The sequence below is a fragment of the Phacochoerus africanus genome, chromosome 7, assembly GCF_016906955.1.
Source record: "Phacochoerus africanus isolate WHEZ1 chromosome 7, ROS_Pafr_v1, whole genome shotgun sequence".
Classification (NCBI taxonomy): domain Eukaryota; kingdom Metazoa; phylum Chordata; class Mammalia; order Artiodactyla; family Suidae; genus Phacochoerus; species Phacochoerus africanus.
This window is the reverse complement of record NC_062550.1, coordinates 87,505,137-87,793,494: the sequence shown is the minus strand read 5'-3', so window position 1 is coordinate 87,793,494 and position 288,358 is coordinate 87,505,137. Positions and strand designations below refer to the sequence as shown.

At 39.6% G+C, this 288,358-nt stretch overlaps 5 protein-coding genes and 1 non-coding gene across 13 annotated transcripts in view; 3 read left to right on the top strand and 3 right to left on the bottom strand.

Annotated features, from left to right (window-relative positions):
- Positions 1–88,610, bottom strand: part of BLTP3B (bridge-like lipid transfer protein family member 3B) — a 105,611-nt gene extending 17,001 nt beyond the window's left edge. Inside the window, exons 1-20 of one of the 5 annotated variants that reach the window (XM_047788206.1) lie at positions 88,320–88,600; positions 77,137–77,283; positions 55,712–55,874; positions 53,724–53,762; positions 51,204–51,295; positions 43,344–43,533; positions 42,172–42,312; positions 39,804–39,974; positions 34,010–34,190; positions 31,368–31,451; positions 28,687–28,869; positions 27,996–28,114; positions 22,068–22,209; positions 17,638–17,831; positions 14,497–15,980; positions 14,026–14,201; positions 9,526–9,668; positions 8,744–8,894; positions 4,083–4,336; positions 3,377–3,485 (exon numbers count right to left, since the gene is read on the bottom strand). In XM_047788206.1, the coding sequence (XP_047644162.1) occupies positions 3,377–3,485; positions 4,083–4,336; positions 8,744–8,894; positions 9,526–9,668; positions 14,026–14,201; positions 14,497–15,980; positions 17,638–17,831; positions 22,068–22,209; positions 27,996–28,114; positions 28,687–28,869; positions 31,368–31,451; positions 34,010–34,190; positions 39,804–39,974; positions 42,172–42,312; positions 43,344–43,533; positions 51,204–51,295; positions 53,724–53,762; positions 55,712–55,774 (3,916 nt within the window). In that variant the 5' untranslated portion in view covers positions 55,775–55,874; positions 77,137–77,283; positions 88,320–88,600. Of the gene's footprint in view, positions 1–3,376; positions 3,486–4,082; positions 4,337–8,743; positions 8,895–9,525; positions 9,669–14,025; positions 14,202–14,496; positions 15,981–17,637; positions 17,832–21,660; positions 21,818–22,067; positions 22,210–27,995; positions 28,115–28,686; positions 28,870–31,367; positions 31,452–34,009; positions 34,191–39,803; positions 39,975–42,171; positions 42,313–43,343; positions 43,534–51,203; positions 51,296–53,723; positions 53,763–55,711; positions 55,875–77,136; positions 77,284–88,319 lie in introns of those variants that run through there. The other 4 variants (XR_007135932.1, XM_047788205.1, XM_047788207.1 and 1 more) reach the window with 4 other exon arrangements.
- A 6,555-nt stretch (positions 88,611–95,165) lies between these two features.
- Positions 95,166–115,159, top strand: ACTR6 (actin related protein 6). Of its 3 annotated transcripts, none has more exons than XM_047788203.1 (11): positions 95,166–95,311; positions 98,045–98,162; positions 98,726–98,794; positions 100,797–100,920; positions 102,143–102,278; positions 102,370–102,426; positions 106,013–106,111; positions 106,208–106,286; positions 109,086–109,257; positions 111,568–111,646; positions 114,472–115,159. In XM_047788203.1, exons 1-11 carry the CDS (start codon positions 95,244–95,246, stop codon positions 114,599–114,601), a joined length of 1,131 nt encoding a protein of 376 aa, XP_047644159.1. In that variant the 5' UTR covers positions 95,166–95,243; the 3' UTR covers positions 114,602–115,159. The 3 variants fall into 3 exon arrangements, with proteins under 3 accessions (XP_047644159.1, XP_047644158.1, XP_047644160.1); XM_047788202.1 differs by having other exon boundaries at positions 95,167–95,311; positions 111,508–111,646; XM_047788204.1 differs by lacking the exon at positions 100,797–100,920 and having other exon boundaries at positions 95,167–95,311; positions 98,726–98,807; positions 111,508–111,646.
- A 14,494-nt stretch (positions 115,160–129,653) lies between these two features.
- DEPDC4 (DEP domain containing 4) lies at positions 129,654–148,788 on the bottom strand. The gene is given in 10 exon segments (XM_047788596.1): positions 129,654–129,690; positions 129,692–129,861; positions 129,952–130,094; positions 131,621–131,847; positions 134,356–134,432; positions 134,751–134,851; positions 143,044–143,079; positions 143,886–144,040; positions 144,609–144,816; positions 148,665–148,788. Coding segments are annotated over 10 exon segments (1,278 nt in total).
- Positions 148,789–148,928: 140 nt separating this feature from the next.
- On the top strand, positions 148,929–215,608 carry SCYL2 (SCY1 like pseudokinase 2). Of its 2 annotated transcripts, none has more exons than XM_047788200.1 (18): positions 148,929–149,153; positions 167,001–167,205; positions 178,934–179,091; positions 184,391–184,535; positions 189,982–190,131; positions 191,474–191,695; positions 192,569–192,685; positions 193,794–193,919; positions 194,877–195,053; positions 196,871–196,993; positions 199,698–199,811; positions 201,551–201,683; positions 203,808–203,926; positions 208,054–208,154; positions 209,609–209,675; positions 209,815–209,910; positions 211,254–211,373; positions 212,384–215,608. In XM_047788200.1, the coding sequence occupies exons 2-18, from the start codon at positions 167,029–167,031 to the stop codon at positions 213,029–213,031; spliced, it is 2,793 nt and encodes a 930-aa protein (XP_047644156.1). In that variant the 5' UTR covers positions 148,929–149,153; positions 167,001–167,028; the 3' UTR covers positions 213,032–215,608. The 2 variants fall into 2 exon arrangements, with proteins under 2 accessions (XP_047644156.1, XP_047644157.1); XM_047788201.1 differs by having other exon boundaries at positions 148,949–149,153; positions 209,818–209,910.
- LOC125131927 (U6 spliceosomal RNA) lies at positions 162,377–162,480 on the bottom strand. The gene has a single exon (XR_007136100.1). It is a non-coding gene; the product is annotated as a U6 spliceosomal RNA (small nuclear RNA).
- A 12,512-nt stretch (positions 215,609–228,120) lies between the features above and the next one.
- On the top strand, positions 228,121–286,061 carry SLC17A8 (solute carrier family 17 member 8). Its single transcript, XM_047788198.1, has 12 exons — positions 228,121–228,393; positions 248,558–248,810; positions 256,981–257,099; positions 259,170–259,284; positions 260,713–260,800; positions 266,532–266,618; positions 267,527–267,666; positions 267,799–267,948; positions 268,939–269,071; positions 276,231–276,341; positions 282,639–282,766; positions 284,649–286,061. Exons 1-12 carry the CDS (start codon positions 228,293–228,295, stop codon positions 284,991–284,993), a joined length of 1,770 nt encoding a protein of 589 aa, XP_047644154.1. The 5' UTR covers positions 228,121–228,292; the 3' UTR covers positions 284,994–286,061.
- Positions 286,062–288,358: the final 2,297 nt, after the last annotated feature.

Here is a 288,358-nt window from a genome sequence, read left to right as displayed (position 1 = left end):
CAGCTCATGGGAACATCAGATTCTTAACCCACTGAGTGAGGCCAGGAGTCAAACTCATGCATACATCCTCATGGAAACTAGCTGGGTTCATAACTTGCTGAGGCACAGTGGGAACTCCTATATTGATTTTGAAGTAGGCATTTTACTATTTATTTTGGTCATCCACCATCAGAATTCCTTTTTATATTTGGGGGATTTCATACTTTGGCGGGAAGTAAAATTTGCTTCTTTCAATAAATGTTGGAAAATACTACTCAATTTTCGGTATTCTTCTCCATATATGTGACCTAGATATTGCCCAACTGCAATCGTCCTAAATTTCCCTCAGACACTAATGACAAAAGAAGGGAAGAAAGAGAAGTGAACGTCTTCTCTTTCTGGGGACAGCAGCAGTGACAGTAACTGCAAGGTCAAGGTCCTAATACAAAAGTTGAAATAGCATTGGCTGCAGCAGTTGCAGTTTTAAAGTTCAACTTACAGATCAATAATGTCAGTAAAATTGTAAAATCAACTGTCCAGTGGCAGGCAGCCTTTCCCATCACATCATATTACACTGCATGTTGGTTTGGAGGCATGGAACATGGAAGGTAAGCTTTGAGCCTGGCTCCGCAGATCCCCCATGGTTCTAAAATGATACTTTTATTTATTTATTTACTTATTTATAATTAAAGTATAATTGACTTAAAATTATTTTAGTTTCAAGTATACAACACAGTGATTCAATATTTTTATATATTATAAAATGATCGTAAGTGTAGTTACCATATGTCACCACACAAAGTTATAGTATTATTGACTTTATTCTCTATGCTATACATTACATACCCATGACATTTATTTGATATCTTCAAATTTGTACCTCTTAATCTCCTTCACCTATTTCACTCATGCCCCAAACCCCTTCCCCTCTGGCAACCACCTGTTTGTTCTCCTGTATATATGAGTCTGTTTCTGTTCTATATTTGTTCATTTGTTTTTTAAAACTATGATTTTATTTTTTAACAGCTTTGTTAGAAAATAATTGCAAGCCTCACTCATCCATTTAAAACGTACAATTCCAGGAGTTCCCGTCGTGGCTCAGTGGTTAATGAATCTGACTAGGAACCATGAGGTTGCGGGTTTGATCCCTGGCCTTGCCCAGTGGGTTAAGGATCTGGCGTTGCCATGAGCTGTGGTGTAGGTTGCAGATGTGGTTCAGATCTGGCGTTGCTCTGGCTCTGGCGTAGGCCAGTGGCTACACCTCCGATTCGACCCCTAGCCTGGGAACCTCCATATGCTGCAGAAGCAGTCCAAGAAATGGTAAAAAGACATAAATAAATAAATAAATAAAAGCTCCTTTTTCTATTCAATTAGCTAGGGTGTTTCTCACTTAGAATCATGAATGTGCCTGGTACTGTTTTCTTCAAATGGCTGAGAATTCTTGGATGTATGTTTATCCCAATTTCTTATCTATGGATGTTACTTCTACTTGCCATATTTGATATCGAGTGATAGGGGGAAGAAGAGGTTGTGCTGCTGGGTGAGCACAGTTTGTCAACTGGATATGGAATCATTCCTTTCCTGTGACCTAACTGGTACAGAATTTACCCTCAATATTTTAGTCTGTATGTGAACCACACACTAATGCCTGCCACTTAGTAAGAGCACTGGGAAGGGTTTAAAAAAAAAGTGCCTAGATTATTCACCCTATTGCCTCAGAGATCCATTCTAATCTCAGCATCCTGTTGGGAAGATTTCTCCTGTTTTGGAGAAGTAGTTGTCCTGGACCCTTTTAGCATCCCCCCTCTCACCTTTTCACAGGGGTGAAAGCTATGACTTAGCTGATTAATGAGTTTAGAAAAAGGAACTGTGTGTGTGTGTGTGTGTGTGTGTGAGAGAGAGAGAGAGATTCAGTCTGTACTCACTTTCGTATAGACCTGGTTGGTATAAAGGGTGTATTCCATTCTGTTCTGCTTTCTGTACATGACAGACCTGCAGTTTGGGATCCTTTTTTTTTTTTTTTTTTGGTCTTTTTGCTTCTTTTAGAGCCACACCTGTGGCACATGGCGATTCCAGGCTAGGGGGTCTATCTAATCAGAGCTACAGCTGCTGGCCTACACCACGGCCACAGCAAGGCCAGATCTGAGCTGCGTCTGCGACCTATACCACAGCTCACTGCAACACCAGATCCTTCACCCATTGAGCAAGGCCAGGGGTCGAACACACAACCTCGTGGTTCCTAGTCGGTTTCGTTTCCACTGAGCCAGGATGAGAACTCCAATTTGGGGATCTTAAGCATTTGGAAGCAAGAGACATACAGCAAACCTGTCTTCTCACGCCTAAGCAAGCTTCACCTGAGTTTTTATCAGTAACGAAGCTGACATTTTGATCTCTGTAGTCCTGATTCTATGTTTGCTCTAGTTGGTCCCCAACTCCAGAAAGGCTCTTCAATCAAGAGATTTCCCACAAACTGCTCCTATGTCAGCAATAGCCCTCTTTTTCATTGACTTATGATGACAGATTTTTCTGGTTTGCCTCTTTGATTTGCTCTCTGATTGCATTCTTTTAAGAATTTCTGACCCACTAACAGTACTGTTATAACTTTATTCTTCTTTTTAAAATATTTTATGTCACTTCATGAGGTTTTGATAGGAGATAAAACAGACACCTGTATCAGTCCATCACATTTCACCATCAAGTAGCTGCTAACAAAATGAGGACTAGAACACCTAAATCTACCAACTCAAGCTCCTTTCACTACTCCACCCTAATTTATTAGACATAGTATTTATATTAGGGACCTTAAAAATCATGTTAATGTGGAGATACAAACACTAAGGCAGAATTAAATACATAGCAATATACTACAAGTAACTATTGCGTGGTTAAGTACTCAAAATTTTAAGACGTCATATCATGTTATAGAGAAGGGTTCACTGAAAACAAGAAGCTTGAGATAACCCTGGAAGGAAATGAACAATTTCAATGAGAAATAACAAAGGAAATAAGAACATGAAAATAAAAACATACAAGACAAAATGCCATTACGGGGAATAAGCAAGGTTGGTTGAGTGTACATTAAAACATAGTGGAAATAAAGCTAAGAGACTAAGAGACCCAAGTAAGAGCAAGAGACGTTTAAGACGATTAAAGCCCCTCTCACTTTCATTCAAGACATTTGTAGGACACTAAATCAACCAGAGATGAGTATGTCAGAGGTAGACGTTCACACATGGATGATATTTTATCATAGTGTACTGAAACTGTCCCTCAATCATCTACTACATAGGTACATACATGTAAAATAGTACATAAAAAGTATGAGTACAAAGAAACAACCAGAATGTAAAGATTTCACATTTCAGTAGGTGCTAATTAAAACTGTTTTCATATATACCTCTGATATGAAAAGAGCCATCGTCATTTCTCTCTACCACAAGATGATCAATATGAACAGTTACAGGAGCTGGTTCAAGGGATATTGTACTACTGCGAGGACTGTCATCCTGCAGCAAAGAGAAATAGTATTGGCATATTGTTATTAAAATACAAAACATTAATCACTTTCAATTAATCATTTTCTTAAACATTACTTTAGCCAGTAGTATTTTTAATGAGTTAGAAATACATGGAGTTCCCGTCGTGGCGCAGTGGTTAACGAATCCGACTAGGAACCATGAGGTTACGGGTTCGGTCCCTGCCCTTGCTCAGTGGGTTAACGATCCGGCGTTGCCGTGAGCTGTGGTGTAGGTTGCAGACGCGGCTCGGATCCCGCGTTGCTGTGGCTCTGGCGTAGGCCGGTGGCTACAGCTCCGATTTGACTCCTAGCCTGGGAACCTCCATATGCCGCAGGAGCGGCCCAAGAAATAGCAAAAAAAGCCAAAAAAAAAAGCCAAAAAAAAAAGCAATACATCTTTACATGCTTTAGTTGATACAACGAGAAACTTCCCATTATATTTTGATATTTTCTAATTTCTAAGAAGAATCTCTACATCACTCAACACAAAGACCAATTAAGTTCATATTCTTAGACAGGAATCAAAGTCCAGATAGGAAAAGTGAACACTTACAAAATGAAAATATAAAAGTATTTGTTAACATACCTTTAAATTTATTTTTGTGTTAGAAACTTGTATCTTCATTGGCATCACTGTTGCAACAGTTTCATCCTCCAAAAAATGCTGAATATTCATAAGAGAAGATGTAAGAAACTCAGTACTAAAATTTTCTATATGGCACTGCAGAAATCCATTTTTTTCTGCAAGCAAAGAGTGTATTACAGCACCAGGTCCACTTTCAAATCTCAGAGTAATCTCAGGAGAGGATTTAGAATGAATTGCAGCTTTATGATCTGAACCTATGAAAAAAGAACAAATAAAAGTCATAACTTTGTAGCACTAATCAAAAACATCACTCTCAATTTATTTGCCATGAAGAGGTTACGGTCACTTTGTACAATGTTAAAGCAATAACAGATTTAAGTTTTAATATTTGCTCTTAAATTAAATGATATTGGAGTTCCTGTCGTGGCGCAGTGGTTAACGAATCCGACTAGGAACCATGAGCTTGTGGGTTCGATTCCTGGCCTTGCTCAGTGGGTTAAGGATCCGGCGTTGCCGTGAGCTATGGTGTGGGTTGCAGACACATCTCGGATCCCGTGTTGCTGTGGCTCTGGCATAGGCCGGTGGCTATGGCTCCGATTTGACTCCTAGCCTGGGAACCTCCATATGCCACGGGAGGGGTCCAAGAAATAGCAAAAAGACAAAAAAAAAAAGACAAAAAAAAGGATATTTACAGTACATATACAATACATACCCAACCCTAATTCACTTTTTTTTTCCTGGCTGCACCCATGGCATACAGAAGTTCCCTGGCCAGGGACTGAACCTGAGACACAGGAGTAACCCAAGCCATAGCAGTGACAATGACGAGTCCTTAATTGCCAGGCCACCAGAGAATGTCTAATTTCTTTCCTTTTTTTTTAATGGCTGCAACTGAGGCATATGGAAAGTTTCCAGCCCAGGGACTGAATCCAAGCCACAGCGGCAACCTACACCACAGCTGTGGCAACGTTAGATCCTTTCACTTACTGAGCTGCGCTGGGGATTAAACCCATGTTGCTGCAACAACCCAAGCCACTGCAGTCGGATTCTTAACCCACTGTGCCAAAACAGGAATCCTCTAATTTTTATTTTTAAAGAGAACTTTCTACCGCAACAATGCTATCTTGTCTATATTTTTATATATTTTAAAGTTTTTTTGGTAATACCAAAAAACATAACTTGATATCTGAGACATGATGCATAACTCAGATGTTTTGAATGTGTCTGAGTATTTACCTATCTATATGCTTATAATGGACAACTGTGATTAAGAAACAGTCATGGCACTTAAAGTGACTCAAGCCATTTCTCAAAGTGATAAAAGCCTGAAGTTTTACACATTCTTCATTAAAATCGGGCCCTTAAATAAATGGAAAGGTAAACAGAAAAGATCTCATTAAAAATCTTTCTATTAAAAGACAATTTAAAACTACAATTATAGGAAAAGAAATATATTTATATTATTTTTTAGGCTGTGGCCTTGTTTCAAAAAAGAATTTGAAGTGGCTTACAAGTATTTATTACTTGAGTTCAAATTATTTTTTTAAATTTCAATAAAGCACTCATAGAATATCTTTAAAAATAAAAGTTCCTAGGGCAACTACTTAAGTGAAATTGCCCTACCACTATTTTGTTTATTTTATGTTACCTAACTCCAAAAAGACTAGGAAGCAACATGCACATGGCATAATCAAATTTAAAAAAAAAGTAGAGAATGGAAAAGTAAAGATAGGTAGTAAGACTAACTCAAAATACATGATTTAAATTTCTGTACCAAAGATAGACCAAAAATAGCTTCCTAGTGGCAAAGAGAAAAATATCAGCTTCACAAGCCTTAAAACCTATGAGTTAAAAACAAACTAACTGTTCTGGAAAGGCAAAGCTGTTTCAGTCAATGAGGTTCAAAGTAATCTGTACCACGGGCTCTCATAAGAACCTACTAATTAAATTCATGATGAAAAGACGTTTATTTTCCCTCATTCTGGGTGTGAACACTTTAGTCTTAACAGAAGTCAAATGCATACATATTTATAAAAGGAGAATGGTGAAAGAAACTAAATATAAATATATTTAGCACCAAGGACTGATCTCCGTACACAACTTAGAGGTTATTTTTAAAACTTTTATTTCAGATACAAAATGATATTTAATTAATGTTAGCAGTACTTATAATATTTAAAATACACAGTATAGATACTAGAAGAGTTCTAATAGACTCCCAAATAATTCTTTAAACTATTAAGAACTCAGATATATTTACTTTTTTAAATAGATGGCAAAAGAAATGGCCACAAGTTGATAACGGCTAGTGTTTTTTCCTGTAGCAAGAAAAACAAGAGTTAACTAACTTGTTTAGGCGTTCCTATTGTGGCTAAATGGTAACCACTTGCAAAAGAGAACTACTTTTAAAATTGACTGGTTGCAGTGTTCCCCTCAAGGCTCAGTGGTAATGAACCCAACTAGTATCCATAAGGATGTGTGTTCCAATCCCTGGCCCCACTCAGTGGGTTAAGGATCTGGCATTGCAGAGAGCTGTGGTCTAGGTTGCAGACGTGGCTCGGATGCTGTGTTGCTGTGACTGTGGCATAGGCCAGCAGCTGTAGCTCCAATTCGACCCCTAGCCTGGGAATTTCCATATGCCACGGTGAGGCCCTAAAAAGAACAACAACAAAAAAGCCAAAACAAAACAAAACAAAAAGCTTGTTTAACAGGAAGAGCAATTCAAAACAAACGATTTGGTAAATGTGATTTTATTTTGCCTTTTATCTCTATTACATCTATATATGTCTATCTATACACACACATACACACACATAAACACTCATAATCCAGGAAGCTGAGAGCCATAAATAATTTCAAACAAAATATTTAGAGTGGAGAAAAAACAAAATTTTCATTAGTCAAAAACCACTCCTCTCTGCTACCTATTATGCCATGAAACTTTTATTAAGGTCTTCCTAAGAAATGAATCCAAAATTCATACATTATAGAAAAACAAAAGCAAAAACAACTTGGCAATTTTAATTATTCATGTCGAAGTGATAGTGTATCTACAATTTATACCATAGACCAAATACAACCCTTCTTCATAAGGCTTATTCATATTTTAAATGTTCAAGCTAAACTGTTTTTTTCCCCTTTTTCCCTTTCCGTTTCCTTTTCTTCTTCTTTTTTTTTTTTTTTTTTGTCTTTTTAGGGACATACCCATGGCAAATGGAAGTTCCAAGACTAAGGTTTGAATTGGAGCTGCAGGTGCCAGCCTATGCCACAGCCATAGCAACACAGGATCTGAACCACGTCTGCGACCTACACCACAGCTCACCACAACACTGGATCCCTAACCCACTGAGCGACGCCAGGGACCAAACCCGCAACTCTGTGTATACTAGTTGGGTTCATTACTGCTATTCAGGAACTCCTATTTTGTTTATTTTTAACAACTGAGACAGTTGCAAAAAAAACCCAAGGTATTAGAACTGACTTTATAATCCACTTACATAAAGCATTTCAAAATGACTTCTTCAATGCAGAACATGAAACTAATAGGATGTGGTAATAAGTGGGCTATAAAGAGAAGTAAAAAAACTGCAAGAAAATTGTTTGGATTGGTTATAGACTAGGGTCTAGCTTTTGAAGTTTTACATTCAGTCTTTTTTTGTTGTTTGTCTACTACAAAACTTTTCTTATTGTATACTTAGCTTCCTCCATTTTGTATGCTACTGGGATTTACACTTGCTAATATGAAATTCTTGAGTTTTCTTTAGCAGATACGCTGTAAACTGCAAGGCCTACACACAGAAAAAAAGCCAGGAGCCAATTGTTTTCTATGATGCTGGCTTATAGACAAATGGCACATTTACCTGCAATTCCCAGGATGTGAGGTGATAGCATACTTATTTGATATCATGCAGGACTGTATGTATTTCAACATATTATATGTCAGATATAACATTCTGTGTATATAGCAAAGAAAAATATTACAGCTCAGTGACTTTTTAAAAGATTTAAAAAACTGAACATTGCCATTTAAATTTCTTGGTATAACTACTTTAATAATAAATTCATTTATTTAAATGACTGAAAAGCATGAGTGTTAATTCCATATAAACTCTGAGAAAGGGGTGGTTTAATGCTGTATTCCTCGTTATACACTGCATGTTCTGTTGCGCATATCCTTCTATGTCTAAGTGAATGTGTTGATCTTAGAATGAAAAAGCACAAGAACAGCATACACAATTCTTCCCAATACCAAGTATCGCACCAGACTCAGGAAATACTTGCTTGTAAGCAAGATAATGGGATCGAGAAATTGACACTTATTCTAGTGTGGAACTAAGTTTGATCTTTTAGGAATACTTTATCATTCTTTTCAAACAAAAAAGATCTTAGTTTTCTAAGACCTATCATCTTAAAGAATGGGAAGACTGAAAATGTAAAAGATGGAACTTAACAGAGACAAAAAGAAATCAGAGAATATCTCTTCAACAGACTGTCTTTGTAATAAGTTAAAGCACTTTGTGGAAACATGGTAATCTAAAAGAAGAACTGTCTTAGATTATCATCAATAAATGTCATTTTGCTTGAATTCATTTATATCAAAGGTAGAACTGGTGAAGAGTCATATGCACAAAAAACAAGTTTAAATAACTATAAAGGCTTACCTACTGGACGATTACAAAGGTAATGCCGTAGACTGATATTGCCTAACTGGTCTGGTGTCACTTGGTCCACTTGAAGACAGATTTCCGTATCTTCCCCTCGGATGTCAATTTCCCCATTAACACCAGTAATTTTAAACACCACAACTGACATCTAATAATGATTGTATAAATGACATTAGTATAACAAATAATTCAAAACAAAACTTAGGAAATAACACAGGAAACTACAATTACCTCTAAAAATATAACTGACTTAAGAAACCAAAAATATATTTGTGACCACAGAACGTGATTATTACATTATAGCGATAAATTTCCACCTCCTTTCTTCCTTTTCAGAAAGTCAAGAGAATTTTTTTTAGGTAACAAAGATTAATTATATGATATTTCTGTGTGAAATTATTTTCACTAAAAGTTGAACATATTTTCTAGGTCTTTTGTAGACAGCCCATCATAAGGACTAACTACTATCCTTACTATCAAACTTTTCCAAAGAATATTTAAACTGAATTAAAGGTAAAATATAAAAGAACGGAAAAAAGAAAGATATAACCTTGCCTCCTCAATACAATTAAAAACAAATTTAGAAAAGTGAAATTCAGAGGAAAACAATTGAGCAAGAAGAGGGAAGACAAGTTTTTCACGAGTTCCTCAGAAAGAGCAAAGTAAATCACCATCTAGGTCAACCCATTTTATACAGTAATGTCTTAAAATGTGTACTCATTGAATACGAGATAAAGTTGAGGGCACTTCTCTGCACAGACTATCTCTGAAATGATTACCAGGTCATCATGACTCTCTTGAGCACCCTCTGAGTTTGTACTGATGGCATCTGGAGAGGTTTCACCGTAATTCTGCAGGTTTACACTGGCATTTGCTCTCTCTGCTGGGCTCTGGTAATTTATAGTTGAGTTCTTTTTAATACCTGAAATAATATAAAAATAAACTAATAAATTAAAATCAGTTTATACATGAGCCAACAATGTTACTATTATCTGACCAAAATGGACTATTTCTTCAACTCTTTCTCAAAAACAGCCTTGTGACAATAAGCAAAGAAAAATTAAATCGTAGGTAGCAAATGTGAAGAAATAACCTCCCACAATAAAATGTTAGTGATACTAAACCCTAAAACAGTACCAACAGAAATCTACCACAGCTGACCACAGCCTGTGTTTTCCCCACTGCAGATGTGGTACTGGCATTACTAGCTGGTTCCTGGTCATCTTTGTCTCCTACTCTATCCTATATTCAAAGGTCCCAGTCTGACCACTTCATTTCCCTTTTCAGTATCCCACAGTTTTTCTACATAAAGTTTAATGTGACTATTGTCAGTGTGATTGGTCTCCATCCTTATCAAACTGCCTGAATTTCAGTGTGCCATACTTGAATATTTCTCTAAGTCTGTAGTAAAAGAATTTTTAAAAGATTCTGTGTCCATAACAAATCAACATTAAAAAAAAAAAAAAACATAAAAAAGAACTACTGAAATGAGGGAATTCCCTTCATGTCTCAGTGGTAACAAACCTGACTAGCATCCATGAGGACACAGGTTCAATCCCTGACCTTGCTCAGTGGGTTAAGTATCCAGCATTGCCATGAGCTATGGTGTAGGTTGCAGATGTGGCTCAGATCCTGTGTTGCTGTGGCTGTGGCTGTGGCCAGAAGCTGTGGCTCTGATTTGCCCTCTAGCCTGGGAACTCCCCTATGCTGCACCCCTTTTAAAAAAAAAAAAAAAAAAAAAAGGATCACTGAAATGAAAATTAATCTAGAAAAATTAAAAGAGTCAAAGACACAATACAAAGCCTCAATTTTTTTCATTCCAATCTTGTGTGGATTCTGACACATAAAAAAAAAAAAAAAAGCTAATAATCCTGGAAATGATTTCAAGGATTAATTAACCAAATGACAGAAACAATAAAGTTAGTCTTTCACTACATCCTTTTGCTTAAGCGATAGTGTTTTACAAAACTTTTCTTTTAGTGGTGGTTGTGAGAAACATCTTTAGAAGTTCCCGTTGTAGCTCACTGGGTAAAGAAGCCAACAGTGTCCATGAGGATGTGGGTTCAATCCCCGGCCTCTTTCAGTGTGTTAAGTATTTTGCACTGCCGCAAACTGAGGTGTACGCCTGCAGCTGCAGTTCTGATTCGACCCCTAGTCCAGGAACTTCCGTATGCCTCAGGTGTGGCCCAAAAAGAAAAAAGAAAAAAAAAATCTTTATTATGTCTCCGTAACACTTCATTACAGAATGGGTATCACTTCCATTCACTGAAAGAACACTCTACTGAACGCAATTTGCAAGTAGCTTGTTAGAAATGTCTTTTTTACCCTCAGATAATACGTTGTAATTTGACATCTGTATCCACTACAAAGTGATTACCACCCAAAGTCTAGTTTATCATCCATGACCATACATGATCCCCTTTATCCATTTTGACCATTCCCCTACCCCGCTACCCTCTGGTAACCACCAATCTATTTTCTGTGTCTATAAGCTTGTTGTGTTTTGTTTTCATTTGAGTTTTTTAAAAAGATATATTCCAAATACGAGTGAAGTCATACAGTATTTGTCTTTCTCTGTAATAATTTATTATTACTTTTTGCTTTTTAGGGCAGCACCTGGAGCATATGAAAGTTCCTAGGCTAGAGGTCGAATCAGAGCTACAGCTGCTGGCCTACACAACAGCCACAGCAACACCAGATCCTTAACCCACTCAGCAAGGCCAGGGATCGAACCCATATCCTGGTGGATACTAGTCAGGTTTGTAACCCACTGAGCCACAACGGGAACTCCCTGTAATAATTTATTATTTTATTTATTACTATATAATCAGCTTCTAACCCAGTGCCTGACAATGTAATAGGTGTTAATAAATTATCTACTGAATAGATGAATAAAACAATTTTTAGGGCCTAGGAAAATGCATATAAATACAATTATAGGAGGAGGAGATGACAGACTCTCATTTCACAGGGAGTTCCTAACATTGCAAAGGGTTAAAGAGATTTCCCTTAAAAAATAATATTTAAGCTAAAGTAAACAAAGAAAAAAGAACATTCTTGGTACAGGAACAAAGACTGAGAGTGTCATAGTAGAGATTGAAAGAAAGACTAAAGTGTATTAAGTATGTGGGAAAACAGCAGAAAAGGTAAGCTGGACTCATATCACACAGAGTACTATCAGTAAGGTTAAGTTTTTGTTTTGTTTTGTTTTTGCTTTTTAGGGCTGTAGGTGTGCTACAGCACATGGAAGTCCCCAGACTAGGGGCCAAATTGGAGCTGCAGTTGCTGGCCTACACCACAGCCAAAGCAACGTCCGCAAACTACACCACAGCTCACAGCAACACTGAATCCTTAACCCACTGAGAGAGGCCAGGGATGGAACCTGCATTCTCATGGATACTAGTCAGATTCCTGCCCTCTGAGCCACAACGGGAACTCCCAGTCATGTTGCTTTTTAAACTTAATAGCCTTATAACAGAATTATCAGGACTAAAATGGAAACTGACATGAGAGTATACACATACACACTTATGAACAAACCACCACACCACCACAGGCTTCTAGTCTCCCCAGTACTATTCTTCTAGTCTCCCCAATACTATTCTTTGTCAATTTCCTGTTCATTCCTCATTCCATAGGCAGGATATTCTTTTAAAAATGTATATATTATCACATCAATTTACACTTTTATTAATTATTTTCAGAAATAGTAAGCAAATCACTGATGTGCTTAGAGATTCACTGTGAGAATAGAGATTTTCTACAGAAACATTTTCAAAGCATCATTTGATCACAGAACAGAAATCCTTTATTAAAGCAGGATTTTAAACCATAAAGCAAGGGAATTAGGCAATAGAGCTACCTGTGGCTCTAGGATAGATTTTTAAGACCCATATCATACCTCGTCTAGGTTTAACTGGTAGAGTATGCTGGAAAGGAGACTGCTATGAATTGCCTATAACAGGGTTGGATTAAGGCTTTTTGTAATCGTTTTCTATGTCTGATGTGCTAGCACAGCATACTGGTTGGTTAAAACCTTAGGCTCCTGAGTCAGACTAGCTGAGCTCCAAATCCGCCTCTATTACTTCCTGACTGCATACTCATTTCTCTAAGCTTCAGTTTCTAAAGATATGAGCCTTTCCTTATCCCTAAGTTGTTGGCAACTGCATCAATAGGTTTATTACCTTTTCATACACAAAGTAACTCATATTTAAATCTGGTCCCTTATGCTTCAGGGTCTGTGGCAACTACTCTCTGGCTATGGTCCATGGTTTTATTCCTGTTCACAAAATCCACAATGCCTTAGTGATTGGGATGCATTTTAATACTAACTCCTAGTGGTCTTTACTGGGGCATTAGTTACTTCTGAATAATATGGAGGAATTGAAGTTGCCATTATAGCTCAGCAGTTAATGAATCTGACTAGCATCCATGAGGCTGCAGGTTCTATCCCTGGCCTTAGTCAGTGGGTTAAGGATCTGGCGTTGCAATGAGCTGTGGTGTACGCCTCAGATGCAGCTCAGATCCCCACATTGCTGTGGCTGTAGCGTAGGCCGGCGACTTCAGCTCCAATTCGACCCCTAGCCTGGGAACCTCCATATACCACGGGTGTGGCCCTAAAAAGACAAAAAAAAAAAAGGAGAAATCATGTGGTTTCATCATTTCATCATGCATTACCATGTATGAGAGAGAATCCTGGTTATAGGAATCAACTGCTTCAGTCTGAAAAAATTCCAATCATAGGACCACATAGTTGAGAATTCATCATGCAAATTAAGCCTGCTTAATCAAAATTTCAAATATAGGAGTCCCTGCGATAGAGGCTAGTAGCATTAATGTTGTCTACTATGTAAACGACTATGTAAGTAACTGCTAAACGTTGTCCTTAACAAGGAAGGAGCACCTGGTTAAAAGAAGCAATGAGGAGTTCCTACTGTGGCACAGTGAGTTAAGGATCCAGTGTTGCTACAGCTGTGGTATAGGTTGCAGCTGTGGATTAAAGTCAACCCCTGGCCCAGGAACTTCCACATGCCACAGGTGCAGCCAAAACAGAAAGATATAGAAAAATAAAGAAGAAGCAAAGGAACAACCCTTAGAAAGTGAGGTACAATGCTCTTGGTACTGTGCATGTATGTGTGTATAAATAAAATAAGTCTTTTGGGGCTGTGACTGATTATGGAACTAAAATATCGACTCTAAAAATAACTAAAAATATTTAAACACCACTTCTAAGATTTGTGTGTATATATAATATGAATTCTTAAACTGTGTTGCTTTACCTTTTTCCAAAAATATATGACTATCACTTCCATCACTTTCTAACAACTGTTCTTCCAATATCATGCTGTCAAGTGAAATAGTATCCAGTGAGGTTTGTGAGGGGCTTCTTTTCATATTCTTATAAGAAACAGACAGTGGAGCGAGGTTGGGTAGGCAACGTTCCTTAGGCTTTCCACTGTTAACAAATAAAATTATTAGAAAATCATCACATACAAGGAAAAGAATTCTTTCTAAAGAATACTTTAAACAAAATTTAAAAATAGTATCCACAAGTTTTAAAATTATATTTTATGAGCTCATAGCATTTCCATATTTGGAAAGACCTACTCTTCCATATGCTAACCCCAACAATGTCTTATTTTGTCATGAAATTTTCTGTCCAAAACTAAAATACATTCAGTTAGTACCTGCACATGTGCACACATACAAACAAAACACCCCCCACTTCAATTCCAATACTTCATTGTTACCTTAAAGATGACTGTGATTTAAGTGTTCTGACTGTGGGTACTTCTTCTTTACTGATTTCCAGGTTCTCAGAGAGTGAAGCTGTTTCTGGAAGCAAATCTTCAGCTTTAAAGATGGACTCTATGGTTTCACTTCCTTTCGAAAGCATATTTTGATTACCACCATTATCGAAAGACAGCATACTTGAATCTTCTCTGTAGTTTAAGACACTATTTGAATCTGTATAAGATGAATCCTTTTTGCCACTTGTTTCTGATCCAGTTTCTCCTGAGCCACTTTTGCACACAAATCCACTACTTTCATCTTCGTTTATTTTCCCTAAATTTTTATCTGATAAATAATCCAGAAAAGAAATACCTTTTTGCAGATTTGTATCACTAGCTGATTTAAAAAGCAAAGAATCCTTCAAAGACACATGGCTAAGGTCAACACTCATAGATCTGTTGTCTGACATATGATTAACAGTTACACTCCTAATTTGATTTATACCACTACTAACTTGTTTTCTTTTTGAAGACAAAAACTCTCCATTTTCTGTAGGCAAATAATCAGGAACCATTGGGCTCACACTTTCAGAAACAGGAGATTTAAGAGTATTTGCCTGATCCACTGGATGTAGCAAAAGAGCCACTTCTGCACTTTTAAGTAAAATTCCAATGCAAATAGATGTCTGACTAGCAGGACTGCCAGTTACAGCTTCCACATCTTTCCTTAAATTCTCTGAAAGCAAAACAAGTGACTCGTGGAGGAAAAGCAGGAGCAGATACTGGTAGTGATTGATCTGCATGCTGACATGTTTGTGAACATGAACCAGAACATGAATATCTGCATCTGATGATGAAGAGGAAAATCTTGAAAATGTATCTGAAGGTTTCTGATTACCATTCGCCAAGGGATCAGATTCTGTACTATAATACTCTTTCAGCAGCTTTTTCCGTTTCCACCGGCCAGTCAGATCACTAGATTCACTTTGTGATGTATTTAAAGATACTTGATTACAGGCCTGCAGTTCTTTTTGTGACAATGCATATCTTACTGGTTGACAAATCCAGATGGAAAGAGGGAAAGAATCTACAAAATTTACTGGTCGTCCTTTTCCACTTTTCGTCCCTTCATAATCTATCCAAAATTGAGAAAAATAAACAGCCCAAACATCCGTGGCAGCAGAAGTTTTAAGAGTGTGTTTATTCAACTTGGGAGTAATATTTCCTTTATAAACTTCATGCATTTTAGTATCTTGTTCATGAGCATGTCTCTGGAAGATTGGATGGAGAAGATTAAAACTGTCACCAGATTTGGGGAAGCTGGTGTATGTTTTACTGAAAAAATCACAATCTTTGAAGTCTTGAAACAAAGCTTCTAAATCAGAATGTCGACAATTTGGACAGTGTCTTGTATTTGTAGCAATCATTTCAGAACTCTGAATAGAAATTGCATGTGGTTGATCTTGATGACACTGAGATTTCATTTCAGAAGGAATGACAAACTAGAAGAGAAAAAACATTGATCGAGTCTGACCTACAAACCCACACAACTTGAAGATAATTAAAAACATGACTTAGGAATTCTTTTTGACATTTCTCCCCAAAACACTACTTTCCTATCCAGACAGAAAATGCCAACTCTCTCCCCAAAAATCTTTTTACTAACCCCAATGAAAAAGACTCAAATGATTAACCATTAAGAAAACAACTTAAAAAATGTAAACAATAATTTACATAATTACATATTTGCATACAATATATAAAATTAAAAAAACAAAATTGAATCAAATCAATTATTAAATGTTTACTACGCCCTGAGCATATTTATACCCTAACTATATCAGAAAGTCCAAGTTTGAAAAGATAATTTTTTGTTACAATATTTTAAAAGTACAAACAATTTGGAGGATGACAAGATAAGTAAATGGAAGGACTGAATAATTGTCACTAGAATTACTTTTCTGTGTGAAAACTATTAAGAAAATAAATTTAAAAGAGTATAGGTCAAACTATTTACTAAAATTATTTTCTGGAGTTCCCGTCGTGGTGCAGTGGTTAACGAATCCGACTAGGAACCATGAGGTTGCGGGTTCGGTCCCTGCCCTTGCTCAGTGGGTTAACGATCCGGCGTTGCCGTGAGCTGTGGTGTAGGTTGCAGACGCGGCTCGGATCCCGCGTTGCTGTGGCTCTGGCGTAGGCCGGTGGCTACAGCTCTGATTCAACCCCTAGCCTGGTAATCTCCATATGCCGCGGGAGCGGCCCAAGAAATAGCAACAACAACAATAACAACAACAACAAAAAGACAAAAAAAAAAACTATTTTCTGCAGATAATTAAGCCCAGTCCTCAAAATATTTACAACAAAAACTTCCAAGTGACTGGTTTTAAAACTCAAACTGCTCACATTCAGAAAATGTAAAGATCATTATATAATTGTGTTTTAAATTACAAATGTTATGTGTTTCTTTATATTGGATATTTCAAAGATCTTTAAAACATTTTTGCGACACAACTGTTGAGTATTATTAACTTCATTTTACACAGAGAGGAAATTTAAGGTATATAAATTTAGTCTACCAGCAAACATATCTAGAAAGTGAAATATTCATTCATGCCCAAATCCAAATCTTATTCTATTTACCACACTACACTGGTTTTTGTCGTTGTTGTTTTGTTTTGTTTTCTTCCTTTAAAGTTTAAATATCCACGGAATTCTGATTATCAACTAGTTGGCTGTAATAAACAGCAACTTTCTATTACCTTGGATTAATACCAGAATAACCATAAACAAATAAAACCTAGATATAACTTAAAAGCTTCCATGTATTATTCATCCTTCTTTTAAAAAAAGTTTATCAGCTCTGGTAAGATGAAGAAAAAAAATGATATTTAAATTTATTTCTACTGCTTGTACCCCAAACGGATGGAGGGGGTGGGGAGAAGAAAAATGGAGAAAGAAGGGGAGGGGAGGGAAAACAGTCTCTTAAAGCTTCTACGACTGAAAACTGAAATCAAAACTGAAATTTCAAAATCAAAATTAAGATTACACTGAAACTGAGTTACACTTTAGCACCCATCTTAAACCCTGGAAATTATAATGTTGTTAATATTTCTTCTGTAAAAACGGTTTTATTCTCACAGCCACTTGTTTATATGGTACCTTTAGCATTAAGCCATCAACTCGAATATCAACATGCTCATCAGATTTTGAATTGTCATTCAACTTGTATACAGCCATAAATTGATTAAGACTCTGTTTTAAATCCAACAGAAACTGATTTAACCATAGAATACTTCTTTCATCCACAGTAAACTGTAGTGCATTCAGCTGGCTATAAAGGTTGGGAGATGGAACTGTGGAGAAAAAAAAATTTTTAAGATTTTTAATAAATTGATGGTTTTGAATCTTTCCTGAGAACATAAAAATACATTTTTAACAATTTTTATTCTTTTTAAATTAATATAAGATTTTACGATGTTATTTACAAAATTAATGTGATACTATGTAGGGATGACAGCAAACACATTTACAGAAACAAATAATATTTTCCTATGCTTCGCTAATTAAAAATATTTAGCTTCATCTAAAACAAACTGTATAAATGAGTTATTGTCATATTTTCCTAATGTTACAGTGATCAAGAGAAGCAAACTTCAAAAAACCTGTACTTTCTTGACGAAGTATCACATCAAAGTGGTGGTTCTAAATCACATATTTCTGTAAGGACTTACTACCTGAATCTTAATCTGAATTCTCTACAACGAGAGAACAATGTTTAATGACTAATTTCTCATGAAAGTGGTAAGCTAGGCAGTTCTCCTTAGAGGAGAGACCATTTATAGTTTTATTCTTCATTTACTCCTAAGCCTAGAATAGTGTCTGGTGCAAAGTAAAAACTAAAGTATCTCTTAGCTCCTCCAAACTATTAGAATGCTTAGGGATTGGATAAATGTTTTAGTGCTAATTTATATTAAACTAATATTCATAATTAGAGTATATATCACTCCCTGAAATACCCATCTATTGTTTCATAAAATCCATTTATGTATTCAGAGCATCTTGATGAATATCTTTTATTCTAAAAATTCAGATCTACTTACATTTACCAAAGCAAGCAGTATGAATATATATAACTTTTAGATCAATAAGGAAAATAAACCCAAGGTGTGGGATACCAGGGGAGAAACAGCATTGTAACAATGTCCTGAATAGGATTTATTCTGTTTGGTTTTCATTCATTCATTCATTCATTCATTCACTTTCTTTCAACAAAGATTAAAAGAAGCCAACTACATTTTGTGTATTGCATTAAGCACAAATAATTTAAAAAGGGCATAGTCCTTTTCTTTAAAAGTGTATAGATTATTACACAAGACATACATGAAAGTAGAAAAATTATAATTAAATTATAATGTATTGTTTACTGGGTTGTGAAGGTGCTTATCTTTGAGAAGAGTAAGGAAATGAGGTGCTGAGGAAATCACATCAAGGGAAGGAGATGGAATCTCAAATACAGACTGAGTGATGATGACAGCCACAGAGAGAACCAGAGAGCAGATGCAGTCCAGAAGGAGAAAGAGAACTCTGCCTGCAGGTCCAGGATAGAGGAAGAAACCTGGGACACTAAGCAGCAGAAAGATCTATATGCAGTTTCTAACAGGAGTCTACTTATGATTAGATTATTATGTAGCTATTAAAGATATCTGAGATGAACTTGTAAAAAACTAGGACCATTAAGGGAAAAGGACAGGATGAAATCAAATCAAGGACAGATTACAAACAGGACAAACTACACTATACTTACTGTTATGTCTGAATTAAATCCCCTCAAAATTGATACACCGAAGTTCAAACCCCCAATATCTAAGAATTAATTGTATTTGGAGATGGAGCTTTTCAAGAGGCAATTATGTTAAAAATGATTTATACAAGTGGACCCTAGTCCAGTATGACAGGTGTCATAAGAAGAAGAGATCAGGAAACACACACACAGGAAAGACCATGTGAGCAGACAGACATGTAAAGCCAAGGAGAGAGGGTTCTGAGGAAACAACTCTCAACATTTTGACGCAGAATTTCTAGCCTTCAGAACTGGAGGAAATAAATTTCTGTCGTTTAAACCACCAAATCTGTGATATTTTGTTATGGCAGCCCAAGCAAACCAATATATTTATGTTGGGAGAAATGTTTCCAAATTGTAGACACATGGGCAATTTAAAAATTTTTGGCATTCTCTTTTTAATATAATGAACTTATGCTAATTTTATAATTATAAAAAAAGGGTTATACATTTTTAAAGTTGGATCACTCAACAGAGATGAGGAGGTCCCACTGTGGTGCAGTGGGTTAAGAATCCTCCTGCAGCAGCTCAGGTTGCTGCAGAGGCACAGGTTTGATCCCTGGCCCAGTGCAGTGTTACCCCAGGTGCAGCATAGTTCACAGCTGCAGCTCAGATTCAATCCCTGGCCTGGGAACTTCCATATGTCACAGGTGCTGCCATGAAAAAACAGAGATGAAATGTGAGGACTGAAAATGGATCCCTGTACGTGGGGATTCATGTATGCTCTTTACTTTTGTATATGCTTGAAAATTTCCATAGTAAAAAATTAAAAACAGTTAAACATAACCAACGAATTTCACTCCTCGGTATCCAAGGGGCTAAGGTTTAAATTGCTGTTTAAATTTTTTTAGGAGAAAAGTGTATAAATTACACTTCCCTAAAACTGATAGAAATGAACCTAGATTTAGAAGTCAGAAATCCTAGAAACCATAGGCTGCACTTCAAAGAAAAATTACAAGCTCAATGAATAAGCTTGTAATTTAAAGAAAATTTGGTAGGAGAAGGTTGGAATCCCCTTGTTTCCAGTTTGGTTGGAAACAGAGGGATTATCGAATTACAGATAAATGGTTGTAAATACCCTGGGGAGGCAGTGAAATATGGAGGTGGGGGGAGGGATGAGAATTTCAACTTAGAAGATCCATGCTTCTAAGCCACTTTATGCTTTAAAGTGCCAAGCAAATGCCTTAACCTATCTTAATTTTCTCACTGTTTCAATCAGGAAAGTAAAAAACATACACAAAAAAATTACACAAAAGACTACTGAAAAGCATGACATTGAGATTTAAATCCTAAAAGTTTGGTACAAATGAGGGTTAAAATGATAAAATAGTTCGATATCTTTTTCTCTGAAGGAATTTCCAGGATATCTCTCTTTTTTATGTAAACAACAAAGGAATGAGCATCAGAAATTCTCTTTGAAACTAAAAACCTAAATAAAGCGAATATTACACAAATGTGCCAAGTAGGTCAAAGAATTTGGAGTTACACTTTTAAAGAGAGGACATATTTTTTTTCCCTCCAATAACATAACCCATTTCATTTGAATACTTTTTCTCAACTATGATTTTCAAGCAAAATAATGAAAAAGGTAACACATAAACACAGGCAAATTTTAGTTTGAAGAACTAGATGAAGTGAGACAACAGCAAAGAACACAAATGTATAATCATAGAGTAGCTCACAAATAAAAAGCCAGGTAATTTAATGTTTCTAACTAAAGACAAGTGCCAGGAGTTCCTGTCTGACTCAACAAATCTGACTAGTATCCATGAGGATGTAGGTTCAATCCCTGGCTTTGCTCAGTGGGTTAAGGATCCGGTGTTTCCATTAGCTGTGGTGTAGGTCACAGATGTGGCTTGGATCCCACATCTGTGGTGGTGTAGGCTGTGGTGTAGGCCAGCAGCTGTAGCTCTAATTCAAGCCCTAGCCTGGGCACTTCCATATGCCATGGGTATTGCCCTAAAAAGCCAAAAAAAAAAAAGTGCCACAAGTTGCCCAACGTATATATTTGTGTATCAACATCTAGACCCCCAAATTCTCTACAGTTAAAAGGATAACTTTATTATTACTTATTTTTCAATGAAATACAGTTTTATATAGCTGAAATATAAATGGAGTTTTACCAAAGGGGAGAAAAAATGAACTTATTCTACAAATAACCTTTCATTCATTCATTCTTTTTTTTGCTTTTTAGGGCTGCACGCATGGCTTATGGAAGCTCCCAGGCCAGGAGTCAAATCAGAGCTACATCTCCTGGCCTGCAACACAACCAGAGCAATGCCAAATCTGAGCTGCATCTGCGACTTATACCACAACTCACAGCAATGCCAAATCCTTAACCCACTGAGTGAGGCCAGGGATCCAATCCTCGTCCTCATGGATACTTGTCAGGTTTGTTACTGCTGATCCATAACGGCAATTCACATTCTTTCATTCAAACGCCAGGGATAAAATGAAGCATGAATACCACATGGTTCCTGATATCAAGGATGCAACAAGCTAGTAAGGGAAAAGAACATACGAACAAATAATAAAAAGTAAAATATAATTTTACATATTATACTAAACATGATTACATACTATACTAAACATGATACATATACATGTTTATATATATTAAACATGACTACAAGAGTAAATAACCTTTGTTTCTTTTTTCACATTTATAAAACTTGCAAACTTAGTAAGAGGAAAAAAAAAAACTTCCTAAGTAGTGGACAAGTAATAACAAAACAGGAAACTGTCTTACTTGGAAAATCCTTTCCATCTGGATAGTAATATTCTGTGAATTCTATATAAACAGCTGACATCTCTTGTGGCAGATAGAGGGATTTTTTATTGCAAGAAACCATACTTTTGGGGGAAGAACGACACTGCTCTGCTGTAGAGACCTGAAAAAATAAAGTTTACTGAAGTGACACTAAATAAAGAACTTTCCAAAAAATTTATACAACATGGGAGTTCCTGTCGTGGCGCAGTGGTTGACGAGTCCGACTAGGAACCATGAGGTTGCAGGTTCGGTCCCTGCCCTTGCTCAGTGGGTTAATGATCCGGCGTTGCCGTGAGCTGTGGTGTGGGTTGCAGACGCGGTTCAGATCCCGAGTTGCTGTGGCTCTGGTGTAGGCTGGTGGCTACAGCTCTGATTCGACCCCTGGCCTGGGAACCTCCATGTGCCACGGGAGCGGCCCAAGAAATAGCAAAAAAGGCAAAAAAAAAAAAATTTATACAACATGGACATCACTGCAAATTCTTAAAACTACTTTTAATAATTTATTAATAGGTAATTTCCAATGCAATCTTTATTATATATTTAATTTCATACTATTTTAAAGTAACACCAACCAATGTATTCAGAAAACTATAACCTCTTTGGATTCGTTATCAAAGTCAACTCTGTACAACATGCCTTGCAAACTTACTACCTTACAATAACAGGCAATATTTCTATAAAACAATACAAATAAATAAACAGCAGTGTCAGGACACAGATCCAAATCCTCAAGACTAGACTGCTTCCCAAAAATGTACTTTATAATAATTGTTTACCATAATTAATTATTATAAAAAACAATATAACTATATACAGAGCTTCAGCTTGGAATAATTTTAAAAACTGTTGAGATAGTGCTGAAGGCTACACAACAATATTACTCAATGCCAATGATTTACACACTTAAAAATGGTTAGACGTTCCCGTTATGGCTTAGCAGGTTTAGAAGCAACTAGTAACCATGAGGATGTAGTTCGATCCCTAGCCTCACACAGTGGGTTAAGGATTTGGCAAGCTGTGGCATAGGCTACAGATGTGGCTTGGATCCCATGTTGCTATGGCTGTGGTGTAGCTCTGCAGCTTCAGCTCTGATTTGACCCCTAGCCTGGGAACTTTCATATGCCACTGTTGTGGCGCTAAAAAGAAAAAAAAACAAAAACAAAAAAAGGTTAGTAGTTTTCTGGTGGTGGGATGGGTAAAGAATCCAAAGTTGTTGCTGCTGTGACTCAGGCTGCTGCTATGGCCAGGGAACTTCCACTTGCCATGGGCAGGCCCCCCCCAAAAAAAGGTTAAAACAATAAATGTTATGTCATACATATTTTGCCACAATAAAAATAATTTAGAAATAACAATACAGGAGTTCCCATCGTGGCTCAGTGGTTAACGAATCTGACTAGGCACCATGAGGTGGCGGGTTTGATCCCTGGCCTCACTCAGTAGATTGAGGATCTGGTGTTCCCATGAGCTGTGGTGTAGGCCACAGATGCAGCTTGGATCCCTTTGCTGTGGCTCTGGCATAGGCCTGTGGCTACAGCTCTGATTAGACCCCTAGCCTGGGAACCTCCATATGCTGTGGGTGCAGCCCTAGAAAAGGAAAAAAAAAAAAATTAAAAAATAACAGTACAACTATAAATGCTCCTGTCAAATAGTTTGATTTCTTAAATTATTTTTATTACACATTTCCACTCTCCCTCCAAAACAGCTAATTTATAATTTACATCAAAAATGTGTATACTGGAGCTCCCATTGTGACTCAGCAGGTTAAGAACATGACATAGTGTCTGGGGGATGCAGGTTTGATCCCTGGCCTCAGTGAGTTAAGGATCCAGTGTTGCTACATACAAGATGTGGATAGCTTGCAGATGCAGCTTGGATCCAGTGTTGCTGTGTCTGTGGTATAGACTGATAGCTGCAGCTCCAATTCAACCCCCTACCCTGGGAACTTCCATATGCCCTGGGAGGTATCTCAAGGTTTTGTTTTTGTTTTTTTGTCTTTTTAGGGCCGCACCTGCGGCATATTGAGGTTTCCAGACTAGGGATCAAATCAGAGCTGCAGCTGGGGGACATAAACAAACCACAGCCATAGCAAAGCAGGATCCAAGCCACATCTGCGACCTACGCCACAGCTCACAGCAATGCCAGATCCTTAATCCACTGAGCAGGGCCAGGGATGGAACCCACATCCTCATGGATACCAGTCAGGGTTGTTAATTACTGAGCCATGATGGGAACTCTGAGGTTACTTTTTTTTCATTCATTCAAGAAACATGTATAGTTCCCACATGAAGTGAAAAGACTTTTCTATGGTTTATTTTTCCTCTTATATAAACTGTTAATCAATCCTGTTGATCATTTGTATAGTCTTCATAAATTTATGCCACTTCCTTAATATCATCTAATTAAGAAGTTTTTCTGGGCCACAAATTCAACTCAAGAGTGTTATTTTAGTACACAACAGCTTTATTTATTTATTTATTTATTTTGCCTTTTCTTGAGCCGCTCCCATGGCATATGGAGGTTCCCAGGCTAGGGGTCCAATCAGAGCTACAGCCACCGGCCCACGCCAGAGCCACAGCAACGCTAGATCTGAGCCGCGTCTTCGACCCACATCATAGCCCACGGCAATGCTGGATCCTTAACCCACTGAGCAAGGCCGGGGATAGATCCCTCAACTTCACGGCTCCTAGTCAGATTCATTAACCACTGTGCCACAATGGGAACTCCACTTCCAGTTACTTTTGTTTTGGTGTTTGTGTATGTGGGATGTCTCTATTGCATTTCACCCTCAAACATATGGATTATAGGTGATTCTACTTTCCCCATATCCGTATGAATTTATTCAAATATGATGCATTATAGAGAGAACATAAAGAAAGAAACAACTTCACAATAAGAAAATAACTCTTAAATCAGGGTTTCTCAAAATTAGCACCATAGACTTCTCACTGTGGCACAGTGGGTTAAGAATCTGACTGCGGCAGTCAGGTTGCTATAGAAGCACTGGTTCAATCACCAGCCCTGTGCAGTGGGTTAAAGGATCTGGCACTGATGAAGCCGTGGCTGGGATTCAATCCCTGGTCTGGGAACTTCCATAAGCCGTGGGTGTGGCCATAAACAAACAAAAAAGTTCATTCAAAATCGGCACTATCGACACTTGGGACCAGGTAATTCTTAGTTGTGGGGGTTGTCCAGTATACTAGTATACTGCAGAATGTTTAGCCACATCACTGATCTCTACCCACTAGTTGTGAGCAGTATCCTCCTCCAACTGTGACAATCAAAATTGTCCTTAGATATTGCCAAATGTCCCCTGGGGGGCAAAACTCGTCCCAGTTGAAAACCACTGAGTAAAATGAAATCTTTTTAGATAAAACAGTCTCAAAGCCACAGGCTCATCAAAATATATCACAACAATTCATAAATAACAACACATACCTAAAATCCTTTATTCAAAAGAAAAAAAAATAGGTTGGAGTTCCTGTCGTGGCTAGGCGATAACAAACCAGATGTATCCGTGAGGATGCAGGTTTGATCCCGGCTTCACTCAGTGAGTTAAGGATCTGGTGTTGCCATGAGCTGCAGTGTAAGTTGAAGATGTGGGTCAGATCCCAGGTTGCTGTGACTGTGGTGTAGGCTGGCAACTACAAGTCCAATTTGACCCCTAGCCTGGGAACTTCCATATGCCTTGGGCATGGCCATTAAAAAAAAAAAAAAAAGTCATACTTCTATTGTGTTGATCTCAAGGACTGCGATGTTAGACCATGTTGTATGATCACAGCCTGGGAATAAGTCTGAATTCTTAGCTATGTAATTATGTTCACAGTATAGCTGAAACTTAGTAGTTCAATAAAGCAAAAGTGGTATTTTAGTTTTTTCCACTAAGACCATTGTGTAATAAAGAATCCAACCTCCAAAAAGAGGTCTGGCCTTTGTCCCTGCTCCTGGGAGGTAATTCTAAACTCTTGGAATTTCCCTCATGGTAGACCCCTGAGACCACGACTGATAGTTTATCCTCACAAGAGGACTCAGAATGGGATTAACCACACCTGACAGTCTTAGTAGTGTTTTGTTTTGTTTTGTTTTGTTTGTCTTTTTGCCATTTCTTGGGCCGCTCCTGCGGCATATGGAGGTTCCCAGGCTAGGGGTCCAATCGGAGCTGTAGCCACTGGCCTACGCCAGAGCCACAGCAACGCGGGATCCGAGCCGTGTCTGCAACCTACACCACAGCTCACGGCAACGCCGGATCGTTAACCCACTGAGCAAGGGCAGGGACCGAACCCGCAACCGCATGGTTCCTAGTCGGATTCGTTAACCACTGCGCCACGACGGGAACTCCAGTCTTAGTAGTGTTTAGAAGGTGAAGGCTTTGGGTCACCTGGCAGCAAGTCCACCTATAGAGACAGTGCAACTACGTGGGCGATGTTTCATGCATATTGTTTCATGCTCGTCCTGGGAAGCTAATGTGTCCTGGAGATGAGGAAGTTCCAAATTGGAGCCCTCTCAAATTCCATTCTATGCTCTCCTCCTACAGCTAGTTTCAATTTGTATTCTTTCCTTGTAATAAATGTAACTCTATAGAGTTCCCATTGTGGTTGGGTGGTTACGAACCTGACTAGTATCATAAGGATGTGAGTTCAAGCAGTGGTCGCGTGCAATGGGTTAAGGATATGGCATTACTGTGAGCTGCAGTGTAGGTCTCAGAAGCCATTCAGATCCTGAGCTGCCGTGGCTGTGGCAAAGGCTGGCAGCTACAACTACAATTCGATCCCTAGCCTGGATCGACTATTGTATCGACTTCCATATGCTGCAGGCTAGGCCCTAAGAAGCAAAAAAAAGAAAAGTTTCTAATTAAGAAAATAAATAAATTAGAAATAAAATTTCTAATTATGAAAATAAATAAGTATAACTGATTTCAGCAAGTTCCCTGAGTTTTCTGGTGAATTCTCAAACCTGTGGGTAGTTTAGGGAAACTCTCCAACCCACAGTTGGTGTCAGAAGTCCTACGCTGACTTAGCAGTCTGTGCTCTTTTGCTTTTTTTTTTTTGTCTTTTGTCTTTTTTCTTTTTTAGGGCCTCATCCACAGCATGTGGAGGTTCCCAGGCTAGGAGTCAAATTGGAGCTACAGCTGCTGGCCTATGCCAGAGCCACACCAACGCCAGATCTGAGCCACATCTTGGACCTACAACACAGCTCACGCCAATGTCAGATACTAACACACTGAGCGAGCCCAGGGATCAAACCCACAATCTCATGGTTCCTAATTGGATTTGTTTCTGCTGCACCACAATGGGAACTCTCCTTTCTTCGCTTTTTTTTTTGGTCATGCCTGTGGCCAAAGCAGTGACAATGCCATATCCTTAACCTGCTGAGCCACCAGGAACTCCTGGAAAACTATGCTCTTAACCTCACGGTTTGTCTCATTCTGGACAACCATATAAACAAAAATTAATGAACTGGTATTTTCTATTCTAATGCAGCCATTTCACAAAATTGATCAAGATGTTTTTAAATAAAATGGTGGCACTGGTTTATAAGAGTGGCTTTGAAAAAAATAAATAAGTAAAAGAGTGGCTTTGGAGTTCCCGTCGTGGCTCAGTGGTTAACGAATATGACTAGGAACCATGAGGTTACAGGTTCAATCCATGGCCTTGCTCAGAAGGTTAAGGATCTGGAGTTGCTGTGAGCTGTGGTGTAGGTTGCAGATGCGGCTTGGATCTGGCATTACTATGGCTCTGGCGTAGGCTGGCGGCTACAGCTCTGATTAGACCCCTAGCCTGGGAATCTCCATATGCCACGGGAGCGGCCCTAGAAAAGGCAAAAAGACAAAAACAACAACAACAACAAAAAGTGGCTTGTAGGAGATACTAAAGGTGTTCAGCAGAAGATTTAATTTAAAAAAAAACATACCTGGTATATATTGAAATCTGCAAGTCTAACCACAACAGAACTTGACATTAGTTTAGCTTTGGATTGCTGAGATAATACTGAAGGTGTTTTGGAAGTACCTTTCAGAGCTGAGTCTTTCTCTGTGGAAAACAAAAATTCCTTTCAATTTACTGCAAAATTATTTTTAATAGTCATTCGTTAGTACTAAGACAGCTACTAGAAATATAAATGAACTGTAATTTCTCAAGATAATGCATGTGGAAATACTTTATAAACTGATACAAGAATCTAAGTTACTATGATGATTACACTTTATTTTTGATGATTATTTTTTAAGTAGGAATCATACTTACATAACATTTAAGATACTATCATACAATAACTTTTGGGTGGAATTCTTAAAGAGAATGTACTGGTCATTAAGAGTCTCAAATATTCTACGTGGGAACCACTCTTATCGATCATATTAATTAAAAAAAAGCTTTAAAAAAAGAAAAAAGGAATAAAAAAACAAATCAAAAAAAGAAAAAGAAAAAAAGGAATAAAATATAAAAACAGCTTTGATTCATAAGCCTATGATCTGAATGAGGTACAGGGTTTTTAGACATTAAACACAATACTTATTTACAAAAAATATCACATAGTGAACATACACATTCATACACATACACAATATTAGGGAAATGACATAATGCTGTTATACGTAAAATACCTGTTTGTGTGTGCTGGGGAGAGGCATGTGTTGGGGATTTAGGAGGTGAACCTACGTTATGATCCTTTACAGCCTGTTTAAGCATTTCAACGTTGCACTCAAATTCATGTAGCAACTCATTGGCCCATCCATTTTTTGTTTTGGTTGCATCACTAAAATACATCCAATGACTACAACTATCTCCTAAAAAACGAACAACAAGCATTTCACTGAAAAATGCACAATTTTCGTTTATTCTCTCACAGCAATGCTTCTAAAGAGATGTATTCATTATCTCAGAGGATTCTCTAATCTTTCAATAAATTTGCAGCTTCCGCCTACTATAGACATTAATCTTCCTTAAAAAATATGAGTAAAACATTTAATAAAGAGGGAAAGAATGTCAAAAGCAAATAATCTGGTAGAGTTTCTATTTAGAACCCATCTCTGGTAAAACATCACTCAAAGTTTCAATAAGAAGCAGCACTGCTAGTTAACTTTCACTGAATGCTCAACCACCTGGCATACCTCCACTGGACAGGATTCCAGAAAATATATCAAAGGAAAAAGTCTCTTCATCAAAAACTTGCTGTAGGAGTTCCCGTCATTGCTCAGTGGTTAACAAACTGTGGCTGTGGCACAGGTCGGCAGCTGAACTCTAATTTGACCCCTCGCCTGGGACCTTCCATATGCTGCGGGTGCAGCCCTAAAAAGACAAAAAGAAGACCAAAAAAAAAAAGCTTGTAAAGTGAGTAACTGTTGCTATCTACATCATATATAAGATTTTTGGAGGAAAAATTTTAAATTAAGATTATTAGGTTTCTCTGCAGAAATTAAGAAAAATAATATCTACATTAAAAGGACTAGGAAAATGAAATCTACTTTTTATGACAAAAAGTTTTACCTCCCAAATAGGAATGATTTCTATGATACTGATTATTTTCAGAATATGTAAGTAACTTACAAATCAGGAGGACAGACTAAAAGACAAAGCCCTTCAAACAAAACTCTAAAATAGTACAACCTTTAAATTCCTTCGGGTACTGATACAGAAATGACAAACAGGAGTTCCCGATGTGGCTCAGCGGGACAAACTTGACTAGTATCCATGAGGAGTCAGGTTCAATCCCTGACCTTGCTCAGTGGGTTAAGGACTGGGTGCTTCCATGACATGTGGTGTAGGCCGCAGAGGCAGCTCAGATCCCGAGATGCTGTGCAGCTACAGCTCTAATTTGAACCCTAGCTTGGGAACTTGCATATGCCGCAGGTACAGCCCTAAAATGACTAAGGAAAAAAAAAGATAAACATAGGGAGATGAGAATTTGTGAACAGAAAAATTTTATCATTTTTTTAAAGTTCTAGAAAACTCATTATAGTTATTTTTTCTTTGCATGAATTAAAAAATAAAATGCTGAGATGCGTATAAGGTCAAATCATCTAATTTGGCCATAAACATAAATATTTTTGTTTTTATTATTTGGAGGAAAAGTGCCTATCAATGTTTGATTAATAAATAATATTTTTTTTTCTTTTACGGCTGCACCTATGGCATATGGAAGTTCCTAGGCCAAAGACTGAAACCGAGCCACAGCTGAGACCTGTGCCACAGCTGCGGCAACATCGGATTCTTAACCCACTGCAATAGGCTGGGACTGGGCTGGGGACCAAACCCTCACTACCACGGAGACAACATCAGATCTTTAACCTACTGCACCACAGCAGGAACTCCTAAAGAATCTACTAAATTGTATTTATTGATGAAATTTAGAACATACAAAAAAATTTTTTTAAAACTTTCCTGGAATCCTACAACTTAGCTAAAATTATTTATTATTTATGTATGTATGTATGTACTTATTTATTTATTGGCTGCACCCAGGGCATATGGAACTTCCAAGGCCAGGGATTGAATCTGAGCCATACCTCAGATTCCTCATGCCAGAACCTTGACCCACCGTGCAGGGCCAGAGATGGAACCCATACTTCTGCAGAGACAACACCAGATCCTTAACCTGATGCACCACAGCAGGAACTCCCACTATCTTTTTGCTTTACATTCTTTTTTTGATTTTTAATATATATAACTTAAAAATTCAAAACATACTGATTTATAACTTGCTTTTGTCATAATTAAAAAAAATAGCACAAATATGTTCCCTATACTCTAATTTTTTTAAGTTTTAAATCAGTTATTTAGAATATTTCCAATTTCTAACAATTATACTTTTTAATAATCTACATAAATCTAAATATAAGATGCATGAACATTTTCTAGGGTAATTATATTTTCTTTTGCTAAGACACTGCTGGGGGAAAATAGATATCTTGATCTCTTTTCTCCAAAAATTTAAATTAAAAAAAATAATGAAAATAAAATGAAATAAACAGACTACGTAATTTAAAAGCAAGATTTGGAGTTCCCGTCGTGACTCAGTGGTTAACAAATCCGACTAGGAACCTTGAGGTTGCGGGTTCAATCCCTGGCCTGCCATGAGCTGTGGTGTAGGCTGCAGACGCGGCTTGGATCCTGCATTGCTGTGGCTATGGTGTAGGCTGGCGACTACAGCTCCAATTCGGCTCCTAGCCTGGGAACCTCCATATGCCATGGGTGAGGCCCTAGAAAAGACAAAATAAATAAATAAATAAATAAATAAATAAATAAAAGCAAGATTTACGTCTTTTAAAGAAATTGTTATACAAACCTGCTTTGTGATAAGGATAATAATCTATAGTTAGCTGTGTAAAAGACAACTGCATAGCCCCTCCAGTAACACGTCTGTTTGACTCTGGGAAAAGAAAAAGATGAAATACAGATAGAAAGAAGTATTAAGCAAATATCAAATACCTGCAATCCAAACAATGACAACTATCTCCCTGTTATCTAGTTTAATACAATAAGGATTTTTAAGAAGTTCAATTCAATCTAGTATTTATTGAGTCCCTATCATATGCAAGGTACTAAGCTAAAAGATGAGGACACAAGAATATCAGAACTTTTATATTTAGAACCCTAATGGTATGTCAAGCATTGTTTTAAATTTTTTAGGTATGCTTATTCATTTGCTCTTCATGGCAACCCAATGAGATAGATACCATTAGTATTATTCCTATTTTCTAGATAAGAAAATTATATAAATAGGCTATGGTCATACAACCAATTAAGTGTAGAGCTGATTTTGAACCCAGGAAACCTTTTTTTTTTAATTTTTTGTCTTTAGGGCCACACCTGCAGCATATGGAGGTTCCCAGGCTAGGGGTCTAATTGGAGCTGTTGCTGCTGGCCTATGCCAGAGCCACAGCAACGCTAGATCCGAGCCACGTCTGTGACCTACACCACAGGGCATGGCAATGCCAGATCCTTAACCCACTGAGCAAGGCCAGGGATCGAACCCGCAACCTCATGGTTCCTAGTTAGATACGTTTCCACTGAGCCACAACGAGAACTCCGAACCCAGGAAATCTTAACTATTATACTCTATCATGCTGCCTCTTATCAAAGAAGAAACTGAATCTATTAGGTTAGGTGAATTGTCTAAAGGCACATAGTTATATTAAGATTAAAAGTATCCATAACTCTGCTTCTGTTTTGTTACATCTGTTCATTGGTTTTGTTTTTTAGATTCCACATATAAGTGAAATCATACAGTATTTTTCAACAGGTAGTTGCAAGAGGGGTAGAGAGTAAAGGAAGAAGAAAAACAGGTGAGGGAGATTAAGCAGTGAAGTACAAATTTCCAATTGCAAAATAAATGAGTCATGGATAGGAAATACACTGTATGGGGAATATAGTCAATGATTACATAGTATCTATGTATGGCGAAAGATCGTAACTAGGTTTATCCTGGTGATCATCTTGAAATGCACAGAAATAACGAATCACTACGATGTGTAACAGGAACGAACATAAGGCTGTAGGTCAATTAAACTTCAAAAACAAACTCAGAAAAAGAGACTGGATTTATGGTTAAAGGGCTAGGGGAAGGGAGAACGGGATGGAGGCAGCCAAAAACAGAAACTTGCAGTTAAAAAATAAATAAGTACTGGAGTTCCCGTCGTGGCGCAGTGGTTAACGAATCCGACTAGGAACCATGAGGTTGCGGGTTCGGTCCCTGCCCTTGCTCAGTGGGTTAACGATCCGGCATTGCCCTGAGCTGTGGTGTAGGTTGCAGACGCGGCTCGGATCCCGCGTTGCTGTGGCTCTGGCGTAGGCCGGTGGCTACAGCTCCGATTGGACCCCTAGCCTGGGAACCTCCATATGCCGCGGGAGCGGCTCAAGAAATAGCAACAACAACAACAACAAAAAAGACAAAAGCCAAAAAAAATAAAAATAAAAAAAATAAGTACTAGGAATATAATGTACAACATGATAAATATAATACTGCTGTATGTTATCTATGAAAAATGTTAGAAGAGTAAATCCTAAGGGTTCTCAAAGAAAAATATTTTTAAATTTTTCTTTAATTTTCTATTTATATGAGATGATGGATGCTCACTAAACACTGTGATAATCATTTCATGATGTAAGTCAAGTCATTATGCAGTATGCCTTAAATCTGTATACTGGAATTTAGCTTCCTGACCAAATTTAGGGAGGATCTGGAGTGAGGAGACACAAGAAATGCTAAACAGCTATATATAGTTGTGTTTACATGCACATGGATTAGAAAAATGTAGATAAATCACCAGGCTGAAAGCACATTTGAAAATAATTATGAATTGAGTATGGATTAAGATGTAATTTGTGGAAAATTTCAAAATTATAAAAAAGTTAATTTGAAGGCCAGTCTAATTTTTCATTATCCTCTAAGGATGTCTTAAAAACAAAAAAACCCTAATTTTACATTTAGCATTGATAACCAACAATTAATTACATTTCAGTACTATTAATAAAATAAACTTTATACCAATACATAAGGCTTAAAATTATACCTTTCAGAGTTCCTACTGTAGCTCAATGGTAATGAACCCAACTAGTATCCATGAGAATGCAGGTTCGATCCCTGGCCTCACTCAGTGGGTTAAGGATCTGGCATTGCAGCAAGCTGTGGTGTAGGCTGCAGATGCAGCTTGGATCCTGCATTGCTGTGGTGGTGGCATAGGCCTGCAGCTGCAGCTCCAATTCAACCCACAGCCTGGGAACTTCCATATGCTGCACATGTGGCCCTAAAAAGCAAAAAAAAAAAAAAAAAAAAATTACATCTTTCATTTATGTTTCTCAATGAATGATAAAATTATGACCAGTTATCTTAGAGTACAGACTACATATTACACATATGATAAACAATCTGGATGTGTAGTAAATTCTAGAAAAACCAAAAACAGTTTAAATAGCAGCTTTTATTACCTTTTTCTTTAGCATGAATATCATCACATATGTGCAGATCTAGATGAGAAATCACTAAATGATGGGAGGTTTCTTTCACATCAAAGTCACTGAATAGCTTCACAATTGCGTCATTTAGATCAGGAGCATTTGAGGTCTGTGGTGTCTTCACTTGTTGGGTAGCTGGGGCTATGGTAGAGCTCTAAAAGATTCAAAACTGCCTTATCACTCAAGTTGAATATTTGATATTCCACACTCAAGAAAACTTAAATATTTTCAATAATAAATTCATGAAAAATAAGCTAACATATTTTCTTTTGTATCAATAACTCAGTTACTCTAAAAGATCTTCTGAATTATAAAAGAATAAAACTAAAATCTAAAAGCCAGAGAACTATACACAATTTTAATATGAACTCAATATATTTTGCTAAGTATTTGAATAGCTATATTTATATATTATAGCCCTTGTTTAGAAAAATATATATTAAAGGCAGGCTATTTAAATATTATTAGTTCTATATATTAAAACATATATATATGAGCCCTGTAAACATCAGCTATATATACTACATGTCCTGTAGAAATAAATTGTTACTTTGCAAAAGAACTTGTGATATTAGCGCTATAAGTGTTCTCATGCCTCTTAAGAGGTATGATGTTCTCTGAACTTGAATATCTGAAGAAGCCAGAAAGTAGAAGAGATTTATAATAAATTGTGAGTTCAAATTCTTTTCTCTCCAAAGAGAAAAAACATAGAATACTATTGACATATAAAGACATTTGTGGGAGTTCCCGTCATGGCTCAGCAGTTACCAAACCCAACTAGGGTCCATGAGGATTTGGGTTAGATCCTTGGCTATGCTCAGCGGGTTAAGGATCCCACATTGCTGTGAAGCTGTGGTGTAGGCTGCAGATGCGGCTTGGATCCCAAGTTGCTCTGGCTGTGGAGATTGGACCCCTAGCCTGGGAACCTCCTTATGACACGGGTGTGGCTGTAAAAGACAAACAAACAAACAAACAAGACCAAAATAACAATTAAAATTTTTAAAAAGGCGGAGTTCCCATCGTGGCTCAGTGGTTAACGAATCCGACTAGGAACCATGAAGTTTGATCCCTGGCCTTTCTCAGTGGGTTAAGGATCCAGTGCTGCCTTGAGCTGTGGTGTAGGTTGCAGGCACGGCTCGTATCCCGAGTTGCTGTGACTGTGGCGTAGGCCGGCGGCTACAGCTCCAATTCAACCCCTAGCCTGGGAACCTCCATGTGCCACGGAGTGGCCTAGAAAAGGCAAAAAGATTAAATAAATAAATAAAAAAGGCCCATTTGTGAACCTCCAATAGCCTAAAATAATTCTGCATAGCCAGGTATGCTGTGAGATGATCAATATATATGTTAGCCATAGAACTATACATGAAACTTTAGTAACAAACAACAAAGTGAAGATCAGATTTGTTACTGAAAATGTTTTTAAAACTTTCTAAGAATAATTCATTAATAAAAGAATAGTTGTCTACAGAAAATTAATGTACTAAATAGATAACTTGTATGCAAGTTACACATGTCTATCAAGAAATATGATTGGATTTCCGCTGTGGTGCAATGGAATCAGCATCTTGGGAGCACTGGGATGCAGTGCTGTAAAGGAATTTCAAAGGGTACACAGTACATGAAAAGCACTTAATGAAAATGACTGGGGCCCACAGTATCTAAAGAAAAGCAAAGACAAAATATAGTTGTGAAGCCTTAAATTCTAGGTTTATTCTATCTTTATTCAAATAAAACTTTTTTACTAATTAATTGTTAATCTGACCTCCATCAGAAAAATCACTTTGTATTATGTTTCTCCTGGTACTATTTTGAACGAAAACACTCTCCTGCATTTCTTTAATCATGTTTCCTCCTTTTCGTCAAGATAAATGATGATACAAATAAAAACATAAGCTTTGGTTGTGATGATTGTTCCACAAATAAAAAACAAGCATCAATCTCCCTTTTACAAACCCTTTCCTTCATACTGAGGTAAATTTCAGGTATTCTGGATGCTGTCTGTGGGGGGGAAAAAGTGGGCCACTATAAATTCTTCTGACTCATGAGTAATCTTAACTCTTAATTTTCAAGTCTGTAAACCTATCAAATTATAAAGTTGAGCAAAGGAACACTGTTAACTACTTCACTCTCTAATGCACTCTTTTGGTAGCTTAAATAATCAGGACATTCTGTATGATACCTAAAGTAGAGATGTGACAACTACCACCCAAGTAAGAAACCCAATGGTAATGTGAATGGTTGAGTATATCTAGTATAAAATATCACGGGGTGAAAAAAAATACTAATTACAAATACGAACGACATGGAAGAAAACTTATTAGTACATTCTTTCTACAACAATGGAAAAAATGTAGATGCTTAGGCAAAAAATCTGTAAGGAAATACTTCAAAATGCTAACACTGATTTTCTTGCGATGATATCACAGAATTTTGTCCTTGTTTCTAGTTTCCTAATCTGTATCTTCATCTAGCTTCCTAATTTATATCCCATTTATATAAATACATCCACATACTGTTTATATAAGAGCCATGGTAACATCAACATTCTACTGGTCTTTAATTTCAATTACCATTTCTGTTAAGGATATCTTAAGCTACATAAATCCTCACTGCAAACCTTAACAGACCTAGTGATTATGACTTTGATGGTAATATTGTAAAATAGTACCTCCTGATGGAACTTCAAAATAGAACTCATTATTACCTATACTTAGCCTCATCTCTCTTAATCAAAACTGCTTCCTTTTGCATTCACTCTTTTGGCTAATGGAATTAGCAATTATTAAAAAGTTCTCCTCAGCAGGTTAAGAACCTGACTAGTACCCACGAGGATGTGGGTTTGACCCCTGGCCTCGCTCAGTGGGTTAAGGATCTGGCGTTGCCATAAGCTATGATATAAGTCGCAGACATGGCTAGGATCCTGAGTTGCTGAGGCTATGGTGTAGGCCAACAGCTGTAGATCTGATTTGACCCCAGCCCAGGAACTTCCATATACTGCAGGGGCAGCCCTAAAAAAAATAATAAAAATAAAAAAGTTCTCAATTTTCCTCTCCTCTTTATCCTCAACTGGCAAAAGACTCAGATATCTCTCTCAGATTTGGCTTGTTTTTCTTTTTTCAAACCATTACCAGAGGCCCCAGTCCATCCCTCTTCTAGACTGGCAATCTTCCTACTCTTTGGTCCATCCTCTGTAATACCACCATGTCACACCTGACCTTCCTTTCCTACTTAAAACCTTCCTTTCGCTTCCACGTGCCTATAAGGCATCCATCATGTCTAGTCACCACATACTTCTGCTTAAACTCAGGCTACCTGCAATTCTATTCTATGGTCTGGTATTCTGTTCATCAAACTTTAAAAATTATGTTCCTTCAGAGAATTATTAAGATATCTCATTGGATAAACATTAATTATTGGTAGAATGATACAGGGTTCACCATCAATTCTCTGTTTTTATGGCTAAAAGCTTTGGGAAATTTGGTTCACATAAATAGGAAGACTGGAATGAAATGAATTTTGTTTTAGCAATGTGACATGATTCTTCTTTGAACTTCAAGTTATATGCCAGGATTCACAAAGTGGTTTATTATAAAAAATTATTTTTAATAGTCTAGCAGCTGACATTTATCAAATCCTCCTTCAAATGTGTTTAAAGCAAAGTAGTAGAAATCACTTGATTTGTTAGTTTGTCATTAGTCATTCACTTCTAGCAATGGGTAGCAATATTTTAGTATGTCTGTCTTTTTTCTTTTTTTTTTTTCTTTTTTTCTTTTTTTTTCCTCTTTTTAGGCCCGTACCCAAGGCATATGGAAGTTCCCAGGCTAGGGGCTGAATCGGAGCTATAGCTACTGGCCTCATCGCCGCCTCAGCAAAGCAGGATCCAAGCCGTGTCTGCAACCTACGCTACGCCACAGCTCATGCCAACACCAGATTCATAACCCACTGAGTGAGGCCAGGGATCGAACCCACGTCTTCATAGATGCCAGTAGGGTTCCTTACTGCTAAGCCACAACAGAAACTCCCTCTCATTGTCTGTCTTATTTCCCAGAGGACCCAATGTTTTTGAGTCCCCTCCGCCCTGGACAAATCCATCACAGTAAGAATGAGCATGAGTAAGAACAACGTCTTTAATTTGTCAAGTGAGATAAGAGTAATTAAGGAAAGGGAGAAAAAGTCTGACATCTTCACAGAGGAATATTCTCAGGCAGATCAAGTTTAAGAAAGGAATACAATAAAATGGAAGATGTGAAACTCAATTTCCTTAAAACTTGGAAAGGTGTCACATACTCACGAGGCATGTGTACCTCACTCTCAAAAACAATGCTCCCTTAACACCAAACCCCTTATCCTTGGCAGGAAATACCATGCTCATTAACACCATCATACTTTTGCAGATTCTATGTCCTTACCTGGAATACCCTTTCCCTTGCCTGGGAATTTCTACTCATTTTTAAGACTTAACTTCATTATCCTCTTTGTGAAACCTTTCCAAACTCCACAAGCAGGTGATTAAAACTTCTCTGAGCTTCCATAATCCCCTTATCCACATCTTTAATTCTGCAAGCTGCTATTTATGTTGAACTGAAATGATTTTTTTTGTCTTTGATTCTTCATTAACTCTGAGATCCTTGTACCCAATATTTACTACTTAGGGTCAGACAATATTTACTTTTACATTCGCAGCATCTAGCTCTGCAGCTTATGACAAAGCAGGTAGGCAGTAAGTAACGTCAATCTGATAGTCACAGGAAAGTCTAAATTCCCATGTACCAGCCAGATCACCAACAAGCTATATATCTAAAATATAATCACTGTTACCAATGAAATAATTCATAGAAGTATAATTTCATAATATCCTTTAAGTTTTTCTTGGATACATATAAAAAGTCAGTTGTCCTTGTAAAATTATTGAAAGACACTACACTCTGGAATTGCCAACGTCCTTTCTCCGAAAATCTTCATGTTAAATTCTCAAAATTTAGTGCTAGAAAAGATAAGTTTTTCTTTTCAGAAAAAACTAGTAACGCTTCTGATTTTAAGGAGTTCCTGTCTTGGCTTAGCAGAAAGGAAGCTGACTAGTATCCAAGAGGAGGCAGGTGCGATCCCTGGCCTAGCTCATTGGGTTAAGGATCCGGTGTTGCCATGATCTGTGGTATAGGTTGCAGTAGAGGCTTGGATCCTGCGTTGCTATGGCTGTGGTGTAGGCTGGCGGCGACAGCTCTGATTCAACCCCTAGCCTGGGAACCTCTATATACTGCAGGTGCAGTCCTAAAGTAGCAAAAAAAAAAAAGAAAGCGATCATTAAACAGCTTTCCCAATTTCTGTGCTGCCATCAGACAATTCTAATAGTTTTGATTTAGACATCAGCAATTCCCACGGGATTTAGTTTTCTATTTCACTTTTCTATTTTAATATTAATCCTCATATCTGCCCCCTTTGACTATAATTACCCAGGTTTTCCTCTTTTGCACTAACCAAAGTAATTTTTTTAACTTCCTGAGAAGTATTTATAACATTAAAATACTTCTCTGTGATCACTGACTCTAGTGCCAAGTACAGACCTCCAAACAAGATAAGTATTATACAGACAGAAATACATTTAATATAGGTTTTCACATATGTAAAGTTATATAGTAAGATTATAAGAAGATCCTTGGACTTAAGTATTACAATCTATTTCACATAAAGAAAACACCTACACATTCTGATTTTTAAACTATTTACATGCAAAGTGAAGTGTTTCTCCTATTAACATTTAATAGCATACCTGTGTAGGTTCAGGAGCCATACTCTTTCTTTGTTCTGTTGACTTTTCTATTGCTTCACTAAGAGATTTTGCATATTGTACCATAGCCTTCAACTGGGAATCTGTTAAAACCCACAATAAGTCGTCCAATATTAGAACTAACTTTGTTGCGATGACATTGCAGTCCTTTAGCTGTCAGGAAAAAATGATTCATAAAATAAGCCAAAAAATAAAACTTACAATGAATTTATATTTTTTTAATAGTTTAAAGTTTTTCAGTGGCTTAAATATGGATGCTTCTTCATTCACCAAATATTTACTGAGTTCCTATAATATGGAAGGAATACCTCCAAGTACTGGAGATACAGCAGTAAAAAAGACTGACAGATTCCTCCACCTTAACAGGTTCATGTTATACAGAAGCAAATGCTTATATAACTTAATTTTGTATTTACAGCTAATAAATCATATAATAATCATATGCTAATTACAGGTGACCCTTGAAAAATATGGGGGTTAACACCTATAACTTATAGTTGGCTCTCCTTATCCAAGGTTCCCATGCATTTGTGGATATAACCAACCACAAACCATGTTGTACTATAATATTTACTATTGAAAAATATAAATATAAGTGGGCCTGTGCAGTTCAAATCTGTGTTGCTCAAGGATCAGCTATAATTCTAGTAGGAAAAGAGGTAATAAAATTTATTTTAAAAGAGTTCTTGTCGTGGCTCAGTAGGTTAAGAACCTGACATAGTGTCTGTGAGGATGCAGGTTCAGTCCCTGGCCTTACTCAGGTGGGTTAAGGACCCAGCGTTGCCACAAGCTGCAGCGTAGGTCATAGATGCAGCTCAGATCGGGTGTTGCTGTGGCACAGGCCAGCAGCTGTAGCTCTGATGTGGGAACTTTCATGTGCCAGAGGTGCGGCTGTGGAAAAAAAAAAAGAAAAATTAATTAAAAACTAAAATGTAGAGTTCCTGTCGTGGCTCAGTGGTTAACGAATCCGACTAGGAACCATGACGATGCAAGGTCAATCCCTGGCCTTGCTCGGTGGGCTAAGGATCCGGCGTTGCCGTGAGCTGTGGTGTAGGTCACAGACATGGTTCAGATCTGGCATTGCTGTGGCTGTGGTGTAGGCCAGTGGCTACAGCTCCGATTAGACCCTAGCCTGGGAACCTCCATATGCTGCAGGAGCGGCCCTAGAAAAGGCAAAAAGACAGAAAAAAAAAAAAAACCTAAAGTGCAATTTGAACCACATTCCACAGTTTAGAATATTTGTATTAAGTGTCATACTCTGAAAAAAAAATTCTCAACTTAATTTAGTATAATGATTTGTATCTAGTACTAGAAAACATATTGTTGAGATTTTATTGAGCCATCTTTTTAAAAAAGTCATAACTCCCCCTCACTAAATTTCAACATGATCTAAAATGGACTCTCAAATTCTGACAACTTTAAAGAATTCCCACAGTGGCACAGTGGGTCAATGATCCATCTGGCTTATTTCTGAGGCACTGCTGGTTTGATCCCCAGCTCAGAGGGTTAAGGATCCGGCATTGCCACAGCTGTGGCACAGGTTGCAGATGGTGGCTCAGATTCAATCCCTGGTCTGAGAACTTCCCTATGCCATGGGTGCGGTTGAAGAAAAAAAAAAAATCACCAGTCATATCTTAAAAATGTTCTAAAACTAGTAGTTTGGGTTACTAATAATGAAAGCTTTACTGTTTCACTACTGAGCAAGATTCAGTAGGAGACGGGGAAGGGAGGGATGTGCTGGGGTTGTGGGATGGAAATCCTATAAAATTGGATTGTGATGATCATTGTACAACAATAAATGTAATAAATTCATTGAGTAATAAAAAAAGATTCAGTAGGAGAAATAAAATTATAAAGCAGTTAACTTTCAAGAAATATTTGGCAATTGAAGATCTGTTCAATTTATCAAAAAAATCTAAATATTAAATCTAGAAACCCAAAAAATGTTATTATCACATTAGATTTCTTCAAATATTGCTTGAGGCACTGTATTTTTTTTTATTTTATACAGTCAATATGCTAATATCTCACTTAAAAAGATTTTAGGAGTTCCCATCATGGCTTAGCAGAAACAAATCCAAAAAGGAATCCTGAGGTTGCAGGTTCGATTCCTGGCCTCACTCAGTGGGTTAAGGATCCGGCATTGCCGTGAGCCGTGGTATAGGTCGAAGTTGTGGCTTGGATCTGGTGTGGATGTGGCATAGGCCAGCAGGTGTAGCTCCGATTAGACCCTTAGGCTACGAACCTCCATATGCCACAGGTTCGACCCTAAAAAGCAAAAAAAAAATTTTAATTTCCCATCTATTCTAACAGTTATCACATGAATCAAAAAGTAATTCTGTTGACTTACTCTTCTTTTAAGTGTGACTCTGATTTTTGATTGGTTGGTTATTAATCGAACAGGAGCACACATAATTTCAAGATGTGAGCTTTGGGTAGCATCTGCCTCTATTCGAATCATCTGCCAATTTATTTCTTTAAAGGTCAAAACCTAAAGAGAACAGAGAGGTTAGTTTTACTTGAGCAAAACAGAATGAGAAAAAAAGGATTTGTAAAAACAAAAAAGGTATTGCAGAAATGTATCTCTTCACTAATTTTCATATGACATTCTAGGTATATTCAGTATGCTTTAATTTTTTTATATTGTACACTTCCAAATTCAGTAATTTCATAATTACATTCATCATCTGTAAAGCTGTTAATACTTCCTTCTATTTGAAGTACTTTAATTTTAATATAAAGCACAAAGAACATTTGAATCATGTAACCAAGAATTTTAAAAACATACTTTAGTTCTGTAAATTTAAAATCCAATTCTGAATAGCTGAAAAGTTAAAACAGAACTCATTAACTTTATAAGTTGAAGGATTAAAATAAAAACATTAAAATATGCACATTTTATAATTAGATGATTAAAATTAATATGAGAAAAGTATAGTTAAAGGGCGGAAGTAAATCTAGTAGTACATGAATATAGGCAACCATAAAAAATAATTTTTTTTTATATTATACTTTGTTTTTTGGCCATGCCCTTGGCATGCAGAAGTTCGAACCTGTGCCACAGCAGTGACAACACTGGATACTTAATCCACTGAGCCACCTGGGAACTCCAAAAAGTAATTATTTTAATATCCTTTATATTAATCAGTGACTAAAACACTTTTTAAACAAAGAAAGAAAAGAAACACAAGAAATAGCAACAACAACAACAACAAAAAAAGACAAAAGACAAAAAAAAAAAAAGGAGTTCCCGTCGTGGCGCAGTGGTTAACGAATCCGACTAGGAACCATGAGGTTGCGGGTTCGGTCCCTGCCCTTGCTCAGTGGGTTAAGGATCCGGCGTTGCCGTGAGCTGTGGTGTAGGTTGCAGACGCGGCTCAGATCCCGCGTTGCTGTGGCTCTGGCATAGGCCGGTGGCTACAGCTCCGATTCGACCCCTAGCCTGGGAACCTCCACATGCCGCGGGAGCGGCCCAAGAAATAACAACAAAAAAAGACAAAAAAAAAAGAAACAAATCTTTACCTCTCCTCTCTGTGGATCCTGAATACGAGTAAATCTTAAATCTCCATGTTCCCAGTTTGCATTTACACTGTAGATCCGTAGCTGGGAAAGTTCAAAGGATGCATTGAAGGCTTTTGCTCCAATGCGGATGACAATGGAATTTACAGAAACAGTAAGTCCCTCAACTACTTTTTCAGCAAAGCCGTACTCACTGGGAAAACAAAGAAAAACAAAATAATAATGTCCTAAAGCCAAAAAAAATCATTAAAAGTGAAAATGTTTTCTGTTAATATTCTTGCACAAACTGCCCAGTATTATGCATTTTTATTAAAAAAAAAAAACACCAAATTTTTATTACAACAATAACCAAAGCTGGTTACATGTAAATTACAAAAAAAAAATGCCCTTTTCTTCTTTTCCTTTTTTTTTTTTCTTTTTGTTGTTATTGTTGTTTTAGGGCCGCACCCTTGGCATATGGAAGTTCCCAGGGTAGGGGTCTAATCAGCTGCAGGCCTATACCACAGCTGCAGTAATGCCAGATGCAAGCTGTATTTGCAACCTACACCACAGCTCACAGCAAAGTCGGATCTTTAACCCAATGAGCAAGGCCAGGGATTGAACCTGCAACCTCATGGACACTAGTTGGGTTCATTACCCCTGAGCCATGATAGGCACTCCCAAAATGCTCTTCTTAAAATGATAAAAGGTTTTTAAAACTGCAAGTTACTCTGGAGTTCCCATGGTGGCTCAGTGGTTAATGAATCCGACTAGGAAGCATGAGGTTGCAGGTTCAATCCCTGGCCTTGCTCAGTGGGTTAAGGATCTGGCGTTGTAGTGAGCTGGGGTGTAGGTTGCAGATGCAGCTCAGATTCTAGGTTGCTATGGCTGTGGTATAGGCCAGCAGCTACAGCTCTAATTCAACCCCTAGCCTGGGAACCTCCATATGCTGCAGGGGCAGCTCTAAAAAGACAAAAAAAAAAAAAAATTGCCAGTTACTCTCTAAATTATTATAATCACCATCCAAAGTTGTCTATTCTCAAAAACTATTACTACAGACAACTAGCATCAATAAAGTAAATAAGAGGGCTAAATTCCTGACATAAAGAAGGCTTAAAAATCCAACTGGAATATAATCTCATAATTTAGGAATAAGGTCAGAAAAAGCTGACAGCCTCTATTTAATTCAACAAATATTTATTGAGCATCTATTACGTGAACAATGCTAAGACATAAGGAAAACCAAAATAGAGTTGTGGCATTACAGGGCTTGCAAGTTACTAGGGGAGGGAAAAGAAAAAAAAAAAAACCAACGGAAACATGAGATAGTCTGTAATTGTTTTAAAAAAGTAATGAATTATCAGTACACTTGGTAGAGAGAGAAATTGCTAATACCTAAGGAAAAATATATCCAGGAAAGAAACATGAACTTTCCTTGAGGAGGGATAAGAAGGAAGGGAAATCTTAGAATAGGGAAAAGTATGAGCCAAGCAAGAAAGGTCACATTTCAAGTACACTATGACTTGAATATAAACTATCAGTATATTTTGGCAGGAGGATGGTGAAAGTCTGCCAAATTAGCACCTTACTTTAATTATCACCAATATGACCATTATTCCTAAATCCACATTTCTGTCCAGATCTCATTAGAACTACAGACTGTAAAATTCAAATGTCTACCAGATAGCTCCACCTGGTTGCTACTCAGACATTTCAAAGCTAACATGTAAAAAAAAAAATAAGCCCTTCTTCCTTACTAATCATGTGTATCTCTCCTCTATATCTGCTACTACTACGCTTCTTGACTTTTTTTTTTTCCTTCCATTTTTGGCCACCCCATGGCATATGGAGTTCCTGAGCCAGAGATCAGATCCAATCCACAGATGTAGCCTACACTGCAGCTGTAGCAATGCCAGATCCTTTAACCACGGTGTTCGGCCAGCGATGAAACCTGGGTCATGGTACTGCAGAGATGTCACTGACCCCATTGCGCCACAGCAGGAAATCTTTGATTTACTATATTTAAAATTACTTACCTTTTCTATTTATTTATTTATTTTTTTGGTCTTTTTGCTATTTATTGGGCCGCTCCCGCGGCATATGGAGGTTCCCAGGCTAGGGGTCGAATCGGAGCTGTAGCTGCCGGCCCACGCCAGAGCCACAGCAACGCGGGATCCGAGCCGTGTCTGCAACCTACACCACAGCTCACGGCAACGCTGGATCCTTAACCCACTGAGCAAGGGCAGGGACCGACCCTGCAACCTCATGGTTTCTAGTCAGATTCGTTAACCACTGCGCCACGACAGGAACTCCCTATTTACCTTTTCTAAAATTCAGATGGTTTATCTTTTAAATCAGGAAACACTCTATAGGTTATATATGGATTACATGTAATAATACATATGAACCAAATGGCCCATTTCTTGATTCATACTACTTAAAAAAAATAACAACTACTAATAATATTATAGATAGTACTATATTATTGTTAATACTATTGGAAGTTTCTGAGCCTCAGTCTCCTCATTTGTACAATGAAAATAATACCTATTTCTAAAGGTTGCCATGGTCCTTAAGTGAAATATTAAATGTGTAGTAATTTATATAGTCCCTGGCTTGACTGAGGTTTTTCTTTTTTTTTTGCTTTTTCAGGCCTTAATGTGGCATATGGAGGTTCTCAGGCTAGGTCTAATTAGAGTTACAGTTACCGGCCTATGCTACAGCCATAGCAGCGTGGGATCCAAGCTGTGTCTGCGACCTACACCACAGTTCATGGCAACGCCAGATCCTTTTTTTTTTTTTGGCTATTTCTTTGGGCCGCTTCCACGGCATATGGAGGTTCCCAGGCTAAGGGCCTAATCGGAGCTGTAGCCACCGGCCTACGCCAGAGCCACAGCAACGCGGGATCCGAGCCCTGTCTGCAACCTACACCACAGCTCACGGCAACGCCGGATGCTTAACCCACTGAGCAAGGCCAGGGACCGAATCCGCAACCTCATGGTTCCTAGTCGGATTCATTAACCACTGCGCCACGACAGGAACTCCCGGATCCTTAATTCACTGAGCAAGGCCAGGGATCGAACCCGCAACCTCATGGTTCCTAGTTGGATTCGTTTCTCCTGTGCCACGATGGGAATTCATTGACTGAGGTAACTTTGTTATTTAAAAAGGTGCTGTCTTCCTTAGGTTTAAAAAACTGGGAACTGGAGTTCCTGTTGGGGCACAACGGAAATGAATCCAACTAGTAACCATAAGGTTGTGGGTTCAATCCCTGGCCTTGCTCAGTGAATTAAGGATCTGGCGTTGCCTTAACCTGTGACGTACCATAGATTGCAGATGCGGCTTGCATCCTGGGTTGCATTCTGGTGTAGGCCAGCAGTTCTAACTCCTCTTCAACTCCTAGCCTGGGAACCTCCATATGCCAAGGGTGTGGCCCTAAAAAAAATAAAACAAAACAAAACAAAAAAAAACCCTGAGAACTGGAGAGGAAAAACACATCAGCATCCTAGGGAGGAGTTGCTATGATCCTAAGGACAAATACTGGTTACTTAGAAATATTCCTGGAGTTGGAAGAATATTTCTATAATAACTATGTGGGAATACCCTTTGGAGTAACCAACCCCATCAACCCAAATCTATGGACATTAAAAAGTGTTACAACTGGGTGTTCCCATTGTATCTCAGCAATAAAGAACCTAACTAGTACCCATGAGGATGCAGGTTCGATCCTTGGTTCCATGAGGTGCAGGTTTGCTCCCTGACCTTGCTCAGTGGGTTAAGGATCCGGCATTGCCGTGAGCTGTGGTGTAGGTTGCAGACGCGGCTTGGATCCCACGTTGCTGTGGCTCTGGCGTAGGCCAGTGGCTACAGCTCTGATTAAACCCCTAGATTGGGAAACTCCATATGCCGTGGGAGCGGCCCAAGAAATAGCAAAAAGACAAAATAAACAAATAAATAAATAAATAAATAAAACCAAAATCAAATAGATCAGTGTTCCCCTAAATTGTATGACGACAAAAAATTGTTTTTTTTTGTTTTGTTTTGTTTTTGTTTTTTGTCTTTTTGCCATTTCTTGGGCCGATCCCGTGGCATAGGGAGGTTCCCAGGCTAGGGGTCTAATCGGAGCTATAGCTACCAGCCTACGCCAGAGCCACAGCAACTCAGGATCCGAGCCTCGTCTGCAACCTACACCACAGCTCACGGCAACGCCGGATCGTTAACCCACTGAGCAAGGCCAGGGATCGAACCTGTAAACTCATGGTTCCTAGTCGGATTCGTCAACCACTGCGCCATGACGGGAACTCCCGCGACAAAGAATTGTAAAAATACACATTCATATACTTTTTTTTTTGGCCACCCCGAGGCATATGAAGTTCCTGGGCTAGGGATCAGATCTGAGCTGCAGTTTCAACCTAATTTTCAACTGAGGCAATGCCAACTCCAACTCACTGTGCCAGACTGGGTATCAAACCTATGCCCCAGCACTCCCAAGATACCACCAATCCTGTTGTGCCACAGCAGGCACTCCTACATGCCTATTCTTGATAACCATTCTAGACCTAATGAATCATAACTTCAAAAAAGGACCCAAAAAACTTTGTAGATTTCATAAGCACCCTAAATGACTGCTACAATCAGGCCAGTCTAGAAAACATGGAAATAAGATTAACCATACTGCAACATAAGGATTAACATCATATAATCACAAGGGCAAAATTACAAAGCTTTTGGAGTTCCCGTCGTGACACAGCAGAAATGAATCTGACTAGGAAACATGAGGTTGTGGGTTTGATCCCTGGCCTCGCTCAGTGGGTTAAGGATCTGGCGTTGCCGTGAGCTGTGGTACAGGTTGCAGACTCGGCTCGGATCTGGCGTAGGCTGGATAGGCTGTGGCATAGGCTGGCGGCTACAGCTTGGATTAGACCCCTAGCCTGGGAAGTTCCATATGCCACAGGGTGAGGCCCTAAAAAGACAAAAAGACAAAAAAAAAATTACAAAGCTTTTGATACTATAAAAACATCAATCAGGAAGAACACTATCAATTACACTAAGCACACCATGACAAAATATCAAACTTTTGCCACACTTAATTAAAATAGATTGTTGATAGAAACTTCCCTATCTTCCTTTGCCTTTTCAGTAGTCTCATAAACATCCCTTTTTCTCCAATTTTTCTGACTCTGGTCAATTTTAAGACCAACTGCTCCAACCTATTCTAATCTGAAATCATAATCTAAACTTTAAAATCTCAAATTGTTGGATGATACATAGCCTACAAAGAGGTTAATGAAAGCTTTTTCTCATCACTACTACCTATAGCCCAAATATAAACTGTATATCTGATAAATCTGGTCTTCGCTAAACTCTGAGCAATCCAAAAATTTTTATGGAAGTACAAAAGACCCAGAATTGCCAAAGCAATCCTGAGGAACAAAAACGAAGCAGGAGGCCTAACTCTCCCAGACTTCAGGCAATATTACAAAGCCACAGTAATCCAGACAGTGTGGTACTGGTACCAAAACAGACATATAGACCAATGGAACAGAACAGAGAACCCAGAAATAAACTCAGACACCTACAGTCAATTAATCTTCGACAAAGGAGGCAAGAATATAAAAGGAGAAAAAAGACAGTCTTTATTTACAGCAAGGGGTGCTTGAAAACTGGACAGCTGCATGTAAATCAACAAAACTGGAAGACACCCTCACAACACACACAAAAATAAACTCAAAATGGCTTAAGGACTTAAATGTAAGACAAGACACTGTCAAACTCCTAGAAGAGAACATAGGCGAAACACTCTCTGACATCAACCTTACAAATGTTTTCTCAGGTCAGTCGCAAAGCAACAGAACTAAAAGCAAAAATAAACCAATGGGACCTAATCAAACTGACAAGCTTTCGTGCAGCAAAGGAAACCATTAAAAAAAAAAAAAAAAAAGACAACTTACAGAATGGGAGAAAATAGTTTCAAATGATGCAACTGACAAGGGCTTAATTTCTAAAATATACAAACAACTTATACAACTCAACAGCAACCCAATTATAAAATGGGCATAAGACCTGAATAGACATTTCTCCAAAGAAGATATACAGATGACCAAGAAGCACATGAAAAAATGTTCAACATCCCTGATTATTAGAGAAATGCAAATCAAAATTACCATGAGGTACCACCTCACACCAGTCAGAATGGCCATCATTAATAAGTTCACAAATAAGAAATGCTGGAGGGGGTGCTATTAGTGGGAAATGTAAGCTGGTACAACCACTATGGGAAACAGTATGGAGGTACCTTAGCAAATTATACATAGAACTACCATATGACCCCGCAATCCCACTCTTGGGCATGTATCTGGACAAAGCTTTCCTTGAAAAAAACACATGCACCCACATTTTCATTGCAGCTCTATTCACAATAACCAAGACATGGAAACAAACTAAATGTCCATCAACAGCTGAATGGATTAAGAAGATGTGGTGTATATACACAACAGAGTACTACTCAGCCATAAAAAAGAACAAAATAATGCCATTTGCAGCAAGATGGATGGAACTAAAACTCTCATACTGAGTGAGGTAAGTCAGAAAGAGAAAGACAAATACCATATGATTTCATTTATACCTGGAATCTAATATATGGCACAAATGAAACTTTCCATAGACAAGAAACTCATGGACTTGGAGAATAGACTTGTGGTTGCCAAGGGGGATGGGGAGGGAGTGGAATGGACTGGGAACTTAGGGTTAATAGATGCAAACTATTGCCTTTGGAATGAATAAGCAATGGGATCCTGCTGTATAGCACTGGGAACTCTGTATGGTCACTTGTTTTGGAGCATGATAATGTAAGAAAAAAGAATGCATACATGTTTGTGTGACTGGGTCACTTTGCTGTGCAGTAGAAAACTGACAGAACACTGTAAATCAGCTATAATGGAAAAAATAAAAATCATTATAAAAAAATTAAGTGTGAGCATTCCACATTTATTTTATTTTGGTCTTTTTAGGGTCACACCCACAGCATATGGAAGTTAGCAGGCTAGGGGTCCAATTGGAACTATAGCTGCCAACCTACACCACAGCTCACGGCAACGCCATATCCTTAACTCACTGAGCAGAGCCAAGGATCAAACCTGCATCCTCATAGACACTTAGGTTCATTATCACTGAGTCACAATGGGAACTCCTAATTAATTTTAGAGTAATCCCAAATGTCCATAATTTTTAAAGGATGGATTTACCTCTTAAGGGTCATAATAGTTTCAAAGATGCAAAGAATAAATGCTATGTGGAGAAAGTACTCAGAAACTAAGTAAGAGACTATCTGATCTAGAGAATGCCTAAGCTCTTCTGCTTCCATTTTCTGCTACTGCCCAGCCTTTGATTGATCATTATTATTTAATATCGAGGAAAGCAAGATTGATAAATGAGGCTAAAAATCAATTCTGCTACTTTTGGAGTTCTCTTTGTGGCTCAGCAGTTAATGAACCCGACTAGGATCCATGAGGATGTGGGTTTGATCCCTGGCCTCACTCAGTGGGTTAAGGATCCAGCATTACCATGAGCTGTGGGGTAGGTTGCAGATGTGGCTTGGATCCCACATTACCATGGCTGTGGTGTAGGTTGGCAGCTATAGCTCCAATTTGACCCCTAGCCTGGGAACTTCCATATGCCATGGGTGTGGCCATAAAAAAAACAAACAAAAAATCTGCTACTTTTACAATGTGTTTACTAAAACTGTAAAATGTTTGATGGAAGAAGTGACTGAAATAGAGACTGAGGCCAGGGAATTTTATTTTATGTCCCATTACTGCAGAATACAGCTGACTATAGGAAAAAAATTCCCTTTGCCAGTCATACAGATTCATGGAAATAGCTTACCTTTGACCTGAAGCAGTTGCAATTGGTGATGGGCCATTAGGGTTTCGTGGTTCTTCACATGTACTCATTTCCATTATTACTTTATCCAAGGACTAATAAAATACATTAAGAATGTAAACATTAGAAAAAATAGTAAGAATAAAAATTTTTTAAAAAGACTGTAAGAATTACATATTTTATTTTATGTATAATATGAAGTTGTTTTTGTTTTTTTCTTTTTTTGGGGGGTCTTTTGTCTTTTTATTTTATTTATTTATTTGCTTTTTAGGGCCGCACCTATGGCATATGGAGGTTCCCTGGCTAGGGGTCTGATTAGAGCTACAGCTGCCGGTCTACACCACAGCCACAGCAACACCAGATCCTTAACTCACTGAGCGAGGCCATGGATCAAACCCACAACCTAGGTTCGTAGTTGGATTCCTTTCCACTGCACCACGACGAGAACTCCCATGAAGAGGATTACTTTTTTTTTTTGTCTTTTTGTCTTTTCTGAAAGGGCCACTTCCCTCGGCATATGGAGATTCCCAGGCTAGGGGTCGAATCAGAGCTGTAGATGCTGGCCTACGCCAGAGCCACAGCAACGTGGGATCCGAGCCACGTCTGCAACCTGCACCACAGCTCATGGCAACACCAGATCCTTAACCCACTGAGCAAGGCCAGGGATCAAAACCGCAACCTCATGGTTCCTAGTCGGATTCGTTAACCATGATGGGAACTTCTATGAAGATGATTTCTAACAGTATTTTCTCTTTCATTTCTTTAGAAGCAGAGAAAACAGTAAGTAGGCAGAGTCATTTTAAACGTCCCTCTAGGGAGTTCCCGTCACGGCTCAACAGTTAGTGAACCCGACTAGCATCCATGAGGACACAGGTTTGATCCCTGGCCTTGCTCATTGGGTTAAGAACTCAGATCCTTCGTTGCTGTGGCTCTGGCATAAGCTGGTGGCTACAGTTCTGAATGGACCCCTAGCCTGGGAACCTCCATATGCCAAGGGTGCAGAAAAAATAAAGAAATGTCCCTCTAGGAGTTCCCGTCGTGGCACAGTGGTTAACGAATCTGACTAGGAACCATGAGGTTGCAGGTTCGGTCCCTGGCCTTGCTCAGTGGGTTAAAGATCCGGAGTTGCCGTGAGCTGTGGTATAGGTTGCAGATGCGGCTCAGATCCCATGTTGCTGTGGCTCTGGCGTAGGCCAGTGTCTACAGCTCTGATTAAACCCCTAGATTGGGAAACTCCATATGCTGTGGGAGCGGCCCAAGAAATGGCAAAAAGACAAAAAATAAATAAATAAATAAATAAACAAATGTCCCTCTAAATGTCTAAAAAGAGAAATAGTAAAAAAAAAAAAAAAGAAAAAGAAAAAAGTCAAGGGACTCAATACCTGATGGAAAAGCTTATTAGAAGAGTAAGGACCCAAAAAACCCTATAAGGAGCCATATACTGCTGAGATCATCAGGTTTTACAAAAATATAATCTACAATCCCAGAATTATTACATTATTAATTGCTAATTTAGCTAATTTAACAACAAATAAGAATAAAAGACCTCTAAAAGCTTATCTCAATCTAAAACCTGATAAGATGTGATTATGAAAAACATGAAATACACAAGAAATGTGAAAAACACTCTAATAGTGAAAAACTTTCTCAGACTAAATTTTTTCTTGAAGAGCAAACTGTTCTTAAGTAGTCATCACTCACACAACTCCATTCTTCATTTTCTATTTAATATTGCACTTACAATCTGAAATTGTCTTATTTTATTTTTTTCCTTATTCATTGTCAGTTTCCTTATAAAAATATAAGTTCCCTCAGGGCAGAAGGGAAGTGCTCAATAAATATTTGTGGAATGAATGAATCAGTAAATGACTAAATGATCTATTTTCCTTCCATTTTCATTAAAAGTAAAGTAGATTAAAGAGCATACTATTCATTAGATCAGTAAAAGCAGAAACACAACAGTCTGGATCAAACTTTATTAAAAGAAGAATCCCAGAGTATGTCAATAAAGAGTTAAAAGATGCAATAAAATATACCAATTTGAAACATAATATTCTAGACCTGAAAAACTTTAAAGACCCTTCCATTTTCAAGTTAAAACTTCTCATTTAAACACTGAGAAAACTGGGAGTTCCCGTGGTGGCTCAGTGGTTAACGAATCCGACTAGGAACCATGAGGTTTTGGGTTAGATCCCTGGCCTCACTCAGTGGGTTAAGGATCCGTTGCCGTGAGCTGTGGTGTAGGTCGCAGACAGGCTAGGATCTGGCGTTGCTGTGGCTCTGGCGTAGGCCGGCAGCTATAGCTCCGATTGGATCCCTAGCCTGGGAATCTCCATATGCCTCGGGTGCGGCCCTAAAAAGACAAAAAAAAAAAAAGACTGAGAAAACCAAGTACCATCAAAATACAATGAACACTAACTGGTGGAAAAGCCAGAAGACTGTTTCTTTGAAATAAAAGATTAACAGAGTGGTTAGATTACATGCATATATAAATGTTTGTTTCTGAGGTAATTCAGAACTTACCAAACAGATAGGATGTGTTTTCAGTTTTGTCCATGGTATCTACCAAAGAAAAAATTTTTTTCTTTAAAATGAATCATGAAAAATTATTGTAAACCATGAGAGTTTCTGTGTGACACAGTGAGTTAATAACCTGGCTTGTCTCTGTGGAGGTGCTGGTTCAAATCTTCGACCCAGCACAGTGGGCTGAAGACCAGGTCGCAGCTTTGGCTTGGATTCAATCCCTGGCCCAGGAACTTACATATGGTTTTGAAACCCTGCCACCACAGAGACAACGACAGATCATTAACCCACTGCACCACAGTGGGAATTTCCACAGATGCTTTTTTAACACAGTGACAGACGTACCAAATTGGGTCAGATGACTTTTCTTAAATCACAAAATAATAAACTGAGCAATTCACTCATATTCTTGAAATCAGATGCACCTACTTCATATAAAAAGACTGCTAGCATTATTTTCTTGATCACCTTTTTAAATAAAATTTTCAGATCCTCTTAATATCTTTTTTCTTCAGTTCTGAGAACACACTTTAATTTTATAGTTTAAGAATTCCCAGCAAAGCAGGGAGTTCCCATCGTGACTTAGTGGAAACAAATCCAAAGATGCAGTATCCATGAGCTTGCAGGTTTGATCCCTGGCCTCACTCAGTGGGTTAAGGATCTGGCATTGGCATGAGCTGTGGTGTAGGTTGCAGACTCGACTTGGATCTGGCATTGCTGTGGCTGTGGTGTAGGCTGGCAGCTGCAGCTCCAATTCGACCCCTGGCCTGGTAAATTCCATATGGCACCAGTGCAGCCCTAAAAGGCAAAAAAAAAAAAAATTTCCAGCAAAGCATAATCCGTGTTTTGTCCATTTAACAATTTTTTAAACTCTAGAATTTCAACCAATCTCTGTAGATATTCAAGACAAATACAAAAGTGAGACCATTGTTAAAATATGTAATATCAAATAAATAATATTCAAACATATCCTGCACTAAAAATGTCATTTCTTTCTTTTTTTTTTGGAATTAGGGCTTAAGGAGAAAAGAACAAAAATCAAAGGTGACCATCAAAGGACACAGCAACCTTTCCATAATCTTTTCTTTGGAGCCCAATTTTACTTTTATGAAACAAATCAGCATGTGGTACTTCTACTGAGAAGACTGTCAAACTTAGGCCCAATCTTTAAGAGAAAGAAGTGATATGACATAAATTTAGAGTCAAAGATAATAAGAAAGCATAAATTGTTTGTTTATTTGTTTATTTATTTACTTTAGCTGCATCTGAGGCGTCTGGGCCAGGGATCAAACTTAAACCACAGCAGTGACCTGAGCCATAGTAGTGACAAAACCAGATACTTAACCCACTGAGTCACCAGGGAGCTCCTGAGAAAATGTAAGTTTTACTAGGCAGAAATAATAATTTAAAAAACTTTACCAAGGGGAGGGATGGGCTGGGGTTTGTGACGGAAATGTAAAACTAGGTTGTGATGATGGTTGTACAACTATAAATACAATAAAATTCATTGAGTTAAAAAACAAACAAAAAAATAAAATAAAAAACTTTAAAATCCTCAAATTAAGAAAAAAATGAGGAAAAGAGACAAATTTTCAAATAAAAGTATAATGTCCAGAATAAGATAACTTATCAGTCTTCATGTCTTCATCTGAAAGAGTGTTTACTTACTACAAAATTAAATCATCCCATAGGACAACAGAGTTTATGAAAAAATATCTTTAAACATGTACCAATTTAAACCAATTATTTTATTAATAAACTGAGTGATTTTATTTAAAATTAATTTTAAATATAAGGATTAATAATTTATATTAGTATATGAATTAAATTCATAAGGTACACATTCACACAACTACAAAGTTATTTGTCTTTTTAAATTATGCTAATAAAATGCTTCTTTTCATAATTATCTAAAAGAAGCTATTTTAAAAGATAAGGATGAAATAAATAAAATAGAACATGCCCCCCATAGATAATCAAAGTCTTACCCTAATAGATGCTTTATTACAAAAAACTTTGTTGATAGCAAGCCATGTTGGCAAATCCAACATATTCTGGAGCACCTCTTCATCCAACTCCAAATTCTTTAGTTCACCTTCTCCTTTAAGAGTACTTAGATTTATCTTGTCAGGAGATAAATTTTTGGTAAATCTGCAAGAGAATACATAATGACATTTATTTTAGTGTTAATTACTCTGCCCCTGAGTCATGCTTGCAAATATACAGAACATTAAAAATGTAATTCACTAAAAAAAAATTAAAACACTATGATAGGCTCTAATTTAACCCTATTTTCCTTTCCTTTTTTTTTGTCTTTTTAGGGCCACACCCATGGCATATGGAGGTTCCCAGGCTAGAGGTCAAATTGGAGCTATGGCTGCTGTCCTATGCTATAGCCATGCCAGATCCAAGCTGCATCTTCGACATACACCACAGCTCATAGCAACACCAGATCCTTAGCCCACTGAGCAAGGCCAGGGATCAAACCTGCATCCTCATGGATACTAGTCAGATTCGTTTCCACTGAGTTACCAAGGGACTGCCTTAACCCATGTTTTTCAATGTGGTTTTGTTACTGTTTTAATCTCCCGCGTCCAAAGCTCTCTTACACAAAGTCTACAGTATTTCTGGTATACATTTAACTATCATATTACTACATACAACCAAACTCTAGTTCTATCTTTTAAATTTATGAATACTCGGTGAGTTCCACTATATTTCAGGTAGCATGCAAGACTTTCAGCCATCCTCTACCACATTTTGTACACTTTGCTACAGACTATGTCACACAAGTGAATATTCCTATTTTACGAACCAACCTACAAGTAAAGTAAGGGAACTACCCTTTAGATGTAGTAGCAGCAGCTGCCAACACTGCCATTGATCATGCCAAGAATGATGCTTAAAGCACATCAGTACTCCTTTTGAATCATCCAATGATTCCCAGCTTTAGAAACTGACCCAAAGCATTCCAGGAATAAATTACAACACATACAGAGTTTGAAAAGGTCTCTAAGGAAGGAGATTATGCAACTCTATTTATCAGCCAATTTTCATGTTCTCTACATGAAAAACACTAATTATTCACAACCCTGAATTAGCTGCACTAATACCATTTATACTTTCTATAGGAAAATTGAAGTATAAAGTGCTTAATGAAAGTGCAAGAAGTCACATAGGAGACTGGGTCCTGAATTCTAATTAAACAACTCTAATTCTCTAAAATAACTTAAAAAGTTCTTAAAAGAGTGAAATATTAATAGTTAAAACAACAGTGAACACTTTCCAAGGGTTTACTGCATACCAGGCTCTTTTCTTTGAGTTGCATGCATTACAAACTCTCCTGATAACTCATTAGAGTCAATACTATCTTTATACCCCCTTTTAAAAAAGTATATATAATGAGAAACTAACTTATTTGCCCAAAGTCACAACTAATAATGATAATAGTAGTAATAACATTAAATCACACATGCACTTTAAAGTACTTTCATATACATTAATTTTTTAAAAAATTTTTATTACTCAATGAATTTACTACATTTGTAGTTGTACAATGATCATCACAACCCAATTTTATAGGATTTCCATCCCACAACCCCAGAGCATCCCTCCACCCCCCAAACTGTCTCCTTTGGAGACCATAAATTTTTCAAAGTCTGTGAGTCAGTATCTGTTCTGCAAAGAAGTTCATTCTGTCCTTTTTTCAGATTCCACATGTCAGTGAAAGCATTTGATGTTGGTGTCTGATTGTCTGACTGACTTCACTTAGCATGATAATTTCTAGGTCCATCCATGTTGCTAAAAATGCCAGTATTTCGTTCCTTTTAATGGCTGAGTAATATTCCATTGTGTATATGTACCACATCTTCTTGATCCACTCCTCTGTCGATGGACATTTAGGTTGTTTCCATGTCTTGGCTGTTGCAAAGAGTGCTGCAATGAACACTGGAGTACATGTGTCTTTGTAAGTCATGGTTTTCTCTGGATAGATGCCCAGGAGTGGGATTGCTAGATCAAATGGTAGTTCTATTTTTAGATTTCTGAGGCATCTCCATACTGTTTTCCACAGTGGTTGCACCAATTTACAATCCCACCAACAGTGTAATAGGGTTCCTTTTTCTTCACACCCTCTGCAGCACTTATTGTTTGTAGACTTTTTGATGACGGCCATTCTGGCTGGTGTAAGGTGGTACCTCAGAGTGGTTTGGATTTGCATTTCTCTAATAATGAGTGATGTTGAACAACTCTTCATGTGTTTTTTGGTCTTTTGTATGTCTTCTTTGGAGACTTGTCTGTTTAGATCTTCTGCCCATTTTTTGATGGGGTTGTTTGTTTTTTTGGTATGGAGCTGCAGAAAGTGTTTATAAATGTTGGAGATTAGTCCCTTTTCAATCAATTCATTTGCAAATATTTTCTCCCATTCTGTGGGTTATCTTTTCGTTTTGTTTAGGGTTTCCTTTGCTGTGGAGAAACTTTTAAGTTTAATTAGGTCCCATTTGTTTATTTTTGTTTTCGCTATCATTACTCTAAGAGGTGGATCTGAGAAGATGTTGCTGTCGTTTATGTCAGAGAGTGTCTGGCCTATGTTTTCCTCTAAGAGTTTTATAGTGTCTGGTCTTATATCTAGGTCTTTATTTTTGTGTATGGTGTTAGAGAGTGTTCTAATTTCATTCTTTTACATGTGGCTGTCCAGTTTTCCCAGCACCACTTATTGAACAGGCTATCTTTTTTTCTCCATTGTATATTCCTGTCTCCTTTTAAAACCCTAAAAAAAACCTGCTAACTTTACCTAGCCTTAATTTTCAAAAGTGAAACTACTGAGTAAGTAAACTGCTGGTTAACAAGAGTTATTAGCTAGTTTTCACCTTTTTTGATATTAAATATTAACGTAACAAAATGTACTGGGTTATTTATACACCCTACACATCAGTAAGAATCAGTATACACAAGCCTCACTCATATAGTGCAGTATGTCGATTATATCTCAATAAAACTGGAATACACACACACACACACACACACACACACACACAAGCCTCTCCACTGCCTCTAAACCAGCATTTCTTGAGCCAGTTTTTATCTGGTTTCATATCTCCTCACAAAATGTAAACACACTGACTTCCTCAATACAAAGTTCACATTTAACCCATATTCGACCAACAATGCTGGGTTGTTTGACACCACCAATCACGTGTGATTTAATTATATGAAGTTTCCCGGAGTTCCCGTCGTGGCTCAGTGGTTAATAAATCTGACTAGGAACCATGAGGTTGCAAGTTCGATCCCTGGCCTTGCTCAGTGGGTTAAGGATCTAGCGTCGCCATGAGCTGTGGTGCAGGTCGCAGATGCGGCTCCAACCCCGTGTCGCTGTGGCTGTGGCTGTGGCTGTGGCATGGCGTAGGCCAGTGGCTACAGATCCAATTCGACCCCTAGCCTGGGAACCTCCATATACTGCATGTGCAGCCTTAGAAAAGCCAAAAGCCAAAAAAAGAAAAAAAGGAAATAAAAATAACTATATTGAGTTTCCCTATAGGTCACCATTTCTAATCACATAGGAATGACCTGCTACTGCTTCAAGGCAGAATATGAGCTAGAAGGGAGTACTCAATAAGTACTTACTGAGGATTCACTATTCAGACACATGTACTAGCAAGCAATATATTCAAAGTTCCTGCCTTTGTGCAGCTGGTGAGTTGCTGAGACAAAAATCAAATAACATGACTAAGAACATGGAAGGCATTCTTAGTCCAGAGCTCTTTTGAAACAAAGTTCAAATCAAAGTTCAGAGTTCCCCCCATGGCTTAATAAGCTAAGGACCCAGGGTTTTCTCTGCTGTGGCTCTGGTTACAGCTGTGGTGTGGGTTCAATCCCTGGCCCAGGAAATTCACATGCCACAGGTACAGCAAAAAGAAAAAGAAAAAAAACAAACAGGGTATTTTGAGCTAATATCTAAAGGATGAGCAGTAGAAGTTAATTAAGCAAAGAAAAGAAGAGGGCAAAAAAGAAAGAATATTCCAAGTGGAGGGAATAAAACATATAAAGGTTCTGAGATAGGAGGGAGCTTGATATAAAATGAAACTAAAAAAGGATCAGTATCTGGAATACAGCAAGAGAGCCAAGGAAGTAGAAGATAACTCGGGAAGGACAAAAAAAAGGACTGATTAGACAAGATCTTGACCATTTCACTCATTCATTCATTTATTCAATACATTTTAACTGATATCTGTAATTTTTTTTTTTTTTTTTGGCTGTACTCACAGCATGCTTAAATTCCCAGGCCAGGGGTGGACCTGCACCACAGCAATATAACCAGAGCCACAGCAGTGAAACGCCAGATTCTTAACTCTCTGAGCCACCAAGGAACTCCACGATATCTAGGCACTGGGAATTTGACAATGAACAAAATAAAAAACCTCTTTCTTCATGGAGCTTAATGGGGGGGTGGATACACAGAATTTAAAAAATAACTTAAATATATATATAGAAAGTCCGATTCTGATAACTATGGAGGGAAAAAACAAAGCAAAAGTAAGAAAGGAGACGCAAGCAGAATATCATTTAATTTTTCTTTTTTCTGTCTTTTTGCTATTTCTTTGGGCCGCTCCCGTGGCATATGGAGGTTCCCAGGCTAGGGGTCCAATCGGAGCTGTAGCCACCGGCCTACGCCAGAGCCACAGCAACGTGGGATCCGAGCCGCGTCTGCAACCTACACCACAGCTCATGACAACACCGGATCATTAACCCACTGAGCAAGGGCAGGGACCGAACCCACAACCTCATGGTTCCTAGTCGGATTCGTTAACCACTGTGCCACGACGGGAACTCCTCATTTAATTTTTAAAAGAGTGAATAAGAAAAGCCTCATTAAAAAGAAGACATTTGGGGAGTTTCCATTGTGGCTCATCAGGTTAAGGACCCAATGTTGTCTCTGTGAAGATGTGGGTTCACTCCCTGGCCTTGCTCAGTGGGTTAAGGATCCAGCCCTGCAGTAAGCTGTGCCGCAGGTCACAGATTCGGCTTGAATCCAGTGCTGCTATAGCTGTGGTATAGGCCCCAGCTGCAGTTCCAGTTCAATCCCTGGCCCAGAAAGTTCCATATGTCATTTGGTGTGGCTGTCAAAAGAAAAAACAATGACATTTGGGCAAAGAGCTGAGGAAAGCCCAGAAGCTGGCTATGCAAATATCTTGAGGAAGAATGCTCTAGGTAAAAGAAAAGCTAAGGACAAAACCTTGAGACAGGAACACACTTAGCAGGTCTGAGGAATAGCAAAAGGACCAGTGTGGATGTAGGAAGTGGCAAGAATGAAAGGAGATGCTGTTAGAGAAATAACAGAGGGCAGATTATGTGAGACCTTTTAAGCCACTCTAAGGACTCTGGCTTTAACCCTGAGTAAAAAAGAGTGACTAGGGATGGTTTGGACCAAAACAGGGGACTAGAACAGGGATTTTTAAAGGATCACTCAGAGTTCCCATTGTGGGGCAGTCAAAATGAATCTATTAACCATGAGGTTGTGGCTTCAATCCCTGGCCTTGCTCCGTGGGTTAAAGATCTGTGGCATAGGTCACAGATTCAGCTTGTATCTGGCCTTGCTGTGGCTGTGGTGTAGGCTGGTGGCTACAGCTCCAATTCGACCCCTAGCCTGGGAACCTCCATATGCCCAGGGTGCAGCCCTAAAAATAAATAAATAAATACATACATTAAAAAAAATAAAAATAAAAATAGGAGTTCCTGACATGGTGCAGAATAAATGAATCTGACTAGGAACCATGAGGTTGCAGGTTCAATCCCTGGCCTCGCTCAGTAGGTTAAGGATCTAGCGTTGCTGTGAACTGTGGTGTAGGTCGCAGACACAGCTCAGATCTGGTGTTGCTGTGGCTCTGGCATAGGCCGGCGGCAACAGCTCTGATTAGACCCCTAGCCTGGGAAACTTCATATGCCAGGGGTGCAGCCCTCAAAAAACAAAAGACAAAATAAACAAATAAATAAATAATAAAAATAAAATAGAAATAAACATAAAGGATCACTTTATTGAGGATACATGAAAGAAGGAGATGGACAGAAGCAAGGCCCAGACAGGGGACTACTGTGATGATATAGGTAAGAGAAGATGTTGCCATGGATCAAGATGGAAGAGTAGGGGGTGGTGAAGAGGGAACAATTCTAGACATATTCCAAAGGCAAAGCCAATAAGATTTGATAATACAGACCAAAGTCAAGGATGGCTTCAAGGTTTGTGGTCTGAGTAAATGGAAGGATAGAGCCACCATTCACTGTGGTAAAGAGACAGAGGAAGAAATAAGTTTGGGATTAAGGATCAGAATTTAGGATTTGAATAGTTAAATTAAGAGATTCCTACTGGAGTACAGCAGAAATTATCACAACATTGTAAATCAACTATACTTGAATAAAATTAAAAAAAAAAAAAAGAGATGCCTATCAGGTAAAATACCAATTAGGTAGCTGAATACTCACATCACATTCAACAGTTGAGATACAAATTTGCTAATCACCAATGTTATATATGGTATTTATGGTTGCAAGATGGAGACAGAAAATGAAATGGCTCAACGACTGCGGTCAAGGACCCCTAAGAGGCCAAGGAGATAGCGAAGAAACCAATAAAGATGGGAAGGGCCAGTAAGGTAGGAGAGTAACCAGGCTTTTTTGTTTTTTGGGTTTTTTCAAATTGAGAGAAAAATCAGCACGCTTACATATTGGTGATAATGATATAGAAAAGTGAAAATTATTGATGGACAACTGATGAAGCAAAATCCTTGATTAAAAGATGGTAGATACGAGTATACAAGAAGAGGGACTGGCTGTGAATAATTCTAATTTTGGGAAGTATTTTAATACTCTACATATTTAAAAAATAACACAAGATTGAGAAGAGGGGAAACACCTAAAACTGCAAGCAAACCTGGAACAAATGAACCCAATTGTATTTTACAATTACAGGGAGTTTCGAGGTGGTCTAGTGGTTAGAAATCGGTGCTTTCACTACTGCAGCCAGGGTTCAAGCCTTGGTCTCAGAACTGAGACTCCCATATCAAGCCACTGCAGGCCACGGCCAAATAAAAGGACATTAGACAGTGATCAAGGAATCAATCCAAGAAGATATAACAATGGTAAGTATACATGCACCCAACATAGGAAAATCTAAATACATAAAGCAAACATTAGCAATAGACACAGAGAAAGAAACTAACAGTAAAACAAAAATAGTAGGGGACTTTTAACACCCCACTTATATCAATGAACAGACTATCCAGACAGAAAAAAACAATAAAAAAAACACTGGCCTTAAATGATACGTAAGACCAGATGAACTTACTACACACACACACACACAACACACACACATACATATACATATATGGAACATTTCATTCATCCCAAAGCAAAAGAATACACATTCTTTTCAAGTGCCCTTAGCATAATCTTCAAGACAGATCACATGCTAGGCTACAAAACAAGTTTGAGTAAATTTCAGAAAATTGAGGGAGTTCTCTTATGGCACAGCAGGTTAAAGATCCAGCATTGTCACTGCAGAAGCCTGAGCTGCTGCTGTGGAGCAGGTTTGATACTTGGCCCTGGAACTTCCACATGCTACAGACAGAGCCAAAAAAAAAAAAAAAAGATTAAAAATATATTAACCATTGTTTATAACCACAACACTATGAGACTAGAAATTAACTATAAGAAAAAAGCACAGGAGTTTCCACTGTGGCACAGCAGAAACAAATCTGACTAGGAACCCTGAGGTTGTGGGTTCAATCCCCGGCCTCGCTCAGTGGGTTAAGGATCCAGCATTGCCATGAGCTGTGGTATAGGCCACAGATGTGAACTGGATCCCAAGTTGCTGTGGCTGTGGGGTAGGCCAGCAGCTGTAGCTCCAATTCGACCCCTAACCTGGGAACTTCCATATGCTGTGGATGCAGCCCTAAAAAAAAAAAAAAAAAAAAAAAGGCACAAACATATGAAGGCTAAGCAACATGCTCTAAACAACCAGTGAGTCAATAAAGAAGTAAAAGAGGAAATTTAAAAAACCTGGAGACAAATGAAAATGAAAACACAATGATCCAAAATATATGAAACTCAGCATAATAAAAGGGAAGTATAAAGTGATACAACTATAGTTCAGGAAACAAGAAAACACCTGAATTGCATCTAAAGAAACTACAAAAAGAACAAACAAAACCCAGTGTTGGGGAGTTCCCATTGCGGTGCAGCGGAAATGAATTGGACCAGGAACCATGAACTTGCGGATTCAATCTCTGGCCTTGCTCAGTGGGTTAAGGATATGGCATTACTGTGAGCTGTGGTACAGGTCACAGACACAGCTCAGATCCTGCATTACTATGGCTGTGGTGTAGGCCAGCAGCTGTAGCTCTGATTGGACCCCTAGCCTGGGAACCTCCATATGCCACAGGTGCGGCCCTAAAAAAGAAAAAAAGCAAAACAAAGCAAAACAAAAAAAACCAATGTTGGTATAATGAAAGGAATCATAAGGATCACAGCAGAAATAAATGAAAGAGACTTAAAAGAAGTAAAAAGATAAATAAACAAAAATTTGAAAATTTAAACAAAGTTGATAAACCTTTAGCCACACTCTGAAGGAAAAAAAAAAAGTGCCCAAATAATAAAATCAGAAATGAAACAGAAGTTCAGCTGACACCACAGAAATACAAAGAATCCTAAGAGATTCCTACAAACAAACACCAATAAAATGGACCATCTAGAAGAAATGGACAAATTTGAGAATGTACAATCTCCCAAGACTGAATCAGGAAGAAACAGAAAATATGAACAAACCAATTACTGGTAGGGAAAATGAATCAGTAACTTAAAAACAACAACAACAACAACAACTCCAAACAAAAAGAAGTCCAGAACTAGAGGGCTTCAAAGGTAAATTCTGCCAAACAGAGAAGAGTTAACATCTGTCTTTCAAATTATTCCAAAAACTTGCAGAGTAAGAAATACTTTTAATTCTCTCCAGATTTATAGTTCCCAAGCAAATATCCAGCAGGCTTTTTGGTAGAACTGACAAGCTAATTCTAAAATAGACATGAAAATGCAAAAGACCTGGAATGTAAAAATAACTTTGAAAAAGATCATCAGAGTTGGAAAATTTGTACCACCAATTTCAGGACTTATGTATTTATTGCCTTTTTTTTTTTGTCTTTTTGCCTTTTCTAGGGCCAATTCCTGCGGCATATGGAGGTTCCCAGGCTAAGAGTCTAATCGGGAGCTGTAGCCACCGATCAATGCCACAGCCACGGCAAAGTCAGATCTAAGCTATGTCTTCGACCTACACCACAGCTCACAGTAACGCCGGATCCTTAACCCACTGAGCGAGGGATCGAACCTGCAACCTCATGGTTCCTATCGGATTCGTTAACCACTGAGCCACGACAAGAACTCCTATTTATTTGCTTTTTTTAGGGCTGCACCTGCGGCATATGGAGGTTCCTATGCTAGGGGTTGAATCGGAGCCACAGCTGCCAGCCTACACCACAGACACAGCAACACAGGATCCGAGCTGTGTCCATGACCTATACCACAGCTCACGGCAACACCAGATCCTTAACCCACTAATCGAGGCCAGGGATTGAACCCGCAACTGCTGGGAGCCGAGTTTCAAGAATGGAATCCACCAGATGACAAAGTCCAGGGGACTCTGAAGAAGGGAATCTGCCTGATGACAAAGTCCAGGAGGTTCTGAAGAAAGGGCTGCAAAGCAACAGGCTTGCCAGACCCCCCGAAACTAGAGGACTTTATGCCTGAGGAAACATACCTTTAAGTTTCTGCTCTTTTGTGAACAATCTGTGCTTTGTTTACTGTATCTAACTCCCTGTCCCTTACCTCAAGAAAGGAATTTATTAACTTTTATTATCTTTGCCTGCTAAACCTCCAACTTACCTCCGGGAGAATAGCTCCCCACTGTCTACATTCAAATGGGTCTCTGATTTGGCTTCTGTTTTTCACAAGATCTTAGATAATATTGGTATGCATTATTTAGCTAAAATTGTTTTAAGTTTTTAGTAAGTAAATAAGTAAGTTTTAGGAGTTATAGGTAATTATTGATAATTATTGATTTATTGAATTAAGTATTTTAAGTATAGAAATCTATTAATAATAAAGTTAAAAGTAAAATAGTTGTTAGGTCTATAATCGGATGATTGTTCTAAGAAAACAATATATTTGTAACTTTTACAAAGGTCATGTGTGGCTTACGTGATTCCTAGTTCCTGCTTGATTGCTCTTTTATGGTGTTCAATTCTATTTTACGCTTTTAGACTGTACTTTACCAAATCATGTGCTTTTTAATCTTAAAAGTTTATCTATGTTTTTTGGAAAATTTTGAGATATTGATCTTCCATTGTTTATGTCAGTTTTAGCCTTTTCCCCTATGTAATCCACTGTTGTCCACCAATATATCTGAGACTGCTTGAGCACTACTCGAGAGTGTCTGCGTCTCCATTCTTCTTCCTGCACCTGCCGCCCCTCCTCTTGGGGACCTCCCCTGACCGCCGGGGCAGGACCCCGGCACACAACCTCATGGTTCCTAGCCGGATTCATTTACCATTGCGCCATGACAGAACCTCCTCAGGACTCACTTAAAAGCTACACTTATCAACACAGTTTGATATTAGTGTAAAGAGAGACACATAGCAGAGTTCTTTTGAAAGAGACCCAAATTTAAAGTCAGCTGATTTTCAACCACAGTGCAAAATCAATTCAATGAGAAAAAGATGACAGTTTCAATAAACTGTGTTGGGACAATACTATAGCCATATGCAAAGAAAAAAAAAAAGAAAGAAACTGACACTTACCTCACACATAAATAACAAATTAACTAACTCTAAATAGATTATAGACCAATATCTAAGAACAGAAACTATAAAACTTCAGTAAGAAAATACAGGAGAAAATCTTGGTGACCCTGAATTTGGCAAAAATTTCTGTAACACAACAAAAAATTATCTAACAAATCAAAAAAGGAAAAAAATAAAGTATACTTTATCGGAATCAAAAGCTCTGTGCATCATCAAAAGATACTGTCTCTAGGAGTTCCCACTGTGATGCAATGGGTTAAGAATCTGGCTGCAAAAAATACATTTAAAATTTTTTTAAAATAAAAACAAAACAGAACAGAACAAAAAAGTATCTGATTGCAGTGGGTCAGTTTGCTGCAGAGGTTTGGGTTTGATTCCTGGCCCAAAGCGATAGCTTAAAGGATCTAGCTACACACAGCTACAGTGTAGCTCACAGCTGTGGCTTGGACTCAGTCTGTGGCCTGGAAACTTCCATATGAACCTAGTATAGCCACTTAAAAAAAAAAAAAGAAAAGAAAAGAAAAAAGATACTGTTTCTAAAGGACAGTAGAAACTATTTAATAAACTTGTTTGAAAAAGGACTTTTATCTAAAATATATAGAGAACTCTTACAACTCAAAAATAAGACATGACACTAATAAAACAGGCAAGAGATTTAACAGACCTTCAAGCCAAAGAAGGCATACAAATGGTGGATAAGTACATTTAAAGATGTATACCGCCAGTCAATAGGAAACAGCATATTAAAAACCACAATAAGATACCCCTACTTACCCACTAAAATGGATGGAACTGAAAAGACTGACTAGGAGCTCCCGTTGTGGTGCAGCAGAAACATATCCGACTAGGAACCATGAGATTGCAGGTTGGCTCTCTGGGTTAAGGACCTGGCATTGCCGTATGCTGTGGTGTAGGTTGCAGATGCGGCTCGGATCCTGCATTGCTGTGGCTGTAGTGTAGGCCAGCAGCTGTAGCTCCGATTAGACCCCTAGCCTGGGAACTTCCATATGCCATGAGTGCAGCCGTAAAAAGCAAAAAAAAAAAAAAAAGACTGACTATACTGAATGTTGGTGAAGATAAGAAGCAAGTGAACTCTCATATACTTGCTGGTGAGAATATAAAAACATACATTTTGGAACCACTCTGGAAAGCCGTTTAGCAGTTTCCTAAAAAGTTATATATGTACCCACATATAACTCAACCATTTTACTCCTACATATTTATGCAAGAGAAATGAAAAGCATTCAACAAAACACTAGCAAACCAAATCCAACAATATATTTAAAAGGATTGTACACTATGAGCAAGTGGGATTTATCCCAGGGATGCAAGGATTTTTCAATATCTGCAAATCAATCAATGTGATACAGCACGTTAACAAACCAAAGAACAAAAACCATGTGATCCCTCTCAACAGATGCAGAAAAAGATTTTGACAAAACCCAATACCCATTTCCGATAAAAACTCGCCAGGAAATGGGCTTAGAGGGAAACCTACCTCAACATACTAAAAGCCATATATGACAAACCCACAGCTAACATCATTCTCAATGGTGAAAAGCTGAAAGAATTCCTGCTAAGACCAGTAACAAGACAAGGATGTCTGCTCTTGCCACTACTATTCAACATAATTTTGGAAGTCCTAGCCACAGCAATCAGAGAAGAAAAAGAAATTAAAGGAATCTAAATTGGAAAGGAGGAAGTAGAATTATATCACTCTTTGCAGATGACATGACACTATACCTAGAAAAACCTAAAGATGCTACCAGAATACTGTTAGAGCTCAGCAATAAATTTGGCAAAGTCACAAGATACAAAATTAATGTACAGAAATCAAATGCATTTCTATATGCTAACAACAAAAGATCAGGAAGAGGAATTAGGGAAACATTCCCATTTACCATCACATCAAAAAAAATAAAATACTTAGGAATAAACCTACCCAAGATAAAAGACCTATACTCTGAAAACTGTAAGATGCTGATGAAAGAAATAGAAGATGACACAAACAGATGGAAAGACATACCATGCTCTTAAATTGGAAGAATCAGTATTGTCAAAATGACTATACTACCCAAGGCAATCTACAGATTCAATGCAATCCCTATCAAATTACCAAAGACATTTTTCACAGAACTAGAACAAAATAAAATTTGTTTGGAACCACAAAAGACCCAGAATAGCCAAAGACATCCTGAAAAAGAAAAATGGAGCTGAAGGAATCAGGCTCCCTGGCTTCAGACTATACTACAAAGCAACAGTCATCAAAACCATATGATACTGGCACAAAAACAGAAATATAGATCAGTGGAACAGGATAGACAGCCCAGAATTAAACCCACACACCTACAGTCAACTAATCTACGACAAAGGAGGCAAGAATACACAATGGAGAAGAGACAGTCTCTTCAATAAATGGTGCTGGGAAAACTGGACAGCCACATGTAAAAGAATGAAATTAGAATACTTCCTAACACAAAAATAAACTCAAAATGGATTAAAGACCTAGATATAAGACCAGATGCTATAAAACCCTTAGAGGAAAACATAGGTTGAACACCCTCTGACATAAACCATAGCAATATCTTCTCAGATCCACCTCCTAAAATAATGAGAATAAAAACTAAAAAATAAACAAATGGGACCTAATTAAACTTAAGTTTCCACACAGCAAAGAAAACCCTAAACAAAACGAAAAGCCAACCCAAAGAATGGGAGAAAATATTTGCAGATGAAGAAACTGACAGGGATTACTCTCTAAAATTTATAAACACCTCCTGCAGCTCAACACACACACACACACACACACACACACAAAACCAAAAAACGGCCCCCTCAAAAAATGGGCAGAAGATGTGAGCTGTGGTTTAGGTCACAGACGCGGCTCGGATCTGATGTTGCTGTGCCTGTGGTGTAGACTGGCAGCTGTAGCTCCAATTAGACCCCTAGCCTGGGAACCTCCATATGTGGTGAATGCGGCCCTAAAATGAAAAAGACCAAAAAAAGGGGGCAAAAGACCTAAACAGACAATTCTCCAGAGAAGACATACAGATGGCCAAAAAAACACATGAAAAGATGTTCAACACACTAATTATTAGAGAAATGCAAATCCAAATTACTATGAGGTACCACCGTACACCAGCCAGAATGGCCATCATCAAAAAGTCTACAAACAATAAACACTGGAGAGGGTGTGGAGAAAAGGGAACCCACCTAGACTGCTGGTAGGAATGTAAATTGGTGCAACCACTGTGGAAAACAGTATGGAGAGTCCTCAAAAAGCTAAAAATAGAATTACCATTTGATACAGCAATCCCAATCCTGGGCATCTCTCCAGAGAAAACCATGACTCAAAAAGATACATGTGGAGTTCCGGTTATGGCTCAGTGGTTAACGAACCTGACTAGGATCCATGAGGAAGCAGGTTTGATCCCTGGCCTCACTCAATGGGTTAAGGATCCTGCCGGCCCATGTAGGCCGGCAGATGTAGCTCCAATTTGACCCCTAGCCTGGGAACCTCCATATGCCTCGGGGTGAGGCCTAAAAAAGACAAAAAAAAAAAAAGAAAAGAAAAAAGAAAAGATACATATACTCTATGTTCATTGCAACATTACATACAACGCCCAAGACATGGAAGCAACCTAAATGTCCATGGACAGAGGAGTGGATAAAGAAGATGTGGTACATATACACAATGGACTATTACTTAGCCAGAAAAAGGAATGAAATCATGGCATTTGCAGCAACATGGATGAACCTAGAAATGATCATGCTAAGTGAAGTTAGTCTGACAGTGAGACACCACCATCATATGCTATCACTTCTATGTGGAATCTAAAAAAAAGGATACAGTGAACTTCTTTGCAGAACAGATACTGACTCACAGACTTTGAAAAATTTATGGTCTCCAAAGGAGACAGGCTGTGGGTGGGGGAGGAATGGCCTGGGGGTTTGGGGTGGAAATGTTATAAAATTGGGTTGTGATGATCACTGTACAATTATAAACATAATAAAATTCATTCAGTTAAAAAAAAAAAAGACAAAGATGAGGCCTCCCAATATCATTACTATTTACGTCACATTCTAAAAATAAAAGCAATAAAAAATGAAATAAATGAAAATATTAAGAAAGAAAAAAAAATGAAAAGTATATGTCCCAGAAAGACATACATGAATGTTCATAGCAGCTTTATTTATAATAGCCCAAAACTAGAAACGACCCAAATGATCATTAACAGTGAGTGGATAAATAAATTGTGGCATATCCACAATGGAATATACTCAGCAATAGACATAATGCATAAAACAAAATAAATTAATTGCAAAATAATTATGTTGAGGGGGAAAGGCCAGAAAAATATATACTGTATGATTATATGAAATTCTGGAAAATGCAAAATAATCTAAATGAAATAAAGTAGATCACATAATAACAGATAAGGCAGGAGGGGAGGAGGAGGATTACAAAGAAGCATGAGGAAACTTGAGAGACGTCAAAATTTCATCAAATTGTACATCTTAACATATGCAGTTTATCACATACAAATAAATTCTATTTCTTTTTTTTTAATGGTCACACCGGAAGCATATGGAAGTTCCAGAGGTCCAATCAGAGCTGCAGCTACTGGCCTATGCCACAGCCACAGCAACGCAGATCTGAGCCACATCTACAACCTACACCACGGTTCATGGCAACATGATCCTTAACTCACTGAGCATGGCCAGAGAGCGAACACAAGCCCTCACGGATACTAGTCAGATTCATTTCTGCTGAGCCACAACAGGAAATTCTCAATTCTATTTCAATAGAGGTGTTCAAGGTGTGTGTGTGTGTGTGTGTGTGTGTGTGAGTGAAACTGCTGATTACACAAGATTGGTTGATTTACTTTACTTGCACACTACGAAAACAATCAGGCCAAACAAACTCCGTAAAACAAAAATATGGGGCTATTTCTGTGTTACTTCTTAATAAAAAAAGAATGAGAAGTTCCCTCATGGTGCAATGGTTTAAGGATTTGGTGTTGCCTCAGCTGTTAGCACAAGTTCAATCCCTTCCTTATGCACCGCCCCCCACCCCCCAAAAAACAAATGGACTAGTTAACTTAATAAAATACAAGAAAATAAAATTTATTTTCTTTTTTGACCACCTAGTAGCACATGAAGTTCCCAGCCAGGGATCAGATTCCAGCCACAGCTGTGACTTATGCTGCAGCTGTGGCAACAGAGGATCCTTTAACCCACTGCACCAGGCCAGGGATGGAACCTGTGTCCTGGCGCTGAAGGCACACCACTGATCCTGTTGTGCCACAGCAGAAATTCCAGGGAATAAGAATTTTTAGGATATTTGAACCACGGGGGGTTTTTTATTTTATTTATTTATTTATTTTTGGTCACACTCATGACATATGAAAGTTCCTGTATCTTAAATCCTGCAACCTCGGGCACAAGTACAGCAACTCTGGATCCTTTAACCCACTTAGCCTCCACAGCAATGTGAGCTACTGCAGTTGGATTTTTTTTTTTTTTTTTTTTAAGCTTCAGCTAAAGCAATAGGCAAATAGGCAAGAGGTAGCAAGACCTTGGATGCAGCTGGATTCTTACCCAGTGTGCCACAGCAGGAATTCCTGAATCATGGTTTTTTGAAAACCACACAACTGCATTGTCATCTGAAGATATTAGAAGCAATTTTAAGCTAGTTAAAAAAAAAAAAAACTGAGACGAACCACAGGCAGCATTCATACAAGCAAAGAATATCAAATAATTTTAGAATTTTAGCGCTTGAAAAGTTTCTCTAGTCCAAAGTCCACATTTTATAGCAGAAAATATAAAGTCCAGAGAAGTCAACTATTCAATGTCACACCAAGGCAGAGACAAGACTATAATCAAATTTGTACAATTTTAAGTTAAAAGGTATTTTAAAATCAATTACCAATCCATTATCATACTGGTCAATTTCTGATCCAACAATATTTACTGAACATTAACTAGGTGTTATAGGAATATACAGCAATTTTCACTTCCCAAGGAGTTTTCAATGTCAATTTGTGAGGCTTATTAAATATTTAAGGTATAAATGTTATTTTATTTTATTTTTTTGTCTTTTCCTAGGGCCACGCCTGCGGCATATGGAGGTTCCCAGGCTAGGGGTCCAATCGGAGCTGTAGCCGCTGGCCTAAGACAGAGCCACAGCAATGTCAGATCCGAGCCACGTCTGTGACCTACACCACAGCTCTCAGCAACGCCAGATGCTTAACCCACTAAGCGAGGCCAGGAATCAAACCCGCAACCTCATGGTTCCTAGTCGGATTCGTTAACCATTGAACTTCGACGGGAACTCCAAATGTTACTTTTTTTAAATGAAACCTACAGTGTCAATGGAACAAGGATCAAGGTATGCTGCTCATAATAAATTCCTTTTTTTTTTTTTTTTTTTTTGAGCATTCTCAATTTAGACAGTTAATCTGGCTTGGGTATTTTTATAATACGCATGTAAAGAAAATTAACCAATCTTGTCTAACCAGTTTTTCCACATAAACATTTAAAGAATGGAAGGGCTGCAAACTGGCAGCCCATGAGCTATACTCCACAGTTTTGTCTGGTCTGCACAATGTTTTTAAAAAGCTGAATATGTAGCTAACATTTAAAATGGGTAGACCTGGAGTTCCCGTCGTGGCGCAGTGGTTAACGAATCCGACTAGGAACCATGAGGTTGTGGGTTTGATCCCTGGCATTGCTCAGTGGGTTAACAATCCGGCGTTGCTGTGAGCTGTGATGCAGGTTGCAGACACGGCTCGGATCCTGCGTTGCTGTGCCTCTTGGCATAGGCTGGTGGCTACAGCTCCGATTCGACCCCTAGCCTGGGAACCTCCATATGCCGCGGAAGCGGCCCAAGAAATGCCAAAAAAAAAAAAAGACCAAAAAATAAATAAATAAATAAAAAATAAATAAAATGGGTAGACCTTACATTAAAATCTGGGTTTTCAAATTTTGTTGAAGCATCAGGAAATCTGACACTATTAGACATACATCCTTCATGATTAATCTCCTGGGCAAATTAGACAAATAATTACTGTTTCCAAAGACCTCATGGTTTATTGTTAGAGGCAATCATATAAACAAATTATTGTAGTATGTTATATATAGTCTTGCTATGTGCCAGACTGTACAATAAAAATGAGACTAGGATAAGATGGAGGAGTTCCCATTGTGGCTCACCAGGTTAAGAACCCAACTAGTATCCATGAGGGTGTGGGTTCCATCCCTGGCCTTGCTCAGTGAGTTAAGGATCCAGATTTGCTGTGAGCTGTGGCATAGGTTGCAGAAGCAGCTCAGATACGGCATTGCCACAAGCACAGCCCTAAAAAGCAGAAAAAAAAAAAATGGAGGAGGGAAGAGGTGATCAATTTTGTTAAAAAACATATTACTTTAGGACTTTCCGTGTGACTCACAGCATAACTTCTAGGTGTTGCTTCTACAGTGGCTGGGCCTCAACCCCTGGCTCAGGAACTTCCATATTACAAAAACAAAAACAAAAACAAAACAAAACATATTGCTTTGGGAGTTCCCATTGTGGTTCAGCAGTAATGAACCTGACTAGTATCCGTGAGGACATGGGTTCAATCCCTGGCTTTGCTCAATGGGTTAAAAATCCAGAGTTGCCATGAGCTATGGTGTAGGTTGCAGGTGGATGTGGCATGGCTGTGACTGTGGTGTGGCTGGCAGCTACAGCTCTGATTCAGTCCCTAGCCTAGGAACTTCCGTATGGCGCAGATGTGGCCATAAAAACAAAACAAAACAAACAACATATGGCTTTGGAGTTCCCTGATAGCTCAGCAGATTAAGGATCTGTCATTTTCACTACTGTGGCATGGGTTCAATACCTGGCCTGGAAACCTCCACATGCCACAGGCACAGCCAAAAGAAAAGTATACTGCTCTGGAAAGGTTTCATGGAAGAGGCAGCACTTAAGCTATGTTTTTAAGAGTAAGTTTTTGCTACGTGAATAGGACACAGGAAGACATTTTCGACAAGCAGCAGCATGTTCAAGGTCGTCCAATCATATACAGCTAGCAAAGATGAAGTATAAGTTTTCAGAGTTTGAAAAAAAATGATTATGCCTTGAAATAGGGGCAGCTGGGAGATGATGAAGAACTCTTGGTATTTCATGCCAAGGAATGTGGGTTTCATCCTACACATCAGTACTGTTCCTATAGTGCCCCTAAGGAGACTGCTCATGACTCAGCCCCAGTGGGAGAAAAAATAAAAATGGAAAGGATATGACGGCTGACCGCCACCCTCGATCACTGATTTAACTAGAGGATCTCTACTTCTATTCTATGAAGTAAAGTTCTATTTTAATATTTCTTAAGACAAAAAATTCTGTTATAAAACAAAAAAAAAATTTTTAAGCTTGAACATGAGCCAATAAAAAATATTTACCAAGAAATTAAATAAGATTAGTATTTGGGAAAGTTCTCTCTGGTAACATTTTCAAGGATGGATTAAAGAAGTATGAGATGAGAATGTCCCTAGTGGCTCAGCAGGTTGGGGATCCGGTGTTGTCACTGCTGTGGCTCAGATTCAATCCTTGGCCTGGGAACCTTCCTATGCAGCGGGTATGCGCCCCCCACAAAAAAGAAGTATGAGACCAGAAAGAAATAACAATACTTAGTCACAACAACTTATGCCAAAAAAAAAAAAAGATTTAAATCTGGGTAGTGACAGCAGAAATATTCAAATCTTATTGATATCTACTTTGAGCCAAGCAGTCTGGAATGTGCTAGGTTCAGGTTAAAGAAAATAAACTCTAGAGTTATTTAAATAAAAAGGGATTATGACTGATTAAAATGACAAGGTTAACAAGAAAAAAGGGGAGTTCCCGTCGTGGCGCAGTGGTTAACGAATCCGACTAGGAACCATGAGGTTGCGGGTTCGATCCCTGCCCTTACTCAGTGGGTTAAGGATCTGGCGTGGCCGTGAGCTGTGGTGTAGGTTGCAGATGTGGCTCGGATCCTGTGTTGCTGTGACTCTGGCGTAGGCCAGCAGCTACAGCTCTAATTAGACCCCTAGCCTGGGAACCTCCATGTGTCGAGGGAGCGGCCCAAGAAATAGCAAAAAGACAAAAAAAAAAAAAAAAAGAAGAAGAAAAAGGAATTAAGTTTGGTAACCAACTTGAATACATGTACAGAGAGTTGTGATTTAAACTTAGAATAAAATAATGGAGTTACCATCATGGATCAGCGGAAACAACCCGACTAGTACCCATGAGAAGGATATGGGTTCAATCCCTGGCCTCGCTCAGTATGGTTAAGGATCCGGAGATGTGGTGCAGACCCAAGACATGGCTCGGATCTGGTGTTGCTGTGGCTGTGGTGTAGGCTGGCAACTACAGCTCTGATCCAACCCTAGGCCAGCAGCTCCGGCTTGGATCCAACCCCTAGTCTAGGAACCTCCATGTGCCACAGGTGCAGCCATAAAAAGACAAAAATAAATAAATAAACTTAGAATAAAATCATAAAATCCTCATCTTCAAACCAGGCCAAAAAACATATGTTAAGGAAGTGTAATCTAGACAAGGCAAAAAATTATAGCTATGACTGAACTTCAGGAGAAAAGCCCCCAGAATATTTATCAGAGGTTTATACAAAATTCAGAGCCATTCTTGAATGCCATCATAAACAACAAACCTATATACTTGCTAGCTAACACATGGCCAACAAGTTTACTAACATTCCATAGTCCCTAGATTAAGTATATAATGAGTTGCCCAATTTTGCTTATAGTTAGTCTTTACTATTTTATTAGTAGACTTTTAGAATAGGTTCAAAGTATTTAAGTGGATAAATTTCTCAAGCATTAGAAGTGTGCAAAGATGTGAATTTCTTGGTTTTTCATCGAGTCCTAAGCTAAAAGAAATGTAGTGCTACTTCCATGAATCTGGTTTTTAGCATAATTGCTTTCCTTGATAATGATTTTGGCGGGGGGAGAGCATGAGGGAGATGAAGAAAAGAATGAGGTGGGAACCCTTACATCCTTCAAAAGAGAATCCTATTTTCACTGCTATTCATGAGTTATTGCAATCTCTTTGATAAAGACTATAATTAATATTAAGTACACAAATAAACTCCTTCAGAAAACTCCACAAAAAAGTCCTTCAGTGAGAAAATTGACCAAAACATCCTCTTTATCAAAAGAGCCTTCATACCTCATTGATTTATGATGCCTAATCCATTGAAGCATAGATCAAATGCTAATTACTATTTCCAAATAGGTGACTACAAGTTATAAAACTCATGCCTCCAACATCAGAAAGAACTAGTTATAACTTCAAGTATATTGCCAAACCATACATATTAGAAAACATTCTAAGAGAAGAATTGCACCGATTCTGAGAGAAGACTTGCATGAGCCTGTAGCTACTTAGTTAAAAAAAAAAAAAAGGTATCTAACTAAAACAAGAATTAGAAAATATTCTCCAAGTATCTTTATGTGGGACAAAGTAAGTGCTTGCATTTACAGAAAGGAAAAAAACAAAAATAAAAACCAACAATGGGGAATAGAAGAATTACCTGAGGGCAGCAAATTCAGACAAAAGGTCCCTACTCCTGGTGAAAGCAAGTAGTCAGTTGCCAAGGTTTCTTAGACTCCTCTGGTACTCATTTGGGTGATTATGAAATTCACAGCACACCAATCTCCACCACAGCCAGCAGGGATCGCTGCAGGGAATGGGTACACAGGGGACACAGAAGGGAGCAAGTTTAAGGGAAGGAAGAGGAAAGGAACGATATGATAAAAATATTCAGCTGTGATGCACTTTAAAGAAAAATACACTTGTATTTCACACTGGATTATCTAAAGGCAAATGCTGTTTAAATTCTAAGATAAATGAATCATTCATGATTTTCTTCATTCTCTGCACCACTCAAATCAATATATTTAAAAATCTATATTAAAAATATTAACAAAAATGAGATAGCTATGCTGTATAAAAGTTATATAAAGGTTGAACTTTACAATTCAACATTAAATGAAAACAATTAGGACAAGCACTCTGAAAGACAAGCAACCCACAAATTGTCAAAATTTTAACTGTCAAAAAGCCAGGTTAAAACTATAATCCTCATTTCATTTCATTTCATAGACAATACTAAAGAGTAAAGTTATCTATGAAAAATAACCCACAAACCAAAGTGATTCAACAATAAACTATATTATCTATATATTCAAAAGCAAATTGGAGACTATAATATCAGAAAAAAATTTTAATTTTTTTGGATATGAATCAACTTTTTAATCCTGCCAGAAATGTATTCAAGTTTATGAATATATGCATTTACATCCCAAGTATTCTATGAAGGCCAAAGTAGTATAAATTTATTTCTCCAGTTAGCTAAAAATGTTTCTGAACAAGTGCTATGTAGCATAGTTCTGTGCCAGATGCTAAAGATACAATGGTGAATAAGACAAGTATAGTCACTGCCCTCAGATTTCAAAGCCTATCAGGGTTATTCTGCCCTTAAAGAGATGACAGTCTATGGAACTAATAAACATGAAGCTTTTGTTTTAGTAGATAAACCATCGTAGAGGAAAACAATATGAAGCTATGACAGCAGTAGCAAAAAGAACTCTGAGATTCCTCTCTTAATGATGCTTTTGGGTAGAAAAAGAGTACATTATATATATATATAGCTAAAATTAAGTATTAAAGGATAAACTAATATAGAGACTCAAATTTTATACACAGCATTCATTTTATCTGGGAGAAGTCTCAACGAATTATCAAACAGCCCAAAAGTAAGTCTAATGCCTAGAAAAAAATCAAGCAAACAGGAGTTCCCATCATGGCTCAGCAGTAACAAAACTGACTAGTATCCAGGAGGAGACAGGTTCAATCCCTGGCCTTGCTCAGTGGGTTAAGGGTCCGGCATTGCCGTGAGCTATGGTGTAGATCACAGATGTGGCTCAGATTCCTTAACTGTGTAGGCTGGCAGCTGCAGCTCTGACTGGACCCCTGGACTGGGAACTTTCATATGCTATGGGTATAGGCCTAAGAAGCAAAAAAAAAAAAAAAAAATCAAGCAAACAATAAATTACTATATCCTGAATCATATTTGCTCAGCTTTTAATTTTGTTTTAATAACTTGGTCTTGATATGTCAACTGCCCATGTTTCACTCATGCAAACAGTCATAAAGTTAGAGGTTTTTTGGTTTTGCTGTTTAGGGCTGCACCTGTGGCATATGGAGGTTCCCAGGCTAGAGGTCCAATCGGAGCTGTACCATCCTACACCACAGCCACGTCAGATCCGAGCTGCGTCTGCGACCTACACCACAGCTCACAGCAATGCCAGATCCTTAACCCAGTGAGCAAGGCCAGGGATTGAACCCACAACCTCATGATTCCTAGTCAGTTTCATTTCTGCTGTGCCACAAGGGGAACTCCTTTGTTTTTAACAGCTGTACCTGAGCCATACGGAAGTTCCCAGGCCAGGAGGTGAAAAAAAGCTGCGGCCTATGCCACAGCTACAGCAACACCAGATCTGAGCCACATCGGCAACCTATGCTGCAGCCTATGGCAACACTGAATCCTTAAGCCACTGAGCAAGGCCAAGGATCAAACCTGCATCCTCACAAGGACAACACTGGCTCCTTAACCTGTTGACCCACAACAAAAACTCCCAAGAGCCATCAAGTCTTTCACTTGTAACTTACATTCAATCTGAGGTAATATCAACCTGTAAACATCAATATTTAATAGAAATATTAAATTATTCATCCTAAGTAACATAATATACAGAATTTAAAACATATAACTGATAAGTGATCAACTTAACTATGAAATGCTTATTAGACTGGAAACTGCAGTATTAAGGCAAAGTGTAATATTGCAAAAAGCGATATTGTGAAACAATTACATAAGAAAAAGAACTGAATGGAGAAACTGTCCTTCTCCAGCTTTAAAAAACTGCTGAGTCAAAAGACTATTTTCCCAAGATTCAAAGGACTGAAAAGTCAAAGGATTCCCAAGTAATAAAAGAATCTCCTAAGGGGTACTGCAGCAGGATGATAAAACACCATAAAAGAGTATAACAAATGCTGAAAACTAAGTGAAGGAAAGGCAAACTATTAGGTGGGAACAACAGCCTGAAGAAGTATTTTAGAATAATCAAATTAAATAGGTACTGGATCAGTGACTTAACCACTCCATACTATTTGTTAAACTTTGGGAAAGTAGGAAAAACCTCAACCTTTTAAATACTTCCTTCTAGGAGACAGGAATAAATACCTTCTGATTCTAGGATGAGAGTACTAAAATATCCAATGGACCAAGCATCCAATCTCCCTTTCACTTGAAGTATTCAAATCAGTCTCCTGAAGGTAACTTTTGCAAGAATCAATATCTGGTTGTAGTTAGAAATTAATGCGAAATAAATGGATACCTGATCAATTTCAGACGCTTCTATATAGTGTATTTAACAGATAAAAAGAAAACTCCACTCCCTAAAATTCAATCAAGTCACTTTTCTGTAAATATCTATTGCATAAACCAAAGTATAACTACACACACAAAGTCTGCTGTTGCCAGACTATAAGAGGTGAAATCTAAATTAGTTTACAAATAAAAGGGAACTCCACTTAGGTACTTAATAGGCATCCAAATCAATGCATCCAGAGACAAACTCCTGATATTCTTTCATAAGCCTGCTCCTCCTGAAGTCTTCTCCAATTTGGTTGGTTAACAGCAACTCCATCTTGTCAGGTGCTTATTGCAAAAAGTCATCCATGGGCATTCCCATCGTGGCTCAGTAGTTAATGAACCCAACTAGCATCCAAGAGGATGTGGGTTGATCCCTGGCCTTGCCCAGTGGGTTAAGAATCTGGAGTTGCCATGAGCTGTGGTGTAGGTCACAGACGCGGCTGGGACTTGGTGTTGCTGTGGCTGTGGTGTAAGCCTGCAGCTACAGCTTCGATTGGACTCCTAGCCTGGGAACCTCCATATGCCACAGGTGTGGCCCTAAAAAAAAAGACAAAAAAAGGTCATCCATGACTGTTCTCTTTCTCAATCAATAGTTATTTGTCAGCACATCCTGTAGCTCTGCCTTCAAAATACATCTAGAACCTGACTACGTATCTCAAAAACTCCACTTCATCCACTTAGCTCCAAGCCAATATTTTTTGCACCTGGGTAGTTAACACTCTTCCTTGGGCTCCTGCTGCTGCCCTTGTCCTCCTATTACTTGGCTGCAGAGTGATCAATGGCTCAAAGCCTTGCAGTGGATTCCACTCTCACTCAGAGTAAAAGCCAAAGTCACTAGAAGGTCCCACAACATCTGGCCCTTGTTTTCTCCTTGACCTCCTCTTCTACTCCCCTCACTCCTCACCCCCACTTCACCCGTGTTGGTAGCCTTGATATACTTCCCCCCAAAATGACATGTATGCTTCCGCTTCTGGATCTTTGCATGTGCTCCCACTTTCAGGTCTCACGTATCACCTTCTCAATTAAGCCTCCTCCATCACTAGATTTAAAATTGCAAATTTCAGAGTTCCCTTGGTGGCTCAGCAGTAACAAACCCCATAAGTATCCATGAGAATGCAGGCGGGATCCCTGGCCTTGCTCAGTGGGTTGAAGGTTCTTGCACTGCCATGAGCTGTGGTGTAGGTTGCAAACATGGCTCAGATCTGGCGCTGTTGTAGCTGTGGCATAGGCCAGTAGTTATAGCTCAGATTTGACCCCTAGCCTGGGAACTTCCATATGCCACATGTGCAGCCCTAAAAAGACCAAAAATTAAAATAACATAAAAAATAAAATAAAACTGCAAATTTCATCCCCACCTCCTTGCACTTCCTATTCCCTTTCCGTGAAATTATCATTTGAGGAAATAATTTCTGACAGTCTAAATCTATGTTGCATTTCCTTTTTCTATTTTTATAGAGGTATAGTTGATTTACAATATCGTATTTGCTTCAGGTGTACAGCACAGTGATTCCATTTCTCATATATATATATATATATATTCTTCTTTATTTTTTTCTCTTACAGATTATTACAAAATATTGAATATAGTTTCCTATGCTATTATACAGTAGGTCCTTGTTAGTTAACTGTATTTCTTTCTTTCTTTCTTTTTTTTGCTTTTTAGGGCCTCACCGAAAATATTTAACGATCTCCCCAGGCCACCCTCCCTTTCTACTTGTTCCTTCCCATTTGTTTAGGGAGCATGTCTTGTTGAGACTGACAAGTGTTTTTTCTTACCTAGATCCTTGGAGCTAGCCTGGATCCAGTCCCTTCCCAAGTTAGTTTCTCTAACCTTCCCATAAATTCTGCGGGATACTGATATTCTACATTATTTTTCTACTTGAGTTAATCAGAGACCCTCTGTATACTCTGTTTCCACCCCAGAAAATTGCTCCTGAACGCTGGACTCCAAACCAACTGATAGCTATTCATCTTGTAGTGATCATGTCCCTCTTTTGTCAGGAATTCTATATTAGCAGTCACCTCCTGGGATGAAGTTCAATTGCTATTTCCTTACCATAGCAAATGGGGCCCTCTGAAATCTAATTTAGTTCAGTACCTATTAAAGATACCAAATAGAGCAGCAATCAAAATAGTTCTCCTCACGACCATATCTATGCTGTACCACCCTTTGCCTTTGCTAATTGATCCACAGATAAACAGAACTGGGCCAGACAGATTCTCTCGCCGAGGAATTTGAAACTTGACAGGAAAAATCAGACTGGGAGGAGTTCACGCTGTGGCTGGCAGTTAAGGAATCTGATTAGCATCCATAAGGAAGCAGGTTTGATCCCTGGCCTTGCTCAGTGGGTTAAGGATCCGGTGTTGCCGTGAGCTGTGGTGTAGGCTGCAGATGTGGCCCGGATCCCGAGTTGCTGTGGCTGTGGTGTAGGCCAACAGCTACAGCTTAGATTCGACCCCTAGCCTGGGAACCTCCACATACCTTGGGTGCAGCCCCAAAAAGCAACCCTCCCCCCACCGCAAAAAAAAAAAAAAAAATCAGACTGGGAGTTGTAAAAGACAGGAGCACCCTAAAGCAGTGGTTCTCAACCAGGAGTGATTTTGCTTCCAGGGGACATGTGGCAATGTCTGGAGACATTTTTTTCATTGTCAAGACTGTGGGGGTGCTATTGGTATCTAGTGGGTGGAGACCAGAGATGCTGCTAAACACCCTACAATGCACAGAGCAGCCCTTCAGAACCGAGAATTACCCTGTCCAAACATCAATAGTGCTAATCGGAGCTATAGCAGCAGGCCTATGCCGCAGCCACGCCAGATCCGAGCCACATCTGCAACCTACACCACAGCTCATGGCAACACTAGATCCTTAACCCACTGAGTGAGGCCAGGGATTGAATCCACAACCTCATGGTAACTAGTCGGATTCATTTCCACTGCACCACAACGGGAACTCCCAAGAATGCTTCCAGTGAGGTCCTAGGAGTTGGCTAGTTCCTGTTCCTGTTTCTGTGACCCACTTAAATAGCTTTCTTTTTTTTTTGTCTTTTTGCTATTTCTTGGGCCACTCCCGTGGCATATGGAGGTTCCCAGGCTAGGGGTCGAATCAGAGCTGCAGCCACTGGCCTACGCCAAAGCCACAGCAACGTGGGATCCGAGCCGGTCTGCAACCCACACCACAGCTCACGGCAACGCCGGATCGTTAACCCACTGAGCAAGGGCAGGGACCGAACCCGAAACCTCATGGTTCCTAGTCGGATTCATCAACCACTGCGCCACGATGGGAACTCCCTAGCTTTCTATTACATATCCTTTTTTACCTAAGTTAAACAACCAGATTTTTGTTGTTTGCAGACAATATAATCTTAACTAGCACAGTACCCTATCATCTGACACACATATGTTTACTTTAAACCAGTTTCTCAACCTCAAAACTATTGACACGGAGGCCAATAGTGCTGTGCATTGTAGGATGTTTAGCAACATCCCTGGCCTCTACCCCCTCACCCCACCAGTTTATGAAAATCAGAAGAAAAGTTTCCAGACATTGCCAAATGTCCCCTGAGGGGTAATATCAGCCATGTTTGAGAACAAGTGCTTAAAAACTATACAAAAACTATACCCAGGTGTGGTGTATGTCTGCCAACTCCCTCTCCACAGTAAATCTTGTGTCCAAAGCTTAGTAGGCCTTGGGCCAAAGGAGGAGTGGGGTAGCATGTGTATCTGAATTTTCCTCACCCCCTTTCAGGTCCTGGCATAAATGTACCCCATCGTGGAGTTTCTATTTCACCCACTTCGCAATTGCTTGAGCACACGTGTACACATACCACAGTGACAGATAATGAGACCTTGACCTGAAGGTAGCTCCTGCTCTTTCTTATTTCCTTTCTTACAGTTTCTAACTTTTCTTTAGAGCTTTCTGTTTCCTTGTGAAAGAATACTCTCCTAGGGAAGCCTCCAAAACAAATTCTGTGCCAATCATAGTATAAAAGATTAGGGTAAATTCTCCTTCAAAGGGTTTTTGTTTCACTTCTCTTAAAATATAATTACTCCAACCCCCTTTTCCACCACAGGGGTGCACACACACCCGCACACCTGCGTGTGCATGCACACGTATACACACACACACACACTCATTCGCTCTCCCTCTTCAGTTTCAGATATGTCCCTAGTACACAAATTGCTTTTATGAACAATGCAAGAGATGGTTGGGATACAAACTAAACAACAATTAGGCAGAGAACAAGTATACAGACTTACAATTCCCAAATAGTTGAATATTTCCTTAAAGCATTTGTTCATCTCTTAAAATAATTCCTCTTTCATACTTTTCCAATATACCAGTTTCTCAAGCCTCTGCATCTGAGTAGCAATGGTTTTAATCTCACAATTTCACTAAACTTCAATCTCAAGGCTCAGAGTAAGCACTCTCTTTCTCCTGCTGGTTCCTAGATAGTATTCCTCAGTGGAAGACCCCTTATATAAAGGTCATTTTCCTAGTATTTCCTTTCCAAAAAGGACACAAAAGGCACCATACTTATCCAGTGATGCAATTCAATTGCCCATTATGTCCTAAAACCATAGGAAGACTAGTCATGTCCAGTATGTTATGATACTGGTGGCTTATAGTCTTGCCTCAGTTTAAAAAAGTAGGAATGTAGGAAGAATCCATTCCCTATTGTCATTTATGCATTCATTCAAATAGTTGCTGAGTGCCTAGACTCAGTATAGACTCAAAAAAAAAAAAAAAAAATCCCTACCTTCATGGAGTTTACAAGTCAGTGGAGAAGACAAATAAAGTGCAAATAAATAAGCATATACTATGATAGATGAGGATGGGTGCTACAGAGAGAAAAGTATGTTCAAGTAAACCCTCTCTTACAACAGTGCCATGAATTCCATTCGCTGGCCATGTGAAATGTTTATTATTAGAAGGTAACATGTCCATAGTATTTCCAATTAAACTGTATTCCAGATGACTAGATCAGTACAGTGACATCTTCATTACCAGATAATCTGTAAAATTAAGCTTGACACTGGTAATTTCAAAAGTTCATTCCTGGGAGTTTCCTGGTGGCATGGCACATTAAGGATTCGGCTCTGTCACTGCAGAGGCCTGGGTTGCTGCTGTGGTACAGGATAGATCCCTGGCCCAGGACCTTCCACATGCCACAGGTGCAGGCAAAAAAAAAAGTTCATTCCTATTCGAGTAACTATAAATTATCACAACACTCACCTTATTTCACCTATTGTCATCCTTTAAATTTACAACTATTTTTCTTAGGCAATGACAAGGGACAGCAGTAGCAATAAGATTAATATTTTAACCAATAACATGAATTTAATACTCTTTAGTCACCTAACTTGAGGAAATTTTGAAATATGAAATAACTGAAAATTCAAGTGTTTCAAAAACTCATTCCAAAAAAAATCATTACTATTTACAAAACAGCTATTAGAAATCATACAGGAGTTCCCGCCGTGGCGCAGTGGTTAACGAATCCAACTAGGAAGGAACCATGAGGTTGCGGGTTTGATCAGTGGGTTAAGGATCCGGCGTTGCCGTGAGCTGTGGTGTAGGTTGCAGACGCGGCTCGGATCCCGCATTGCTGTGGCTCTGGCGTAGGCCGGTGGCTACAGCTCCGATTCGACCCCTAGCCTGGGAACCTCCATATGCCCCGGGAGCGGCCAGAAATAGCAAAAAAAAAAAAAAAAATCATACAGATTAAAAAGTAATCCTCAAGACTCAATTCTGAATGTGTCAATTCTGCTTTATGAAGTATGTCATTGCCTTTACTATATACATATATATATATATACATATATATATATATACTTTTTTTTTCTTTTGCCACCGAGAATAGCCAGCAGCAGTTTGACATGAGATTTCAGTTCCCAGACCACTAGACCACCAGGGAACTTACTTCCGCTATTTTTTTTTTTTTTTTTGCTGCATATGGAGGTTCTTAGGCTAAGGGTCGAATTAAAGCTGCAGCTTCTGGACTACACCACAGCCACAGCAGCTTGGGATCCAAGCTGCATGCGACTTACACCACAGCTCACGGCAACAATGGATCCTTAACCCACTGAGCAAGGCCAGGGATGGAACCTGCATCTTCATGGATACTAGTCAGGTTCGTTAACCACTGAGCCACGCTGGGAACTCCACCAGTAATTTTTTTATGTGTGTCTTTTTTTTTTAGGGCCACACCCACAGTACATGGAGGTTCCCAGGCTAGGGGTCTAATCGGAGCTGTAGCTTCCAGCCTACACCAGAGACACAGTAACATGGGATCCAAGCCAAGTCTGGGACCTACACCACAGCTCACTGGCGACGCCAGATCCTTAATCCACTGAGCAAGGCCAGGGATCAAACCGGCAACCTCATGGTTCCTAGTTGGATTTGTTAACTGCTGAGCCACTACAGGAACTCCTCCATCACTACTAATTTTTAAGAGTCCTTCTCAACTGGGCTTCTTTAAGAGGATTAAACTCTAATGCCCTAAGGCACTCAATGACTGAACAAACTTTTCTCTTACGCATGTAGAATGGAGCTAGCTATCATCCTTGAGAGAGTGAGAAAGTAAAAATTCAAACCATTTTCTGTAGGTCTGGATTTTCTTGCAGAACTGAGTACAATGAAGGCTGGAGGATATTTCGTAAGTCAGACCTTACTTAAATGATTAAAAAAATAAATATAAAATCTTCCAAAATGAGATAATTCATTATTGAATCATATGTACAATTTTAAAAGAAAGTTTCCAATTAGTGATATTAATAAATGTGTATTAAAAAAAAGAAATGTGTATCCATAAATGCTGCTATAATTTGTTACTTTAAAAACACTGTATCTTGAAGTTTCTGCTGTGGCACAGTGGGTTAAGAATCCGACTGCAGCTGCTAGGGGTGGCTGCAGCAGAGTTCCATCCCCAACCCAGCGCAAAGGATCCCACATTGCTGCAGCTGCACTGTAGGTCGCAGCTGCAGCTCAGATTCAATCCTTGGCCACAAACAAAAACAAAAACAAACTATATCTTATTCAGTGTTCTAAGTGAGGAAAATATTTGCTGAATCACAGAAATAATGTTTTGTTCACCAATATATATAACCTGTAGTATACAACTATTTGGAGAATCAAGAATTATCTTTATTTGAAAAACTTCTGGTTTCCAAGGGAGACAGTTCGGGGGGTGGGGGGATGCACTGGGGTTGTGGGATGGAAATCCTATAAAACTGGATTGTGATGATCATTGTACAACTATAAATGTAATAAATTCATTGAGTAATAAAAAAAAACGAATTGTCTTTACCTCGAAAGTGTATCATCACCCAAATGCTTTCCTAAAATCAGTTAAAAGTAATCATTAACAGACAAATAACAGAGAAAAGGGTCATAACCAACCACTTTGAATTCACTGTTAACAACTTGGAAACAAGATCCCACAGTGAGCCTGTGTCTGAAGACAAATATGGAGAAACCAGGAGCAGTAACAAACTGCCAGCATTACTGAGTCATGATTCTGACTAAAACGGCCTTATGAAACGGAAAGAATGACAAGTCTTGGGTTTATTACCACAGATGTTGACTCCCTGAATTTATGGGTTTCAGATAAAAATAAAGCAAAAAGCTGCTTTGCACGACGAATGATGTGGGGCTAAAACGACTCCAGAAAGAACCTGCCAGAGCTGCTAACTCTGGTTATTTACTTAAAACAAATCCTAACTGTTCAAACAGGCACACCCTCTAATGCAAGACTGGGAACGGCGAGATAGGGTGAATTCAGAACAATAACAAGGTTAACATTTCACTGAGCGGAGCCAAGCCTCAACCGTCAGAGTCCACACGGCGCCAGACGCCCTGGGTTAACGGAACCGCTCAGCTCCGAATGGAGGCGGACACGGGGTACCTGACCCTCTGCAGCCTCCGCGCAGGACCGCCCAGGAGGGGTCCTCCAGACGCCCCCAGGCGCCGCGCCGGGTATAATTGCAGCCTGCAGCCTGCAGCCTGCTGCGCCGCCCGACGCGCTCCTCCGCGAGCCGGCCGGGGGAGAGAACCAGTCCAAGGGCGAACCGGTCCAGAGGCCGACTCGTGAGGCCAGCCCTGGGCGCAGCAGCCGACGGGAGATCCCGGGCGGCGACCTCTGCCCCGACTGGAGCGGGGAGCCCAAGGGTCGCCTCCCGCCCGACTGCCAGGTCCCCCCGCCCCCGAAGCCGCAGGTTGCCTCGGATACCGACGAGGGCGGAGGCGGACTGGCGCCCACGCCCGATGCTCGACTGACCTGGAGAGGTGCTTCAGGATCTGTTTCTTGATGAGTCCAGCCATGGTGCCGAGGCGGGAGGCTCCACACTCTCTCCCTGCTCCTCACTGCCTCCTCTCTTCGTGGCCGTCTCCTCTTTGCCCGGGTTAACCCGGCCGGAGGAGAGGTGCCTGAGCACTCACGCCTGGGACAGACCCGAGGCCCCGGCCGAGGCCACAGCCGCCACCGCTGCCGCCAAGGACCGAGAGCATCGCGCTCAGGCAGCCGCGGCCGCTGCCAGCGCCATCTTGGCTGCAGCATCACCTAAGAGACCTGGGGGAGGGCAGGGGCGGCGCGGTCTCGGGGCGTGGCTGCGTCGGCTCGGGGCGGGGAGGGGCGGAGCAACGCGGACTCGGGGCGGGCCCTGGAGGTTTACTGCCCCGCCTCCCCGTCTGGGACTCTGGCTGGGCTAGTCATCCTGCCCCTAAGCTTTTGCATCCTCCTTCTCCCAATTCCAAGACTTTCTTGGGTTTTAGACCACCCTCACCATTCTCGTCTCCATCACTGAGTCCTTCATCCACATCTTACTTCTCTTTTTCATTTCTTCACAATTTGCCCCACAAACTGCTCTACACGCTTAGCTTTTTCTTTTCCCCCACCCGCTCTGCTTTCTCCCGGCTAAATGCTACCAAGTGATATTTCCTCTAGAAATTCTATGGGAAATGAAAACTGATAACATCTCTTTAAATACAGTCCAGGACCTGGGAATTAGAAAGCCTAAATTCAAGTCCTAGCTCGAGTATTTTCTAGCTGTGTTAGCCTGGAGAAAATAATTTACTTACTCGTAGCTCAGTTTAATCATCTATACAATAGGTTAGTAATATCAGCCTTACCCAACTCACCAGGTTGTAGTATCTAAAGAAATGAGGATGTAAAATTTCACTTGAAAATTTCTATGTAAAGGAAGGAAATTGTTGAAATAGCAGGGAAAACTATTACAGCTCTGCACCTTTACCACATCCAGCCCCAAACCAACATTTGGAGAGATGAAAATGACCACCCAGTGATGTCTAAAAGAGGGGGGAAAATTGTACTACCTCTGAGGGAGGTTATCAGAAAAATGTGTGGGTGGGTGTGTAGGGATAATTTACACATGGTCCAACAACCAAGCGCTTTTCAAGTAAAGTGAAGAAGATATATGTGGGTTGACTGTTGACTCACTTAACATTTATCATGTACTGTAAGTGAGGCACTATTCAAATAACTAAGGTGGTCTAAACAAAAACAAACAAACAAAAAAACTGTTCCTGCTATCAGAGGATTAACAAGCCTCTGCTGGAAAGTAAATTTCTAAAGCTAAGACCTTGAACTCTTGTCACTGGACTCTGGTTCAGAGGCTGACCCAGCCACTTTGAAGCTAGTGTAAACTTGGGCAAGTTATTTAGTTCTTAGCGTTAGTTTCTTCATCTGTTGGCAATAATAGTATCTAACTCAGAATTTTGTGAGGATTAAATGAGGTTATGCATATACAATGTCGATCAAGGTGCCTAGTATATGGTAAGCTCTTGATTAAGCTATTATTAAACTTAGCATAATTGAAAACAGAAGCAAGGTGCTATGAGAACATAAAGGAGCAAGTGATCCTATTTTGTTAAGTCAGAGATGGATTTATAGTGGAGATATTATTTCAAAAAAGATAATGTCAGTTTAATGTTAAAAGAACAGGCCCTGAAGTCAGAACTGGATTTGAAACTTTGCTCCGTAGGATTTATAACCATGTGATCACAGGAAAATACTGAACCTCTCCAGCCCTGTGGTGCTTGTTTACCTTCACGAGGCTGTAGTGAAGATTAACCACAGTAATGAAGGTTAAATTCTTAGAGACTGCCAGACACAACAGAATGGTAGCTATCATTATGAATTCAGTAGGCAGCAAAGGATGTTTTAGGCAGGTGGAGCACAATTTTGAAAAAGGGCAGAAGTGTCAAAGTTCATGGCTTTTAAATGACAAAGAGCCTAATGTGCTAGAACAAAACATGGATTCCTTTTCCCCCCCAAGGAATGACTAACGAAAAACACCTCAGGCAATTGTGAAGTGATAAAAAAACAAACAAAACAAAACAAACAAAAACCTAAGGTGAATAATTGTGGTTAGACTATCTTTTTATTGAGAAAATACACAGTAAGAATTTCACTTTTACTCTCCTCTGATTCAGAACACGTCGCAAAACCACCATAAATTCTGTTTTAAATTAACTTACATGTTTGTTAATTGCTATTTAATTATCAATGTCTGATTTTCAAAAAGTTAAAAATGTGACTGTTATATAATATATAACAAATGTGGATCAAAGATTTCTTAACTCATATTAGTGCAAAAACCAACAAGATAGGGTATAAACTGGGAGTTCCTGTCATGGCTCAGTGGAAATGAATCTGACTAGTATCCATGAGGACACAGGTTCAATCCCTGACCTTGTTCAGTGGGTTAAGGATCCAACATTTCCATGAGCTGTGGTGTGGGTCACAGATGCAGCTCAGATCTCGAGTTGCTGTGGCTGTGGTGTAGGCCAGCAGCTACAGCTCTGATTCAACCCCTAGCCTGGGACCCTCCATATGCTGCAGGTGTGGCCCTAAAAAGACAAAAAAAAAAAAAAAAAGATAGCGTATACACTTACATCTGTTGCACCTGTTCATTATGTATTTATATCAGAGTGGTATTTTTAACTCTTTAAAATTACACATTGCCAAAATATGCATGAATATGAAAACTAACAGTTACAGGCTTGAGATTCTTTGTGCTAAAACCTGGAAGGGGAGAGTGCATGGTGTGAAGGTGAGTAGAGTCAGAGCTTTTCCTGAACAGTCTGGGGAAGCTGGTGTGTACTGGCTCATGAGAACCAATTGTGCATATCTCTTCCCAACTCTTTCTTCTGATGTTTGGTGACTTCAGAAAAGCTTGAAATCAGCCACTGTGACAGTATTTTCACCACAAAGAGTGGTAAACAGTACAAATGAACACATTTTTTTCTTGGAGATTGTTCAACATTTACCAGCACACACTGTAGGATGGGTTGAAGGGGGATGAATTGCAAATGGATGCACATTATTTCATAGGCAATGTCAAGCCTTGAAAAACTTCTATGGTGAGTGAACTTGGAGAAGTTGATCAGATTTCTAATTGAAAAAAATATTTGCTGATAATCATACTGGCAGTACAGAGGACAGATCATAGCAAAAAGAGAATGGAGACAGGAGCCTTGAGAAGGCACTGGCATTACTGTTTCTTGTGAGAGATAAGACAGTATCAGTAGAGATTTAAAAAGGTTAAAGACAAGAGTTCCCATCATGGCTCAGTGGTTAACGAATCCGACTAGCAACCATGAGGTTGTGGGTTTGATCCCTGTCCTTGCTCAGCTGTGGGTGGCTACAGCTCCGATTGAACCCCTAGCCTGGGAACCTCCCTATGCTGAGGGAGCCGCCCAAGAAATGGCAAAAAGACAACAACAACAACAAAAAGGTCAAGGACAAAACCCAGAGATTAAATCAAGGATTGGAGTTGAAGGTAATTGAAGTTTCTAGTTTGGGACACTGGGTGGCTATTAGGAGTTGAGACAAGTAATATAGGTGGAACAAGCAGTTTTGGAGATATGATTATAAATTGAATGACTAAACTTTGATATAATTGACTTTGGACTTTCAACTTTTTTTTTTTGTCTTTTGTCCTTTTAGTGCCACACCCGAGGCATATGGAGGTTCCCGGGCCAGAGGTCTAATCTGGGCAGATTTGTTGCATTTAGGGTTATCTCAAAATGTCTGGATAGAAACATTCAGGTTGCAATGGAGGGTGGAAATTCTGCTTTGGGATTCGTTAGTATTTAATGATAGCTGAAGTCAAGAACAAAAAGTATCTTAGTCCAGGAGCAGGTAAATATCAAGGAAAGCAAAAAGGGAGGCTTCAGTAATAAAGGGCTTATAATTAGGAAAGAGGGGGTTGAAAAGCATAAAAAAGATGAAATGATGGTTGCTCTGTAAGATTGATAAAATATACTTCACATGTTATGAGTATGGGAGCCTATCAATATTAACTTAGAGAAAATTGAATGACTAAACTTTGATATAATTGACTTTGGATTTTCAACTTTTTTTTTTGTCTTTTGTCCTTTTAGTGCTGCACCAGAGGCACATGGAGGTTCCCGGGCCAGAGGTCTAATTGGAGCTGCAGCTGCAGGCCTGCACCACAGCCACAGCAGTGCCAGATCCAAGCCCCACCACAGCCACGCCGGATCCCTAACCCACTGAGCAAGGCCAGGGATGGAACCCGCAACCTCATGGTTCCTAGTCAGATTCGTTTCCACTACGCCACGACGAGAACTCCTCAACTATTTTTTTATACAAAGAAACATAGACACCAATAGTGTCCAACTTCAAGGAGTTTGCCAGCTATGGCAAAACCGACAGAATGATTCTATAATAAAAGAATGATGATGAAGGAGGTAATTATAATTACTACCAGGTATTTGACTTATCATTAACTCCTCATAAAACAAATTTGCAAGGGGGGATTTTTACCATTCAGTTTTACAGACTAAAGAAACTAAGGCACAGAGGTTAACTAACCAGTCCAAAACATCTAGTGGCAGAGCCAAGATTTGACTCAGGAGTTTAATGCGGAGACTACACTCTTACCTATCTTTGAATTCAACACTAGTACCTACTTCATAAATTGTAAAGATTAGTTAATATATGTAAAGCTCTTTTTTTTTTTTTTTCATTTTGCCATTTCTTGGGCCGCTCCCGTGGCATATGGAGGTTCCCAGGCTAGGGGTCGAATCCGAGCTGTAGCCACCGGCCTACACCAGAGCCACAGCAACGTGGCATCCAAGCCGCGTCTGCAACCTACACCACAGCTCATGGCAACGCCAGATCCTTAACCCACTAAGCAAGGCCAGGGATCGGACCCACAACCTCATGGTTCCTAGTCGGATTCGTTAACCACTGAGCCAGGATGGGAACTCCTATATATGTAAAGCTCTTTAAACAGTTTAATCACCTGTATTAAGCGCTATGTAAGTTATTAATCATTCTCTTCTCCGCCCAAGGTTACAGAGCCATTCTGTGGCAGCATGTGGTTTCTGATCTAAAATTCATTCTCTTAACATTTTTGATTTAGAGGAGTTAGCCTAGGGCATTACAAGAACACAAAGGTATAACACCTAATTTTAGGGAGAGAAACGAAGATGCAATATGTCAGATGTGGAGAAGCTTTGAAGCAAATTTGTAAAGCAGTTCCCGCTGTGGTGCAGTGGATTAAAAATCTGACTGGGGCAGCTCCAGTCGCTGTGGGAGGCCAGTGTTGGATCTCAGGCAAGCGGGGTGTGTTAAGGGGTCCAGCATTGCCTCATCGGCAGGCAGGGGTCGCAGCTATGGCTGGGATTAAATCTCTGGCCTGGGAACTTCCATAAGGCAGGGGTGTGGCCATTAAAAAAAAAAAAAGGGAGTTCCCGTCGTGGTGCAGTGGTTAACGAATCCGACTAGGAACCATGAGGTTGCGGGTTTGGTCCCTGCCCTTGCTCAGTGGGTTAACGATCCGGCGTTGCCGTGAGCTGTGGTGTAGGTTGCAGACGCGGCTCGGATCCCGCGTTGCTGTGGCTCTGGCGTAGGCCGGTGGCTACAGCTCCGATTCGACCCCTAGCCTGGGAACCTCCATATGCCGCGGGAGCGGCCCAAGAAATAGCAACAACAACAACAACAACAAAAAAGACAAAAGACAAAAAAAAAAAAAAGCCTCATCCAAAAGGACAAGTAGACAGGGAAGAATGTGAGTGCTAGAAAGCACGGCTGTTGACGGAACAGCATATTTGTAACAGGGTGGTTGGATACAGTCGGATGGGCAGTGGCGAGTAATGAAACTGGGGTCCTCCTATCCAATTCCATGGTGCATAAGGTTTTGCAATTTATTCTTCAAACGACTTTGACGGGGATGGAGTAGGCACAGGCAGTTGTAAAAGTCCTAATAAAGGACCATAGAGAGAGAGGGAAATCTAGGGGATTTTGGGAGGTCATTGTAAGTTAATAAATTGCTCAAAGAAGCCATCAGGACTGGGCAGGCTTGCTGGACTAGGGGACGTGCGAGAATTGCCTTAGGCCGTTGAGTGGGGGATGGGATGAGGCCTGCATTCAGATTCGGACCTAGGGAAGGAATTTGAGGACCACCCTTTTGCTGATTTGAATACACACCTTACCGCATATCAAGGAGGAGCTAGTAAAGGAAGAGGCGGTCTTTTCTGATCCCCACTCCCCTTGGATGATAAAACTGTAGCCCACTAGTATCCTCCTGGGGCAGAGCTTCCTTGCCTGCCTGCTTGCATCTCTCATAAGCTTCTATCCTAATAAATCTATTTCTTGCCTATCACTTTGTCGCTGAATTCCTTCTGCTCAGAGGCATTAAGAACCTGAACGTCATTAAGTCCAGACATTGGGTGAATGCTAATTTAAAACGTGGGCTCTGGTCCCCGGCACCTAAGTGCAAGTCCCATTTTGTGTTCAGGCCCTTAATGCTGTCAGTTTCAATGTCACTGTCTAAACAATACCATTTGAATACACATGCACCCCTAACGTTTGCCCAGCAAACCCCACAATGCTAGTTCCTTACGGGCATTAGAAAAAACTTCCAAGAGCGACTTAATCTGCAAAGTAAAGGCAGCACGCATTGGGCGGAAAAAGCAGCAATTTCCCTTTTATTGAATCTGGCCAGGACTTACATGAGTTTGGATAGGAAGCACCCTAAAACAATTGCAGACAAGTCGCGCGAGGCCAAGCACTTTCTGACTTCCGGCGTCCTCAGTTGCTAAGGGATACAGGAAGCGCTCTTTCCGCTCCCTGGGTGCAAACCATAGAGTACCGGAAAAAGCGTGAGCAGAAGGGTTGGGAAAGGAAAGCTACGTTGGTGTCTTTCGTGCTAAAATGACGACCTTAGTACTGGATAACGGAGCCTACAATGCAAAAATTGGTTACAGCCATGAAAATGTCTCGTAAGTGTACAGTTCCTCTGAGGGACAAGGCCTACAGACCTAATAGTTACAGATGCTGCGCTTCATCGTGGGATGTCAGTAAACTGTAAACTCCCCCGCGAGGCCCTCACTCAGCCAGAGGGATGCCGTGGTTGGAGCCGGGCTGTTGGGATGCTTTGAAGTGGAACTTTGTTATTAATTTTGGGCTCCTGGGCCCCGGAAGTGGGTCGCGTGTTTTGTTTCATAACAGGAAATGGCTCAGGAAAATAGGCTTATAGGGAAGCCGTTCCGGACATAGGGGGAGGGTTCCCTGCGCAAAGTTCATGAATCCTCAGGAATCATGGGCATTTTGTGTGTTTATGCATTTTCTTAGGGACACTGTTACAGCTTTTTTTTTTTTTTTTTGGCTTTTTAGGGACGCACCCATCTCCATGTGTGAGTTCCCAGGCATAAACCGCTGAGCGACAAAGGGAACTCCGTTTTACAGCTTTCGTCCGCTCCTCAAAGGGTTCTATGGACTCCAAAAGTGTGAAAACCACTTAGTGGCTAGAGACTTTGAGGCTTTATACTTAAGCCCTTCCAAGTGCTCTTTGGCTTGGCACTTGACTCAGTTAAGCAATACTATAGTGGCATTCGTGAAATATATATGTTTGAGTAAATACTAAGCAAATGTAGGGAGTTCCTGTCTGTGGCTCAGAGGTTAATGAACCTGACTAGCATCCATGAAGACATGGGTTTGATCCCTGGTGTTGCTCAGTGGGTTAAGGATCTGGCGTTTCGGTGAACTGTGTGTAGGTCTCAGGCACGGCTTGGATCCCGTTTTGTCGCTGTGGTGTAGGCTGGCGGCTGCAGCTCCAATTCAACCCCTACCCTGGGAACCCCCATATGCTGCAGGTGCGGCCCTAAAAAGACAACAAGACAAAAAAAGATTAAGCAAATTTAAAGATGTGCTTTTATTCTGGCATATTCATAAGACACTTTTTCCCCTTCTTACCTCTTTTCATTTTTAAGAGAACAAACTGCATAGGAATGTAAATTGTTACGGTCTTATTTTGGCAATGTGTATCATTGTTCTTGTCTGCCAACAGCTATTCTCTTATTAGTTACCTGAGGAATAATTTATGAGTTCCTGATAAGAGTAGGTACAGAATTCTCTGTATCATTTTTTTTTTTTTGGTCTTTTTTTTAGGGGCTCACCCGAGGCATATGGAAGTGCCCAGGCTATGGGTAGAATCAGAGCTATAGCTGCTGGCCTACAGCCACAGCAACGCAGGATCTGAGCCACATCTGCAAGTACACCACAGGTCCCGGCAATGCTGGATCCTTAAGCCGCTGAGCAAGGCCAGAGATCGAACCTGAGTCCTCATGGATGTTAGTCAGATTCTTTAACCACTGAGCCATGACGGGAATTCTGGAAACACCGTATTCTTAACCCACTGAGCGAGTCCAGGGATTGAACCCATGGCCTCATGGATACTAGTTTGGTTTGTTACTTCTGAGTCACTACAGGAACTCCCGGAATTCTCTATATCATTTATAGACACTGTATGGTGACAAAAAAGGAGGAGGAAGCAAGCTAAATAATCAAGAATAGTAAATTAATTACAATTAAATTATAGCCATAAGATTGGCTACAATGCAGGTTTTAAAAATTATGTCCTCAAAGACTAAACATAGAGAAAATGACAATATAGTAAGTGAAATATCAGGTACAAAACATCTTTACAGTATCACCCCAATAAATAAAAGGATTTTGATGCTTTTAACTCAAAATAGTCCTCATGGTAAAGTGGCATGTTTTGGGGTGATGAACTCTGTCCCCCTTTCTTCTGTGTGTGTGTGTGTGTGTGTGTGTGTGTGTGTACACAACCATACATGTGTACACATGTATGACTGATCATGGCTCTAGTTTGTCTTCCTAACCAGACTGTAAACTCATGGTGGGTAACAACCGTATTTAAAACTACTTCCTACTTGTGTACCCTGTAGCATCTTACATATTGAAAATCTTTGACTCATTGGAAACTTAATTTTCTGGTTAGAATGCTGAACTTGTTCCCCTCTCCCCTTTTTTTCTTATGTCTTTTTAGGGCCTGACCTGTGGCATATGAAAGTTTCCATGCTAGGGGTCAAATTGGAGCTGTAGCTGCCAGCCTACACCACAGCCGCAGCCACATAGGATCCTTATTTAACCTACTGAGCAAGGCCAGGAATTGAACCCACATCCTGGTGGATACTAGTCAGGTTTGTTACTGCTGAGCCACGATGGGAACTCCCTGCCCTTTTTTTTTTTTTTTTTTTTAAACCAGGATGGTATTAAGAATTTTCCAGGAGGAGTTCCAGTCATAGTGCAGCGGAAATGAATCCGACTAGGAACCATGAGGCAATAGACCCCAGCTGGGAACCTCCATATGTTTCAGATGTGGCCCTAGAAAAAGACAAATAAAATAAATAAATAAATAAATAAAAATTTAAATAAATAAAAAAAAGAATTCTCCAGGAACTTTACCTAAGCACCTTCTTCATACCTGTGCAGTAGCAGAACCAATACCCACCTATAAGGTTATCTTGAGGATTATTTGAGAAAGATAATGGGTCCAGTATAGAACCTCGTATATACTAGAACCTTTACAAAAGATTATTATTTGAAGACAGAATGAGAAACACTGGTTTTGGTATTTTTTGACATCAAGGGTGGTGGTTAACTAAGTGCATTTTTAAGAACTAAGTATTTATTTATGTCTTTGTTTATAGAGTAATTCCTAACTGTCAGTTCAGATCAAAAACAGCACGCCTCAAAACTTTTACTGCTAACCAGATAGATGAAATAAAGGACCCTTCTGGACTCTTTTATATCCTTCCTTTTCAGAAGGTAATCCCACTGTATATCATCTCTAGCATTAAAGACCTAAATTTAAAGATAATTTGAAATGCCTATATAAGATTTTATATGTATGGAAATATTTTCATGTGTTTTAGGAAAAGTTATTTGAAATTTATGATCTTGTTAAAACCAAAAATTGGATTTAAACTACTGTTAAAAATAAATAATCATGATCAATTATCTACTATACTTGGAAATAAAAATAATAAATGACAATGATTTAGTTACTGACTGTTGGTACTGAATTTTACTTGTTTATGTTAAAGCTAAATGAAATGAACACATTAAAGAAAATAACCATAGAGAGGCATCTCTACATGTTGGTGTGTCTTTTTAACTCTTGACATTTTGGTTATTATTAATGTGTAATATTTTCAAGTTTTAAAAGGATAGAAACATACCAGTATAATATATTTGAAATTCAAACAGCATTAGGCTGGTGAAAGTAACAATAAAGAGATAGGAATCAGTGATTTAGAATATGTTAATCGTATTTTTTTTTTTAAATTGTTCGACTATTTTTGATAACTAAATTTATAAAACTTTTTTAGGGCTACTTGGTGAATTGGGATGTACAAAGACAAGTTTGGGATTACCTTTTTGGAAAAGAAATGTATCAGGTAACAAATTGGAGTATGTATTCAAATTTCTATTTCCATGTTTTATTCAAACGAAAAAGTAGAACTTAAATTTTAAGATTTATGACTTTTCACTGTGTTTCTTATATATGTATTTTTTTGTTGTTGTTTTCTCTTTTTAGGGCTGCACCTGCAGTATATGGAAGTTCCCAGGCTAGGAGTCTGAATTGGAGCTGCCAGTGCTGGTCTGTGTCACATCTGTGACCTATGCTGTAAACATAGCAATGCCAAATCTGAGCTGTGTCTGTGACCTACACTGCAGCTCACGGCAATGCCAGATTGCCCACTGAGTGAGACCAGGGATTGAACCCACATCCTCATGGATACTACTCAGGTTCTTAACCCACTAAGCCACAACAGAAACTCCCATATATTTGTTATTTAATCTACTATCCTTAGCTTTGATGTTCCAAATAAGTGCAAGTGAATAGAATCTCCATTTTGAAGTGGAATTTGAGGTTGAGAAGAGATGTTTGTATGAAACAAGATTAAAATTTTACTTCAGATTTCTTTTTCTTTTTTTTTTTTCTTTTTAGGGCCACACCTACAGCATATGGAGGTTCCCAGGGTAGGGGTCCAATCAGAGCTACAGCTGCCAGCCTACACCACAGCCACAGCAACTCAGGATCCAAGCCACATCTGCCACCTACACCACAGCTCACCACAATGCCAGATCCTTAACCCACTGAGCAAGGCCAGGGATTGAACCCGCAACCTCATGGTTCCTAGTCGGATTCATTTGCACTGCTTCATGATGGGAACTTCTCTCACCTTTTGACTTAAAAAAAAAAACAAACAAAAAAAACAAACAGGGAGTTCCCATCGTGGCGCAGTGGTTAACGAATCCGACTAGGAACCATGAGGTTGTGGGTTCGATCCCTGCCCTTGCTCAGTGGGTTAAGGATCCGGCGTTGCCGTGAGCTGTGGTGTAGGTTGCAGACGCGGCTCGGATCCCGAATTGCTGTGGCTCTGGTGTAGGCCAGTGGCTACAGCTCTGATTCGACCCCTAGCCTGGGAACCTCCATATGCCGCAGGAGCGGCCCAAAGAAATAGCAAAAAAAAAAAAAAAAACCAACCCAGCCTCAGTGCTTTTAATTAATTGTATCATTCGTTACTATAATTATATTTAAACAATTTGACCATGCCATTTTATGAATGCTACCATTAAGAGAGTTAAAATCAAATAATAGTTGAAGTGCATGAATTCTGCTTCTTCTTTTCTTTTCTTTTTTTTTTTGGTGCTTTTAGGGGTGCACCTGTAGCATATGGAAGTTCCCAGGTTAGAGGTTGAATTGGAACTGCAGCTGCCAGCTTTGCCACAGCAACACGGGATCTGAGCCACATCTTCAACCTACATCAAAGCTCACGGCAATGCCAGATCCTTAACCCACTGAGCAAGGCCAGGGATCGAACCTTCATCCTCAGGGATAATAGTCGGGTTCATTACTGCTGAGCCACAATGGGAGCTCCAAAGTGCATGAGTTCTGTAACCAGACTTCCAGGTTCAAATCCTAGGTATGTCACTAACTAGTTATATGGACCTTGGTAACTCATTCAACTCTTCCATGCCTTAGTTTGCTCACCTTTAAAATAATAATAAGGAATTCCCATCGTGGTGCATTGGAAACAAATCTGACTAGTATCCATTAGCATGCAGGCTCAATCCCTGACCTTGCTCAGTGGGTTAAGGATCTGGCGTTGCCATGAGCTGTGGTGTAGATTGCAGACGTGGCTTGGATCTGGCATTGCTGTGGCTCTGGTGTTAACCAGTGGCTACAGCTCTGACTCAACCCCTAGCCTGGGAGCCTCCATATGCCGTGGGTGTGGCCCTAAAATACAAAATAAATAAATAAAAATAAAATAAAAATACAATGTGTCTTGTAGGATTATTGTGAGGATTAAATAAGTTTTTTTATATGTGTAAAGCAAGTGTTTATAACTACAGAGTTACAAAACTTTGGGAATTTTTTTTTTCCTCTCATAGGTTGATTTTTTAGACACTAATATTATTATCACAGAACCGTATTTTAACTTCACTTCAATTCAAGAATCAATGAATGAAATCTTATTTGAAGAATACCAGTTCCAAGCAGTATTAAGAGTAAATGGTGAGGTAAAGTTTTGATTAAAATTTAAGTTTTGTGAATATGAATAAAGAAACACTTAAAATCTAAGACCATTGGGTGACATTCTTTTAGATTTGAAGGAAATAAAGTGTGGAATTTAAAGCTAGATGGGCCCTAGTTAAGTTTATTAAGGGCTAGAATTATATTACCTGACTGTACAAGGAAAATATTCACATGTTTAGTTTGCAGAATTTCAGTCTGTATAAGCAGCAGTATACCATAGTGGTTAGGAGCGTAAGCCCGAGGACCCTGATCTCAACCAAGGTGGTTTTGCTTCTTGAGACGTTTAGCAGTATCCGGAGACGTTTTTCATCACAGGCGGGAGGGTGCTACTGGCATCTAGTGGGTAGAAGACACAGAATGCTGCTTAACATCTTACATTGCACAGTGAAGCCGCCAACAGAAGGAGTTATCTGGCCCCAAATGTCAGTAGTTCTGAAGCCGAGATATCCTGCTATAGAGTCACACTGTGTAGGCTTGAATCCTGGCTCTGTTAACTTTCTGATCATGTGACCTTGGGCACGTTGTTTAATTTCTTTGTGCTGCTTCATCTGTAAAATGGGACTGTTGTGAGGATTAAAACACACACACTAATAGGGTTTAGAATAGTGCCCAGTTTGTAGTAAATGCTCAGTAAAATTATCTGCTACTAAAATAATTATTAAAAGCTATGTACTGGGGAGTTCCCGTCGTGGCTCAGTGGTTAGCGAATCCGACTAGGAACCATGAGGGTGCGGGTTCGATCCCTGCCCTTGCTCAGTGGGTTAGCGATCCGGCGTTGCCGTGAGCTGTAGTGTAGGTTGCAGACGCAGCTCGGATCCCCCGTTGCTGTGGCTCTGGTGTAGGCTGGCAGCTACAGCTCTGATTCAACCCCTGGCCTGGGAACCTCCATATGCCACGGGAGCAGCCCAAAAAATGGCAAAAAGACAAAAAAAAAAAAGCAAGGTACTGAATATTTACCTTTAAAAGTTGATCACAATTTTTTAGTCATATTTTCTACAAAAACGTGATGCTTTAATGTTTAAACCTTGCAAAGAGCTTTTGTCAATTAGGAATATTATTTTAAATTAACATTTTTCTTATAAATAAAGGAAAGTTTCTGTCTTTGTTCTTCCCTTACTTTGCTACCTTTCTTTATTTATTGCTTTAAATTAATTATACTTTAATTCAATGTGTTTATTTTTTCTCTATCTTTTTTTAATAGCTGGGGCTCTCAGTGCACATAGGTATTTCCGAGATAATCCTTCTGAATTATGCTGTATCATTGTAGATAGTGGATATTCCTTTACACATATAGTTCCTTATTGTAGAAGTAAAAAGAAAAAAGAAGCAATTATTCGGTGAGTTACATTGAATTGTCATATTATTTCTTAGAATAAAACTGAATGAAATGTGTGCTAACTGAACCAAATCTGGATTCTCTCTTTTTAGAATAAATGTGGGAGGAAAACTCCTAACCAATCATCTAAAGGAGATCATATCTTACAGGTAATATTTAGTTTTGATTCTTTGGAAGGATGGTATGCTGGGGATGAGCTTTTTAAAGTAATTTAAAATTATTCCTTACTTTTACTTCTTAGTTCAGGTGGCAATCCTATATTATTGCTTAAAAAAATCTCTATCACATACAGAAATACTAATTGTGTTCAAGTTGAAAAGCTTTCTAGCATATGAAATAGTAGTATCCACAAAAAAGGCATTTTCAAATTCCAGTTTAATACATTAATATTTTTTAATATTTCAAAGTTATAAATCTACATATATTTTATAAAAAAAATTTTAAATGTATGTAATGAAATAAGGGTCTAAAAGGAAAATAAATGTCTCGCCTTTCCATTTCTCTCTTACCAGTTTTACTCCATACAAAATATAATATTTGAACCGTGTTTATCTTTTATTCTTTTTTAATCTCTACAAGCCTTAATAATATATTGATATGTTTCTGGATTAGCCAGTATTAGCTGACTGTCTCCTATTAAAAGATGAAAAATGGAAGTTCCTGTTGTGGCTCAGTGGTTAACAAACCTGACTAGCATCCATGAGGGCTTGGGTTCAATCCCTGGCTTTGCTCAGTGGTTTAAGGATCCACTGTTGCCATTAGCTGTGTGCAGGTCACACATGTGGCTTGGATCCTTCGGTATTGCTGTGGCTGTGGCTGTGGCCGGCAGCTATAGCTCCAATTCAACTCCTAGCCTGGGAACCTCCATGTGCTGTGGGTGCGGCCCTAAAAAGACAAAAGAGCAAAAAAAAAAAAAGAAAGAAAAGAAAAAGAAAAATTAATGTACTCAGTCATCTCCCAACTCTTCTCTTGCCTCCTAAATTTTATTATGCAATTTTTTTTTTTCCTTTTTAGGGTTGCATCTGTGGCATATGAAAGTTCCCAGGCTAGGGGGTTGAATCAGAGCTGCAGTTCCCAGCCTACACCACAGCAACTCAGGATCTGAGCTACACTGTAGCTTGAAGCAATGCTCTATCCTTCATGCACTGAGCCATGTCAGGAATAAAACCTGCATCCTCATGGATACTAGTCAGGTTCTTAATTCATTGAGCCCCAAGGGGATCTCCCATTATGCTATTATTATAAATTTTACTGTGTTTAAAAACATAAGGGAATTCCTGCTATGGTACAACGGGATCAGTGGCATCTCTGCAATGCCAGGATGCAGGTTCGATTCCCCACCCTCTGAAGTGGATTAAGGACCCAGTGTAGCCACAGCTATGGCTTAGAAATTTCCCTGGCCCAGAAATTTCCATATACCGCATGTGTGGCCATAAAGAAAATAATAATTCCTTCTTTTTTTTTTTTTTTTGCTTTTTAGGGCTGCACCTCAGGCATATGGAGGTTCCCAGGCTAGGGGTCAAATCAGAGCTGTAGCTGCTGGCCTATGCCACAGCCACAGTGATGCCAGATCCAAGCCACGTTGTGGCCTACACCATAGCTTACGGCAACACTAGATCCTTAACCCACATGAGTAAGGGCAGGGATTGAACCTGCAACCTCATGGTTTCTAGTCATGTTCCTTTCCGCTGCACCATTACGGGAATTCCTAAAGCCTTACTTCTTAGTGCTGCTTTAAGTTGTTGACCTTATTACCTCTTTAGAGTTGAAGAGATTGTGTCCCAAAGAGATAAAATAACTTGGCTACTCAGTTGTCACTGAACCTGAGTCTCTGACTCCAAAGTCCATGTTTATAAGCACCCAAGTATCTTTCCTCCCTGACCTAAACTTTCAATATTTGGAACATTAAAATATAAATGACGTTAATAAAAATTAGAAAAAAAAAAAAAAGGAGTTCCCATCATGGCTCAGCAGTAACGAACCTGGCTAGTATCCATGAGGATGCAGGTTCAATCCCTTGCCTTGCTCAGTGGGTTAAGGATCTGGCATTGCCGTGGCCTGTGGTGTAGGTCACAGATGTGGCTTGGATCTGGCATTGCTGAGGCTGTGGCATAGGCTGGTGGCTACAGCTCCAATTCAGCCCCTAGCCTGGGAACTTCCATATGCCGCAGTGCGGCCCTAAAAAAGCAAAGATAAAATTACATTTACAAAACCCCCAAATATTAACACATAAATACATTTTGATAATCCCTCTGGTTGAAGTATGATAGGGCATTAAGTCATATTTTTAAAGACTATGTAGGAGTTCCTTTTGTGGCTCAATGGTAACAAAACTGACTGGTATCCAGGAGGATGTGGGTTTGATTCCTGGCCTCACTCAGTGGTGAGTGAATCCGGCATTGCTGTGAGCTGTGGTGTAGGTCACAGACACCGTTAAGATCTGGCATTGCTGTGGCTGTGGTGTAGGCTGGCAGCTGCAGCTCTGATTAGACCCCTAGCCTGGGAACTTCCCTATGCTGTGAGTGTGGCCCTGAAAAGCAAAAAAAAAAAAAAAAAAAAAGTATATATATGTAATAGCATAAGTAAATGTTTATGAGATACACATGTTTAGTCTAAAATATAAAAAGTAAACATGTATTATGTATCTATGTGCAGAGAAAAATATTCAGAGGAAATAGCCTCACATTTTAGCTGTTTTTAAAAACATCTTTATTTTCTACATTAAGCCTGTGTTTTCTTTGATTCACTCATCAAATATATATTAAGCATCTACTTTGTGCCAAGTGCTATGTGCAGCTAACAATACTTCTATAATTGGAAAAGAAAGGACAAGGAATTAAGACATTTTAGCATAATTCTATTCAGAATGGTTGGAAGAAAGAGTTTGCCCTTTAGTTAGATAATCCTTGCCATTTAAAATCCCCTTTCAGGGAGTTCCCGTCGTGGCGCAGTGGTTAACGAATCCAACTAGGAACCATGAGGTTGCGGGTTCGGTCCCTGGCCTCATTCAGCGGGTTAATGATCCGGCGTTGCCGTGAGCTGTGGTGTAGGTTGCAGACGCGGCTCGGATCCCGCGTTGCTGTGGCTCTGGCGTAGGCCGGTGGCTACAGCTCCGATTCGACCCCTAGCCTGGGAACCTCCATATGCCGCGGGAGCGGCCCAAGAAGTGACAAAAAGACAAAAAAAAAAAAAGACAATAAAATCTCCTTTCAATCTCCTGCAAACTGGACTGTTTGCTCTCAGAGGGACAGTGTGGAGATTAAATAAGGTAATGGGGAGTTCCCGTCGTGGCGCAGTGGTTAACGAATCCGACTAGGAACCATGAGATTGCGGGTTCGGTCCCTGCCCTTGCTCAGTGGGTTGACGATCCGGCGTTGCCGTGAGCTGTGGTGTAGGTTGCAGACGCGGCTCGGATCCCCCGTTGCTGTGGCTCTGGCGTAGGCCGGTGGCTACAGCTCCGATTCAACCCCTAGCCTGGGAACTTCCATATGCCGCGGGAGCGGCCCAAGAAATAGCAACAACAACAACAACAAAAAAAGACAAAAAGACAAAAAAAAATAAGGTAATGGACTGAATATTCCATAAAGTCAAAGATATTGTACACATTCATGAATTTAATATTTTTTTAAAATCCATTGCTTGAAAATTTAATTCCAGAAAAAATTTTTAAATGCTAATTGTAAGTTATATTAAATTTTTTCCATTTCCAACTTTACCATTTTTATTTCCGTTTAGGCAATTACATGTTATGGATGAAACACATGTGATTAATCAAGTGAAAGAAGATGTGTGCTATGTGTCTCAGGATTTTTATAGAGACATGGATATTGCCAAGTATGTATAATGGTAACCTAAGAACTGGGAAGTTGATTCTTGAGTAATAGTACATATAGATAAAATATTTCGTAAATCTTTATTTTTGTTTTTCAGGTTGAAAGGAGAAGAAAATACAGTCATGATAGACTATGTTTTGCCTGACTTTAGTACAATTAAAAAGGGCTTCTGTAAGGTAATTTAAAAAATGGTCAGTGATATTTCTTCAAGTGACCACCTCAGTCAGATTTGAAAAGCATCCAGTTGGGGTCGGTGGGATCTTACAGTTGTTGATAACTCCCTTCCTGCCTGGTAGCCATTTCTCCAGGCACCAGTATATGAATGATTAATAAATATCTCTACTGAAGTTATTTAGAAAAAGAACTCTCTGCTAAATGATAGCCCATGGGACAAATCTGGAGATAAACAGTATCCTTGCCTACATTATGGTTTACCCTTTTCTGCTTCGTTTAGTTTAAGTCCAGTTAGAAGTTGGTTATTTGCCTCTTGTGAATGTTACTGACACAGCTGACACAGAGCAGAATTTTTTTCATGTTTGATCTGATATCAGATTGTGGTTGAAAAGGGCAAACTCCAGTGCACATTCAAAGTGTTTGATCTTGGATGGCAGAGCAGAGTAATCTCTCCCTATTTGTTTTTTTTTTAATTTATTTTTAATTTTTATTTTATTTTTGTTTGTCTTTTTGCCTTTTCTAGGGCCGCTCCCACGGCATATGGAGGTTCCCAGGCTAGGGGTCTAATCGGAGCCGTAGCTGCCAGCCTACACCAGAGCCACAGCAACGCGGGATCCGAGCCGAATCTGCAACCTACACCACAGCTCACGGCAACACCGGGTCCTTAACCCACCGAGCAAGGGCAGGGACCGAACCCGCAACCTCATGGTTCCTAGTCGGATTTGTTAACCACTGTGCCACGATGGGAACTCCAATTTCTCCCTACCTTTGATCAGCTCAGGTAAACTATCAGTTCTGTGTTGGGGTAAATGCAAAATTGGCCCTTCTAGTCACTGCTTGATAAGGACTGTTAGGAAGTTAAAAATCTTTGGTCAGAAATTTAAACACAAGGAGATATTTTCACAAGGAGACATTTATGGTAATGTTCATTGCAGAATACATTAAAAGAGTGAAAAACAGGGAGTTCCCGTCCTGGCTCAGTGGTTAACGAACCCGACTAGGAACCATGAGGTTGCGGGTTCAATCCCTGGCCTCGCTCGGTGGGTTAAGGATCTGGCATTGCCGTGAGCTGTGGTGTAGGTTGCAGACGTGGCTCAGATCCCGTGCTGCTGTGGCTCTGGTGTAGGCTGGTGGCTGCAGCTCCGATTCGACCCCTAGCTTGGGAACCTCCATATGCCGCGGGAGCAGCCCAAGAAATGCCAAAACAACACACACAAAAAATAAATAAATATATAAATAAATAAATAAAAATAAAACTGTTTAAATATGAAGTAAAAGTATAGAACTATGTATGTGAATGCTAATACCAGATTTAAAAGGGGAGTGTTATCTGTGAAGTTCCATTAAACTGGCTGATGGATACATGGGTTTTATATGGTTTTCTATACTTTTTTATATGTCTGAAATTTAAAATTTTTTTGTCAGATTTTTGAGGTGAAATATGTATCAGATTTCAGAGAAGTCTACTTGAGGCCTTATAAAATTGAAATCATCCTGTGCTATTCTTAGAAACAGACACTTCTAGAAGGACAAAGGCTATCTTTCAAAATGCTTTTTTATACTTAGGTAAAGGATTGTGAGATTCTCTGTTATAGGAGGAAAATTGCATGTATGAGTCAAATGAAGTGAATGGAACTGTCTAGAAGAACTGGAGTTCCTGTCGTGGCACAGTGGTTAGCGAATCCGACTAGGAACCATGAGGTTGCGGGTTCGATCCCTGCCCTTGCTCAGTGGGTTAAGGATCCGGCATTGCTGTGAGCTGTTGTGTAGGTCGCAGACGCAGCTCGGATCTGGCATTGCTGCGGCTGTGGTGTAGGCCGGCAGCTGTAGCTCTGGTTGGACCCCTAGCCTGGGAACCTCCATATGCCGCGGGAGGGGCCCTAAAATGGCAAAAAGACAAAAAAAAAAAAAAATAGAAGAGCTAGTGATTTCTTAGTAAAATTGAGAGGGACCATTGTTTTTTCTTTTCTTTTTTTCTTTTTCAGCCAGTTTTGCCAGTTTTGGCATTTGGCCAGGGAGCAAGTCTAGTCACAGCTGTGACCTCTGCCACAGTTGTGGCAACACTGGTTCCTTAACCCACTGGACTGGGCTGAGGATTGAACCTGTGCTGCCATAGAGAAAACACTGGGTCCTAACCTGCTGTGCCACAGTGGGACCTCCTAGAGAGAGCATTATTTTAATAATGTGGCGTGTTGTAGAAGGAGATTATCTTCTCTGGCCTCTTCAGGAGTACAGCTTAGAGAGTAAGTGGGTTAGAAAACAACGAAAGAATTTCAGTGAAGTCCATGTATTTGCATAAATCATTTGGAAACTGATTTTTGAGTAGAGAGTGAATAAATAATAAATTTAGTGATGTAGGCTTTTTGCTCAAGGGAAGGGGGAAGTCTTAATAGAATAAAAACCGTAGTATTCAATGAACATCTAAGGCAAGAGAGTGAAAGTAGATAGAGGTAGAGACATGAGATAAAGTACTTTTTATTTAGAGTATGTTCTTTGTTCTTTAGAAATGAATCAGTGTGGACTATGATGTTCCTTCCATCTATTCTCCTTTTCTTTCTTTCTGTTTTAAAATGTGTGGAATAAAGCCAGATCATCTTTTGGGGAATAGCTATATTAGAGTCAATAGTTATTTATCTGTGTGGTTTAGGCAACAGGAGAGAAGACCACATTTTTCTAAATTTTGAGAGTCCTTAAACTTCTAAGAACATGGTTAATATAGTAGTATTACATATTACTAAATGTTATGAGTCCTGTGAGCTGGATAATGTAGCTTAATTTTTTTAATCTTATTTTTATTTAAGCCAAGGGAAGAAATGGTGTTAAGTGGAAAATACAAATCTGGGGAACAAATTCTTCGTCTGGCCAATGAGAGATTTGCTGTTCCAGAAATACTCTTTAATCCTTCCGATATAGGCATTCAAGAAATGGGAATTCCAGAAGCTATTGTCTATTCAATTCAGAACTTACCTGAAGGTACATAAATAACATAATGAGGAACAGTGATTTTTTTTTTTTTGGAACAGTGATATTTTAAAAAAGTCATAAGCTCAGTGAACCCTGAAGAAGTCATCTGTTTCTTCTAAATGATTTAAACAAATAGCTATTTTATTTGCAGAGATTTCCAGATCCAATAATACACTTGAATAATTCTTAATTGGCTCTAGATTATAAATTTGATTTAGGGAAAGTAATTACAGCCTGTTTAAACTTGAAGAAATTCATTTCTCTGTGAGTATTAAATTCTATATCCATTTTAGAAAAGCTTAAATTTAAGCCAAATTTGCACACAATAGAAATTTAAAATTTAACAATTTAGTGGTTTTCAGCTGTTGATGAGACTGCTTTATTCTTTCTGTTATATTTGGATTAATGTTACAGAAGTTAATTTTAATGAGATTGAAGTATGGTGTTTCACAATTACGTCTAGGTTCTCGTGATGCATGACTTCACTAAAAAGTGTTCTAGGGAGTCCCCGTTGTGGTTCAGCAGGTTAGGAACCCGACTAGTATCCATGAAGATGTGGGTTTGATCCCAGGCTTTGCTCAATGTGTTAAGGATCTGGCCTTGCTGTAAGGTGTGGTGTAGGTTGCAGATGCGGCTCAGATAGGGCATTGCTGTGGTGTAGATGGCAGCTGCAGCTCCGATTTGACCTCTAGTCTGGGAACTTCCATATGCCGCAGGTGTGGCCTCCCAAAAAATAATGTTCTAGAGTTTTGGAGTATTTTTTATCTTGAAATTGTCTTCCTAGTTCATAAACATCAGTCTAGGCATTAGAGAAAATCTGGCACATGCAATGTCCTCTCCTCCCATTTAAAAAAAAAAAAAAAGAGAGAAGAAAGTCGAATAATGCCATCACCTTAATATAGTTATTTCACAACTTTTTTCATATATTTTGTATTGATTTTACATTTTATATAAAGTTACCATCATGAAGTATACATTTTGTACTACATTGCTTTAATGCCATGCCATGAGACTTAGTGTTAATATTGTAGAACTCTGTCCTTGTTTTGTGCACAGAAGCATTAAATGGGATGGCCAGTACCTATCAATTCCTAATGAATTAACCAGCAGTGCTTAGTAGAATTTTTTGTTTTTTGTTTTTGTTTTTCTTTTTCGGCTGCACCTGCAGCATATAGACGTTCCCAGGCCAGGGGTTGAATCAGAGCTGCAGCTGGGGACTCTGCCACAGCCATGGCAACATCACATCTGAGCTTGTGGCAGTGCCAAATTCTTAACCCTCCGAGTGAGGCCAGGGATTGAATCCGAATCCTCACAGAGACCATGTTGGGTCCTTAACCTGCTGAACCACAACAGGAACCCTGTTAATAGCGTTTCATTTATTTATTTATTTATTTACTTATGCATGCATGCATGCTTGCTTTTTAGGGCTGCACCTGTGGCATATGGAAATTCCCAGGATAGGGGTCAAGTCGGAGCTGCAGCTGCTGGCCTGCACCACGGCCACAGCAACGTGGGTTCCAAACCACGGCAACCCCGATTCTTGACCCACTAGCGAGGCCAGGGATCGAACCTGTGTCCTCATGGATGCTAATCAAATTCGTTTTGAGCCACAAAGGGAACTCCCAGTGTGTTTTCATGCTGGCAAACCATACAGCACTTAATGTTTGCTATCGTGTAACTTTAATGAGTGTAGAACATAAGACCTATTCTTTAAGTATTGTTATAGATTGGGTATTTTTCATTCTTAGTTGTTAAGTATTGTACGATAAATAGGTGTGTCTCAGTGAGATAACATGTAAACTTGGACTCTCAAAAAATGTCATGAAGGATCTCTTTTTCATCTTTACGCTAGATAATAATTTCCACTACATAAAGACCTCTTCCATTCTAGGGAAGAACAGTTTTAATTTTCTGATGTCTACTACTAGAATTGTATTCATTTATGAATTTCTTAAAGTATATCTATGATAAGTTGCTAGTAGTTCAACCACCTCACCTTAGCCCCTTTCTTTTAAAAACCTATAAGATCATACATTTCATATTTCATGTGTTTGTTTATAGTATAAATGACCACCTCATTGTAAAATCTTATACATTATAAATTATAATTTGTATGGTTTTAAAAAACTCTATGGTTTCCCAACCCATAACTATAATCCCTAATTGCTTTTACCTAAGCCCTTAACCCCATTTCTCTAGACAGATAAGTAAACTGATTTTCTAATGCCCTGTTTCTTTCTCCTTTTTTCTCTTTTAAAGAAATGCAGCCGCATTTTTTTAAGAACATTGTTTTGACAGGAGGAAATACTCTTTTCCCAGGATTTAGGGATCGGGTTTACTCCGAAGTTCGATGTCTCACTCCAACAGATTATGATGTTTCTGTTGTGCTGCCTGAAAAGTGAGTGTTAACTTTAATAGATACAAGTCATGGGAGTTAGTTTGTAGGTAAAGAGGTCCATAGGCAGACTTGAGTTTAAAGCCTGGTTCTACTATGTTGGCAGGTTTATTTCACGTTTGGGATGTTCATTTTTCTTTTCGCAGAAGAAAAAATAAAATGATACACCTTATATTTCAGTGGATTAAAGGGGATGAGGTATATAAAGTGCCAACCATAATAGCTGGTATGTAATGGGTGCTCAGTTATTGTAGGATCACTTCCTTATAGTGAATCAGTCCTCATTCCTAAAAGATTTTTATAGGCAAAGCAATTAGGTTATTTTCTGTTCAGTTTATCTGAGGTGTGTCATTTCTTGAAAGTTTCTATCAGGAATAATAATTTAAGGATTTAACCATTAAGATAAGTTACGTCAACTGATAAGTTGTTTTAGAATGTTTTAAAATAACTTAAAATATTTAAAATAAATTTTATATTTAAGTAGTCTTTCTTTTTTAAATTCAGAACCACTTTATATGTATCCCACTTATCCTGTTTTGTGAAATAAAGCAGATAATTAAGGTAGAATTTTAAAGCTGTTAAGAATGGCTTACAGATCATCCTGTTCTGCATACTTACTTTGTAAGTAAACAAGGGTTCGTGGATTGGTAAAGGCCTTATGGTAAGTTAGTAGCAGTAACCAGACTAAGAGCCAGTTCTCTTTACCTAGAGGCAGGAGTTCTCACCAAATCTATGTCTAAATAATTCCCCCTCCCTGTCCCACTGTTTTAAATATCACAGTTGCAAATAAGACTCTACATACTTGACTTTTAATTTTAGAGTTTCATTTTGAAGCTAAAGAAGAATTTTTCAAAGTCAGTAGCAGTTAATAAAAGGCCCTTATCTGATCACTTAATGTAATAGCTATCAGATAAAAGAATAGACAAGCAGGAGTTCCCATCACGGCTCAGTGGTTAACGAATCCGACTAGTATCCATGAGGATGCAGTTTTGATCCCTGGCCTCACTCAGTGGGAGTTGTGGTGTAGGTCACAGATGCAGTGCTGTGGTGTAGCCCTGTGGCTGCAGCTCCAATTCAAGTCTAGCCCGGGAACCTCCATATGTCACAGGTACTGCCCTAAAAAGACAAAAAAAAAAAAAAAAAAAAAGAAAAGAAAAAGAATGAACAATCATTAGATATTAGAAAGATTTGGAAGTTCCCAGACGAGGGATTGAGTATGAGCCACAGCTGTGGATTGGGTCCTGCAGCTGCTGGCCTATGCCATAGCCACAGCAACAGCAACGCAGGATTTGAGTCACATCTGTCACTATGTCAGGTTCTTAACCTGCTGAGACACAACAGGAACTCCTGCAGTCGGATTTTTCACCCACTGTGCCATGGCAGGAACTCCCTTGGAGTGATTTTTATTAACATTAATGTTCACATACGCTTTAGAACATGAAGCACATTGGATTTGTATCCTGCATTTTATTTATTCACTTATTTTGCTTTTTAGGCCTGTACTCGAGGCCTATGGAACTTCCTGGGCTAGGGGTTGAATTGGAGCTACAGCTGCTGGCCTACACCACAGCCACAGCAACACAGGATCCAAGCTGCTTCTGCAAACTACACCACAGCTCAGGGCAACACCAGATCCCCAACCCACTGAGTGAGGCCAAGGATCAAACCTGCATCTTGATGGATACTAGTCATATTTCTGCTACACCACAATGGAAACACCCCAGTCCTGCATTTTAAATGAAACTCATCCATACATTACAAGCCGAAGGATCTACAGAAATTTTTATTCTTTTATTCATCAAATCCTTATGGCACATAATATAGATTATTGATATAGATATGACCTCGTCTTTTTAAGGTTAGGAAATGCAGTAAATACAATAAGGAAAACAATAACTTTTTTTTTGTCTTTTTAGTGCCACATCTGCGGCATATGGAGGTTCCCAGGCTAGGGGTCGAATCAGAGCTGAGGCCGCTGGCCACAGCCATAGCCACAGCAGTGCCAGATCCAAGCTGCTTCCACAACCTACACCACAGCTCACAGCAACGCTGCATCCTTAACCCACTGAGTGAGGTCAGGGGTTGAACCTGCAACCTCATGGTTCCTAGTCATAGTCATTTCCGCTGAGCCACGATGGGAACTCCAACAATAATGTTTTACCATTTTTCAGATTTAAAATTGAATTGAGGCAGAGGAACAGTAGAAGTAGAATTACACTAAGTATAACCTTGGTTGTACATAAAATTAAACTAGAAAAGTTTGATGTGCTCTAATTTTACTTACTTGTGTCCTACCATGTAATGGTTTATCATGCACTGTGTTTTCTAAATGTATCATTTATTAGAGGCAACAAAATACAGGAGCAAAAGCGCAGACTCTTTGAAAACAGTTTTGGGTAAAATCCTAGTTTTTGTTTTAATCTCTCTGAACCTCATCTTCCAAATCTATAAAATAGGAGTTATAATAGCTATTTCATTGGTTGCTTTGTGAATTGATGAGATGACATATCTTTGCTATGTACAGAAGTCAGACTCAGTTGTTATGGAGTTTTTATGCATATTTTATCTTTTGCTGGTATTCTTGTTTTTTTATTAGAAGATCCAAAAATTCAGGACACAGGAAAAAAAAAAAAAGAAAAGAACACATACTTGTAGTGGTGACTGAGTTTGCTTTACTCCTCTGAAGTTTATGCTTATTTTCACACTTGAAATAATTTTCTGTTAAATTAGGTTGGGTAGAGATCACTATATTTTAGTTCTAATGAATGTTTCTGGCATTTCAGTTCTGTAAAATCACTGGGGTTCATTTATTTTGGCTTTATTTTTAGCCCTATTACTTATGCCTGGGAAGGTGGAAAATTGATATCAGAGAATGACGATTTTGAAGATATGGTGGTAACAAGAGAAGATTATGAAGAAAATGGACATAGCGTCTGCGAAGAGAAATTTGACATTTAAGAAATGTTTCTGAAGGTTTTTGACTGATTGTGACAAAGGCTTAATTTCAGTGTTCTAAAGAAAGTTAAGGAACCTGTGTTACCTTTCATCTTAAAGTCTTGAACTTATGTAAATAGTTTGATCCATATCTAATTTTCAATGGATTCTGAGTTAAGTAAACTGTAACTCAGCCCAGATTTTCCTTTAGGAACTAGACTTACTATAACAATGCTTAGGCTTTTTCTGAGAGTAAGTTATCTTTCATTAGCAGATGAAAGAGTGAGCACATTTTAAGTTTAATTCTTCATAGCTAAAAGCACCCAACTTAAGTGTTTCACTGGTCAGTTTTCATTAGAAGGTAGTTTTGTGTGACTGAGTAGGAATTGGTCACAGTGTTTTCAGGCTGATGGGAGTCTCTCTTTTAGAATTAAGTGTTTTATTTTAAAATTGTCGTCTTTATTTATATCTGCTAAAGTTGGAAAAACTAATCTGTGTGCGTTTAATGTTTATCTTCTACTTAGTATAAGTTTAAAAGGATGGCGATTAAAGCCAACTTTATTAAAGTGTTTTTGGTCACTACTCTGTTGCAGACATGTATTGTTTCTCGAAAGTACTGTACCATTTTTTAGGATGTAATTCTTGTGTCATTAGGCTCATGAGTCAGACTCCCATCGGTCTCTTTCCCCTAGCTAGGATCGTGGCCTGCCCCGTGGCTTCGGGAACTTTGACAGCCCTACTAAGATAGCCTAGAGTGCAAGAAGGTAGTTTCACAAAGGAGAATTAAGGTGAAGTGATAGATGCTACCTAGGGAGGGTGAAGGAGCTGTCCACTACAATTATATTTGGACTATATGGATAGTCTCCAACTTACAGTGGTTTGACTTACTAATTTTTTGACTTTACAGTGGTGCAAAAACAGTATGCTTCAAATTTTGAATTTTGAGCTTTTTCCCAGACAACATGGGGTATGTCATTCTCTGATGATGCTGGGCAGCAGCAGTAAGCCTCAGCTGCTGGTCAGCCACGTTGACAACCATCCTGTACCTGTGCAGCCATTCTGTTTTTCAATTTCCGCCCAATATTCAATAAATTGCATGAGATATTCAACACTTTATAAAACAGGCTTGTGTTTGCTGAATTTGCCCAACCGTAGGCTAATGTAAGTGTTCTGAGCTCATTTCAGATAGACTCAGGTGAGGTGTGGTAAATGTATTTTTCACTTACCAATATTTTCTATTTATAAAAAAGACCTGTATTAGGTTAGGGCCTGATCAGTCCTTTCTAGACCTAGACTGGTTACATTACTGGTTATCACTGTCGACTTGTTTATCTGCTACACTGTGGACAGTATAGCAAAAAAATGCTGGTGGTGTAAAAGACGTTTTTGGAACCATACATTATAACAGTACAACTGTGTGAGAGTCTCAGGGTGATGCAGTTAGAAGTATGAAGGTAAGACCCCACTTAAAGAGCTTTCCTTGACTCATCAGTACCTCATCGTAGACAGGCAGAGTATTACCGTCACCAGGCAGGGTGTTTTTTTCCTCTGAGGAACTGGGGCATTCCTCAAAGCTCCATTCCCAAAACATGCCCTAGCTTGAAGTCTCCCATCATGCTCTGCTGTGAATGATGTGTGTTCACATACTTACTGCAGTAAACTAATTTCTGTATACAGTGTAGATCTCACAGTACTTGTTTTTGAGACACTAAAATTTTATTTCTGAAGTTAATGAACACAGATCTTAATTCTTTATCCAGCCACTAAAATTCCCATCAATTTTAACACTTACCTAATTTTTGAAACTTTATTGCTAGAGGTTTGTTTGTTTGTTTGTTTAAAGGCTGCAACCGTGGCATATAGAAGTTCCTGGACCAGGGATTGAATCCGATCTGCAGCTGTGGAAACATTGGATTCTTTCATCCACCGTGCCAGGCTGGGATTGAATCCACACCTCTGAGGCAACCCCAGCCACTGCAGTCAGATTCATTTTTTTTTTGTCTTTTGAGGGCCACACCCATGGCATATGGAGGTTCCCAGGATAGGGGTCTAATTGGAGCTGAAGTCGCTGGCCTACGCCACAGCCACAGCAACTCAGGATCCGAGCCGCGTCAGCAACCTACACCACAGCTCATGGCAACGCCAGATCCTTAACCCACTGAGCGAGGCCAGGGATCAAACCCGAAACCTCATGGTTCCTAGTTGGATTCATTTCCACTGCACCGTGATGGGAACGCCTGCAGTCAGATTTTTAACCTACTGCACCATGGTGAGAACTCAGAGATAATGTTTTAATACTGTACAACAAGATGACGTCAAAGAATATTTAACATTAGCTGTAAAAAAATAACAAAGATATCTATTATTTTTGAATTATATTAGAAAGATCCCAATTTGAGATTCACTAGAAATGAAGAACTTAGCCACATTATAGTTTATAATTTTTTTTATATAATGATTTTTATTTTTTCCATTATAGCTGGTCTACAGTGTTCTGTCAATTTTCTACTGTACAGCATGGTGACCCAGTTACCCATGCATGTATACATTCTTTTTTCTCCCACTATCAGGCTCCATCATAAGTGACTTGACATAGTTCCCAGTGCTACACAGCAGGATATGATTGCTAATCTATTCCAAAGGCAATCATCTATAATTTTTTTTATTGGAAATTGCATGCACAGAAACAACTTCCAGCATTGGCCATGACGCCTTAAGACAATAGAGGATTAGGATTTACATCAATGAGTAGTCAAGTCAGAATAATCCTCTCAAACACTTTCCTATCTTGGTTTTGAATTTTTTCTTCCAGTGGTGATTGGCTTGATATAGCAAACTGATCATGTTTACCTACTCAACCCATCCCAAATCCCTCTAAACATTTCCAGTGGAGGAATACACAAGGAACGCTTACTTCAATGCTACTGGGTGTTCATTATATTAGAATCTGTACTGCTTTGCAGGCATGAAACAGTTTGTATTATATTTTGATAGAGGAGTAAATCCTTAAGTGGCTCTAGGAAATAAAAAAGGTGCCACTGATAAACAAATGTGGAGGAATTTCTAAAAGCTGGAAAACAAATGAGGTTAGATTCTTAGAGAAACAAGAAAACCTATATCCCAGATCAGGGCAAGAGGAAACTATGGAAGACATAAGAAGAATTCCAGAGACATTTTAATTTAGGAAAAATAGGGTAGGAGATGATGGATAAGCCCTTGAAAGAATAAATTGGAAAGAGCTGAGTCTTACTCCCTATTTGGAATTGAGGCTCAGCAATAAGAGATTTTGAAGTGTAAGGGTTGGAGAGAGAACTAGAACCTGACATGTCATATCCAATAAGAACATCAGAGTAAGACAAAAACTTTTTAAGGTAACAGTTGATTGTGGTACTGATCTCTGACTAAAGATAAGAGCTCAGACCTCATCAGAAAGCATTCTGACAAGGCAGGGCCCCAGGGAACTTATTATAGGAAAGGCACCACAATTAGAACTTCATGGACAGGTAAACAAGAATTCATAAAAGAAAAAAAAAAAAAAAAGGACAGACAACCAAGCAGTAAACATATTTGAGTAACACTTAACACCATCAAAGAGGCACCAAACCCAAAAGTCAAGAATGAACCCTTGGGGTGGGGAGAGGGATGGGCTGGGAATCTGGGGTTAATAGATGCAAACTATTGCCTTTGGAATAGATAAGCAATGAGATCCTGCTATTTAGCACTGGGAACTATATCTAGTCACTTATGATGGAGCATGACGGAGGATAATGTGAGAAAAAGAATATATATATATATATATATATATATATATATATATATATATGTGTGTGTGTGTATGTGTGACTGGGTCTCTGCTGTACTGTAGAAAATTGACAGGACACTGTAAACCAGCTATAATGGAAAAAATAAAAATCATTAAAAAGAAAAGAATGAACCCTTAAGGGATAAAACAAAAGAAATTTTATAAGTAATACTATCAAGAGACTGGTGAGGTAATTGCTTCACAACAAGAACAGGTTGCTATAACAAAGAGCTTAGAAACTGAAAATAGGGTTACTTATGCTTAACTGATGGTTTGAACAGCAGAAAAGACACTACTGAAGACTGAAAAACCAAGCTGTGGAATTTTCTCAGAATGCAGCAGAACTGAGCAAGTACTACGATGGCTTGGCAAAGAGGCTAGTCAATATCCACAGTATAGGCTATGTCGTCCACTTGATAATAAGAGCCTTCCTACAGAAGAGGCCTTTTTTTTGGTCTTTTTGCCTTTTCTAGGGCCACCCCTGTGGCATGTGGAGGTTCCCAGGCTAGGGGTCCAGTTGGAGCTGTAGCCGCCGGCCTCCACCAGAGCCACAGCAACGGGGAATCCGAGCCACGTCTGCAACCTACACCACAGCTCACGGCAACTCGGGATCCTTAACCCACTGAGCAAGGGCAGGGATCAAACCCACAACCTCATGGTTCCTAGTCGGATTCGTTAACCACTGCGCTACGACGGGAACTCCCAGAAGAGGGATTCTGAGGAGCTTTCAGAAAAGACACAAATATGCACCCCTGCCCCACCCTCATCCACATACTACTTTCCTAAAACTTCTCGTTCCTAGGTTTCTTATCTTGCTGTTTTCAAGTCTCTCATCCTCCAGTCAAACCACTAGCCATGGTCTCCAGCCGAATCTTCATGCAATTTGAACAACCAGAAATGCTGCTCTCAGGCGTTGTTGCCTTTCCCCATTGCAAGTTAGGCTTTCCCAGTGACTGGACTCAGGATGGACAAATTAACCACGCTGGCTCACACTTAAGAGAACTTACCCTTACTGCACTGTTTGCCTCTCCCTCAGCCCACATCTGACCTCATGGAGGTTCTCTAATACCAAAGAGAAAAAATTCTACCTGGTTTATAGGTGGTCAGGCATGATATGGCTGGCATCAGCCAGAAGCAGAGTGCTAGCATAGATCGAATGTTAAATTATTACATCTGTAAATAAAAAGAATTGACTAATAGTAGCACTGGTCACAGCGATGTTAAGTGACTGAGTTGGAGCTGCAATTTTTGGTTTTTATGTTCAAAAATCGTTAGCACACAAACAGGTACGTAATAAAAGCACTTCCAGGGGAGTTCCCGTCATGGCTCAGTGCAAATAAATCTGACTAGTATCCATGAGGATGCGGGTTCGATACCTGGCCTCAGTGCATTAAGGAGCTGGTGTTTCTGTGAGCTGTGGTGTAGGTCACAGACTCAGCTGAGATCTGGCATTGCTGTGGCTGTGGTGTAGGCCAGCAGCTACAGCTATTATTTGACCCCTAGCCTGGGAATCTCCATATGCTGCAGGTGCAGCCCTAAAAAGACAAAACAAAACAAAACAAAAACAAAAAACACTTCCAAATCTATTCATAAAGAATACAGAAAGGAAAAAGTTTCAGAAAAATGTCTCAAGAATGGCTTTTGGTCTTGAACATTATTAAATTATATGAGAGAAAAGTTTTTTCTTTCTTTTCCTTTTTTTTTTTCTTTCAGGGCCGAACCGGCGGCATATGGAGATTCCCAGGCTAGGGGTCTGATTGGAGCTGTACCTGCCGGCCTAGGCCACAGCCACAGCAACGTGGGATACGAGCTGCATCTGCGACCTGCACCACAGGTCACAGCAACGCCGGATCCTTAACCCACTGAGCAAGGCCAGGGATGGAGCCCGAAACCTAATGGTTACTAGTTGGGTTCGTTAACCATTGATCCATGATGGGAACTCCTTTATACATATTATTTTATTTAATCTCCAATAAGTCCATGAAGTAGGAGAAATAAGGAGCTACTGTCCTAGTTCCAAAGAGGAATACACTAGGAATTTAAGTGACATGGCTAACATGACATTGACCTTCTTAGGGTTCCTGGCTGGGTCTGAGAAGTAAAGTGACAAAGATTAATAGGAGAAAAGCATGCAAGAGTATTTAATGTAAGTTGATGTGACACTGGAGCCTATTTTCATAAGGAAAAGACTCAAAGCAACAGACCTATGTACTTTTTTTTCTTTTTTGGCCACACCCATGGCATGCAGAAGTTCCAGGCCAGGGATGGAATCTGAGCCACAGCAGTGACACCACCAGATCCCTTAGCTGCTAGGTCACCAGGGAACTCCCCCTATGTACGTTCATGCTAGATCTGATGAACAGTGTACCACCCTGGAGGAAGGTGACAAGCTAAGGAGCATGAGGGAATTGTAGTAAATCTTAGCAAGGCTTGTTCTTCCAGATTCTTCTTGGCATCCCTTTGTCTTCAGAGATAAGGATACTCTTTCCTCTGGGTATAGGGAGGGCATCTCTCCTGTGAGAGTTTTACAGTCTGTTTCAGGGAAGATGGGTGAGGGGGAGTAGGAGGGAAGTCAGGGAAACTTTCTGCTTTGGCCATTTTCTCTAACACTTTCAGCTTAAAGTATTTGATATGCCAAGTCCATATTTTGGGGGTTGTGTGTCCTGAACCCCATTGGAAGCATGATTAAAACATGAACAAAGAGGTGTTCCCACTAGGGTTCAGCAGGTTAAGAACCCGACTATTATCCATGAGGATGTGGGCCCGATCCCGGGGCTCCCTCGGTGGATTAAGGATCTGATGTTGCCATGGGTTGTGGTATGGGATTCAGATGTGGTTTGGACCTGGTGTTGCTGTGGCGCAGGCCAGCAGCCACAGCTCTGATTCAACCCCTAGCGTGGGAACTTCCATGTGCTGCAGGTATGGCCCTAAAAAGAAGAAAAAAAAAAAAAAGAACAAAGAATTTCATGAACACCAGTAGTGTTTTTTCACTGCTCTGTGAACTGTGTTAGCATGGACAGCCAACCAAGCTCCTCCCTATGCTGATCTACAGGTGAGGACACCTCAGCCTCCACACACACGAGAACAACTCTCCATCATGGTAACATCTGAAATCCTAAAGCCCATTCATATCAGGAGGTTTGCCTATCTCCACTATAATGGCCTTCATTTAAACATACCGATGGTGATACCCTGGAACTACACTGCCTCTGAAAACTTAAAATCCTACACCCAACTCTCTATTTGGAATCTACGGTCCTTGAAATAATAATAGCTCACAGTGAGTGCGGCTTACTAAGTGTCACATTTTTGTAACTTTTCTCATTAAATCTTTAGTGTTCTAAGGTGGAGATATATAGGTATTATTATTATTAGCCCTGACTTATTGATAAAGAAACAGAAGCTTGGACCACATGGCTAGCAAGTGGCTGAGCTAGGATTTGAACCTGGGGTCATTCCACTCTCAGGGCTTGGGGTCTCCATACTAGGCTATACTGCCTAAGCTCTCTCAGAACTGTCATCAATCTCAGGACATCAAACCCTGATGTGCCATTTTTCTTTGTTCATCATCTCAGTTTTCCTTTCCTGAGTCAGACACATATCTGAACATCTGAACCGCTTTCTCAATTATTCATGTCCTCTATTCTCTTACACGCATATCTTTCAGCAACACTTGACAAAGCAAAATTTCAGCTCTTAACTCATGCTTGAATTTGCCTTTTACACTCAAACATTCAAGTAAATAAGGGTTGCTGGGAAAAATTTCATTGTTCAAACCGGCATCACTAAAGTTTAGAATGTACTTCACCAGGGTGCTCAGAATTACTCAATCATTTATTTGTCTTTTCCAACTGCTTTTGCCATTGCCCTAATTGTCTATTCCAAACTCTTCCCTTTTTCTTATGTCATTCATTCAACGAATGGTCCCCCGCCCCACGACTCTTCAGACAATAGGGCCTCTTCCTCCCACTTTGTCAGGAAAATGGATTCATCACTTAATGATCTCCTTCAGCTTTCTTCCTTGGACCCACACATTTATTTATATCCACACACACTGTCAGCTTTACTCCAATATCCCTCCCCCTGTTTTAGGGCAAACCCTTGGCCCTGTGTCCTTGAATACATTCCCTGCTGCATTCTCCAGGGCCTGGCTCCATCAGTTGTCTTTTTATCTTCAACATCTTTCCACTGTCTTTCTCTCAGCTGGTTATTATGCCTAAATCTCTGGCTTGACCCAGCACTGCCCCTGTTATTGTCCAGTTTCTCTCTTCCCTTCTTACTGTAGATCCACTCTTTTTTTTTTTTTTTTTTGCTTTTGTTTTTTAAGGCTGCACCTGTGGCATATGGAAGTTCCCAGGCTAGGGGGTCGAATTGGAGCTGCAGCTGCCAGCCTTCACCAGATCCTTAACCCACTGAGCGAGGCCAGGGATGGAGCCCGCATCCTCATGGATACTAGTCGGTTCTTAATTCCCGTTGAGCCACAATGGGAATTTCCATAGATCCATGCTTAATCTCTTAGCCATTCATTCCCTTTGATCCCGCTGAAATTTGGCTTCTGCCTCTCAAGCTACTAAATCAGCTCTCATTAATGGGCTCCAGAGTCAGGGGGAGACCTGATCAGCTGTCACGTGGGATCCTCCTCTTTAAAAAGTTGAATTTCCTTGGCTTTATGAACATGACTTCACCTCATCCCCCCCTTAATACTTCTTTGTTTCCGTCACAGATTCCTCTTTACGTATCCCTTCCACTCTAGTGTCCCTTAATGTCCACCCCTGGACCTCCGATGTTGCCCAACATACTCTAGATGACCTCAGTTTCCACATGGTCCCGGATACTTAGTTTTAGTTCGTATCTCTCCCCTGAACTTCGAAACTGTACCTCTGCCGAAAATACCAACTAGGATGTCCCACACATGTCTTAAAAGGTCAGAATGGATTCAGTCATTTTCCTAAACATGCTCTTCTGTTTTTGTCTGAATTGGTGGCAGTCACCCCACCTGGAAACCTGAGAATTTTATTTACGTCACCTTTCTCCTGGACATCCACATGCAATCAGATGTTGTCAGTTTTACCTCCTAAATATTTCTCAAACCTGTCCCCTCCTTTCCACCCGCCTCGCCTCCACCAGCGTACAGACCTACATGATTTCTTGCTTGGGCTATTGTAACAGTCTCCTAACTAAGAACCTTGCCTCTAGGTCCCCAGCCAACCCATTCTCCAAACTGCTGCTCAAGTATCGAAAACATAAATCTAACCATACCCCTTTTTAAAAAATAAAAAAATAAAAGCCTCCCCACTTGCCTAGGGAATTTCTTGGTTGCTAAATGAGGCTCTTCAAGATTTGACATCAGTTTCTCTAGTTTCAGTTCCTGACACTGCTCAGCTGTAATTTCTAGGCCATACCTATTTTTGCTCACAGTGTTCCTCCTGTCCAGAATATCCTTCCCTTCTCCACACCTTTGGTTTAGCTGGCATCTAAGGCTTTAACACTCCTAGTAGGCATTATCTCCTCCCTAAGCCTAGCCTGATGCCCTCAAACTAGGTCAGGTTATCTTCTTCCTCCAGTCTTCCATAACCCCCTCTGGCTTGCACATATCCCTGCCATATTTTGTTACGATTGATTTATAAATAGTTGCCTCTGTCATGCATTAGTTCTTTCACTGAATTAATTTATTCAACAAATATCTATTGATATCTATAGCTACTATGTGCTAGTCACTTTGAACACTGGAACATAAACTTATGGCAAGCAGGGGCATTATCTTATACATTGTGTATTTTTTGATGCTTAAACAAAGTCAGGCATAGAGGAGATAGTCAAAAGAATGTTTAGGGAATAGGTGAATGGATGGGTGAATGAATATTTGATATCACAGACATTTTAAATAAACATGATTTTCAAGTAATCGATTCATGCATGGGGGAAAGGGCATACACCACAAAACATAGAGACTATTTAAAAATGCAATTAAATTGTATATGATATATCTGACAATTTTACTGAATAAGGGATAAACTTCAAGAGACAGAATAGTTAGGCTATTTAGCGAAATAGACTATCACATAACTCTTCACTTTCCAAGTGCTTGTAGCACATGGCACTGTGCAAAGCACTTATATTCATTGCCTCTCTTTAAAGCATATTATTGGATGAAAAAAATATTAGGAGTTCCTGTCGTGGCTCAGTGGTTAACGATTCTGACTGGAAATCATGAGGTTTTCAGGTTCAATCCCTGGCCTTGTTCAGTGGGTTAAGGATCCGGTGTTGCCATGATCTGTGGTGTAGGTTGCAGATGCGGCTCAGATCATGCGTTGCTGTGGCTGTGATGTAGGCCAGCAGCTACAGCTCTGATTAGACCTCTAGCCTGGGAACTTCCATGTGCCACAAGTGTGGCTATAAAAAAAAAAAAAATTCCAGGTGTTAGGTTCAGAATACTCTGATATTATTACTGTTTAACTGCATCAAACAGACGGGATTAATGTGGTAACATACCCGTTGCCATGAGTTTTAAAGGAATGACAGAAAATGGCACATAGCTGAGAAATTCCACGTAATTCAGGCAAATAAATTTATGCCCTACTCTATGAATGTTTTCCTAGGAATTAATAATATCTTAGAAACCTTTTGGTTTTTAAGGAAGAAATGTTACCTACATTTCTAAGTTGGCCAAGTCACTTAATCTCTCTAAGTTTCAGTTATCTTAACTATAAAATGTTTTTTTTTGTTTGTTTGGCCATGCCTGTGGCATGCAGAAGTTCCTGGGCCAGGGATGGAACCCACACCACAGCAGTGACAATGTCAAATCCTTAACCTGCTGAACCACCAGGGAACTCCTATCTTACCCATAAAATGGGATAATAATAATGCCTACATAATAGATTATTGTGTAAAATAAATAATTTCATAAATCCATGTTAGTACTCAGCAGTGTCTGACACATAATAGGATTCAATATTAATGTCAACTGATATTAAACATTGACAGTATATAAGATTTAAATAATACAATTCAAATATAGTATTTATGATTTATATTATATTATTAATATAAATAGTAAATATTTAACAATTATGAGGTACATACAATTATTCCCATTTTGTAGAAGAGGAAGTTGAGTACAAAGAGGTTAAATAACTCAACCAGGCAATTTGGCCCTAACACCCAAAATTATACCTATTATTTTATTTTGTCTCTCACATGGCAATCTTAGGCAATTTGAATTAAAAAATTTTACTGTTTAAAGAAATTTGAAATTAAGTAATCAGATCAATTGCGCCAAGACACTAAGTGAAAAGAATTAGTCTATTCAACTGGGTGTTGGAGAGTATTTGAGGCTCCTCCTCTATAAAACTTTTTCATTTCCTAGAAAAGAGGAGGGAAGGGGAGGGGGAGGGAAAAGCAGGAGAATGAATTGGAGAGAAAAATGAGAAAATAAGAAAATGAGAAAACAGGGCACACAGAGCAAGGAAGCAGGCAGGCGGGTAATAAGTGGAAGCGGGTCTGAGACATGGGAGCCGCAGTGAAATACAGACAATTTTGTTTTGTTTTTTTTTTTCTTCCAGAAAGGTAATCAAAGGGCTTGGAAAAGAAGAGCACTTGCTCTGGAGATATTAAAAAATAACCTTAATGTCACCACCTTTTATAACCTTTTATATATTTATTATTTACTCACCCATACTCATCCTTTCCAAATTATGTACCTGTAACAGTCACGTAACGATAAAGAAAGAATAAGTCTGGATCAATACCTGATATGGCATCTGGATCGTCTCCATGTAGAAGCATCTTAAGTTTCTTATTAATCAGATCTAATAAAGTAACCGGTGTCTACATAAAAACAGATATTTTGAAATATTTAACATGAACTTTTTTAGACAGTAACCCAATACATTTTAAAAATCTCAATATTTTTGACCAATGAGTAGGGGAAGAGGATTGCAGATGGGAGAGGGGGCGGAAAGCAGAAGGCCTCTGAGTTATAAAGGCTATAAATACTTGAAATTTTTTTAGAATTCTTAAAAATCTATTTTCTACTTCTATATATATAGTGTATCTAAAACTAGGTTAAGCAATCATTAACGTAATGTTTTCCTATAATAATAAAAATTATCTGTACTTCCATAAGAGCACTTGTCTAAATAATCTTACATTGTAATTACATGGTCCATATGTAAATAGTTGCTCTAAAATACATAAAAACATCATTCTCTTAAATATTGTTTTCCAGTTTTGGTTACACAAAGGAAATCTGAGATTACAACATGTATCTGGGGGAAATAATGGCTCAGCTAGTAGTGTCACAAAGGTCACGCCATAGACCTAACAATGCTGAACCTCATGCCTACATAGCTCCTTCATCTTGAGCTCAGGGCTACATTTCCATAAGCTTCTATTATCCTAACAATTTCGAAACATGAAGGCATCCTTATTCATTCATTCTGTCATTCAATAAAAATTTAGTGAGTGATCTTTACATTCCAGGATTGTTCTAGGTGAAGAATAAGCAGATCAAGTCGAATTCACAGAATTTAGATTCTCATAGGAGAGAAAGACAGTTTCATAAAATCAGCAAATACATAATATAATTTCAGACAGTGATGGGGATAAGTGCCATTGAGAAAGCATAAAACAGAAGTTCCCGTTGTGGCTCATCGGGTTATGAACCTGACTAGTATCCACGAGGATGTGGGTTTGATCCCTGGCCTTGATCAGTGGGTTAAGGATACGGCTTTACTGTGAGCCGTAGTGTAGGTTGCAGATGTAACTTGGCTCCTGTGTGGCTGTGGCTGTGGTGTAGGCTGGGCAGTTGTAGCTCTGATTCAGCCCCTAGCCTGGGAGCTTCCATATGCTGCAGACGTGGCCCTAAAAAGCAAAACAAAACAAAACAAAAAAAGAGAAAGCAAGCAAGCATAAAACAGAGTTCCTGCTGTGGCACAGTGGGTAAGAATCTTACTGCTATGGCTCGGGTCGCTATGGAGGTATGGGTTCGATCCCCAGTGGCATGTGGTGGATTAAAGGATCTGGTGTTGCTGCAGCTCTGGCATAGGGAACTTCCATATGCTGTGGGTATGGCCATTAAAAAAAAAAAAAAAAAGCATAAAGCAGGATAAGAGGTTAGAGTAAAGGAGATGGGTAGCTATCTTAGTTGGGCTACTGTTTTCCTAAGGGAGTATCATTTGAGCAGAGGCCTGAAATGATGTGAAGGAGTGAGCCATAGAGAGAGTTGGGAGGAAGTTCCCTTGTGGTTCAGTGGTTTAAGGATCCAGCATTGCCACAGCTGTGGCGCAGGCCACAACTGCAGCACAAGTTTGATCCCTGGCCCAGGAACTTCCACATGCCACGGGTGCAGCCAAAAAAAACAAAACAAAACAAGAAAAGACTTCAGGAAAAGTGTTCCAGTCATACAGAAGACAGCAACTTAATCTCCCTGAAACACTTCATTCCCTAATCTCCAGAAACTAGTCATCAGAGCCTCTTCTCCCTGCTTCCTGAGTCCTACACCCCAACTTCCTCCAGCCCATGTCAAATTTCTTTTCTCCCTTTGTGTCCTGCCACAGAATTTGAACCAGTATGTTTCTTGATTACACTCCTACTTCTGATATGAGGGGGAAGTAAAAAATGAAAAAATTTTTTTCTAACTTCTCAACCATCTGTAGGAAAGAGGGAATTTATTTATCAGAAGAGGAGGCAGGATGAAGATGCTAAGTGGTGAGAAGAGAAGGGGACAGACAATATTCTTTCTAAATTCCTAGTTGGAATCTGGAACCCATCTTACAAGTAAGCTATAAATGTAAATTTTGGTTTAGTAACAGTAGCATTAAACATGTATGTAACCTGGCCTCCATTCATTATATTTTTTGATGAAAAGCTAGGCGCAAAATAACTCAACAACTGATTTTTAAGTGAGATTTTAGAATATATTTCATTCAAATTCATAAAGGGGGACTGTTTGCATTGTATAGACCTAGCACCACCTTTTTCTCTGAAATAATGGAAACAAAACTTCAGTTAAGGTTGACAGAACTGCTACAAAATTCAAACCAATGTGTTTCTAATGACATGAGATAAATTTTTACACACAAAAAAATTGAGAAGGGAACAATTCTTTATATGGGCTTTGGAGAAATAACACCACTAAAAGTACCACTGTTCGGTATTAAAATACAGTAGTGAGGCTAGAAACTAATCTTTTTCTAAGATGTTTCAAAATATATCAAGAATCTGACAATGTCTTACTAACTCTATTTCTACTCCTCTGTTTCAAGTCACCATATCTCCTGCCCAGATTATTACAACAGCAGCCTCCTAAAAGGTTCTCCCGCTTTTACCCTTGCCCCTCTAAAATCTGTTTTCAATACAAAAGCCAGAGTTATCTTCATAAATGTCAGTCAAATGAGGCCACTGTTGTGCTCAAACTCTCACATGATTCATATTTTATTCCAAGGAGAAGCAGTCTCTCCAACGGCCTGCAAAGGCCTCCACCTCTCTGACCTGACCTAGCATGCTCCCTCCTCTGCTCACACTCCCTTGATCTTCCTCAGCACCCGGGCAGGCTTCAGCCCCAGGGCCTCTGCTCTAGGAAAAACTTCCTCTGCCCCAAACCATGACCCCCCACTCTCATGGCCAACTGGTTGACTCTCCCCCTCTCAGTTGCTGCTCAAATCTCACTTTCTCAGCGAGCCCGCCCTTGGCCATGCTGTTTAATACTGTAAACGTCTACAAACTCCACCTTGGCACCCCAAACCCCAACCCCCTTAAACTGCTCTTTTTTCCCATCTCTTGCACTTAATGCCTTCAATTAAACAGTATGAGGATGATTTTTCTTTTCTTTCTTTTTTGGCCGTCCCGCAGCCTATGGTGTTCCCAGGCCAGGGATCAGATCCAAGCTGCAGTTGTGACTTATGCTGCTGGATCCTTTAACCCACTGTGCCGGGCCTGGGACTGAACCTATGTCCTGGTGCCACAGAGACACTGACAATCCCGTTGTGCCACAGAGGGAGCGCCAATGATTCACTGGGTGTATTTTCTTTACTGTCTGTTGTCCCTCAATTGGATATAAGCTCCTCACGTGCCTCCATTTTTGGGTTTTGCTTGCTAATGTGTTCCAAGCACCTAAAACAGTGTCTGGCACATGGTAATACACCAGAAATAGGCTGAAGAACTTAATCAATATACTTGTAAATATCAACATTGTTTTAGCCTGCTCCCTTCTCTTGAGTGGGTGTGGGGAAGGAGCATTACTTCAAACTTTGCACATTATAGGAACTCAGTAAATTATTTATTAAGTGAATGATTTGCCTTTTTGTTTGACAAGTAGCTTAGTAATAAATGTGCCCAGGCAAAGTGCCAGAGGTACCTTGAAGAGCTCAGAATGAAACTCCAGTAGAAATAAGACTAGTCGTTCTGCCCGGACTTTTAGTAATGATCTGGATTGCAAAACTGCTTTGGCAAGAGTTTTCAGGACCACCGTTTTGTTATCAAACTGTAAACAGAAAGATTAACATTAGCTTGAATTGTTTTCAAATGAAAAAATAGCAGAAGATTTTAAAACTGTTATTGCAATTTTTTTCACCTGTTTTTGCACCTTGTAGGCATTAGGTTCTGATGCAAGAGCCATAAAAGTAAGTAACCGTTGTAATTCTTCTTTAATGTTGGGCAATAAAAATCTTAGATATGGTTGTGTTGCTTCAATTGCTTCTGTTCTTTTCTCATTTTCTGTTACATGGGTTACAAAGAAGACAAGCAAGGGACAAAAACATTTGGAGATTACAGTACTAAGCAGGCAATTAGAATGCAATGATCCAGTATTTGGTTTACAGATTTTTCTTTTACACTTGAAAGTTTAATACAAAGTATTTCAAACACACAGTAAATTACCTATATAACATGCCAAACACCTGCATATTTTTTTTTTTTTTGTCTTTTCAGGGTTGCACCTGTGGCATATGGAGGTTTCCAGGCTAGGGGTCGAATCGGAGCTACAGCTGCCAACCTATGCCATGGCCACAGCAATGCGGAATCCAAGCTGCATCTGTGACCTGTACCACAACTCATGGCAATGCCACATCCTTAACCCACTGAGCAAGGCAGGGATTGAAACTGCGTGCTTATGGATGCCAACCAGATTCGATTCCGCTAAGCCACGATGGGAATTCCATATCTGCATAATTATATCTAGCATTAAAATACAGTAATTTTTTAAACAGGTTATTATATGTCACCTACATAGCTAAAAAACTGACTGGATATGTCACTAAATTTTTATTTTGCTAAAAGGTCACCAAATTAATACATCAGAAATTAATATTTCCAGATACCTCAGTTCTCTAATCCTGTACTATTATCAAAATGTTTCTTAGGAGTTCCCGTCGTGGCGCAGTGGTTAACGAATCCGACTAGAACCATGAGGTTGCGGGTTCGGTCCCTGCCCTTGCTCAGTGGGTTAATGATCCGGCGTTGCCGTGAGCTGTGGTGTAGGTTGCAGACGCGGCTCGGATCCTGCGTTGCTGTGGCTCTGGCGTAGGCTGGTGGCTACAGCTCCGATTGGACCCCTAGCCTGGGAACCTCCATATGCCGCGGGAGCGGCCCAAGAAATAGCAACAACAACAACAACAACAAAAGACAAAAAAAAAAAAATGTTTCTTAGACTGCCCTTGTAATAGGATTACCTAAGATCTAATTCCTATGCTACATTATTGCATCAGATAGTACAACTTACATGACAGGTAAAGTGAAGTGAAAAAAGACTCCATGAAGGTATTCCCTTCGTGGCTTAGCAGCTAACGAACCTGACTAGGACCCGTGAGGATCCAGGTTCGATCCCTGGCTTCGCACAGTGGGTTAAGGATCCGGCATTGCCATAAGCTGTGGAGTAGGATGCAGACGCTGCTTGGATCCCACGTTGCTGTGGCTGTGGCGCAGGCTGGCAGCTGTAGTTCTGATTTGACCACCAGCCTGGAAATTTCGATATGCCACAGTGACGCCCTAAAAAGCAAACAAACAACACTCCATGAAGTACTTTGAGACCATAGAAGAAAAATTAAAATGCAATACTCATACAGTACGCAAATTTTCTGCAACTTGTATCTTTGAGATATGTATCATTAGAGTCCTCTTGTGGCACAGCAGGTTAAGGATCTGGCTTTGTCACTACTGTGGCATGGGTTTGATCTCTGGCCTAGAAAATTCCTCATGCCAAAGGAGGAAAAAAAGTATTATTATGCAGTTTAAACATCTCTTACCTAAAAGTTCAATAATTCCTAAATGAATATCAAACTACTCATCAGTTAATAAGCAATCTCTCTCTTGATTATAATACTTTACTATGACATCAAAGAGTAACTTCTTCTGCATATTCAATCTTGTCTCTTCATTTCTGTTCTGTACTAACTGCTGGCTGACATTAACTATTAACTGGTCAGGGAAATGTTCCAAGCATTCAAGTGCTGCCTTAAGCCAGTTATCAATCCTGGAGGAAAAATAAATAAATAAATAAATGGTTAACATTTCCATTTAACTGCATAAAACACTGTTTGATAACACATAATAAAATCTAGCTTATAATTAATTGAATCTAAAGAAGAAACTAGTGGAGTTTCTCAGTGGCTCAGTGGGTTAAGGATTTGGTGTTGTCACTGGTGTGGCTCAGGTTGCTGCTGTAGTGTGCGTTCCAACCCTGGACTGGGAACTTCCGCATGGCATGACACAGGCACGGCCAAATAAATAAATGAATAAATATTTTTAAAAAAAATAAAGAAGAATCTTCTTTTGACAATCTTTTCAATGATTTTTGCTGGATAACTGAGAGGGTAAATGAGAGGGAATATTTTTTTTTTCCCTCACCAAATACCATCACTCCTTTCTGTACTTTCAAGTTATTAATATATTTGGGGGCCATCTTTTCTAATTTTGCTAGCTTTTGTTCAGAGGAGTTCATCTGTACTGTTCTGGTACATTGGTGGTTCCTCTCCCCTTTTTCACTGTGCTCATTAGGTGCATATGATTCTATTATAATTTGAAAATAAGGTACCAAATAGTTCCCCCATGGAGCTGAACTACTTATCTCACCACATACTGTTTCCCCTTTTTATCTCCTGGTCCCAATAAAATAAGAAATTTAGGATCCTTTCACTCTTCCCTCCCTTCAGTGATGCCTTTGAAAGGCCTTTTAATTCCCCCTTTCATTTGTCACCTTCCCAATCCCTGGGTTTTGCTGAGAGAGGTTAGCATTTATTATAATTTCCCCTAATAGTATGTTCCTTCTTTTTTGACATCATATTTGGCATTTACACTCTGTACATTCTCACAGTCTTACCACGTCAACTTGGAGTGTGTGTGTGTGTGTGTGTGTGTGTGCATGTGTGTATGTATACGTCCGTGTGGGTATAAAATTAGGCAGAAGAGAAAATACTAAGAGCACACAGAGCGAAGTCCATCGCATACCAATGTTTCCTTTCCTTTTTTTTTTCCTTTTTTCCATATGTATGTACTCATGACATATGGAGATTCCCAGGCTAGGAGTCTAACTGGAGCTGTAGCTGCCTGCCTACACTACAGCCACAGCAAGGCCAGATTCGACCTGCCTCTGAGACCTACACCACGGCTCACGGCAACACCGGATCATTAACCCACTGTATGAGGCCAGGGATCGAACCTGCATCCTCATGGATTCTAGTTAGATTCATTTTCGCTGAGCTATGAGGGGAACTCCTCCTTTCCTCTTCATCTGTCTCCATCTTCTGGTTATTTCTTTGTAGTCAGATGAAAATCTTTCCTCAAATATTTTCTTAGGATGGGATTCCTGAGTGATATACTCTATGAATTCTTGATGATCTTCAAATATCTTCCTTCTCCTCCCTTTCCCCTTTCCCTTCCTTGCTTTTCTCCACCCCCCACCCCACCTAATACATATGACTCATCATCTTCTAGCTCCTAGTGTTGCGGATGAAAAGATTAATGATAGCTGGATTGCGTTTCTCTTGCAGATAACTTACCCCTTCTGCCTGGAAGCTCATGTAGGCTGACTGGATGCTGTCTGTTTCCTGAAGAGGCTTCTAGAAAAATCTTATTTCTTTGGTGGTATCTCTATATTCTCCCTGACTCACGGACTGGGGAAGACTCAACCATTTGCTGGGTCTTTCTTAGCCAATCGTGAATTAGAAGCGAGCACATCATGTGCTAAGACGACCATAGTTGACTCTCTAAGTGGGTTCACAGGTCTCTGATCACCAAGCTCTTCCTCAGATCTTCATGAAGCTTTCTGGTTCTCAGGTCTGAAGTCTGATGCTCTTTTCTTGTTTGGCCCTTGTAGAGAAAAAGCATCATATTGGTTCTCTGCTGGAATCCCAACAGTACCCAAGGTTTTATACCTACAGTTCCTAGTAGCTGGTTTACCAGAAGTGACAAGTATTTGGGAGTTGGGAGTGAAAGAGAAGGGATCCTTATTCAGGTTTTAGGGTTCTCCAGACATCATCTCCACAAATGGGGTTGATTTTATGATAAGGCTTATTTCATTGGACTGTAATGTTTTGTTTCATGAATGTTTCCCCTACAAGAGTGTGGAAGCTTTTAAAGCAAGCATAAATAAACCAGTAGAAACTATGATAGATGTTATTTTATGGTTATAAAATGGAAATAATAGGTCTTGGAAATAATAGAACTTTGGAAAAACTCTCAGGGCTGGTGTAGGGAAAGAATGATTGACAAATCACGACTGGATTCATATGAATGAAACCACTCAGACTTCCAGTGATCTTCTCCCAAGTCATAACCAGTGACCTTCTATTTTTGATTAAATGAGAATTAATTTCTATAGTGATTAATTTCTAAATCAAAGATGTTATCTATATATACATATTTATACACACACACACACACATGAATATGTATGAATATGTTCTCACGCTTTAAAATACCAAGAGCAAAATATGTGAAAGAACATTCTCGTTATAAGCTAACAATAAAAATGGTTACTTACTCAGGTAGGCATAAGTTTGGAATAACCTCTCTGTCCAGGCAACTGTTTGAGATAACAAGATTTTCCTTTTTACTTAACTGAAGATTTCGTGTTTTTTTTTTTTTTAATGAGATTGGCTTTTATTTTATTTATTTATTTATTTATTTTTTGTCTTTTTGCCATTTCTTGGGCCGCTCCTGCGGCATATGGAGGTTCCCAGGCTAGGGGTCGAATCGGAGCTGTAGCCACCGGCCTACACCAGAGCCATAGCAACGCGGGATCCGAGCCATGTCTGCAACCTACACCACAGCTCACGGCAACGCCGGATCCTTAACCCACTGAGCAAGGGCAGGGACCGAACCCGCAACCTCATGGTTCCTAGTCGGATTCGTTAACCACTGTGCCACGACGGGAACTCCAAGATTTCGTGTTTTAACTGGAGTTGCCAAAATATTTTCCAAGAATGGAAGGTGTATCAGTTGACAAATGCATAACAATGTTTGTTGTTTCCAAACATCTTTCAAGGCTTAGGAAGAAAAGTAACATAACTATCAGACTAATAAGTAATATATACACATTCAACCAGTATTATAAAATTCTTCCATTTCTAGGAATATAATGTAAAATAATCTACCATAATACAATGGATTAATTTAATGCTAGGATAATTTGAATTTGCTATAATTTTTTTTTCAAGATTTATCCTAGAGATTATCATATTAGATAAGTCAGAGAAAGACAAATATCATATGGTATCACTTATATGCGGAATCTAAAAAAATAAAACAGAGTTCCCACTGCGGTGCAATACAGTTGGCTGAATCTCTGCAGTGCTGCAGAGTGGGTTAAAGGATCCAGCGTTGCTATAGCTGTGGTGTATGCAGGTTGCAACTGCGGCTTGAACCTGATGCCTGGCCTGGGAACTCCACATGCCCTGAGGTGGCCAAAATGAAAAAAAAAAAAAAAAAAAAAGATACAAATGAACCTGTTTGCAAAAGGGAAATAGACTCACAGACACAGAAAACAGTCTCATGGTAACTAAAGGGGACAGCAGGGGGCTGGGGGTGTGGTGGGGGTCTAAATTAGGAGTTTGGGATTCTTTTTTTTTTTTTTACAGCCACACCTGCAGCATATGGAAGTTCCCCAGGCTAGGGGTTGAATTGGAGCCATAGCTGCAGCCTGCACCACAGCCACAGCCTACCAGATCCAAGCCACATCTGTGACCTATGCTGCAGCTTGTGGAAACACTGGATTCTTCACAATGAGAGAGGCCATGGATTAAACCCACATCTTCACAGAGACCATGTCGGGTCCTTAACCCACCTGCTGAACCACAACAGGAAATTTGGGACTTTTTTTTTTTAGGTGCTCCTGTGGCATGTGGACATGGCCTTCTTCCCAGGCCAGGGATCAAACCTGCACCACAGCAGTGACCCTGAGCTGTTGCAGCAACAACAACGCCAGATCCTTAACATGTTGTGCCACAAGACAATGCCAGGAATTTGGGATTAATATATGTACACTATTCTATATAAAATAAGCAAACAACAAGGACCAACTGTATAGCATAGGGAATTATACTCAGTATCTTGTAATAACCTATTAATAACCAAAAATAATCTGAAAAATATATATACATATATAAGTATATTTAACTGAATCACTTTGCTGTGCAGTTGAAACTAATTACAACATTGTAAATTAACTAACTTCAATTATAAAAAAAGAGATTTCCCTTAAGTAGAAATCAGGGTTATGAGTATATTGATTTTATTTTCTGGTTACATTGATTATAAAGTCCTATCATTTAGCTTTTAAGGGTATCAACAGATTAGTTCAAGCTATAAAAAGCTATTAGTGGAATTCCCGTTGTGACTCAGCAGTAACGAACCCGACTAGGATCCATAAGGACACAGGTTTGATTCCTGGCCTCGCACAGTGGGTTAAGGATCTGGTGTTGCCATGAACTGTGGTATAAGTCGCATTGCTGTGGCTGTGGTGTAGGCCAGCAGCTGGAGCTGTGACCCCTAGCCTGGGAACTTCCATATGCCACAGGTGCAGGTCTAAAAAAAAAAAAAAAAAAAGCTATTAGCGGTCCTGCTTGTAAATTATTTTGCACATCTAAGAGAATGAGATTACTAATTATTTATAATTTTATTCAAAGCAGAGATAACTGTAGTTAAACTGTTTTTAAATTAAAATAGAATATTGGGTTAATTTTCATTTGGGTATCTGGCCATTTTTAAGTTGAGTTAATAAAAGTTCTCATTATCCTAATCATCAATCATTAATATTTTGTTTTTCCTTTAAATGAGATAAAATTTTAAAAGCAACAGCTTTAGTAAGTCTTGTGCAGAGCTCCCAAGCCTGTAGACTATGTATTAAATTCGGACCATAGCCATGATTTGTTTGGTTACAAAGTATTTCAAATAGAATTCACTTGTATAAAAATGAGAGATTTAATATAAAATTCTGGGTTTCAGGCTTCTCTTTAAAAATATCATAAGATCTCAAAACTTTGGGTTTGAATTAATGCCTCAGGAAAGTTAGCAGATATGAATTAGTAGCTACCCTATTAGCAATGGCTTGTCGTTTCCAACTCACCATGAATCTCATTATTCCCTACTGCATCCCAAACAATAAAGTTGAATGTCAGCTACCAGGTTCATGGTCTTTTCCTGTTGGTTTTGCTAGAGTAGAAATTAATTTCCCTATACTTATATCTCTGTCTTAGGTGGGAAGAGGAAAAGCAGCCGAGAGGGCATCTATATTTCAAGCAAAACAACAGTATATATTATTCCTACACATTTGAAAATGAAGTACTCACAGGTTCTCAGATCTGCCTGGCTCTTAAAGACATCTGAGTTTGCTACTTCTGAGTTACTGACCAAAAATGAATCAAATTAACAATCTTTCAGTACAAATTTGATATCATAAATAGTCTATAATCAATCAGCCTGCATTTATCAATACCAAACTTTGAGCATGGTACTGAAGATGCTAGAAAAAGATATATATATCTTTATATATATAGTGCCTTCAGCAGCCATATCCTACAAAAGGAGGTAAGGCTAGCCACATAAGAAATGGATGAAGATAAATTTTATTAAGTCATCAAGAATATGAATATATATGTTACCAATAAATTCAAAAGTGGAAAAAAGACTATTCTGCAATAGCATCAAGACAGAATATTCAGGAGCTCCCGTCGTGGCTTGGTGTTTAATGAATCCGACTAGGAACCATGAAGTTGTAGGTTCGATCCCTGGCCTTGCTCAGTGGGTTAAGGATCTGGCACTGCCGTGAGCTGTGGTGTCGGTTGCAGACTTGGCTCGGATCCTGCGTTGCTGTGGCTGTGGTGTAGGCTGGCGGCTATAGCTCCAATTAGACCCCTAGCCTGGGAACTTCCATATGCCTCAGGTGCGGCCCTGGAAAGACAAAAAGAAAAAAAATTTTTTTTAAATTAAAAAAAGACAATATTCATTGACTCAAGAAATATTTATTGAGAACTAATTTGCATTAGACATAGTTCTAAGTGCCAGGGATATAGTGGTAACCAAAATAGGCAAAAATGTTTGCCTTAATGGAACTTAGGTTCTTGAGGCAGACAAGAAATAAACAATAAACACAATATATAGTGTGTGAGTTAGTGGTAAGTTCTGTGGAGAGGAATTAAGAAAAGAAGGAAAGAAGCGCTGGGGTGGGGGTAGTGTTGCAATTTAAAGTAAGATGTGTGGGAATTATGACCAGGAAGATGATATTTGAGGAAAGACCTGAAGGAGAGGGAACAGAGAAATGTGCATGTCTAGAACACACAAGCCAAAAGCTGATAAACAGAATAAACAGAGAAACAGAATAGCTAGCTCTAGGTGAGGAAATTAGGCTCAAGAAGAATATTGTGGCAACAAATACAATCAACATCTACGTCTTTTTTCTTTTCTCTTTTTATGGCTGCACCTGCAATATATGGAAGTCCCTAGGCTTGGGGCTGAAGCAGAGCTGCAGTTGCTGGCCTATGCCACAGTCACAGCCACACAGGATCTGAGCTGCGCCTGCGGCCTACGCTGTAGTTTGCAGCAATGTCAGATCCTTAACCCACTGAGTGAAGTCAGGGTTCGAACCCACATCTTCATGGGGACTACGTCAGGTTCTTAACCCACTGAGCCACAATGGGAACTCCAATATCTATATCTTTTTTTTTTTTGTCTTTTTGCCTTTTCTAGGGCTGCTCCTTCGGCATATGGAGATTCTCAGGCTAGGGGTCTAATCGGAGCTGTAGCTGCTGGCTTACACCAGAGCCACAGCAACTTGGGATCCGAGCTGCATCTGCAACCTACACCACAGCTCACGGCAATGCTGAATCCTTAACCCACTGAGCAAGGTATCGAACCTGCAACCTCATGGTTCCTAGTCAGATTTGTTAACCACTGAGCCACAAAGGGAACTCCCAACACCTACATCTTAATGGAGCACTTCATACTCAATCATCCCTGTGCTGAGTGAAGGGGATGCAAGGGGATAGACTGCATTTGAAGAGCATACACTCCATCCAGCCTTTAGGATAGCCTACATATACACGCACGCACATGTACACTGCACATATATGTACATATGAATGTATATGTGTAGATGTATAAATGAGAAGGAAATACTTATAAAATAAGGATTCTGTGTGTGTGAGCCATTCTTCCAATAAATGTTACCTACTAGTAGCAAGGCGCTGGGCCACTCAACAGGGATACAAGACTGACTGTCCCTGCCTAAGTATCTCATACTCCAGAAAAGTAAACAGGCAATTTCATTGAATGTGTAAATGTTTTGGGGTGGGAGAAGTACAGTGTGTTCAGTAGGATTCAAACTTTGTTTCAGCTGAGGAAATCTTTGTACAAACATGTTCTTCTGGAAGTCAAGTAAAACATTAATAATGGAATTGCTCTAGCTGATATTGGCATTCCTCTGAGACCTACCCCACTGAGGTGAGAGAGAGGTCCTGCACCTTTAGGACCCCTAGTACTTCTAAAACAACACATGTTTTTATTTTATTTTATTTTATTTTACTTATTTGCTTTTTAGGGCTGCACCCACAGCATGTGTAAGTTTCCAGTCCAGGAGTCGTATTGGAGCTGTAGCTGCCGGCCTACGCCACAGCCACAGCAACTTGGGATCAGAGCCATGCCTGCAACCTACACCACAGCTCACGGCAACATCAGATCCTTAACCCACGGAGTGAGGCCAGGACTCGTACTCGCATTCTCATGGTTCCTAGTTGGATTTATTAACCACTGAGCCACAAAGGGAAATCCAACACACATTTATTTTTAAAATATTAGTTATTATATTATTGGTAAGAAACATCTGTAAAAAAATAAATCTCAGCAAAGGTGGTTCACCTTAACTCCGCTGGTCACACAAATGCAAATTTGTAAGAAGCCTGCAGTTCTGTGATTGCACTGCTTTACCACTGCTGGCAGAATTTTCAATTCAATTCAAGTGAAGAAAGTTTCTCAGTTCTTTGAAATTAAGAAATGGTTTTGTTAAAAAAAAAAAGGAATTTCATACTTTCATTTCTTGGCTGAAATTTATATAGGTGTATTGCCATTGCAGCCCTTTAACCAGCCATATTTTTCCAAGTAGAAAGTGGCTTAAATTTTCTTGCTGGCAAGCTAATTATTTAATTTCTTTAAACCAGATAATATCTACACTGTTTCATTCCTAATTTTATATCTGCTAATACGTCCGATGGAGTTTTGCTTTTGTTTTTTTAATGGCCACATCCATGGCATATAGAAGTTACCCAGGCCAGGGACTGAATCTAAGCCGCAATGGTGGCAACATAACAGGTCCTTTAACTGACTGCACGGAGCCTAGGTTCAAACCCACACCTCTGTGATGACCTGCTGCAGTCAAATTCTTAATCCACTGTGCCACAGTGGGAACTCCTGTTCTCTTCTGTGCTTGAGGATCACAGAAGAATGAGATATCAGTGGACAACAACAACAACAAAAACTCCATTCATGCTTGATTTGTTAAGAGTTTAGAGAAACTTCCAAATGCACTTTCTCCAAAATGTTTTGATATGAAAAATTTAAAAAAAGTTTTGGTATGAAATTATAACTTGAAAAATAGTGAAGTTTTTTTTTAAACACATTAAATACAAGAGAAACCAGTCAATTTTATTTTATTTTGTCTTTTTAGGGCCACAACCGTAACTTATAGAAGTTCCCAGGCTAGGGGTGGAATCAGAGCTGCAGACGCTGGCCTACACCTCAGCCACAGCAATGCCAGATCCCAGCCACGTCTGTGACCTACGCCACAGCTTATGGCAACACTGGATCCTTAACCCACTGAGCAAGGCCAGGGATTGAACCCACATCCTCATGGATACTAGTTGGGTTTGTATCTGCTAAGCCTCAAGGGGAACACTGCAACCAGTCAATTTTAAAAGTAGTTCTCTTTTATAGGCTTTTTTAAAAAATAAAAAACAAAGAACAATAACGACAAAACACACCCTAGCAGATTTAAAATTTTTTTTAACATAAAGAGGTTTCTTATTTATAACTTATTAAGTACTACTCCTATCAAAATACATTTTATTAGAAAGAACGACTAAAAAAAGATTTTGTGTTTCTCTATTCTGAAGGCTGACAGTTGAGACAAACAGCAAACATAAAAACTATACATACTTCATTTGTACCCATTCTATAATTTACAATTCTTTTTTTTTGTCTTTTTGCTATTTCTTTGGGCCGCTCCCGTGGCATATGGAGGTTCCCAGGCTAGGGGTCGAATCGGAGCTGTAGCCACTGGCCTACGCCACAGCCACAGCAACGCGGGACCCAAGCCGCTTCTGCGACCTACACCACAGCTCACGGCAACACCGGATCGTTAACCCACTGAGCAGGGGCAGGGACCGAACCCGCAACCTCATGGTTCCTAGTCGGATTCGTTAACCACTGCGCCACGATGGGAACTCCTATAATTTACAATTCTTTTTGCAAGAATAATGATAACACACTGGGTAGGAGTATGGAAATCTAGGTCTGAATCTTTTTTTGTTTGTTTTTTTGCCTTTTCTAGAGCCGCTCCTGCGGCATATGGAGGTTCCCAGGCTAGGGGTCCAGTCGGAGCTGTAGCCGCCGGCCTACGCCGGAGCCACAGCAGCTGGGGATTTGAGCCGCGTCTGCGACCCACACCACAGCTCATGGCAACGCCGGATCCTTAACCCACGGAGCAAGGCCAGGGTTGGAACCTGCAACCTCATGGTTCCCAGTCCACTGCATCACGACGGGAACTCCTAGGTCTGAATCTTAATGCCATTAGTTAGCTGCGGAAACTTGGTAAATTTTCTAACTTCTCTGAGTCTCAGTTTCCTTATCTATAAAATAAACAGTCTAAACTAAACTAAGTCTAAAGCGAAGCAGTGGTTCCTAGAGACTTTATGTTTTATTTTAACATAAAATCTCCTTTTTAAAAAAATAAAACTTAATAGTTTTTTTTTTTTTCTTCTTTCTTTCTTTTGAGGAAAGCTGCACCTGCAGCACATGGAAGTGCCTACTCTGGGGTTGAATTGGAGCTGCAGCTGCTGGCCTACACCACAGCCACAGCAATGCAGGATCCAAGACGCATCTGCAACCTACCAGATCCTTAACCCACTGAGCAAGGTCAGGGATCGAACCCACATCTTCATGGATTCTGGCCAGATTCTTAAACCAGGGAGGTCCCAATGGGAACGCCAATAATTATTATTTTGTGACTTTATGTTTAAAATCTATGGCTAAACACAATAAGTTTTAACTCTGCAGAGGTTCCTCCTATTTTCACCTCAAATTTTTGGTTAAATATGTTACACATAAAAGAGTATATAAAAGCATATGCACCATTTAAAGTTTCAGGAGAGAGATACAAGGGAGGGAAGAGGCTTAAAGGCCCATTTTCCTTTCCATAAAATTAATAGATGACCCCAAAAACTGGAAAAAGCAGGTAGTAGCAATATAAGCATGCCATTCAGAGATGGGATTAACATTTACAACATACATGAGTTACAATTAATATGAATTGTGAATGCTTGTCTCTGGGGAGGGGGAAATGGGTGAGAGGAGAAGGGTAGGGAACTACAATTTTTTTGGTAAAAAACCCATAGGACTATTTAAATGTTTCACATTATGTGCATGTGTAACAAAGATTAAAAAAAAAAGTTTAAAAAAAGTACATAAGAGGAGTTCCCTGGTGGCTCCGTGGGTTAAAGGATCTGGTGTTGTCACTGCTGTGGCTTGGGTTAGTGCTGTGGCATGGGTTCAGTCCCTGACCCAGGAACTTCCACATGTTGCAGGTGCAGCCAAAAAAAGAAAACTGGTATGGAGTTCCCATCGTGGCTTATCAGGTTAAGAACCTGAAGAGTATCCATGAGGATGAGGTTTTGACCCCTGGCCTTAACCTCAGTGGGTTAAGGATCTGGCCTTGTAGGTCACAGATGCAGCTCAGATATGGCGTTGCTGTGGCTGTGGTGTAGGTTGGCAGCTGCAGCTTTGATTCGACCTCTAGCCTGAGAACTTCCATATGCCTCAGATGTGGCCCTAAAAAAATAAATAAAAATATAAAAAAAAGAGAACCAGTAATTTTCTGGTAATATGGACTGTAGCATCACCAGTCAATCTGGTCATGGTCATTGTAAAAAGTAAACTAAATGTTATTGGGTCTACAGGGCCTCACCTGTCTTGGCTGAAGCAATCAGGATATAGAAGGAAACTCTTAAAGGGAAGAGGAGTAGAGAGTCAGTATACCAAACGCACTGCTTTTTAATCATACCTGAAGGTCAGTTCATGGAGAAAGAAAAAAGATCAGTGGTTGTCAGGGGGGAGGGAGAGGGAAGGATGTACAGGTGTTGCATAGAACATTGTCAGGGCAGTGAAATTATTCTATATGATACTATAATAATGGATACAGTCATCAGACATTTGTCAAAACCCACATAATATACATCACCAAGAGTGAACACCAGTGCAAATCATGGGCTTTGCATGATAATCATATGTCAGTGTAGGTGCATGGATAACAACAAATGTACACTCCCCAGCAGGATGCTGATAGTAGGGAGGCTGTGCATGTGTGGCGGCAGAGGGTATATGGGAACTCTCTGTACTTTCTGCTTAATTTTTCTATGAACCTAAAACTTTTAAAACAAGGTTTAAAAAAAAAAAAAAAGGGAGAGTTCCCGTCATGGCACAGCAGAAACAAATCTGACTAGGAACCATGAGGTTGTGGGTTCGATCCCTGGCCTCACTCAGTGGGTTAAGGATCTGGCATTTCTGAGAGTTGTGGTGTAGGTCACAGAAGCAGCCTGGATCTGGCGTTGCGGTGACTGTGGTATAGGTTGGCAGCTGTAGCTCTGATTCTAGCCCTAGCCTGGGAACCTCCATATGCCATGGGTGTAGCCCTTAAGAAAAGCAAAAAATAAATAAGTAAATAAATAAAATAAAATAAAATAAAATAAAATAAAATCTGTTAAAAAGAAGTCAGTTCTTCCTTGCAAAGTTCCGAAAAAATAATGAAACTGAAATTACCTTCTTTTGAAAGTGGGAGAACAGGTCTGTCAAATCAGATGTTTGGAGGTAAAGCCAGATTCCTACTCATTGTATCAATAAGTTCCTCAATTCTTTCCTCACCCAGCTCTTGTGCTAGAGGGTTTGAAATCACTTCATCTTCTGGTCTGTTAAGAAAGAATATGTGAATGTTTCCACTATATACAGGACCAAAATTTCAAATATGCATTTTAATTTTCTTATTAAAACTTATATATACATTTCCTATTTTCCAAAGGGGATGTCAGGCCGCTTACAATAAAAGATACAAGTAATACATTTATTAGATAATGGAATATCACCAAAAGAGGATGTTAGGATTGTCAATAAAGAGGAAGGATGTATGCTAATTCTAAGGTTATCATGGTTGCTATGATAAGAGTGGAAAATTCTGCTCTAGCCTCCCAGGTTAACTTTGGCTTTATTTACTTTAGCTAAGTCATTTCTCAAAATTAAGAAGCATGCAATTCATCAGAGGAGATAAAATGTCCCTGGTACAAATTCTGAAATATTTATGTGATCGTGTCTTCCAAAACAGTTTTAGAGCAAATACAGAAATAGATTAATCTGTACATGGCTATTTCTTTTATTGAGATCTGAAAAAAAACTGAAAGTGTAATACTCAAGTTTAGCTCAAAGAAGACTGTTCTGCCAGATCTAAACACAAAATATCACAGCGTCTTGATTAACACTAACCTTAAAGATTCCTTTGCTTTTATTTCATCAGTTAACCCATTCTCAGAACCCTTTTTTCTTTTGCAAACATAAGATGATTTATTGCCTAGAAACCTGTAGAGACTATTGTTTGAATCTTCAATTTCCAATTCCTTTTCATTTTTGAATAGCTTTATTCCTACTGGTTCAAATACTTTATGTTTCATTAGAACTTGGCAAAGACGAACTCCTTTGAGACGAGAGATGTCATTACTGCTTAGGCACATATTTTGCATAAGATGACTTAATATCACATCAACAGCATCAGAACCAGTAAGCCAGTCTTTGTATGTTCGTAAATGATGCCTCCTTCTTTTGATTTCCACTTGAGTCTGAAGGGAGTGAATAATACCATCCCACAGTTGAGTAGCTTGAAAAGGACCAGAGCATCCTGAAAAAAAAAATTAAACATATGTTTTCAACAAATTTAGATTACACAAAGATATGTAAGTTTTTTAGTTTTGGCAACCTTATGCTTTTTTATGGCATATCTGCTGCCAATGCCTTTCTTAAGTTTCTTTTCCCATCTTTTCTCTCTCTCTCTCTCTCTCTTTTTTTTTTTTTTTTTTTTAGGGTTGAATAGCTGAGGTCTGAGGGGGCAGGGAGGCTGTGCCAATCTTTGTGCCCAGCCTCATCCTGGCCAGCAGGCCCTGGTGGACTCTGTGGGACAGCCTGGAGGCCACCACCACTGCCTCAAAGTGGCTCAAAAGGGAAGGGCGGGCTCAGAGATGCTGGGCTGTTACCCAGCATCTCAGAACAGCAGGGACCAACCTGGCACATGCCCCAACCTGGCACATGCCCACCCAGGAGGGGGAGAGGAAACCCCACCCAGAGCACCCTAGCCCTCTGCGGACACTGAGGCTCCACATCTGGGCCCTTGGTGGGGGTCTAAGGAGAGGCTAAGAGCAGAGGCTCCTCATACCTTCTGCCCCCAACCTCACCCTGAATGTGGCCTGGCTCCGCCAAACCCCTCCTAGTATAGGGCTCACCCCCTAGACCCCCTCTGTGAGGAGCTGCATGTTGAGGGGACACCACAGCATATGGGGGTTCCCAGGCTAGGGGTTGAATCGGAGCTGTAGCCTCCAGCCTACACCACAGCCACAGCAACTCAGGATCCAAATCGGATCTGCGACTTACACCACATCTCACAGCAACACCAGATCCTTAACCCACTGAGCGAAGCCAGGGATCGAACCTGTGTGCTCATGGATGCTAGTCAGATTTGCTTCTGCTGAGCCATGACGGGAACTCCTCTTCCATCTTATATAAACTATAATATGTTTACAAAGATTGCACCATGTTTACCTGCCAATAAAATCAGAGTAAACCTGGGAACTTTCCTTACTGATGATATATACTATTATGTGAATTTATACATCCTTAATGTTACATGATTAAAGACTCGCTATATCTAGTCTTGAAGAATATTATTTCAGGACACATTTAAAAGGAATGCACAGAAGTTCTCATCATGGCACAGCAGAAATGAGTCCTACTAGGAACTATGAGGTTTCAGGTTCGATCCCTGGCCTTGATCAGCGGGTTAAGGATCCAGCATTGCTGTGAGCTGTGGTGTAGGTCACAGATGTGGCTCGGATCCTGAGTTGCTGTGGCTTGTGGTATAGGCCGGCAGCTACAGCTCTGATTTGACCCCTAGCCTGGAAACCTCCATATGCCTCTGGGTTATGGCCCTAAAAAGGCACAAGACAGAAAAAAAGAAAAAGAAAAAAAAAAAAAAAAAGAAGAAGAGTTTGTGAGGAATAAAGAAAATCTGAAAACAATAAAAAAAGTCCAAACAAAGCCTGAGGAATAGTTAAGTAAATTATAGCATAGCCTTATTACAGAATATTAAGCAGCCATTAGGAAGAATGACATTGATGGCATGGAGGATTTCATTAAGTCATAAAAACAAAAAGCAATGTGTCGTGCAGAACAGTTTGTGTACTATCATCCTAGGTATGTAAACACGAATTCCTAACCTACACACAACTACATGTAAATAGAAAGAGGGGTCTGGAGGATAAACTTCAAACTGACCTTTGGGAAATAAGTTTAATGAAAGAGGATGTTCACTTTTTTTTTTTCCTTTTTTCTTTTATACCAGCACTTGTGGTGTATGGAGGTTCCCAGGCTAGGGGTCGAATCGGAGCTGTAGCCCCCGGCCTACACCAGAGCCACAGCAATGCGGGATCTGAGCCGTGTCCGCAACCTACACCACAGCTCATGGCAACGCCGGATCGTTAACCCACTGAGCAAGGGCAGGGACTGAACCTGCAACCTCATGGTTCCTAGTCGGATTCGTTAACCACTGCCCTACGACGGGTACTCCTCCTTTTTCCTTTTATACCAGTGCTTGTGGTGTACGGAAGTTCCCAGGCTAGGGGTTGAACTTGAGCAGTGGCTGAGGCCTACACCACAGCTACGGCAACACCAGATCTGAGGTGCATCTCTGGCTTTTTAGTCTACATATTTCTAATTTTTGTAATGTACAAAAGTAAATTTTTTCAATTGGAGATGATAAATTTTTAAATTGGTACATAATTCACATTCCACAAAATTCACCCTTTTAAAGTGTACAATTCATGGAGTTCTCGTCATGGCGCAGTGGTTAACAAATCCGACTAGGAACCATGAGGTTGCGGGTTCGATCCCTGCCCTTGTTCAGTGGGTTAAGGATCCGGCGTTGCCGTGAGCTGTGGTGTAGGTCACAGACCTGGCTTGGATCCCGCGTTGCTGTGGCTCTGGCGTAGGCCAGTGGCTACAGCTCTGATTCGACCCCTAGCCTGGGAACCTCCATATGCTGCGGGAGCGGCCCTAGAAATGGCAAAAAGACAAAAAAAATAATAATAATAAATAAAAAAATTAAAAAATAAAGTGTACAATTCGATGGTTCTTAGGTATATTCACAAAGCTGTGCAGCTGTCTCTATTATCTAACTCCAGGTCATTTCTTCACTTCAAAAAGAAAACCCAGGACAGTTAGCAGCCACTCTTCATTTTCCTCTACCCCAGTAAATTTTCAATAAAAAATTTTAGTAAGATAAAGGAATAAGTTGAAACATCCAGAATGTTGTTTCTAGATTTTTGTTGTTGTTAGAATCTAGAATCTAAGGTCTTTCTTCCTTTGATTATGGATAACTGGAAAAAAGATGCCCGATTTTACATAATGGTCTGATATTCAGGACAGAAATAAAAACCCATCACCTTCAAATGCCTTCTGTAGCAGAAGCTGTCCATCTGTGACACTGTAGACAGTGCATTGACAGGAGTGAGGCTGGAGGGTGAAGAGTGGAAGAGGGGAGGTATTGAACTGGGGGAGAGGGAGGGAGGGTGGGGATAGGGTTATGGTAGGATGGGGTGGAGGCTAGGAGTCTAAAAGCGGTAGAAACAGGGGTGTTTGCCATGGACCATCTGTCTCTCTAAGCGTCATTTAACAAGAGAGTTAGGTTAAAGAAACAGTCTTCGTGCTCAAGGAACTTGCCACTTAGTACTTTTAACCCCTTGTTCTAAATGTCGCCTGTGGACCAGCAGCACTGGCCATCATCTGGGAATTTCTTTTTCTTTTTCTCTTTTTTTTTCTTCCGTTTTTTAGGGCCGCATGTGGAGTTTCCCAAGCCAGGGGGTCTAATCAGAGCCCCACATCCACGCGGGATCCAAGCCGCATCTGCGACCTACATCGCAGCTTGCAGCAACGCTGGATCCTTAACCCACTGAGCAAGGCCAGGGATTGAACGCGCATCCTCATGGGTTCTTAACCCGCTGAGGCACAGTGGGAACTCCCATGCATTTTTAACAAAGTCCCCAAAAGATCTCTGGGCATGTTAAAGTTTGAGAAGCACTGCTCTTCAGGACTCCCCAGGGAGATAAGCTCCTGAAAATGCCCAGCGGCGGTTCTCAGCCACACCAACCAGAGCGCTAAGGAAAGGGGCGGGTCCGGAAAGGGGCGGGCCCCAGAGGTCTGAGGCGCAAAGTCCAAACCACCAGCTCCCCTCATCAGAGCCCCTTTCAGTACACATCCGGTTAGGATCTACTGGGCTACCTGGCCTTCTTTTCCGGGAGAAGACACCCTTTGGGCTCACGACACTCTGCCCGCTCCGCGCAGGCTCGGGAAGTTTGCTCTGGCTGCAGAGGCTACCGAACTGCGGAGTCAAAAGAACCGCCATAAACTCCGCTACTGGGCCCCTCCTCATCGCCCGTAACCCCGCCTCCACCTGGCTCTCTGGGGGCGGAGGCCAGGCACGTCCCGGCCCCGCCTCTTCCGAACCAGCCGGAAGTGACGTCATGCCCGACCGGCTGGTCTTTCGGTCTTCTTCCCTCTCCCTGGCTCTTCCTCCCCAGACCCTCCCCACCCCTCCCCCTTCCCTCCTCCGGTTCCAGTCTTTGAGGCCGCGGGAGTGTGAGAGGCTATGGAGTAAGCCGGCGGCTGCGGCCCGGCGCCAAGGCTGAGCAGGAGCAGCCAGGAGGCGTTTGGAGGGGCGGGGGAAACAAGCCCCAGCACCGCCCCTCCAGGGGGGTAGAAGGGAAAGAGGTGAGTGACCGCCCAGGGGCACAGAGCGACCTCCTTCACTGGCCGCGCTCCCACCTTGGCCTCCCCAGACAGCGAGGAGGGAATGAGGAAGGACCCGCACCCTGGGAAGGCCTCTCAAGGTCCCCGGGGCTGGCAACTGTTGCCTGGCGACGGGCCTGCTGGGTGCAGGCGGGGCCGGTGGGGCGGTGGGTGCCCGCGCGAAGCCGGGCTGCGGGAGTGACGAGCTCCGGGGAGCGAATCCGGGAGGCCCGGGTCTCCCGAAGAGGCCTGGCAGCTAGTGGAGACCCTGGGCTGGAGCCCCCTGCTGGAGGAAGAGCCCCCAGCTCAGGCTAGAGAGCTCGGGTTTCCGTGATGGAGATCTTGGTTCCCTTTTGGGAAATTGGACACTACTCCCGGACTGGGTGAGACAGCTACCCTCAGTTCTGAGGTCCACCTCTGAGAACCTGGGTCATCAACTTCGGCCCTACCGTCCTGAGTCCTTCTGTGACAGTCGCTTTAGTTCTGGAATGGAAGGTTATTGTTTGTGAGGTGGGTGGGGCAGAGGTTTTGTTAAAAACCCACTCCGTGTCTCCTGCGCTCTTTTTTTTTTATGAGCGGGAGAGAAAGAATGGAGAAAGGGTGAGACCGATGAAGCTTTCAAAAACTTGGGATTCGACTGAATATATATTTATGATCAGAAATTAAGGAAACCAATGTTGTCAACTCCTGTAACAGTCTTGTTGCGTCTCCAGACTCAAGGGACTTAAAGCACTATGTCAGTAGTGACTTAAAATTTTAAGTTGCAAACTAGTTTTTTTGTAGATCAAAGTCAAGAATCATCTTCTGACTTTTTTATTTATTTTACGAATTGGATTCTATGAGTAAAAAGTTTTCTAAGTAGCATTTGCAAGTCTCTACACTCTGAAAAATTGGTATAGATTAAGGTAAATCTTCAAACCAGTCTGTCACTGTAAAACCTGGTCGTGTTCTGGTAGTGGCTTGAAAGTCAGGTGGTTGAAGCTTCTGCTTTTGGACTTTGCATGTCTGTCTTTCTTTCTTTCTTTCTTTCTTTCTTTCTTTTCTTTTCTTTTCTTTTCTTTTCTTTTCTTTTCTTTCTTTTTTTGTTTAGCTTCTGTAGTAAAAGAAACTTTTGGAGGACTGTGTAAAGGAAAGGAACCTAAAGGAAAGTAAGGACCTTCATTCTGTTGAAATCCACTTTACACACTTACAGAAATTTATTCTTTTGTCTCTAAGATCCGTCAACACCCAATAAAATAAATACAAGCACATTATACTTCCATACACTGTAATATTTCTGTAAGAATCAACCCCGTAATTGAGAATACCTGTTCATACTCAACATGTTTGAAATTCGTGACTTATCTTCCAAGAAAAATGGGTCCTCTTACTGCATTTGACTCAAGTGAGTAGCTTCATCATCCATACTTCTGTATAGAAGTAGACGTTTGACAGCTTCCGGTCTCATGGATCTCCTAAGTCCTGTTGACTTTACCTCTTTGAATATCTCTTGAGTATGTCTACTCCTCATCCTCACATCTGAAGCGAAGTCCTCATCTGACGTGTTTACGGTCTCCTCATTAGGGTCTACTTGCATTTACTGTGGTTCCTTCTGTAGTTTTCCACTCCAGACTAAGTGACTTTTTCAAAATGCAGATCTAATCACATTGTCTCCATGTATGAAACCCTTCACGGTTTTTAAGAGACTAAAATCCCTTAATTGCCTTTCCAACTTCATCTCCACAGTGCCTTCTGGCATTCTTTTCTCTCCCTCCTTACTCTGTTTCTTCTCACTGTGTTCTGCTTTGGTTATGATGCTTCCTTTGCCTGGAAATGCTCTTCCTTTTCTTTTCATCCAGTTAATGCCTACTCATCACTCAGCTCATGTCTGGGAGGACTTTTCTGATTAGGATAGATTCCCTTAATTGTATATTCTCGTGATGCCACTGCAGAATTGCCATACTTATTAATACTTTTGAATTAATGACATGCCTCTCTTCTCCTGATACTGTGTAAGTGCTTAATAAATGTTTGTTAAATGAAAGAATTCTTTGAATGCTTACCAAATGTGCCAGGAATTGTACTACGCATTTTTGGTGCATCATCTTTAATCCTCACAACAATCACTTGAGGTATGGGTAGTGAGTCCTCCTTTCCAAAGATTAGAAATAGTGTTAGGGGAGCTCCTGTTGTGGCTCAGTGGTAACGAATCCGACTAGTATCCACGGGAACGCTGGTTCGACCTCTGGCCTCACTCAATGAGCTGTGGTGTAGGTCATAGACGTGGCTCAGATCTGGTGCTGCTGTGGCTGTGGCGTAGGCTTGCAGTTGCAGCTCCAATTCAGCCCTTAGCCTAGGAACTTCCATATGCTGCAGGTGCAGCCCTAAAAAGCAAAAAAAAAAAAAGAAGAAAAAATAGTGTTAGGGAGGCTAGTTAGTGGTCATAGTGCTAGTATTAGAACTGGCATTTGAACCCAGATTTTGTTACCACTGAAGATTGTGTGCTTAATCAGTCTCACACTGTGCATCAAAATAACCTGAGGAGCTGCTCAAACTACAGATGCTATTGACTGCACACTTAGATTCTGATTCCAAAGGTTTGAGATTGTACATAGGCATCTATATGTTTTAACAAGTAACCCAGTCATATTAGATATTATTAGATCTATTTAGATGTTCACCAGAGCTTGAAAAACATTGCCTTGAAGTTTGAAAACTATTGTCTTAGAAAACACTTCAGTGCTTTATGAGTTTTAGTTTTCATGCATTGTACTACACTGTGTTTCAGATTTTATGTGTTCTTAAATCGAGGAAGATCTGGAGACCTAAGGAAGTGACCTTAGTGCTCATTTTGTCTAATTTCCTACCTTTTCCCCTTTGTCTGGCTAGAGGAACTGAATAGTGAGACCTTGCCATTCCAGTGCTGCTGCTACCTTTTTTTCCTAATTGCAATAATTTCCAAGTATCAGATTGACTTCAAGTAGTAAAAACTATACTAAGTACATGGGCTGGAAGTACCTTCTGAAGAGTTGGATGTAATCTCTCTTCAAATTTTACTTATTGTTCAAACTACTAATTTAATATTTAAGCATATGTTTGCCTTATAACCTCTCATTCTGAAGACGCTTTAATCTTACTGTATGCAAACTTAATGATAGAAACAATATTTTACTTCTTGTTTCTCCTGTTGCACCTAGCATGGTGTTTTGCACCTCTTAGGTGCCCAGTAACTTGTTGAATGGATGTGTGCTCCACAGTGCATTACCAAATCTCCTTACTTTTTTTTTTTTGTCTTTTTGCTATTTCTTTGGGCCGCTTCCGAGGCATATGGAGGTTCCCAGGCTAGGGGTCGAATCGGAGCTGTAGCCACCGGCCTACGCCAGAGCCACAGCAACGCGGGATCCGAGCCGCGTCTGCAACCTACACCACAGCTCACAGCAATGCCGGATCGTTAACCCACTGAGCAAGGGCAGGGACTGAACCCGCAACCTCATGGTTCCTAGTCGGATTCGTTAACCACTGCGCCACAACGGGAACTCCTTTTTTTTTTTTTTTTTCCTTAGTTTTTTATGTTTTTTAAAATCAGATTTGTTTCCTGAAGTAATAATCTGTTTTGGCTCAACTGATAATTAGATACTTTCTAAAGTTATAATGAGAATGATTATATTCAGCTGTTACAGTCTTTGTTTTCTGAATAAGATTAAACATGTTTTCTGTATAGGCCAAATAATGTTTTTTAACCATTTTTGGAAAACTATGTTCTTTTAAAACTTCTAGTATCTGTGGATCCTCCTACAAGAAAAAAAAACTGTATTTCAAAATTTATCCCAGGATCATCTTAGATATAAACAGATAAGTACTGCATATAGGAGTATAGGTACAGAATTTTTTCCCAGATTTTATGTAGCATTTTGTCAAAATTACTTGTTATGTTAATGTAATTCTTATTTCAAATGACAAGATTTCATTTTATGGATATTTAACTGTATAAATGACTATATAAATTTTAAAACTTTCAGACATTTACTTAGAAATCTCAGATCCTTATGCCCCTTTAAGGACCAAAACAAACTATTTTGAGTTATTTGTATTTTTTGGTAGTCATTGTGTATTATTTTGTGCTTATTGGAAGTCTAGTCTCTGTTAGGTCATGAGTCTAACAATTACTAAATGTAAGTTTATTATCAGATGGAATTACAGTAACCTTTTAATTTGCACTACAGTGTTTCCTATAAAAATGCAAGCTAATTCTACGTATTCAGATCATTAATCAAATTACTAATAAGAATATTTTATTCTTGGGGAAGTTAAAAAAAGAGGACTCTTTGCAGTTTTGTTATTTAAGAGTTCAGGAAGTTTTTATTTTAGCACAAATATAGTTTTACCTACTATATTTAGAGTTTATGAGTAGGCAGAACTGAAAGAATTGCCAGTTCTTTTAGATACCTGCCATCAGGTGCTGCATACTTAACCTACCTGCCAGGTGCATGTAATATCTCATCTACTCATCTAACTAAAAGTCAAGTGATGACTGATTTGGATAGTAGGGAGATAAAGTCTTGGGATCATACTGAAGCTGCCCCAAATCTTACTTCAGCTGGGATTTAAGAGGGGTAGATGACTGGATTTCAAGTGTATTCTGCTAAATGGTATACAAGGGGCAATTGCTTATATGAATAAATACTTCTCGCTTATAATTTTGTCTTAGAGAAATAAGACTTGTTTATTCATTACTCAAATGAAAATTTGAAAAGCTTTCATTTTAAGAAATGATACGGGCTCTAGGTTTCTTACATGTCAAAAAGCTAATGATTCAAAATCTCCTTTAAGTCACATCTTATTTTACAAACTTATTCATTTCATTCTGTCTTTAGCCTTCTGCTGATCTTGTGATATATTTATTTTTCTTGGGTGCCCTTGGATAACCATTTTCAAGCCCACAGTCTTAACTACTGATTCTCCTGGTAAACTCATGGAGCCCACATTTTTATCTTCAGTTGAGACATTTTTTTCCTAAATTTTTGGCCTACATTTCTAAAAAACTGCTAGCTATATATCCATGTTAATGTCATTCATGCAACTCAAATTCAACATGTCTAAAAATTTTGAGTTCTTCCCCCCTACAAAACAAACGATTGTTTCCTAGCCTGTAAGTCCAACCTTGGTAAATGGCTTCATCCTCCACCTAGACTCTGAAATTGGGGACTTGATTGGGATTCCTAGTCTTTTTTTGTCTCTTTCCATTATCTAATTGTCTAGTTGGTCATTAAGCTCTCTTCATTCTAACTTGTTTTCTTAATTTTTCTTTTCTTCTTCCTATGGCTATTTCCTTAATTCAGCAACCTCTCCCTCTTAAAATTTGATATATAATACATTAAAATGCATAATGAAGTTAATATGTAATCATAAAATACATATCCATGTAACTAGCACCTTTAAAACACCCTCTCTTACTATCTCTTTCCTATCTTCCCTGTCCCTATTTCCAAGTGTCCTTTTCTTTGTTTTTTGCTTGTATACCTTCAAAATTATGTTTGTGTAAAATTCCTGAAGTACATCTTGATATTTCCTTAAGTCATATTCCCTGCTTCCATCCTTAGTGTATCTTGCACTTTGCAAGATGGAGTGATTGATTGTTTTACTCATGCCTGAACACCATCTGTGGCTTGATTTCTTGTTTAATGCCCTTGGTAATCTGGCTTTTCTAAGTCTCCTTTGGCATACTATCTCCTTTTCCTCCAGCTGTTTTTTTTTTTTTTTTTTTTTACTTCTACACTTGCCCCATTCTCTATCTAGTTCACTCCTCCTCCCCTTTAAAGACATCTCTAGTGTTGCCCTTTTGGGGAAACTTTCTTCTGTCTGTTCCTCCTCTTGTTCCTGTTAACACCATGCCTCTATATTCTGTAGCATTTCATCACTGCAGGATAATGGTGTGGTTGGTTTACTTCTGTCTCTTGCTCCTTTGATGGTAAGCTCTTTCATGACTTATTTTTCCTTTACTTCTTTCTTCTCCAGTTTCATATGTGGTATCAGGTACATAGTGGGTATTCAGTAAATATTAGCTAGTTCACCAGATGAGTTTCCATGTCTGTTTCTACCTTGTGTACACCGGTGTAGACTATTTGGATGATGGATAGGCATCCCAGATTTGAATATTAACTCTGAAAATATCCTTTGTTTTCATACTGAGCTGTTTATAGTTTTCTTTTTTTTTTTTTTGTCGTTGTTGTTGTTGCTATTTCTTGGGCTGCACCCGCGGCATATGGAGGTTCCCAGGTCAGGGGTCGAATCGGAGCTGTGGCCTACGCCAGAGCCACAGCAACGCGGGATCCGAGCCACGTCTGCAACCTACACCACAGCTCACGGCAACGCCGGATCGTTAACCCACTGAGCAAGGGCAGGGATCGAACCCGCAACCTCGTGGTTCCTAGTCGGATTTGTTAACCACTGCGCCACAATGGGAACTCCTGTTTATAGTTTTCAAATCACATCATTTATAGTCTTTCTCACCTTCATGTCTTGGCACTTGGAAAGCCTTTCTGGAAGCATCTTCCCTTTACTCCTACCTGAAAAACACTTTTTTAAAAATTACTTTTTTTATTGAAGTATAGTTGATTTGCTGAAAACACTTCAATTTTGAGCAAATCTTCATGTTCTTGTAGCATGGTACATTCATACCTTTAGTTAATTACTATAAATCTTTGCAGGTCTGAGTCTGCTACTGGACTGAGTCCCTAAAGAGCAGAAATTTTTCCATTTATATCAGTATTCCCAGTGTATGACAGGTGCATAGCATGTAATATATAGGTACTCAGGCAGAGTTAGAGGAAAGGATATGTAGGTTTTGAAATACGGTTTTTATGTCTCTTCTGCCTCTCCATCAAAATCAGCAGCAGATGTTCATAGAGAACAACTTGGCATGGTAATAAATGTTTTCATAATGCCAGTAGCAACATTTTCTAACTGCTTACAGAAATGCAGCACTAAATTAAAAGAGGAAAGTGGATTTCTATTTACAGACATTCAGATCTTTAATAGAAGGGAAGTTATATTTACATAAATATAATTTAATTAGCTGAGAAAATAGGATACATTCTAGGTGCTGTCCTAGTCCATTGGCCTTCCAAATATTTTTGCTTGTATATTCTCGTAATAATTTTGCAAGACATTGTACTCCTTTGTGTGTTTTAAGTTGATGACCTCGGAATTGTTTTGTCAAGAGTTTTAGATGGTTACAAAGTATCTAATTTCTAGATTTGTATATTGTGATTGCTTTACTTTTATCAAAACCCTGAAGTTTTTGCTTGTTAATTGAAATAAAATTGTTTCTATACATGCTGTGACAACCATTTTATTTCTTAATTGTAATTTTGTGACAGACAAGGATTTTGCTGTTAAAATCTGGCTTGAAAGAAATAAAGCACAACCCCCTTCAGAATTTCTTAGTAAACTTCTTTTTCTTTTTTTTTTTTTTTATTTTCCCACTGTACAGCAAGGGGGTCAGGTTATCCTTACATGTATACATTACAATTACATTTTTCCCCCTAAACTTCTTTTTCTTAGTCTCTTAGGAGACTTTCAGGATTAACTTTTTTTTTTTTTTTGCTTTTTAGGGCCACACCTGCGGCATATGGAGGTTCCTAGGCTAGGAGTCAAATTGGAGCTATAGCTGCCAGCCTACACCAGAGCCACAGCAATGCCAGATCCACGCCGTGTCTGAGACCTACACCCACAGCTCACGGCAACGCAATGCATTAACACATTTTTGAATTGCATTCTCCATACCTCCCACCTTCCCCCAAAGTTTTTTTATACTCAAGGAAATGCCCCATAATGAGACTGAGATGGCTGAGAAAAATAGATTTCTTTGGTCAAGTGGGAGAAAATTGTGAAGAAAGAGATGGTTAAGGATAATATGCAGGACACAGACTTGTTCTCAGGCAGGTCAACTTTGGGAAGAAGTACACATGGCAGTTGAGGATTTGGAGAGTGATAGGGTCTTAAACCTCTTTCTGTGCCATGGACTCTTAACAATCTAGTGAAGCCTATAGACCTAAGAGTGACATTTTAGGCTCAGCTTGTCAATTTCTATAAAAGCCTCTGGGGTTCTGATTGGGTTGCTTGAATCTATAGATTGATGGGGAAAATTGATATCATAACAATAGTGAGTCTTCCAATTCCTGTACACTGGAATTTAGTCATCTTCAGTTTTCCTCAGAAATTTTTATTTTCATTGTGTAAGTCTTACATATCTTGTTAAATTTATACATAGGTATTTCATGTCCTTGAAATGGTATTTTTGAAATTTCCCTGTTCAGTTGCCTGTTTCTAGAATATAAAAATAGTCTTAAAAATGTATTGTTTTTGAATTCTGCCATCACGCTAAACTGATATGTTAATTATAGTAGCTTTTTGGTGTACCTGCTGTGGCAGCATCTGTACAGTTCTGGGACACAGGTTCGTTCAATCCCTAGCTGGTCTCAGTGCATTAAAGGATCCGTGGTTGCTGGTTGCTGCATCTGTGGCATAGGTTGGGTATGAACCTTGGCCAGGGAACTGCATATGCTGTGGGGTGGCCAAAAAAATGGAAAAAAAAATTCTAGTAGCTGTTTTGTGGATTCCTTCTGACTTTCTGTGTGAATGATCATGTCATTGGGAATAAAGGATTTTACTTCTTTCTTCTCAATCTGAATGTTTATTATTTTGTCCTCTTTATTGCTTTGGCTGGGACCTCCATTAGACTACTAAATAGAAGTTGTAGAAGTAGATAACTTTAATTTGTTCCCAAATTTAGGGAGAAAATGATCAGTCTTTTTTCTTTAAATATAATACTAGCTGTAGGGATTCAGAGATGCCATTTATTGTTCTGTTTTTACTTTGCTGACCGTTTTTATCATGAATGGGTATTGAATTTTGTCAGTTTTTTTCTGCCTTTACGGAGATGATGTATTTTTTATTCCTCATTATTCAGTTAATATAGTGAATGACATGGAATTGTTTTTGAGTGTTAAATCAACCTTGCATTCTTGAGATAAATCCCACAAGGTTGTGGGTTCGATTTGTTGGATTTGCTAATGATTTGTTAAGGGTTTTTAACCTGTCGATAGGGTATATTGAAATGCAATTTTATGTCATTATTTGGTGTTGGTATCAGGTGTTCATGACTATATTACATGAAAGTGTTCTGTCTTCTGTAGAAAACCTTATAGAGACCTGGAATTATTTCTTCCTTAAATGTTTGATAGAATTTAGCAGTAAACCCATCTGAGCCTGGAGTTTTCTTTGTGGAAGGATTGTAGCTATGAATTGGATTTCTTTTATATAGAATTATTCTGACTTTCTCTTCGGTTTTGGTAGGTGTGGCTTCCTAGAATTTTTTTGACTTTATATCCAAGTTTTTGAATTAATTGGCTGGCATAAGAACATCCATAATATAATACCCGATTCATTTAGAATCTACATGATCTATATAGGATTAGCATCTGTGGACTTTCTTCTATATTTTTTTAATGATTTTATTTTTTTCCGTAATAAAAAGGTGGCTCGCTTTTTTTTTTTTTTTTTTTGTCTTTTTAGGACCAAACCCTCCACATATGGAGGTTCCCAGGCTAGGGGTCAAATTGGAGCTGTAGCCACTGGCCTATGCCACAGTCACAGCAACGTGGGATCCGAGCTGTGTCTGTGACCTACACCACAGCTCAAGGCAATGCCAGATCCTTAATGTGCTGAGCAAGGCCAGGGATTGAACCTGTGTCCCCATGGGTATTACTCAGATTCGTTTCCGCTGGGTCCTGATGGGAAACTCCTCTTTTATTTTTGATATTGGTTATTTTTGTTCTTAAAAGTTTTCTTAATGTAGCTAGAGGTTTATCATTTTTAAAAAACAGTGGCTTCATTTTGATTTTTTTTTTCTGCTGAATAGAGTGTTAAATTACATTAAATTCAGTTTGTTTCATTGATTTCTACTCTTTTTTTTTTGTCTTTTTGCCTTTTCTAGGGCCGCTCCCGTGGCATATGGAGATTCCCAGGCTAGGGGTCTAGTCAGAGCTGTAGCCACCAGCCTACACCAGGGCCACAGCAGTGAGGGATCCGAGCTGCGTCTGCAATCTACACCACAGCTCATGGCAACGTGGGATCCTTAACCCATTGAGCAAGGCCAGGGATTGAACCCGAAACCTCATGGTTCCTAGTCGGATTCGTTAACCACTGCGCCACGACGGGAACTCTGATTTCTTTTTTTTTTTTTTTTTGTCTTTTTGCTATTTCTTTGGGCCGCTCCCGCGGCATATGGAGGTTCCCAGGCTAGGGGTCCAATCGGAGCTGTAGCCACTGGCCTACACCAGAGCCACAGCAATGAGGGATCCCAGCCGCCGTCTGCAACCTACACCACAGCTCACGGCAATGCCAGATCCTTAACCCACTAAGCAAGGGCAGGGACTGAACCCGCAACCTCATGGTTCCTAGTCGGATTTGTTAACCACTGCGCCACGACGGGAACTCCGGGAACCCTGATTTCTACTCTTTAGTTTCTTCTTTCTCCTTATTTTCAGCTTCTCTTATTATTGTATTTTTTTCTTTTTTCTTATTTTCCTAAGGTGGAAGTTTAGATGATTGGTTTTGGGTTTTGGTTTTTTTTCCTAGTATAAACATTTAAAGCTATGAATTTCCTGCTATGTACTACTTTACCTACATACCACAGATTTTTCATTTTTGTTCATTTCAAAATATTTTAAAATTTTCTCTTATGATTTCTTTTCTGGCCCTTGGATTATGTAGAAGTGATGCTGAATTTCCACGTATTTGCATGTTTCCAGCTGTTTATTATTGACGTCTACCTTAATTTCACTGTGGTCAGTGAACATGTTTTACGTTATTTCAGTGGTTTTAAATACCTTGAGACTTGTTTTATGGCTCAGCACATGTATCTTAGTAAATGTTCTATGTACATATGAAACAAAATACTTTCTGCTTTTGTCAAGTAGAGTGTTTTAGGTCAGGTTGTTTGATAGTGTTGTTCACACGTTTTATAGTCTTACTGATTTTCTGTCGTCTTGGTCTAATTGTCCATCTGCTCCTGAGAGAAGACCTGGAAAGTCTCCAACTACACTCGTGGATTTGCTGTTTCTTCTTTTAGTTCTGTCAGTTTTGTTGCATTTATTTGGCAGTTCTCTTATTTGATGTGTACACATTTAAGATTATTATGTTTTCTTGAGAGTTGACAACTTTGTCATTATGAAGTGTCCCTTTTTGTCTTGAAATTTGTTCTATTATTAATATAGCCATTCCAGTTTGGTATATTTTCCCCTTTTTTTTACACTGTTAAATCATAAATCATTTTGTAAAGTGTGTTTAAAGTGAGTTTCTTGTAAGCAGCATATATTTGGGCCTTGCCTTTTTAATCTAGTTTGATAGTCTCAGCTATTTAACTGAAATTTTAAATAATTTACACTTAATGTAACTATGTGGTTGAATTAAAACCACATAGTGGTCTTGGTATTTATTTTCTGTTTGTCACATGTGTTCTTTGTTCCTTTCTTCTTTTCCTACTTTTTAAAAAAATTTAAAAAATACATATTTTTTCTTTTTAGGGCTGCACCTGTGGCATAGGGAAGTTCCCAGACTAGGGGGCGGATTGGAGCTGCAGCTGCCGGCCTACGCCATAGCCACAGCAATAAGGGATCTGAGCTGCATCTGCAACCCACACCACAGCTCACAGCAATGCTGAATCCTTAACTCACTGATCCAGGCCAGGGATGGAACCCACATCATTATGGACACTAGTCGGGTTTGTAACCCACTGAGCCATGACAGGAAATCCTTAAAAAATATATTAATTCAATTTATATTAGGATTCCTTTTGTTTCCACTGTCGCCCTCTTTTTTTTTTTGGCTGCACCCATGGCATGTGGAAGTGTCCTGGCCAGGGATTGAACCCACACTGCATGGGAACTTCATCCACTGTTGACTTTTCAGCTATGTCACTTTATTATTATTATTTTTTTAATTCTTTTTTTTTTTTTGTCTTTTTGCTATTTCTTTGGGCCGCTCCCGTGGCGTATGGAGGTTCCCAGGCTAGGGGTTGAATCGGAGCTGTAGCCTCCAGCCTACGCCAGAGCCACAGCAACGCGGGATCCAAGCCGCGTCTGCGACCTACACCACAGCTCACGGCAACACCGGATCGTTAACCCACTGAGCAAGGGCAGGGACCGAACCCGCAACCTCATGGTTCCTAGTCGGATTCGCTAACCACTGCGCCACGATGGGAACTCCCACTTTATTATTTTAATTATTACTCTAAGGTTTATAATATGTCTTTAATGTGCTACAATCTATCTTCAAATGATGTTATGCTACCTCACATATAATAGCATCTTTAAAAAATATACTTAGATTTCTCCTCTCTTGTTCTTGGTTTATTTTGTCATATGTTTTACTTTACATATATTATATAAGCACAGTACATTTTTGTTATTTTTGATCAGCAGTCTTTTAAAGATAACATGAGAAGTTTTTTATATACCCATGTAATTTTCATTTTCACAGTCCTCTCTCTGTTCCTTTTATAGATTTCTATCTGGTATATTTGCCCATCTGTTTGAGGGGCTTCCTTTAATATTTCTTATAGTAAATGTATGTTGGCAACAAATTCTTTCAGATTTTATTTTCCTGGAAAAGTCTGTATTTCACATTTTTTAAATTTTTATTTAAAGTTTTTTTTTTTTTTTTCCTTAGGACATAGTAGAATTCTGGGTTAACAATTTGTTTTAGCAATTTAGAGACCGTATTCAGTTTTTCCCTGGCTTGTGTAGTTTCTGATGAGAGGTCTAGGGAAAATTCTTATCTTTGTTCTATATAATTTGCCTGTTTTCTCTGGCTGCCTTTAAAAATTATCTCTTAATCACTGATTTTCAGCTATTTGATATGAAAATATTTGAGCATGGATTTCTTTGTGTTTATCCTGCTTGTGGTTCATTGAATTTCTTGATGCTATATCGTTTTCACCATATTTGGAAAGTTTTTGGCTGTTATTATTTTCAAATATTATTTCTTCCCTCTCTCCCACCTTTCTTTTTTAAGATTCAGTTATATATGTCAAACTGTGATGTTGTCCCAAAGGTAACTGAGACTTTGTTCCTTTTTTCCTCCAGCCTTTTGCTGTTTTCAGGTTTCACTGATCTTTTTTCCCCACATTGTCTAATCTGGTAATTATATCCCCTGAATTTTTTTTTTTTTTGGAATGCTTTGTGAATTTGCATGTCATCCTTGTGCAGTGGCCATGCTAATCTTTGTATTGTTCCAATTTTAATTTATGTGCTGCCAAAGCGAGCACATCCTCTGAATTATTTTTATTTATTTATTTATTTATTTTTTGTCTTTCTGCCATTTCTTGGGCCGCACCTGTGGCATATGGAGGTTCCCAGGCTAGGGGTCGAATCGGAGCTGTAGCTGCCGGCCTACGCCAGAGCCACAGCAGCGTGGGATCCGAGCCGCGTCTGCAACCTACACCACAGCTCACGGCAATGCCGGATCGTTAACCCACTGAGCAAGGGCAGGGATCGAACCCACAACCTCATAGTTTCTAGTCGGGTTTGTTAACCACTGCGCCACGACGGGAACTCCTTCCTCTGAAGTTTTTGAGATTTTTTTTTTGTGTGTGTGTGTGTGTGTCTAGAATGTTCATTTGATTTTTTTAAATATTCAGTTTTCGTTTATTATATTCATGCTTTCCTTAAAATGCTTGTGTTGCAAGGAGAAGGAAGGAGTGAGAGAATAGTCATATCCCAGGCAAGACACTGGGAAAGGCTGCCAAATGAGGGTTCTTGGCTTCCTGCAAAGAATTTAAGAGCTAGGTAAAGTGAAAGCCAGTTTATTTAGAGAGACACATGTTCCCTAGGCAGAATACAGATGTCTTAGAAAATGGGAGGGGCCCTGGGGTATGGGGTTGTTAGTTTTTCTGAGCCTGGGTAATTTCATATGCTAATGAGTGGGAGGATTACTCCTACTGTTTTGGGAAAGGGGTGAGGGTTTCCAGGAATTGGGCCAGTGCCCACTTCTTGGTTTTTTATGGTCAGTCTCAGAACTGTCATGGCACCCGTGGGTGCGTCATTAAGCATGCCGATGTATGACAGTGAGAGCATAATGAGGCTCAAAAGTTTTTGGGAAGTTGAATCTTTTGCCATCTTGGACCTAGAGGGTTCTAACCAGTTTTTGTCCTGTCCTCCATGGCTGTGTCATTCTTTTAATAGTTGTGTGTCCTTCCCCCTTTTTTCCTGTCTTACATGGACATCAGATAGCTTTTTTTTTTTTTTTTGTCTTTTTGTCTTTTGTCTGCTGTTGTTGTTGTTGTTGTTGTTGCTATTTCTTGGGCCGCTCCCGCGGCATATGGAGGTTCCCAGGCTAGGGGTCGAATCGGAGCTGTAGCCACCGGCCTACGCCAGAGCCACAGCAACGCGGGATCCGAGCCGCGTCTGCAACCTACACCACAGCTCACGGCAACGCTGGATCGTTAACCCACTGAGCAAGGGCAGGGACCGAACCTGCAACCTCATGGTTCCTAGTCGGATTCGTTAACCACTGCGCCACGACGGGAACTCCTGATAGCTTTTTAATGTCTTTGTTGTTAATTATCTAATCTCATTTTGGAGTCTGTTTTAATTGACTAATTTTGGTCTTGGTATGATCACATTTTCTTGCTTCTTGGCATGTCTACTAATTATTAATTGCATACTAAACATTGCGAATGTTATACAGTTTAGTTTCTGAATATTTTTTTTTTTTGGCTGTACCCGTGACATGTAGAAATTCCTGGACCAGGGATCAAAACCGAGCTGCAGCTGTACTTTATGCCATAGCTGCAGCAACACTGTATTCTTAACCTATTGTATCAGGCTGGGGATTGAACTGTGCCTTGGCAGCAACCTGAGTCCCTGCAGAGACAGTGCCAGATCCTTAACCTGCTACTTCACAGTGGGATCTCCTGAAAAATTTTTTTTGTCTCCCTTTCATGAGTATTGGGTTTTATTCTGGTAAGCAGTTAAGTAATTTATGATGAGTTTCATCATATGAGGCTAACTTTTTAGTTAGGGCAGGTTTAGAACCATTTAAGAATGGTTTATCCTGTTACTAAGGCATGGTCCTTCTGAGGTTTCTACTGAATGCCTTTAATGAACAATGAGGACTCTTCACTCTACTGTTGAAAAATTAAAAGATTTGTAGTCCTATGTGAACTCTGAAACTATTCGGCTCACAGCTTTCTAGTTCTTCCTACCTGACCTTGTTCCTGAGATCAGGTTCAGTTGCTCTCTGCTTTAAAGCCGATATTCAGGAGACAAGTGCTGGTAGGACAGGTTGCTGTATTCCGGAGGCTGGCAACTTGGGGAGATGGTGGACTGGTGTCCAAAAACCCAACTCCAAAGATACTGCTCCACCATGAGACTTTTTAGAAGGAGAATTATTTGGGGAGGGGTTGGAATCTTTATTATCTTCCATTGTGTGCAGACTCTTTCCTGAGTGAGGTGGTGAGGTAACAGGGTGGTGTTCCAGGAATTTTGTGCTCATCCTGAAGTTACCTTCCTCCACCTGGCCGTAGTTCCTGAAGTACTCAAAAATATTTTTTTTGTATATTCCTGACGAGGAACCAGGACTCTGCCCCCAGGCTGCACTTTTTTTTTTTAGGGCTGCACCTGCAGCATATGGAAGTTCCTGGGCTAGGGGTTGATTCAGAGCTGCAGCTGCCGCCTGTGCCACAGCAATAGCAACACTGGATCTGAGCCACATCTGCGACCTACATTGAAGCTTGTAGTGGTGCTGGATCCTTAACCACAGAGCAAGGCCAGTGATCGAACCCACCTCTTCATGGATACTAGTCAGATTCTTAACCTGCTGAGCCACAACAAGAACTTGTGCACTATTGTTTTTGACTGCTTCTCTTTTGTTTCTGAATCCTTTCCCTTGCCTGATAAGCAACTGTTTGAATTTGTCCTTTGGAACTTAGGGAAGGTCAAGGAGGCTGAATGAAGTCTGTTTCCTACAAACAAGAAACCGGGAACACGGAAAGGATTTGTACCCAGGAGGGCCAACAGGGTCTTGCTCAGTTTCAGTCTGGTGAATTTTCATACTATTTATGTGCGTCTTAGTATTCAACAAAGCATCAAAGGGACTCCTGTACAAATTTCTGCAGCTCTTTTTCAGCACTGTTTCCTTCTCTCTCTCTCTTTTTTTTCTTTAGTTTTTTTTTCTTTCTTGGCCACCCTGCAGCATATGGAGTTCCCAGGCCAAGGGTCAGATCCCAGCTGCAGTTGTAGCCTATGCTGCAGCTGCAGCAGCCCTGGATCTTTTAACCCACTATGCTGGGCTGGGGATTGAACCTGTGTTCCTGTGCTCCAGAGGTGCCACTGATCAAATTGTGCCACAGCAGGAACTCTTTTTTTCTTTCTTTCTTTCTTTAAAAACACTTTTTTCCCTTTTCTCACTTTTCTTTGAAATTCTATCTCAGAACTCTCAGCCACCTCAGCATTGTTGGATTCCAGTTTGTTTCCCTTAATCCAGTTAGGCTACCCCTGGGAATTCTGTTCTCTACTCTATGGTCTACAGTATGCCTCTGGGTGAAAAGCTGAACCAATCCTAGGATTCGCATTGTTAGTTTGCTTTCTCATTGAATCATGTACCTGTCTGTTCAGTGTCTGAAAATGTTTGTTTCATATTTTGTCCAGTTTCTGGTTGTTCAGAGAGAGGTTAAATTTAGTGTTTGTTCCTTCATCATCACCAGAAGTGTGTAAGATTTTAAAAATAATTTATGACCTATTGCTTGTTCATATTTTATTATCCTTTTGTCATCAATGGTTTTCTTTTAGAAAATATTCTTAAGTTATTTTACAGTTCAACAGTAATTATTTTAGTAGAGGACAAAACTTTTACAAAACACAAATTTATTGCTTAGCATAACAGTAGTGCCTTTTGGGTTTTATGTAGTTGTCTTTCATGTGAAGAAAGATTCAGACCCTCTACACCACTTAAACTTTTTTTTTTCTTTTTTTTTCGTCTTTTGGCTGAAGCATATGAAGTTCCTGGGCTAGGGATTGAATTGGAGCTGTAGCTGCTAGCCTACAATGCTACAGCCACAGCAACGCCGGATCCGAGCCACATCTGCAACCTGTGCCGGAGCTTGCAGCAATGCTGGATCCTTAACCCACTGAGTGAGGCCAAGGATTGAACCTACATCCTTATGGATACTCATTGGGTTCTTAACCTGCTGAGCCACAAGGGGAACACTCACTTTACGTTTTAAAAGGTCTTATAAGGTCCATGTTATTTATATCATTGAGCAACATTCGTGTCAGTGTCAAATGTGAATATGTCTTTTCTCCTACTGGTCTGTGCCAGTTGAAGTTGAAGGACAGTTTGGTTCCTAGACTTAAATTTGTTCTCAAGTATATTGTGTTCTCTGAAGGCAAAAATAATAAAGATTTTATTTTTTGTCTTTTTTAGGTCTGAACCCATGGCATACGGAGGTTTCCAGGCTAGGGGTCAAATCATAGCTGTAGCCACCGGCCTACACCACAGCCACAGCCACACCAGATCCGAGCTGTGTCTGCGATCTACACCACAGCTCATGGCAACGCCAGATCCTTAACCCACTGAGCGAGGCCAGGGATCAAACCTGTGTCCTCATGGATGCTAGTCACATTCATTTCTGCTGAGCCACTAGGGGAACTTCATGAAGCTTTTATCTTTATGGAATTATTTATCTCATTGTTTGGGCTATATTAAGCTTTCAGATTAAGTAATGAATAAGAGCTTAAAGAAGTAAAAATAAATGATCAGTGCTTTCCTGTCCCCCTATGTTTCTAGGATACTGTAACTACCCAGGATTGCAGCCATGGAGTCCATGCTTAATAAGTTGAAGAGTACTGTTACAAAAGTAACAGCTGACGTCACCAGTGCTGTGATGGGAAATCCTGTCACTAGAGAATTCGATGTTGGTCGACATATTGCCAGTGGTGGCAATGGGCTAGCTTGGAAGATTTTTAATGGCACAAAGAAGTCAACAAAGCAAGTAAGTTTTAGTTCAGGGTCCAGTTGGAGAAAACATGCTAATAAGTACCATAATGTGCATCTATGCATTTTTATGTTAAGAAATGCTAAAAGTAATGGGTTCTTTAGTTCTCATTTCATCTAATGAAGTCATAAAGAAACAATGCTTTTAAACAGGCCCTAGAATGTCTTGGTTACAAATATATTATTTGATATATCATCTCATCTTGTTTTTTAATTTTGTTTACTTAATAACATAAATATACCAGAAGTTCCACTGTGGCTCAGTGGTAATGAGCCTGACTACTATGCATGAGGATGTGGGTTCAATCTGTGTCCTCGCTCAGTGGGTTAAAGATCCAGGGTTGCTGTGAACTGTGGTGTAGGTTGCAGATGTGGTTCAGATCTGGTGTGGCTGTGGCTGTGGTATAGGCCAACAGCTGCAGCTCTGACTAGACCCCTAGCCCGGGAACTTCCATAGGCTGTGGGTTCAGCCCTAAAAAGCATAAAAACAAAAAAACAACCCCCCCAAAACATAAATATACCAGTTGAGCAGATGACTATATTAGATTTTAATATTTAGTACAGTGTTTTAGAATAAAAATTGCCATGTTCCTTTTCATCTTGGTCAATAAGTTAAGGCAAAATACCCAGTTAAATTTTTCTAATGTTAAATGCATTGTTTTTTAAGTACCCTTATTCTCTCTTTTACTCTGTTCACTTCTAGAAAGTAGATTTCTATAATATTTTTTTGTGTTTATTAACCTGATAGTTTTTTACCATTAGAAGGGGGTACATTTGTGGGATTGAGTCAATCATGTTTTGGGGCATATTGATTTTAAAATTATTTTAAAACTTTTTTTAGTGAAGAGTAATTTGAATGAGGTATATTTTTATTTTTATTTGACCTAAGAGACCAACAGATGGTTCTTAGAAATGTGGAGGATTTTTAGTGTTAAGTTTTACTGACAACTTCCTTTGGAATTATTAAATAAAGAATTTTAAAATCTCCAGGTTTAAAACATCTGTGAGAAACATGTTATTTAAAAAGAAAAATCACTGTTTCCAGAAGTGCTTTTACTTCCCTGCAAGTGAAACATAAGGATTTTAAGACATGGATTTATTACACATATTTTCCAATGACTGTCCAAATTGTACAGTTGTGGGTATGCATTGTGACTTTTCCAAAATCAGCTTATTTTCCAAACACGTATATTAAAGAGTACAACAAATATTTTTAAATTCTATTGAAGGCTCTGGTTATCCTTTTATGTAGGAGGAATCTTGGTCTTGTGATAGATTACTGATATGTGGTTTGTACCTGACTGGTAAATCTTGTTTTTATTGCTATTTGGTTGGAAGCCTTTAAGTCCAAAGGTGATCTGAATCTTAAATATTTATTGGTCCTTTTTTTTTATTGGTCATTTTTGAATGTTGTTTGCTCTTTCACCAAAAGCTCATCCAAAAAATAAGTGGTTTCTTGATTGATTACTTAAAAAACTGTTAATATGAGTTCTTGCTGTGGCTCAGCGGTAGCAAACCCGACTAGTATCCATGAGGATGCAGGTTTGATCCCTGGCCTTGCTCAGTGGGTTAAGGATCCAGTGTTGCTGTGAAGGTCGATGTGGCTTGGATCCTGTGTTGCTGTGGATGTGGTGTAGGCTGGCAGCTGTAGCTCTAATTTGACCCCTAGCCTGGGAACTTACATATGCCGCCAAGGCCCCCCCCCCCCAAAAAAAAAGCTATTAATGAGGTCATGAAGTTATGTAAATGACCAGCCTCCAACACTAACAAAACTTGCTCTTATAATCACTTATATAAAGAGAAATGAAAGAATAGCAAATTTACTAAATTTTGTATTTTTTATTAAAGATGTGATAACATAATAGTGTCTTTATCCTTAATCAAGAGTTCTAGGTATTTGTGTTTTTTTGTTTTTTTCGTGTGTGTTTTTTTTGTTTGTTTGTTTGTTTGTTTTTTGTTTTTGCTTTTGAAGGCTGTATCTGCAGCACATGGAGGTTCCCAGGCTAGGGGTTGAATCAGAGCTACAACTACCGGCCCACCCCACAGCCACAGCAATGCGAGATCCGAGCTGCTCTGCGGCCTATACCACAGCTCACAGCAACACCAGATCCTTAACCCACTGAGCAAGGCCAGGGATCGAACCTACAACTTCGTGGTTCCTAGTCAGATTTGTTTCCACTGTGCCACAATGGAAACTCCTAGGTGTTTGTGTTTATATCAGTAGTTCATATTGCCGTAAATGTTGGAGCTTCTCTTGTTGCTCATAAAACATGAAAACCAGGCACAAACGATAGATTTTTTTTTCTTTTTTGGCTACCCCGCAGTATATGGAATTCCTGGGGCAGGGATCAGATTTGAACTGCAGTTGTGACCTAAGCTGTAGCTGCGGCAACTCAGGATCCTTAACCCACTGTGCTAGGCTGGGCATTGAACCTGTGTCCCAGTGTTGTCAAGATGCTCCTGGTCCCATTGTGACACAGTGGGAACTCCAATTAATTTTCGATTGGATATTGTACAACAATACAGCATTTCTCAACTACTGGCTGCCAGAATTGTGTTCTCTTATGAAACTTTTACCGCATTCCTTCCTCCCTGCCCCCCAAGTTTATTGCTTTGAGGAAAAAGATAGTTTTAGAATCTATCAGTGTGCTCTGTGGATATGTTTTGAATTTTCTTTCTTTGCCTCTTTGAAACCTCAGGGGTCAGTACTCTGAGTATCCTGTCTGGACTGTTGGCTAATTCCTTAAGGAACAAATAAGTCTCTAACTGCCTTGGCATTGAAGTCCCAATTTAATTTCTCCCTTAACTGAAAACTTTTAATTCTTTTTTCAATAGCCTCATTTTTACTACAAAGGAATCATAGAAAATAGATGATCTAGAGCTGTGCTTAATACAGGATGGTAGCTACAAGCTGCATATGGCTTTTTCAATTAATTAAAATTAGATAAAATTAAATTCGGTTTCTTTGTTGTGCTAAATGCATTTCAAATGCTCCACGGCTGCATGTAGCCAGCATTACCATGTTGGACAATGTCATCATCACAGAAAGTTCTCTTGGACAGTGCTAATCTTAGAGAAACCTGGAGAAAAGTAATGGAAAAGAATACTCTGCTTAGTTCTTTTTTCCCCTCTTAAAGGGACATTGAGACCAAAGTCATCTTTTTTACCCTCTCAGCATTTTTTTGTTTTGATTTTGCATACAGTATACTTGATTGCAGTTGTGTTTTATAGCAGAATATATGATCTTAAATTTGACTTCGAGGTAGACATCGGGTAAAGTTTACATCTTGTTCTTTCTCCCCATTTCACATTTTACTTTTTAAAAATATAATCTTCAAAAAAATTATCATATAGCATTATCCAAAAAAAAAAAAGCCCAAAAAAACCAAAACCCCAACAAAATACACAACAGCATTTCCAAGTTAAAAGAATCCTTATGTTGGTATTTTTCAGGGTTTGCATACTCCTTTATCTGCGTATTTTTTTCCTAGGGTTATTTCAAGTTCACATTAGTACATGATTAATTATAATTTTCAGATTATTTATAACTTTTAACTTTTTAACCTAAATGTCTGAAGCCCTCTGAAAAGAGTAGTAAGGACCTCCAAAACTGATGAGAAAAAGTACGTATTTATGAAACCTGGAATGCAGCAAAATAAAAAGAATCGGTAAATAAAAAGTTACTTGTGGAGTTCCTGTAATGGCTCAGTGGTAACAAACCTGACTAGTACCCATCAGGATGTGGGTTGACCTTTGTCCTCTCTCAGTGGGTTAAGGATCCAGTGTTGCTGTGAGCTGTGGTGTGGGTCGCAGACACGGCTCAGATCTGGTGTTGCTGTGGCTGAGGCCAACAGCTGCAGCTCTGATTCGACCACTAGCCTGGAAACTTCTGTATATCAAGGGTGTGCCCTAAAAAAGACAAAAAAAAAAGAAAAAAAAAAGAAAAGTTACTTGTGCCTTCAATGTATCTGATTAGAAATCTGTATTATTATTCTGGCTTTATGTTTCCACAAACCAAGGTCTGTTGGTTTTCATTGTTTTTTTTTTTGTTTTTTTTTGATTTTTCTTGGGCCGCTCCTGCGGCATATGGAGGTTCCCAGGCTAGGGGTCGAATCGCAGCTATAGCCACTGGCCTACACCAAGGCCACAGCAGCGCAGGGTCTGAGCCGCGTCTGCAACCTACACCACAGCTCACCGCAACACCAGATCTTTAACCCACTGAGCAAGGGCAGGGACCGAACCCGCAACCTCATGGTTCCTAGTCGGATTCGTTAACCACTGCGCCACCACGGGAACTCCTGTTACAATTTTTAAAGGTTATTATTTGGATAAACTTAACCAAAGACAACGTATTGAAATGGATAGGTCTTTAATTATAGCTTATTAGCACTTGAAGCTGCTATTTATTTAGGCTTATGTACTATTTTTAGTTTTCTTTTTAAGTGTCCATTTAGAAGCAGAGCTCAGTGGAGATACTATAAAACATTTCAAGGTGACATTACATGTAAATTGTCCAATTTAAAATATAAGTTTATATTAGAAATTTATATGCGGAATAAGGCACAAATCATGATTGAGCAACTTTCTGAATGTTCATGGTGAACACACCTGTGTAACCAAACATCAAAATCAGGGAAACATTGCTAATACTTCTCTTTGGCAGTCATGACCTCCTCATACACCACCCCCACCTCTTCTCTCCAGGGATAATTGCTGCTCTGTCCTTTGACACTTCAGAGTAATGTTGCTTATTTTTGAACTTTATGTGGAACCATGGCATGATCTCGTGGCTCCTTTTTCTTAAATTTATGTTCATGAGACACATCTGTGTTGTTGAACATAGTTTTTCTTTTCATTGACATGTAGGGTACTGCTATGAACATTGTTTTGTGCTGTTGGTGTATATAACACATTAGCTAGATATGGAATTGCTGGGTAATAGCGTATGTATTTGTTCAATGCCAGAAATTTTCCACAGTGCTTATACCAATGTCCACATCCACCAGCAGTTGCGGTTTCTCCACATCCCTGCCAAACCTTTCTGGATTAGCCTTTTAAATTTTAGACATTCTGAGCAGAGGGGCTATTTAATTTTTGAAAATTCAGTGAAATATTTCCTGTTCTTCTACCTCCTGAAGTTTTGTATTTTGATAGCTAATTAGTGGGCTTAGAGTTTATACTGCCATGATTCTGTTAGAGCTTTGAAATTGACTTAGTCTTTCTACAGAGTAGCATGTTTAGTTTTAAAATGGCTGTATAAACATAGGCACTCTTTTTTTTATTTTAATGATTTTAATTTTTTTCAAATTTACAGTGTTCTACTGTAAATTTTCTGCTGTACAGCAAGGTGACCCAGTCACACATACATATGTACATTCTTTTTCCTCACATTATCATGCTCCATGTAGGCAGTCTTTTCAGACATAATCCTTATTTAATTTTTTTTTTCCCCAGGGTCTCACCTGCAGCATATGGAGGTTCCCAGGCTAGGGACAGAATCAGAGCTGTAGCTGTGGGCCTATGCCACAGCCACAATGCCAGATCATAGCAGCGCCAATCCTTAACCCACTGAGCGAGGCCAAGGGTTGAACCTGTATCCTCATGGACACAAGTCAGATTTGTTTCCACTGAGCCATGATGGGAATGCCCTTATTTCATTTTTATTTATTTTTATTTTTTGCTTTTTAGGGCCACACCCACGGCATATGGAAGTTCCCGGTTTAGGGGTCAAATCAGAGCTACAGCTGCAGGCCTACGCCACAGCCACAGCAACGGGGGATCTGAGCAGTGTCTGCAACCTACACAACAGCTCACAGCAACATAGGAATCTTAAGCCACTGAGCTAGACCGGGGATCAAAGCGGCATCCAAATCCTAGTCAGGTTCATTAACTGCTGAGCCACAGAGGGAACTTCCCTTGTGTCATTTTTATTTATTTTATTTTATTTATTTTATTTATTTTTGGTCTTTTTGTCTTTTCTAGGGCCGCTTCCATGGCATATGGAGGTTCCCAGGCTAGGGGTCCAATCGGAGCTGTAGCCACTGGCCTACACCAGAGCCACAGCAGCGTGGGATCCGAGCCGCGTCTGGGACCTACACCACAGCTCACGGCAACGCCAGATCGTTAACCCACTGAACAAGGGCAGGGATCGAACCCGCAACCTCATGGTTCCTAGTCGGATATGTTAACCACTGAGCCATGACGGGAACTCCCCTTATTTCATTTTTAAAGAGTTTATTTGAGAGAGATTTCTGAGATGGATGCCTAGATTGGGTTTCATTAGCTTTTCTAATTTTTAATTGTAATTTATTTAAACAATTCATTAAAGAGAAATTTTTTTGGCCAAACTATGTGTGTAAGTGAGAAATGTTAGCTTTATATGTATATGTCCTTTCAAAATTGAAATATTGTTACCTTATTTGTTAAGTAGTAATATTATAACTATAAAGGCTACTAATATGTTTAAATAATTTATAATGAAAGTGCGATATAGTGTCTATCCTACCTTTATACCTTTTACTTCTTTTCAAGTACTAGAATAATTCAAAATTTTGAAATTTCTTTGAACTTTTTTTTTTTTTTGGTCTTTTTGCCATTTCTTGGGCCGCTCCCGTGGCATATGGAGGTTCCCAGGCTAGGGGTTGAATCGGAGCTGTAGCCACCAGCCTACACCAGAGCCACAGCAACGCGGGATCTGAGCTGCGTCTGTGACCTACACCACAGCTCACGGCAATGCCAAGATCCTTAACCCGCTGAGCAAGGCCAGGTATTGAACCTGCAACCTCATGGTTCCTAGTCGGATTCGTTAACCACTGAGCCACGACGGGAACTCCTATTATGATCTTTTTAATCCATTTTTGGAATAGTTCCTTTTTAAAAAATGAGGCAACTTCAGTCTTTATTTTGGCTTGAAAGTCATATTCGTTGGCCTGTCTCTTTTGCCCTGACTGCTGCATAAGCTTCATAACACACCTAGTTAAGTTACTCCTACCATGATGATAATGAAAATTGTTTGATTTAAAAAAAAAATAATGCAATGAAAATTTACCTATTCATATTTAACCACTCTACCAAATGGAGGCTTGGACACAGTCCCTTACTTAGTGCAAAATTTACATTATATTATCCAGATGCCAGTGTTCACGTTGTAAAGCTTGCTAATACATGTAGACAGAGGCATAATTATTACAAATAATTAAATTGTAAGAAATTAAAAGTTTTTCAGAGTTCCCATTGTGGCTCAGCAGTTAGCGAACCTGGCTAGCATCCATGAGGATGCAGATTCAATCCCTGGCCTTGCTCAGTGGGTTAAGGATCCCGTGTTGCTATGAGCTGTGGTGTAGGTCGCAGACTCTGCTTGGATCCTGCGTTGCTGTGGCTGTAGCATTAGGCCGGTGGCTACAGCTCCCATTGGACCCCTAGCCTGGGAACCTCCATATGCCACGAATGTGGCCTTAAAAAGACAAAAAGACCCCACCCCCCAAAAAACTGAAAAATTAAAAGTTTTAAAGTAAAGGAACCCATTGTGCAGAGGTGAATATGTTAGTGAAGTTGCTTAGATCAAAAATGATCATAGACTATCTCTAGTAATTTTAAGGAGTATATCTTGTTATCTTTTAGTCGTCTCAACTTATTTTTAATTTAATCTGAATAAAAATTTAGATTGTTGGAATTCCCATCGTGGCGCAGCGGAAACAAATCCAACTAGAAGCCATGAGGTTTCGGGTTCGATCCCTGGCCTTGCTCAGTGGGTTGAGGATCTGGTGTTGCTGTGAGCTGTAGTGTAGGCCGGCGGCTACAGCTCCAATTAAACCCCTTGCCTGGGAACCTCCATATGCCACAGGCGTGGCCCTAAAAAAACAAACAAAAAAATTTAGATTTGTTTTATTATTTTTGAGAAAGAAACATTGTCCCAAAAATCACATAAAAAATGAAGAACATGATACTTGGCAGTCACTACTGGCCAGTCATGAAAAGTCCATAAAATAAGGATGTCATGGAATGTCTGTGTTTCAGAAACTCTTTAGTGGCTCTGAGGCATAGGTTAGTGGAGTTCATGATTGCTATTAGGGAGTCCTAGACCCAGTGGTATATACCAACTCAGATTTTATTACTTCATTACCTTGTTTTCAGCGAGAGTTCAACTGTGTAGTTGTAGTGAGCAAAGTAGCTTTTAAAAATTGTAAATTAAACACTGTAAACCAGCTGTAATGGAAAAAATAAAAATCATTTAAAAAGTTAGGTCCATATCAAAAGACATAGCCTCCATTTTGACAAATATTAATTTTTAGAAAAGGTAACTTATTTCAGCCTTTTCTGTTTAAAGGTATGATATTGAGAAAAAAATACTTTTTATTTATGGGTAACTCTCTTTCCCAATGTATTTTTAAAGAATAGGAAGTAAATAAATAATAGAGTGCCAAATGTTGCTTACATTTGTTTTAGTAATTTTTGTAAAAATATCCTCAAGACAGTTTTTTTTCTTTTGATGGCTGCATCATTGGTGTAAGAAAGTTCCTGGGCCAGGGGTCAAATTGAAGCTACACCTGTGGCCTACACCACAGCCAGGGCAGCATCAGATCCTTAACCCATTGAGCAAGGCCAGGGATTGAACCTGCATCCTCACAGAGACACTGTCCATGCCTTAACCTTCTGAGCCAGAACGGGAACACCATAAAGAGCCTCAAATTTTAATTAGAATTAACAGTTGTTGAATCTTAGCAGAAGATATATTAGATGATCACACAACTTTAGTTTTTCTATATATTTGAAAATTTTCAAAATGAAAAGTTGAAAAACATTTCGATTTAAGCTGATGTTGAAATGCTTCTAGTAATTGCTTATCTTTATTGACCACCAATCAATAGACAATAGATATCTGAATGTCTTCTCAGTGTAGCTCTTTTGGTGGGTACAGAGATACTTAAGGCATGATTTCTTTCTTCATGTAAAATATATATGGGAGTTCCCATTATGGCTTAGAGGATTGAGAACCTGATTAGTATCCATGAGGCTGCAGGTTTGATCACTGCCTCACTCAGTGGGTTAAGGATCTAGCATTGCCATGAGCTTTGGTGGAGGTTGCAGACGAGACTCAGGTCCCTCTTTGCTGTGTCTGTGGCATAGGCCAGCAGCTGGATCTCCAATTCAGCCCCTAACCTGGGAACTTCCATATGCTGCAGGTGCGACCCTAAAATAAATACATTTATGGATAGGATTTTTATACAAGTGATATGTGTTAGCAGAGGGGTAGTACAGTGTAGTAGAAGGAAGAAATAAATTAGAAGTTAGATAATAGTCTATTTTGATAAAAGATTTTGAGGTGTGGGTTAAGAGTTTTACGAAGTCAGAATCAGGCCTAAAGATTAGTTAATAATTTACTTTGTTGACATTGGTTAATTTTAATTAACTGATTGGAACAAAGAGAATATATTTTTAAGATAGTTGAAAACATATTCTGATCTATGTAGGAATCTTTCTTCTTTGGCCTAAAACAGTGAATGAATGTCTGAGAAAAAGATTGTGTTGTTCTTTTTCTATGAACTGTAGTGTTCTTCCTTCAGGGTGGTGAAATTGTAGGAGTTCCAGAGTCATTTCACATAATCTTTTTAAAGATTTGAAACATCTTGAAAAAATAAACACATTTAAATTAGGTGCATTTATAAAACGTGTTAGGACACTTACTAAAATAAGATTGTACACTTGAATAGTGAATTAGGAACTTGAACATGCAGGTCATTTGTTTTTAGTTCAAATTAATCTTACCTAATGCTCTTAGCTCCTATTTGTTCTGTGTCTCAAAATGATCAGAAGAGCTAAGACTGTGTAGGTGTGTATATACAAATATATGTGTGTGTGTGTATATATATGTGTGTATATACATATGTACATTGATATATATGTGTGTGTGTATATGTATAGTTTGTATATACATCTGTATGTTCTCATCCGAGTGGTTTTCCTGAAGTCTTGTTATTTTTTATTTGGCTCTGTTAATTTTGGAGAGACAGTATGGTGTATTGGCTAAAAATGTGACCCCTAGAATTAGACTGACTGGGTTTGAAACTTGATTCCTCATCTTACCAATTGTGATATCTTAGATAATATGTTTATCTTTTCTACAGTGTCCTCATCTATGAAATGATAATAACTTGTCTCACTGGTTACTGTGAGGAATAGAATAATTTCTAAAAAGTACACAAATGCTTAGGAAGTGGGATGTTCAATTTGAGTTACTAAGTAGTCTCTTTATGTTATAACTTTTCAGAGACTCATTCCTCTGAAGTCTTTAAGTCATTTATATATGTATAGGAGCTTATACACCTTAAACAAGCTCCAACTTAAAACAAGTTGTGTTTTGAGAAATTTATTGATTTGGAATTCTGCAGTGAATCTCTCTTGGGTAATTAAGGTGCCAGGCTAGCTTGTGAAGGCAATAATCATAATGTAGCAAAAATTATTAGAAGAGAACAGCAATAAAATGGAAAAATAGTGTGTTGGTATCAACTCAAAGATAGTAGAGTAATAGTAGTTTTAATTAAAGGCTTTTAAAAAAAATTTAGTTCCCCAATACATTATTTACTTTTTTTTTTTTCTCTACTGTAAGGGTTTTTGAAAGAGACTTTTATAGACATTCTGAGTCATTCAGAATCTTCTCAAGAGTTTGGGAAGGCTAGCATCAATTCTTCACTAACTTTACTTCCAACTCTCTCAGTTTTCTTGCATTTATGGTGGAGATCTAGCATCACTGATGTATTATGCAGTGGTAGTGTATCACCTGCCAATATGACTATTTTTTGACTGATTTATTAAGATTGGGTAACTGGATGGGAACTCTTTTTCTTTGGGTAACTGAAGAATGAAAGAGAGAAGAAAGTGAAGGAGGTTGTGTGCTTTTAGTAGTATAAAATAAGCTATGACTGGTCTCAGAGTGGTGATAGGGGAGCGGTTTCCTGCACTCGTAACCGTTCCCAGTTACCACGCAAAATAAGATGGGGATCGGGTGGAAGGGGAAAGTATGGGTTATTCATGTGTAAAAGGTGCCTGCAAACTGGGTTTTTGTGTAAATAAGCACTCCTCGACATGATGTTTCTTTTAAAAAGCATTTCAAGATTTTGTAGTGTAATCCAGAGTTATCATTCTGCATAACGTTGTGAATTTTTTTACATTTTAACTTTTATTTATTTTTTATTTTATTGCTTTTTAGGGCCCCATCCATAGCATATGGACATTCTCAGGCTAGGGGTTGAATTGGAGCTGCAGCTGCTGGCCTACACCCACAGCCACAGCAACATGGTTACTGAACCATGTTTGCAGCCTACACCACAGCTCACAGCACTGCTGGATCCTTAACCCACTGAGCAAGGTCACGGATCAAACCTTTATCCTCACGGGTACTAGTCGGGTTCATTACCGCTGACCCATAATGGGAACTTCCTTAACTTTTATTTGAATTCTAGTTAAATAAGATATTACTACATAGAGGATAACACATTACACACAGTTTGTGTATTCTCCTGGGATAAGGACTCTGAGTCTCTTACCCTTAAAAATATTTAGATTTAGTAATCATGAAGAAACCAACTTTTTGATACTGAAAAATATACAATGGTGCTAAAATTTTCATAGCATTAGTTTATAGTTGTTTCTATTTGTAGACTGTTGTGACAAAAATAAAACTTTATTACTTTTATATATTGATTGAAATTACACAATTCTTTTATTAGGAAGTGGCTGTTTTTGTCTTTGATAAAAAGTTGATTGACAAATATCAAAAATTTGAAAAGGATCAAATCATCGATTCTCTAAAACGAGGAGTCCAACAGTTAACTCGACTACGACACCCTCGACTTCTTACTGTTCAGCATCCTTTAGAAGAATCCAGGTAAATTTTTATAAAAACGTATAAACAAATAGTTTAGAAAAAATAACATCTGTATTTGAAATCTGTCAATGAAGTATACTGTCAGTAAAAAGTCCTTTTAAACTGAGTGTTGAGTTCTTATGGATTGGTTATTTCTTTAAAATGTATTTGCATATGTATGTCTCTTTTTGAAATAATACAAATTTTCTTCACATTTGCCATGAGTCTTTTTGTTTACTCTGTGCTAAGACTACAGCAGTCCAACTGAAAGATGCAAGAGAAGTACAGAATAAGTCCCTGCCTAATAGTAGTAGTTCTTGTTAACTTGCTAAGGATTCCTTTTCCCCTTGTCATTGTTTCAGTATTTGGAGGCTATTTTTGTATGTTCCAGGTAGTGCCGTTCTAGACATTTAACCTTTTACTGTGTGCAGCATGTCAGTTCATAGCCCTCAGTTATTCCAGCGTCTATTTTTCTCAAGATGAGCTTGGGAACGCTTGCTGAGAATGACAATAAAATGAAGCTTGTGTTGTGTATCTTAACTGAATCCTAAAGCCTGTGTTGCTTTTAATACTCCTTTAGATAGCATAGCTATATAAACCTTGTCCACATTACTCATAACCCCTAATTCCTTCCTTCCTTCTTTCCTGCTTAGCACTGTATTTGCTTCTTTTAATTCAGAAGATCTTAACCAAATGGTTTGCCAGTTGTATTTTTTGGATAGGATAGAGAAAGAACAGGCAGGTGGAGAAACCTACCTGGCACGGTTCCAGGCTTCCCGTCTCCCTTCAACCAGGACAATTTGGCTTTTATCTGTTTTATATTTTGGATTTCTACGTAGTTCTTACTTTAGAATCTTCAGTTATCCATTTTCATTTACCCACCTCCCCCAAGGGCACAGAATCTTTTGTTTCAACCTAAAAGGATAAAGCCTAATACTTACCAAGTGAAAAACTCTAGTAAGTACTTTACATTTAATTAATTAATTCATTAATTAATTCATTTTTTAAGCCCGCACATGTGGCATATGGAGATTCCCAGGCTAGGAGTTGAATTGGAGCTACAGCTGCCGGCCTAGACCACAGCCACAGCCACGCAGGATCCAAGCTGCATCTGTGACCTACTCCACAGCTCATGGCCACGCTGGATCCTTAACCCACTGAGCAAGGCTGGGAATTGAACCCGCAACCTCATGGTTACTAGTCGGATTTGTTTCTGCTTCACCACGGCGGGAACTCCTCTATATTTAACCCACTTAATTCTCATTATCATGTGGAAGAACTGGGAATCAGAGCTACTGCTTAAGCTACACAGTTACGGCGCTCTGATTCCTGAGTCATGCTGTGCCTACCCAGAAATATGCTTATATGTATGTTTTATATCATAATATTTTACTACCCTTTTTGTCAGTAAACCCAAAGAAGACTGTACTTGTTATATCTTATGTGACATTCACTATTATGAACCCTTGTTCTCAAGGTGGACTCAGTTTAATGTGCCACACTTTAATGTGCCACACTTTAATGTTCTGAGCTTTCCTTTGTGTGCGTTTGTGCTGTTTCCTCTGGAGTGTCTATCAGTGTTTATAGTGTCACATATTAGAAACCTGCCCACCTTTGTTATTTTAACTTGTATTTTATCAATACATTTTAGGTCTCTCGAAAGGAGAAAGACCAGTGTTGTATCTTTTTCTCTGCCCATGCAGCTTCTTCTATAGTGATTTAAATATTATAGAACTATGGTATTCCCATCATGGCTCAGTGGTAATGAACCTGTCTAGTATCCATGAGGATGAGGGTTTGATCCATGGCCTTGCTCAGTGGGTTAAGGATCTTGGCATTGCCGTGAGCTGTAGTGTAGGTTGTAGATGTGGTTCAGATGTGGTGTGGCTGTGGCTGTGGTGTAGGCCAGCAGCTGCAGCTCTGATTTGACCCCTAGCCTGGGAACTTCCATAAGCTGCAGATGTGCCCCCCCTAAAAAAAGCAAAAAAAAAAGGTAAATAAATATAGAACTAGGACTTTATTGGCATTCATGAATAGAGATAATTCAAAGATTACCTTGAGGCATTTTCAATTATAGTTGTAAAAATAACAATAGCCTTGATATATGAACACTTTAGGAAAGGAAAAAATAGCTTCCAGTTTTTAATGACTTAATGTGGAGATGATGGAATTATCCAAAAGAAATGTGCTATAGAAAAGTAATCCAGGTGAAAGTCCAGAATTGGTGATATGTATGAGGGTGAGTAACATAGAGACAGTAGTTAAAACCATGAAAAAAATGAATTTCAAGAGCAGGAGTCAAAGTTCTGAGGACAGAACTTGAAATGTAGAGGGGAAAGAAGAGCCAGGAAAAGAAACTGGAGGAATCATGTCATCTGGAAAGAGAAAAATTGACAGCATGTTATGGAAGCCAAAGGAGGGAAGAGGGGACTCCCTGACACTAGGGAGCACCAAGGGAAAGGGGAGGAAGGACCGAGAAGAATCCATTGCATTTGACTAGTGAGAGATTGTTAGTGATATTCAGTAATTTCAGTAGGAGGGCAGTTTGGAACCCAGCAGAAAAGACATCACCGTGTGAATAAAGTCCAGTAGGAGGAACTCAAAGGAAATTTCAGGAGGATAGTTGAATCATTAATATACTAAGGTGAAGTTTAGGGAAATGGAATCATTCTTGTTAGATGAACTTTACTTTTTTAAGATGGGAAGTGGATAATAGGTGAGTAGTGGGTAAAGCAGGCCATGGGATGAAGAGTTAATACGAGAGGGTTATGATGAGATGTTCTTTTTTTTTTTTTGGTCTTTTTAGGGCTATACCCCCGAATATGGAGGTTCCCAGACTAGGGGTCTAATTGGAGCTGTAACCGCCAGCCTACGCCACAGCAACGCAGGGTCTGAGCCGCATCTGCAACCTACACCACAGCTCAAGGCAACGCCGGATCCTTAACCCACTGAGCAAGGGCAGGGATTGAACCCGAAACCTCATGGTTCCTAGTCGGATTTGTTTCCGCTGTGCCACGACGGAAACCCCTTTTATATTATTTTGGTTTTTATTTTTTTAATTTTTTTGTCTTTTTAGGGCCGCACCAGTGGCACATTGAAGTTCCCAGGCTAGGGGTCAAATCAGAGCCATAGCTGCTGGCCTATGCCACAGCCACAGCAACACTGGTTCTGTGCCATGTCTGCGACCTATTTTTTGGCCACATCCATGGTATGTGGAAGTTCCCAGGACAGGGTTCAAACTCACGCCACAGTTGGTGCTTGCACCATAGCTGTGGCAATGCCGGATCCTTCACCCGCTATGGTATAACGGAACTTGTTAGTACGTGTCTTTAGACTATGAGTTTACAAAGACTTGGATTTTGTTTCTCCCTTGAGCTTATGAGATGAGCAATAGAGTAAAAGAAACCTGTGATGATTACTGTAGGGTTAATAAGGGTTAGCTCAGTAAAGGGTAGTAAGGGTGATGATTATTTATTGTTGAGGTAGTAGAGAGAAAGAAAGGAATCCCTGTAGTCAGGACTGAAGACTTCAAATTTGTTGAATAAAAATACTGGAAAGCTAGATTTTAGGTGGAGGTAGTAAAAGAGTAGGAGATGAATGGCTAGTAAATATCTGTGGCTGGGGCAAGTGGTCCTTGTGAAAGGATATAACCCTTCTGGTATGTAACTGTCCATATGATGATGGAAATAAATTTTCATGAAAGATAATGCCTCCAAGCTTGAAGAATAATCACATATTGATAAGACCAGGGTTAATTTTGTGGTCAAGCCAGAAGGGAAAAAAATGAGTTACTAAAATAAATGAGTCCTGGGAATCATTGGAAACTATAGAGAAGCCTTAGGAGTATTTGAGCAGTTTTCCTCCAATACAGTTTAGCAAATGAAAGTCCAATTTCCACTGCGTTAATGAGCTTTTTATGAGAGTAAAGAACAAGATGTAGATCATCATCCTTCGTAATAACTGAGTGAGCAGGACAATGTGATTTTCTTCTTCAATCTAAGCACCTCTGTCTCTCTCATACATATTAAGCTTCTGCATATGCTTTCATTTGAAAAATGAGTTCAAGTTACTCAGGTATTACTGACAGATGGAACAGTAAAAGGCATATTTGCTATTAAGAACTTACCGTCCAGGTGCAGAAGCTTGATATAACTTTGTTACTACACTACCTGGTAGACAGATCTTCATTGCCAGAGCCTAAGCTCAAAGGCATAAAATGTTAGGACCTGAGTCTCAAATGCCTGGCGATTATGGCAATCGTAAACATTTATTGAGCTTACATGTTAGTCAACATGCTATACACTTTATGTGCATTTGCTCATTTGATCGTCACAGTAACCCTTAAAGGTGGTCTTTTATCACCGTTTCACAAAAAGCAAAGTGAGGCTCAGAGCCATGGCCTCCAAATTCACCAACAAGGAACAGGGATGCTGGGACTTAAGTTAGATGTTTGTCTTCAGAGCTTGAGCTCTTGATAATTACTCTCCAGGCTTATTGAGTGTTAATATCTATCATTTTCTGAATTTCTAAACATTCTTATATTCAAAGAACAATAATTTTAAAAATTGGAAAACTGTAACACCTTTAAAAATGATATATAAAATAGATAAAGCAAAGCTGGTCTGAGATTGAAGCAGGAATGTGGGAACTGGAGCTGTGCCCTGTCCCTCTTTCTGACTCCTTGCTCCAGAGATGTCTGTGGGAAATTTACAGGTTCCTTTAAGCATACTCTGAAAATTATAGCCTTAGAAATAAGGATAATGTCGTAAGTGTAATGTTACAATATTTTATTTGTTTTCCATAGAGAATATCATTCAAAAAGCACATTGAAATAATGTTTTATTTCCTGACAAGTTTAAAAAATTTATCGTAACTATCATAACACTTATTTTAAAGACTAAGTGGGAGTTCCCATCGTAGTGCAGTGGTTGATGAATCCGACTGGAAACCATGAGGTTGCAGGTTTGATCCCTGGCCTCACTCAGTGGGTTAAGGATCTGACGTTGCCGTGAGCTGTGGTGTAGGTCGCAGACGCGGCTCGATCCCATGTTGCTGTGGCTGTGGAGTAGGCCGGCGGCTACAGCTCCTATTAAGCCCCTAGCCTGGGAACCTCCACATGCTGTGGGTGTGGCCTTAGAAAAGGCAAAAGGACAAAAAAAAAAAAAAAGACTAAGTGATTTATCCTCTATAATTGATAAAAAGCTTCTTCATGTTGCTTTGTTGGTCTAAGTATGTTACATTAATGCTGAAAATAAATCTAAAATCACCTACCTTGTTGATAGTTAAATAAGACAACTAATATTTTTCTTTTTTAAAACAGGGATTGCTTGGCGTTTTGTACAGAACCAGTTTTTGCCAGTTTAGCCAATATTCTGGGTAACTGGGAAAATCTACCATCCCCTGTATCTCCAGACATTAAGGATTATAAACTTTATGATGTAGAAACCAAATATGGTTTGCTTCAGGTATGTATTTTTATTCATCCTGTGGGAGGAATATTTTCCTTCAAAATTGTTTTTGGTTGTTCCCGTCGTGGCGCAGTGGTTAATGAATCCGACTAGGAACCATGAGGTCTCGGGTTTGATCCCTGGCCTTGCTCAGTGGGTTAACGATCCGGCGTTGCCGTGAGCTGTGGTGTAGGTCGCAGATGCGGCTCGGATCCCGTGTTGCTGTGACTCTGGCGTAGGCCGGTGGCTACAGCTCCAATTTGACCCCTAGCCTGGGAACTTCCATATGCCACGGGAGTGGCCCAAGAAATAGCAAAAAGACAAAAAAAAAATTGTTTTTGGCCATTTCATACTTAGCCATATAAACTGCTTTATGTAAACCTTTAGGTCAAGTTATTTAATTAACCTTTGGAGAAGGGCCCTTGTTGATTGGTGGATGTGGTGGTTCTTTTTATTTTTTCGAATTATAAATTTTTTGAATGCATTTCATAAATGCTTTCCACTTTTTCTGATTTTCCTTCCCCTTCCCTACCAAAATATCTTAAGTTTTATAGGGAAATTTATATAGTAGATGCTTTGTTTTTTTGGGGACAGAGATCATTTTATTCATTATTTTTTAACAGCGTTATTAAGGTATAATTAATTGGTATACAATAAACTTCACATATTCAAAATACACAGTTTTATAAGTTCATAGGTGAAACCATCACCACAATCAGAATAATGCACATATCCATGACCCTCCGCAGTTTCCTCATCCCCGTCGTAATCCTTCCCTCCTCCTTGCTATTTTTTTGTCTCTCATCACAGGAGAGCACTGACTTGCTTTCTGTCACTTTGACTCAGTTTATATTTTCTAGACTTTTTAGAAATAAAATCATACATACGTATTCTTTTTTTGGCCTGGCTTTTTTCACTCCAACCTAATTATTTTGATATTCATTTGTGTAGTTGTGCATATCAGTATTTCTTTTCTTGTTGAGTCCATTGCTGTAGTCCATTGATGGCTATACCATAGTTTGCTGTCCATTCATCTGTTGTTGATAAGTTGGGTTGTTTCCAGTTTTTCACTGTTGCAAATAAAGCTGCTCTGAATTTTCATGCACAAGATTTTTATGGACGTATGTTTTCATTTCTCTTGGTTAATTACCTAGAAGTTTAATGGCTAGAGCAAATGGTTTGTATATATTTCATTTTTTAAGAAACTGAAAAAGTTTTCCAAATGGTAGTACCATTTTACATTTCTATTGTGGTATATCCAAGTTATGTTTTTTCATGTCTTTGTAAAACTTGGTATGCTTGGCCCTTTTAATTGTAGCCATTCTGATAGGTATTCAGTGGTTTCTCACTGGAGCTTTAATTTGCATTGCCTTGATGAATAACGATGTTCAACACCTTTTCATATGTTTCTTTGCCATCTAAATATGTTTTTTGTCCTATTCAAGTCCTTTGCCTATTTTTGAATCAGGTTGTTTTTTTGTCACTTAGTTGTAGGACTTCTTCATATATTCTAGCTATTAACCTCTTCTCAGATACATGATTTGCAAATATTTTCTCTCATTCTGTGGGCTGCCTTTTCACGCTCTTGATTTTTGTCCTTTGATGCACAGAAGTTTTTTTCTTTTTCTTTTTCTTTTTTTTTTTTGACTGCGCCCACAGCAGAAAGAAGTTCCCAGGCCAGAGACTGAACCATAGACTGAACCAGAGACAGTGCCACATCCTTAACTGCTAGGCAGGGAACTCCTTACTTTGATATATACAGTTTATGTATATTTTCTTCTGTTGGCTACGCATTTGGTTTCATACCCAAGAAGTCATTGCCAAATCTAGTATCATAAAGCTTTTCCCCTATGTTCTAAAACTTTTAGAGTTTTAAGTCTCACAATCAGGCTTCTGAATAATTTTGAGGTAATTGTTATACATGATTTCAAGTAAAGGTCCAGTTTCATTCTTTTGCATGTGCTTGTCCAGTTCTCCAGCACCCTTTGTTGCAACTTATGTCCTATCCCCATTTAATAGTCAGTCTAGATACCTTTGTCAAAAATCATTTGACCGTATACGCTAAAGTTTATTTCTGAATCTCCTGTTCTATTCCATTGAGCTATATGTCTGTTTTTATCCCAGAACCACATTGTTTTGATGACCTAGCTTTGTGGTAAGCTTCTAAATTTTTTACTCCCCAACCGTAGAATGGTACCAGAGGTTAACTGAGATAATTATTAAAGCAGCTACCAAATTAGTGCCTCAAATATTCAAAAAGCATTCAATAAGATTTTTTGCCTTGTAAAGACAGAAGCGCTTTCCTAGACTTGAAAAATGCTGCATAATTTATGAATTATTTGAGGAATAAACATTTTTTAAAATGTAAATCATATATGAGTTTCATAGGTTCACATTTGTTAGAACTTGAGAACACTTATTTGAAAAATATTATTAAGCCCCTAATCGCTGTTGTACTAGTTGCTAAGGATAAATATTTAGACAGATGAAGCAGTTTGCAACTCAAGGGGTGGTGAAAAATGAAGTTGAAGCGATAGCAAAAGACCTTATTGGTATTGGGGAACACTGAAGGATTTTAAGTAGGGCAAATGACCTAGTCTGATATGCATTTTTTTCTTTTTTTTTTGGCGATCCCAGGCCAGGGATCAGATCTGAGCTGCAGTTGTGACCAATTCTGCAGCTGTGGCAACACCAGATCTTTAACCCACTGTGCCAGGCTGGGGATTGAACTTGCATCCTAGTGCCCCTGATCCTGTTGTGCCACACTGGAAACTCCTCATGTGCATTTTAGAGCTGTCATTCTCTTTTTTTTTTTTTTTTTTTAAATTTTCCCACTGTACAGCAAGGGGGTCAGGTTATCCTTATAGAACTGTCATTCTAGAAGAGTGGAATTTTGGGGTTGGGAAATGTATGGGGGATAATCCCTACTATATAGAGTTATGTTCAGAATCATATGTGTAAATTCGTAAGTGCTTAGCATAGGTGCTTAAGTGTTAAAAATAGTTAATTATAGTTTTTTAAAGTCTGAGTCAAAAATCATAGGAAGGACTAGAGGTACATGCAGACTGAAGTTATGCAGAAGTAGAATAGGCCCTACTTGGGAGTTGGGAATGGTGTGGAGTCTAATATGATTTCTCACACTTATTAAGAAGTGAATATACCATCATTTTAAGTAATTCACCAGCTGAAACCTTAGACTCAGTGATTTGCTCAAAGTTGCATGGCTAGTAAGTGATGAAGTGGGCACAGGAATCCAGATATCTTCTAAAATAGAACTCTTTTTTCTTTTTTAATTTTTTGCTTTTTAGGGCCGCACCTGTAGCATATGAAGATTCCCAGGCTAGAGGTCCAATCAGAGCTGAAGTTGCCAGCTTATGCCACAGCCACAGCAGTGCAGGATCTGAGCCATGTCTGCAGCCTACACCACAGCTCATGGCAATACTGGATCCTTGATCCACTGAGCGTGGCTAGGATCGAACCTGCATCCTCATGGGTATTAGTTGGGTTCCATACTGCTGAGCCATGATGGGAACTCTTATAGTAGTACTCTTTATCTTCTTTACTCCTCACTTGCTTTGATGTTGAAAACTGTAAAGTTTTTTTAGAGAATTTATTCTCATATTTGTGCATTCATTAAGCAAATATGTATTGGACAGCCATAGTTCTGGCATAGTTCTGGGTGCTGAAGGAATGGTAGTGAACAAGACGGATACAAATTCTTACCTTTTGGAACTTACATTCTCATGGGGGGAGAAAGAAGATTAAGTAAATATATAGTTCATTAGGCCATGATTAAGTGCTTGAGGAAAAAAAGGGAAGGGAGAGGAAGGAATAGTTTGGATGGGAGTAAAAGGGGACTTGCACTCTTGAATGGGGTAGTCAGGAAATCCCACTGAAGAGGGGACAGTTAAGACCTGAAAACAAAAAACCCAAAGAAGCCAGCCATGTGTGTATCTGGGGAAAGTAAGATCTAGGTAGAGAGAACATCAAGTGCAAAGTCCTCGAGACAGAATCATGCATGACATGTTTAAGGAATAGTGAAATACCTGCAATAGTGGAGGAGGAGTAAGTAAGAAGACAAGTAGTAGGAGATAAAGTCAGAAAGTTAATAGTGGTTAGGGCTTGTTAGGCCTTGAAAATCAGAGAACTCTTTGGATTTTACCTCTGTGAAAAAGGAAAAGTCCTTGGAAGATTTTGATCAGGAAAGTGACATGATATGGATTATGTTTTAGCAGAATTACTCTACTTGGTGTATTGAGAATTAAAATATGTAGAAGAGTAGGAGCAGAGAGAAGGTAGGTGGCTGCTACAGTCATATAAGCCAGGGATGCTGATGGTCCAGAGCAGGGAAGATGATAAGACAAGATCGAAAGGTAAGTATATTTTGCTGGTGAAGGTATTGGGATTTGTAGACGGATTTGCTATATGAGAACATTAGAGCAATGCAAGATAACTCAAAAGATTTTTGTCTCAAGCAAATGGATAAATGAAGTGACCCCTAAATGGTATGAGAAAGACTGCAGGAGGAGAGAATTGAATTGTAGAGGAAGCTCAGTTTGGGATTTTTCTAAGATTGAGATGTTCATAAAACATTGAAGGAGAGACAAGTCAAGGAAGCAGGCAGATAACCAAGTCTGGACTTTTGAACAGAGGCCTAGGCTGGAGATACTTGGGAGGAATTAACACGTAGATGGTATTTAAAGCTGTGAGAACACTGAGAAAGAGTAGATGGAAAATTCAGAAGTCTAAACATTGAGTCCAAGAAAGAGGTTAGGGTGATGAGGAGGAATCAGCAAAATTGACTGAAAGGAATAACCAATGGAGTTGGAGGAAAACCTGGGAGAGTGGCGTCCTACCGGTCAGAGAGCATTAGTTTGCGAAAATCTACTCTCAGAAATCCAGTCTTCTTTTTTTGAAACAAAGTCCATGGTAATTTCAGGCACATATATAAAATTACCAAATACGACTCCAATGTGTGAATGAGTGAACATCAGTTAATATTTGAAAATTGAGCACAATACTATTCAGAAAAACTTAATTTCAATATGAAGCGTAAATATATAAAAATATTAAGAATTAGAATCAAATTGACAAAGGTATTTCTTGGTATTTACTATGTGTTAACGCAGAAACCAAAGATTCTCTCACTTTTCAAACTCGGGAACTAAATAAATTTGGGTAGCAAAGTGTTTTACTACTGTCTTTTCTTTTGCTTAGTTGCATATGGAAAGGAACTTAATAAATAGTTGTACTCTGTTGTTATAATTGGGTTTTTCCTGATGTTGCTTAGATTTCCCTGGCAACTGAGAATATCTACATTTCTGTATTTATGATGAAACTTAATTATTACCTGACATAAAAGTCTTTTATTGGGAGAAGCAGTAAGTAAGATTTTCATGAGACATTATTGTAATTGCAAGGAATTTTATTTAATGTAAAAATATCTTTTTTTTTCCACTTACAGGTTTCTGAAGGATTGTCATTTTTGCATAGCAGTGTGAAAATGGTTCATGGAAATGTTACACCTGAAAATATAATATTAAATAAAAGTGGAGCCTGGAAAATAATGGGCTTTGATTTTTGTGTATCATCAACCAATCCTTCTGAACAAGAGGTAATGAAGGTTTAGTCTTCTAATTTTTTAAAGCTCTGGAAATTTGTAATTGCACCTGAAATAGATTGGAGAACTTAGAACCCTGGTAAATGTGGTACAATGGTATGTTTAAATATATAGTTTTATAGAAAATTTCTCTGGGAGTTCCTGCTGCATGGAGCAGCAGGTTAAGGATCTGGCTTTGTCTCTGTATTGGCATGGGTTCAATTCCCAGCCCAGCGACATGGATCTGGTGTTGCTGCAGCCTATGGTGCAGGTTGCAGCTGTGGCTTGGATTCAGTCCCTGGCCTGGGAACGTCCATATGCCACAGGTGTGTCTCTTGTACCTAAGAGTATTTAGTTTATTAATTCATTAAGTATTTGCTTAATGCTAACACTTTCTTAACTATTGAGTTAGGTAGGCTTTTTTTCCCTCAGGATGTCAGATATACTAATAAACCTTGTGAATCTCTAGCAATGTTTCTCTGACTTATTGGACTACAAAATCTTTACGGAGCATGATAACAACTGAAGCAGTGAAAATAATAGCTAACATTTATTGAAGCACTTTTCCATACACTTTTAATGTATTTACTTATTATCTGCACAACTGAGTAAGGTATAGGAATAATACGATGAGTTAGGCTCATAGACTAAAATAACCTTCTTAAGTTTAAGTAGGTAGTAAGTGGTAGAGCTAGGATTTGAACCCAGTCTTTCTGGTTCCATAGCACCTGTTACTTAGTGATTATGATACCTGCCTATTTATATCTAGGAAAACACTGCAATATTTCAAGTTTTTACTGTATATAGTTGTTAAAGGGACTGTAATTTGACCTAAAATAGATGTGTAATTTAAGTAAACATTTTTAAGGGAAGCAGAAAAACTAGTATTGCTTGAATATATATTATGGGCCAGGCACTGTGCTAGGTCTGTTTTTCATACATTTGTTTAATTTTACAATAGTCTTTTGAACCTTTTAACTAAATCACATGGCTAGTAAGTGAAAGAGCAAGCTTTCAAACAATAATCTATTTGAGCCCATAAATTTGAAGCCTGTGTATCATAAAGCATAGGCCAGATCTTTCCATATATCCATAGTGCCTCTTATTTCGGTGTTAATTTGTCTTCTGGGAGAGAGCTCCAATAATCTCGAAGTTATAAGCGTTCATATTCTTATCTCTCAGTTCATTGTATGCACTTTCTAGATTTGGGATTTGGGGAAATTTAGGATTGAAAGTGGTGCTGACATTTTTACTTGCATAACTGAGTATGAATTTAAAACTAGATTGCTACTATTTGATAGTGGTTTGCTTTCATTTGAAATATTTAATCTATGTAATCCTTTTTGTCTTATTATAGCCTAAGTTTCCATGTAAAGAATGGGACCCAAATTTACCATCATTGTGTCTTCCAAATCCTGAATATTTGGCTCCTGAATACATACTTTCTGTGAGCTGTGAAACAGCTAGTGATATGTACTCCTTAGGAACTGTCATGTATGCCGTATTTAATAAAGGGAAACCTATATTTGAGGTTAACAAGCAAGATATTTACAAGAGTTTCAGTAGACAATTGGATCAGGTATTTGCCTTTAAATATTTGCTTGCATTAAAAATGTATTAAGTGTTTTTTTCATTTTTTTTCTAAAAATGTGTTCAGAAAATTCTCTAAAATGAAAAAGAAAAAAAAAAAGAGGGAGTTCCCATTGTGGCGCAGCGGAAATGAATCTGACTAGTATCCATGAAGATGCGGGTTTGATCCCTGTCCTTGATGGGTGGGTTGGGGATCCCATGTTGCTGTGAGCTGTGGTGTAGGTTGCAGAGACCGCTTGGATCCCACATTGCTGTGGCTGTGGCATTGGCCGACAGCTGCAGCTCTGATTTGACCCCTAGCCTGAGAACTTCCGTATGCTGCGAGTACGGCCCTAAAAAGCCAAAAAAGAAAGAGGAGTTCCCGTCGTGGCGCAGTGGTTAACGAATCCGACTAGGAACCATGAGGTTGCGGGTTCGGTCCCTGCCCTTGCTCAGTGGGTTAACGATCTGGCGTTGCCGTGAGCTGTGGTGTAGGTTGCAGACGCGGCTCGGATCCCGCGTTGCTGTGGCTCTGGCGTAGGCCGGTGGCTACAGCTCCGATTCGACCCCTAGCCTGGGAACCTCCATATGCCGCGGGAGCGGCCCTAGAAAAGGCAAAAAAAAAAGACAAAAAAAAGAAAAGAAAAGGAAATTGAAATGTGATATAAAATACTGGACATTTTGTTCTAGGAATAGAAACAATTTCAGGTATAAAAAATGTGTTTTAGTTATCTTGCAACAGTTAGAATTAGCAATTTGTTCAATCTAAAAATATATTTTTAGTGAATTTCAAAAAGGTTTCTTAAATGAACTATTGACAGTATAAATATGTATCTTTTGAATATTTTATATTCATATTTAATTTTTTCACTCTTTTGAATAGTTGAGTCGTTTAGGATCTAGTTCACTTACAAATATACCTGAGGAAGTCCGTGAACATGTCAAACTACTATTAAATGTAACTCCAACTGTAAGACCAGATGCAGATCAAATGACAAAGGTGAGTATACACTAATTCCTGCTTAGATAGATGGAAAAAAAAAATGAGTTAAAGTTGATTAAATGCTTCTGAAGCAAGATTTGGTCAGATGTAATCCTCAGATAATGTCAGTATTCTTGAATGTATTACTATTCAACTTCTTTTAATCTTAAACAGTTTGATTATGTATATAATAAGTGCTATGATATAAAATTAAAATTTAAAATACAGAGTTGTAATAGTTACAATTAGGTATGCAGAAGTTCTAGACACTCCAAGAATTCATAGCCCTCTAATTCACTCATGTAAGCCTGGATTTAAGTAAATGGCACTGTTTATGCTGTCAAGATATTTTACTTAATTTTATAATATTTTACTAGTTATGTAAAGAAAATGCTACTGTGCATCCAACTTACAGGTACTGATTCTGAAAAATGGATCTTCAGAGGAAAAATAATTTATTATTATTATTTTTTTTGCCAGCATGTGGAGGTTCCCAGGCTAGGGGTCTAATTGGAGCTGTAGCCACTGGCCTATACCACAGCCACAGCAGTGCGGGATCTGAGCTGTGTCTGTGACCTATACCACACTTACGGCAACATCAGATCCTTAACCCACTGAGTGAGGCCAGGGATCAAACCTGTATCTTCATGAATACCAGTCAGATTTGTTTCTGCTGAGCCAGAATGGGAATGCCAATTTACTACTTTCTTATTTTTATAATTGGAATTTTTATTAAGTGGTCTTTAGCATTTTGCTAAATATTTCTGATTTTTTTTTTCTTTTTATCGTTCTGTGTCGGTTTCAGGTATGAGAAGTACTTCAATACTTATCGAAATAACTTTAGGAGTTCCCGTTGTGGTGCAGTGGAAACGAATCCGACCAGGAACCATGAGGTTTCGGGTTTGATCTCTGGCCTCACTCAATGGGTTAAAGATCTGGTGTTGGCATGAGCTGTGGTGTAGATCACGGTTGCAGCTCGGATCCCATGTGGCATAGGTTGGCATAGGTTGGCACCTGTAGGTCCGATTCAGCCCCTAGCCTAGGAATCTCCATATGCTGCATGTATGGCCCTGAAAAGCAAAAAAAAAAAAAAAAAAAAAAATTAATTCTATTTCTCTGTTTTTAGATTCCCTTCTTTGATGATGTTGGTGCGGTAACACTGCAGTATTTTGATACCTTATTCCAAAGAGATAACCTTCAGAAATCACAGTTTTTCAAGGGACTGCCGAAGGTTCTACCAAAACTGCCCAAGGTTTGTTGTTGATCAATTTCTTATTGTAATCAGGAGTTTAGAATTTAAAGGTTACTTTGACTTAGGATAATATAATAATTCTTCCCCCCAAAATGTAACTTTTGCCTTGGGTGCATAAATGACTATAAAAGGCTACAGACTGAAATCAAAAGTTTAGCGGACTTTTTTTGCATAGTCCAAAAATAAATAGGATTTTAAAAAATTAGAGGGACATTGCCTATGCAAAGGTAGCACTTAGACATTAAACTTCAGAAAAGAGTTCCATAAGCTGTCGTGTAGAAATCACTGTCTCACCAGCAATTAAAGGGGATACTTCTGTATTGATACTAGTTTCTCCAATTCCTTTACTCTCCTTCTCTGGCTTATAAGGGGTAAATGTATAAATCATGATATGAAAATAGTAGTGAATGCCAAAGAAGCCATTGGCTGGAAAACTAGTAATCCCTGTCTGCAGTAATATCTCTAGTGTTTAATCTGTCAACTATTCATTGGTTATGTACTGTTTATCCAGCCTTTTACTTAACTGGAGGATAAAGGGAGAACAAAATATCACCCTTGCTTTCAAGGCCCTTACATTTACAGTGAGTGTAGATAGGGTTAATATGCATGAAGTAACAATTAGCAGCGCAGTACGGTGTTTAAGTTACGTGGTGTGAATCCTAAGCAATGAAGAAATTAAGAGGAGAAATATATGAGTGAAGAGTCATTAGGGGAGGTTTCCTAAAGGAAGGGTGACCGTATGTCCCCCTTGAGCGTGACATTCCCCAGTTATATATTTTTGTCTTGGCATAATTAGCAATGGCAGCCTATTTTACTCTGAAAAGCGTCCTAGCTTCAGCTCTAAATTATACAGTCACCCTACCCAAAGAGAAGGAGATGTTAGACTCTTTAACTTCAGTGTTAATACTAAAGACCTGATATAAAAATTAGTTTTATGAAAACATTTTTGCCTTTCAGCGTGTCATTGTGCAGAGAATTTTGCCTTGTTTGACTTCAGAGTTTGTAAACCCTGACATGGTACCTTTTGTTTTGCCCAATGTTCTACTCATTGCCGAAGAATGTACCAAAGAGGAATATGTCAAGTTAATTCTACCTGAACTTGGCCCTGTCTTTAAGCAGCAGGAGCCAATCCAGGTATGTATGTAGATATTTTTTTCATATTTATCTACTGTTAATTCAGTGATTTTAGCCAATGAGGACCATCACTGAAAACAAAAGGAACGGATATTTGACTTTTAAAAAATTGAGGTAAGTATGAGAGACTTTATTTTCCATTAGTTATAAACTATTTTGCATATCTTTGAAGTGAACCATTTCTAAAGTTATAATTGAATTTTACAAGTAAATATCTATAGCTCCCCATAAGTTACTGTCTCAAAAAAAATTGTAATGAGATTTTTGCACATGTTACACTGTTCCCATTGGCTTATTGAAAGTTACAGGTTTAGGAAAATAAGTATTTATTTTTCTCCTGCACTTTTAAGTGTTTGTTCTGTTATTCAGGCTCTTTAATTTGTAGGTGGCTTCTCCCAGTTGTTTCTCTTTATTTTATTGCTAATAAATAGTTTCATCAGAAGAGAGAAAATGCTTAGAAGCACCATGGAAGTAATAGGAGTGTGTGTTGAGGGGATTTCAATTAGTCTCTGATATATATTATATTAAAATATTTATTTTCAGATTCAAGGTAAACTTGGATTTAAGAGTAGTAGGATCACATACCTAGTTTAGAATCTGACCTTATTCATCTCCTAGGGCAAGTCATTACTCTCTTAAAGCTTCTATTTTGCTCACTTCTGAAATGAAAGGGGTTATTGAGATTAATGTGATTTTTCTGACACATGGTAAGTTTCCATTACTACATGGAACTAGCTTTTAATGGTTTTTACGACAGGCTGCTTGTGGTCCTTCCTTTGAAAAGAGGGGAACAGAAGGAAGTCTGTGGTGGTAAGGCAAAAAAGAGTTCCTCTGCCTAAAGAAAGGGCAGGTGAGGGAACTGTAGGCTTCGAAGCAAAGTTCTCCAAACATCATCAAGTTGTCAGGAGGGAAAGGAGTGGAGTCACATGTTCTTTAAGCTATGCATCAGTCAGATAGGATCCTAAGGAACCTATCGTCAGAATTCTTATTTTGCCTTCCTTCTTTGTAGTTTATCCCTTAGTAGTCTAGCAAAAAATACCTTCCGAACATTTTTAACTGAGCCTTGCTAAAACTAAGTATTCTGCATGAATAGAAGGGTGGTTTGTTCCTTATAATTTAGGTATGTGATGGCAAATAGTTCATCAGGGACAATTGAAAATGTTTCTAGAATTTTTCCTGACAGTCCTTTGTATTTCTGTACCTTTTCTTCTCTTGAACTTCATAGAAGCCGGAGTGGGATTTACTTCTTTGGCATATCTGACTTGACTACCCTCAGACTTTTATTTATTTATTTATTTAATTTTTTTTTTGTCTTTTTAGGGCTGCACCTGCAGCATATGGAAGTTCACATGTTAGGGGTTGAATCAGAGCTGCAGCTTCCAGTCTATACCACAGCCACAGCAACGCTGGATCCTTAACCCACTGAGTGAGACCAGGGATTGAACCCATGTCCTCATGGATACTAGTTGGGTTTGTTAATCGTGGAGCCACCACAGGAACTCCAGGCTTTTATTTTTTTTACCCAGTAGCTTTCCAGATAGTTGGTACTTGTGGGTGAGTGATATATAACTGAAGATATGTGAGAGTTAAGAAAGTCTTTATTTAAATGTGAAAACTGAGAGCAGATGTTAAATATTGTGCCTCTAGAAACTTGAGACTTGATTTGTATGTTTTTTGTCTTTCATGCCTTCAGGCTAGCAACATGGTGAGTGTCAAAATACATAACTTACTCTTTTGAAGCTACTTTAAATTTTGGCAAATATAAACTGTCATAAAGATTCTAGACTTTAATACATTGTCCCTCCCTTTCTATGCAGATTTTGTTAATTTTCCTCCAAAAAATGGATTTGCTATTAACCAAAACTCCTCCTGATGAGATAAAGAACAGTGTCCTGCCAATGGTTTACAGAGCCCTAGAGGCACCTTCCATTCAGATCCAGGTATAATACTCAGGTTTTTTTTTATTTAATGATGATTTTGATTGTGAAGTCTAAGAAGGAAGTACAGTGCATTTTAAGTTTGTCTTATATTTTTTATATAAAGCTTAATGGTATATATTAATCCATTGAGTTGCATGATGCACTTACCAGACATGTACTATTCCGGAAGATATGATTTATTGTAGTTGGATTGCTGTAAACCTTCTTCCTCAGTGAGTAATTAACATACGGATGAAAATGACAGATGTATGTGCCTTTTTCTTCTGAAAGCATTCAGTAGGTACTTGCCATACTCATAATTTTCTTTCACACTGGGTAAGTCATTCTTCCATACAGAAATATTCCTTCTGCATTGAAGCTATTGTGTTTAGCAGGAAGGTAGAAAAGTAGATAGTAATTTAGTGTGGCCATTCCTAGTATATTTATAGTCATGCTTTTGTTTTACAAAAGTGCTGTTAAAACATTATGTGCTTTGCCAAACTTTTAATTCTGTAATTCTGCTACTTTAATTCTGTAATTTTGGTTCTGTGGGTTTATGTGGAAAAAATTTTTGGATTGCTATTAAAAGTGTAATTTAGTTTAGTTTTTTTTTTTTTTTCCCCACTTTGGAAAATAATTCTTGGAGTTCCTGTCGTGGCTCAGTGGTTAACAAATCCGACTAGGAACCATGAGGTTGCAGGTTCAATCCCTGGCCTCGCTCAGTGGGTTAAGGATCCGGTGTTGCGGTGAGCTGTGGTGTAGGTTGCAGATGTGGCTCAGATCTGGCATTGCTGTGGCTGCGGCGTAGGCTGGCGGCTACAGCTCTAATTCAACCCCTCGCCTGGGAATCTCCATGTGCTGTGGGTGTGGCCCTAAAAAGATAACCAAAAAAAGAAAAAAAATAATACTTAAGAACATCTCGTCGCATAAAAAAGGTTTCATATTTAAAAGTGTGTAGTCTCTTTGCCAGTGTAGAGATTCTAGCAAAGAAAAACAGAATTTTGGAGTTTCCATCATGGTGCAGCGGAAACGAATCTGACTAGGAACCATGAGGTTGTAGGTTTGATCCTTGGCCTCGCTCAGTGGGTTAAAGATCTGGTGTTGCTGTGGTGTAGGTCGCAGACTCATCCTGGATCTGGCCTTGCTGTGACTCTGGTGTAGGCCAGCAGCTGTAGCTCTGATTAGACCTCTAGCCTGGGAACCTCTATTTGCTGCGGGTGTGGCCCTAAAAAGAGAGAAAGACCAAAAAAAAGAAAAGAAAGAAAGAAAAACATAGAATTTTAATTTTTTAAAAGTGATTGACTCAAGTTATTTTTTTAAATGGGAAGCAGAGATCACATATAGAAGGTCACTTTTTGTGACTGTAAGTTACCTGAGGTGTTTGTTCTTCAGCCAGTTAGTTCTCAAGCCATTTCCTATTCTTTTCCTTATCTCATTTAATCCTCCATTCCCCACCCCCTCTGTTATCCTCATTCAGTGTTCCCAGTTCCAGTCATTTACACTGTGGCATGGCATTAATTAATAAGAGTATTTTAAATAACTTTTCCTGTTTCTTTCAGTTATACTTGTTCTGGTTTCAGAATTTACAGGTACTTAAAAAATAAAGAAAATGAAAATCCTCTCTCAGAGATGCCCCCAGTTAACATTTCCGGATATATTCTTTCAGTCTCTTTACTAAGCATGTAGATGGGTAACACATTTTAAAAATAGGGATTGTGTAACAGTGTCTTATTACATTTTTATCCTTGATATTAGCAGTCTTTGAAAACAAATTCTATTTTTTAATTTTATGGCCACACCTGTGGCATATGGAAGTTCCTGGGCCAGGGATTGAATCCAAGCCACAGCTGCAACCTGTGCTGCAGCTGTGGCAACACTGGATCCTTTAACCTACTGAGCTGGGCTGGGGATCAAACCACATCTCTGCAGTGACCAGAGCTGCTGCCATTGGATTCTTAACCCACTGAGCCATATGGGAACTCTGAAAAAATATTCTTAAGTGTTTGTGTTGTATTCCATTATGTGCATATTTGTAACAGCTAAGAAGTTCCTTATTTAAGAGGTGTAGTTTTATACTTGGTTTTCCCTCAGTGTAAAAGACAACAAAACTTACTATTTTTTAAAGATGTTCCAGTTTTTTTTTTTTTGAAAAAAATGAAGAATTATGTTATCAGGGAAAGAAATTAAGAATGAGATCAGGGAATTTTGGTACATATGCTAGTTGTATGACCTAGCATGAATTTGAGTAAGGTCACCTGATCTTTCCTCATCTGTAAAATTGAAAATTGATGATAACTATTTTTTTTCAAATAGTTGTTGAAAGGATCAAATGATATACATTTCAGATTGTGTGACAAATTAGCCATGCAAATACAAATTTTTTTTTTTAATTTTTATTTATTTATTTATTTTTGTCCTTTTGTCTTTTCTAGGGCCGCACCCTTGGCATCTGGAGCTTCCCAGGCTAGGGGTCTAATCAGAGCTGTAGCCACCGGCCTATTCCAGGGCCACAGTCATGCGAGATCCAAGCCATGTCTGCGACCTACACCACAGCTCATGGCAACACCATATCCTTAACCCACTGAGTGAGGCCAGGGATTGAACCTGCAACCTCATGGTTCCTAGTCGGATTCATTAACCACTGAGCCACGACGGGAACTCCCAAAATGTTTTTTTGTATGTGAAAGTTTTTCTCTTAAATTGATCCAGTTTATTTTCTTAATAGGAACTCTGTCTGAACATCATTCCAACCTTTGCAAATCTTATAGACTATCCATCCATGAAAAATGCTTTGATACCAAGAATTAAAAATGCATGTCTGCAAACGTCTTCCCTTGCTGTAAGTAATTGCATGGTTTTTTTTTTGGGGGGGGGGTTGTTTTATTTTTGTTTTTTGCCTTTTAGGGCTGTACCCACAGCATGTGGAAGTTCTCAGGCTAGGGGTCAAATTGGAGCTACAGCTGCTGGCCTACACCACAACCACAGCAGTGCTAGATGTGAGCTGCTTCTGCAACCTACTCTGCAGCTCGCAGCAGCACCAGATCCTTAACCCACTGAGCAGGGCCAGGGATCAAACCCACATCCTCATGGATACTAGTCAGTTTCCTTACCGCTGAACCACAATGGGAATTCCAGTAATTGCATATTAATTATTGCTTTTCTTTTATTTCTTATTGGCTTAAATAATTTTCTTATTGTTTAATAAAACTTTTATAGTTTATTTCGTTTTGGGTAGCCTGCATATAGTACTGTAAAAGTGAGCAATAGCTGTAGTTTTCCGTGATATATAATTTTACAGTATTCCATCCGGTAACTTTGAGCCCGTCAGTAGAAAATTTGAGTAATTTCTTTTCCTAATCCTTTTCAACTTTAAATCACAGTTTATTTTATTTCCATCTTTCTTGCAGAAGTATGCTTTTCACAGGACACTATATTCAATATGCTGCGATTAAACCATAATTGAAAAGAATATTAAAAAGAACGTGTAATCTTTACATATAAAATCAAAATCTTTGATGTACAGCAAAAACCAACACAACACTGTAAATCAACCATGTATCAATTTAAAAGAAAGGAATATGGTGCTTTTTAAACCAACTAAATTGTTTTCTGCATTTCTTTTTTTCTTTTTTCTTTTTTTGTCTTTTTGCCATTTCTTGGGCCGCTCCCGCAGCATATGGAGGTTCCCAGGCTAGGGGTCGAATCGGAGCTATGGCTGCCAGCCTACGCCAGAGCCACAGCAACATGGGATCCAAGCCGCTTCTGCGGCCTACACCACAGCTCACGGCAACGTCGGATCGTTAACCCACTGAGCAAGGGCAGGGATCCAACCCGCAACCTCATGGTTCCTAGTCGGATTCGTTAACCACTGTGCCACGACGGGAACTCCCACTGCATTTCTTAGTTTACTTTTTTTTTTGAAGATAAGAGTTTAATTGATATTAGGGTCCTGACTCAAAAGTATTCTATCTTAACAAATTCTCAGTGAAAAAGTAGGGTGTGAAATATATATCAAATTTATCAAGGGAATATTGATAGAATTTTGATAAAATAGCTCCTAAATGTCAGGTTTTAGTAACTATATTATAGTTATATTTAGAAATAGAAAACTTTATATAGGACAAATATACTTTTTACATGTTGTTAAAGTATGTAGTTTAAGAATGACTGGAACCTGAATTAGAGAAACATATTGAAAGCCCAGTAAAACTGATCACTTGGTGGGAGAATTTTGTCCTTTTTATAATGCAAATGACCCTGAGGAAATATTCTTAGCAAACAGATATATAGTAAAGCTTCTCAAATTCCAATTACTTTATTTAAAATGGTATGCAATGGAAGTCATTCCTTACTTTTAGCTACCTGGTATCCTGGCAATCATAAATTCTTTCTGAAAGAAGTCAGGGGAATTAATAAATATGGGAATTTCCTGTATTAATAAAGGATGATAGCTTTTAAACCTATTTTTATTTTTGGGATTTTAACATATACCTAGTTGAAGATTACACTAACACTTAAGTATTTTGTTCTGGATTGCAAAGACTTTAAATGACTAATTCGGTTTACTTCTCTTAATAGGTTCGTGTAAATTCATTAGTGTGCTTAGGAAAGATTTTGGAATACTTGGATAAGTGGTTTGTGCTTGATGATATTCTGCCCTTCTTACAACAAATTCCATCCAAAGAACCTGCGGTCCTCATGGGAATTTTAGGTAGCTGAAAACTTAATGTCATTTGATGCTACTTTATCATTTCATAGTCATGCAAGTACGCTTTCCAACCTGTAAAACCATTTTGCTCTCTTTTCATGTCTAAGCACTCAGTAACTAAAGAATGATGGGGTAAATGTCATGATATAACTTTCCTTTTTGTTAATTTTAGCAAAAGTGGTAGAACTTGACATTTTCAAAGGAATAAGACATTTGGGAATCATAGCTTCACAAATATCATGATGGCATATAGTTTTCCCTGTAAAATGATAATTAATAAGAGAGGCAAACAAAGATCTTTGAAATGCTGATACCAGTCTTCATAGTAATTGGGGTATCCAGTTTGTAAGAAGCACTGTTCTGGGTCTTTTTTTGCGTTCTCTGATCTTTGTCCTCCTTAAAATCCAAAGAGGTAGGTACTCTTATTTCTGTTTTACAGTAAGCAGACTGAGGCTCAGAGAGGTGAAATAAGTTGTTTAAGATTATACAACTGGTAAGTGGTAGAGCTGGGTTTTATTTTTTGTTTGTTTGTTTTTGCTTTTTAGGGTTGCACCTGTGTCATATGGAAATTCCCAGGCTCTTGGGGTTGAGTTGGAGCTACAGCTGCCGGCCTACACCACAGCCACAGCAACACGGGACCTGAGATGCACCTGCAACCTACACCATAGCTCATGGCAATACTGGATCCCCAACCCATTGAGCGAGGCCAGGGATCAAACCCGCATCCTTATGGATACTAGTTGGATTTGTTTCTGATGTGCCACAACGGGAAATCCTAGAGCTGATTTTTAATTCAGTTATGTTTAAATCCGAACAGGTATTTTTTCACTGCTAAGTGTTGTGCTGATGAAGCATTATTAGTCTTGCAGCACATTCTATTCTGTCAGTATAATTATAAATCACTTTTTCAAAAAACTCTGAAATTGTTTATAAATAGATAGGGCCCAATGCTGGAAATGCTGGGGTCTGCTGTACTAACAGAGATAGACATAGCTTTAGTATCACAGAAGCATTAACATTTTACTAAACTTGAAGTTCTTGTTTAATTCTGAAGAAAAACTGTGTTATTCAGCCATGTATCTTTAATACCTCCTGTAGTGCCTGATCTATTGAAAGTCCTCAGTAAGTATTTGTTGGAATGGTCAGTAAGTCATCTGTCGTGAAGCTCTGTAGACACAGAACTTTGGTGGTACAGTGTGAACCTTTTGAGCTCAAAGAAGTTAGTCTTCTTGAGAAGGAGGTTGACATAGTGGAAAGAGTCCTAACCTCAGTCCTGGCTGTGCCAGTTCCTGGAGTGACTTTGAAGAGTTTCTTGATCTATCAAATGAAGATGAAAATAATGTCATTATAGGAGTTTTGTGAGAATTCAGTGAGAAAAACTGGAGGGAAAGTAATGAGCATAGTGCCTCTCAAATAAGCACTGAGTGGGCACTTAAAGTCATTCTTGGAAGTCATAAGTGGAGTGTGCATTAACAGGAAAATAATAGGAGATGGTGTGTTCTAAAGCTTTGGATTATATAAAAAATGGTTATAACACAAAAACATTCAGAGACCGAGGAGCAGATGTGTTCAGTTTGCCAAATGAAGGAAATGTGGAATAGGTGTAACAAGCAAGGTCTTGAAAGTTGAGTAGAGAGGTAAGGCAAGAGAAAACAATGTGTGGAATTGAGTTAAATTAAGTTCAGAGATGTTGAGTCTGATTGGTTAAAGAAATGAATAAGGTGTAGAACCTATCCTTAGACACTTGGGAATGGATGTCTTAAGTTTGAATGAAAGGTCTAAAATATATATTTAGATGTTTTCAGGATAGAGAGACTTTCCATAGCCTTACTGCTGCATCCAGGAACTCTGCATAGTTCTGATAGGCTTTTAATGTTATACTATCATTAAATAGTGCCCGTAAACCAAAAGAATACAGGATAAATATGTCATGGTATGTTAATTCTAAGCCAACAGTAAAGCTGAAATCATTCTAATCCATATGTAACAGCATCCTTGTTCTAACCATTGATAAGGAAAAATTTGTAACTATACTGCTTATCACAAAATTTCATAAATACGCTTGTTACAATTTCTATTAATTTATGGTATTGAATTGTAATATATGTCTTTATTCCTTACTGTCAGGTATTTACAAATGTACTTTTACTCATAAGAAGTTGGGAATTACCAAAGAGCAGCTGGCGGGAAAAGTATTGCCTCATCTCATTCCCCTGAGTATTGAAAACAATCTTAATCTCAATCAGGTAGGAGTAGTTTTTTCTTTATTTGATTTATTTGGCTTACTGTTTTCTTGCCATTGAATATATAAATATATTACATCTAAATATTGCTAAAGCAGGGAAAAATATGTCAAAGAGTTAAATGAAGAAGGTTTGTGGGTTCAAAGTAAGGAGTATATCAGTTGGAAGGATGAATCATTGAAGGCCTTACTGAGAGATAGTAAATGAGCAGAATATTGAAAGATACGTAGGATTTGGGGCTACTTCAAATTTGTAGCTTGGAAATTGACATGAACAAAGGAAAAAATATGTTTGGGTTGTATATTTATTATTTATTGCTTCCTAACAAATCACCACAAACTTGGTTTAAAACAACATGTATTTATTATCTCACAGTTTCTGTCAGTCAGCCAAGCCAGGGCATGGATTCTCTGCTCAGAGTTTCTCACAATGCTGCAGTCAAAGACTGGGGTCTCATCTGAAGACTCAATTGGGGACGACCTGTTCCTAAGCTCACTTCAGTGGTTGCTGGCAGGGTTCAGTTCCTTTTGGGCTGTTGGACCACCATTCATTGTTCTGTGTTTGCTGGATGCCACTTTAGGTTCGTTGCTTCATGGGCTTCTGACAAAGCAGCTTGATTTCATCAAAGCCAGAAAGAGAGTCTGCTAGAAAGATGGAAGTTATAGTCTCTCACAGTGTAGTCAAGGAGATACCATCCCATTACCTTTGCCATATTCTGTTGGTTATAAGCAAGTCACAGGTCCTGCCTAGGATCAAAGATAGGGGATTACACAAATGCAGAGTAGCAGAATGAGATAACAGGGGACCATTTTAGAGTCTGTCTGCATAGGGAATGAATAATCCAGTTTGACTGAGAGATACCTATAATATAATAGGGGAGTAATGAGAGAAAGATAAATTGAGACTAGAATGGTAGACTTAGAATGCCTGTCTTGTTTAGGTGTTTGAACTTTCAAGATGTGGTGAATGTCTGCGCAAAGGGTTTATATACTCAAGAATTACTGCAGAATTTATGTCTATGCATACCTCTGTCATTGTAGTTGTCACAGCTATATACTTACGTCTCTGACTTTCTCAGAAAGCTGGTGATTACAGCTTATTCTTCATTATATCCCCAGCACTTAGTATGGTGCCAGAAACAAAAATTATTGTTGAACTGAGAGAAAATTTGAGGCACAGAGTAATGACAAGGCATTTTATTCGCCATAGAACTGGTATTTAATGATTTATAATGGAAACAACTGGTAAGGGTTATTATTTAACTGAGAGTGTCAGAGATAGATAGGTTGGCAAGTTTTGGAATTAAGGACTGAAAGTGAAGTAGAACAGTGAGGGAAGCAGAAAGCTGAGAGTTAAGCAAGAGAGCTTTTGGCATAGGGGACAGTGCTGACTGAATGGAGTTTTGGAATTAGAGAAGCTTGTAAAATTAATCACATCTAAAATTTCATTTCTCAAAGTGGTAACATAAGCCCCTGAAAGTTTGTATCCTTAGATTTCAGTTTTTGGCTTTGTAGTTTCTTCATTTATTGGATTGGCAAGAAGTGAGACCGAGGGTTGGGGGGAAATAGGATGATAGCATGCCTAAGATAGTCTTAAGCTTTTGGTCATTTCTGTTCTTGGTCCTCATATTTATGACTTAGGATGTTTTAAAATAGTCTCAAATGTTTATTTTATTTTATTTTTTTCTTTTTTGTTTTATTACTCAAATGAATTTATCACATCTGTAGTTGTATAATGATCATAACAATCTGATTTCACAGGATTTCCATCCCACAGCCCAGGCACATCCTCCCACCCCCCAAACTGTCTCCTCTGGAGACCATAAGTTTTTCATTGTCTGTGACTCAGCATCTGTTCTGCAAAGAAGTTCCGTCTGTCCTTTTTTCAGATTCCACATGTCAGTGAAAGCATTTGATGTTGGTGTCTCATTGTATGGCTGACTTCACTTAGCATGGTAGTTTCTAGGTCCATCCATGTTGCTAAAAATGCTGTTATTTCGTTCTTTTTGATGGCTGAGTAATATTCCATTGTGTATATGTACCACATCTTCTGGATCCACTCCTCTGTCGATGGACATTAAGGTTGTTTCCATGTTTTGGCTATTGTAAACAGTGCTGCAATGAACATTGGAGTACATGTGTCTTTGCAAGTCGTGGTTTTCTCTGGATAGATGCCCAGTAGTGGGATTGCTGGGTCAAATGTTTATTTTAGAATATATACTTCCATTTGAAATGTGCTTTCTCCAGCTTTATGGTTATTTTTCAGGGGTCTGTTTGCATCAAATATTTTGATTCATATCTTCTAGTATTTTACAATAATTAGTATGGATGTGATCTGCTTTCCTATTCATTTCGTGGACACAATTCCTAATTCAAGACTGCTCTCTTTTGTTGGCTTTGATTTAAAATAATCTAATTATATTATGGATAATATGAAAAAGATAAAGTAATTTTAGGAAAACACATTTTTAGCATTTGATTTAAAAAAGAGCAAATACCATGCAGCAATCAAAACAGTCACAGCCTGTGTTGGCGATGGTTCCTGGGGCCAGCCCCAGATTCAGTGACTCAGCAAGAGGAACCCTTCTAAAATCTGAGTTCCTGGATACCAGCCATGGGCCAACCTTGCAAGTGGGCTTTTTCCAAGAGGAGCAGTGCAGGCCTAGTATGCTTCGACAATATAGGTGAATCTCATGAGCATAATGTTGAGCAGAGGAAGCCACATGTGGAAGAGGATCTACTGAGTGATCCAATTTATATGAAACACAGACAGTTAAAACTACGCTGTTAGAGGCCAGAATGGTGTTTACTCACACAGCAGTGAGGAAGGTGTAAAATGACCAGAACGCAAGGAAGCTTCTAGGGTGTTGCCCTTGTTCTGTTTCTTTTTCTGGCTACTGGTTAAATTCAGTTTGTAAATTTTTGGACATATGCATATATATGTATACTTTTTTGTTAGTATGTTATATTTTGTTAAAAAGTTAAAAAAAACTAATCAGCAGGGAGTCAGTCGTGGTAAACTGCTAAGGAAGTATGCCTTTTGTTACTCTTATGGTAAGACAAAGGATGAATGGATGGCAGAGCATGGTGAGAAGCAGGGTGATACAGTAGAAAAGAGCATGAGCTTTGGAGACAGACTTAGTGTGCATTTTAATTTTACCATATAGGTCACTTAATATTTCTGAGTAAGTTGCTTTCTCTCTTGCTGAGTCTGAGTTCCCTCATTTATAAAATAGAAATATTAATAAACTTTCTTTGAAGAGTTGAGAATTAATAAAATAGTGCATTTATAAGCACCCAGCCCAAAGATGTAAAATTTGGGGATGGGAAGAAAGCAGTTTCTAGATTCTTCCTGTAATATATGGTATTATTCAAATAAATTGTTCATGATGATCCTGAATTACCTTAAGCATTATCATTTAACTGAAGTTTAACCAAAGCTTAGACTAAATTAAGACGCTGAGTTAGATACACTTTCTGAACTTTAACTATTTGGAAGTTAGATTATGTATATTTAATATTTCTACTAACTTTTCAAAAAACAAGGTTTATTTTAGTCAATCATGTCATTTGTACAGTCTGAATAAAGAGTAAATATTTTTTTGGCTGCATCCATGGCATGTGGAAATTCCTAGGCCAGGGTTCAAACCCAAACCACACCTGTAACCAGAGCCGCAGCAATGACAATACCAGACCCTTAACCCACTGAGCCCTGAAGGAACTCCCAAGAGTAATTTTTTATGCATTATTAAGCAGATTGTTTTCAGATATGCACAAATTGAGATAGTTTTGTTGGATTATTCTAGAAAAATCAATATATAATATAACTGCTGGGATGAATTTACGTAAGAGTGCTGAATAATAGTTGTTAGACAACTTAGGATATAAAATTCATTGAAACATGTTTTCTGGAACTTAAAAGTCTCATCAACTATATCACCACCATACATAGAGAGTGAAAGCTTGCCACGACACTTGAGTTAAAATACACTGTTCTTGTGACATCAGTACAATTAGTGGGTCATAGTCTGATAAAAATAGAGAATATTATAACTCGTTGAATTATCTTATTAGATTACCTTTGTTGCTAACTCGAAACATGATAATCATATCAATTTCTTATTATACCAGTTCAATTCTTTCATTTCCGTCATAAAAGAGATGCTTAATAGATTGGAATCTGAACATAAGACTAAACTGGAGCAACTTCATATAATGCAAGAACAGCAGAAGTAAGTAGGTTGCATATGAATTGCACACGGTCCAGGACTAACATTAAAGTTATATCATGATTGATTTTCTGGAATATGGACTAGAAAAATTGAAGCATTTCAGTTTGACTGTATGTAAAAAACATAAAAATTTTCCAACGTGTTGACCTGAGTTGAAATACTGTGTTGTTCCAAATCTGATGTTGTTTTTGAATATGAAAGCATAATATAATCTTTGCATTTTTCTCTACATAAGGAAAATTCTGATTCTGAAAAAATGTCTTGTCACATTAATCACTGGCATTGTAAACTTGGGGTGCTGATCACCAAGAGTACCACATAAAAATGTTTTTCAAATCTCTGAAACCCTGGTGTTTTGATTTCTCCCTTTCTCTTTTCTCTAACCCCAGAAACATTTATAGAGAATTCATTTAATATGTAGTACCATAATATCTACATCTTTTCTGTTTGTTTTTTTTTAGGGAGGATTTTCTAAATTATTTGCACAATACTAGTATTCAGAGGAGGAGGGGAAATATGAAAATTATTCAATGGAAAATCCCAGGTTCTATGATCAAATTGGCCATGCTTATGGCATGCAGAAGTTCACAGCAGTGACAGTGCTGGATCCTTAACTGCTAGGTCACCAGGGAACTCCCAAATCTCCACTATATTCTTTGCCCCAGAGAAAAATGCATGATTTTAGACTACCCGTTAAAATTTAATCCTGAGCCTAAAGACATCCCAAAATCAGTAAAGTTGATACCAATAATGGGCTAAGTCTCCCAAAAGAAACTTTTTAGCTTCTGCTCCAGTGTAAGAGGAAAGCTTTATGAAAGTAAATATACAGGGTGTAGAATGACATGAAATAGCCCTTTGTATGTGCTAAGTATTCTGAGATGTATATATTTATAATGTTTGATGGATTTACTATATTAATATAGGAACCTGAAAAATCTTTAAAAATTACAACAAAAATTTCCTGTTTTTAAACTTGAGGTGTAAATGCACCTTCTCTTTTTCTTCTTCCTATCTAAATCTTATCCATTTTTCAAGTTGTAGGTCTTGCCCACATCACTCATTCAGTGATTAGAACATCTATTGTTAGAATCACAGGTTCTGAACTAAATCATATTAAGTTCCTCATATCAGATCTTGTCTCTTAGGGAGCTATAACTCTCCAGTGGTAAGAACCATGCTTGCTTGGTTTTGTGACACCCTGAATAAATTGTCCGGTAAATCTCAAATATTGAGTTAAAAAAAAAAAAAAAAAGGCTGGTATACAAATGTTACTTTTGGGGGCAAGCAGACACTAATAGTAGTAAATAATGAAAAAGATTGTGACTTTCCGTAAAGAATGAAGTTGAAGTTTAGATTATAATAAATTTCATGTGGATGAACTATTTTTAGTATGTGTATTTTAAAAATATGTATTTCTTATTATTGCTTTGTCATAAGCCAACTCTCTCTTACAGATCTTTGGATATAGGAAATCAAATGAATGCTTCTGAGGAGACAAAAGTTACAAATGTTGGGTCTCAGGTAAGAAAATATGTAGATTATTCTAATTTTGGTAAAAAATGCTTGACAGTATGCTTTATTTCCAGGGGTTCAGATCTTTAGGGATTGAAATCACAATTTTGCGTTTTCATTCAGGTGATGGACGTTTTTTCTATTTCAGCAGATTGACAAAGTCTTTAACAACATTGGAACAGACCTTTTGACTGGTGGTGAATCAGAAAATAAAGAGGATGGGTTACAGAATAAACATAAAAGAGTAAGTTTCTTTGCGGTTCTTTGAGTATTTGTATTTATATTATATGACTTCAATAAACTATAGATTTTTGTTGGGAAATATTGTTTACCTTAATAAGAAACATTCCTTAATTATTTTTATGAAATTTAAAAGTTATCAGTGGATCATGACCTGACCCATGTTGAGAAATAACATGCTTAAGGTGTTTAACTTCCTTTATTATTCAGTCTCCCATGTGGTAACATGGCTAGATCCACCTGACCTCTTTATCCTTTCTCTTGCACCTTGCCAGTCACATCTTTTGATAAATTCTACAGTGTCTGCTCTGCTTCTGTTTTCAATAAATATGAGTACCTGTGTGTGTAGCCAAGAAATTACTGGACAATGTGGTTTATAGAATTGTTAAGAGCATATACTGTGAGCTAATAGGTTAGTAAAGATGTTGCAAGAAAAAGACAGACCTTAAAGATAACCAACAAGGACCTACTGTGTAGCACAGGGAACTATATTCAGTATCTTGTAATAAGATATAATGGGTGAGGATCTAAAAAAAGAACATATATATATTTACATGTATATATGTAACTGACTCACTTTACTGTAGACCTGAAACTAACACATTATAAATCAGCTGTATTTCAATAAAAATCTTTAAAAACATACAAAAATAAATTAAAAAGTGACCACCCTCCTCCCAAAAAAGAAAAAGGCATTGAATTTAATGCAGATATTAGCAGTGAAAGAAGTTGTTCGTGTTAAAAAAAAAAAAAAAGTTTTTTTCTTTTCTTTTTTTTTTCTTCTTTTTAGGGCCACACCTGTGGCATATGGAGGTTCCTAGACTAGGGATCTGTCTAATCAGAGCTGTTGCTGCCGGCCTACGCCAGAAGCACAGTAACCCCAGCTATGTCTGTGTTCTACCCCACAGCTAACGGTAATGCTGGATCGAGGCCAGGGATCAAACCCTCAACCTCATGGTTCTTGGAATTCGTTTTCACTGCACCACAATGGGAACTCCGAAAAAGAAGTTTTTTTCCTTCTTACTTAAGCTTTTTTATGCGTTCCTAAAATATTTTTGGAGTGAGAATACGATTGAACAAGAATCTCCTGATTTTTTAAAATGATGTCACCTAATCAGTATTCTCATTGTCTGGGAAAAATGCTTCTATTTTAGCATGGATCCTGTGAGCTTCTACCTAAAGTTAAATCTAATGGTAATTCGAAACACTGTGGCAATCAGTGATACAGTAGTAGTTTGTAGACTACTTGGTAGCATCAAAAATACCAGAAAAGAAATCTACTGTTTTACAAATGTACAAATGGAGTTATGAAGATGGCCAGTTGATTTTGTTTTGTTTTGTTTTAAGGCATCACTTACACTTGAAGAAAAACAAAAATTAGCAAAAGAACAGGAGCAGGCACAGAAGTTGAAAAGCCAGCAGCCTCTTAAACCACAAGTGCACACACCTATTGCTCCAGTCAAACAGGTCAGAGTTCATTTCATTTGTGTAATTCAGGAATACGACTTTTAAGGAGTAAGGAAGTATAGAACTTTGTCTACCTAGTAGTGTTTTATAATAATGTATTTCAGAAAATACTATTTATATGTAGTGTCTAATAAATATGGACATGAAGGATTTTCCAACAACTCCTTAAGAGCCTGCCTGATGTATAAAGTTTTGAGATAATGCTTGTTACCAATAAAGAGGAAGCTAGATGAACAGGAGGTTTTCTTAAAAAATGTTAGGTCTCATGGTACTAGTTCAACTCTGTTCACTTTGAAATGATCAGGAATATTATATTCATGCATTTACATATTTTAGAGAAAAAACTGATTTTCAGTTTTTGTCTTTATCTGTTATGGTCAGGTTTGTAACTTGATTTAGGAATACTTACCTGTATGTTCTGACCAGTATTTATTTCCTGCTGTGTTCCAGGCACTGTTCTAGGTGCTTATGTTATAGCAGTGATTAAGGTTTCTGCTTGTAGAAAGCTTACACTCTTATTGGTTTCAGAAATAACGTTATCTTAAAAGCTAGCTTTAAATTTTTTTTGTTACTTCTTAATCATTAAAATTCCTCCTCTAGGAAAAATCTTTGTGGGCCAAGAGGCAAAATAAAGAGTATTTTGTAGATACTTACATAAGAACAGAGAAAATAAATTTAAAAAATATTTTTTGATAAAATTTATAGAGTATCATTTTCTGTAATACAGATCTAATGAGAAAAATGCAATTCTGTTTTTTTATGGAGGGCAGTGGGGGAGAGATTTTATTTAATTAGAGTTCACAAGTTAATGTTTCCTGTCATCAAATTGTTTGCAAATGTTCATCTTTTAAAAAGCCTTACTAAAATATGTGGCAAGCTGGATTTGGCCATGGTTAGCAGTCTGTCGAGCTTATTTTTAACTCATCCTTTATAAGATAATTTATCAGATGTTTTGATTTTAAAGTGAGTTGGAATTCTTGGAGATAAAGTAATTTCCTCATATTTTTCAGACTAAGGACCTGACAGACACATTGATGGATAATATGTCATCTTTGACCAATCTTTCTGTTAGTACCCCTAAAATTTCTTCTTCAAGTACCTTCACTTCTGTTCCTTCCACGGGCCTTGGCATGATGTTTTCTACACCAATCGATAACACAAAGAGAAATTTAACCAATGGCCTAAATGCTAACATGGGCTTTCAGACTTCAGGATTCAACATGCCGGTTAATACAAATCAGAACTTCTTCAGTGGTCCAAGCACACCTGGAGTGACCAAGATGACATTGGGAGGAACACCTTCCACTTTGCCAAACTTCAATGCTGTGAGTGTTCCTCCCGCTGGTGCGAAGCAGACTCAACAGAGACCCACAGATATGTCTGCTCTTAACAATCTCTTTGGCCCTCAGAAACCCAAAGTTAGCATGAACCAGTTATCACAACAGAAACCAAATCAGTGGCTTAATCAGTTTGTACCTCCTCAAGGGTCTCCAGGTATGGGCAGTTCGGTGATGGGAACACCGATGAACACGATAGGACAGTCTGCCTTCGGTATGCAGGCTAATCCTTTCTTTAACCCACAGAACTTTGCACAGCCACCGACTACTATGACCAATAGCAGTTCAGCTAGCAATGATTTAAAAGATCTTTTTGGGTGAGGTGTCTTGCTCCTATTTTTGAAGGATCACTTCAGTTTTAATCATGGGTGAGCTGATTTACGTATTTATACAGTTGGCTTGGAGGAACTACTTCCATGGGAAAGTGAATCGTTCTATGGCAGGAAAAAGCCTGTTTTCATGCCAGCATAATAGTTGTTTGGACTCCTACCAGTTGAGGTTTTTAAAGCTTTGAGGATTTTTTTTTCCTCTTACCAACTCCTCTTCAGGTTTTTAAAAGACCCAACCCATATCAGTCTCAATGAGAAAAAAAGATACCTGAGTATCCTCAATAGCAGAATTTTTAAATCAAATGTTTATTTTGCTTGTAAATCTTGGTGTTAATTAAAAATTGAGTTGATGGTAATTGCAAGTTTCATCTATTAAATAATACATGGTACACAATCTGTCTTCACAGGTCATTAGTCCTCCTTTTAATATGTGAAAAATCTTGATGCTGTATTGATTTGTTTGCATTTAATGTGACTGAGTGAGAAAAGGATAAACATAATGAAAAGGATCAGGTCGTTTGCTTTTTCCAATCTTAATACTTCTCAGATGAGCTAATGTTTAGTAGAAAAGACTGAGCAAATACTGCAAAATTTAACCTTGATTTCATTGGTTTAAGCTACAGGCATCATTAACCATCATAAATGCAAACTAATCATTGTAAATTATATTTTAGCATGGTCTGCCTCAAATAGTAATGTATTTTTCTGCATTTACTTGGGTATGTTTAGAATCATTTTTTTCCTATTGTATCACAGACAGAAGAGGTATGTACTGATTTGTACAGATATTTGACAAAGCCACTGATGTCCTTTCCCTGACTACTGCCTTCATATTTCATTTTGAGTTCAAACTTCTGAGGTTGCAGCATAGATGAATTGCATTTTCAAAAGGAGATTTGTAAGAATTAAACTATATTTAATGAGTAAACTTTTGAGATTTCTGCTGTATTGTTTCAAATGTAATAAACTTTACCTCTGTAAAAATGAGCACTTGTATCTTCTGGTTACCAACAGATTACTTTTCATCTTGTTATGATAAAGTCTGACTTCATCAATTACTGCATCTGAAATTTAATTCTTTTCTAGGAATTTCAGGACCTTTCATTCATACATTTCCATGTCTGTAATTAGCCATTTTTAGGAAGGAAAGAATAAATTCTTCTAACAGGGAACATGCTTTCTTCTTCGAAGCCTTTCTCTGAGACTCCTCTTTGATTTGTTGATTAGCCAGCCACGGAGTCTTTATGCTATAAATGTCATTGTATTTTATTAAATTATATTCCATCATTACATTATAACTTTAAATTGATCTTTCAGAGAGAATTATATATAATTGCTACCATATTTTGTGGTTCTTAATTATCTGAAACCAGCAGTCATTTAAAAGAAATCGTACAAAGTTTAGTGTGCTGACACTATATTTATTCATTGAAAAATTTATATACACACAGGGCTCATACAGTACTTGATTATAAAATGTAATTTGGTTTTAATATTGCTGGCAACATTCAGTTAGAGGATACTTTAAAAAATAAAAAATCATCTTTCTGTTTGGGTTCTGTTTGACCTATACTTTGTTATATAATTTTAGTAAAAGGACTCATAGGAATGCTGACAAAACTTACGCAAGAAATGAAAAGTACTAGGAAGATCAAATATTTTTGGCAAATATACTCATACCTTGACCAGATTATCTGTCTTGTTTGTAAACAGTGTCTATCTTGAGAAAAGTTTACATGTGGAATAAAATTGCTTAATGTTGAAGAATTTTCCTTTGTAACAATTCTAGTCACTGTTCATTAGGAAATCGCTTTTTATTCTGTAAAGTAACTTGTGGTGAACTCCTAAGCAGAAGGAAAACTTAATATAACAATTTATATAATTTGAACTTCTAAATATAGATTATTTGAAAAATATGTGTAATTCTTAGGTAATTTTCAAATCTTGATATTTGCTTATTCATTGAGGTAATGGTGCTACATTTTAAGAAAAATTTCTACATTGTTCCTACTTTCTTGAAGGTGTTTTGTTTAAATCATTTCTATCAGTTGAACTGTTACGACTGCCTTTTTCTGTTGCGAAATTGCCTCTTAAAATAGTGCTATTTTTAGGCTTATATTTCTCTGTGAACAAAATTTTCAAAGTACGAGATCACCTTAAAGTTATTTTAGATATTGACAGCATTTGAATCCCTTGTGCTTAGAGTAGAAAATTGGTAGGTTAAAAAGCCCATGTAGACAAAAAATACAAGACAGATTCCCTTTTATTTGAATTGTTTCTTTATTCTCCTAATGCTAAAGTGTGAAATATGTAGAGGATGCACAAAAGGAAATGAAAATAGACTTTGTACTTGGCTGGGGTTTATTTGTTTTGTTTTTATTTTGGAGCACTTATAACCCTTCTTTTCACCTGAATAAGTTAAGGAAGTAGGAGATTTTTTTTTTTTTTAAACCTGTAAAAATACCTCACATGATTGCTTTTACATATTAAAGGAAAAGGTATATGTGAAAGTACCTGAGAGCAAGCACAGGGTATGCACCAAATAAATTTCAGCTTTGATAAAACTTTACATATTAAGTTGTGATTTCATGCTTTGTTATTTACTTACCTTGAAATAATTTAGAACAAATCTATAACATTTCAAACTCTATAGGACTCAGAGTATTTATGTTAGTGGCTTTTAAACTATAACACTCAGTAAGAAATATATATTACATTACAAACTTAAGTATGTGAAATTTATACTTGAAGCAGACGTTTCTGAAAATCTGTAATATATATCGTGTACTCTGATTTTTTAAAAAAGTTCTTTCCTATTAATGAAAAAACTGGTTACAATCTCTAAAAGGATTTCATTTTGTAGTTTGAGTAAAACTGACATAATTCTGCACTCTCTCTCCCCAAGCAGATGTAGAAACAAGAGGGTCAGAGATTTACATGGCCTAACCCAGGGAAGGTCAGAGTCAGGAATACAGAAGCTAGATTTTTTTCTGATCTGCAGTCCAATGCCCTCTACCATATTGGCATCCTTTATGTCCTTTATTGTATGAATTCTTCTGGAGTTGCTTTTGTGGAGACAGTTTAATGTAGTAAGTATTATGTATTCAGTATTTATTTGGCACCGTAAATATATCTATGTTAGAAAAATTGACATTGAAAAGGGAGATGATGGAACAGAAATGGAAATAGTCAAAACCAGCCTCTGGGCTGCTGCTCTGAGTTGTGGATGAGGAATGGTTGGGGGAACCAGGTTAGCAGTGCTTGCAGTACCCAGGATGTAGGAATTAAAGCATATAACCTCGAGGAGGGGACAGTGTGGTTGAAAAAGACATTTCGCCAAAATGGAGCTTGTTAGATATTAGTAATTTCTTCTGCCCAAAGTAGCTTAGTTTCTCCAGCCATTCAGGGAGGATTTAACTACTTGGAGTGCAGAACATGTATGTAATTTAAAATTTTTTAGTAACCACATTAAAAAGTAAAAGCAGAAGACATTGTAATAATTTATTTAACTGAACAAAGAAAATATCTTTTCAACATGGAATTGATACGAGTTAATGATACTATTTTATATATATTTTTTGTACTTAGTCTTGTGATCCAGTATGTATATTTTACACTTAGGACATCTCAGTTGTCAGGCTAGTCACATTTTGAGTACTCAGTAGCCACATGTGACAGGTAGCTACTGTATTAGATCTTGTAGGTATCTATGGAAGGTAAAAAGCCAAAAGACTGAACTGTGGCAGCTGCCCATTTAGAGTCTCCCAGCTCCAAATCCATCCTTCTCTGCCCTGCTCTGATACTGGAGCTGGACCCTATATACACGTCTCTTTGGCCAGCTTGGCAGAATATTAGTCTTCATCGGTAAAGGGCCCTGAGGTGGCACTGCAAAGCAACAGCAACAAGAAGTCACTTCTCTTCTGGATTCTGGTTCTCCATTTTTATTCACTGCAGGAGCCCAGCAGTCCCAGCAGAGAAGCCCCAGCTGTGCCTCAGTCACACTCTCCCTCTTTGGAACAGCTCCCATGGGCTGCTTTCCACCACTCCCTCAAGCAGCTGTCTCCCATGCTGGCCCTCTGACAAGATTCTTCACCACTGGAGGGCTGAATGTTCCTGTGGAGGCCACGCCTTTGCTGAAGTCTGGTGCTCAGACCCAGGGGTTGGAGTCGGGGAAAGAGAGCCTCTCCTAGTTCTTAGTTCCTTAATTTTCTTTTTACTTTCTTCCAGCTGCCTTTTTTTTCCCCCCCAACTGTTACTTCTGAACTCCTCCTTAGAATCATTTTCTTTTTCTTTTTAGTGCCAGACTGGCAGCCAGGCTAGGGGTCAAATTGGAGCTGCAGCTGACACCAGAGCCACAGCAACACCAGATCCAAGCAGCATCTGTGGCCTATGCTGCAATGTTAACCCATAGAGCAAGGCCAGGGATTGAACCCCCATCCTCACAGAGACAACATCAAGTCCTTAACCCGCTGAGCCACAATGGGAACTCCCAGAATTCTCTTCTATGCTTTTAAATAGCCACCTACTAGTTAACAGTTATTAAAATTTCCCAGTTTTTGTCTCCTGACTTCATTTTCACTAAGACCCCTCAATCAAGCCATTTAAAAGCGGGGCCATAAGATATGAATTTATGTGGCTAACAAAAGCCATGGGGAATTACATATATGCAGCTCATATTAAAACTTTCTAAAAGTTCTTTTGAGATGTGCCTTGAGTAGAAATATGATTTAGTTCCTTTTATATCTATATGATGCAATTTCAATTTTTCTCTTTTTTTCTCTTTTTTGGATATACATTCTTTTGTGTGGTGGCCTAGGTTGGGAAAGCCAAACACTGCATGGCTTTCATATCAAAGTAAATGAGATGGAGGCTGTAACTCTGTAATGTTCAGAGTTTGAATGTGGGAATCAACATTTATGCAGGTCCCTTTCAAGTCCCTGCCAGTCTGTAAATGCAGTGATCAGACACAAGTCATATATGAGGCATGTCCACAGGCACATTAGGAGCATAGAGTGCATGAACTTTGGAGCCAGGTAAAGTTGGGGTTTAGGGGGGTATGTTTAAAAATTATTTCAGGCTAAAATAGCATTCTTGGTCTATGAAGGTGGGATGAGTTGCTTTACATGGTTGTTCAGTTAGTACAGATCCAAAGTAGTTTTTTTTTTTTTTCTTTTCTTTTGATCTTTTTGGGCCACACCCATGGCATATGGAGGTTCCCAGGCTAGAGGTCTAATCAGAGCTGTTGCTGCCGGCCTACACCACAGCCACAGCAATGCGGGATCCAAGCTGAGTCTGCGACCTACACCACAGCTCACAGCAACACTGGATCCTTAACCCACTGAACAAGGCCAGGGATTGAACCTGCAACCTCATGGTTCCTAGTAGGGTTCCTTAACCACTGTGCCATGATGGGAACTCCCCAAAGTAGTTTTTAAGAGAATTGTGTCTCTCAGAAGGTCACTTTGTCTCTAAGATGACTTTTGTGAAGAGGAAAGGCCTCTCGCTGAGGTGGTATCCTCATTAGACTGCTCCAGTTTCTGCAGGCGATGGCATCTTTTCCCCAGCTCAAGTGATCATAATAGGCCTGTGCCTGATAGGTAATGATATCTATACCTGGATACTTGGCAGAGAACAACTCTAGCTCTCCATTGCCCATCATTAAAAAATCTCGAAAGGTTTATGGAGGAGACCAAAAATGGAGTCCAACTATTTCTCTAGAAATTCTGAATGAAATTAAACCCACTGTGAAGATCTTTGTGCCTAGGTTGCCTTGTTTTGGCCACATGTCAGTTTCCTTTGCCTCACTCAAGCTGAGCTGTATTGTGAAACTTATTTTCATGCTAAGGGTGACACTGGATCACCAACATACAATGCTTCCTTGAGGACCCACAGGAGAAATTTCAGCTTTCAGTTCATGAGTAAATGTGCTTCTAAGCACTAGTTTGCCCTTATCTCTTAATGTCTCTGAATAATGTAGCAAATGACATGTTAACAGCTGGGGAGTTCCAGCCAAATTTGCAGTCTAGCTATAGCAAAAGTATACAAGATGTTAATTGCATGTGTTGTTCAGTACTTACCTTCTGGCTTTAACTGATTTTTTTTTTTTTTTTGCCTTCTGTCTTTTTTTAGGGCTGCACCCACAGCTCATTGAGGTTCCCAGGCTAGGGGTCGAATCTGAGCTGTAGCTGCTGGCCTGTGCCACAACCACAGTAACACAGGATCCGAGCTGTGTCTGCAACCCACACCACAGCCCACGGCAATGCCAGATCCCCAACCCAATGAGCAAGGCCAGCGATTGAACCCACGTCTCCATGGATACTAGTTGGGTTTGCTAACCACAGAGGCACGACGGGAACTCCTGATTTTTAAAATTCTCATTTCTCCTTTGCTCTGATTTCCATTTTTAAAAAAGGTTTTGTATCATGTTCTTAGAAATGCTCCTTTTGGAATAAGGTCAAGTGTAAGTATGGAGTGAATGAGTTTAAATCTTATCTCTTTCACTAACTGACTGGAATAAGTTTTCTCAGCTATGAAAATGAAGATCACATCTTACAGGCTTATTAGGATTAAGTGAAGGAAAAGCGCGAAGCACCTGACAAGGCTCTTGACATATGGTAAGTGCTTGATAGATATCTCCATCCACCTTTCTTATGACGGATAGAAGCCTCTAACATAATATCTGCTTGAATGAAGACAGATACCGCACCCCACATTATTTGAGTACATTTGTTCTTCAGAAAACCAGCCAAAAATAGGTTATAGGCTTGGCACTGTGAGATTCTTGGGACACAAATAGTAGTGAAATAGAGGCTTTGTCTTCAAGGAATTTGCACTGTGGTTATGAAAATAGCTGAGTAAGCTGACAATTACAGGACAGTGTGGTATGTGCTGTGACAAATCTACACAGGAGGGAAGGCTTCTTCAGAGGAGATGGGGCCTGAGCTCAACTTTGCAGTAGCATTTTAAAAATTGTTTTTGGTGCTAATGACTGCTTAGGAATTAATTTTCCCAAATTAAGCTGGACACAATGGGAGGGGATTAAAGCAGGTAACTCCCAAAGTCCTTTTGAATTCTAAGATTACATGAAAACTCTTTGAATTAAAGTCAAATGATTTGATTACCAAAGTAGAATTAATGTTGGCTGAATAAGCCCAGAATGACACCAATGTAAGGAGTAAAATAAGTGAGCTAAAGTGGGTTGTTTTTTTAAGTCATAATTTATGCTTCGTTGCCTCTTTAAGAAGTTGGAGAATCTACGCTTGTGAGCTCAATAAAGATAAACCAAATAAATCTACTCCTTTAAAACTGGTTGGTTTCTGGGGGGAAAAATGTCTGGCATTAATGTATTTAGTCTGTAAACCACCAGATGTCACTGTTTCCCAAGTAATGACCCATTACATTTTTTTTTTTTTTTCAGGTACATTTTTGAACATTGACAGACAGGCTGTGACAGACTGATGTCTGGCTTGTAATATTGACTCTATAAGAAGGATAGGATCTCACAGGAAGTACTTGTCAGAGGTGTGTAGGTTTGTTCCGTCTTGATTTTTTCTCTTTTTCTTTTTTCTTTTTCAGCTACACCCATGGCGTAGGGAAGTTCCCGGGCCAGGGACTGAATCCGAGTCACATCTGTGACTGTGCCACACCTGCAGCAACGCCGGGTCCATAACCCACTGCCACGGCGACAAGCCAGTTTATTAACCCATGGCACCAGAGTGGGAACTCCTTCATATTGATTCTAGATATATGAGCTCTGTTCTCTATTTGACATATTGAAATTACCTGGACACTCTGGATTTTTTCCTGTGTTTTCAAGAAAAGTGAAAGTGGTAAAAAATTCTCCAAAATGTCCTCTCTGATCCTGACTTCCTCCCTCCCACGTTTTCAGGTTGCATTATTATGATGCAACTATATCATAATACTGCATTTATCATCAGGGTTTCTGTGTTTTATCTCAGACACAATCTAAGATATATTTGAAGTCAACTTTCATGATGCATAGAGCAAAACTGGAATGTTTCCATGCTATAATAATATTGGATGAAGTGAACGAGTATTTGCCCAATTTACACACAAATAGGGATATCCACTGAACCAATATATACCAATATATAGTGGGCAGTAACACATTAAAGAAAAAAGTTATCTTTACTGCCAGAAAACATGCTCAAAAATTGGTATTGAGTATCTTGTGTTGGGGGCTGTGGGCATGGGATTCTCCAAGATAAAAGGGTTAGTAATTTGGTAAAGGCAGCCGTGACAGCCAGCGGATGAATAGGTGGATATGATTTCTGCTTCAATTCTGCCCAGTACCTCTAAAGAACTAAATACTTCGCTCATTTTTCTCTGTGCCCATTGGCTTCAACAATAAAGTGATGTAATTTGCCTAGCCTAATTCTCTAGGTAGTTATAATCTCAAAGGAGCAGTGAAGGATGAAGTTCACGTATTTCATAAATATAAGGAATTCATATAAATTCTATGAAAAATGCAAAATACTCAAATTATTCCATGCTGTGAAAAGACATCCTACATTTCTGTATTTTGATTATTGGACTTTATTTAAAGTTTTTGTTAGTAGGTAATTTTTGCCTTAATTGGGAAAAATTCATTTTCATTAATTGAGAAAATTTTTAATTTTTATTAATTGGGAAAAATATTTAATCAGTTACATTGAGGAATGGAAAATGGAACTTACAGTGTTTCTAGGGTGTTCATGTATGCCGCCTTATGTTTGTAAAGCATTATAGAGAGGTTTTTTTTTTTAATAATGGTCTCTCAATTCTAAAGTTAAATTACAAGAGAATTTGGCATTTGACTGGCTCAGTGCAGTGCGGGGGCGCATCCCTGGTCCATCTAGCAGTGTCAGAGGGGATGGGAAGCAATATAACATATATGGGACTTCCAGAGGCCTGTTGCCATAAAAGAGGAGGGGGATGAGAAGGGGAGGAAAGTTCCCTGAGAAGGAGGAATTGCTATAATCTGGGCAAGCTCCTCGAAAGATATCCTAGTCGGTATTATTTTCTGAAGGGAAGAGGTTTTTTTCTGTACAGAATCATGGGAGGTCACCAAATACATGTTAAGGGCTGGATTTTTTCCTAATGAATATTTTGTCTACATATCCCCAGCATAGACCAAAGCTTTAGTTTTGCGGCCCTTGTGTTTCTGCTCCATACATAATTTCCTCTGCCTTTGCTGTGTTTGATATTTTGAGATGGGGACTACATGTTCTACTGCTCCTCTGTAACAAATAAACTGTATAAATTTAGCTCATGATCATTGTTCCAGCCTTGTTTTCTACCATGAAGTACACTCATCCAGCTCTGACACTCTGCAAGTTTCCCCAGGTGCCAGGCTCTCTCGTACAAATCTTTGATCCCATGTTTCTTTTTATTTTGTTTGCCTCACTCTTTCTCATCCCTGAAAGCTTAATGCTATTGTCCCCTCTTCTAGGAAACCCTCTCCCATTCTCATTTGCAAGCTAGTTAGTTGTCCTTACCTGTGGTCCCATTGCCATATGTTGTCACTCACTATACCATACAGGTTCATTCATTTTCTAGTTTATTCCTTCAAGGGAAATACCACGGTTCAACCTCTATTGCCAGTGCCTGAGAAAGGGCTGCTACATTGTAGGCCCTCAAGAGAAGGAACAAGTGAATAAATGAATAAAATGAGCCTCAGTTCTGGAATGTCTGGCTTTATATTTTCTCATCTTGATTATCAGCAGTTCTGGCGTAGAAGCTAAGGATATAGGCTCTGATGCCAGACTTCTTGGGTCCATATCCTATCTCTGCCTAGTTTCCTAACTGTATGAACTTGATCAAGTTTCCTTAAAATCTCTGTGCCTCAATTTCCTCGTCTGTAGATGATATAATGATGATGCTTATCTGAGTCATTGTCAATGAGTTAAGTGCTTAAAATTTGGCACCTAGAGAGTCCTCTGAAAATGTTAGTTATTATTATCAACCATCTAAATCAATACACACAAACCTTGTAGATTCAGGTGTGCTTCATGAGCAATACATTCTGCAGAAATGGTTAGTGCTCTTAGCAGTCATTGACCCTTAAGAGGTCTTTGCCTAAGGGTACTTCCATTATGTGTTCTAAGAGATTAGTAACCTAAGGGTATCTAGAGGTTGAGGAATGCATTAGAAACTTCACCAGGGGATGCTTTCTGTAGCAAGAGAGTGTATTTATCATTATTTTTTTTTTCGTTTTACTTCTTATGGAAGTTCCCAGGCTAGGGGTCGAATTGGAACTACAGCTGCAGGCCTACACCATAGCCGTGGCAATACCAGATCTGAGCCACATCTGTGACCTATGCCACAGCTTGCAGCAATGCCAGATCCTTAACCCACTGAGCGAGGCCAGGGATTGAACCCTCATCCTCACTATATTGGGTTCTTAACCTGCTGAGCCACAATGGAAACTCCAATAATTTAATTGTACTTGCTTTTGATGTATGAGTGAGCTTTCTGGAGACAGGTAAAGACTTGGTAGTGTGATTAGATATGTATTTTCCAGGAGTCTTAGCATTCTCAGCCTTGAGGGGTTGTGGATGGCAAGCTTGGTGGCCCAAAACTATATATCTTTTTTTTTTTTTCAATGTTCTTTCTCTCTCACTCTTTTTTAAAACATTTATTTTGTTGAAGTATGGTTAATTTATAATGTTGTATTTATGGTTACAGCAGAGTAATTTAGTTATACATATACACAATAGTTTGCACCTGCTAATTCCAAACTCCCAGTCCATTCCTCTCCCACCCCATCCTCTTGGCAATCACAAGTCTGTTCTCTATGTCTGTAAGTCTATTTCTCTTTCATAGATAAGTTCATTTGTGTCATAGTTTAGATTCCACACATAAGTGATATCATATGGTATTTGTCTTTTTCTGATATCTCTAAGTCCACCCATGTTGCTACAAATGGCATTATTTCATTCTTTTTTATGGCTCAGTACTATTCCATCGTATATGCATACTACGTCTTTATCCATTCATATGTCGAGGGACTTTAGGTTGCTTCTATGTCTTGGCTATTGTAAATAGTGCTGCAATAAACATTGGAAGTGGATGTATCTTTTCTAATTATGGTTTTGTCAGATAGATGCCCAGGAGTGGGATACAGGATCATGTGGCAACTCTGTTTTTAGTTTTTAGAGAAACCTGCATACTGTTTTCCATCGTGGCTCTACCAATTTATATTCCCATCATCAGTGTGGGAAGATTCCTTTTTCTCCATACCTTCTCTAGCATTTGTTATCTGTAGACTTTTTAATGATGGCGATTCTGACCAGTATGAGATGGTACCTCATTGTAGTTTTGACTTGCATTTATCTAACAATTAGCAATGCTGAGCATTTTTTCATGTGCCTGTTGGCCATCTGTATGTCTTTTTTGGGGATATGTCTATTTAGATTTTTGGCCTTTTTTTTTTTTTGGTCTTTTTCTAGGGCCGCATCTGCAGCATATGGAGATTCCCAGGCTAGGGATCTAATCAGAGCTGTAGCCACCAGCCTACACCAGGGCCACAGCCATGAGGGATCCAAGCCACGTCTGCAACCTACACCACAGCTCATAGCAACACCATATCCTTAACCCACTGAGCGAGGCCAGGGATCAAACCCGAAACCTCATGGTTCCTAGTCAGATTCGTTAACCACTGCACGCCATGACAGGAACTCCTGGCCCATTTGTTGATTGGGTTTTTGTTTTGATTTTCTACAAAGGTGCTAAAGCAACTCATTGGAGAAAGGATAGCCTTTCTAATAAGTGGTTCTGGAGCAACTGGATGACCACATGGAAAGGGATGAACTTAGATGTTTATCTTATTCCATACATTCAAATGAACTCAAGTGTAAGAGATGAAATAATTAAACTTTTAGGGAAAAAAATAAAGAAGATCTTCAAAACCTCAGGTTAGCCAAAGATTTTGTAGGTATGTGAACAAAATATAGTCAATGAAGGGACAAAAATTGATACATTGGGCTTACCTCATCAAAACTGAAAATGTTTGCACTTCCAAACACAGCATGAAGAAAATGAAAAGACAAGCAGCACTCTGGGAGAAAATATTTACAAATCATATTATCTGATAAAAGATTTGTACTGCAAATATATACTTACACACCTCAATAAGAAAGCAAAATACTCATTTTGAAAATGAGCAAAATATTTGAATAGAAATTTTACTAAAAAATGATATGAAATGACTAACAAGCACATCAAAATATGGTCAAGGTCATTAGTCATTAGGGAGATGCAAATTAAAACCACAAGAGATACCATTTCATACTCACTAGAATGACTATACCGAGACAGACAATAGGAGTTCTCTTGTGGTGCTAAGGGTTAAGTATCTGGTGGCGTCACTGCAGTGGCTTGGGTTACTGCTGTGGCAGGGGTTTAACCCCTGGCTTGGGAACATGCTGTGGGTGCAGCCGAGAAGAGAAAAAAGATAGCAGATATTGGTAAGGAGGTCAGAAATGGGAGCCCTCATACTAGTGGGAATGTAAAATATTGGACCACTTTGGAAAATAATTTGGCAGTTTCTTAAAGGTTTAAACATATACAATCCACAAATTCTGTGCCTGGGTATTTCCCCAAGAGAAATGAAAAGATTTGTCCACAGAAAGATTTGCATGCAAATGTTCTTAACAGTTTTATTGGTAATAGCCAGAGACTAGAAGCAAAACCTAAATATTCACCAACAGGTCAATGGAGAGACACAATGTAGTATGCCCATACAATGAAATATTCAACAGAAAGCAAAAAGAGGAAAAAACTACTCATACAGTTGGCACATGGACAGACCAGAAACTCACTATAGTAAGTGGAAGAAGCCAGACGCAAGAGACCATATATTGTATGGTGTGCAGTGTGTTGATTCCATATATAGGAAATGTCTAGTAAAGGCAAATCTATAGAGACAGAAAGATTGATGGTTGCTTGGGGCGGGGTGGGGCGGCGGGGGGGAGGGAGGCCAGTACGAACAGCAAATATGAAGGATCTCATTGAATGAGAGAAACGTTCTGTCCACTTCATGCTTTATGGTGATTCTTGCACAATGTGGTACATTTACTAAAAATCACTGACTGTCCACTTGAAATGGGTGAAGTATATGATATGCAAAATATACCTTAGTTAAAGTTGGAGGGGATAGTATGGGTCGTGGGGGGTGGTGGGGGGAAGAAGAGAAGAGGGGGAGAGAGAGAGAGAGAGAATGAGAATAAGAGCAGGCTGGCCTGAGCCAGGCTGTTTGGATCTGACATTGCTAAGTCTAACGTGTCTTTGCTTCATTTTCCTGTTAGTGAAGTTGGGAAAAATAATAACTACCCACCAAGCAGTATTGGGAAGATTGTGATAATATGTAAATAATACTTAACATAGAGAGCTCAATAAATATTAGCCACCACCATCAGCATCATAGTTATTAACCTACCAATGATCCAGCTCTGATTTAGATCAACTTAATTCAAATCCTGGGAGAAGAATTTGGACTGTGGCTTGCAGTGGGTAGTGACCAGTCTTGTGGAAATGACTCCTGGGGAGTCTGAGACTCTAAAGTGCAGGATCTGTCAATCCCATGCCGACTGGGGGATTGGGACCCTGTAGCCTCACAGATGAAGGCTGTTTCTTCATGGCAGCATCATTTATGGTGGGGTCATCCTGCGGCCCATAAATGTGGGAGCAACACACGGTATTTCTTCCCCAGATCAACAGTGATTTATGTTATACCACTGCCTGCCAGGTCTTCCTGGCTTGAAGGACAGGGGACTTGGGAGCACAGAGGAAGGACAGATAATCTCGTGAGGGTTTCTAGAGGAAGTGATGTCTCTGTGAGACTTGAGCATCCCTTGGCATTTTCCAGACGAAGGGTTACCCAGGCAGAGGGTAGAGTTTGAGTAAACCCCAGACATGATAGGGAGCTTGTTGTTTTGTTTCTTTGTTTGTTTGTTTTCATCTTTTTGCCATTTCTTGGGCCGCTCCTGTGGCATATGGAGGTTCCCAGGCTAGGGGGTCTAATTGGAGCTGTAGCCACCGGCCTACGCCAGAGCCACAGCAACTCAGGATCTGAGCTGGGTCTGCAACCTACACCACAGCTCACAGCAACGCTGGTTCCTTAACCCATTGAGCAAGCCAGGGATTGAACCTGCAACCTCATGGTTCCTAGTCGGATTCGTTAACCACTGAGCCATGACGGGAACTCTGATAGGGAGCTTGTTGAATTCAGTGAAGTGCTGGTGTGAAGAGCAGAGTGACAGGGAACAAGACTGGAGTCCCACAGAGGGACCTCTGTGCTGTGATAAAGAACTTGGATTTTTCTGAGGACAGTGGGGACCAGTGAATACTGAGCAGGTTCTAGGACTGGCTCAGCTGCCTTCAGTTCAATGGTCCCAGTGGCACTTACACACCATACCTCAAGTGATCCTGCTGTGTTGATCAGGAGCAGATAAATGCCCTCCTAGAGGTTTGTGGCCTGAGTTTTGCATTTAGCCTCCTTGAGTGCAAGTGTTCCTTCAAGGACTGCATCCATACTGGTGTCTGGCAGAAAAATGGTCTCATGGCTCTCACGAGGGGCCTAAAAGGCCATAATGTGGTGACTGAGCGCTTGTCTTCAGGGCTAGACCTCAGAAAAGCAGAGGCCTTATAAATGTATGCTTACTTTTACTTCGCCCTGGGTGCCTGCTCAAGCTAAGAGCCCATTAATAAGCCCCAGCAGCTGAGGGGCAGGTATTGTGCCGGTTACTATGGCATCACCTTGGAAAGGATCACTCAGTGAGAGCCACAGCCGAGCCGAGGTAGGCAGGAGGGGTATGTGGTCAGAAGCTGCAGGAGGGGCTGGAGAGAGGCTGCAGATGCTGTCGCTGGTCTCAGGACACCTCGTGGGCTGGAACCCACTTTAGCTTCTCCAGCTGCAACCCAGGGAGGGAGCCAGGCTGCGCTCAGCCTGAGAGTGGCTGCCTGAGATAGCACCAGAGGCTGCTGCTGAGCTGGGAGCTGAAAGGGGCTGAATTCCCAGTTGCAGACTACTTAGCCTCACCTTTTTTGGGGGGTGGGGGGGTATTGTTTCTTCTTGAGAGATCTGGGCTGGGGTTCATCTCCTTTTTGATTTTATGTAGTCACCTCCATGAGAACTGACTTCCAGGTGTTCATCGGGGAAAGCAGAGTGGTCCCCGTGCTGGAAACAAGAAAGGATGACAGTTTCTGAGACTGACTGTTGACGGCTTGGAGGTACTCACACCCCCCATTCAAAATGCCTTTTAAAGCATTTGATACCTTCAAAGAAAAAATTTTGAAACCTGGAAAGGAAGGAGTGAAGAACGCTGTGGGAGATTCGTTGGGGATTTTACAAAGGTAAAGTTCGAATGCAAACTTTAGGTTTATTTATGAGTAGCCTCACGTTGCTGGTGTTTGAGAGATTTTTGCTTCATGTTTTTAAAGCCACATTTTAAAAATGAGTGGGTGGGTCGGATTAGAGGGCTTCTGGAGCCCCTTCTAGCTCTAACAGACTACACCTGGAGGAAAAGAAGATGCATCAAAAGGGTAAGGTTGAAATAGGAAAATACCAAGGCAAGCATTCTGCTTATGCAGCAGAATGTACTTACTGGAGATGTATTGTGTGTTTAGCATTGAATTAGAAGAGATTCAGGGAGATAAGCTTTCATGTTAATTCAACAGTAATAACAAAATCAGGAACCACTTTATATGCTTATGCTTGGAGCTAAAATAATTTTTCAGAATTTTTCACTTCATTTTTTTGCTCTAAATGAAAATTACATATTTGCAAATTGTGCAGCTTGTAATATAAACTATATAAAGGGATTCTTAATTGTACAGTTTTCAAAGAGAGATAATTACATAAGAGTATGAAGAAAGTAACTTAAAATTTAGTATTAAAGCAGGAAATCTTACATGATTAAGTGGGAAAGTGTTAAGTACTATCATTGAATTGAATGTTTTTGTCCAAAAGAAAAGACAAATCTTTTTAAAAAGTAAAATATATTATTAGAAGGAAAGTTTTCCATTAATGAATAAATTGATGTGACATTTTTAATTTGTGATTTTTTTCTTCCTTTTTTGGTATTTAAAAAAATTTTTATTTTTTTCTTTTTTTTTTAATTTGTGATTTTTGAAAGAACATAGTAAACGCCTTCCTAGGTTTCGTAGGTGAATTAATAAGCAGCCCTATGTGCAAGGTAAAATGACTCCTTTAATTTCTCTGATATAAGTAAATAACCCTTGATAAGATTATTATGATTATATCTAGTCTTGAGTGAAAGTGCCACCTGGTATCTCCTTTTACCTTTTCTATGTATGTGTTCTCTTAAATTAAAAAACTATCATTTAAAGGACTCTTTCTAGGCACACCGAGATTCATTCCGCTTCTTGTGTTTTATAACGGGGCGGGGATGGGGAGGAGCTATTGTCAGTGTTACATTTTCTCCTGTGTCACTCTTGGTGAACTTAGCAAGAAAACTGTGTTGGGCCTCTTATTACTTTGGTAATTAAAAAGAAAACGTTTTCAATCACAACTCCACTGAATTATCCTGCATAGATGGAATCCTACCTCAGTGACAGCAGGATAAACCAGCCAAACATAGGAAACAATTATAATAACCTTTCCTTTTAAGAGTGTTTATCTTTCTGTCGAGCACTCCCAGGTAACATGTTATTACAGTGGAGTTCATTTGATTAAAAATGCAAAAGGAAGGCACAGTGGCTTAATTGGCATAGTCAGATGATGACAAAGGAATTCAACAAAATCAGGAATAAATACCATGACTTTGGACCATCGTCATCGTTATAAAGCACCAAACTCTGTGCCTTAGTTTATAAAATACTTGACAAGGAAGTACTTAAGAGTTTTTTTCTCCCCAACTTTAACATCTTTTTAAATTTTAATCATTTTTTTTTCAATAAGGGACTTATCCTAGATGCTGATTTACTATGTTTGATGGAATGATCCACTTGAAGATCCTTTTGTTTACTGAATTGGTTTGCTTAGGGATGTAGCAAAATTAGTCATTTCTGAGTTGTGTGACCTCAAACTCAAAATTGAGTTATGTGTCTAAGATTCTGAACAGCTTCCTCACAACTGCATGTTGGAACAATAAAACACTAGCTTACAGTTCTGGAGACAGAGAATACACTAAATATATTCTAGGTGTTATCACTGTCATCATAACTGTAGAACGGCTTTAGAATAAATAAAGCCAACTTGCACCTCTTCTTTCAGTGACCCCTAGAGAGAAATTACTGGCAGAGGAAGGAAAAAAAAAAAAGGAATTAATTGGCTGATGATCTAAGTTGATCTTTAGCTGTAGTGGTCTTTGAGCAGAGCTCCAGAATTCGGGCTTCTCCAGCAAAAACAGCTCGCCATGCACTTGGTGTTAACCTCAAGTCTATAAGTTAATTTATAAAGTGCTTTGCCCAGAGCCTGGCGTGTAATGGACATTCTCTGTCATTGATTTTACATAAAACCAGTTGACAGAATCCAATGTGAAAACAAAAAATCATAAAGAACCGTTTTCTGTTTTGTGATGGGGAGAAACACTGAAAGTGAGAAATCCTGACTTTCTAACTTAGCAATCAGAATAAATCACAGGAGTTCCTGTCTTGGCGCTGTGGAAACGAATCCGACTAGGAACCATGAGGTTGCGGGTTTGATCCCTGACCTTGCTCAGTGGGTTAAGGATCCAGCGTTGCCGTGAGCTGCAGGTGTAGGTCGCAGACGTGGCTCAGATCTTGCGTTACCGTGGCTGTGGTATAGGCCAGCAGCAACAGCTCTGATTAGACCCCTAGCCTGGGAACCTCCATATGCCATGGGTGTGCCCCTAAAAGATCAAAAGACAAAAAAAAGAATACATCATAGATGTCTAATGATGTTTAAGACAGATCATCTAAATGGAATTTTGGAGATGCTTTTTAATCATGGAGTGATTAAACACAGAGTATTCCTCATGGTTAGGGGAGTGTCAGACACACAGGGAAGCATCTGAAGTCTACACATGGGGCTGATGACAGCCAGGCATTATTACCTTCCCGGAGAACAGTCGTTGGTAAGAAGTAGCTGAATAATTCATCAGCTAAAGGGACAAAAATATTTTAGAGATGTAGGAAGAAAGATGATGCACTCTCTTGCAGTCCATATTAGAACAGATGACACAGAAAGCATGGCATCTGGAAATTAATGTCCTAAAATTGATATATAGGCTCGTTCAACTTAAATGAAAATATAGGTGTCCTCAAATTACTTACATGAAATAAATGATAATAACTAACACTTAGTATGTTCCAGGTACTATAAAGTTATTTAATTCTATTAACCAGGCCATGAAGTAGGGCTGATTTTAATCACAGTTTTGTAGATGAGAAAACTGAGGCACAGAGAAGTTAAGTCAATTGCCCATGGTTGCATAGATTATAAGAGGCTGAGCTGGATTTCAAACCAGACATTCTGTGCCCTATGCTTCTTCTCTCAACAAGTGTCTGCTTTTCCCACTTGATGTCTTGAAATTTAACAACTCACTTAGGTTTAGGAACTTACTCAGGCTGAACTTTAGCTAGTGACCTCTGGATCTTAAGGCAAGTATGGACTTTTGTCCTAATCAGTTATAGTAGGGAAGATTTTTCCCTAAGAGAGACTGAGAGGGAGTTTGGTCTTATAAACATTCATCTCTCACCTTTAGAAAGTTGGTACCAATCCCTGTATTGAGACCATCCTTAGCATTCGGCGGTTGTGTATTGAACGTATGTACCAGGCATGTACAGTCTGCTCGGTAGACAAAGGCCGGTGTGTGACAGCAGACTCTAACATCAGGTGATCCTGGGTTCCTACTGCTGTGACATCATTTACTTTCTGCCTGTGTGACCTCAGGCAACTTGGCTCCCACCATCGCAGTCCAGATGATTCTATTAAAACAAAGGACAGATCTCTCTCCTGCTCAAAACCTCCTCTCAGTTTTCTACCTCACTCAGAGGGAAAGCTGAGTCCTTTCAATTGCCTTCTGTAGGACCCTGAGAAATCTCTCTGACTTCATCTCTGACCTTCCTTGCCTGCCTCCAGCCACACTCTGCACTCTTACTGGAACTCCCTGGATGTACTCCTGTGCTAGCTTTTGTACCCTGAAAGGTTTTCTCCCAAATAGTCCAGCGGATCACTCCCTCACTTTCTTCAAGTCTCTTCCCTTCCCAAAGGTCACGTTCTCAGGGAGGACTTTCTGGACCGTCCTATTTGAAGATAAACCTCAGAGTTCTCATCATGGCTCAGTAGGTTAAGGACCTAATATCTCCATGAGGATTCAGGTTCGATCTGTGGCCTCGCTCAGTGGGTTAAGGATCCAGCATTGCTGCAAGCTGTGGCATAGGTCACAGATGTGGCTCAGATACGGGGTTGCCATGGTTATGGTGTAGGCTGCTGTGTGGCTCCAATTTGAGCCCTGGCCCAGGGACTTCCATATGCCATGGGTGCAGTCATTTAAAAAGAAATACCGGAGTTCCCGTCATGGCGCAGTGGTTAACAAATCCGACTAGGAACCATAGGGTTGCGGGTTCGGTCCCTGCCCTTGCTCAGTGGGTTAACGATCTGGCGTTGCCGTGAGCTGTGGTGTAGGTCGCAGACGCGGCTCGGATCCCGCGTTGCTGTGGCCCTGGCGTAGGCCAGTGGCTACAGTTCCGATTTGACCCCTAGCCTGGGAATCTCCATATGCCGCAGGAGCGGCCCAAGAAATAGCAAAAAAAAAAAAAAAAAAAAAAAGACAAAAAAAAAGACAAAAAAAAAAGAAAAACCTTGCCTTCCCTCCTCCCACCCACTTCCTGTCCTGCTTTATTTTACCCCACCTGTCTCTCAGGTAGGGTTCCCTAAATGCAGAGCCTGAGACAGGGATTGGGATGAGTGTAGGATGTAATTTATTGAGAGGGCACTTTTTCTGGAAAAACTGGGAGAGAGGGGGTAAAGCAGGATAGAAAAGGAGAAAAACAAGCAAGGACATGATGTCAGGTAATGCACAGGGACCATGTCACAGTGTGGAAGCTCTGGAGCATCACTGGTACCGGGCTGTCCTTTTGAGCAAAGGGAGCAGCCTTTATGTCTCCACATGGGTCAGTCATTGACTATGGGCTGCCTGGCAGGGATGGAGGTTTATGATGGAAGCCACCTCGAGGCAGGCAGTTCTGCTAGACGGGAGCAGTTGCAAGCTATTAGCAGATCCAGAAGTGTGCTGGCCTGAGAAAAGGGACCTGGGGAGTGCATGACAGCCCACTTATGGCACCACTCAGGTCCACTCTTTTCTCCACACCCAGTTCACTCCAGGTGAACAGCTTCTTCAGGACTCTCTGATTCTAATTCCTGAGAAAACTTCAAGGGAAGAGTTGGTGGGATGCACTCCAGCTCCTACTGCTCTAGCTGGTCCCTCCTCCCCACCCGTTCTCGATTCTCCTTACTTCTGTTAACTCGCTTGGTGGGCTGATCCAGACCTCAATCCCTGGGAAGTCTAAACCTTTGGTTAACACACACTTACCAGTTATGGGTGCTGTATTTCAGTTAAACTAGTCAAGGTAGTATCAGGAGTTGTCTTAGTGAATCACCCGATTGCCAAACTCATGCCTTCTTGCTCCTGTGAATGAACAACATTCCTAACTCATCCCAAGGATCAAGACCAATATCCCTTACCAGAGTGGTGGCCCCCGGCCTTTCTTTTAGGTCTTGGTATGAAAGAAAGGAGAGGAAGTGGACTGGGGAAGAATACTCTTGTGGTTTTGGGTATTCTCTCTTTGAAATGAATGTGAATGGCCAGAGGAATGACGTTGGGCATCCCTGTGAAACCATGACCTGACCTCACCTAGTCTCCATCTTCAGGTTCTTATTCAAAGGGGGAGGTCACTTAGGGTCAAACTGAAGGGCGAATGGCACTGCTAGTCAGATCCACTTCAAAGATGTCCTCAATTACTGAACCACCAGAAACCAAGTTATTTTTTTAAAAAAGTCATCGTGTCCTTAATGTGTGATCATAATGCACTATTTATTAGAAATTAGTACACAGTTTTTAAAGTCTTCAGGCTACTCTTGACATCTCTGCCTTGTCTAAGCTTCCAAGAGCCACATTCGCAGTTCAAGAGAATCATTTTCTTGGCTGTTGCCGGGATGTTAAATCCTGTGTCATGGGGGAATGCCCCCTGTGTTAGTTTCCTAGGGCTGCTGTGACAATGTACCGCAAACTGGGTGGCTTAAATTTATTCCCTCACAGTTCTGGAAGCCAGACGTCCCAAATCAAGCTGTTGGCAGGGACATGCTCCCTTGGAGAATCTGGGAAGGATCCATCTCTGCCTCTTCCTCACTTCTGGTGGTGGCTGGGAAATCCTCTCCTTCCTTGGCTTGTACACACATCACGCCAATCTCCGCCTCTGTTGTCTTATGGCCTTCCCCCCCTTAGCTTCTCATTACATCTGCAAAGACCCCATTTCCAAATAAGGTCACTTTCACAGGTATCGGAGTTTAGGACTTGAATTTATCCTTTGAGGAAGACATACATCTTTTTTGACAAGCTCTCCCTTACCCAACTTTACCACCTCTGCATCTCCCTCAGATCCGGCACATGCAGGATCCATTCCGAGGCATACTCTCCTGCTTCCTGCTGATCAACATTTAGGAAGGTCAACATTAGTCAGATCCTGCTCTTTTGTTGGTATGACCCATCCTCTCTATTGGCAGGCCTACCCAATATTTGCCTAAACTCACACAGTCTGGTAATTCATCCTAATTATCAGTCTGGTGGAAAAAGAGAGGTGGGAGTAGATCTTCAGCAGCATCTTATAAGTCACTTGCTCCATCTGAGGCTTTTTCATAGTTTCCAAGTAAAAGGAGGAGGGACATCCATCTTCCAAAAAGAAGAGTGGCCACTTCTGCAGGTCCAGAGGGTTCAGAGGAATCTAGGGCTTTAGATGTTCAAGTGCATCTACCCTTTAACCTGGCACTCAAAATCCTCCCGTCCCAAGCTCTCAGGGTCTCATTTCTTGTCAGGATCTCAGTCTAGGTAAGAGACCTACCTAGACTCCCAATTCCATTTTCTCTAGAGTTCTGCTACTTTTTAAAATGCAGCTTTTGTTTTGGAATAGTTTTCGACTCACAGAAAATTTACAAAGATAGTACAGGGATTTTCTATATCGCCTCATTTGGTTTCCTCTGATATTGACATCTTATATTACCATGGTGTGTTTGTCAAAACTAAGACACCAACATCGGTACATTACTAATTAAACTCCAAAACTTCATTAAAATTTCATTCGTTTTTCCATTAATGTCTTTTTTCCTATTCCAGGATCCAGTCCAGGATACCCCATTGTGTGTAGCCAGCAGGTCTGCTCTGATCTGTGGCAGTTTCTCAGCCGTTTCTTGTTTTTCACGACTTGGACAGGCTGGAGGATGGCTGGTTGGGTATTTTGTAGAATGTTTCTCAGTTCGAGTTGTCTGATACTTCTGTCATAATTAGACTAAGATGATGAGTTTTGAGGAAGAACACTACAGAGGTGAACTGCCTTTCTCAGTATATCACATCAGGGGAGTACATGGTGTCAACATAACTTCTCATTAAATGGTGCTCATCTTTTTTTTTTTTTTGTCTTTTTAGGGCCATACCTGTGGCATATGGAGGTTCCCAGGCTAGGGGTTTTATCAGAGATGTAGCTGCCGGCCTACACCACAGCCACACCAATGCAGGATCTGAGCCGTGTCTGTGACCTGCACCACAGCTCACAGCAATGCCGGATCCTTAACCCACTGAGTGGGGCCAGGGATTGAACCTGTGTCCTCATGGATACTAGTCAGGTTCATTGACCATTGAGCCATGCTGGGAACTCCAGTGGTTCTAATCTTAGTTGCTTGGTTAAAGAAGTGTTTGCCCAGGCTTCTCTTTTTTCAATTTGCTATTCTTTGGAAGCAGGTGCCTAAGTCCTGCCCACACCCAGAGGGAATTCTGAAATTTTTACAATGAAGTCTTGCACCTGATTTTCAGTCCTTTCTGCCCTCCAACTGCAGGAGATGAGGGTTTCTTTAAATGGTGACAAGGAATTGACTGACATGCACACTTTCTCTTAAATTGGTGACTGACTGCCTGAATCCTGTCATTTTCTCTCTTCAAAGCATCAGTGGCATTTAACAATAGCCACTCATGGAGAAATTGCTATTTCTCCCACACCTCCCAAAATACCAGAGATATTGCATGAATCACTGCATCCCCTTCTGCCTGTATCCCAGTCTTGGTCATCACTGCTGAAAGTCTTAGCATTTGCTTTGGTACCACATACCGGGAATTACCATCAGTGTTGGGGTTCTCATTGCCAGCCAGCTAGTGAGTTACCAAACTCTAAGATCTCATTCTTAGGATCTGCTTCCTAGAACAACTATCTCTTTAAAAAAAATTTTTTTTATTAAAGTATAGCTGATTCACAATGTGGTGCCAATTTCTGTTGCACAGCAAAGTGATGCAGTCACACACACACATTTATTTTCCTATATTGCTTTCCATCAGGTTCTGTCCCAAGAGATTGGATATAGTTCTCTGTGCTATACACTAAGGTCTCATTGCTTCTACATTCTAAATGTAATAGTTTGTGTCTTCCAACCCCAAACACCCAGTCCATCCCACTTCCTCCCCTTCCTCCCTTGGCAGCCACAAGTTTGCTTTCTATGTTTGTGAGTCTGTTTCTGTTTTGTAGATAGGTTCATTCGTGCCATATCTTAGATTCCATATATAAGTGATATCATATGGTATTTATTTTTCTCTTTCTGACTTACTTCACTTAGTATGAGAATTTCTAGTTGCACCCATGTTGCTGCAAATGGCATTATTTCGTTCTTTGTTATGTCTAAGTAGTATTCCATTGTATATATGTACCCATCACCTTAATCCATTCATCTCTTGATAGACATTTAGGTTGTTTCCATGAAACACTTTACATGTTTCTACTTACACAAAGAAATACATAGTATCATTTGAAGTTCTTAGTTGTAATCAATGGAATCCACTCTAGCTAAAGTGGAATGACATTTAGCAAAGCACATTAGTAAGCTTTCAGACTCCCTGGGAGCACCAGATCTGGATGCGCTACCTGCAGTAAAAAGGCAACAGAGACCATTAGTATATCATACCACTAGATGGTTCTAGATGAAAAACAAAACAAAACAAACAAACAAACAAGAAAAACCCCAAATAACCCAAAAAACCAGCCACCATCAGTGCTTGCTTCTAAGTACTAATTATGACCCAGAATTCTGCCACAGAAGTCACAGAGGACCCAGCTGCCCCCACCATTGCATTTGTCACCATTTGCATCACTATTTCCTTTGCATACTGCGTCCTCCTCTTGTTGCTTCCTTTGGTACCTAAATTTCACTCATGTGCTTCTGATCTGGCAGGGTCCATGTCACAGTTAACATCATAGCTACCAGAGAGCACGGGAAAAGCAGTTTTCTCTGCTGGTAAGGTAGAACTCAAAATATCAAGTGGCAGTTAGACTTTGGGCAGCCATATATGATGGTTGTCTAATTCTTTTTTTGTTCCTAATCTAATTTTTCTTTTCTTTTTCTTCTGAGAGAGATATTGATACAAAACCTATTTTCCTTTCCTCTTAACTTTAAGAAAAGCAACAGTGCTAGTGTAATGCTAAATGGCAACTGATCTCAGTGTTGGGGTGACATTAGGGAGTGGTGGGGACTGCAGTAAAAAGAGAGCCAATTACAGCCAGGAGAGAATGTGGACCTAATAATTCCAGATTTTCAGTTTTCAAAATAAACCAGATATCCAAGTGGTTTTGTTTGTTTTTGGAGCAATCTCCTGATTTTTATTTTATTTTATTTTTTTTGGCCACACGTGCGGCATATGGAATTTCCTGGGCCAGGGATCAAATCCACACCACAGCAATGACCTGAGCCACAGTAATGACAACACCAGACTTAACCTACTAGTCCACCAGGGAATTCTAATCTACTGATATTTAAATTCTGGCAAGTAATCCAATTTTTTAAAAAAAATTTAGGTGTATTGGAGTATAGTTGACCTAACATTGTTGTACTAGTTTCAGGCACACAACAAAGTGAATCAGTCATACGTATGAATATATCATTCTTTCTTCCCATATAGGTTATTACAAACTATTGAGTCCTGTGCTATATAGTAGGTACTTGTTAATCATCTGTTTCATACATTAGTGTATATATGTTATTCCCACCCTCCCAATTCCTCCCTCCCTCCAGTGGTTTCACCTATGGTAATCATAAGATTGGTTTTGAAATCTGTGAGTTTGTTCCCATTTTATACATAAGTTTTTTATATCATTTTTATTAGATTCCACATATAAGTGATATCATATGATATTTGTCTTTGTCTTACTTTAGTCAGTATGATAATCTCTAGGTCCATCCATGTCGTTGCTGCAAATGCATTATTTTATTCCTTTATCACTGAGTAATGTTCTATTGTGTGTATGTACCATATCTTCTTCTTCTTTTTTTTTTTTTGTCTTTTCTAGGGCTGCTCCTGCGGCATATGGAGGTGCCCAGGCTAGGGGTCTAATTGGAGCTGGAGCTGCCAGCCTACACCAGAGCCACAGCAACGTGGGATCCGAGCCGCATCTGTGACCTATACCACAGCTCATGGCAACGCCAGATCCTTAACCCACTGAGCAAGGCCAGGGATCTAACCCGTAACCTCATGGTTCCTAGTCAGATTTGTTAACCACTGCACCACGACGGGAACTCCATGTACCATGTCTTCTTTATTTAACCCTCTGTCAATGGACATTTAGGTTGCTTCCATGTCTTGGCTATTGTACATAGTGCTGCAATGAACAATGAGGTGCATGCAAATGATCTTCCCAGAAAGTACATATGCACCATACCATACACAAAAAGCAAGTCTATGGACCAGATATAGTCATGGGGCTGTTGGCTTTTCACCACAGTTTAGGCTTTTGGAATAAAAAAGGCCAAAGACTAAATCTTTTCCCCTATTCTCTGTTTTATCATTCTCTGTGTAAGCACCTGTTACGTCCGGCTAAGAGGGCTCGTCCTCCCTGAGTTGGACCACAGGACTGGGGTGCCCAGTGTGCCTGCCTGTGTGATCTCCCTTTTCCTCTGAGTCTCCTCCCTGGTGCACAGGTCCCAACTCCATCACTTCTCTTCCCTTCCTACCTGATTCTGCGTGGATCGTTCCTCCAACCTTGGTTGTGCAGGAGTATTTCTGTCAGTTTTCAGTGAGAATCATTCTACATGCAGATGCATTTTTGGTGTGTTCCTGGGGGAGGTGAGTTCCATACCCTCCTACTCCACCATCTTTATCTCCTTCTTACCATTCCCTGACTAGGTAAGCTGCACTGGCTCTCTGCTTTTATGAGGGGATGAGAAATCGTGAAATTCCAGGAGGAACACAGCAGAGGTTAACCCTATAAAATCTGTGAACCTATGGTTGTTACTAGGAATACCTGGTTCCTGACTTTATGAGCTTACAGTCTACCGGAAGAGGCAAATACTAACTTAAAAAAATACACAAAAATAGGTACTGTGAGAGTATTGGCTGGGTGGGAGTTGACCAGGCGCATTTTCTTGTGATCCTTTGGAAACTGAAGCCCCCTAAGAGCCTTAGTGATGAGATCTTATTTCAAATCTCAACCCAGCTTTGGGGGTTATAATTTAAGTCCTTCCTTCTTTCTTTAGAAGTCTCCATTTATTGATTATTTATCAAGTGCTTTGTAAACTTTATCTTATTTAGTGCTTACAACAGTTCTGTCCTCCATTCATGGAACTGAGGTTCAGAGAGGTTAAGTAACCTGCTCAAGTTCACATAGCATTGGACCTAGGACTGCCTGACTCCAGTGCATACTCTCTTTCTCTTTTTTCAATTGATTTTTAAATTAAATGAGTCTTTAAATTCTATAGTGCTTTACCATTTTCAAAAATTTCACATACATGATTTCGTATATCATAACATCCCTTCTTTCCCCCATCCCATATTGCCTCTCCCCTTCTTTCTCCCCACTGCTAACCACTGGTTTGTTCTCTATGTCTGTGAATCTGCTTCTTTTTTGTTTTATTCATTAGTTTGTTGAATTTTTTTAGATTCCACATGTAAGTGATATCATACAGTATTTCTCTTAATCTCCAATATTGCTTCTCTTGAACCTTTTTTTTTTCCCCAAGGGGGAAGCACTCAAAAAATTTTATGTGATTTCTGATTAGCTCTTATGGCATACGGGAAGGAGCAGTCTTGATATCTAGTCTGGGTTATGTTTTCTCTTCCCCCACTGCAATGAGGTGACTCTTGGGCAAGTTTTTTGTTGTTTTGTTTTGTTTTAAACTCTTCCGAGTTTCAGTTTCCTGCACTAAAAGATGAGGATAAATTCTACTTCTCAAGATTGTTTTGAAGATCCTTCTCTCTCTGTGCCTTTGGTGTAAAAGGTAGTCAATATCCTTCCATTTCCTTCCACCTTCCGGTAGAATAGCAACTCAATTATTATGTAAAAAACAATCTGAGATAAATGTGACCCTTTGGAAGGCAAATTAGAATACTCTATTAGTCTGCTCCAGTTGCCTAAGCGAAGTACCAGACTGGGTAGCATGACAACAGAAACTTATTTTCTCCCAGTTGTGGAGGCTGGAAGTCTAAAATCAAAGTGTTAGCAGGTTTGGTTTCCTCTGAGGCCTCTCTCCTTGGTTGCAGATCTCTGCCTTCTCTCTGTGTCCTCACAGGGTCGTTGCTTTGGTGACCTGCACTCCCAGTGTCTGTGTGCCAAATTCCCCACTTTTATAATGACACCAGTCATGTTGGATTAGGGCCCACCCACATATGACCTCATTTAATAATTACCTCTTTAAAGGCCCACCTCCAAATACAGCCACGTTCTGAAGTACTGGGGGTTAGGACTTCAGCATATGAATAGGAGGGAGGGCAAAAGGAGCACAATTCAGCTCATAATAAATACTCAACACAAGAGTAAGTAATTTATTTTTATTTTTTACTTTTCAGGGCTGTGTGTTGGCATATGGAAGTTCCCACGCTATGGGTCAAATCAGAGCTACTGCTGCTGGCCTGCACTACAGCTGCAGCAATGCCATATCAGAGCCGTGTCTGCAAACTACACCACAGCTCACAGCAAAGTGGGATTCTAAAACCGCTGAGTGGGGCCAGGAATCAAACCCTTGTCCTCATGGATACCAGTCAGATTCATTTCCACTGTGCTACAAGCGAACTCCACAATACATTTTTATTTATTTTTATCTTTATTTTTTTGTCAAGTTTTAAATTAACTAATTAACTATTTGGCCACATGCATGGCATGCAGAGTTTCCCAGGCCAGGGACTGAACTCATGTCACAGCAGTGACAACCCCAGATCCTTAACTCACTAGGCCCACCAGGGAACTCCAGGCAATAAATTTTTTAAAAAGTCATAAAATGATATTCACTTCTACTCATTTTGTGCTCTCTATATTAAACTCTTTATCTAGAAGACAAAACCAAATCTTCTCCATGATTGCTGGAACATTAGAATTGGAAATATCAGAGTTCCCTCTGTGGCTCAGTGGTTAATGAACCCGACTAGGATCAATGAGGGTGTGGGTTTGATCCCTTCTTCTTTCAGTGGGTTAAGGATCTGGCATTGCTGTGAGCTGTGGTGTATGTCGCAGACATGGTTCGGATCCGAGTTGCTGGGGCTGTGGCATAGGCCGGCAGCTGTAGCTCCAGTTCAACCCCTAGCCTAGGAACCTCCATATGTGTGGCCCTAAAAAACAAAAAACAAACAAACAAACAAAAGAAAATACTATTCTGTAAGTGCTTAAAGACTTGTTAAACCTATCTTAAGTAATTAGACTCCTGGGGCCTGAATGTTTACTGGACAGTTGTGTTTGTGAACAGTGGTCTTGTCTAGTGGATAAGCAGCCAGCAGCCCAGCTCAGGGACTACAGCCTATCTGTATGTGGAGAAACAGCAGTGACAGACCTCACCCTAGAAAGACTTTAGACTTCTAGATAAAGAGTTTAATATAGAGAGCACAAAATGAGTAGAAGTGAATATCATTTTATGACTTTTTTCTAGGGTGAGACAGACCTCACCCTAGAAAGATCTTTTAGATCGAAAGAGTCTTCGATCTAAAAGACCAACTGTAGGCCAACACCAAAAGAAAACCAAATATGGTAAGCAACTCTTATGGATAATTAAAGTCCTCCAGTTTTTTTGTTTTGTTTTGTTTAGTCATGTACCGGGCATGCACAAGTTTCTGGGCCAGGGATGGAACCTCAGCCACAGCCATGGCAATGCCAGATCCTTAACCCACTGAGCCACACAGGAACGCCAGTTCTCCATTTCTTAAGAAAGGAGTTCCTTTTTCTCATGTATTCATTTTTTTTTTTTTGTCTTTTTGCTATTCCTTTGGGCCGCTCCCACAGCATATGGAGGTTCCCAGGCTAGGGGTCGAATCGGAGCTGTAGCCACTGGCCTGTGCCAGAGCCACAGCAATGCGGGATCCGAGCCGCGTCTGCAACCTACACCACAGCTCACGGCAACGCCGGATCGTTAACCCACTGAGCAAGGGCAGGGACCGAACCCGCAACCTCATGGTTCCTAGTCGGATTTGTTAACCACTGCGCCATGACGGGAACTCCTTCTCATGTATTCTTAAAGCCCCAAACCCCTTTAAAAAAATAACTTGTCTCTGGGCATGGATGAATAGATGCTTGCCTCTGTCGGTAAGAGCTTCAAATCAGGAGTGATGCCCAAAACTCATCCATCAATTCCATTCCATTGGCTAGAGATTCATGTGTCCAGGCACATGCTGGGCCCTGGGAATAAAGATGAGGAAGAAATGGCTCCTGCCCTCATCATGCTCACAATGGACTGGAGAGACTTTAATTCATTCATGTTCTCAAATGAACAAATATTTACTGCACACTGATGGTGCTGATGAAGACAAATAACTAGCTCCATGTGATAAATGCATCAACAGAGGAATGTATGAAGTGCTTAGGAAACATTCAGAATGGTACCGGCCCTAACACTGAACCAATACCGACCCATTTATTGGTGGTGATATTTTCCTCTTGGTAGTAATGGCTCATTTAATCCTAACAACTGCACTGTGAGACAAATATTACATTCATTTTACAGAGGAGGAAATGTGAGGTTCAAAAAGGCCCCATTACTTGCCTGAAGTCACATAGCTAGGACCTAGGTGGCAGAGCTGGTGATCAAACCTGTGTTGGCCGACTTCCACGAAGCCTGGTTTGTTCATCATGCAGGGTGAGGTGGTTTGGAATCTTCCTCTCTGAGCAACTTGGCTACACCACAAGTAAAGTCTCACCACTGTACTGTTTTTAAAACAAATCAAATCTGACTCTGAGTCCCCAGCCTGGTGCAAGTGAAGATTTGGGTGATTCAGGTTGCATAAAGGACTCACACGTGACTCAGGAGCTTCCTCTAATGGTTGGCCCATGTTCGTTCCTGGTCTCATGGTCACATGATGTCTGGTGACTCAGCTGCAACTTCAGGCAAGGGAAACTGAGACCCAGTACCCAAGTCTCCTCTCCGCAGCTTCTCCCCTCCTGTTTTGAACTGGAGAATGCACTGGAAGAGGTGGCTTCAGCTAATGATCCTTCTACTTGAGGAGCCCATGCTTCCCACTTTGGGGAATATCTTCCCCTTTATCACTCTTCTTCCTTCCTTTCCATCCCCCACCTCCATGCTGCTGTGTCTTCCCTCTGGAAACTCTCAGGACATCCCAGATGGTAAAAGCTGGAATAGATGCATAAGAGATTTACTGAGGGAAGAGCGGAAGGGGCTATGGAAGGCTGGGAAAGCCTTCAGATGACATGCTATAGGCAGAGGAGAGTGGGAAAGAGGAAAGATTAGGTAGGAAGTGTCTCAGACTCCACCACAGTATTGGGAAATTTTGACAAGGCCAGTGGGCATCTTGGAGTGAGTCATCTGTCAGAGGAGTTGTGCCTGTTGCAGTAAAGGGTCTGCCTTAAATCCCTGCCATGCTCCATGCTTGCTGGTGAGCAGCCTGTGAGAAGTGTGGTTCTCAAGCCAAAGGCCTGGTGCACTCAGAGCACAGCCGCTGGGTCTGTCTTCAGTTAAGATCCTCAAGACCCCATAGCACCTGAAAATGTTAATTTATATTACCCTTCATCCAAAGCATCTATATGCATGTAGAGAGATGCTAAGTTTGTGGCTGGAAACAATTTTATTAATAGCAACAATAACAGTATTTAGCATTTATTGGTAGAAAGCTCTTTTGTGGAGCAGGCACTGCACTAAATAATTTACACGTATCATATCATTTAGTCATTAAAAAACCTATGAGATAGCTGTGATTATTAGCCCATTTTATTTTAATTTTTAAATTCTTTTTATGGCTGCCCCTGAGGCATATGGAAATTCCCAGGCTGGGGTCAAATTGGAGCTGCAGCTGCTGGCCTCCACCACAGCCACAGCCATGTGGGATCCCACCCTTGTCTGCAACCTACACTGCAGCTTGTGGCAATGCCAGATCCTTAACCCACTGAGTGAGGCCCGGATTGAACCCTGCATCCCTGTGTTCTTAACCTGCTGAGCCACAACAAGAGCTCCTCATTAGCCCATTTTAGAGATGGCAAAAGGTTGTGAACTGAATTGTATTCCCCCCAGATTTGTATGTTGACATCCTAACTCTCAGTACTACAGAATATGAGTGTATTCAGAGACAGGGTCTTTAAAGAGGTGATTAAATTAAAATGAAGTTATTAGTTTGGACCCTAATCCATATGAATGGTGTCCTTATAGGAAGAGGAAATTTGGGCACAGAGTTACACAGAGGGAAGATGTTGTGAAGACACAAGAAGGTAAGTACCTACAAGCCAAGGAGAGAAGCCTCAGAAGGAATGACCCCTGTCAACACCTTAATCTTGGACTTCTGGCCTCTAGAAGTGTGAGAAAAGTTTTCTGGTGTTTAAACTACTCAGTCTATGGTAGTTTAATATGGCAGCTTTGGCAAACTAATACCAGAATATTGTGGGCTGAAGTGGGCAAGTAACTTAGAGCCAAAATTACAAAGCTGGCATATGGGGGAAACAGCATTCAGCACCTCTCATTCCAGAGCCCTTCCTCTTAAGTATTCTCCTCTCCTAGATGGTCCATTGTGGCTGGGCAAGGGCTACAGAATAACAGAATGCAGATAACTCAGGAAGATCATGGAGACAGAACACAGCCAGCTGAGCTGGGAAACTCACATGAAAGGGAACCTGGCTGGACAGCCAGGAAAAAGGCTTCGCATCTTGCCTCTACTCTCTACTGGCTGTGGTCTTGGCCAATCCAGTCTTGCTTTGTGAACTACAGTCATAATTTGTGTCAAATGGACGTATTTGATTTCTTGTCTGACTGAGCTGTTCTATCCATTAAATAAGATCATTATATGAAAGTGTAGGGACAGGAAAATACAGAGGGGAATGGAATTTGCTTCATATACATGCTAGGGTTGTTATTATATCCCTATTTTAGTGAATATTAGTAATACTATTGTAATAATGTTTAATATTACAGCATCAGTTTTCCATGGTATTCATATTATATATATTCTGATACCAGAAATTCATGGGGAGCACTGGGGCTGTACATAATAAACAGTCTTATGATCCAAATAACTCTTAGACACCAATATAAATGGCAGTGAATGGCATCAATGTTCAGCCTACCAGGGTGGACTCATTAAATGGTTATGAAGATTAATTGATGTAATAAAGGTAACTGGCATATATTGAGTTTTCACTTGTGTCAAGTTGTGCTCAAAATGATCTCTGGTAATTCGCTTCTGACAGTCGTAAAAACATCCCCATGAAGAAGAAATTATGATTATAATTTCTAGGTTACAGATGAAAAAAAACTGAAGCCTAGAGAGGTCAGCTAGGCCAAAGTCACACAGCTGAATAAGTGGAAGAGTAAACATCCAGACTAAGGGACACTGGTTCATAGATTGGACATGGATTAGAGAAGGATGACAGCAAGTCTTTTGCCTGAGCAACCAAAGGAACAAACTTGTCTTGTCTTGGAATGGGAAAGACTCAGGATTTTTTTTTTTCAAGGAGAACTCAGTTTGGACATGTTAAGTTTGAGATGCCAAGCGTATGTCCAAGAGGATGTCAAATAAGACTCAATATGAAAATCGGGATCTGTCGGGATATGCGGGACATCTAAAACCCAGAGATGAGTGAGGTTACCTAGTAAGTATACCTAGAAAACAAAAGAGATCTGTAAACTGAGTTCTGAGCATCCCAGTGTTTACAGGGTGAGTAAGTAAGGAATCAGCTTAAGAGACAAAACAGAAGGAGTGGTCAGGGCATTAGGAGGAACACCAAGTGAATGTGGTTTTCTGAAAGGAAACAAAGTAGTCAAGGAAGAAAGAGTAATCCATAGTGCCTAGTACAGCTGATAGTGTGATTAGCTGAGGACTGGAAATAACCTTTGGGTTGGCTCCTATAGAGGGCGCTGATGTCCCTAAGAAGAACAGCTTGGGTGGGCAGGTTAGGGGGGGTTGGTTGGAGTGAGTCCAAGAGAAAATGGGATAAAGGGAATTGAAGACAGTGACTTCTGAGGTTTTGTTGTTGTTGTTGTTTTTAATAAAAAGAAGGTGAGAAATATTGGGGGAGCTGAAAGTGTCTTTATTTTGAATTTTAATGTGAGAGAAAGAAGAGCCTACCTGTAGACCATAGGAATGATCTAGGGGAGAGGAGAAAATGATTGATGAAATGCGAGGGTGGGGATTTCCTTGAGTAGATGAGAGGGCATGAGATCTAGTGTCCAGGGAGAGGTTGCTCTTGGATAGAAACGTGGACAACCATAGAAGAAAAGGTAGAACACATCAGCATAAACGCAAGATAGGTAAGTACCCTGGGAAGTTCTCTTCTGATTACTTCATATTCTTGCACATTTATTAATCTGTCTCTCTGAGCTCTCAAATTGAAACTGAAAGTTCCTTTTCCTTTTTTTACGATTGCTCTTCACTTTGATTTCAACAAAACGTGCATTACCCGGTAATTACATCTGCTTGTGTATGTGTCTTTCTTTCCCAACAGCTTAAGAGCTAAAGGAAGGCAGAGAACAGGTCACTTTCTTTATTATTCCCCAACACTTGGCACAGTGTCTGACACACAGTAGGCACTCAATAAACATCTGATGAACTGGATTAAATCCAGTATATTTGCTTCCCTCTACACGTGTTTTAACCTCACTTGCTGGAGCAATAAGAAGCTACTAAGATTATCTTCTCTATAAATTGGTGGGAAAATTATTCATGTTTCGTTCTATTCTGTGAAACATCATATTAGCTATTAGCCAATATTTATGAAAACTTATAAGCTTTGCTTATTTTTACAAAGACTTGGACCTTAATTGGGTATCCTCAGAAGGGCTACAATATGTGAGAGCATGCAAAGAGCTCCTTTTATAACTGAGAGATAGAGTTTAGTTTGCCCAGTTACTTTTTTTTTTTTAAAAGAAGAGGGTAAATTCACTGTAAGGGACATAACATAATCTGAATTTATAGAACTCAGTGAGAAATCCCACCATCCAGTTGAAAAGTGCCTGAGGATCATAGAAGAACCACCTAAATAAGAAAGGACACACAACCAACTGATTGTATACTGTGATAGAAAATGTGAACAGACTTGTGGTTGCCAGGAAAGAGGGGGAGGGAGTGGGATGGATGGAGAGTTTGGGGTTAGTAGATGCAAACTATTACATTTAGAATGAATAAGCAAGGAGGTCCTGTTGTATAGCACAGGGAACTATATCCAGTCTCAGGGATAGACCATGATGGAAGATAATATAAGAAAGGGAATGTATACATATGTATGATTGGGTCACTTTGTTGTATGGCAGAAATTGACACAACATTTTAAATCAACTATATTTAAATAAAAGAAGAAAAAAAGAAAAAAGAAAATGTATCTCCCTACCTCCTTCGAGCATTTTATTAAGACGTAGAAAAAGAGGAAGAAAGAAAAAGAATCTGCAAGTGAATTTTCTACTGCATATCTTTCTAACAAGCTTCAAGTGACATTAAAACTAAGGTCAAACATAATAATGAGCTGGGTCATGTAATGTGAATGCAGTCTGTGGATACTCTCTCAGCAAGAAATTCAGTGAAGCATGTTGCTGAGGACACAAACTCTGGACCTGGGCTTATATTCCCACAGCAGAGGACTTAAGTTTCCTCATCTAAAAAGGAAAATACAACACTATCTACATCGTGTGGTTGTTAGGAGATTAAACAAACTTAATGGCTGTGAGGGGTATAGCACAGAATCCAGAATGTCAGTGACTTTAGCCATTGTAGTTTATTTTAGTAATGCTGCTGCTGATGGTGATGGTGATAATTAGGTTAAACGTGCAGGCTGGAACACACTCCGGCTTTCCCTTTTTTCTTGGTACACTTATTTTGTTTATTTGTTTGTTTTCTATAATCCTCGTCTTTCTTTGCCCCTTGCTTTTCCACGGTAGAAAAATTGATGGAACCAGTGAAGAAGAAGGTAACATTGAACTGAATGAAGAAGGAAGGCCTGTGCAGACATCCAGGCAGAGACCCCCACTCTGTGACTGTCACTGCGGTGGTGTCCCCAAGCGTTACATCATTGCCATCATGAGTGGGCTGGGATTCTGCATTTCCTTTGGCATTCGGTGCAATCTTGGAGTAGCCATCGTGGAAATGGTCAACAACAGCACTGTATATGTTGATGGAAAACCAGAAATTCAGGTCAGTGTCTGTCTATGGTAGGAGTTCTTTTGGCCATAACTGAATTAATCCTTTAAATTCTTAAAATAGAAGACAGGATTGTAAAGGAAACCAGTTACTTTATTTTATTTATTTTTATTTTTTCTTTCTTTTTTTTTTCTTCTTCTTATAGGAATTCTCAGAGCCTTTATATATATATATATTTTGTTGTTGTTGTTGTTGTTGTTGTTGCTATTTCTTGGGCCGCTCCCACGGCATATGGAGGTTCCCAGGCTAGGGGTCGAATCGGAGCTGTAGCTGCCAGCCCACGCCAGAGCCACAGCAACGCGGGATCCGAGCCGCGTCTGCAACCTACACCACAGCTCACGCCAACGCCGGATCGTTAACCCACTAAACAAGGGCAGGGACCGAACCCGCAACCTCATGGTTCCTAGTCGGATTCGTTAACCACTGCGCCACGGCGGGAACTCCTATTTTTTTCTTTCTTTTTAAGGCTGCAGCCACAGCATATGGAAGTTCCCAAGCGAGGGGTTGAATGGGAGCTGCAGCTGCCAGCCTGTGCCATGGCCGTGGCAATGTCAGATCCTTACCCCACTGAGCAAGGCCAGGGATTGAACCCTCATCCTCATGGATATTAGCTGGGTTCATTCCACTGAGCCACAATGGGAACTCCTGTTTTTTAAATGGTAGGCCTAAGAAATATTCAGGTTATGGGAGAATAAAAGGAAAATGTATGCCCAGTGGATCCCCAAGATATACATATTTCATTGCATTGAACACACATACACACTGGAGTGGCTCATGTGAAATCCATCCATCTGCAGAGGCATGTAATAGTTTTCCAGTTCCTGCTCATATTTGGAGAAAAATTTAGATCAGAGTTTCTAAAACCAGTGCCTGGGAAATCATTGTTCTGCAGGTTGAGCTGTGAAGAAGGTGTTGCATGAAATGGGAGCCTTTGCTGTGCTGTGTCCCATGAAGATCTCCAAGAGGGGGCTGTGGTGTGTGTTGTTTTCTAGACTTGATTGGAGAATGCTTTCTTTCATGCCACATCTATAAGCGTTACCCGAAACAGTTCCTGCCAAGCACTGGTTTGGAAAAAAATTTGATTTCAATTCATTAAAAACAAGTCTTTCGTTGGCTTGCAAGCTTTTTTTTTTTTTTTTTTCCTTTTTCTTTTTAGCTGAGAGATTGTTCTGTCAGAAGAAAAGGGCACCATGGAGCTTCTAACCATTTTCTTTTTGATGCCACAGCTGAATCTGTTCTAAAAGGTTATCCTGGTTGTTTATTTTGGGGGGTGGGGGGTGGGAGTCTGGAGAGGTGTGAGGGACCATGTCATGCATTTTTTTTTTTAAAATAATGATTTACAGATAAATCCTAGCACCTATTTTGCAAGTTTTGTTTGTTTGTTTGTTTGTTTTTTGGCCTTTTTTGTCTTTTTAGGGCCATACCCAAGGCATATGGAGGTTCCCAGGCTAGGGGTTGAATCGGAGCCATAGCTGCTGGCCTACACCACAGCCACAGCAACTCGGGATCCAAGCCACATCTGCAACCTACACCACAGATCACGGCAACACCAGAGCCTTAACCCACTGAGCAAGTCCAGAAATCGAACCTGCATCTTCATGGATGCCAGTCTTTGTTTCTGCTGAGCCATGATGGGAACTCATATTTCATAAGTTTTATGCTTCTTTCTCATTTTCAAAATGAGAAGGCTAGCTACCTTTGGATTGTAAGAACCGCAAGTGTATTTATGTGCGTAATAGTAAATATTACATACAGGTAAATAAAGTCTGTGTATAAACATAAATGCAATTAAACATATACTTTCATTATTTCACTTGGGGATAATAAATGTATAAATGAGACATAAACCCTATGCATTTTAGAAGCTGGTATTAAAGTCTTGGTTTGGAATTTATGGTTGGTTTGCCAAATGGCATGGACAAATCATAGAATCATGCTGCAATGTTGCTTAAAATAAAATTCTTTGTTAAACTTAAAAAAAAAAGGAATGATTATATATTAGCAAGATTTCAGATGTGTATTACATGTATTCATGTAGCTTTTTGTGCAACTGATTAAGCTTGTCTGCTGAGGCCTGGATTAAAATGAGATGCTTGTTTGCATTTGTTTGTTGTTTAGGTCAATAGAATTTATTATTATTATTTTATTTTGCTTTTTAGGGCCAAACCTATAGCATATGGAGATTCCCAGGCTAGAGGTGGAGTCGGAGCTGTTAACACCCAGCCCTGACCCACTGAGCGAGGCCAGGGATTGAACCTGCATCCTCATGGATACTAGTCAGATTCATTTCTGCTGCACCACAATGGGAACTCCTGGAAAAGACATTTTGATAAACCTAAGGAACAATGCTGTGTGTGCTCTTTAGTTTCTATGGTTTTGCTTTCTGGAGAGTTAGAGAAACTGATCAAGATCTAAAATAGGCTTTACATCCTTTTCTCTGGCCTTAAAAGTTGGAGTTTAGTAGCCTTCGAAAGCTCCAATTTACAGCAGGCCATTTCTCTCTTATCCAAACAGAACAAAGTTTAGGTACCATCTGAGCATATGAACATGTTCAACCCAATGACAAAAATCTCAGTAATTGTGTTAAGAAAGGCTCTCAGGAGTTCTCGTCGTGGCGCAGTGGTTAACGAAGCCGACTAGGAACCATGAGGTTGCGGGTTCGGTCCCTGGCCTTGCTCAGTGGGTTAAGGATCCGGCGTTGCCGTGAGCTGTGGTGTAGGTTGCAGACGCGGCTCGGATCCCGCGTTGCTGTGGCTCTGGCGTAGGCCGGTGGCTATGGCTCCGATTCGACCCCTAGCCTGGGAACCTCCATATGCCACAGTGGCAGCCCAAGAAATAGCAAAAAGGCCAAAAAAAAAAAAAGAAAGGCTCTCAATGGCTGGTATTTTTGTTTGTTTGGTTTTATGGGAGCAAAAGCAGATATTTTGCACTGAGTTATTGTGAAATCCTTATTTTCAACAGGGAGAGGGAGAGGAGTAAGATGTATGAGTAAGTAGTTCTTGCAAATAAGTGGCATATAGCTTAAGAATGGTATAAAGGATTGTTTTAGTTGAGGTGTGAATAATCATTTTTAGTTTAATAATTACAAATTTTAAAACGTGTAAATCAGAACAGTGTCAGGCATGTGGTATGCAATGTGACTAAAGTTTGAGAAATTTTGAAATTAGTTCTCATTACTATCAGGGAAAGTCCAAACTCCCTCTCATGAATCATGAGCCCTGGAGGGTTAAGGAGAATTGGGCTTTGGAATTGGCCAGACCTAGTTTCCAGCTTGACTCTGTTGTTTATTATCTCTGGGACCTTGAGCAAGTTGCCCTTGTGTCCTGGTCAAGGATTGCTGGTTGCAAAGAACAGAAATTCAGGGAAACCAACCCAAGTTAAAAAGGAAGTTATGGGGGGCTGTAGGGGAGTCTCATGAGCGCGAAGGGCAGAAAGCAGTCTGCTGTGTATGTTTGTGTAGGCTGTGCCCTGGACAGGGGGAGTCCCGCGGAGGTGGGGTTGAAATCTGGGCTGCGCTCCACTGTGGGGAGGAAAGGGAGACACGAAAGGAGAGTGGAGCTGAACCTCACGGACGCTAAGAAACACTTAGCAAGTGTCTCCAACTTGCTTACTGTACAGGGTCTTGCAACTATTCTCTCTGAGTCTGTGCCATTCTTTCAGGTCTCTCCATGGACTGTTTTTTTTTTTTTTTTCCCCTTTCCCATGGCTTCTCATTGCCCTCTAAAGCTGAAGTTTCTTGAGCCTTAGCCTTGCTGGGGAGCTGACTTATGTGGCCCTGACTCCATTTGGACTTGTTTCAGTTCAAGTATCCTGTATTGTCTCACTAGAATCTCTGGCTTCAGACCGGAGAGGAGGGAGAGAGAGGCTGGTGGGCTGAGTTCAGCCTATGCCTTGACTCCCTCTATTCAGGTGTCCAGTCAGCAGGGGAAAGGCTCAGGGTGCTAAGGGGGAGACAGAAAATCCTCTCAGGAGGAAATGTGAGCAGGGAGGGAGGAAGTGACATTTCTAGAGAATTTCTTTTTCTTTTTCTTTTTTCTTTTTTAGGCCTGCACCTGCTGCATATGGAAGTTCCCAGGCTAGGGGTTGAATTGGAGCTGCAGCTGCTGGCCTGAGCCACAGCCACAGCAACTCAGGATCCAAGCCACATCTGTGACCTACACTACAGCTTACAGCAATGCTGGATCCTTAACCCACTGAGCAAGGCCAGAGATCGAACCCGCATCCTCATGGATACTAATTGGGTTCTTAACCCATGGAGCCGCAGTGGGAACTCCCATTTCTAGCAATTCTTTGCTCACCCTCTTTGCCTTATTGTGAAATGGGATAAAAGCCCTGCTTTGCAGATAAAATTGGATAATTTGGTGCTAATATGTTATATGTCTATATTATTTTCCTAAGGCCGCTGTAACAAATTACCATGAACAGGGTGGATTAAACAACAGAAACGTGTACTCTCAGTTATGGAGACCAGAAGTCCAAATCGAGGTGTCAGCAGGGCTACATTCCCCCAAAGGGCTCTAGGGGGGAATCCTTCCTTGCCTCTTCCAGCTTCTGGTGGCTCCAGGAGTTCCTTGGCTTGTGGCAACAGAGCTCTAGTCTCTGCCTCCATCTTCACATAGCCTTCCCCTCTCTGAGCATCTTCTCCTCCTCTTCTGTCTCAAATCTTCCTTGCCTTTTTCCTACATGGATGCTTGTCACTGGATTTAGGGCCCAGCTAGATAATCCAGGATAACTCATTTCAAGCTTTTTGACTATCACATCAGCAAAACCCTTTTCCTAAATAAGGCAGCATTCACGGATTCCAGGGATTTGGTGGGTATGCCTTTTGACGGCCTTTTTTTTTTTTTTTTTTTTTTTTCCCAGTGTAACATGTACCTGACACAGTGCAGGCTTATAGTAATGGTTCATGCATGGGGCCATTAGGATTCTAATGGGTTCAAGTGATAATGAAAGTCAGTTCTTGGCAGGTGCAAGTGCTCTTCAGGTATCATTTGCAATGCACAAAAGCACCATTCCTTCAGAGAGAAAGACCATGAACAAGGGACATGTGATTGATAATTAGCTGCTGGATGGAGTGGATCTCTGTCTTGGATCCTTGGTTTCTTGGGTCATTCTGTGACTCAAGGCAAAGAAGTCTAGTCTCTGCTTTTCAGTGAGAAAGTCAAGTCTCCACAGCAGTGGAAAGAATATAGCTTTTTGTGTATGGTAGGTCTTGATTTTGGCTCTCTTTGAAACTGATTGTATGACCTTGGGCAAGTAAATTAATCCCCCTAAGCTTCAATTTGCTCTTCTCCAAAAAAAAAAAAAAAAAAAGGCTAATAAAAAGTACTTCCAGGTGTCCAGGTGTTGTAAGGATTAATGGAGGCATTATATAGAAAATGTCTTAACAAAATCATGTCTCTCTTTTACTTAAAGCTTCTAGTGGTTTCCATCTCTCTTTGACAAAAAGCCAAGATTCTTGTGATGATGTAAAAGGCCTTTGGCCTTTTATTTATTTATTTTTTTAGGGCTGCACCCATGGCATATGGAAGTTCCCAGGCTAGGGGTTGAATTGGAGCTGCAGCCACTGGCCTACGCCACAGCCCCAGCAATGCCAGATCTGCGCTTGTGTCTGTGACCTACACCACAGCTCATGGCACTGCTGGATCCTTAACCCACTGAGCGAGGCCAGGGATTGAACCCATATCCTCATGGATACTGGTGGGGTTTGTGACTGCTGAGCCACAATGGGAACTCCCCTTTTGTCATTTGAGTCTCTTTTCTTTTAACTCTTACTATCCTCTCCCTCACCCCTTACTCTCCAGTTAAAGTGACCTCCTGCTGTTCTTCTAACACACGACACATCCCTACCTCAGGGCATTTCCACTTGCTATTTCTCTGCATGGAAAGCTTTCTTGTCAGATAATGAATAGCATGACTTACTCGCTTACTTTATTTAGGGCTTTACTCAAAAATCACCTCCTCAGTGAAGCCTTTCCTGGCCACTCTATCTAAAATCGCTCCCCACCTCGCCCCTTCCCAATACTTCCTGTCCCCTTCCCTGATCTATTTATTTGTTTATTTCTCATCACTAATCGCCATCTCACACTGTATGCACTCGTTTCCTTTCTGCCATCTCCATTGGCATCCTGTGAAAACAGCAATTACTATTGCGTCCACTGCTGTATCCCCAGTTCCTAGATTAAGGTGTGACACATAGTACATAGTAGCATGAAATAAAAATTTGCTGAGCTGATTTGAATGACTGATCCTTACTTCCGTTTTAGTCCTGAGCTTCAATTTCCTAATCTGCAAAATAGGAATGACCGTACAGAGCACAGGCCAATGTCATCTGGCCTGTGATCGCCTGGAAGAAAGGCAGTACTTACTTGAGTTTGTATTTATACTCTCTATCCCCTGACCTGGCACACAGGAGGCATGAGGTGCATGGTGAATGAATGAGCAAATAAATACCAAACAATTTGTGAGATGAAAATAAACTGTGATGCAAGTTTATAAGATGTAGCATGTTGACAATTAAGAATCATTACTGCACTAATAGCAACATTTTGCATTTTGATATCAATGCTTTACAAATACAAAGCGATTCATTTCTTCATTTGTTTGGCAAATCTTTACTTGCACCTTTTATGTGACAGGCATTTGTTTTAGGTACTGAGGCTATAAAGTCAAAAGGACATGGGTGCCACCTTAGAGTTATTGGCTACCCTGTATGGGAAATGGACACGGGAATGGCTAGTTTGAGAACAGTGGGGGTGCAACAGCTTCCCACAGTTGTGATGTTGGATCATCAGTGAATAATGGCTTCAAGAGCAGAGGTCCTGGGGGTCCAAGCAGAGGAAAAGTGACCACTTCAATTCAGGGCAGTTGAGGAGCTTTGTCAGAGGAAGGGATGCTTGCAAGGAGTCTGAAAAGGATGTTATTTTGCCTGGGTAAGAAAGTGAGGAAAGTCATTCTAGCCTTGGAGAATCATGTTTTCAAAGGCCTGAGAATTGTGGAAGGGTATTTTGTTGCCCTTGTCATAACAGCAGTGGCTGCTAACATTTATTGAGTCCAGGCACTGTCCTAATGTGTTAAATGCAAAAACTCTACACAGAGGAATAACCTACTAGAAATTCTCATGCCGTTTATCCCCACACATCCTATGGGTAGGTAGAACAGGTTTATTATCCTCATTAAGAAATGAGAGGAGTTTCTGTCATGGCACAGCAGAAACGAATCCGACTAGGAACCATGAGGTTGTGGGTTTGATCCCTGGCCTCTCTCAGTGGGTTAAGGATCTGGCGTTGCCATGAGCTATGGTGTAGGTCGCAGACGTGGTTCGGATCTGGCGTTGCTGTGGCTCTGGCATAGGCCAGTGGCTATAGCTCTGATTTGACCCCTATTCTGGGAACCTCCATATGCTGTGGGTGCAGACCTAAGAAAAAAAACAGACAAAGAAATGAGAGACTTGGAGTTCCCATTGTGGCTCACTGAGCTAAGAACCCAACACAAGGTCCCTGAGGACTTGGGTTTGATCCCTGGCCTTGCTCAGTGGGTTAAGGATCCAGTGTTGCTGCAAGCTGCAGCATAGGTTGCAGACACAGCTCAGATCCCAAGTTGCTGTGACTGTGGCTGTGGCCAGGACCTACAGCTCTGATTCAACCCCTAGCCTAGGAGCCTGGGAATTTCCACATGCCTCAAGTGAAGACCTGAAAATCAAAAGCAAAAAAAAAAAAAAAAAAAAAAGAGCGAGAGAGAGCGAGAGAGAGAGAGAGAGAGAGAGAGAGAGAGAGAGAGAGAGAGAGAGACTTAAGACTCATTCTATTTCTACTCTCACTAAACTGGTATCTGAATAACCTAGTAAAAACCTAGTAAACTCAGTAAACTCAGAACCTATTTTTGTTTTCTTTACAAATTGTTTTATTTCTTTTTAGTACCCATCATTATTTGATACATACCTCTCTCTCTATTTTTTAAGTTTGTGCGCAATCTCTAGACGTGACAGCAGGGACTTTGCTGTGTCATATGACCCAAGCACGCAGGTGGCCCTTCATTAATATTTGTTGAAAAAAAAGGGAAGAAAGATGTCGTGGGGATCTTTCTAATGATGTTGGATCATCAGGGAACAATGGCAGTCAAGTGTTTTCTTACAAACCAACTGTATCTGATTTCTTGTTTTCAGACAGCACAATTCAACTGGGATCCAGAGACGGTGGGCCTTATTCATGGATCTTTTTTCTGGGGTTATATTGTGACACAAATTCCAGGTGGTTTCATTTCAAATAAGTTTGCTGCCAGCAGGTAAGAGAAACTGATTTAACATGAGTGTTGCCTAGGTCATACTATGTCCTTTTATAAAATAGGCATAATTGGCTCTCAACTGAGTGGTTCGGAATGACAGATAGAAGTCATTCCTAAAGATGTGATTCACAGACATGGATCTTGTCTGACCCTGTTCTTAAGAATCTCTTCTTGTTTACTTTTTTGTCTAATCTAATCTATCTTGCAATTCTTTAAGTAATTATGTAGTAAACAGATCAATTGGTTCTGAGTCAGGAAAAACAGTTCCCGGACCTTAAGTAACTCACTTGGTGACCTCTCCTGAGTTCTTTTTTCCTCTGAGCCTCAGTTTCTTCATGTGTGAAATGGCATTCTGTGTTGCTATGTACCATGTTAATATCATTCTGTGTCATACAGTGTTTTTCATGTCTTTAATTACCTTGAGATTCTATAGTAGGTGCTTAAGCAATTAAAAGTGGCATTCCTGCTGTGGTGCAATGGGATCCGTGGTGTCTTGGGAGCGCTAGGACGCAGGTTCAATCCCTGGCCCGGCACAGTGGGTTAAGAACCCCGAATTGCTGCAGCTCAACTTAGGTTGCAACTATGGCTAGGATCTGATCTCTGACCCCAGAACTCCATATGCCACAGGGCCAAAAAAAAAAAAAAAGTGTCCAGGACAAAAGGAGTTGCCTCAAGGCATAGCAAGTGCTCTGTCGCTAAAATTATTTAAACATAAAATGATGGCCATTTGTAGTGTGTACCAGAAAAGGAGTGTACTAATTATTTCTAGATCTCTTCTAATTGTAATTGACTTTACATATGCTGTGATGTGTATGTTTTATAAAGTGATTTTTTTTCAAACTCTAAAAAAAACAGCACTCATTAGATGGTAATAAAATTAATACAGTGATCTACCAATGAGCATTTTCTAAAAACAGAGAAATAGAAATAGAAGATAATCAGATAGAAGTGAAAATATCTCAGCTCATTGCTCATTTAAGTATTGGTTTTTGAAACTTGTTTCAGTTACCTCTGTGTGTATGAATACGTGTTGGGCTGCAATATAAAATTTATTTTGTTTTATGGGTCAAGGACCTCCATAAGGTCTCCAAAACATGTGTAAACATGACTCAAATTTACATATGTTCTTGCCTAATTTGCATCCTTTATTTATTGTCACTTACCTGCTGTATTTTATTATTTATTTATTTATTTATTTAGTTAGTTAGTTTTTTAGGGCTGTACCTGCAGTATATAGAAGTTTCCAGGCTAGGGGTCAAATTGAAACTTATGCCACAGCCACAGCCATAGATAGCAATGCATCTGGGACCACAGCTCATGGCAACACCAGATCCCTGACCCACTGAGCTAAGCCAGGGATTGAGCCTGCATCCTCATGGATACTAGTTGGATTTGTTTCCAAGGTGCCACAACGGGAACGTCCTGCATTCTTTTCGAAAATTGAAAAAACTTTGGTCCCTATGGTCTCTGGGGTTGAGGCTTATACTTCTGACCTGAAGATAAATAACACAGAATATAATTTCCCAGCATGTAAAAAAGTCTGGAGCATCAGTAACACATATGAGAAAGGAGGAAAATGCTGCCTGCTCTCTCTTCCCAGGACACTCCTGTCCAAGTGGGGAGGAGAAGGCACAGGGTACTGGGCAGAGAGTTGGCGGCTTTATCCCCATCTGGTAAAGTGTGAGCAGAATTGGGAAGCAGGAGACCCAACCCAAATATGCAGAAGTAACCAGGGAATGGTCAGAATGGATCAGAACCAAGAAAGATGGTGGGCCTCCAGCAAGCCTGCCTCATGCGGGTCTATCTCCAGCTTCAGGATCTCATCCAGGTCATCCTTGTACCTGTTCTGCCAAACACCTTCCCATGATTGGTCCAGGGACGGGGGCTCAGGAATCAAAGCAAGCCAACACTCTAACTTGGAACACACCAGACGCTAACAAAACATCTGTTTCTCTTTCTATTAATTTCTATAGTGATCCTCCATGAGCGGTTAGGTTCATTCCTGGTGTTTAATGAATGTGTCGTATCCACCAGGGGGCCTGCCAGTAACACAGTGTTTTGGTGCCTCAGGGTCTTTGGAGCTGCCATCTTCTTAACATCGACCTTGAACATGTTCATTCCTTCTGCAGCCAGAGTGCATTACGGCTGTGTCATGTGTGTCAGAATTTTGCAAGGTCTCGTCGAGGTAGGAGATTCTTTTCTTAACCAATTTTGATGTCACTGAAGGCAACATGGTCCTTTAGAAATGCCAGCTTTTGAAGAAAATCCCCTTTGCTCAAGTTTTCCCGTCTTCCACCTTGTCCTGCTATGGCCACCCTCTGGTTATGGCCACAGCTATGAATACTTTGATTAAAATGCCTCCTGTGATTCCACATTTATACACAATAAAAGACCATTTCACAGAGTGCAGAAGTCCAGATGAGGCAGGAGTGATCTTAGAGATAATTTAGTCTAACCCGTACCATTTAATAAATTTTGAAACGGAAGCCCCAAACCTATAGGTCACATAGCAAGGGCTCTTTCCACTAAAACAATTTAAATGAATTTATTAATAAATCTGTCAATGTCTAAGGTTGTAGTCTTACATGGAGATTTATGTTGGTGAGGGAAGTTGTATCATATAGAGCCAGAAGGTAAATGTTTTGGACTTTGCTGGCCATCTTATGGGCAGTTGCAACTTCTCAACGCTGTCACTGTAGTGCAAAGGCAGCCAGAGACAATATTTAAACACATGGGCATGGCTACTTTCCAGCAAAACTTTTTAGATGCTAAAATTTGAATTTCATATGATTTTTACATGCCGGGAAATATTCTTTCAATTTTTTTTTCCTGGCAACTTAAAACTATAAAAACCATTCTTAACTTGAGGGCCAAACAGAAACAGGTGGTGGGCCAGATCTGGCCCCAGTTTGCCAACATCTGATGTAGAGAAATGCTTCCCAAACTCAGCCATTTACCTCTAAGCTCTGTCACTTTTGTCACATCCGCACAACTATTCGTATTATTATTTGCTTATGGCTTTTCCTTAGAGCAATTTACTTAAAACCCAGACAAAACCAAATAAAAGAACCTCATCATAAGCAAAAATATTTTTGATATCGTGTGTTTGATGTGCTAGTTATATTTTTTTCTAAAGCATATTAGGATATATATGTAATCATCATAATAAAAATATAGATGGTTGTAGCACCTTAAATCCAACTGTAGTCCCACTAGAAGTACATATTCCACACTTTGGAAAATACTGAGGTGGTAGAAAGAACATGATATTAGCAGCTGTGAAAACTAGAACTTGTCACTGAATGGCTCTGAGCCCTAGGTTCTCTATCTTGAAAGGAAGGAATGGACTAGCTGGTTGTGGAAATCCCTTTCTGCACTGATATTGTATAATAATGCGAACTATAAAGACCCCTTGCTTTTCCCCACCATGCTTCCACTTGAACTGATATTTGAATTTCAGCATCTGTGCCATGGATCAAAATAGCTGACACATATTATTTAGTATCTATATGTTGAACTTTTGTATTGTAGTGTTAAAGAAGCAAAGTCCATGTTTTAAACATAAAAAGGAACTGGAGTTGAATCAAATGATCTATTTTCAACTGTTTGCCAGGGTGTGACCTACCCCGCCTGCCACGGGATGTGGAGTAAGTGGGCGCCGCCTTTGGAGAGAAGCCGACTGGCCACAACCTCTTTTTGTGGTAAGTGTGTAGGAATCCTAGCAAGTTTCATTTAAGAATGTTTTGGGGGAGTCCCCATTGTGGGCCAAAAGAGGTGAACCCGACTAGTATCCATGAGGATGCGGGTTTGATCCCTGGCCTCACTCAGTGGATTAAGGATCCGGCGTTGCATCGAGCTGTAGGTCACAGATGCAGCTTGGGCCCAGCGTTACTGTGGCTGTGGGTTAGCAGGCAGCTGCAGCTCCAATTTGACCCCTAGCCTGGGAAGGTCCATATGCCGCACCTGCAGTCCTAAAAAGAAAAAAAAAGAAAAAAGAAAAGTTTTTGGCTTCAAGTGAATACCCCCTTAACAAGAGATTGGCACGTGCCATCTGCCTCTACAAGGATTGAATCTTGAGCCGCTACAGCTGCTGACCCTCTACACCCCCTGAAAGGAGCTCAGGGTGGAGATCAGGAGTGAGGTGCTCTGTGCTCTGGGAAAACCAGCAGAACAAGTTTTCAGATAGATAGATATTTTCAGGAGAAGATTTTAGAAGCCCAGTTCTTGCATCTCCTTGTATCTAGAAAAGCACTAAAATCCTTTACGGTGACGTCGGCTCCTTGCGACTCACAGTAACCTTCATGAAACCAGCAGCAACCTTCTGTACAAGCTGTGCTTGGTTGCATGTACCCTCCCTCTTCACCAGAATCATGCATATACTGACCTTCCCTCCTGCCTCTTTGGAGCAGTATCTCAGAGCTATCTGAAATGCTGCCTCCTGGCTCTAGTCCTCATTTTGGCCCTAGGAGAACTTAACTCTCAACTTTTAAGTTCTGCATACTTTTTAAATGGACAGTCCTACTAATAGAGTTTATTTTTTTTCACATATCAGAGTCCAAATGTGAACAGCTGCCAGTGTGGATTCTGCTGCCTTGTGATCTACACAGGGCCTCTGCATGTTCTGACTTTCTACTCCTCTGTCCTCAGAGTGATGACTTTTTACATTTATGCTTGTTCCTCATGTTCACAAAATGGCTATCACAGCTCCAGGCATCAAGCCCCTATTGAGGGCAGGAAGAAGTGGGGATGGGTGTCCTAACCACGTCTGTTTCTTTCATCAGGAAAGCAAAAGTTTTCCCAACCCCTTCAATAGGCTTCCATTTATATTTCCTTGGTCCTCATTATGTTGGATGCTTTACTAAAACTGCAGAGGAATCTAGGAAAGCAAGTGCTTAGCTTTTTAAGGATCTTTAATAGAGAAAGGTAAGAAGGATCAGATTGCAAGTGGTTGTAGGATTAGCCAACAAATGATATTTTCCAAAGTTGAAAGTAGAAGATACAGAATCATCAAGGCCTCCATTGCTTTTTATAAATGGAAAAAAAAAAATCAAAATTTAAATTTAAAATCTTTTTTCATTGAACTGAAATGAAAGCCCAATGACTTTCCCAAGGTCACACAGCTACTAAATCATAGAGCTGGAGCTAGACCACCTGATTCTTCGTTCAGAACTCTCTTCACTGCACACTACTATGTATACATTATCATGGGAACTGTTTAATCAATTTTCGCCATTATCCTCCAGATAAAAATGAAGTGGACACCATCCATCTTATCTGAAAGTAAATTATTGGCTTTTAAGTAATGATGGGACTTTAATTCCTTGGTCTCTAAACTTCACCTTGTTAAGTCTGTCTCACTAGAAGCCATGACTTTGCAACTGGCTCCTCTAGGAATTTCTGGGAGTAATGAGTGTTCAACGGGCCTTCTAAGTACTGATCAACATTTGAATAAGAACAGCACATGCTGACACCACCAACACAATTGTAAAATCTATTTATTTATTTTTTAAATGGGGAAAGCGGTTCAGGAAGGCAAAATTGCCTTAGGCCACAAAAAAATCACAACGTGCCTATGCAGAATTAAGATCAGAATTGAGGTCTGCTTAGTTTTTCAAGCTAGCGTGCCTTTTCTTTCTTTTTTTTTTAATTTATTTTTTATTGTTAGTTCCCCCAACACGCTCCCCCCCGCCACTGTACAGCATGGGGACCCACTTACACATACATGTATACATAATTTTTCCTCCTGTGGTCATTCTGTGTTGTAAGTATCTAGACATAGTTCTCAGTGCTACACAGTAGGATCTCATTGTAAATCTGTTCCAAGAGCAATAGTTTTGCATCCGTTAACCCCAAGCTCCCAATCCCTCCCACTCCCTCCACCTTCCCCCCCTCGCCCCCCTTAGTGTAGCGTGCCTTTTCTAACACAAGCTAACCTGTACTTCTTAGCTATACAGGAAGCTTTATTTCTCTCAATGCTTTTATTTATTTCTATTTCACGCTTTTTACCTCAAATAATAATAATAGGTCCCCGGGAATTTCATGTGACATATTCACCCATGTGCTATTTTGTTCTTAGTATGGAATTGCATGCACAGATCAGATGTCTTTACATTTTTAGTCTCTCTTGTCCTTAGAAACCATTTCTGTCCTCTCATTGGCAGTTCAGGATCATCTCCACCTCCACTACTGTTCTCATACCAACTCTAGAAGAATCTAAGATTCGACCCCAACTGACCTTGACCTATTTTCTGGATGATTTATTTATAAGGCCTCCCATTTTTATTTGCCAGCAAAAGAAGAACAACAAGCAGCCGCTCCCCATTCTTAGTGTCTTTATAGCCCTAAAAGGGCTGATTTAAGAAATGGTTTGACTCTTAAGGAAGGTTGCCTGATCAAGGTAACAGGTTTATTACATTTCCCAGCTAAGGTGTGGCCTTGGTTTCAAAGAACAGCCAAAGGAAATGTCATTAGACGTAAACCCAGGCTTGGGGATAATTTGTCTTTACGCTTAAAAAATATTGGAGTTGGGAGGGGCTTTAGAAAACATCGTCATATCCATTGTTTTATTTTTAAATTAATTTTAATTTTTTTTATACTTAAAACTCATTTTATTCAGAGACATAGTTTTGTTTTGTTTTTGTTTTTTCTCCCCCAGTTTTATTGAGATATAATCGACATACAGCGCTGTGTAAGTTTAAGGTGTACAACATGGTTCGACTTACATAGATCATGAAATGATTTCCACAGTAGGTTTAGTGAACATCCATCCTCTCATATAAATATGACATTAAAAACACAGGAAAAAATCTTTTTTCCTTGAGATGAGAACTCTTAGGATTTACTCTCAACAACTTTCGTTTATACCATACAGCAGGATTTCATGTTACATCTCTAGTACTTATTTATCTTTAAACCGGAGATTTGTACTTTTTGACTGCCTTCATCTCATTTCCCCTCTCTCTACCCCTGCCACAGATAGCCACAAATCTGACTTCTCTTTCTACTTCCACTGCTTTATAGTGCAGGATGCTGAGGCTCAGGGAGGGGAAAAAGATATACATTCTCACAGAGAGTGGGGACAGAAGTGGGGACTCTCACCTGCCCCCCCCGCCCCAGTTCAGCTGGTCACATCTCTTCACACCATTCAACAAGCATTGGAGGGCCTCCTTCTTCCTCTGGGTGAACATGCAGAGGGATCAAGGTGCAGCTGGGGCAAGGTGGGAGAGAGCCTGTTGGGATAGGCTCAGGGGCTGTGGGTGTGGTAGGAGGTTACATCCACCATGTCTGGAAAGATGAGGAGGAGTTGGCCTAAAAGACAGGGAAGGGTAATTTCAAGTTGTAAAATTGCCTCAATGAAAGAATGCGTCTCTTTGTTGAGGAGGAAAGAAGCAGGACTGAATTATTAGATAGTTAAGGTTAAAGGCTTTGGATTCCAGCAGACCTGGCTTCCTGTCATTTCCACCCACATGGCCTCAGGAAATTTATCTCCCTTCCTTGAGCTTTCTTGTAAAATAGGGATGACCAATTTAATCAGGTTGAAAACAGGGTTGACTAAAAGTCAGGGGTCCAGAATACTCAGTGTGATACTAGGTACACAGAAAGCACTCAGTGCATCTTAGTTGGTGGTTATCCCCTGACCCTCCCTCTTTGCATCATCTAAACTAGAGCCCCCATACCCCCTGCTGCCAGGGCATTTGGTCCAAGAAGGAAGACCACCTTTTCCACACCCACAGAGGAATCAGACCTGCAGCTCTTCTTTCCAAACCATATGCCCTGGAAGGCTCGCTTTATTGGTTTGAGGAAGTCTGAGGTGTAAAAAAAATGCTCTGTCATCCTGTACGTGACAGTAGCAGCAATCGTCGGGTTCATGCAGCACTAACTAGAACATCTTCATGTAATACTCGTCAAAACAACCCTGTGAGATAGAGATCTCGTGCCCATCTTCTGTCGGAGGAAAATTATTTGGAAAAATTGAGAGCCTTCCTTGGGTGTTATGATGTTCAGATTTTGGATTCCGGGTTGGGCCTTTCCTAGCTAATCAGGCTCAGCTTGGAAAGATGGGCTTTAATCGCTTTCTCTGGAAGCTTCCCCAAGCTCCTATTTCCTGAAGGTTTTCCTCAACATTGGGATCCAGGATTTCTTTTTTCTGCTCACTTTTTCCAAAGCAAGAATTTTTTCATTCATGGAGTTCCTGTCGTGGCGCAGAGGAAACAAATCCGACTAGGAACCATGTGGTTGTGGGTTCGATCCCTGGCCTTGTTCAGTGAGTTCAGGTTTTGCCGTTGCTGTGAGCTGTGGTGTAGGTCCCAGATGCCGCTCGGATCCTGAGTTGCTGTGACGGTGGTGTAGGCCAGCAGCTGTAGCTCTGACTCGACCCCTAGCCTGGGACCCATACAGCACAGGTGCAGCCCTAAAAAGCAAAAAAATAATTTTTTCATTTATACCCAGAGGGAATTTCAGATGGTAATTTTTTTGGGGGTTCTCCTAATATTTATTGGGAGTTCGCAGGGCTCGTGTTTTCTCCAGCAGATATCATTCAGCTGCCCAAGATAATGGAGGTAAGGTCACTGCCTCCAGCCCTCATTAGCTTATCTAGACAAGATAAACATGCACACAGAGCTAAGTATTTACATGGCTAGGTATTTACAAAGTGAGAAAGAAATGAAAAAATGAACCCATTTAGGAGGTGGATGGAGACAACAGCCATCCTGGCCTTCCTGCCACCCTGAAATTGAACTATTTCCTGATATTAAAAAAATTGAGACGCCAGAAGGTATGATCTTTTCATAGTTTGAAGCTCCTCATTTAAAGACCTAGGAAATTCTATCTCAATAAAACTGTAAGAAAAATTTTTTAAAGGCATTCCCGGTGGTTCAGTGGATTAAGGATCTGGCATTTTTATTTCTCTGGTTACTGCTGTGGTGCAGGTTGGATCCCTGGTCTGGAACTTCCATATGCTGCAGGTGTAGCCACCCCTGCACCCCCCAAAAACCCCCAAAACAACAACCACATTAAAAAAAACAAAGACCTAGGTGATACTCCTCCTGAACTGTGAGCTTTCAGACGCAGATCCACCTGTTCCTTTACCTTCTGTCATCAGCAGCCAGGATTGTGCCTGCTTGAATCTTTCAAATTTCTCTTAGGTTTTTCTCCTCTTTCATTCTTTCTCTTGTGTACTTGCAAATCATAGCACCTGAGCCATCTTGGTCTGATCCCTCCACGGCATCTAGATGAAGTTAAAGGGCAACCTGGTGGCCTTTTCTCTCTTGGAATCCCTGTTTTAAGGCCCCGTGGGAGTATGGCTGCCCCTCTGCACAGAGGCACTCTTAACTCCTGCTCAGTTTGTCTCGTCCTCAAATGGATCTCATCAACTCTAAATGGGTTGAAAGAGCTTACATGATGGCTGTTTCCCTTAACCTTCTCTTGTTCTAGGTTCCTATGCGGGAGCCGTGATTGCCATGCCGCTGGCTGGGGTGTTGGTACAGTACATTGGATGGGCCTCTGTCTTTTACATTTACGGTGAGTCATTTGATGTCATGAATTCCTGTGAGTGGCTCTTATAGCTGGTATTTGATGGGATTGGCTGAGAAATGACGGTATGAAAATAGAGACCACTACGACAAAGTTTATCATATAAATGGAATACTGATCTAACATGATTCATTTAAAGTTGATATTGAAGTAGAATTTCTTTTTTCTCTTCCTTTTTTTTTTTCTTGTCTTTTTAGGGTTGCACCCATGGCATATGGACATTCCCAGGCTAGGGGTCAAATCAGAACTATCGTTGCCAGCCTATACCACAGTCACAGCAACGTGGGATCCGAGCCACATCTGCAATCTACACCACAGCTCATGGCAATGCTGGATCCTTAACCCACTGAGTGGGGCCAGGGATCGAACCCCTATCCTCATGGATACTAGTTGAGTTCATTACTGCTGAGCCACAATAGGAACTCCTAAAGTTGAATTTCTTTTCTTTTCTTTTTTTTTTTTGTCTTTTCTGGGGCCTCTCCCGTGGCATATGGAGGTTCCCAGGCTAGGGATCGAATTGGAGCTGTAGCCACTGGCCTACCCCACAGCCACAGCAATAAGGGATCCGAGCCGCATCTGCAACCTACACCACAGCTCACGGCAAGGCCGGATCATTAACCCACTGAGCAAGGGCAGGGACCGAACCCGCAACCTCATGGTTCCTAGTCGGATTCGTTCACCACTGCACCACGACGGGAACTCCAACTTGAATTTCTTAATGAGCAGAACATCATCTTTCTTTAAATACCAGTTAATAACCACAACAGTAGGAAAATAAACCAGGTACTTTCTCCCTGATGAACATTGTGCCACTTGACAATATATTGAAATTTGAAAAATTTAGAGATGGAGGAAAATGAGATCATCTCATTAAGCCTTTTGTTTTTCGACTGCAGGTATGCTTGGGATGCTTTGGTACATGTTTTGGCTGTTGCAAGCCTATGAGTGCCCATCAGCTCACCCAACAATATCCCGTGAGGAGAAGACCTATATAGAGACAAGTATAGGAGAAGGAGCCAACTTGGTTAGTCTCAGCGTAAGTAGAGACGGACAGATGAAAACCTGCCTCTTTGCTATGAGTATTTCTCTCAGTGATTGTGTTATCTTCTTAAGAAAAATAATCTGTCAGGCTATTCACTAAAGATCTCATGGTATTTTTACTCTCTAGAAATTTAATACACCATGGAAAAGGTTTTTCACATCGTTACCAGTTTATGCAATCATTGTGGCAAATTTTTGCAGAAGCTGGACCTTTTATTTGCTGTTGATAAGTCAGCCTGCTTATTTTGAAGAGGTCTTTGGATTTGCAATAAGTAAGGTAAACACATAGATGCTTCCAAGTGTTCTTGAACTTTTAAATCTCTTGCTTCTTCTCCTGAAAAAAATCTTTGCATGATAAAGTAATTAAATTGCTGATCATAATTCCTAACAGGGCTGTGACACCTAATACCTTGGAGGTCAGATAAGTTACACATTCTATGCACAGTATACGTAGCTATTTAATTTCTTCTTAGTGAGGATCAGGGCTGTACTAAGCTGCTTTGAGAGATTTCTGTTCTGCCCGATCTCAAAGTGTTTATGAAGCTGACTCAAGGACTGCATATTAGGCAAGGATCAAGAGATTTAAGGGTGAGAGGTTTTTTTTTTTTTTCCCCCTATAAATTATTCAGTGAGCAACAGTAATAACGTTAAAGCTCACTGTGCAGATTACCCCTCTCTCCGTAATGATTGTTGTAGCAATAGCGCACAGTGCTTTGTACCATTTAGAACCTTTTCATTGTCCCCAGCCATGGCCATTAGGTTGCTGTGTTTCAGGGAGGAAGAATGTGGAGGTAAAACATAAACTGTCAGCCTAAGAGAATTAAGCCTTTTTCCCACGAGGGGAAGAAGAGCAGCCTCGTAGAGGTGGATGTCAGCATAGCCACAGATACTGTCAGAAAGGGCTAGCTTAGCCGAGTAATGGTGGCTGCCATCCGCGAACTCACTCTGTGCCAAGTGTTTAACTGCCACATGCCAAGCATTATGCTGGGTGCTGGGGCCTCTTGGATGCATAAAAGTCATCTCTTCCCTCAAGGAGCTTCTGATCTGGTAGATTCGATCTCCTGGATAGGTCAGTTAGGCCTATCCTTAAAACCATTTGTTCGTTCTTCGTTTGTTATAAAATTCAGGCCTACCACAGTCCTATGGAATTAGAGGATTAAAGTTGGTGGGGGGGGGTGCAGTGGAGATGGTGGGGCAGGGCAGGGTGCTAGGGAAGTCTCTCTCTGGGAAGGAGCTCGACATGGCACGTGGTTTCTTTTCATTCCAGGTGGGTCTCTTGTCAGCAGTCCCACACATGGTTATGACTATCGTTGTGCCTATTGGAGGACAATTGGCTGATTATTTAAGAAGCAGAAAAATTTTGACCACAACCGCTGTCCGAAAAATCATGAACTGTGGAGGTACTGTGGATTTCATAGGTGCTTAAGCAGCTTTTATAGAATGAGATGAAACTGAATTGCAGCATTATTTTGGAGGTTATATCCAATCACTGGGAAGGATCTTAAAGGCCCTTAAGTCCAACCCCCAGCAGATACTTGAGTGTCCATCACACCCCTGCGGAGTGGGGAGTGGTCGTTCAGCCTGTCCTTGGGCAACCAGAGATGGGACAGCCTAGTTGACACATCAACGGACACACTGGCAACTGCAAACATGCTTCTTTCATCTACTCTTAAACCAAAGCAACATAACTTACTGTTACATATCTGTTTATTGTCTATCTTTCCCATACATCCTTCCACATGCAGAATCTTTCGCTTTTGTAGTTTATTCCCTTATCTCCCTCTTCCTTTACTACATATATTCATGTTTTGGTTAAGAAACAGAAGTATTTTCTCTGAATAGTCTTCTTTCCTCTCAACATATGCTTATGCACGGGGTTACACACACATTATCATCCTCTTTTTGTTTTATTTATTTAGTTCCTGTTTTACGTTTTTGAGTTTGCAAAGATAAAGTGGACGTTGGGCGATTTTCCAAAAGAGGTAGCGAAAAGTAATTATGAACTCCTCCAATGCTTATGATGGCTTACCTTTCTAAAACCTTCTACTTTCTCCTTATTTTTTTTTAAATTTTGATTTTAAAATTAGCATTTATTCAACCCTTTCTGTGCCAGACACTAAGTTCTTGACAGGTATTTCTTTATTTAATCCTGATAACCACCCTGTGGAGTAAGTGCTATTATCAAACCCGATTTACATGGAAGACACTGGGGTATGATAAAGTGACTTGCTCAAGTGGCTAATCCTATGCAAGATCCCAGGTCTGCAGGAGCTCAGTGCCAATGCTTACAGTCACGACCCCTAGCTCTCCAGGGGATTGTGATTGGCAGGTGGGAGGTAGAGGACAGTGCCATTTATGGGCGGAATGTGGTAACTGGGCTAAGTTGAAAAGGAGGGAATGGGGGCACTGAGACCAGATAGATGCGTCAGGGCCTTTTAGAAGTGAAGATCATAAGGAGGGATGCTCTGATCCCATGGCATCTCCGGAAGGAAGTCTGAGCAGGGAGATTGGGACTCATCTGTCAGCATCTGGTCTCTCACCAGTTTGACTGCTGGTCCCAGGCAGGGATTTGGGAGCCTGCCCTTGGCATGAAATTTCTGTAGGAGATCAAGAGTTGGCAGGTGTGGGTTTGCTCCCTAGCAGGCAGGACAGGAAGCTCTGGGGAACTGCATGCAGGATCCTCCCCAAGGGAGCTGAGATAGGCAGAATAATGGCCTTAGAACATGTCTGTGTCCTAATTCCCAGAACTTGTGACTGTGTTTCCCTACATTGCAAAAGGAACTTAGCAGATGTGATTAAAGATCTTGAGAGGGAGAGGTTATCTGTATGTGCCCAATATACTTACTAAGTTCTATATAAGAGGAGGCAGAAGGGTGGTCAGAGTCAAGAGATAGAGATGTCACAGGGGAGCAAGGGTCAGAGTGATGCAGCCACAAGCCAAGGCACGCAAGCTGACTCTAGAAGCTCAAACAGCAAGAACAGAGTTTCTCCAGAGCTTCCAAAAAATGAAGCTCTGCTGACACCCTGAGTTTAGCTGTGTAGGATCCATTTCAGACTTCTGACCCCTAGCACTGTACCATAACTTTGTGTCGTTTTGAGTCACTAAAGTTGCAGTATTTTGTTATAGTAGCAATTGGAATCTTCTATAGTAGTCAAAATACCGGCTAATGATCAGATTGTGTTCCAGCTAACGAGCCCTCCATACCAGGCCCTGAATATATCTTTCTCTCTGACTTGGCTCATTCCCCTTCCCTTTACTCTGAGTTCTGATCACCCTCACCAATCTCTATACAGCCTCCTACAGCAGCTCAAGCCTTTTTCTTGTGTTTTAAGGCAATGCCCCTCTCCAGTGATTGCTCCTTCCCATCTATGCACTTGGCCGGCAACTTATCCTGTACTTGCTTATTACAGATCTTATAGGAAGGTGTTTTAAGCAGAGGGAATAGCATTGCAGTGGCCCTGAGCAAGCATGAACGTGGCATGTTAGAGAACAAAAGGAAGGGAAGTCGGAATGGCTGGGGCTTAGTGAGTGAGGTGGAGAGTGACAGAGATGAGATCAGAATAAACAGCTGGGGGAATTTCCCTTTGAGGTTCAGCGGTTAATGAACCTAGGATCAATGAGGATATGGGTTCGATCCCTGGCCTTGCTCAGTGAGTTAAGGATCCGGCATTGCTATGAGCTGTGGTGTAGGTTATAGACTTGGCTTGGATCCCACGTTGCTGTGGCTGTGGCTGTGTCATAGGCCAGCAGCTGTAGCTTTGATTCAACCCCTAGCCTGGGAACTTCCATATGCCACAGATGAGGCATTAAAAAAAAGGCCAAAAAAAGAAAAGAAGGCGCAGCTGGGGCCAAGTTGTGGGATACCACGCAGACAGACCTATGCAGAGCTTGGGTTTTCTTTGAAGTGCATTGGGAAGCAAATTGAGTGTTTAAAGGAGCAAAAGGGACTCACTCTAATTTATGTTTTCAAATCTAAATAATATAACATAGAGCAAAAGACGGGAGACTGGCTAAGGAGCTATTTCTTATTAAAAATTTTTTTTATTATAGTTGATGTTGTTCTGTCAATTCCTGCTGTACAGAAAAGCGACTCAGTCATACCTCTCGAGAGGCTATATTTCAGTCATTCTGTCAAGACAAGATACTGTCTTGAACTAAAATAGCATCAGTGGAGGTGGGGACTGAGGAGGATGGATTTCTAAGTTCTGTGAGCCTTATTTTCTTCTGTAAAATCTGAATAATATTTATTTCAGGTGATTGTTATAAAGGTTAAATAAGACAATGTGTAAATGCACCTAACATGGGTTCAACATACAGAAGTTTCTTGACATATGCTTTTTTTTCTTCTGTGTTCAGGTCGTTTATAACCCAGTTTTCCAAAGGAGGCATTCAATAAATGTCTGCTATTTGATCATATTTCCCATGGCCAAAAATATGCAGCTTCTAAGCCTGGAATTTGAAAGACAATTCTGGGTTTATTTGTTTATTTATTTAAAATGACTCTTTACTCGCTTTATTATTATTATTATTATTATTATTTTTGTCTTTTGTCCTTTTTAGGGCCACACCCGTGGCATATGGAGGTTCCCAGGCTAGGGGTCTAATCGCAGCTGTTGCTGCCAGCCTATGGCAGAGCCACAGCAACGCCAGATCCGAGCCGTGTGTGCAACCAGTACCACAGGTCATGGCAACGCTGGATCCTTAACCCACTGAGCGAGGCCAGGGATCGAACCCGCAACCTCATGGTTACTAGTCGGATTCGTTTCCGCTGCGCCATGATGGGAACTCCAATTCAGGGTTTAAATTCTACTTGTACAGCCTTTTCTAAAAACAGTGCCTTGAAGACTCTAAGGACATTTTTATAGGAATGTTTTGGTCATATGCAATTTTGCCCCATCACCTTTGCTTTTCCATAGTTGGTAGTTTGGATCATGGGGGCGGTGATAACTCAAGGATTTTAAAATGCTACAAAGTGCTCACTGAGAACAAATCCTATTTTGCAGAAACTAGAATGCCTATGTAGAATTTTCCCAGCCTCCATCCCATCTCAAAAGGAAAAAAAAACAAAAAAACCCAAAAAAAACAAAACCCTCTTCACATGTCTGTTCCTGTCATTTTATACTTTGAAATAGCAGGACCTGTGACTTCTACACAGAAAATTAAAAAAAAAAAAAAAAGATCATGCTTGCCCCACTTTGTTTAAATACAAATACAAATATCCAAATACAGAGACGCTGGACTAGAGATAAAGACAGAGTTGTGTGCCATTGCTGAATAAGCCAGATTGATTTAAGTACAATGAAGCACTGGCATGATCTTCCAGAGACCTTTAGTTGGTTTCATATTTTCTAAGTTGAAATACAGAGGGCATTTCTCATCCGAGAAAGATCACACATTTCTTGGGGTCTGTCACCTCCTTCTTTTCTTTCTACAGCCCAGAGATGTTTGCTGCTAGCATCATTCAAAGTGAACAGATCACCTTGAGACATGATGCTCCATTCTAGTTCAGGGTATATTTCTAAGATCCTCAAAGACAGATGTCAATCATTATACCTCTCTCTGCAGTACACGGAAAGTGTGACTAAGATCACAAATTCCAGTCTGCTGAATTGGTTGCCTATGTAAAATTCAGACTGTTTTACTATGAAATGAAAAGTTTTCTCAGGCCTTTCAATCCTAGTTCTCTTTCTCTCATCTTCTCTGAATAAATTTACTTTCCAGTGATCTATTACCCCTGAAGTTCAAAATTTATCCTTCAACTCCTGAGACACACAGACCTATCTCTAGCATTTTTGCTGTAGATAGGAACCACTTAGGCTCTTAAGTGGTTTTTCTTTCTTCAAGAATTTATTTGCTAAAGATTTTTCTCTGCTCCCCCGCAATAGATGAACCAGTGTAGCATATGTAAGTTTTTTTTTTTTTTATACCCATGATGTATTTATTCTAATTCTTGAGGTAGAATTAACTTTCTGGTATCACTTTGTTGAGAGTGTTAAAATAAAGGAAGTTTCAGCCCTGTGCCTTGTTGCTTAAGACAGGCCACTTCTAAAATATAAATGGTATGCAAAACACTAGTAATTTTCCCTACGTCTAATTTAAATTGTTGAAACAAAATTCATAATGAGTAGAAATGGTATAAAACCCAGAGTTTATTTTTTATTTTTACGTATGTATGTATTTTAAATTTAAAAAAAGATTCAATTTTAAACAACTTTCCATTTATAGTTGTTACAAAATATTAGCTATATCCCCATGGTCTACAATATATCCCTGAGCCTATCTTACACCCACTGGTTTGTACCTTTCCCTCTTCCACCCCTGTGTTGCCCCCTACTCCCCACTGGTAACAAGTAGTTTATTCTCTATATCAATGAGTCTATGAAGCCCACAGTTTAAAAAGCCCTTCTGCATCCATAATTTCATTGATCCTCTTAGGTGACCATTTAAAACAATTATTGATGCTTGCCCTATTTCTATGAGAGTTTTGAAAAGATGGTCTCAGAAAGGTAAGCAACTTATCGAGGTTTATAAAGAGTGCTTTAGCTTGTATTTCAATTTATTTGTCTTGGGTTTCCTTTCTTTCCTTCGAATTTGTTCATCAAGCATTATTTATTGAGTTCCCACTGCATGCTAGCCAGGCTCTGTGCTATAGACATGCTGTCCCCGCTGGATCATATCACAGTTTTGTGGGGAGGCAGAAACACACATGGAAAACTATAAGCAAGTTGAAAATTTCTATGAAATGAGTAAGAAGGAGGTGTCAGCTTCAGCGGTGGGTGAGGGTCAGGGTTGTCAGGAAAACTTGCTAGAGGAAGTAATATTTAAGCTAGACTTTCCCAGATGGTAAGATTTCTCCAGAAAAGAGACGTAAGTGGTGGGAGGAGCATATGGCAGCTGAGGGAACAGTCCATGGAAATGCATGATGAGCACAAAACAGTACTGTGACCAGGAAACAGCTGATGGGTATGTGTGACAGTAGAGAGCTTTCCATGGACTATGGGTGGTGGGCAAGGAGGTGAGAGTGGCAGAGGATAAAACTGGAACAGCAGGAGGATTTGTTCTCCAGCACTGTGCTTATAGTGGAACCATTGACAAAGACTTAAGTAAAGGGGCAGCTGATCAGATTTGTGGTTTAGAAAGATAATAATCTAGAGGGTGGGTCATAGGAAGAAGAGATGGGAAGACCAGGAAAAAGTCTGTTGAAGTTGTCCAGGTGGGAGGTAATGAGGCCCAGAAGGAAAACAGCGGGAAAGGAGGGGAAAGCAGCGTTCGGATCTGACAGATATTTCTGAGGCCAAACCCACAGATTCTTATGTGGAAGCTGAGGAAGAGAAGTCCAAGGTGATTCTGAGATTTCTGCTTTGGACTTGGAGCTACCACTTGTTGAGCTTTGCCTGTGGGCTGGTGACAATGCTCAATACCTTACATCCCCAATTTCATTTCACCTTCCAATGCTCCCAGGTTGTATTATTAGCTTCATTGGATGGTGGCGGGGGTGGGGTGGGGGGGAGATGAAGGACCTTAATGGTGGAGTGACCTGTCCGTGACCACATCATTAGTGATTTTGAGGTGAACACTAAACTCAGACCTGTCTGACAAAGTCTGGGTTCTAAACACAGGTGGATAGAAGATTAATTTGGAGAAGGAGAAAATGTGGCGGTAGTTTGCATTGTTTGTCGAGGAGTGAAAACAAGGGGAAGAGAGAGTTGATTTGGGCCTGTAACTCAAAGGACAACTGTGGGGCCATGTCTGGAATCACCAGCGGACGGTGTCCAGGGTGAAGCATCGTTGCATTGTCTTCTGCCTCCCAGTGTACTTCCTGCTCCACCTTTCTGTCTGCTATCAGCTGCACTTGTGTATATGTTGATGAGAAGAAACATCTTCACAATTTCCTCATCTTTTTTTTTTTTTTTTATTGTGCTGGATTCACTTATTCTGAAGGAAAGGAACAGAAAGTACTTTCGTCCTGCTGTATTTTCTATGCAAATATCTCACGGCTTTATGAAGAGGCCTGAGAGCTTTGCAAACTTCTGAAAGGGAAGAATTTTCCCTTACGCTTTACAAGTGGTGAGGCTCAGATTTTGGTTTCAGATATTCACTATGGCTTTCTGGTCCTTTTAGCAATAAACTCTTAGAGAGTCATTTTCTTTTTCTTTTTCTTCTAATTTTCTGTGAGAGCCTATAACTTATGTCAAGGGAGAATCATTGATGGTTTTCATATTTAGAAATGGCAGGAGGACTTACTCATAAACAACTGATAATCAACATCCTGCATCCCACAGCATTATTGTCCCTCCTGGGACCGTTCACCTGGTGTTCAAGTTGCAATAGGAAAATGCTGGAAGGCTCACAGAACTCCTGGGTGATATTAGCATAATCCTATCGTCAAGAAACAACCTGACAAAAATTGTAAACATTATGCCAGAATGTATATACTGAAACCTTGGGTCCACGGAAATAGAAATAAATTCTTAGTTGATAAATTTAAGAACTTGGGCTGACTGACATGAAAATGACATTTCTCTCCCTCCCCACCCCCCTGCTGTTTTCATCTGCAGGTTTTGGCATGGAGGCAACCTTACTCCTGGTGGTTGGCTTTTCTCACACCAAAGGGGTGGCTATCTCCTTTCTGGTGCTTGCTGTGGGATTTAGTGGTTTTGCCATTTCAGGTAAAGTGTCCTTTGGGTTTCCAAATCTTTTCTGTAGATAGAGCAAGGCTTGGAAGAATGGAAGGAAAGGATATGTACCATCTTCCTTTGGTAGCCAGGTCATTTCCAAGAATCAGGGCCACTGGCTAGAGACTTGCATCTCGTGGGGATGACTTTATCAAATCACTGAGGACTGAGCTTAGGAGCCCAGTCAAGCTGGAATTGTCACTGCTTTCTCCATCTTGGAAAGAGACACAAGTGCAGGCACCCCCTCTGCACCCCCCGGGCAGAGCGTGTATCTCTGGGTGAAGTGGTACCTTCATATTTTAGCAGCAGGTTGCCCTGCCTGACAGATCTTGTGGTCTTTATGAGCCTCATCTCCTGCTGGAGAACTGCTAATATTAGCTCAGAAAGTGAAGGATGTAGTCATTTGACATATAGGCATAGAATCGGAAGGCTTTGTTTTTCTTTTTCAGGTTTTTCCTGACTGCTTTGTTTGTTTAAATAGTCTGAGGGAAATGTTTTAATTTATTTATCTGTATTTTTCAGATTCCTTTCCCATGTAGATTATCACAGAATTTTGGGTAAAGTTTTCTGTGCTATACAGCAGGGCCCCATTGGCCAGTCATTCTATATACTTCAGGTGCATATGCCAATTCTAAACCCCCACTCCCCCCAGCACCCAATCTGTTAGAATCAGAAGTTTTTAAGGGTGGAAATCTTCTTTGGATTTGTGTCCACTCTGTAGCTTTCATTTTCCAAACAAGGAAATGCAGGTCCAGAGAGGCCAAGTGATTTTCCAAACAGGCTGGAGCAGGAGGTAGAAGAGTGGTGATGAGGAAAGCTGACGTTAATCACGCACAAGCGCTGTGCTGGGGACTTTCAAAGCCCTCTCCGTGTACTAAGCCCTGTAATTCTCACAGCTACCCTAGGGCTCTCAGTCCCCCCATCTTATAGGAGCAGAAACCAGGCTACCGTGTGAGAGGTCACAGTGCTATCCTATCATGTTTTGTAGACCTCAGAAACTCCCTATGCAAAACTGGTTGAAAAAAGGAAAATTTAGGTTTCTTCCTAACTTTAAAATATATTATAATACTAGAAAGTATCACTTACAAAATACTGCACATACGTTGCATCTATCTGACAACACTGTGAAGCAAACGATGGTATTGTTTTACTGAGGAGAACTTAAAACTCAGAAAAATTGGGTACTTTTCTGTTGTCACACAGTTGGTAGCAAAGGAAGAACTGAAGTGCACACTACCCAGCTCCACATTTGTGCTCTTTCTTTCTTTCTTTCTTTTTTTTTTTTTTTTTGGCCACACTCACAGCGAATGGAAGTTCAAGGCCAGGGATCAAATTCAAGGATTAGCTGTGACCTATGCCACAGCTGAGGCAACACTGGATCCTTAACCCATTGTGCCAGCCAGGGATCGACCCTGCCCCATGGCAGAGACAACGCAGGATCCTTAACCTGCTGCTCCACTGCGGGAACTCCACATTCCATGATTCCAAGCTGTCTTAAAGATCAGATAGGGTGGTAACCTTCCAGAACAGAAAAACATGGAACCTCTGGTCTAAACTACGCTAAAGCATTTTGATCTTATCAAAATGCAGCTGACACTTGAACAACAAGGGGGTTAGGGGTGTTGACCCTCCACACCAGCAAAATCTGCCTGTAGCTTATACTCAGCCTTCTACCTAAGATGTTCCTCTGCATCTTGGGTTTGGCTGTAGCCTCGATTTCACATCTAAGGATTCAGATTTCGCATCGGAGGATTCAATCAACCTCAAGTCCTATAGTACTGTAGTATTTACTACTGAAAAAAAAATCCACCTGTAAGTGGATCTGTGCAGCTCAAATCTGCTTTGTTCAAAGGTTAACTGTAAACAGGGCTGATAAACTGTTAAATTAGTTAAAAAAAAGTCTACATTAAAAGTAGCTTGCTGCTAACAACTTCACTTTGGGAATGCACAGACCTGGGTTTGAGGCCCCTCTTTACTACTTAATATTTATAAAAGAAAAAATTTGCTAAATTATTTAAATCTTCAAGCTTCTAGTTTCCTCGTCTAGAGATTGGAGAGAGATAACAGCAACTTCCCAGGGTTGTTGGGAGATTGTAATGAACTGTGGTAATTCATTCATCTACCCGCCTTCCCAAGAGTCAGATGCTGTTCTCGGTACTGGGGATGTTGTAGTGAAATAAAAAAAAAAAAAAAGATTCTGTCCTCATCAAGCTTACATTCTAGTGAAAATAAAGAATTTGAAGGCCTGAGCCCAGTGCCAGATGCATTAAAAAAAATTAACAAATGCTCACTCTTGTTCAAATTTTTTTTTTTAATCTTTTTAAGGCTGCACCCGTGGCATATGGAGGTTCCCAGGCCAGAGGTCGAATTGAAACTGTAGCCAATGGCCTACACCACAGCCACAGCAATGCCAGATCTGAACCATGTCTGCGACCTACACCACAGCTCATGGCAATGCCGGATCCTTAACCCACTGAGCGTGGCCAGGTATCGAACCTGCATCCTCATGGATGCTAGTCAGATTCATTTCTACTGAGCATGATGGGAACAACATGTTGTTCAATTATTATTTGTTCAATTATTATTTGCTCTAGTGTAGTGATTCTCAAAATTTAATGTGCATACAAATCACCTCAGGACCCTGCAAAATGCAGATTCTGAGTTAGCAGGTCCAGAATCCTGCATTTCTAACAAGCTCCCTGGTGATATTGATGCTGCCGATCAATAGTCCACACCTAAAGTAGCCAGGATAGAGCAGTGGTGGCTTTTTTCCAGTAGAATGTTGAGGAATACCTTCCTTTGATAGCCCTGTGATGCAGAAGAGATTTATATCCGGTTCCCAGAGATATTGAAATATCCGGGCTCTTACTGTCCCCGGATTGCCAATTAAGCCATGATCAGAAGGAGAGAAACACAATAGCCCAAATCAGAGTAGCTGCCATTTTTTATGCAGCACTTATTCCACGCCAGCCACTTTTAAGACATGATTTCATTTAATCCCTGTAGCAGCCCAATGAGAAGGGTATTGCTATGTTCATTTTACCAGTGAGAACCCTGAGGCTTGGAAAATTGACTTAACTTACCCAGGTAAATGAAGTGGCTGAGGTTGAACAAAGCTTTGTCTGACCCACCAATGAGACTATGGGAGAGATTATGTCATGGGGCTGCTGATTCCTTGGGATCTGCTATCTGCCGCCTTTATAGGAGTTAATAGGTGGTACCAGGGAAGACTTGCTCAAATTAAACACTAATTGTAGAGAAGAGAGCTGAGACAGATGAGATCAGAGAGATACAAAGGATGGATGATGCTTGCTTTAGTAAATGTCCTATGGGAGTTCCCGCTGTGGCACAGTGGGTGAAGACTGACTGGCTTAGGTCACTAATGAGGTGCAGGTTTGATCTCCAGCCCTGCGCATTGGATTACAGGATTCAGTGCAGGTTGCAGCTGTAGCTCAGATTCAATCTCTGGCCTGGGAACTTTCAAATGCTGTGGGTACAGCTATGAAAAAAAAAAAAAAAAGAAAAGAAAGAAAATCTCCTATGTAGAGAAGACAGACTCTCCTAATTTGTATGCAACTTGTATCTGCTTCAAAGAAATCTATCAATATTTTAGTTTCTCAATGATTTTCCCTCTGAACACTAGGATTGTGTAGCTAGAAACCTGAAGGGCTTTTCTCATATTATCTTTAGCTGAATGTAGATGCCTAGGCTTTGTAGCAGAATATAATACTTGACAATCATATTAATTGCTTCTTATCCTTGGGTTCTTTTGTAATAAGGTGTTTATCACATTCAAATCAATAGTAAGTTTAATTAATCTTGTAGCTCCTTTTATATTCTGATTTTCTGCTACTTTGATCTGACAGAAAGTTTTTCTCAAAATTCTCTCTGAATGAGGTAGGAAAAAAACAACCAGCAAATGTGCCAGATTAGAAAAAAATTTTTTTTAAAAATTCTACATTCAGATTCTTTGCACAAACAAAATAGAGAATTGAAAAACCAAGACAAGGGAAAACAAAAATAGGAATAAACAAAATCTAAAACCCACTGCTGTAATTTCAGAGCTCATATTGGTAATTCATTAAACAATTATTTACTGAGTCCCACTAGGTGCCAGGCACTTTGCCAGCTCTGGGAGGATAGCGGTAAACAAGGCAGATGGATAACCAACCGTAAAGAACCTATATGTTGGTTTTCATCTCTGTGTACCTAGGTAATTAACATATATTATTTGACTTAATTCTGACAGCAGTTTTATAAGAAGGATTATTCCAGTTTATAGATGAAGAAGCTGAGGTTCAGAAAGTTTAAATCATTTGTCCAGGTTTGCATCTCAGTTAAGCCGGAGCCAATGTCTGACTCTGAAATGCACCCCTGGGCAATAGCGGTAGAGGTGGTCCCAGTGCCTGATGCCTCCTCTTTCATAGCCCTGCCTTCCCCTTCCTTCACCCCTCCTTCATCCCGCTCATTGCTTACCCTGATGAGCAGATTAATAGCGAGATGTGGGTGATTTCTTATTTTGGGACTCCCAATGGCGTCCGTCATCTGTGGATTGAAGACCTCAAAGGAGGGCATGCGTGGCAGCAGTAAGAGTGTGCTGGTGTTAACAGTCGTGATAGATAGAGCTTAGCTGTTCGCCAAGAACACACACGTTTCCCCTGAGTCTCATCCCACAGCATCTTTATGAGTTAAGTAGTAATGTTACCCCTCAAAGTGGAGATAAGGAACCAAAGTCCTAAAAATGGCTTGTTTACGAAGTGGGAATAAGAGGATGTGGAATGGATTGGGAGACTGGGCTTAGTAAATGCAAACTGTTACATTTAGAATGGATAAGCAATGAGGTCCAGCACGGGGAACTATGTCCAATCTCCTGGGATAGGCCATGATGGAAAATAATATATATTTTTTTGTCTTTTTTTAGGGTCACACCCAAGGCATATGGAATTTCCCAGGCTTGCAGCTGAATTGGAGCTGCAACTGTTGGCCTACACCACAACCACAGCAACCTACACTTCAGCTCACAGCAATGCTGTATCCTTAACCCCCTGAGTGAGGCCAGGGATCGAACCTGCATCCTAATGAATACTAGTCAAGTTTGTTATCACTGAGCCACAATGGGAACTCTGGAAAAGAATATTAAAAAAGAATGTGTGTGTGTATGTGTGTATGAGTATGACTGAGTCACTTTGCTGTACAGCAGAAACTGGCACAACATTATAAATCAACTATACTTTTTTTTTTTTTTTCCTTTTTAGGGCCACACCTGCAGCATATGGAAGTTCCCAGGCTAGGGCTCAAATAGGAGCTATAGCCACTGGCCTATGCCACAGCCACAGCAACACCAGATCCAAGCCGCATCTGTGACCTACACCACAGCTCATGGCAACACCGGATCCTTAACCCACTGAGCAAGGCCAGGGATCAAACCTGCGTCCTCATGGATGCTAGTCGGATTCATTTCTGCTGAGCCACAATAGCAACTCCAACTATACTTTTTTTTTTAATTAAAAAATTTTTTTTTGGCTGTGGTATACAGTGGCTTGATGTGGGATCTCAGTTCCCAGACCAGGAATTGAATCCCAGCTGCAGCAGTGAAAGTGCAGAGTCCTAACCACTAGACCACTAGGGAACTCTTTAAATTGTACTTTACTAAAAAATAAGTAAAAAAGAAAAGACATTGTACATCAACTATAATCTATTAAAAATTAAAAAAAAGAAGTTGGGAATTAAGATTTGAGTCCATTTTCCAGTCTTCAAATCAGTATGTGAAAGTATTTTGTAAATCACGGAAGATTCTGCCAATGCTTGTGTAAACCTTTGTGATCAAAAAAGAGCCCTTTCCATTACGCCATGTGTTCACGAAGGCGGGCCTGCCTATAGTGGCTTTTTGTGAATGAGTTGAGAGTTAAGAGGGAGGCTGTCATGAGGCAGGGCTTGCGTTTAATCACATTGTATGCGATTGTGTGATTGTTTTCTCTGAATCCATGTGATCCAGACTTTGGGCTTTTCAGTATTGCCCCAAACACCACTATTTTGGAGTTCTAAACCTAGAAGGTACAGGTGCCACATTTCTCCCCGTGGAGAATCCACAGTAGCCATTGCTAAGCAATCAGAGTATGTTTCTCTGCTATGTGCAAACACAACCTGATAATCCTTAACCCAGCCCTCTCGGTAAAGGTATCCACTAGTTACATGTAGAGGAAATAGATGGATGAGAGTGGGGGAACAGTAAATGTATGTATTTGGAACCTGTTCTTGAGTCTGATTTTCAGGTGTTTGGCTTCACTGCAGGTTTTAATGTCAACCACTTGGACATTGCCCCCCGCTATGCCAGCATTCTCATGGGAATCTCAAATGGAGTGGGGACGCTCTCGGGGATGGTCTGTCCCCTCATTGTGGGCGCCATGACCAAGCACAAGGTAATGGTTTCCTTTGGGGCTGTGGGCAGCAGTAGCACAGGACTGACGTATTGCACAAACTCGCAAGGCTCTACCCCCAAGTGTAGATGTCCTTGACTTGGCTGAGTCCCTTGAACCTCTATTTTTTTCTTTTATTGCTTCTTCTTTAAAAAAATTATTGTTTATTGATGGCAACAGGGCTGCTTGATGTTTGACTCTTTGTTTCTTCAACCGAGAAATATAGTGTGTGTGTGTGTGTGTGTGTGTGTGTGTGTTGGGGGGGAGGTGCTAATACCACAAGGACTATTTTGAGACACAAAGAAGAAACGGAGGTAATCGATGCAGGATAAATAAATTACCCATGATCGTTTTATAATTCTAAGTAATTAAATATTACAGCTTATTTCCATCTTTTAGCATGTTCTAGCATGAAAATATTGAACAGTTATACTTCCTTATTATGAAGAAAATAAACAAGACATTAGTGACCCTTCCTGAGAACCCACAGGGTGTGGCACTAGGTCATTAGGGAACCTATGCGTATTTAAACTAGAGTGGGTGGTACGTGTGGCCCCAGAACTATCCAGAGCTCAGCCACAGGCCACATTGTTTCTTAACTTCTGTCTTTGCAAGGATTTTAGGTGCTGGGTTCTCCAAATTTTTTTGATACTCTTGGGTTTTTACTCAACCATTTTTTGTTGTTGTTGCATTGCCTATCACAAATAAGACTTTAGAAATTCCTTCAGCTTTTTGGAGAAGAAAGTGTGGGATTACTTTTCTTATTTTTTGATAGACAGGAAGGTGGGCTTTGAAGACTTGATAGGCAGAGAGTCCATGTTTTCTGTCTCTGCTCAGAAGATGATAGGATTGGTAACATGATAATTCAATCCCAGATACTATCTGCCCCCTAACTTTAAACACAAATGCCTATTATTTTTTGTTTTATTTTATCTTATTTTTTATTTTTGCTATTTTAGGCTGGCACCCACGGCATATGGAAGTTCCCAGGGTAGGGGCCCAATTGGAGCTGTAGCCGCCGGCCTACACCACAGCCACAACAATGTGGGATCCTTAACTCACTGAGTGAGGCCAGGGATCCAACCCAGATCCTCAGGGATCCTCGTCAGCTTTGATAACCTCTGAACCACGAAGGAAATGCCTTCCATTATTTTTTGATATAGTTTATTTTCACAGAAAATGTGATTATAAATAAGCTATTGACAGTCAAGACCAAGCATTTTCATGGCTCAATTGTTATGCGTCCAATAGCAAGCAAGAGGGAGGCTGCTGATATTTTCAATGGTAGGTTTCTAAAGCAAGTTTAACTCAACCTGTCACGTGCATGGAAACTCCATTTGTATACTTAGAAGAGCTGAGAAATGGTGGGGCAGGGATTTTACCTGATATTTATTTATTTATTTTTTTAGCTTTTTTTTTTAGGACCACACCAGCGGCCTATGGAGGTTCCCAGGCTAGGGGTCAAATTCGAGCTACAACTGCCGGCCTCTGCCACAGCCACAGCCACAGCAGCATGGGATTCAAGCCTTGACTGTGACCTACACTACAGCTCATGGCAACGCCAGACCCTTAACCCACTGAGCGAGGCCAGGGATCAGACCTGCATCCTCATGGATACTAGTTGGGTTCATTTCCACTGTGCCACACCAGGAACTCCCTGATGCTTATTTTGTAAAGTATTTTTCTGAGTTGAAAAATACATATTCATTGTAGTCTTGACTTTCATGTTTTAAACCCTCAAATTCCGTTTGGATCCTTGGCATGCTTCTGCCACACATCTTTCCAAGAAGTGCAGCATTGTCTTTGGGTGACCAAATGCTTTTGTCCTAGTGGAGGCCTCTGGAAGACACCGTTATACTAATGGTTACTATGTTTTCTTGTTTAGACCCGAGAGGAATGGCAGAACGTGTTCCTCATAGCTGCCCTGGTGCACTACAGTGGGGTGATCTTCTACGGGGTCTTTGCTTCCGGGGAGAAGCAGGAGTGGGCTGACCCTGAGAACCTCTCTGAGGAGAAGTGTGGGATCATTGGCCGAGACGAATTAGCTGAGGAGACAGAACTCAACCATGAGTGTTTTGCAAGTCCCCAAAAGAAGATGTCCTATGGAGCCACCACCCAGAACTGTGAAGTCCAGAGGAAGGAATGGAGAGGACAGAGAAGAGGGAGCCTGGATGAGGAAGAGCTGACCTCCTACCAGAATGAAGAGGGAACCTTCTCTGATACGTCCTAGTGTCTGAGGGGCACTTCTGTCTTCTCCCTGCTTTAGCATCAGAAAATATTCATACCTATTGCCTTCTCCATAGCCTGGCTTGCCGGAGGGTCAACTACAGGGACACTGGATGTGGAGGAGCAGGGAGAGGAGATTTAATTGGCAATAGGGAAAAAAGAGGTATCATCTTATTACCTTGAAATGACAACTTGCTCGACGTTGACAGAATGAGTATGTGTATTTATGCATATATTTATGTGTGTGTATATATATATATACAATTTTTTGATTGGCAATTGACTCTTCTTTCAAAGAACTAAACTTATTCAGGAAGGAATAACTAGAAGAACTAGAAGAGACAGTACCATGTCTTTCAAGGAAATGGAAGGAAATGGGGATATTTGGCCTGGAAGAGAAAAAATCAAGAGCTGCTACTATATTTTTGAGAGCAGCCAGGCAGGGGAGGTTTCCTATTCCTAATAAAGGCCACCACTTAGGAAGGCCCTGTATTGTGCCAGGTGCTTTAGAAAATTCTCATTTACTCTTCATACCCCTGTGACATACATTTCTTATGCCCATTTTGCAATGAAGAAACAAAAGCAACAAGGGATTGACTTGCCCAAGGTCATCCTGCCAGGGACAGTGCTGAGACTGGTGGAGCCCAACATAGGTGGCAGTTTTGGAGAAGAGGGTTTCACTTTAGGTGAGAGAAAGACATTTTTAATAATGAAAACTGAAAATGGGGATGGGTTGTCACGTGGATAAGTGGGTGTCCCTAAGTGACAGGCATGGGAGGATGGAGAACACTTAGGGTGATGTGGCAGAGAACATTCAAACATTACACGAAGGACTGGATTCAAAGGCCCTTAGGGTCCCAGGCAGTCCGAAGAGTCAGATAATTCCGTGAATTTATAGCTTTTTAAATAATAAGGGTCACAGACTATGTGAAGGATTCAAATAGGTTAAAAAAAAAAGTTGAAGACAAAGCTGAGAAAGATAGCAAATTTCCAAGAATCTGATAGTCAGAACGGATGATAATAAGTAAATCAAATGTCAACCCTTTATAATACCAAGAATGTGGTTAAGTAACATCCCAAATTGCTTCAAAATCTTTAAGATGTTTAGTAATTTAAGAAGCTGGTTCATGCGTTTTATTAGGTAAAATTCTTTTAAAAAGAGTCTTCTATTAAAAAATGTGTATCTTTAGCGATTTCTGCTGGTGATATTAGGAAGTTTGATCAACTTATACAAAATTATGATTGAAGTATTCCTAATGACTGCATTTGGAATGATATTCGGGGAAACTGCAATAACATAGCAGTAGTTAAATGGTGAAATACTGGAATTTAAACATCTGAGACAACTAGACCCAAAGCGAGTGTTGAAAAATTAATCTTTGCATAAGGCAATAACGTGAATACTCTCTAGATATATTTTAAAATTTAGTGATATTTTAAAACTTAATGTTGGCATGTAAAAGGGTGTTTGAAAGTAAAACTATTTTCCTGTTCATTGTTTTTGAAAATTTTATCTCTACTTTCAGAAGAAAAATATAATATTGCAGAAAAATTATAGATTTACTTATAGTTTGTTATTGTAAAGTGTTCCCCCCCCCCCAGTTTCTTCCACTTGTATACTTCTGGTCCCTAACTGTATCAGCAGAATTGTAGTGTATTTTGTAAAAAGAATAATTTTGAAAAAAATTGCCTGATTCTCTATCAAATAGTATATTTATGTCATTGGTATATCATTTGTGTTAGCATATATCTTTAAAACTTGTTAGTGAGTGAATCCATGTAAATTCCTGAGAACAGTTCCTGGCATGTAGAAAGTGCTCAATAAACATTAGATATCATCATCATTACCATCTTTTAACCTATTGGGGAACTTTTCACTTGAAAAGAAAGCATGCTATGTCATTTTCATCCATTCATCACAGGATTTATTGTGAAAGTCGTCCTGTTTTCTAAGTAAAAAAAAAAAAAGAGATATTTGTGGTAGCCAGTGTTGTATTTTTTCTTCTGTTAATGAGGTCAAATAACTATTAAAAAATCTTATGATTATCCTTAAGGTAATATTATAAAGTATGACGTGAAGTTGTATTTACTCCATCATTTTCTTCCCTCGCCTTGCCTCGCCTCGCCTCGCCTCGCCTCCCCTCTCCTTTCTTTCAAGCATATAGAATTTCCCAGGCTGGCGGTCACATCAGAGCTACATCTGCTGGCCTGCACCACAGCTCACAGCAATGCTGGATCCTTATCCCACTGAGCGAGGCCAGGGATGGAACCTGCATCCTCATGGATCCTAGGTAGGTTCATTACCACTGAACCACTACGGGAACTCCTACTCCACCATCTGAAGTCAGCGTGCTATGCAGAAATTCCACATTTTGATAAATCAAAACATTTACGGTAACTTTCCCTTATAGTATTAAAAAAAAAATAGAGCCCTGGATTATGGTGTTTAAAACTAAAAACCACATTTTTTTTTGTTGCTGTTGTGATGTGTTTAGTGAAGGTTGCGATGAACAGATAATTACAACTGAACATAAGACAGATGGAGTTTGCAAGTTATTGTACATTTTGTTGCAAATACCCACTTGCAGATCAACTCTTGGAAGCAAAGCATGAATTCCAGCAAGAAGAGGAGGTCTGAGGATGCTGGATTCTTGAGACAAGAAAGTTTGGTCTTTTTTAAAGAGTGAAAGTTTGGGAACATGAACATGACAAGGAAAAGTATAATTACTCAAGAAATAATTACGCATTTGTTATCACTGCCTGGGTGTTAAATTCAACAGGTAGAAATTGGAACCTAGTATTTCTATTACATACTGACTCCTGCTGAGCCCAACAAACCTAGTCTTCCTTCCATGTTTTTTATCTCAATTAATCACATCACCATTTTCCTGGAGCTAGAAGTTTGGAATCTTTGACTTCTAAAAAAGTAGTGCTGTCCCCTCTGATAATCATAAGTTTGTTTTCAAAGTCTGTGCCTGGAGTTCCCGTCGTGGCGCAGTGGTTAACGAAGCCGACTAGGAACCATGAGGTTGCGGGTTCGGTCCCTGCCCTTGCTCAGTGGGTTAACGATCCGGAGTTGCCGTGAGCTGTGGTGTAGGTTGCAGACACGTCTCGGATCCCGCGTTGCTATGGCTCTGGCGTAGGCCGGAGGCTACAGCTCCGATTGGACCCCTAGCCTGGGAACCTCCATATGCCGCGGGAGCGGCCCAAGAAATAGAAAAAAAAAAAAAAAAAAGTCTGTGCCTATGTTTCTGTTCTGCAAATAAATTCATTTGTACCCCATTTTAAAGATTCAACATATAAGTGATATCATATGATGTTTGTCTTTCACTGTCTAACTTCGCGTAATATAATAATCTCTATCTAGGT

Bases quoted from the DNA above. Each gene is read 5' to 3' on its own strand.
- ACTR6 (XM_047788202.1), top strand. From the start codon at position 95,244: ATGACGACCTTAGTACTGGATAACGGAGCCTACAATGCAAAAATTGGT. The intron at 102,427-106,012 runs GTAATATTTAGT...ATTTCCGTTTAG, and splicing joins AAGGAGATCATATCTTACAG to GCAATTACATGTTATGGATG. The intron at 111,647-114,471 runs GTGAGTGTTAAC...CTTTATTTTTAG, and splicing joins TCTGTTGTGCTGCCTGAAAA to CCCTATTACTTATGCCTGGG.
- SCYL2 (XM_047788200.1), top strand. From the start codon at position 167,029: ATGGAGTCCATGCTTAATAAGTTGAAGAGTACTGTTACAAAAGTAACA. The intron at 179,092-184,390 runs GTAAATTTTTAT...TTTTTAAAACAG, and splicing joins CATCCTTTAGAAGAATCCAG to GGATTGCTTGGCGTTTTGTA. The intron at 191,696-192,568 runs GTATTTGCCTTT...TCTTTTGAATAG, and splicing joins TCAGTAGACAATTGGATCAG to TTGAGTCGTTTAGGATCTAG.
- SLC17A8 (XM_047788198.1), top strand. From the start codon at position 228,293: ATGCCTTTTAAAGCATTTGATACCTTCAAAGAAAAAATTTTGAAACCT. The intron at 267,667-267,798 runs GTAAGTAGAGAC...TTTACTCTCTAG, and splicing joins CCAACTTGGTTAGTCTCAGC to AAATTTAATACACCATGGAA. The intron at 276,342-282,638 runs GTAAAGTGTCCT...GCTTCACTGCAG, and splicing joins TAGTGGTTTTGCCATTTCAG to GTTTTAATGTCAACCACTTG.